Source organism: Opisthocomus hoazin, chromosome 21 (genome assembly GCF_030867145.1).
Source record: "Opisthocomus hoazin isolate bOpiHoa1 chromosome 21, bOpiHoa1.hap1, whole genome shotgun sequence".
NCBI classification, from domain to species: Eukaryota; Metazoa; Chordata; class Aves; order Opisthocomiformes; family Opisthocomidae; genus Opisthocomus; species Opisthocomus hoazin.
The window spans coordinates 3,083,348-3,352,269 of NC_134434.1; the positions used below are offsets into that span (position 1 = coordinate 3,083,348).

At 52.3% G+C, this 268,922-nt stretch overlaps 15 protein-coding genes and 1 long non-coding RNA gene across 36 annotated transcripts; 5 read left to right on the forward strand and 11 right to left on the reverse strand.

The window, feature by feature from the left end:
- The first annotated feature begins 872 nt into the window (after positions 1 to 872).
- Positions 873 to 2,077, forward strand: LOC142363869 (uncharacterized). Its single transcript, XR_012766013.1, has 3 exons — positions 873 to 935; positions 1,836 to 1,894; positions 2,001 to 2,077. It is a non-coding gene; the product is annotated as an uncharacterized LOC142363869 (long non-coding RNA).
- Positions 2,078 to 7,222: 5,145 nt separating this feature from the next.
- LOC104337265 (histone H3.3A) lies at positions 7,223 to 8,935 on the reverse strand. The gene is made up of 4 exons (XM_075440666.1): positions 8,822 to 8,935; positions 8,261 to 8,402; positions 8,025 to 8,178; positions 7,223 to 7,927 (listed from the first exon to the last, which is right to left on the reverse strand). Exons 2-4 carry the CDS (start codon positions 8,386 to 8,388, stop codon positions 7,799 to 7,801), a joined length of 411 nt encoding a protein of 136 aa, XP_075296781.1. The 5' UTR covers positions 8,389 to 8,402; positions 8,822 to 8,935; the 3' UTR covers positions 7,223 to 7,798.
- Positions 8,936 to 12,375: 3,440 nt separating this feature from the next.
- UNK (unk zinc finger) lies at positions 12,376 to 55,880 on the forward strand. 6 transcript variants are annotated; one of them, XM_075440659.1, is made up of 17 exons: positions 12,376 to 12,575; positions 31,129 to 31,338; positions 33,008 to 33,184; positions 33,620 to 33,750; positions 33,882 to 34,017; positions 35,592 to 35,709; positions 36,693 to 36,777; positions 38,641 to 38,783; positions 40,073 to 40,120; positions 41,033 to 41,233; positions 45,489 to 45,557; positions 46,233 to 46,407; positions 47,554 to 47,655; positions 49,154 to 49,342; positions 52,284 to 52,465; positions 53,020 to 53,277; positions 53,687 to 55,880. In XM_075440659.1, exons 1-17 carry the CDS (start codon positions 12,478 to 12,480, stop codon positions 53,840 to 53,842), a joined length of 2,478 nt encoding a protein of 825 aa, XP_075296774.1. In that variant the 5' UTR covers positions 12,376 to 12,477; the 3' UTR covers positions 53,843 to 55,880. The 6 variants fall into 6 exon arrangements, with proteins under 6 accessions (XP_075296774.1, XP_075296777.1, XP_075296775.1 ...); XM_075440662.1 differs by having other exon boundaries at positions 52,368 to 52,465; XM_075440660.1 differs by having other exon boundaries at positions 41,033 to 41,197.
- Positions 55,881 to 61,016: 5,136 nt separating this feature from the next.
- Positions 61,017 to 84,274, reverse strand: UNC13D (unc-13 homolog D). 2 transcript variants are annotated; one of them, XM_075441156.1, is made up of 33 exons: positions 83,777 to 84,274; positions 83,298 to 83,513; positions 73,994 to 74,026; positions 73,671 to 73,778; positions 73,244 to 73,303; positions 72,921 to 72,987; positions 72,660 to 72,837; positions 72,269 to 72,313; positions 71,765 to 71,833; positions 71,476 to 71,545; positions 71,037 to 71,141; positions 70,597 to 70,689; positions 70,253 to 70,356; positions 69,989 to 70,106; positions 69,278 to 69,402; positions 68,916 to 69,006; positions 68,558 to 68,614; positions 68,036 to 68,133; positions 67,758 to 67,809; positions 67,310 to 67,440; positions 66,848 to 66,968; positions 66,118 to 66,261; positions 65,826 to 65,924; positions 65,200 to 65,406; positions 64,975 to 65,043; positions 64,541 to 64,620; positions 64,221 to 64,326; positions 64,074 to 64,145; positions 63,367 to 63,450; positions 62,948 to 63,068; positions 62,257 to 62,380; positions 61,683 to 61,888; positions 61,017 to 61,581 (listed from the first exon to the last, which is right to left on the reverse strand). In XM_075441156.1, exons 3-33 carry the CDS (start codon positions 74,024 to 74,026, stop codon positions 61,475 to 61,477), a joined length of 3,144 nt encoding a protein of 1,047 aa, XP_075297271.1. In that variant the 5' UTR covers positions 83,298 to 83,513; positions 83,777 to 84,274; the 3' UTR covers positions 61,017 to 61,474. The 2 variants fall into 2 exon arrangements, with proteins under 2 accessions (XP_075297271.1, XP_075297270.1); XM_075441155.1 differs by lacking the exons at positions 83,298 to 83,513; positions 83,777 to 84,274 and adding an exon at positions 76,899 to 76,999.
- Positions 84,275 to 86,727: 2,453 nt separating this feature from the next.
- On the reverse strand, positions 86,728 to 95,292 carry WBP2 (WW domain binding protein 2). Of its 2 annotated transcripts, none has more exons than XM_075440928.1 (8): positions 95,181 to 95,292; positions 93,213 to 93,321; positions 92,524 to 92,659; positions 90,963 to 91,055; positions 89,950 to 90,066; positions 89,606 to 89,728; positions 88,698 to 88,774; positions 86,728 to 88,378 (listed from the first exon to the last, which is right to left on the reverse strand). In XM_075440928.1, exons 1-8 carry the CDS (start codon positions 95,237 to 95,239, stop codon positions 88,325 to 88,327), a joined length of 768 nt encoding a protein of 255 aa, XP_075297043.1. In that variant the 5' UTR covers positions 95,240 to 95,292; the 3' UTR covers positions 86,728 to 88,324. The 2 variants fall into 2 exon arrangements, with proteins under 2 accessions (XP_075297043.1, XP_075297044.1); XM_075440929.1 differs by having other exon boundaries at positions 95,176 to 95,260.
- A 362-nt stretch (positions 95,293 to 95,654) lies between these two features.
- TRIM47 (tripartite motif containing 47) lies at positions 95,655 to 109,122 on the reverse strand. 2 transcript variants are annotated; one of them, XM_075440741.1, is made up of 7 exons: positions 108,401 to 109,122; positions 105,027 to 105,122; positions 104,247 to 104,477; positions 103,476 to 103,671; positions 102,733 to 102,807; positions 101,068 to 101,689; positions 95,655 to 96,628 (listed from the first exon to the last, which is right to left on the reverse strand). In XM_075440741.1, exons 1-7 carry the CDS (start codon positions 109,115 to 109,117, stop codon positions 96,595 to 96,597), a joined length of 1,971 nt encoding a protein of 656 aa, XP_075296856.1. In that variant the 5' UTR covers positions 109,118 to 109,122; the 3' UTR covers positions 95,655 to 96,594. The 2 variants fall into 2 exon arrangements, with proteins under 2 accessions (XP_075296856.1, XP_075296857.1); XM_075440742.1 differs by lacking the exon at positions 95,655 to 96,628 and having other exon boundaries at positions 96,649 to 101,689.
- Positions 109,123 to 109,723: 601 nt separating this feature from the next.
- On the reverse strand, positions 109,724 to 115,141 carry TRIM65 (tripartite motif containing 65). Of its 3 annotated transcripts, none has more exons than XM_075440744.1 (6): positions 114,635 to 115,141; positions 113,551 to 113,646; positions 113,243 to 113,476; positions 112,580 to 112,751; positions 112,166 to 112,246; positions 109,724 to 110,716 (listed from the first exon to the last, which is right to left on the reverse strand). In XM_075440744.1, the coding sequence occupies exons 1-6, from the start codon at positions 115,079 to 115,081 to the stop codon at positions 110,184 to 110,186; spliced, it is 1,563 nt and encodes a 520-aa protein (XP_075296859.1). In that variant the 5' UTR covers positions 115,082 to 115,141; the 3' UTR covers positions 109,724 to 110,183. The 3 variants fall into 3 exon arrangements, with proteins under 3 accessions (XP_075296859.1, XP_075296858.1, XP_075296861.1); XM_075440743.1 differs by having other exon boundaries at positions 109,724 to 110,743; XM_075440746.1 differs by lacking the exon at positions 112,166 to 112,246.
- Positions 115,142 to 117,043: 1,902 nt separating this feature from the next.
- MRPL38 (mitochondrial ribosomal protein L38) lies at positions 117,044 to 121,654 on the reverse strand. The gene is made up of 9 exons (XM_075441204.1): positions 121,566 to 121,654; positions 121,176 to 121,355; positions 120,465 to 120,593; positions 120,171 to 120,379; positions 119,721 to 119,793; positions 119,111 to 119,156; positions 118,578 to 118,736; positions 118,048 to 118,184; positions 117,044 to 117,670 (listed from the first exon to the last, which is right to left on the reverse strand). The coding sequence occupies exons 1-9, from the start codon at positions 121,630 to 121,632 to the stop codon at positions 117,534 to 117,536; spliced, it is 1,137 nt and encodes a 378-aa protein (XP_075297319.1). The 5' UTR covers positions 121,633 to 121,654; the 3' UTR covers positions 117,044 to 117,533.
- A 434-nt stretch (positions 121,655 to 122,088) lies between these two features.
- Positions 122,089 to 138,823, reverse strand: FBF1 (Fas binding factor 1). Of its 3 annotated transcripts, none has more exons than XM_075440963.1 (32): positions 138,740 to 138,823; positions 137,853 to 137,961; positions 137,492 to 137,519; positions 136,749 to 136,790; positions 136,328 to 136,418; positions 135,873 to 135,933; positions 135,286 to 135,336; positions 135,002 to 135,146; positions 134,356 to 134,436; positions 133,466 to 133,585; positions 132,425 to 132,578; positions 132,066 to 132,199; positions 131,536 to 131,638; positions 130,991 to 131,386; positions 130,705 to 130,791; positions 130,243 to 130,320; positions 129,863 to 129,957; positions 129,170 to 129,228; positions 128,371 to 128,415; positions 128,145 to 128,279; positions 127,842 to 127,942; positions 127,185 to 127,391; positions 126,569 to 126,676; positions 126,120 to 126,259; positions 125,707 to 125,825; positions 125,453 to 125,575; positions 124,861 to 125,046; positions 123,948 to 124,121; positions 123,628 to 123,765; positions 123,389 to 123,521; positions 122,889 to 123,013; positions 122,089 to 122,293 (listed from the first exon to the last, which is right to left on the reverse strand). In XM_075440963.1, exons 2-32 carry the CDS (start codon positions 137,853 to 137,855, stop codon positions 122,210 to 122,212), a joined length of 3,546 nt encoding a protein of 1,181 aa, XP_075297078.1. In that variant the 5' UTR covers positions 137,856 to 137,961; positions 138,740 to 138,823; the 3' UTR covers positions 122,089 to 122,209. The 3 variants fall into 3 exon arrangements, with proteins under 3 accessions (XP_075297078.1, XP_075297079.1, XP_075297080.1); XM_075440964.1 differs by lacking the exon at positions 138,740 to 138,823 and adding an exon at positions 138,295 to 138,318; XM_075440965.1 differs by lacking the exon at positions 130,705 to 130,791.
- Positions 138,824 to 140,412: 1,589 nt separating this feature from the next.
- ACOX1 (acyl-CoA oxidase 1) lies at positions 140,413 to 160,213 on the reverse strand. 3 transcript variants are annotated; one of them, XM_075441263.1, is made up of 14 exons: positions 160,039 to 160,213; positions 158,759 to 158,918; positions 150,308 to 150,468; positions 148,445 to 148,552; positions 147,818 to 147,937; positions 147,127 to 147,242; positions 146,763 to 146,932; positions 146,299 to 146,461; positions 145,653 to 145,843; positions 145,230 to 145,409; positions 144,484 to 144,589; positions 144,253 to 144,396; positions 143,178 to 143,384; positions 140,413 to 142,168 (listed from the first exon to the last, which is right to left on the reverse strand). In XM_075441263.1, exons 1-14 carry the CDS (start codon positions 160,148 to 160,150, stop codon positions 142,118 to 142,120), a joined length of 1,989 nt encoding a protein of 662 aa, XP_075297378.1. In that variant the 5' UTR covers positions 160,151 to 160,213; the 3' UTR covers positions 140,413 to 142,117. The 3 variants fall into 3 exon arrangements, with proteins under 3 accessions (XP_075297378.1, XP_075297379.1, XP_075297381.1); XM_075441264.1 differs by lacking the exon at positions 150,308 to 150,468 and adding an exon at positions 153,353 to 153,513; XM_075441266.1 differs by lacking the exons at positions 158,759 to 158,918; positions 160,039 to 160,213 and adding an exon at positions 153,353 to 153,442.
- A 35-nt stretch (positions 160,214 to 160,248) lies between these two features.
- On the forward strand, positions 160,249 to 164,408 carry TEN1 (TEN1 subunit of CST complex). The gene is made up of 4 exons (XM_075441267.1): positions 160,249 to 160,280; positions 161,821 to 161,927; positions 162,048 to 162,205; positions 163,535 to 164,408. The coding sequence occupies exons 2-4, from the start codon at positions 161,842 to 161,844 to the stop codon at positions 163,669 to 163,671; spliced, it is 381 nt and encodes a 126-aa protein (XP_075297382.1). The 5' UTR covers positions 160,249 to 160,280; positions 161,821 to 161,841; the 3' UTR covers positions 163,672 to 164,408.
- Positions 164,409 to 165,973: 1,565 nt separating this feature from the next.
- CDK3 (cyclin dependent kinase 3) lies at positions 165,974 to 171,621 on the forward strand. Its single transcript, XM_075440959.1, has 7 exons — positions 165,974 to 166,496; positions 167,482 to 167,559; positions 167,993 to 168,113; positions 168,647 to 168,817; positions 169,250 to 169,351; positions 170,146 to 170,349; positions 170,747 to 171,621. Exons 1-7 carry the CDS (start codon positions 166,369 to 166,371, stop codon positions 170,867 to 170,869), a joined length of 927 nt encoding a protein of 308 aa, XP_075297074.1. The 5' UTR covers positions 165,974 to 166,368; the 3' UTR covers positions 170,870 to 171,621.
- Positions 171,622 to 175,488: 3,867 nt separating this feature from the next.
- EVPL (envoplakin) lies at positions 175,489 to 200,955 on the reverse strand. Its single transcript, XM_009943169.2, has 22 exons — positions 200,804 to 200,955; positions 194,516 to 194,615; positions 193,850 to 194,004; positions 193,047 to 193,170; positions 192,266 to 192,391; positions 191,918 to 191,956; positions 191,020 to 191,181; positions 190,320 to 190,427; positions 189,543 to 189,638; positions 188,941 to 189,066; positions 187,903 to 188,049; positions 187,603 to 187,757; positions 185,979 to 186,076; positions 184,987 to 185,168; positions 184,069 to 184,247; positions 183,530 to 183,668; positions 182,769 to 182,962; positions 182,070 to 182,220; positions 181,396 to 181,479; positions 181,200 to 181,310; positions 180,062 to 180,154; positions 175,489 to 179,214 (listed from the first exon to the last, which is right to left on the reverse strand). The coding sequence occupies exons 1-22, from the start codon at positions 200,875 to 200,877 to the stop codon at positions 175,765 to 175,767; spliced, it is 6,093 nt and encodes a 2,030-aa protein (XP_009941471.2). The 5' UTR covers positions 200,878 to 200,955; the 3' UTR covers positions 175,489 to 175,764.
- An 11,280-nt stretch (positions 200,956 to 212,235) lies between these two features.
- On the reverse strand, positions 212,236 to 228,242 carry SRP68 (signal recognition particle 68). The gene is made up of 16 exons (XM_075440913.1): positions 228,068 to 228,242; positions 225,879 to 225,945; positions 225,195 to 225,308; positions 224,013 to 224,208; positions 223,152 to 223,234; positions 222,810 to 222,919; positions 222,363 to 222,445; positions 221,974 to 222,114; positions 218,501 to 218,599; positions 218,114 to 218,178; positions 217,631 to 217,790; positions 216,851 to 216,945; positions 216,486 to 216,615; positions 215,969 to 216,044; positions 214,970 to 215,022; positions 212,236 to 214,499 (listed from the first exon to the last, which is right to left on the reverse strand). The coding sequence occupies exons 1-16, from the start codon at positions 228,225 to 228,227 to the stop codon at positions 214,272 to 214,274; spliced, it is 1,860 nt and encodes a 619-aa protein (XP_075297028.1). The 5' UTR covers positions 228,228 to 228,242; the 3' UTR covers positions 212,236 to 214,271.
- Positions 228,243 to 232,339: 4,097 nt separating this feature from the next.
- Positions 232,340 to 234,843, forward strand: GALR2 (galanin receptor 2). The gene is made up of 2 exons (XM_009943178.2): positions 232,340 to 232,708; positions 234,063 to 234,843. The coding sequence occupies exons 1-2, from the start codon at positions 232,368 to 232,370 to the stop codon at positions 234,841 to 234,843; spliced, it is 1,122 nt and encodes a 373-aa protein (XP_009941480.2). The 5' UTR covers positions 232,340 to 232,367.
- Positions 234,844 to 244,455: 9,612 nt separating this feature from the next.
- EXOC7 (exocyst complex component 7) lies at positions 244,456 to 267,672 on the reverse strand. 7 transcript variants are annotated; one of them, XM_075440633.1, is made up of 21 exons: positions 267,254 to 267,672; positions 266,421 to 266,486; positions 265,163 to 265,347; positions 264,384 to 264,489; positions 263,622 to 263,844; positions 262,185 to 262,352; positions 256,094 to 256,186; positions 255,030 to 255,098; positions 253,539 to 253,684; positions 253,060 to 253,212; positions 252,262 to 252,360; positions 251,573 to 251,635; positions 251,229 to 251,295; positions 248,818 to 248,856; positions 247,714 to 247,779; positions 246,881 to 247,001; positions 246,364 to 246,459; positions 246,006 to 246,069; positions 245,437 to 245,478; positions 245,122 to 245,255; positions 244,456 to 244,710 (listed from the first exon to the last, which is right to left on the reverse strand). In XM_075440633.1, exons 1-21 carry the CDS (start codon positions 267,449 to 267,451, stop codon positions 244,608 to 244,610), a joined length of 2,301 nt encoding a protein of 766 aa, XP_075296748.1. In that variant the 5' UTR covers positions 267,452 to 267,672; the 3' UTR covers positions 244,456 to 244,607. The 7 variants fall into 7 exon arrangements, with proteins under 7 accessions (XP_075296748.1, XP_075296743.1, XP_075296742.1 ...); XM_075440628.1 differs by lacking the exon at positions 256,094 to 256,186 and adding an exon at positions 261,134 to 261,145 and having other exon boundaries at positions 267,254 to 267,671; XM_075440627.1 differs by lacking the exon at positions 255,030 to 255,098 and having other exon boundaries at positions 267,254 to 267,671.
- Positions 267,673 to 268,922: the final 1,250 nt, after the last annotated feature.

Genomic DNA, 268,922 nt, shown 5'->3' on the forward strand with positions numbered 1-268,922 from the left:
CCCTCCTCCGGCAGCCTGGCCCCGCGCTGCGCCGGCTCGGCCGGGCCGGGGGCTCCCGGGGCGGGGCCGGGTGTTTGCTGCCGCCCCCGGGCTCGGCTTTGGGGAAGTTTACCCGAGTTTCTGCCCGCTGCGCTGAGGGGGGGTCGCGTCCCGCTGGGGTACCCCCCCCGGGCTGTGCACAGGGCTGTCCCCATGGGTGCCCCCCTCCCACACCCCTCCCCAGGGCTGGGGCACCCGTGGGTGCTGACCCTCCCCCCCCCCGCAGGCGGGGTGCTGCGGGACGGCGGGGGGCCCTGCACCGACACCTCGCCCCGCTCTGCCAGCTGCTGGGGACCATCCTGCGCAACGGGCTCCGACGCGAGTGGCCCTCGGCGCCCGCGCACGGCCGGCAGCGTCCCGGTGCCCGCGGCGAGGGGTCTCCCGCTCCCTCTCTCCCGCAGAGCCGGCCTGGGGCTGCGGGAGACGGGGTTACTGGCACTGGCTGGAGCAGCTGCCCACGGGGGACGGTGGCAGGTGAGCAGCGCCGAGCCCGGACGGAGGCGAAAAACCGAGCCGTGGCGGTGTCCGTCGCCAAACGCTCATCCCAAAGACCCCCGGGTGTGGGGAGGATGCTCCCACCGGCCGCCAAAGCGTCGACCCCCGTGCTGCTTCTCCTCTCCCCGAACAGAACGACCCCTCTCTCCGTCAGCGTCGGGAAAGCGGGCAGCTGCCGGGGCCGTGCGGACGGCGCAGGGCCGCGGACGGTGCTTTCTGCGCCGGGCTCTGCAGGGGAAGGCGCTGGCGTGGACCCCCCGGCTCCTGGAGGTGCAGCACGTGGGTGAGGAGCCGCTACCGGTGGGCGACGGGCGGAGAAATGGCGGCGTGATGGTGGCGTTTGGCTGCGTTGCAGTTTTACGAGCTGGTGAGCTCCATCCTCGGCAGCGAAGACCTCCGGGGTAAGAGGGTGGCTCCTCCGAGGCGGGATGGGACCCGTCCCGGGGCGGCCGTCGCAGGCGTGACAGCACCGTGCTGCTCCCGGGAGGGCGGTGGGGAAACAGTCCACTGTGATTTTTATTTCTAAGCCAAATTTAGCGGTAAAATCTAAATATGCTGCTGCAGCGGTGGATAAAGAGGTGTAAATATTTAAACACGGTTTGAGTCCGTCTCAGATTGGTTTTGGTGTCACGGGATAGGAAAATCACTTCTCGAGTGTCTTCCGTCTTATTTCTTCGTACCAAAGGCGCCGGCTGGAGCGGCCCCCGCAGCCCAGCTTGGCGGCTGAGCCCGGGCTGAGGTCCTGCGTGAGGGGTCCCGGGGGGGTTCGGCGCGGTGAACGGCGGCGTTGCCTTGACAGGCTGCACCGCTCCCGCCGCAGCCGTGCTCCCTGGGGGGGGCAGGCCAGGGTGAAAGCCTCGAATCTTTGGATTATGATAAATAACTCCGTGTTAAACCTGTACCTAGATGGCTGATAACCCCCCCGCGCTGCTGGTGCATGAGCAGATTGCAGATCTCCGTCAGCGTAATCGCGAGGCTCGTGTGGGAGAGCCTGGGCAGCTTTGCTTTTTTGCATTTAGGGGGGGGAAATGGGGAGAAAGTCGCCGTCAGCATCCTTCGCTGTGAGCCTTGGTCTGAATTTGGGGAAATCGGGCACGGGGCCGCAGCGCTGTGCAGCAGCGGGAGCCCAGGATGAGCCTCCAGCAGCAGCCTGGGTGCTGGGATGCTCCGAGGGCCTCGCTCCTCAGGGCTCATTAGTTCCGCCAAAAATGGCTTTATTCGGACCGCTGCCGTGTCCCCGCGAGGCTGTGGCTGCCGGGGACCCGGTGGTGACGCTGCCTCTCCGTCCCATCCTTCTGCAGAGCCTTTCCTCTCGCTGCTGCTGGTGGTGACAGAGATGGATTTCTCCCTGGACCTGCAGGTACGGTGACGAATCGGCGGGCTGGTGGCCGGCCCACGGCTGCCAGCACGGGGCCGCGGCTCCTTCCTCGCCGGGACCGATGGCACTGGCGCTCCTTTGTTTGCAGAATTGCAGCTTCTTGGACGAAAGCTGGCTGCTGCCGGTAAGAGCGCGTCTCTCCCCGGAGCCATCCCTCTGCCGCCTGGCCCTCGCTGAGCAGCCAGATGAGGAAGAGTAGGAATGGTTTGGTGGGGGGGGGGGGGTTGCCACGCAGCTCTTCGCCCGGCCGCAGCCGGCGCTGAACGGGCCCAGGTTCACCAGCGCGAGCGGAGCTGCCCCTGCCACCGAGGTGGGACCCTGCCAGGCCCCTGCGCCGTCACCAGGAGCCGTCCCGGGAGTAAAACCGAGCGAGAGTAGCACCCAAGCCTCAATTGCTGAGATGAATGAAGTTTTCCTATGCTCCCTTCCCTGATTTTTTTGCCGAAAAATCCCCATTTCCCTGGGCTGACACAAGTTACGCGTCAGTTGGTTTCGCTCTTGGTTTTGCTCAGTGAAATTTCGGTGCCTTTACTGAGAACAGCAGCGATGCCTTTTTAAAACGAAGAGCGTCCTTCCTCTGCCTTTTTAACCCAAAAGAACCCCCCAAAAAGCTCAAGATGGCTCTGGGGCTGGTCACGGCGTGCGCCGAGCCACGGTGCTGGCAGCGGAGGCCAGGATCTCACTGGCTTTTGGGCGTTTCTTACCGCAGGAGCTCCCGGCCAAACTGGCCGTGTCTCGAGCCCCTGGCTAACGCGAGGTGACAGTAAGTGCTGTCGCAAATGGCAGCGGGTTTGGGGAGGGGTGGCAGCGGTCCCCAGCTGCGTGGGGACGTGTGGGGTGAGGGAGGAGGGCTCATTGCTGAGTGAAGGGCTCACCTGCTGCTTTGCCGTCCTGTCCGTTTGTCCCTCCAGTGTCTGGGCATGGCTGAATCCCAGGAGATGGCTGGGACAAGCAGCCGCTGACGGTCCCAGCCCAGCCTGGGGCACTGGGGACCGGCCTTTCCCTGGGCTCCAGAAGCCCTGGTTTGGCACTGGTGCCAGAAATGATCCAGGGCAAAGGGTCCCCATCCTCCTCCTCGCCCTGGTCACGCTCCTTTGGTGTCCTGTGGCCACGGCCAGGGCCCTGTCACCGGCCACTATCTTCCAGGTGTGCATCACTTATGAGACGGTCCCGTGCCGAGCGCTGGGGATGGTGCTCAGGTAGGAGCCCTCCATCCTCCTCTCCAGCGGGATCTGGAGACCACGACACTCAACCCCCTCTCCAAAAATGGGAGATAAATACCCTGCTGAGAGCATCGGGGCTGTCTCGGCAGCTTTGCTCCCCATCGGCTCAGCCTTGCTGAGAGCTGCTGTCCACGGGGCAGCTTTTCCCTGCCTCCGTGTAGCGGTGAAGCATCCCTGATGGTACGGGAGAGCTGGGGCAGCCGGGCTGGGTCCCCAGGGCTGAGCCAGGGCTCGGCTGTGCCCCCGGGTACGTGGACGGCAAGGTCTTTGTCACCGAGGTGCTCCCTGAGAGCCAGGCAGAGGTGGACGAGGTGGTGCTGGCTGGCGATGTCCTCGATGAGATCAGTGGCTGCTCACTGAGCAACGCCTACAGCGGGCAGGTGGGTGGACGTGTGCCCCCCATCTCCCCCCCCTGCCTGCCCCCATCCTCCCCTCTGCTTGCCCCCTCCCTCCAGGCTGGGGACGTGCTGCGGTGGCACGACGGGGGGGTCTACGAGCCGCTGCTGCCCGTCCTGAAGGTCCTGAAGGAGAAGGAGCCCCACTTCCAGCTCCAGCACGGCCCCCGGCACAGGGCTGAGGGGGACCCACGGAGGCTTCGGGGGGGCAGGTAAGGCCCGCGACATGGGGAGCCCCCAGGCTGGGGGTGCCAGCATCAGCGGAGCCCCATGCCCACACTGTCTCCAGTCCCCACTCGGGTCCTGGTACCAAAGCTGCCCCCATGGCCTGGGGAGGGGGGGGGGGTGCTGCGAGCATCTTCCCCCGCAGAGAGCGGCAGGAGGATGCGCGGGGTCCTCGTGCTGATGCCCCCCAGCTCTTTTCTCTCCAGGCTGCTCTACAGCCTGCGGTACCTGGGCCGGACGGGCGTTGGGAAGGTGAGGCGATGGGGCAGAGCCGTGCTGGGGGGTGAATTGTCTCTTCTGGGTTGGTTTTTTTTTCACGTGCCAGTGGGTTATTCCCTCCCTCCCGCTCTGTTTCAGTGTGGTGGCAAAGAGGTGCTGGACCCAGCCATCCCCGCCGTGCTGGAGAGGCACTCGGCAGCGCAGGTGAGCGAGGGGCTGAGGGCACCCGGGAAGGGCTTGGTGGGAAAACTAAAGGGCAGTACCCTCTCTGCCCAGGGATATTTTTTCCTGCTGGCTCCAGGTTTGTTTGGCCTGGACGAGTATTTGACATCCCCCCACCCCGGTGGGGTTTTTTTCTGTTAAAAGCATCTCTGCAGCCAAGCTAGGAATGTGCATTAAGGAAAAAAAAAAAAATACAACTACCTGCAGGAAAGCACTTGGAAAACTGTGGGGAGGCTGAGCCTGGTTTCAGGGGTGCTTTAGGGCTCAGGTTGCTGTTGCTTGAGCCTTCAGGAGTGGTTTGTGACAAGATCCAAGTGGGAGAGCACTGGGCGCTTCGTCACCTCTGCGTTTGAATCATCTCCCGCCAGTGTCTTATTAAAAATAGAGCTCGGGCGCCGTGATGATGGGGGCTTCTTCCATCCCCCGTTCAGGAGGTTTTATTTGATGTGAAGGAAGCAGAAGTCCTCGTACAGGAGAAGGATTCTCCCAGGGTAAGCGAGCAACACCCAAGGTCCGGTGACTCCCGAGGCTGCCGATCTCGCGGCGTGGGGAGCCCGGCTTCGGGGGTCCTGGGGCCACGTTAAACCAGGAACGGGGTCGACAAGGATGGGCTGCAGCCCCCGACACCACGTCCCTCCTGTCCGCTGCGCAGCTCCTGTGCCGCTACCCCTACCCCTCCATCTCCTGCGGGGGACGCTGCGTGGGCAGCAGCAATGTATTCGCCTTCTGCGTGGTGTAAGTGTTGCCTGGGGGCCCTGGGAGGGGGATGGGGAGGGTCTTAGAAAATAAACAAGCGCCCTCCAGCCCAGCCACGGGGTCTCTGGTGTGGTTACAAGCCAGGGCTGGCGTTCAGAGCCGCTCGCTCTGCCGGCTAATGTACGCGTTTCCATTTTTAGCGCTTCCCCGGAGAGCCCTGACGGGAGCACGTTCGACTGCCTGGTGTTCGCGTCGAGTTCTGAGCACGAACGCGAGGAAACCGTCAGGCGGATCGGGAAGGGAACGGCTTGTGTCTTCGGCTGTCATCACGGCGAGACCGTGGAACGCCAAGAATTGCTGTTCTGGGCCACCACATGCAAGATCCAACTTTGTTTCTTTCGGTTGAGGTTACTAAAATGAATAGATAATCTGATAAGAGTTTTCTGGTGGGTTTGGTTTTTGTGTTGGTGGTGGGTTTTGGTGGGGGTTTTTTTAAGAACTGCTAGACAATGATTTTATTTTAAGGAACAGTTTCTAGGCATGCCCAGATGGTGCATTGTTTCCACCAAGAACTTGGAGGAAATACTGTTTTCGAGGGATGTTATTTTAAAACATACTTTTCCTGCAGGAGCCCAGCCTGCTACTGCAGTTTAGCACCAAATCGAGCATTCATAAATCCCATCACTCAAAATTCTTATTTTTAACCTGCCTGAACGGAAGCTGCAGGGTTTGTCCCAACTTACGCGGCTCCTGGGCCATGGAGGACCAAGGTCCCCGCTCCTTGTGGGAACATCCCTGCCTGCTGTCCCCTCACCAGGCTGTACCCCCCAGGACAGACCTCCCCGGCCCAGCTACCCGAGATCTCGTGGCGTCAACTGAAGCTTGAGACGCTGCTTAACTTTGATCCAAGCCTTTCATTTAGCAATGAAGTTTACAACGTCGATGTGAGGAAATCTTTTTCCCCACAGGCTTAGCAGTGAGGAAAATACGTGTTTAAAGCCTGACCTGGGATGGTTGCAGACCACGTTTGTAGCAGCTCCGCGGCAGATGAGCTAATGGCGTTACCCAGGGGCTGCGTGTCGGAGCGGCGTAGGACAGGGCGCCGAGGAAGCTGTGAGTAAGCGCGTGGTAAGGAGCACTGTTCCTCCAGCTGCAGGGTTTAAGCACACGGAGTGGTTTGTCTGATGAGGGAGAGCCCCGGCTCCAGCCCCGGGCGCGTGGCCCAGCCTGGCAGCCCCCCGGGTGACGCGGGCCCCGGGAGCGGGGGTCAGGAGGGTTTTCCGGCCGTTGCTGTGGAAGGAAGCGCTGTAACCGTGTCCGGTCTTCAAGCAAGCACACAGCCAGCCGTGGTGACGTGGTGACGTGCCGCCTGTGCCTGGTGCAAACCATCGCTGCTCTGCCTCCTGCAACGCCCCGTCTGCCACGGCTCTTTTAGCTTCACTGAAATAAATCGAGGTGAGCTCGCTAAACTGCTTCCCTGCGCTGTTTCTCTCTGCCAACTCCAGCCTTACTCGCGCAGCCTGTTCTGTAAGAGCTGAGAACTGGCCTCGCAGTTCAATTTAAATGTTAATTACCTGTGTTGCAGGTGTAGTCAGAGCAGCTTTCCTCTAGCCCAGCCTCACACGGCGTGGCTGTTCCCAGAGGCACTGCTGGGAACACCAGACCTGTCCTGGCCGAGGCCAGAGCGCTGTGCCCAAGTGAAGGCCTGGGCGTAATCCCATCTCACCGGAAAAAGCTTCCATGGGAGATGAGCGTCTTACTGAGCGCCCAGTCCCGCTCGCTTCGCAGCCCCGGGGCTCTGCTCTCCAGTTGGAGCAGTGGCTTTTCCACTTGTGCAGCACCCTGGCTGCTGTCGGTAACTGGGACTCAGCCACGCGCCCAGATCCCACAGAAACTCCCAGCCCGCAGCCGGACACCCCACACCTCAGCCTTGGGACGCTGCTCGGGGACCAAGCTGCTGGTGGCACCGTGGGCAGACCTGTCCCACCACCAGAACCAGCTTCCCCTGCACCTACTGGAAAGGAGGAGGAAAAAAACAAACAGCTTAGTTCCAGAGCTGTGCCTGAGCAGCTGACACTGGTAAGCAGCTGAGCTTTATAAAAAAAACACCAAAGCCTCCCCAAAAGGCAGCTCTTCCTCCCCTGCCCTGCAGCTCCAGCTACGGAAGAGCCTCCAAACCCCTCCGAGGGGGCCAGGGCAAGCTCCCCTCTCTGCTGACAGACAAAAATGCAGCTGCAGCAGCAGCACCCCAGCCTTACCGGCACCAGCTGCGGCCAGGAGGGGAAAGCTGCTTCAAGCCCATACAAACCAAATGACAAAGACTCCTCGCATGTGAATGTAAAACATTTAATTTAAAAATGTTGACACTACAATATATAAAATAGCTATTATAAATGCACATAGTGTATTCTATAGCTGCCAGGTTTACGTTTTTTTTTTAGGAAACTGTAAGTTACACTGTGGTTAAGACTTGTAGTTTCACCCTCTGAAAAAGTCCACATTTGATCACAGTGATGTATGGTCAGACTAACAGCCCCAATTGTTAAACACTTGGATCAAGTCATAACCAGTTTTATTGCAAAAGGACCCTGTACACATTTATATCAATTCTAGTACCTTACAAGTTTAGCTACCCAACAAGTCATTAACATACAGAAACATGCATGAGAAGCAAGAAAGATCACCCATCCCTTCTGCATATTAGCAACTTGTCACTCCTGAGCACCGCGGCTCACATCACTGAGGTTTATGTGAACAGTCACTTTTAGCATTCATCCTGAGTGAAAGATGGAATGACTTAAGTACAAATGCAACATATTATAAACAATTTCTTACAAAAAAAGTCACAAATTAAACCAAAGTATTTTACAGAAATTACTACAAAACACCATAAAAACAGCCTTCACTTAAGCCCTCTCCCCCCGTATCCTGCGAGCCAACTGGATGTCTTTGGGCATGATGGTGACTCTCTTGGCATGGATGGCGCACAGGTTTGTGTCTTCAAACAGACCCACCAGATACGCTTCGCTGGCCTCCTGTTTCAAGAGCAGAACAAGAAACGCTGTTAGCAAACCCCAGCAAAGCAGGCCGAGCGCCACGAGCACTGAGGCCCGACAGGCCACTAGCAAATACCTGCAGCGCACCGATGGCTGCACTCTGGAACCTCAAATCCGTTTTGAAGTCCTGGGCGATTTCCCTGACGAGCCGCTGGAAGGGCAGCTTGCGGATCAGCAGCTCCGTGGACTTCTGGTAGCGCCGGATCTCACGGAGGGCGACGGTGCCGGGCCTAGGAGGGGGGAGAGGGAGGGGAGGGGGCGGGTGAGCCGGGGCCTGGCAGAGGCAGCGCGGGGCCGGGCCGGGGGCCTTACCTGTAGCGGTGGGGCTTCTTAACGCCGCCGGTAGAGGGAGCGCTTTTCCGGGCCGCCTTAGTGGCGAGCTGCTTGCGCGGGGCCTTCCCCCCGGTGGACTTGCGGGCAGTCTGCTTCGTACGGGCCATCTCGCCTCACTTACCTGCGGGGACAGGCAGGCGTGACGCGGGGCCCGGCTCGCCCCGGCCTGGCCCATCCGCTTCCCCCCCCCCCACCCCTCCAGCAGCAGCAGATGTCGGCGCCCCCCCTCCCCCGCCGCCTCAGCGGGCAGGCGGCCAGCGGGGCCTCCCCCGGGAGGAGGAGGAGGAGTCACGGTTCTCCCCCCTCCGCCCCCGCTTCGCGTCGCGGCCCGGCCGCTCCCCTCCCCGGGGGAAGCGGACTGAGTCACGCCGCCTCCCTCTTCCTCCCGGGCCGTCCCGCGGGGGGGGGGGGAGGGGGATGGGAACCGGCCGTGACTCGGTGCACGTAGGCACGGCCCGGCCGGGCCGCCAGCCCCGACGAGGACCCCCAGCCGCCACCGCTCCGCTCCGCCGCGGGCCCCGCCCACCGCCCGCCACTCACCGCTCGGAGAAGGAGGAAGCACCGGTGACCGGTAGCGCTGCGCGCTGAAGCCTGCGCTGCTCCCGCCGCAACGCGCCAGGCACCCAGCCACCCCCTCACTGCGCCCTCCCCACCGCGGGGACGCGTCTTTTACAGCGGGGGCGGCACGCGGCGCGGTGACCTCACAATGCCTGGAAGCAGCGCGCCCTACCATTGGCCGGGACCTCCGCCGGCGCCGTGGCGTCACAACACACAAAGGCCGTGCTCCGGTTCCTCGGCGCTGATTGGGCGCGGGACCGGCCGCTGATTGGTTGTTAAAGTAGGCGCCCGATTGGGTACTGTGAGCCGAGAAGGGGCCAATCGGCGGCGGGCTGACGCTCTGCTCTCTGATTGGACGAAACGGGACAGGGTTTGGATCCTACTCTTTGTTGCAAAGCTCCACAATGGGAAGTCAATAGGAGCGGGGCGAGCGGCGGCGGGGCGCGGCGGGGCGGCGGGCTCCCCCCGGGCACCCCCCGCCCGGCCCCCGCGGCCCCCGCCGCCTCCCGGCCCGCCCCCGCCAGGAAGCGCCTTTCCCGGGGCGGGTGGTGCGGGGGGCTGCGAGCGGTGAGGGCCGGGCCAGGCCACGGGGCCGCCCGGGGAGGGGGGGGGGCCGGCGGGACACCCCCCCCACTCCCCCCCACCGGCCTCCGCCTCCCCCGGGAGCCGCGGGGAGCGGCGGCCCTCGGGCGAGGCGCGGGAGCCGTGCGGTGCGGTGGGGGGCGGATCGCTGGGGGGGGGATGGGGGCAGCGTCCCGTTGCCCTCCCCCCCCCCCCCCCACGGCCCGGGGACGAGCGAAGCCCCCAGGTCCCCTGCGGGAGCAGGCCCCGGGGTCACCGCTCGGCAGCGCCCGGCGCGGGACGTGGCTCCGGGTCTGTGACACCCCCACCCCCCCCAAAGCCGGGGGGACGCCGAGTGCCTGCCCCGGGAGCTGGCCTGGGGGGCTGGGGCCGCGCCCCGCTGCACCCCCAGACCCTTCCAGCTCCCACGCTGGGGCCGACCCCCAGGTTTCACCAGTAGAAAGCCAGAATCCATGTTCCCCGGTGGCGTCACCTGGGAAGAAAAACACCAAGTGACCCTTTCATGGGGGGAGATCGCTGCCTTAAGAGCCGCACCTGGCCGGAGGGGACTATTTTGTTGTATCTGTGGCGACTGCCGGGAGCGGAGACGGGTCCGCGTCCCCGTGGGAAGGGTACCTGGGTGGGGAGGAGCGGGTCCCAGCTGCCCCACCACACAAGACGCCTGCTCAACCCGCCGGTCTCTGTGAGCTGCGCAAACGGGAGCGCAGCCGCCATCGCGCAGGCTTTGCGCGAGGTTCCGCGTCCTCCCCGAGCGTGTCAGCGTCTCAGGCCGACGCCAGGCAGAGCCGGGATTGCCGGGACGGAGCGAGCGTGGGGCCGGGGAGGTCACGCAGAGCAATGTGGTGCGACAGGGCCGTCGCGTGTGCCGGGGCTGCTGGGGGGACGCCAGCTCCTGCGGACCTCCCTGCCTCTGGTCCTCATTTTCGGGTTAATTTTCTCTGTTGCAAAGGAAAATGTTAATTATTTATCAGAGGCAAGAAGCTGCGTGTAGTGGAACGACCTGGGAGGTGCAGGTAAACACCCGTTTGCGTCTTCTGGAAAATCGGAAGTAAAGAAATTCCCCTTTCATCTGAGCCGTTCACGCTTAGGAAGAAGAAATCTAGCGACGCGTTCTGGTGACAGTGCTTTGAGTCCGGGAGTTGTGAGGGTGCGCTCCACTGCCAGGAACGCCGGGAGCCCGGTGCCCCGCTGTGGTACCGGGAGCTGAGCGGCCCCGTGGACTCTTCCTTCCCCACCTCTTCGCAGCGATGGCTGCTCACTCTTCCAATTTTAAGAAATAGTTTGGATTTTTTGTTCTCTTTAAGACCGGAGCAGGGCTGCGCATCCCCAGGTGAAGCAGGCCGAGGGAAAGGCGTGGCTGCCGAAGCTGGAGAGAGCAAACGAGCGCGCGTTGACGAGGGCCCGCGCGAGATGGAAGTAAAAGGCGCCCTGGGCACGTGGCCCTGGTGCGTCCCGAACGTCGCTGTGCCGCGTGGCGGAGCCTGCGGTGAGTTGTCCCAACTGCGAAACAAAAGAGAACTGGAAGGGGAAACGCTGTTGGTACCAGACTGCCAATGAAACGTCTCCAAACAAGACTTCGAGTCCGTGGTTTCCGAATCCCTGTGCGCGTTGACGGCGTTTGCAGTGTGATCCGTCGCCAGGCGGAGGGTTTTGTCTGCAGGTTCCTCGGTGACGGTGATTTTATGCTGGGTACGTAGGTGTGTAGGTGTAGACGTTCACTGAAATACCTCCGCACCTACTGACTTCTGAGAAGTTGTCCGACGTGACCAGGAGCTGCATAATTACAGTTCTCCAGCCTCCCGCGGAGGGTCGTTAGGTCAATAAGGAGGTGTCGATATCCAATGAAGTCCTTCTCCAAACGCAGAGGAATAAGCGATTCCATTACCCCAGTGAAAGCCTGCCCGCAGCAGGCGCCGAATCAGCGTCAATGAGAATTTTAAAAGTTATTTCCCCCCCAAAAAAAACCCAGCCGCAGGGGCAGCCCGCGGACCGGGCCCGAGAGCTGATGATTAACGTTGCTCACCCCGCGCGTGCTGGCAGAGCTCCCACCGGCGTTTGCCCCGCCAGTCCTGGCTGCCCTCTGCCACACAGCTGGAGGATCCCGGCCGGGGAAGCGGCTCCGTGCGGAGCCCAAGAGAGCAAAGTCCCATTAAAAGAAGCTCGTTATCATTTCCTCCCCCGGGAGAGGAGTTAATTGGCGGAGGAAGCTCTTCACACGGGAACTCAGCCGCGTCCTTGGGCACGGCTGTGGTGGGGGGGGGAATCTCCAGGGGGAGGACATGCAGTCCCCTGCTGACCCAGCATCGAGGGGCCTAGGGTGGCACCTAGGTAGGGTCTCCATGCGGCTCGCTGGGCCTTCCTCCTCCTCCTCCTCGGGACGGCAGTGCTATTCCCAGGCGCTTCCTGGACGGCGTTGTCCCGTGGGTGGGGAAGGCCGTGGAGCGATGAGAGGTGCCAACACCAAAATAACCCTTTGGCCGGGACGCCGTGCTCCCACGTCCAGGACTGGAGGGAAGGGGGGGAAGGAAGGAAGGAAGTGAGGCCGCCCGCCACAAATAACTCCCCGTCCTCTCACAGGCCTCGCGGCCAAGGCCTCCCCCACACCCTTCCCTGCCTGGCGGAGGGGCTGGGCTGGACGGGCCGCGCCGTCCCCGGGGCTCGGTGCTGTCCCCGGCCTCGGGCCCTTCCTCGGGGCCGGCCCCGGCGATGGGGACTCGCAGCGGGCGCGATCCCGCCCCGCCGCCGGGGGGCGCCCTGGCGCGCCGCCCCGCCCCATGGCCTACAGGTCCCGTCGCCCCCGGAAGTGCGGTGCCGCGCCGCCGCGGGGCGCCTCTGGGAGTTGTAGTCCCGCCGGCCGGAAGCCGCCGCCCGCCGCGTCCCGGGTTGGCGGGGCGCGCGCGCGCGGCGGGACTACAAGTCCCACTCCGCCCCGCGCACCGGGGCGGCAATGGCGGCGGCGGCGCCTGCGCGCGGCGCCCTCCGTGCGGACCGCGCAGAGTGAATAATAAAGGTCTCCTCGGCGGCGGCCGCGGCGGCGGGAGCGGAAGGCGGGAGGCATGTCCAAGGGCCCGGTGGCGAGCGGCCCCGCCGCGGCCGGGCCGGCGAACGCCGCCAGCGCGCTGCAGGCGCAGCCCGAGAAGCCGCAGCACTACACGTACGTAGCGAGAGCTTCCCCGCCGCCCGCCCGCCCGCGCGCCAACACGCGCCTGACGTCAGCGGGCAGCGTGCGGCACGCGCGCACGGAGACCCGCCGCCCGCCCGCGCGGCACCGGCTGGAACCGGCCCCAGCCGGCGCGGACCGGCGGGTCCCGCCCGCGGGGGGGGAGGGGCGGGGCGGGGGCCGAGCGGCTCCTCCGCCCCCCGCGGCTGGCGCCGGCCGCGGCCCCCCGGAGAGGGGAGGGGAGGCGGGGGGGGGGGGTCCAGGCTTCCATCACCGCTGCCCCGTCCCCTGGCCCGGGGGTCCCCCCGCGGGCGTCGCCTCAGACGTGGAGGCGGCACGCGGCGGGCTCCACGCGGGCCCTGCAGCCCCCGAGGGGTCCCGGGGCGGCGTGAGGGGACGGGCGCCATGTTGCCTGGCTGGCCCCGAGCCCCCCGGTGTGATGCCGGCCGTGAGGGCCGTGGCGGCCAGGGGTCCGCGGGCACGCTGCGGGGATGTTCTGCGCAGGCGCGTGAGCAGCGTCCCCCGTGGGAAGCGTTCCACGAAAATCCCACGGAGCCCTCGTCCCCTTCCCGCCTTTCCTCGCCCTGCGTGGGCGAAGCACCCTCGGTGTGCGTCGGCCTTGGCGTGCGTTGCCTCCATCACCAGAGACAGGGCCTCGGTGGGGGCTCGCTGCCGGGCTGCGGCTTCCCCGGGCGGGAAACGCCGTTTCAGCGCGTCATCCCGAGAGCGTGCGACCGCCTGGAGCTCGCGCTGTGTGAGCGTGGCCTGCGATGAGTTGTCCGCGTTGGGAGCTGCGGGGATGATGCTCCAGTCCCCTTTTGCAAGAGGGATAACGGGGCGGGGTGAGAGCGAGCGGTGCCTTTGCGAGGACGGGCTGACGATGGATGTGTAACGGGTGGCGATAGGGCTGGTGTTCCCTGTCCTCCTTAAAAGAAAGCAAGTTTGGGACTGTTGCTTGTGAACAAAACACGTGTGCCAAGCTGTCTACCCTTATCATTTTAGGGTGTTGTCCACATACAGAAAAAAACATTGTACCAGTTACCCCTATCTCTCGCTTGTGCTGATGCCCCCACCCAAAATGCGAAGGGCCGGTTCAGAGTGTGGTCCGTATTCCTTTAGTTCGTGTTTTCATAAAGTTGGTGATGGACTTCCCTGCGTTCACGCTATGATACACAGAATAAAACGAGCCACAAGCAGTGCAGAGGCACGGATCCGTGCGACGCGTGTGCCTGCTGCAGGGATCCCTGGCTGTTGGACATCCCCTTCCTTCAGGCCGGGCAGAATGTGGAGTCTGTGGCAGAATGAGGGCTGCTAGGCTTTATGCCCGTTGTGAAGATCCTCTTGTGATCTTCAGGGAGCTGGCAAGTCACAGCCTCGTAGGTTACTTTATTTCTGGTGGTGTCTACAGTTGAGGTTTGACAGCTTTGTGGGAGCAACTGGCGTGAAGGGATCTGCTGCTGGAGTGGTGGGAGGGGGTGCAGGGCCTGCCCTTGGGGGTGGGGTGACGCCAGCGACAGAGGCAGTCGGTCAAAAGCGAGAGGGAAGAACCCAGGCGGCAAGGAGATGAGGCAGAGAGATTGTAAGTACGGTAGGTAGAGGAATGTGATAACGTGGCTAAGCATGACCATGGAAACAAGGCTATCAAAGATTAGGAAAGAAGCAGTGGAAGAAAGAGTTCAAGAAATGGGAAGAAAAGAAGGAAGATCAGAACCCGGTAGCTGAAAAGGTCAGAGGAGGAAAATGGGACAGTGTGGAACAAAGGTGGTGGTGCAGTTAGCTTCTTTCCAGAGGGCAAAACGTGTATTTTCAAATGGATGCTAAAAATACTTCAGGGAAAACGGAGGAGCTGAATAACCATAAGTGAGGGATGGGTTTGGGGGCTGCAGAGCGCTGGCGGCGGGCTGTGAGCCATACTTTGGAAGTCTTGGATTTGTATGCTAGGTCAGATCGCACTGTAAACCTCCTCCTGATAACATATGGGAACGCACTTGGTGGTCGTTCGTGTGAACAAGTTGTATGTTGTCAAAATGTAAATATTTTCTTCCTTTTTTTTTTTTTTCCCCTTAAATATAGTTTGTTTCCATAAAATGACATGAAGGTTACAAGTTGTAGACTCGAGTAAGCTTAATTATCTGCATACTTTGCTGTTCCCTGGGGACAGACAATCTGCTGCTGGGGATCTCTGGCTCGGAAAGTTTTGGTTGTATTTGTTAGGAAATGTTCCAGTTTCTGTATGAATGTCGATTTCTAAACTCTTGGTGGTATTTGCAGGAGTTTTTTAGCTACTTTGAGCTGCAGTTCTAGATCCTGTCAGGAAGCCTTTTGTTCTAGATGTACAGCAAAAGAAAACCTGGAAAAAAAGAAAAAAGTATTATTGATGCTGTCTCACCCCTGTGGCACTGTGTGCTAGCGGATGAGGAGCCCAATAAACCTCTCTGATTGTGTCCTTGGTAGCAGCTGTAGCAAGCAGGTAGATGCTCCTGGAGAACAGGTCACTCTGGTGTACAGCAAACTTGACTGTTTAATTACGAACGGCGTGTTTCTCGCCTGAGGACCTGGTATTCCGTTTGTGGAAGTCAAGTGAGTAACGAAATACTCAACAACTGCTGGTGTCTTCTCTCTGGGTTGCTGGATTAGAGGTTTCTGCGCGGGGCTATTCCTCGCCATCCCATGGCAGATGCGGTTGGGGATTCCTCGGGACGCAGGGCTGAGGTGGGCTCGCTTCAGAGCACCCACGGGCTGGTGCGGTGTGTCTGCCTCGGGCGATGTGCTCGGCGGGGCTTAGCTGGCTGCGCGTGGTGGGAAGTGGGTTTGGTTTGCGTACGCTCTGCCAAACCTCAGCGAAGTACTGACTTTGCACCGTTCCGTCGCTCTAGCTGGCGCGGTTATTTTTGTGTGTGTCTGTCTCTGTCTTTAATGTGTTATCTACAAGCGTGGATAGAGGCCGAGTTCAAAGAAACTGAAAGCAAGCGATCAGTCACTTGGAGATGCTGAGTATCACACTGTAATTTTGTTTTGGTGCAGTCTACCCATTTGGCTGCTGCAGTCTTCATTGGTTTTTTGGTCAGACTGGACTCTTTAATGGTGAATTGCAAAGATTGTATCCACTGCTTTATCTGGCACAGTTTAGGTAAGTGAAAGTGGAGCAGTGCTTTGTTCGCTGTGCACTCACCTGAAACTCGTCCAGAGTTTAACAACTCTGCAGGAAAGCAAACGTTCGGGTGAAGATAAATTAACCCATTAAATAAAAAAAATGAAGAGTGCCTTCATTCTATTCCATTCAAAATACACGTGCTCAAAAGCAGTGTTGAAAATATTCTGATTTAGGTGATAAACTCCGTGGGAGACAGATTTGTTGGGCATAACCCAGATTGTCACTACTCGAGAGAATTCTCTTTTGTGCCCATCGTAAAGCTGAGCAGCCATCCTGTGAATAAACTTCAGGTTTCCATGTCCCCGCAGGCTGTCCCCTCGCTTGAGTTCTGGACCGGCATGCCTGGACACGTGTCCTGTCCTCCTTGGTACTACAGCGAGATAAGCTTTGCAGCGTAAAAGACAAAAAAACCCGTGTCTTTCCTCTTGCACGAGGGGAGGAATTGTGGGAAATTCCTGACGGATTAGTACGCTGGAAGCAGTGCTAGAACCGCATCCATGCGGTTGGTCGTGCTGTCGTGTTAGCGACCGCTGGCTTGCGCTCGCCCTGGCTTTATCATGCGACCATTTCCACGCCAGCTGTTCAGAGGCAGAAGGACCGGCGCGCTTGAGTGAAGGACATTTTAAGTGAGGATGAAGATCAGGTTGTTGCAGTGCTTTAGTTACAGCTCAAATCAAAGACGTTTTTGAGTAGTGCCTTGTCTGGTGGTTTCTCAGCCTTAAATAGGAAGTCTGATTAGGACAGCGATGAAAATAGGAGTGAAGAAGAAATAAGAATAGCAAGATCATAGGATTTCAATGAAGAACTCGGACATACAGTCTTATTTATCTCAAAATCTTATGTTTAAATTCTTAGTCAAAACCAACAGCATGCAAAAAAGCACTTCAGAGCATTTGTAGTAGCAGAGAGTAATCCTTATCTGCTTATCAGTGGGCAGTGTCTTATCGCTGGCAGGGCGCGCACAGCGTGTCTGATCTCGGATGTGCAGGCTGGCTGGCTGTGGAGAGAAAACCAGCGACCAGGTGGGGAGCTAACACATTGCCAGAGCCGGTGCCTTTTTTGTAAGTGGCTTGCTCTTCTAGCACCCTCAGTGTTCGTCTGCCTAGTTTGTTAGATTATACTTTTGATGTGCTTGAATTGGGCAGTCTTCACAACCTAGCAAATGTGTTTAGGCCTTTGAAATTGTGTTTAGAAACGTTTTGTGTTCTTTTTAAACCATCAGAACTCTTAAAATAACAAACCATTGCCCTAATTCTGCTTTACTTTTACTGGTGACTATCCTTAAATCAATAAGCTGATGTGGGCTTACACAAAAATAGAAACTAGCTCTGTTGTTTAAACAAAAAAAACCAAAACAAAACAAAAAAAAACACCCAACCAAACAAAACCCCCCACAAACAACCCAGAAAACAACAACAACAAAACCGTATGCGTTTTTAGCTTTCAGATTTGGTGATACCCTTGGAGACAGTTAGGAAAGCACAGAAGTCAGTACTTCTAAACCAGGGACTTACCAGCGGTCTACTACATCGTTACCTGTAAATGTCAGCTTATCGGGGAAGTATAACCTGGTTATAATTGCTGTTTTTGAAGTCTGCGTGAACTTTGCCGAATACAAGCCCACCGAAAACTGCCATTAGGAAGTGTGAATAGTTAAAGGAAGCTGGAAATGTAAAGTACTGGAGTGTGAACAGGAAGGGCTGCATTCACGGTGTGTGCTTACTGCCGAATACGTACTCTGAAAAATAACACACCGGGTTTTGTGTCCCTTCCCAGGCTGAGTGGCAAAAGCCTGCGGCTTGGGAGATGGGCTGGTGGGCGGCGTGGTGGGTCAGGGGGCCCAGCTGTCCCGGCTCGGTGTGGGGCAGCTCTGGGCTGGAGCTGTGGTTTGCTTGCTACGTTTACACTTAATAAATGAGTACTTTTGCATATCAAAAGTGACAGGGAATTCCCACACGGATACCTGCTCCATAGGTGGCATACAAATGTTTTGCAGAGTGAAAAGCTTCAGGTACTGTTTTGACATTTTCGGGATTAGTTTTGGTCTAGCTAGGCTTGGTATTTCAAAAATCCAAAACTCTCTGAAAGAGGACACACATTCACTCATGCAAAATTGTTCCAACTTGGAAAATGGTTCTCTTTTTTTTTTTAATTTTAAAATAAAGGACTATGTTAATACGTTGTTTACGTTAGCATATAGAATAATTTTGTGTGGCAAGGGAGACAAAATTACTAATTCTTGTAGAAAACCTCAGAGTTAGAGTTTCTTTCCCATTGTATCGGTTTTTGTCATTTTGTAGTTTTTGTCTAATATTTTTTATATTGTGTGGCTTTATTTATTTATTCCATTGGAATTTGGTATTTTATTTTCCCTAGATCTGTTCTTTCCACCAGAATAAGATTTTTCTAACTTCTGTGAGCGGCTGAAACGTGCAGCCTTCTTGTTACAGAGGGTCTGACCAGCGTCCACGGGATCATCCGTGCAGTACCACGTTTCTGCCGAGCTGTTTGCTGGACGTTGCTGCCCATGCCCCAGCCAGGCAGGAGGGAATGTGTCTGTGCATCACGTCACCACGCTGATGGCGTAGCCTGTTAGCGTGAGCTGGCTGTCACTGGTAGGCTGCCTTAATATACCAGGCTGTGCGCTGGGGCAGCCCGAGAGCGGGCACACGTTCCCTTCTGTTAGCCCTGTTACAAGGAGCTGTAATTTCTGAGAGAGGAGCGAAATAACGAGCTGGAGGAATAATGTCTTAAATTGCTGGGTCGAGCCTGAGAACCTGCTGGGCAGGACCCTAAGAGCTGTGTTCATCTTCAGAGGACACCGAGGTGGTGTTTTGTTCCTTCTGTTAATTTTTGCTTTTTAAAAACTTCGTAAATCTTTTTAAAAGCAGAAGAGACAGGGCTGAAAGAGATGGTGAGAAGTTACCTGTTCCGTCCTGTTGCCTGATGGAATCACCTACATCATAAAATGTTTCTAGGGAGTTTTTTTTGTTTGTTTTTTTTTTTTGTCTGATTGGCATTGGTTTTTTAATATTGTGTCAGTTAGTTTCCTCCTTAAAAACACCTTAAACTAGATTTTGGTGAAAGCGTGGACTACAAGAGGGAGACAATCACAGAGGTTTCTATCTTATAAAGCCTTTCTATACTCTCTAAACTTCTTGTGACGTTCAGCCCAGGACTTGCCAGTCGGGTGCAAAGTTGTTGCTGAAAGCTCTGCGCTGAGCATGCACGGAGCCAGCCAGCGATTCCCCGTGTGCCCTAAATTAGTGAATGGTCACGTGCCAGCAGGCTGCAGAGCGAGTGCGATTTCTCAGCTACCTTTTCTCTCTACTTTATTGAGAGATAGTTTGCCTTTTGTATCAGGGCAATCAGAAATACAAAGCTGCACCAGAAGGGTACGTAGGGAGATGCTAAAGGCTTGTGCTTGCTCAAGCTCCACCTAGTGATGACAGCCAATTTAGATGCTTGCGATAATTTTCTCAGCAATCTCCGTCTTGTGTATTTTGACCAGTGCTTGATGCAGTTAATACCAGTTTGACATTTGAAATATCAGTTGGAGTGAATGTTCCCTTAAAATGAATACCAACAATTTCTTCTCTTTTTAGCTTTGTTGCAGGCTGTCTTCCGACTTGTACACCCTTGCCCTGCTGTAATGTTCATTCAGGTTTAGGAAGTTATTGTTACAAGAAAAGTTCTAGGTTTTCTTTGAAATATTTCAATTTTAAGTTCTAAGGTGCAATGATGGCAATAAAAGTGCTAGCTCACTGAAATGCTTGATACTGGCCTGATTCTTACTTCTTATTAAAAGTCAGAGACATTTAATTGAATAAGTTGTTGTAACAGTGTCAGAAGAGGAACTTATGCAGAGATTGTGGTCAGACAAGAAAAATCTTAGGCCATCCCTAGTTATCTTTTGGTCAAAAATTGCAAATATATTTTGGTAGAGCATACTGGCTTATTAAGAAAGATGGCACTGTTAATTACAATTAAGAAATTAAGGTTGGATTGCTGTTTATCATCGTATGCCTAGACTTTCTTTACGTTAATAAGCAGTCGTGCACATATGGAAAGGGAAATAGCTTCTTGAAACTATGCCTGATGAATATCTGCTAAAATCTGAATTACTTAAATTCAATATTGTTTTACTTGTTAGCCTTCATATTCAGCATGTCACCACAGTTCAAAAAGCTGTCAGTCCACACCCCATATGCTCACAGGTGACTTTTCTCTAATTTTCAATAGACTGTGAGCTTTGATTAATAGTGCTTGAATATTACCATCATAGCAGAAATAAAACCAGAAAATGCTTGAATCACAGAATCACAGAATGGTAGAGATTGGAAGGGACCTCTGTGGGTGACCCAGTCCAACCCCCTGCCGAAGCAGGGTCACCCAGAGCTGGCTGCACAGGACCTTGTCCAGGTGGGTCTTGAATATCTCCAGAGAAGGAGACTCCACAGCCTCCCTGGGCAGCCTGGGCCAGGGCTCCGTCACCCTCAGAGGGAAGAAGTTCCTCCTCATGTTCAGCTGGAACTTCCTCTGCTTCAGTTTGTGCCCGTTGCCCCTTGTCCTGTCGCTGGGCACCACTGGAAAGAGCTTGGCCCCATCCTCCTGACACCCACCCTTTACAGCAACAACAGAAAAAAGTTTGCACATTTAAAGTGTCTTGAGAGTGCCACCAGACTTACTCGTGTATTAACTAGTCAAAATGGAAGACGGGAAGCTGTGGTATAGCCCGGGGTTTGTCTGCTGGAGCAGAGCCGGTGTCCGCCTTGGTGTCAGCGTGCAGGCTGGCGCGGGGCCGCGCGATGGTGCTGCTTTGGACCAGTCTATCGGCACGTGTAGGACTCTCATTCTGAGGTGTGCCTCCCTTGTGGAGCATCAAAAGAGTCCACGGGGCTGTTGCAGACATGGATGGAGTCCTGTCTGAGCACTGAACGGAAAAGAAAATTGATTGAATGCCTAGCATTGATTCTTCAAAACCAGCCAGTAAGAGTTGGCTTTTATCTTTGTGCTGGCACGTGTGTTGTGGGATGCAGGTTCATGCTTGTTAGCTAATCACTGTGTTTTGTTTCAAACTCACAACAGAAAATGTCTTTTCACAAATGTAAGCCATGCCAAAGAGGCAGCTGCAAATCTGGTTGGCATTTAACCTGAGAAGAAGCAGATGCCGTTTCTTTTTCAAACGTTGGTCTGGATGAGAGCGCTGTACATCTGTCATTTCTTGCAGACTTTTGGATTCCTGGTTTTGGTCCAGTGTAAGTCTAGAACTTCAAACAGTTCGTGTAATGTCTTAAAACTGTTGTGAGTGTGGGGCTACAACTGATCTACGAGTGTTTGTTAAATCATGAGGGTTCTTGGTGTGGTCGGGAGAAGGAAGGCTGTTGCACTCTATTTCTGAAGCACCTCTTGTGAGACAAGATGCTAAAGGTTAGCTGCCTAAAAATGCTCATAGAAATCTGTAACTGAATCCCTGAGCTATGTAATGACTTGCATGGAAATCACATTTTTCTGCATTAGCCTTTGCGAATTCTTGCATGTGGGATGATGTTTAGTTTCAGGGAACTAGCAGAGTGAGTTACACAGGTTTTAAAACAGCCCAGCCCTGTTCCCAGCCTGTAGTGTTTCTGCAGGTGCTAGCTCTGGGTAGGCTTTGTAAGTGATTGAACTGGTGGCGGGAGAAGTACAGCACAGAAAAACTTTACTGGAAGCTGGAATTTTAAATTCTACAGCACAGGGGATCAGTGTGTTATTCAGACCTTAATTCATTGTAGTCTGGTGCAGCAAACCCGATGCGTGCTAGCTCCATTGGAGCTCCTCTGCCTTTCTGCCGGCGTTCTCCCAGTGTCTGAGGCTACAAACGCTAACGCTAGGGTAAACCAGCAGCATCTGTCCTACCCAGCTGATATTAGAGAGAAAATTTATCTAGCTATAAGCTGAATAAATGACCATAATGGACAAGTCTGTAGATGGATGTTTTTGCGAAGTAATTGGTAGTAAAAATATTTAACTGCTCATATTGAGGCACATGTTGATGTATTGTGCTGATAATTAAACCAGGTATAAACCTTCAACCGTGTACAGCTCTCTGGATGCAGTAAGCTCCAGTATTTTGACTGAAACAGTTAGGCTCAACCCACATGTTATTTGAAAAAAATATTTCATTTACACAGGATTAATGGCAGCTGAATAGTTTCTCAAGCAGGAACCAACCCACAGAGTGATGAGGGTTGTCTCGATTGGGGGTGATCCATGTATGGAAACAGGGAGGTGTGTTTTAGGCACAGCTGTGTTGTTTACATAAACTAGCAGTGTCAAATTGGAAATATGTCATTTAAACTTGGGGAAAATTGGCTGTGTTTTAAAAACATTGCATGAACTGTCTTAAATGCGTAGTTAATTTTGAGGTCATGTCAAGTAATACATATTCATGGCCAACTAATTTGGGAAAAAAGAGGTCAAACTCAAGGAAATGTAAATGTGAACTCAAGCCTTTATGCAGAGTTCTGGATCTTGCTGAACGGCTTTTAGGAAACATCTCTGAAATGTAGTGCAGTGAAATGTTTGCATATGCCCGTGCTTGGATTGTTTTAATTAAAAAGGTGAAAGCTCTGTGTAAAACAAACACTTGTGTTTAAAATCGATTTTATTGGTATGGCTTGGTCCTATACCTTTCATGGTCCACTGATGCAACGAGTTTATGCTTTTTAAAGAGAGCACACGGCCAGAAAAGTGACTGAAATTGTTTTATTTGCCGGGTTTGAGTGACGCACCGAGACGGAGGGCTGCACAGCTCGAGGGCAGTCTGACCAAGCGCCTCTCCCCTGCCCGCGCGGGCTGCAGCGCGGCTGTGCCTCAGTGGACCTTGCGTCTTGGCTGTCCACAGGTACGACAAGTGTGCGTTTTATTGACTTAACTCCGAGTTGAAAGCCTCGATTTTCTTTCCTCATCAAGACAGAGTGTTGGTGAGCGACTTAGCTACAACATGATATTTCCCTCAAAACAAAGCCATTTTTACTGTAAGTGTGGAAAGCAAGCACTGTTTTGCCCGAAACTGGTGCCAGCCTGTCTCCCCGTGATGGGCTGGCACCATGCTGTCCTGGCTCTCTTTGGATTTCCTTGGTTTTTCAGTACAGACAAGACACAACCGCTTGTGTCTGACATTTTTCAATGAAAAGAAAAATGTCCCAATCGTTTCTGGTGGTTGCCAACAGGTGTTATTTTTAGCATGGACTTTCGCAGTCAGTCAGTCAAAGTTCTTATCTATGAAGTAAGGGCAGTATATAGCTCTTTCCTCGCGGTTGCATGGAATTACTCGCATTGCTGTCTACCCCAGGAAATCCAGCAGTAGTTACAGTAGGGATCAGGTTACTGTTGAATATGACTATTGTACTTGTTGGTGTGTTATCCTTCGTTTTCTGTAATCTAGCAGTTTGTGCTTTAGCTTCTGCAGTACGTGCTGTCCTTTGGCAGTTACTCGGAAGCTTCCAGCTCAGCTTTACTTGCCAAATCGATCAGATGCCTAGAAAAAGCAAAACTAGTGAGTGCTGCCTACCTATTTCTGTAGTGAAAAGTGGGGGACCCAGGGGCTATGGATGTGAGCGGTTGTCGTTTTGATCACAAAGGTACACGATGAGTTACATGAACTCTTAAAACAATAAAAACCTCCACGACCAAACAAGCCCAACTCCATGCATCTGTAATAAGTCTCTCCAACTCTCACTTTCTTTATTTGCCCTTAGGCTGACATTATTGTCAGCCTCTAATGGAGAGGGGGAAATCTAACAGCTCTAAAATCACACAGTGCTGTCTGCTGTGTGACCTTTTTCCAGTTGATGGGTCAATTTATTTAGGTGATAAAGAAAACACTGAGGCATGTGAAGTCGATCTTCTTGACAGATGTGAGCTTACTGAAACTTTTTCCTCATCCTTTTTTTCCTTCCCTGCATTCACAGTCAGCCTTTTGTTTTTACAAAGTGATCCATATATTTTTCTTTGAAGTTTAAATGCTTTCTAATCTTTTCAAGGTTTACAAAACTGCGCCTGGCTGTTGAGGGTATGGAAAGGCAAACAGAGTGATAGCTGTCGAGAGGTATGAAAGAGGTATGTTTGGATTTTGTGTTAAGTGATGCGTGGCGTATGCAAAAGCTTTGGTGTGAAGTGTGAGGGTTTGGTCAGGGGTTATTTAGAAAAATACCATTAAATATGGAAAATGGGGAAATATCCGATAGTGGTGAGTCGCAGTAACTGGTGAAGATTACCAGTAGAACCTGGTCAGAACTTTTCCTGAAATCATGATGAAAACCTTCAAGATTGCTGCTAAAAGTGGTTGTTTTTGTTTGATATTCAGCAGTGATTTGTGTGAGGCTCGGTTTCAATATTAAATTACATCTGCCAGTAAGGATAAAATACTATTTATTGAAACAGACTTGTCTTAGCATCCCTCTATTGAGTTAAGCATCTCCTCACAGAGGCTTAGGCAGGCTGTGAACCAGGCAGCTGGTAGTCTGCAGCTGTGGGTGAGGGATTTGGTTGCCTTGTCCCCACCCTTGTCGAACAAGGTACGACAACTCCTGTGAAGTTAGATTGCTTATTTCACTTTTTTTCTTTCAAATCCCAAGAAATCTTTGGAGTCGAAGCTATATTCCCTGTCAGGAAGCTTGCTTTGCATTGAAATGCTGGCATTTTAGAAGATGCTGTGGGAATGCTGGTATCATACCCTTTCTCCAGAAGCATTTGGACTCTGTGGTGACTGGAAGCAATAAAAGCCCCAAGGTAGGCAGCCTGCCCACCTCCTTGTTACACTGAGGGATTCCTTAAAAAGCCAAGCCTTCTAGTAGCCCTCTTGATTTGCCAAGAGACGTGTAAGGGTGTTACAGGGAATTGCTAAAGCAGAGAAATTGAATAGTTGCTCCATAATATCCATTCTGGACTAATTATTTTGGAACGACACTGTTCTTTAAATCCCCCCCCCCTTTTTTTTTCTCATACTGTGGAATATCTGCTTTGCCCAAAGAGCAAAAACTCCTGAGCAATGTCAGAGCTGCATATCATGGGTTTTCTCTATCAGTAATGATAACGTTAAACGAAAGGTGCGTTAGTAGGATTTTTATTGAGTAGCCTGTTGGAATAAGTAGATTCTGTCATGCACTACTGATTCATTTCAATTGGAATACCACAGTTCAGTAAAAGAAAATAATTGAGTCATGGGTTTCTTACTTAAAGTGTGTCTGATATCATCTTTTGCAATAAAATTTTACGAGGGTGAAATGAATTCAGAGAGCTGATTAAATATGGACAGCTCTTTTCCTCTTGTGTTGGGGTGGCTCTTTGAGCTTAAGAAGAAAATAACAGTTTTGAAAATATTTTCAATAGATAAGCTTTATTGACTTAGAAACATCTGTATCTACAGCTAGATATTTTCTGTTGGGTTTTGCAGTGCTGCCTGCTTTGCAGGCAGTCTGTTGGGTTAGCACACCCTGGTTTACTTCAGATATTTTTATCTATGTTAGCTCAAACCACTAATTTAAACTTTAAAGCTAAGCTGGTGGTTTTAAAATGTATTTATTTATTTATTTATTTTCCATAAACTGAATTAGGAAAACTTTCTCCAGCCTGCTGTCTGGACAGATCGGTGCCAATAGGAGCTTCCAGCAAAAGAAAGCTGATGAGCAGCTGAGAGCAGTGACCTCTGTCATTCAGACCGCAATATTCAGGAGGGATGTCTGTCTACAAGTAAGGTGAACGGGGACCACCTGAAACTTCACAGAGAAGGCTGTGGCCTCATGCAGTCCTGTCTGAAACAGCAGGACATGACTGATGTAGAAGTGCCAGCAAAAGTCCCTAGTGTTCCCATGTACTTTTGTGCCGTTGAAAATATATCTTTGCCACTGTGACCCTCTGCTGAGAGAAGGCAAACAGGACTAAGATAAATGGTAATGGCAGAAGAGAATTTTCTTCCCCATATCTGAAATCTCATCAGGAACCTAAGCCTTAGTTTAAAAACAAAAAACAAAGAAACAAAAAACCATACAGAACCAAACACTTTATTTATAAATTTCTTGGTTATATTTGCCTCTGTGGGCTCTTCTGGACAGTGACTGGTACTAAGAATCTTTATACAGCCCTGAACTAGTAATTCCTGGTATTAGTGCTAATAATAAAGTGAAGTGTCTACACCAGGCTGGACTTCACAGAAGCAAGCAGAACATGGGCTGGGCTCCCTGTCCTGGGTGAGTTTCTTGTGACCGAGGGGCAGCGGCAGGGCTGGAGCCCCTCTGACAGTGGCTGGTGCTCTGAGTGTGGACCCACCCACTAGTGGAAAGGGTGTCTGTGCTTTACACTGGTCTAACACCAGATAAGCAGCTCTGGTGCCAACCACTTAGCCTTTAGTAAGGGTGCTGTAGCGTAGTTTCATGAGTGTAAACACCCCCACGTGTATGCGAAATCCAGATGACAGTGGTGTTAGATCTCACTATTGTCCTACATTTACAGACAGTCTCTTAGTCTGGTTTAGCCAAACGATATCAAATGGTTTTCTTCCTGGTGTCTTACTGTTGCAGATTTAGATCCTGTTTATGAGCCTCTGCACTCTGTTTTGGCCCCAGAGGAGTTTTTGCAGAAGGGGGATTGACTGGGAGGAGCAAGGATGGCTGCAAAGGAGAGGAGCTCGTCTTGGGGCCTACGCAAAGCTTTCAAATAGCGCAGAGGGTGTTGGAAGCAAAGGTGGGCCTGGCTTTGCGTTATGGGAGCAACAAGGGTTTGGAAGAGCTGGTTCTAATCCTTTTGTTTCTATGCTCCTCCGTGTTGTTTCTCTCCCCAGTCTGTTTGATCCCTCTGTTACAAAGCAGAGACTTCTCTTTTGGCATCAGTGTGCATCTTCCAGTGATTTCAGGGAGCTTTGGGTGAGGCTTTTAAGGAGGAATTTAGAGCTCGGCTGTCTTCGGGCATTACCAGCACATTTTGCCGAATTGAGCTCATGCCCACTGCATGTGTGACTCATGTCAAGTTTGGTGGGAAGTCCTCAGCCCTGGACCGTGGCACGGCTGCAGGTATCCGATTGTACTGAGCTGCCTGAACACACCGGGTGCGAACAGAGCTGAACCAGTAAAGCTGCAGCAAAGCAGGAGATCTCTGCAGCAGCAGGCAGCGAATGTGACCAGGACAAGGCTGCAATTGTTGAGCTGAAAAATGAAGCTTCTGGGTTAGAGTTACTTCTTGGTTTCTCTCTCTCTTTTTTTTTTTTTTTTTCTTTCCCCTCCCTTCTTTCTAGGCTTGGTTGTTTTTTTTTTTTGTTTTTTTTTGTTTTTTTGGTGGTGGTGTTTGGAAGCACAGGTTTGTGTTGGTTTTTTCCTTTCCCCGCACCCTGCTCATCCTTTTCTTGCAGCTCCTGGAGCAGGTTGCTGCTCGGTTCCCCCAGGGCAGAGGGGGAACCAGCTGCAATTACTGCTGCAGGTGTAAACGCTTGCTGCCCTGCCCTGGAGCTGCTGCTGGCAATTAAAGACAGCATTTCCCCTGCTAATGTAAATTCTTGCAGAAGGTAGTTACTGCCCCTTCCCACATCCCATCCCAGAGGAAGTGGAATTTCAGCAGAGTGGTATTGGGTGTGTTTTCTAATACTTTGCTGCTCCTGTTGGTCTCTGGGGCTTCCCGAAGTAGGCTAAGAACCTCTCCTTTTCCTAGTGAAAGAAGCTTTCATTTCCAGTAGCGTCCATCCTGTTTGGCAGCAAGTTCAATTCGTCCTGGGGATTTTGATCTGCGTTGTTCTGGCCAGTCTTGTCCTATTTGTTTAGAATTGCGTTTGTCTTTGTTTAGGACTCGTAAACGAGAAGGCTTCCTCCAGGAATTTGGGTGTTGATGTAGCATCAGAAGAAGACCGGGCTACGTGCTTTCCACTTTCTAAAAAATTATGTGGGTTTGAAAATCCAACATACATACAAACGCAAAAGAAAGTGCATGTAAAGCAGACCAACACAGAACTGTTTCCTTTTTTTTTTTATGTTAAATAAATATAGGAGTAACTTCTGTATAAAATGGGGGTAATAATTCTACTGGCCCTCATGTGGGGGCTTTGGAGTTTCCTGAGATCTTTAGAGAGGAGTTGAGAAATGCAAGTTATCATTGCTGGCTTTCCTGTTCCTGTAGAGACACAGCGTTTGGCTGACACGCTCTGAAACGTGTACCAGTTATCCACATGTTTTCAGTTTGAAGGGTCGTTCAAAAAGTCCTTTTCTCAGCTGTTTTGGGAAAAAATTTATAGAGACCGTTGACACCAGAAGGGTCTGTCATGACAGTATTTTCTGCGATTTTGTTTAAAGCCTTTGCAAAGAGGCTGCTGAAATATTAATAACTTTCTGCTTTGTGAGAAATCACGTTGCGGTAGTGCGGTCTGCGTATCCTTTCTATGTTCCCAAAACACATGTGGTTTAGATGCCTTTCATATATTTTAATACAAAGTGGCTGGCTGAGTGGTCCACGTTCTCCCAGAGGAGCCAAAACTCACTTCATGGATCAAGAAAACGCAGGGCTGTAAAGCAATTTACGATTCAGGCTATTGTGGAGGAGGGTAATTTAAAATGTTGTAGTGGCTTGAAAAAAAGAAAAAACCCAAAGCAGTGATTGAAAGGCTTGAAATGATGGAATTAATGTGACAACTCTGCTTTTCCTCTGTTGGGTCTATTGCAGAGGTGGTCATGCACAGTTAATGTGCGGAGCTCAGTGGTACCTGTTTGCAGGACTTGCTTTGAAATTAAGAGTGAGAGATCATTTATTTAATAGACAGCATTAAAGAATGAGTTTCTGATGAAGCAAGTTAGGTGTTAAACACTTTTCAGGTGAACCATTTACTTATGTAATTATCTCTCATTTACATTATAATAAATGTTTCTCCAGGGAGTTTAGCCAATCATGAAATGCAATTAATTTTCAAATGCTCTTCAGCAACAATTGACACTCCAGAGACTGAAGTCCCTTGTCAGCGCGTACATTGTTAAACTCCTGCTAAGAGGAAGCTGTTTCAGCTCGGTTGATCGTGCTGTTGCTAAATTCTAGGGTTTTTAACCATGTTTCATGCATGCCTGTCACTACAAGTGTGGAGCACTGGGCTTGATACCCAGGTTGTGTAGGCCTGATATCTCCCCTTAGTTTCCAGAGCGCTGGAGAGGTTCAGGATGCAGTTCTTCAAACTAAGCCCAGGACTCACCTCAGTGGAGATGGAGGAGTTTAAATGCTCTCGCTTTCTGTCACCAACTCTGATTCCTGTATGATATGGCCGGGGCACGAGCCAGCTGTTTTGCAGTGTTTCTCTATGTAAAGTGGGAGTAACACAAATCTGCATGTCTGTAAGGTGGACGTGGAGACCTGTGGGTGGAAGGGCCTGGTTGGTGACTGTGTAGTATCTGGACGGCAGTCAAGGTATCATGCTGCTTAAGTTTACTTAATTCACTTTCTAACCTAAATGTTGTTACAGTCACTTTTGCTCTAAGTCTTATTAGCGCGCTGATAAGATAAAATAGTCGGTGGAGTGCCACCTTTTACAACTGTGCTTGGTCCAACAGCTTAGAAAGCTTTTCAAGAATGGATTAATTTTATTGCGGCATTCAGTTTCCAGATTAATTAACTGCTGTGGTTGGAGTAGGGATTGCCATTTGAATGGAGCTGGCTTTTTAAAAGTGAAAAGGAACAAAGTGATTTTTGTTAGCCCTCACCTACTCCAGACAGACCTGTTTCTTCGCTCTGGCTCTGGTTTTTCTGATGTTAAGGCTTGGGCCCCAGTGCAGATAGTGTTCCAGCCACGCTGGGTAGCCAGGGGCAGATGGGCCTGGGTTGACAAGGGCTTGCAGCCAGCTGCGGAGGCTCTGCAGCCCCCAGCGTTCGCAGATCTGAAGCAGTGGAACCTGCAAGTCTCGCCTGTTTGGAGGCTGAAGAGGAAGAAGAGCTTTTATCCTTTCATGCTTGCAAAATCCAGTGTAGGAAAGCTCTTGCCAGTGATATCCTCTCTTCATAGCAAACAAATAAAACCACTTGGCTTGAATTTGTGCATTTTCCTGGAGGTTTCTCTTCAGCCAGGGGTAAAGAGGAAAGGAGGCTTTATTTACAGATGTCGCTTTCGTGATGAATCTAGCATGATGATATTATCTGTAAATAGGTCTTTGGCCATCAGACGCCTTTCCATTTATTTAGAAACACGACAGAAACATCGTATGATATGGGAATGAATACCTGACAATTTCCTATACTCCATTTTGTTGCCTTGGAGTACGTGTGCGGTTTAAAATGAGTCCATATCTGCTGTTATGTCATCGTGTTGCTCCAGCAGAATACTAGCACTTTTATTTTGACCAACAAATTTTGTTGCTCGCTGTTTAAGCTGACCTCTAAACATAAGAGACCAGAGTGCTCTGGGCTTTCCATGTTGTTCTTGGAGGCGTCTGTGAGACGGAACCTGTTGGGATTCGGGTCGGAGCTACGTCAACTGTTCATATGTTCCCTATAAAATACAGGGCAGATAGTGGGTTTCGGGCAGCGTGGGTTTTGTAAGCACCTACACACAGATCACAGTCAGATCATTATGTTGATCTAAACCATTTTGTAATCCTCTACAATCTGGGTTTAGAGGCTGTTATTAGTGTCACAAATAAAAGCTTGTGACTTCTTTAGTTCTCAGGATAAAAGAAGACACGTACTTTCGGAGAATTACATATTAAAATTAAAGCAACATAAACAGGCAGGAGTTTGAAGATAGTTATCCTGCTTTTCAAGACTGTGTCCTGAATTCACAAGATTGCAAGAGAGAAATTGATTAATTTTAATATCATAGCTGACCTTGTACTGAAGAAGCTGCATTAAACCAGGAGGACAAGGGATGAAAGAGTCTTTCAAAATTAAATCTTTCTTTCTCAGTAACTTGAAACTTTAAACACGGCTACAAGGAAGTATATTTTATTTATTTGTGGTTTGTGTGTGTTTGTTTGTTTGTTTTTTAAATTGAACGTATAGGAAGGAAGGCTCATTTTGCCCAGATACGTCTCAGATTTAAAGATAGAAATGGGATAGAAAAGTATTTAAGAGTTGTATTTTCTCAGAAACTGTTTTCTAAGATCATGACAAGCCTCTGCAAAATGATACGAAAGGCACAATAGCAAGGGATTTCAGCTACCATTAGCATTCATGTTTGTGTTAACTGGCCTGGTAACTGATATCTTCCCATTACAGCCAGCCAGCAGCTTCCAGCCTGTGTTACTGGGAGCGAAAGCAGGGGAGGGTGTGGGAAGGACTGCAAGCATCTCTGCGATGGATGTGGCTCGGTTTGGCCTGGACTCTGCAGGGTGGTTGCATACTGCTTCTGACCAGCGTCCTTGTCCTAATCTGCTGCTGTTGGGTTTCTGCCTGCAGTTACCTGAAGGAGTTCCGCACGGAGCAGTGCCCTCTTTTCGTGCAGCACAAGTGCACTCAGCACCGGCCCTACACTTGCTTCCACTGGCACTTTGTCAACCAGCGTCGTCGCAGATCTATCCGCCGCCGGGATGGCACATTTAACTACAGCCCTGACATCTACTGTACCAAGTATGACGAGACCACGGGAATCTGCCCAGAAGGAGATGAGTAAGTAAAGACACCACCCTGCTTTTTAGGTGCTAGGCTTTTGGGATCAGTCCAGGTGATGATTCCAGCCAGTTCTTGCAGAGATGAGGCAAGTCAGCAGTAAAGCAGCTTCGTAACATACGTAACATGAGAACAGATGTAAAAACTGTACTAGCAGCCCGTGTGCTCCAGGGCTGCTGCAGAGATGATGCTAAGAGTGGCTTAGATTATTTGACTCTTGCATTGTTCATTGTCCTCATGAGCCATGGCATCTTCAGCAAAGTTGAGGTGTGAAAAACAGCTCGCTGAGGAATGGACTGAGACAGACTCTGTTCCCGTAAGTCCCTGGCTGTCAAATAATAGCTCTTGCTCACTAGCAGGGTACCTTAGTTTTTAACAGATTGCTGAAAGAGGAGGAGCTCTGTCCTCTAGTCTGCCCCCTGAGTTATCTATCCCCAGCTTTATAAAATCATATCAGTTACTTGCCGGTTTATTTTGTCGTCTTAAACTTTTAAGAAGCCGATAGGGAAGTAACAGGTACCCAGAATAAGGCAACATGAGGAAGAGTTTGGTTTATGTGGTCTTCTCTCTCCGTGACTGTGGAAGTTGAACGGGAGCAGAGATGCAAATGTTTCTGCTGTGCATGTGGCAGACTCCAGCAATTAAAGGGTTAACCCAGTAACACAACTTTAGCCACATGACAGCTGTGGAAGAATAAATAGCATAGCCAAACTGTGGTCAAATATAGGGAGTGATTTATATAGAAATGCTATAGAAAGATGGAATTTCAGTTCCCTTTCATGGTGCCAGTATAAACACACACAGAAAAAAGCTATTTATCAGGAAAACAATATTTTCTTACCCAATTTAATAAAAATCTTGTGACTACAGTGGAATGGAATAATCCCCCAGCCTGAGGCCTTGGTTTCAATAGTTTCTTCCTTGTTAGAAGAGAACTGGAAGGGACTGGAAATAGGATATTTGGGGGCTTTGGCTTCTGAATCACTGGCTCATATCTGGCTCAAAATCAGTGAATGAAAACTGTTGCTGTCTCGGAACTCTTTGCTGATTTGTATTTATAGCTTGATGCTACAATATCCAAACTTTACCTATTCCATCTTGTTGGTTTTTTTTTTCCGTTTCTCAGTGTAGATTGTTCTTTTTCTGCCTAAGAGGAGAAACAAAACTTCAGTTAAAATGGTAGTGTTGTAATTCTCCTTTCTTGTCCTGTGCCCTGCATAAAGGATGCATCTGGCTATAGATAGACTGTCGCAGCCCTGTAGGAGTACATCAGCAGGAAACAGTAACAGCACGAAGTCTAGATGGGCTGCTGAGGAAATGGTATGTGCCAGTGATGTCACTTCAATCATGGCTAGTGTATCAGAACGCCTGGACAGTGTCCTTGCTCTTTTCCAGATCCCTGGCAGTCACTAGACTAGAATAATAAGCTGCTGCTGGCTTTATAATCCAGTTGTCTTTTGGGGGAGGGGGGGAACTATTGTATACTGTGTAGTGACAGGTTTAGGGGTTCTGTGTAGCTTTAGAAGGCGCAGCATAAGGGAAGGGGTAGAGTTTGCAAAGGTGGTGTCAGCTGCAGCATCCTGTATCAGCAATATGTCTTCTGGTAGTGTTGAGTCCATCACCTGTGTGACTAAACTTTGGCTGTGCTTCCCCTCCTTCTGTGCCTCAGGTGTCCCTTCTTGCATAGAACTACTGGAGACACAGAGAGGAGGTATCACCTGCGCTACTACAAAACTGGAATCTGCATTCATGAGACAGACTCCAAGGGAAACTGCACGAAGAACGGAGTCCACTGTGCATTTGCTCATGGGCCCCATGACCTACGCTCTCCGGTGTATGACATCAGGTTGGTAGAGGTTGGGGCTGTGGATGAAAAGGGTGATTTCTGGACCCACATGAAGAGTCGGGTTGAAGAACAGTACTACTTAGGTGTGAAATGCTTAGTGTTGGAGTGATAATGATGTATCCCTTTCTAATAAGGCAAATCTCCAAAGTGTTCAGGGAGCATGCTCAAAATGGGGGAAGGGAGCATACTTTAAACAGGTTGTGCTGTAGTTTGGAGTCTGGTGGAGAGGTCAAAATGACGAATCTGGAATTCGCAGGGAGTGAAGAACATGTATTGCAGTTGCAGTTCAACTGAAGACGTTCTGACAAAAAATGCATGAATGAAAAGTACCCACGTGGAAATTGTTACCACGTTCTAGTATGTCAGTTTTTGTACACATTTATCTGTCTCTGCTTCCGCTCACTCTCTTATGTTCTTTTAACTCTGTCCATGAAGGGAGCTTCAGGCGATGGAGGCTTTGCAGAATGGTCAGACTACATCAGAAGGTGGCATAGAGGGTCAGTCTGCAGTCGCTGCTAGCCATGCTATGATAGAGAAGATACTCAGTGAGGAGCCAAGGTGGCAAGGTGAGTGTCACTTCGGGTCTGTGGAGGCTGGGAAGGGCTGGTGTTTGTAAAGTATGCGCTGCTGTCAAAAACTTTGGTGTAGTAAATGTAGATCATGGTCATCTCCTGCTAACTGGTTGCTCCTTTTGCAGATACAACGTATGTGTTGGGAAATTACAAGACAGAGCAGTGTAAGAAACCCCCCCGTCTGTGTCGTCAGGGTTATGCCTGTCCCTACTACCACAATAGCAAAGACAGAAGAAGAAGCCCAAGAAAACACAAATACAGGTACCATGATCCTGGATATTCTATTTCCCAGCTGAGTGGGGAGGTGTGGTAGAAGTCTGTAACGAAGGATCTAGGCATTTGTCAACTAGATGGTTTTTTAGTGTGTCTCCCAGGCCTGTACTGACAGATGTGATGGACTGTTATTTCTGCCTAGGAGACAGGATAACAAACTAAAGGAGTGTTGCTGTATATAGGAACCAGTATCTCTAACAAGTGACTGTTCCTAAATCGTGTTACAACTTCAGTTTTATGGCAGACAGGACCTGTGTCTGGCTTGTCCTTACCATATAAAGTCCTGCTTTAGAAAGCCGTGCGGGGAAAAAGAAGACAAAAGAAAGTTTTAATCCCCATGTAGAAAGAAACTCACACGGCAGTGTTTTCGTGGCAGAGGGTTCATAATCATCGAGCTGCTTGTTGTGTGTGCCTGGGGATGGGGATTGTGGGGCACAGTGTGACCAGTACTGTAACTGGACATGCATTCCTAACCAGCTGCTAAAGTCTGTGCTTTTGAGGCACCAGGGTGTTCTCGTCACTCAGCTGTCGCTGGATTTTTCAGCATGCTGTGTCTCCCTGAATGCATTTCATCCAAGTTATAGGCCCTCATTTCCTCCAGCACAACAGAGCTTTTGTTGTGGTCTCAGTGGGGCTTTTCCTTAGTTCCTTTCTGAAAAATATAAGAGCAGACTAGAAAGCCAGGAGAGAAAATACCATGGATGTTCTCACTTCCCTTCCCCACCCCCAGCATTCACAGAAATTTTTCAATTGGCACTGAAATCCCATATTAAAAAAACAAACAAAACAAAACCATAAAAAACGAAGGAACAGTAATCCCAACACCTCCAGGAGAAACACAAACACTACGCCAGTCTTCAGGCAGCAGCCCTGTGCTTTCTGCCCCTGCCTGGGCCCTTTGGGAAGGGAAGAGGTGGAAGCTTCTCCACTCACTTCTGTGTTGCTTTCCCCACCCCCAGCTGATGTGGCTGCCTTTCATGCAGGCGTCTGCTGCTGCTATCTGCTTCCCTCTGCTGTTGTCTGAGGGAACGGTTAAGAGCATAAAGAGCAGGGGAAGTAGGTCAAGGCAAAAATTCACAACTGGGTAAAAGAACTGTTCCTGGGTGGGAGAAAGAAAATGGGCTTGCCTTTTCCCCAGTGACCTGACTCAGCCTCTTTTCCACATGGCCATACTATAAACCTGGAAACATACCACTGTAAGGGTATTATGTGTTTTAGGATTAGCTAATTAACTTATTAGCTTTCTATGAACGTCCAGTTCCAGAACAAACCAAACCCAGCATCTCTGACACTAATCACATCAACTGCTAATATTGTTAAGTTATGTTGGTTCGGGTTGCATTCAGTTTCAGATGAAAGCTAAGCCACGTTTCTTTCATTGGGAAATTGGAAGAGGAGGAAGAAGATGCAATGGCAGCAGGGTGGGGGCTGGGGGAGCAGCAGCCGGGCAAACAGATTGTACAGCTGAGGGTGGGCAGCTGAAGCTGCCTCCCCATTGAGGGAGCAAAGCTCAAAGCACGTTTGTGGGTCTGATGCATTCTCCTGCTACCTTATTTACACAGATCTTCGCCATGTCCCAGTGTGAAACATGGAGACGAATGGGGAGATCCCAGTAAGTGTGAAAATGGAGACTCATGCCAGTATTGCCACACTCGCACAGAACAGCAGTTCCATCCAGAGGTACAGTAACCTGCTCGCTCTGTTTGGTGGCTGACTAGAAAAGCAAAAGCATTCCAGGCTTATGAAGTAAATTAGTGTGCCAGCTGGGAGAGTATGAGGGCTGCTTGCGGTGTGGTCCTGGGATGCAGAGAACCTGCATGTTGGAAGCAAGCTGAAATTCAGCTGCTTGACAGGGGTGCCTTTTCATTAGGCAGACCGTGTGGGAGGAGGTAAGAGAAGTAGGGGAAAACTCAAGTGTAAGAGCAGTCTCATGTATGGGGGTCTTCTTGAAAGCGTGGAGTGGGTTTGCAGGTGAGCGTACAGCAGCTGTTTCCTTGGGGGAAGATTCTTGGTTGATGATAATCGCACTGAATCGTAGATACCCACAAACTCGTGCTAAAAACCACCAAGCTCTTAGTCGTGAGCATGCCCAGAGCATTCCATTATCCTTACAGAAAGTGTAATTAAGACCTTGTCCTAGTCTGCTTCATGTTACAGTGTCGAAAAGCTTTGTTGGGCCTGTATCAGCAAAGTAACCATTGTCACTGCCCATCAGACTGGGGGGAAGGGGAATAATCCATTTCCCACAATCATCGTCAACAGTTTGTTATTTTCCTTGCAAATGTGGCTGTAGCTTTCTGTGCTGTCATCTGTCAACTGTTTCCTACCTTTTACCATTTGTAATATCCATGGAGCTCCCAGTGAGACTGAGGGACTTTATGGCAAGTGGTGACCTTTGGGTGAGCTGACGTGATGGTTGATCTTTGGGTGAGCTTGGCTGGGATGGCACATTTTGGTGTTTTGGTGACTATAGTGGGTTTTCCTTTCTTTGAAGCAAAGCACTGAAATGGTCACCTTGACCTCTGCTGGCCTTTATGCCTTTTATCTGTGTTCCCATCTTGCTGTCAAGTCTCTTCACAGTACTTTTGTACCTGGGCTGCTGGTCACTGTTTTTTCCTGTTCATGTCTGGGTTTTTTTGTTGTTTTTTTTTTCCCATCCTTAGATCTACAAATCCACCAAGTGCAATGATATGCAGCAGTCTGGCAGCTGTCCCCGAGGACCCTTCTGTGCCTTTGCACATGTAGAACGTACGTGGGCTGATTCTCTCGTCTTTCATGGATATTTGAGCTATGGAGAGCTTCTGGCCAAAATAGATAGTTTAAAATATAGGACCACCTAAACTAGAGCTTCTGTGAAGGATTTTTAAAAACGAAGTATTAACTTTGATAATTCCTATAAAGTCGTGCTAGGGTGGGAGGTGTTGGCAGAGCTGAAGGCAGTAGGTAGTCTGTAGGACTCAGCCCTTAGCTCTCACTGCACTGTCTCTTGAAGTATCTCCCTCTGTTCCCTCTCATGTGCTCAGTTCTCTGTGTGTCAGTTTAGGAGGACTGGAACAGAGCGAGTTGCTTTGCTTCTGGACATGTATGAAGTGTGCCTAGCTAAGTTGCAAAGTGTTGCATTTTAAAAAGCTGAGGATAAAATTGCTAATTATAGATAACACATTGATCTGTTTCAAAAATTAAATACTATTTTACTATTTATGAAGTTCTGTTTAGAATTTAAATCTTTAAGTCAGGTTGGAGAAGAAGAATATACAGCTTTTTTGTCTGCTTTTCCTCAAATCCTTTTTTCTCGCTAGCTGCCTGATTTATAGGGCATTATTTCAATCCTCATTTTCATCATCTGTAAACTAGTGATGCTGTTCTGGCTGTGGGAGTTCTATGTTCAGGTGGGTACTAACATTCGTAGGTAAATGGTTAGTTCCTGGTCCTGTGGCTCCTACTCAGTTTCTGCACTCCAGTCTCCCTGTTGAATTTGCAGTAATGAGAGCAGGTTACTCAGAAGTCAGTAGATTGGCTCTGATACTGACTCACTACATAGCCTTGAGCAAATCTCTTTGTTATTTGATTATCCTTTGTAAATGGTGGAATTAGTAATTGCTGCCTTTGTCAAGGAATGGTGAGAGTAAATTCCCTACAGGTTATGCAGTTCATTTCATAGGAAGCCTTGTCAACAAGCCGTAATTATAGCTAGAGTTGTGGGCTGTAATGGCCCAAAACACAGTAGTGCAACTACACGGTATGATCTAGCAAGCTTAAGAGAGAATGAAATCTTGATAAAGAAATAGTGTTTAGCAAACTCCCTTGTGTATAACATAGTATTTTTGTTTCAGAGATGCCATATTCCTAAGAAGATTAATGCACTTGATGTTATACTAGTTTAAAGCCAGCCTGGTTATTTCTTGTGCTGTCTTACGAAATTGTACCTTTTAGTCTTTTCTTAGCAGGGTGAACACTGAGAGCCTAGTTCAGTTAAAATAACAGGAGTCCATTTATTATATCTGCTCTTAGCGTGAGTTTTGTTGATTAGGAAGAAACGTGTTGAAACCAGTACCTTAAAGATATTGTGACACAGGCATAGTGTCAGTTTTATAGTTTTTATAAAGATGCTGAGTTGTGTTAGAAGTAAATACTGCAAGTCTACAGCATCTCTACTTTACCTTCCAAGCCAATGACACTTTGTGTTTTGCCTTTCTATGTACATTACTTTTTTTTTTTCTGGTAATGTTTTGTACTGAGCACAGTTGGATCTCCCTCAGCTAATTATAATGCACCCATCAACTTTGTGCCTAGCAATGAAGGAAGCTCTGCTTAGTTCAGGACAGCTGAATGAATAACATACAATTCATGCAGGGAAGATAATTTTGGAGCAACTGTAGTGGACTAAAGAGCAGCATAGTGTACAAGTGATGACAGTAATAATGTAAGGAATATTAGCTAAGTAGTAGCCATTTGCCAGATAAGCTTTCTTCTTGCTTCTATATTTATAAGTAGATGCTTGTGGAATATTTCTTCTCTCAAGAATATCTAGGTATTTTTGTTCTTAAACATCTTGCTCCGTTGCAATTGTACAGTGTTGAGTAACGTTCCATGCGTTTTTATTTGTTCCAGAGCCTGCGCTCAGTGAAGATTTACAGCAATCCTCGGCTGTGTCTAGCCCGACACAGACAGGCCCTGTGATGTATATGCCGTCGGCAGCTGGTGATTCTGTTCCGGTCAGCCCTTCCAGTCCACATGCTCCAGACCTTAGCAATGTATGTAGCACTGTGGGGAAGCCTTGGCCATAGTTTATAAATCTGTTTTTTTCCCCGAGTCGCTTCTTTTTCCCAAGAAGAGAAGTCTGAAGTATCCAGAAGCCCAAAGGATATGGCGCTTTTCTTTTAGATCTCAGCTCCATGCTTTTTAGAGGGATCTGTTTGTTTGGAACATACAGTTCAGTGGCTTTAGTATTGTCCTCTCAGCTATAAAATTTCTGAGCTTCCTTTTTGTGCAGAGTTTGTTGATGTGCTTTCAGGAAAGTGGAATACATCCGCACATGAAGTCCAACTCCTTCCTGTCTGGAGGTACATATTGGGCTGAGTTTCTAAGTACTCTGATTAAAGGCTATGAGCCAATAATGTCTAAAGTACATAACTACAATCGAGTTTGTGTACATAGGTAATCTCAGAGGCTTAACATGTGCATATTGTGTGTTGCATTATAGGATATTCTGAATTCCCTCCCTCTTCTACTTCTGGAGATAGCTAAACTCTGTAATATGTTTAAGTAATGCCCCAGATTGTACATGGTACTTTAATCGTACATATAAAAAGGGAGATCTTTAAATGCTAAACAGATACATGTAGACAGATAAGAAGCCCATGGAATGCTAGACCACTTAATTTTTTTTCTTGTTGTTAAGTCTTTTCTGTTTGTACTGCTGTTGCTAAGGTGTGTAACCTTTCAAATGGCTGGTCAAGGTTTTGAGAAGGTGAAATGACAGGAATTTAACATTTGAAACTGATCGGAATGTGGTGAACTCTCAGGACCTCTGTTTTATCTTATTCCCCCTCTTTGAAAAGAGAAGCTGATAGTTTGATTTTTATTAGTGCCAAAGCCAACCTAACAGTTCATAGTTCTCCTGAATTTGATTGCAGCTAGGATTCCAAACAGATATTGAAAAGTCTGGACATAGTATTTTCTCTCACTAAATAACACTGTGGAAAGCAGTAAAAAACAAACCCCCTTCATCTTATGAATGTGTCATGTAAGTTCTCTGAAAACTGCAATGAAATTGAAGATATCTTCCACTTAGTAGACTGTTTAGGTCTTTTCTTATCTCAAGCTCTTAGTCTTTTAAACAGTCTTTCCTAATCCTTGGATATATGCCAAACGGCAACACATGTCTTTCTGTGACTTCATCACTCCACAAGACATCTACATGTAGCTTGCAAACAAATATGGCTTTGCTGGTGATCATTTTACATGATGAATTAATCAGAGAAAAAGGTCCCTCTAGCAGCCAGCCTCACGTGGCCTGTTCTGTTTTGTATTTGTACTGTAGGTGTGGAATAAATCAGGAACTCTGCCAACTAGCCCCACCTCCACCACAGTGAGTAGTATCTTTGCAACTGTAGGGAAGCGTGGACAGCAGAATGTCTGTATAAAAATAAAATCAAAACATTAAAACATTGTAGGATGCTACTTCTTTCTAATGCCAGCCCAGACTGTGCCACATTTGAATCTGTGGTAGCAGTAGCTGTCTAAATGTTGTCTGAAGCAGTCATGCTTGCCAGTGGAGGCAAATGATTTTTTGTCTCAGAGAAATGGGATATCTGGGTTGATCCAGGTAGGCGCTTTCTCTAAAATTCATCTTAATCTCCTTTGCTGCTGTCTGTGGCTTCATCTACAGTGCAAAACTAGCCTTGTTGCATGTGATTGTGATCCCTGGTATCAGTCTAAACAATGGAACGGTTGGAAATCCTTGGGTTTTTTAATGCAGCTGTTGATACTTGGCTTGTGCCTGCATTAAAACTTTCAGATTTCCAACTGGAAAGCAAAAGATACAGTATGACACGTAGCTCAGATATGCTTGGTTGTTCTGACTGCCATAGCACCTTTCCAGGTTTCACACCACCACTCTAGAGTGCAGACAAGGATCTACTGTAGCCTAAGGAAAGTGAAGAGACTTTTAGTCAGGTTTGGAAACTTGATCAGTCACATCTGAGGCCTCAAAAGAACAAATGTCGCTAGAGGTGTAGCTTGGGTTTTATAAGACTGCACTCCAGTACAAAGTAATGACAAAAAAAAAAGGTAGTTGTGGGGACTGTATAAATCCAGTATCTACTGGAGCGTTTTCATGGTTTTAAATTACTGTTTACTGGAAGCTTGTATGCTTGTGTTGACTGTCGTTATCATTGATGAACAAACATGAAGTGAATGAGCTCTTCTGTGGGATGCCTCTCCTCTTTGAGTCGTTCCTACTGGCTGGCTGTACTTTCCTGACACTTGTTCCTTCTGTTAGATTCTTTGTAGGAACAGCAGTCTCGGAAGCCCATCTAATATATGTGGGTCTCCTCCTGGTGCCATTGGAAAGCCTCACAGCTTGGAGACCATTGGTTTTCCTCCAGACTCAGTAACAGCAGCCGGCAGCTACAAGAAAGCACCGGGGTTTGAGCGAGAAGATCAGGTGGGGGCCGAGTATTTGAAGAGTTTCAAATGCCAGGTTAGTAGGGAATATTGGCTGGAAGAGTTGGGGGGTGAGGAAGAATGAGAAATTACACAGTCTAGCTTGAATATATTTTTATTTTTCAAGGAATAAAAATGAAAAGCACTATTCTCATTAGCAGTTCTCAGATCTCTGCTGTTGCTCTCAGTCTCCCAGTCTCTTCCATCTTACATCTGTTCTTGTCTGCCTAGCTGTCATCACACACTCCATTTGCAGAAGTCAAGCTGCTGCTTGTTTTCCGAATCCCTCACAACTTCTGTCATGTATTGACCCTGGGTAGCTTCCCACATATCACTTGTTGCTCGCTCTTTTGCCTTATTTTAGGTCCTTGCCAAGAGCTGCTGTTTCATTTGCTGTATTGTCTCATGGAAACTCGTCCTTCCTTCTCTGTTCTCACTCTGAACTCTTAGCTTGATCTCCGTGACTTGGTTTGTCTTCTGTTTTCTCCATTCATTTCTCTAGTGTATTCAAAATGTCATGTTAGTTGTCTCTTGCTTATCTGGCTGTATCATTCTGATCCTTGACTCTCTACTGTGGCTTCTGAATGAAATATTAATTCCTCATTCTCATTTGAAGAACCCTCTGCAACCTTACCCAACCCACATCTCTAGTGACATTCCCTCTTATCCGTTTTGGATATCCTAGTCTTGCCTTGCTGCGTCCTCAGTCTTCTCCTTCTGGTGTCATGCCTTATTCAGACTGCTCCCAAGCCTAGAACAGTCTCTTCCATCTCTTCTGCCACACATGAGCTCTTTCACAGTCAAGTTCTTACTGTGAATTTCCTTGCTTGATGTTACAATTAATAGTTTCTCTGCACCATCCCTTCCAAGTCAACTGAGTCCAACCCAGAGCTTGGGTCTCAGTTTTTATTCCTCACTGCGTTTGTAAATGTAATAGAAAAACACTCAGTTTAGGGGAAGGAATAGCTTCTTCCATGAAGAGGTGCCTGCAAAAATATTTCCTATGAGTTCTTTTAAAAAAAATATAAAAAGGCATAAAAATACCTGGTCTATGCTGCTTGAAAACAGAGATGATGAGAAGTGCTGCTTTCAGCCTGGCTAAGTTTAAACTCTTGTCTGTAGTATGAAGAAGCTAGCCTTAATAAGCTTATACTGCTGCGTTAGTATTGCACTGCTGTGAGAAAACAGTGGAAATATCGTGTCCAGACAAGATCTTGCATAAAGTAGTTGGATTTAGAACCAGACTCTCTGGGTTTTGCTTTATTTATTTTTACAACTTTGGGGAAAATATGACCAAACTTTGCAGTAGGACCAGTCTGGAACACTGTTTAGTCTAATTAAAATGATTTAGTGACAAATACAGATTAAGCTATATGCCTGTATGCTTTCTTATAAATGCTTCCATTGTCTTGCTTAACGTGGAGATGGTTTAGGAAATCGCAAATTGATGCAACACGTCTTTGGGGGTAAAGAGCAGACCATGCTGTGATCCTGGCACTTCTTGCAGGCAGAGCAGCTTGTAGCAGTTGTTTAGAAACAAAAGAAAAAACATGTGCTCGTTCTCTGTGCCTCTGCTGCAAAGGAGGAGTGAGCCCAAAGCTGAAGGACTGAGAGAACCCCGGTTTCCTGCCAGCAGAGGCAGGGTGCCAGGGAGGCCCTGCTTTGCAGAAAATGGGCAGCAAGCCTAAGCCAAGGAGAAAGGGGATGGAGCCTGACTAGGACTTTTAAAAGGAGGGCCAGCTGATCAGCGTTTATGTCTGAAGTCCAGGCTGTGCTACAAAGATACGGTATTCAGGTAGCTTCCTACATGGCTTTAATTAAGCAAAAAACTGTGTTAAATGACTGGAATAAATGGCTATTAAAATATAGATGGAAGTAATCACAGTTGCCTTACGCTAGGCTTCTACAGACAAAATTAGGTGTCTCATAAGTGTCCTGATTTAATTTTGTTTTAATCTATAATTACTTACTTTTTTAAATCCTCTGTGATTCCCTTTGGCTGCAGTGGGCACCAGAGATTCTCATCTACCCTATAAATTAGACCATTAATTAGGCATTTAACTTTGTTCACTCATATTTGAAAACTTGAGACACTCTGGCTCAGCTCTGCAATAGGCTTGTCATTTTTCCTCTGTAGAATTAGTACAAATAGTTTCTATCTTATTAGAATAAAAAATGCTCCTTCTGTGTTAATGAGTTCCACATAGTTTGTGGTAAGACTGAGCCAGCAGTTAAAGCTAAAAATACTTTTCCTGAGTCCCAAAAGATTCAGCAAGCTGGAAAAATGCTGGCTGCACTGGAAAGACTGGAGTGTCGTGTTAGGTAGGCGTTCCTACGTCCTGATACACAGTAGGTTTGTTCCATGCTCGTCAGAAAACACTCAGTTTTGCTTGTAATTCATGTCCCCAGTTTTCTTCCCTGACTGCAGCAGAGTGAGCTGGAGAATTTCAGCCTCCTCTTTGAATTTCTGTCTTGATGTATGTCCTTTTTAATGCTAAAGGATACACTGGCTTAGTGGTGACAGTTGGTTTGCTCGATTTTTTTTCTCTGGTGTTACATGAATTAAAGGCAGGAGAAATTGAGACTGGTTTAGAAATAGGTTCACTTTTTCTCCTCCTTAAAGAAAAAACCCCTTCCAGTAAGACTTAATTGCACCAGAGCCAGCTAGCTACGTTGGCAGGAAGCCTCTCGGTGGGGGGGGACATGGGGGCATGGCTGCATGTGTGCCTTCACTTTAGCTGCTGACGTCTGTTGATAGCACATCTTGTGTTCAGATGAGTGTCAGACAGGGTAGGGCTGTGTGGATAATCTAGCAGGCGTGTTATCAGACACACACAGATGCACTAATGTAACGCAGCTCTTGCACACAAAGGAAAACAAGCCTGCCATCGCTTCAGTGGGAGTTTTGGAGTTTTGCTGTATGTAAACGTGCTGTATGTTGTTCAGGGAAGCGTGAGAGAACGGTGCTCACCGCAGAAGGATCTTTGCGTCCGTATCTCAGCTGCCTGTTTGCCAGGCTTTGACCTCCCCGTCTGCCTGTAGGCATACAGCTGAGCAGAGAAAATGATTTAATTAAGTAAAACCAAAGGATGAATTCTTCCGCTGCTCTTTCGCCTGTCTGGTTATGTCATCCCTCTCCAGCAATCATTTATCTTTTTCATAAGACTGTTTAAGCCAAAAAGTCAAGGTGTAGCACTTCAGGTCAGCGTGGTGTCTCATGTGCTGCTGTTGTACATCGTGCCCGAATCCCCTGCAGAGATGGTGACTGTCTGTGTTTGTGATAAAAATGATCGAGCAGACTTTATGCCTGAAATATGTCTCTGATTCAGACTGGGGGGGGGTGGAGAGCGAGTAAACAAGGAACCCTGATTCTTCAGCACTTTTTTGCTTCCTCTCTATGCCCGAAAGGTGTGATTGATCTCCTGTGCTTTACGCACGTAGCAGCATGGGAATAGCAGAGCAAGGCCTGCAGCACAGACCGTTACACACTGACAGGCTCAGGAGGCAACTTCCTTCCCAGCTCTGGTTATTGTAGCTCAATTGACTGATGTGAGGCAAGGGGGTTGATATCTGTTAAGGATGTGGAGCTGGAAGGTCCTTAAGATGAATTTTTAGGCTGGATAGTGGATTTCTAAATGTATGTTGGCATTCGTGTAGCTTTGCAACTCCAGACAGCCTTGACCTCACTTAATGTTTTATGACTTTGCACTTGCTTTGTTAACGGATGAGGGAAGGATGTTTTTTTTTAAATCTGTTTTGATGATGTTGCTTTTAAAATTGATTAGCTATCACTTTATTTTACTTTGCTATTCTAGATGGGAGCTGTAAAAGTTTGAGGGAAAACAAAATCTACATTCTTCATTTCCCCGAAGCTGAAAAACATTTACATAATTTAAAGATATAGTGTGCCTCCCACCATTTGTGGCCCTTTTTTTAGATACTGGTAGGGCTGATGAGTGAGTTATAGCAAGGCAAAATAATTAATTTTGGGGCTTGCTTCTGAAGATATCCTTTGTGCTAGCAGAGAACTGATAGCAGCATTGGAGGCAAAGGTAATTGTGACAAGTCATTGCATAACTCTAGGGGTGATGCATTGGTATATAGAAAGCAAATTACTTGGGGTGTTTTCCATTTGTTGTGCTTTCCCGCTCTGTGAACTCTCTAGTGCCCAGAGCAGGCTGTAAGAGAGGAGAGGACTGTTTCACAAGGCCTCTCCAAAGTCAGCAGTCAGCCATTTTTAATTTTGCTGCTAATCCCGCTGCTTGTCTTTTTGTTCTGTTTCTTTACTGCAGCAAGCAAAAATGAAGTCCCACTCGCTGGAACACAGGAGCCAGGAACAACCTTTATTACAGCCCAAACAGGTACGGTACTGCTAGCAGGGCTCTGAACCCAGCTGGGTTCTCGCACCGCCGCAGGCAAGGAGACGAGAAATCTCTGTGGATCCAGACAGCTCTGCAGGGAGTAAATGACAGCTCAGACACTGTTAGGGATGCTCAGCTTGAGGGATTACTTTATGAGGATGGGCTGATTTGCTGGAGGCGTTATATGTGAATGACTGGACCTGTGTGAATTTAGGATAGATTCATAGGCCTGGACTGTGCTGGAGAGAGTCTCCAAATTACAGAAAATTGAGCTGGAATGGATCTCCGGAATCATCTAAGGTCAAGGATTCAGCAAAGAGAATTTAATATCAGGTTTTAAGTCGTGTGCTGAACTAAGTCTGAGTGAGCGATTGTGTCACCCCTGCCTATGATTGCATGCAACCTGTGGGTCATGGGAGTTAATTCTGGGGCAGGCTGAAGGATGTTTGTAATACTAGGGGTGGAGGGGGAGAATAGTCGGCAGAAATTAAAGAAAAGCTGTTAATCTCTCCCCCACCCCCAGCCCAGTCGTAGCACCAGCCATCTGTCAGGTTGGAAGCAGGCAGGAACAGGTTTGCTGCTGATCTTTGGCTCATTCCTGCATGTTTCTGAAGAGATTCTTCTATAAAGATGTTTTATATCCTACCTCTTTCCCTTTTAAAACTCTTGTTTCAGGACATACTGGGTATTCTCCCAGTGGGGAGCCCACTGACATCCAGCATCTCCTCTAGTATCACCTCCAGTCTGGCTGCAACGCCACCAAGCCCTGCCGGCACCAGCAGCATACCAGGCATGAATGCCAATGCCCTTCCTTTCTACCCAACCAGTGACACCGTTGAGTCTGTCATAGGTAACTTTGCCTTTTTTACTTACGCTAATAGGGCTTCGTCAGATGTGGATCACCAGGTGTGAGAATTGGAATAGCATGGGTGTTCCAGTGAACTCCAGTTTTTCGTCTCTGTCAGTGTTGGCAGACTCCTGAGGCTGTAAGCTTTTTCTGTGACTGTGACACATCTGATGTTTTCTGCAGGTCATGATGGATGAAATGCACCCACGGGACCAACAGAAGGCCTCTGAGCCACTTATTCAGAGTGTCAGATGGTGTAAAGGGCCTTAGTTTTACGTTTGTCAAGGTGACAAAGAGGTCTTGGAGTAGGCAGGAAATCACAGGGGCGTTTTCTGCAGCTACAAACCCTCACATTCTAAATGACAATTTTATAGCGAGGGCTACCACCAGGTAGAGTGCAAGGACTTGCCCTTCACAGAGTGTGGGACAGAGGCTGCAAGAAAAAGGAGAACGGGAGAGTCCAGAGAGTGCAATCCCTCCTTTTTAGATAGGTGCAGGTTTTTTTGGTCACCTGGTTGGTTGGTTGGGTTTTTTTATATCTAACATTTCTGAGGTGATCTCACTAATTTGTTAAAAATAATAATAGAAATGCGTGGGCATACGTGGGATGGAATTATATTGATCATGATTAGTGATGAGGTGTGTTCAAATAGATAGAACATTTGCAGGCATTCATAAGCTTTCTTTATTTTACCCCATACTTGAACCTCAGAGATGATTTTCAAGTGTTCCCTTTTGCTGGTATTCCTTTTCCGAGTGGCTCTTCAGCAAAGTAGGGACAAAGCACAAGCCAGACCCAGACATATCATAAGCCAGCGTTATTGCACATTATGAGCAGACTTGAAAGAGCGGTTTGGGGAAGACTTGTGGGAACTGCTGTTATTTAAGCAAATTTTTGTTTTCATATAACGTTTGGGAATACTTTGAAACAAAAAGAAATTGGATCAGGCAAAAGAACCTGAACTGAAAAGCTGCCCATGACACTTCTGCCAAACCATTTAAGAACAGCGTCGCACAGGGCGGAGAGTAGGGCTGTGCAGGCTGACAGGTAGAGAGCGAAGGCTCCTCTGCATGTAGGCTCTTTGGGCCATCCTATCTCTTGAAGTTGTTGGTCCTTTATAACATAATTGGTACCTCTGTGTCTGGCAGAGTCTGCCTTGGATGACCTGGACCTGAATGAATTCGGAGTGGCTGCCCTGGAGAAGACATTTGACAGCAGCACAGTGCCCCACACGAGTGGCATCATGATAGGTACATGAAAGCAACAGAGCTTTCTTTATCTTCTGCCAAGCAGTGTTGCCCAGTCACCTCAGTGGAGCCAGCCCAACAAAGCTCTAAAACCAGTCCCAAAATAACGTTGGTTAAAACAGCAATTATAACAGACTCTGGCAACCGCTGAGCATCTTTGAAGTGAAAGCTTGCCCTTACTGACTAGCAGAGCTGAGTTCTTGCTATTGGGCCCAGGTGTCTTTGGGATGTTTCTTGAGACTGAATGGGACTTGATTTTTTTTTTTTTTTTTTTTTTTTTTAAAAAATGTGTAAGTAGACTCCAGAAGGCATCTGATACCTTTAAAAACAGGCCAAAGTATAGCGATTTGCATCTTAAGCAGAAAACTCTCCCTAGCAGTAACAGGAACATGACCTGGTAATGCTATCCGTCTGTCGCAGAGTGTCATCATGGTCTGCTGATTCGATTCCTGTAATGTCTGTCTCATTTTAATATGTGGAGGTAGGCTAAGGCCTCTTCTACCTGTCTCTAATGAGTGTCCAGGGAAAAACAAAATGTCTCATAGCTTTTTGGAAGTGATTGTAGTTTCTGGCTACCCTTGCTGTGTAAGATGGGTTTTGAATGAGAGCTAACTTCGGTGGTCTGAAGGTTTCCAAGGGAACTGCACTGCCTGGAGCTGTATTGAGGTAGGAGAGGACCCATGGAAGGAACCCTGAAGAATATCACTTCCACTTCCCTGCCAAAGATAAGAGCCTGGTCGGCGAGTTTGCTGTGCATATCTGCTGATAGCCCTGCTTCTGCTGCTACCCATCTGCAGTGGCTTAGAGATCCTCTACACTGCTCTTCCCTCTGTACGCATCAGGCCTGGGTGTTACCTGGTGATCTTCTAAGAAGGGAGCTCAAGAAAGAGTGGGGAGCAGGGCTGAGATCTTCCTCCATCTGTGTGTGGCAGACAGAATGACCTCTTGTGTAAGGGAAGTGCGATGCCCTTGGAGGCTGGGCTTTTGTTTATTTGGGGTTTTTTTATTACTAATAGATCCAGGCACTCATATATGTCTAAAATGACTAAAGCTTGTCCGTGATTTTTAGTGGTTAAGATCATGACCTGACCCAGCATGATAGTCTTCTCACTACAGGTTGTTTGGAGGTATTAAAGGCAGAGGCACATGTTTTAGAATTGTATCTTTCAGTGCTAAGTGTTTCACCAGATACCAAATTCATCTTCTCTGGACTGGTAGGGACTGAACTCTGCTCAGAAGACCCTTTGTGGCTTTGGCCGATGAAAGAGTAGTCCACTGAACTCTGGAGGGTCTTATCCTACGTGGTTCGTGGGACCGCAGCTTCAGTGCTCCTCTGAAAGGCTGAAAGGGGAATGAAACAGGACGAGAAGTGGAGGGAATCCCGAGGGGCCTAGGAAGCAGAAAGGGAAGCTAACGCCTTCTGCGCTGAACTCCTGCGCTGTGCTTTGGCCCGTACTTCATGGTCATACGTAGCCATCCTCTCTGTGTGTTCTTTGTCCAGGTGGGAGTTTGCTGCAAAGTTCTGCTCCTGTAAATATCCCCGGGTCCCTCGGAAGCTCTGCCTCCTTTCACTCTGCCTCTCCTTCTCCACCGGTCAGCCTCTCATCGCATTTCCTCCATCAGCCCCAGGGACACTTAAGCCAGTCAGAAAACACGTTCCTGGGGACATCAGCTTCTCATGGATCATTAGGTAAATGCACAGTGTGTGTGTCCCATGTACATGCCTGTCTGTGCCATGTAAGTACTTTATTTTAAGTTAGCTTTAATTTTGATGTATTATTTCACTGCTGCCATTTGTACCTCTTCTTCCCACGAGAACAGCAACAGTACTGGAAGCTGCTTTACCAAAAATTGGCTAATACCTTGTGAACAAGGGAGCAATTCCCTCTTCTTCCCATATATCTAGACTTGAGAAGAAGGGACAGATAGGTTGAGTGACTTGCTCTGATGATGCCTTTCAGGGAAAAGAACTCTGCCTTTTCCTGCCGCCAATGCTGTACTGAGACTCAGCGTTGCATAAAGCTCAGAGATGGGTCCTCAGCTTTGCTTAGTTAAGGTGGGGGTTGCACTTTGCCCTTGGGACTGCTTGTGGGTCAGATTGGCTTCTGGGATCTGTAGAGTAGACGTGGGTCATTTTGCTTTTTTTCTTCTGTTTGGCACTTTACACACAGTTTTGCAGTATGGACTTCACAAAAAGTTACAGTGTTCCAGCTTTGTCCCCTTTGCTCCTGGTTTATTTTTTCTTTTGCTCTTGAGGATCTGTTTCCTGTATGAGAGACTGAAGGAACAGAAATTGCTTTGTTTGGAGCTTCAGCTGTATCGGGCAGAACTGGGAACTGAGGGGCCAAATTTATTTTATTATCAAGACGCAGGGTTACCTTGAGAAGTAAAACTATTTGATGGGCTCAAGGCTACAGTGACACTGACTGCTGATCTCTGTTAGTAACAGTAAATATTAGTTCTCTCTATTGATATTCGATGTAAATTCTTCTTCAAGTTTGAGAGACACTTTCTTATTCAGCTTAACCTAATAAAATGATGACATGCTTTTGTAATCTTTTTCTACATGCACTTATCTGTGTAACTGCATCCCTTGTTTGCATAGGCCAGAACCATGCTTCCGTGCCTTGTGATTGCTATTTGTTTGGCTTTAACAGCTTTTACAATTACTCTAACAAGAAAAGAGACATCAGAGGGCTTCTCTGCTATTAATTAGTGTTGAGGTTGGCTGTTCATCCCAGTTTCAGTAAGAAGAGGAAAACTAGCTGATAAGGCCTGCTTTTAATTTCAGAAGAAATAGGTTGAGCAGTTATATTTGTCTTGACTATGCAGTTACACGAATAAAAAACCAAAGAAAGGCAGGAAATTCACAAATGTATTTAAATACTTGATTTGCAAAAAAAAAAAAAAAGTTAGGTGTTTTCCTGTAATACAACAAAACCATTTTTGCTGAGGTTTTGATAAGATGTTTAAATACTAACCTAGCAGTTGGGCGTCTGGAATCTATCTGTTCTTGTGACTTGCTGAGTGCACCTATGTTAGTGTGTAGTGTATGTGTAGTTATTACTTATTTGTATTGCAATTGAGTTAAAAATACCTAGTCCTGGGCAAGTTCCCACTGTGCTAGATGCAAAATGTGCAGACAAGGCATTCCTGACCAAAGGGGCTTGATACTTCAAGTATGAAATGAGAACAGCAGGTGAAGAGAGTAAAAAGAAACGACGAGATAAGCTTGGTCAGCATTGTGGCAGAATTTGTGGGTTGCCAGCATCCTGCTTAGTGCTAGATTCCCTTTCAAGAAAAAGGGAGCTTTGAAAACAAAATGTGAGTTGAGATTCCATGAAAACTTCTTGCTCTCAACTGAGCATGCTTCAGAGCAGCTGAAATGGATATATGGTAAGTGCCTTGAGCCAGTGAAGAGCCCTCATTGCTCTGCTAAGTGACTTGTTAATGCACCTAAGCCCTTTGTGAGGACAAGTTACTATTTTTCAGCTGTATTTTTTGTAACTGTTTGTGTCTTGGCTGATACTAAATGGGAAGTGGTACAGGGTTAGCCCTCAGTGAGAGGCCGTTGGCTCCAGGGCTTGCTTGCAAACACAGTCAGGTTGGCTGCTCTAAGATCAGAATTATCAAAGGCGGCTGGATGTAGGAATATCCACACCCGGTGGTGGGTACCACAAAATGGAAATGACTCCTACATCAAACAGGGCTACGTCTGTGCATCCACATCACTCAGTAGCTCTGTGTCAATATGAGCTTTTCTTGCTAGTTCTCCTCTGAGTGCAAAGTGTGGATGCTTATTTTGAGTAGAAATATTTTTGTTATTAGAAGAGTACAAACCTTGGGAGTCTGTGAAAAATAGCCAGTTTTGTTTACGACTGATTTTCTACTGCTTTGTCTCCTAAGCCTTGAATTTCTTCCTGAAAAGTGAAATTATTCGAACAAGCTAAAATAGGAAAGTGGTTAGTTAGTCTTCCCCAGTGCCAGTCACTAGCTTTATGCTAGAACTCTGCAGGGGATGAAGCTGATGTATATACTATTGCCTCCATTTGTTTATAAACAGGGTTTCCCAGTTAGTGGTGTTTCTTGTGTATGCAAACGGTAATGACTGGTGCATTTTAGTCTCTCTGTTTGGGAAGTGAGACTGCTTTTCTAGGTACCAAGCCAAGGAGACAAGAGCAGAAGTTTTCTTGGGTATAGTGTGAGAGGAAGCACCACCTGGGCTGGCTGTGTGCACCAGTCTGTTCACCAGCGCTGGTGGCTGTGCTGCGCAGGAAAGTGGGAAGGCAGTGAGCGGTGCAGAGGTTCTCGTATGAGCAGGGGGATTCAAGCTGGTAGTCAGCTATGCTCTAATATCGATGCTTCTGAAACCAACCTGGTTCAAAAGTTGCCTCCCCTCAGTTTCTTGGGTCCTCCCTGTGTTGTTAAAGATGAGGCCTAATGGTGTGAAACTTCCCCTATAAAGTCCCTCTGTGATGGACTCCTGGGTCCTGGGGATGAAAGTAATGCGTAAGATGACCTTCTGTTTCCTGTGTACTCATTTTTGAATCCTGGATTTCACAGGGGTAGGGAGGAAATGGGGAAATTGCCAGCACCTGTGACATAACCCTCTCTATTTCCCTGTGAAACAGGTTTAAATGGGATGAACAGCAGCATATGGGAACACTTTGCTTCGGGGAGTTTTTCGCCCAGTACCTCACCTGCATTTCTGTCAGGTCCAGGTGCTGCGGAGCTGGCACGGCTACGACAAGAACTGGATGAAGCCAACAGCACAATAAAGCAGTGGGAAGAGTCTTGGAAACAAGCCAAACAGGTACTTGAGCAACTCCTAAGAAAGAGGAATTTGGGACTGTAAAGGAGTAGGAGGGTGTCAGACTCCTTTAACGAGAAGCTTTCCAGAGATTGAGGTGGTGGGGGGAGCTGTAGCTTTTACAGACAGATTCTCTTAAACATTTTTGTTCTTTCCTCTCCCGTGGAGAGAGGGACTGAATCACTGTGCCTGACGTGTTCAGGTGCTGGAGGTGCAAAGGCCAAGTGTCGTAACAGATGCACTGAAGTGCTGGGCAGTCTCTTAGACCTGGCAGTTGGCTTGAATCCGTGGCAATTTGTCACTATGCAAAGTTCATTCCGTTAAAGGTGTGAACCAAATATGTAGAACCACAGCCCAACCAGATGGGGTATCTGGAATGAGCAGCGCTTTGAAGCGAAATTCCAAGGATGTTTCAGAATTTGGGAACAGGGCAGACTGGACAGAACACGCTCCTAGTGAGGAGTGTATGGAAATGGCTATTTCTGCCTGGGACTCTCTCTTGGAGGCTGACTGAATTTTCAGACTGCTTCTTCTACCCTCTTTCTTGGAACCTGTAGGCTTGTGATGCTTGGAAAAAGGAGGCAGAGGAAGCAAATGATCGCGCCAGCACAGCTAACATGGAGTGTGAACTGGCCCGGGAGCAGAGGGAAGCCTTGGAGCTGCAAGTGAAGAAACTGCAGGAGGAGCTGGAGAGGATCCACACAGGCCAGGACCCTCAGTTCCTGCGCTCCTTCTCTGACCTGGAAACGCTCTCTCTCTCTTCGCTTTACACCCTGCAGAAACAGCTGCGGGCAAACCTGGAGAAAGTCGATAAGGTGAGTGCCAGGGATTTGCAGGGCAGGGCCTTGCTCTCTCTGCTCCTGCAGATCGCAGCTGCTTTTCACTTTTCTTTAATACAGCCAGAAATCAGCAGCCTATGAAAGCAATTCCATGTGGATGTAGCCAAAATGAGTTTTAGCCAGCTCCAGACAGGAAAATACCTAGCTCTTCTTTGTGCCTAAAGTACAGAGTTTAAGTCAATTAGAACTGCTCTTGATCCTAAAGGTCCTGAAAGACATGGAGCTGTGCTGCTTTGCTTTTGCTTTGGAAGATGAATGGGCAGACAGCTGCACGTCCTTCCCCTGCCGCCTCCCTGCTGTTCCCCAGCCTGCGTAGCGCAGGACGGGAGCCCTCTTGCTTTGTGCCTTTGATGCTGATGTGTTGCCCTGTCCCCCTCTCTTGCAGGCGGTATTTCAGATGCAGTCAGTGAAATGCCTTAAGTGTCAGGAGGAGAACCGGGTGGTGTTACCGTGCCAACACGCAGTGCTGTGTGAAACGTGCGCCGAGGAGGGCGAGTGCCCCATCTGCCATCCCAACAGGCCCCACTCTCTCCAGTCGTGACCTTCCAAGGACACTTGTGCTAATCGTATCGTATAGAACTTTTTAACTTTATACATACGTACGTATATATGTATGTGTACATATATATATGTATGTGTATATATATATGTATATATGTGTGTGTATGTGCATGTTTGTGTAGGTGTATATATGCACACACATGCACATACACACATAAAACAAAAATTAGTTGCAGAGCACTTTTTAATATTTTACATCCCGTATCTAAACTGCCCCTCACCTGTGCCCCACTAACTCTAACTCTTGAGGAACTTTGAGATCTGTTTTTAATACAGATCAAAGGGCCGTTTGCAAAGAGTCTGCGTTTCTCTTTTTCTATTTAGGTGATAACAAATTTTTGACTATTTCCAGAAGGATTTAGAGTGGGCAAGAGGGGCTTCCATGTGCTTTCCAGAGGAAGAGTTGAGATCACGGGGAGGATCGAGGTGGATTGAAATGACTCGTTCATGTCTTCAGTCTCCCTGCCCTTTCACTGACCCAGCTTGGTTAAAGCCGTCCTCCCTGATGGAAGCTCTGCTGGGTGCCTGCCTGGTGGGCCTCACGTTGCCGATCTCTGAATGTGCAGGAACTTAGTCTGTCATTTAAGCAGCAAAGTTCACTTTTTAAATTTTTTCTACACTCTTTGTATATTTGTATGAAAAGAAGAAAAGAGGGAAAAAAATGTATTGGACCTAGAGCAAGCCAAGCCCCAAAATTCAATGACTAGGGTTCATTGCTGATACAGCTAACATATTCCAGATCTGAGCAGCCTTAGAAGTATTGCCCTTGTGTCAGCTAAAGCCCTTTATGAAAGAAATACGGACGCAGAGGTTAGTTCTCACCAGGCACCTCTTTGTCTGGTGGCAGTCCAGAGACTTTTTACTGTTTCAGACCAGATTACTTTTGGTTTAGCCACAGGGACCCAATTCCTAGTCACTACTGAAATGCCTGAAACAATTCCAGGTAGTCTGAGGATGCTTTTGTTGAACAGAGTTGATGGTTTCCTTGTGTCAGCACCTCAAGGATGGGTTGTGGGCTTCTGGACCCTCATGCTAGAGATCACGTATGCCTGTGGTGACCGAGAAAGTCCAGCGTGACAAAGAAATGCCACCAGCTTAGACGTGTCCAGTAGCTGACCTTTCCTGTGACTTTCTTTACCTGTGTGTCCATTGGATTTTTACATCGGGTGGATTGCAGTAACCTGCTGGGATCTCAACCAAAAGGCCACTCAGTTTATTAAACATTCATATTTTGCACAGGGATGCTGCCTGTGCTACCCCTCCCTGACCTGGAAAAGCACTGGAACCTCCAGCAGCCCACTGTAGTAGGAAAACTGTATTTTTACCAGAGCCTCTCAGAAAGCTTCATATTTAATGCAAAGACATAATTAGGTTTGCTTCCATAATTCCACCTTTCCTTTACATGGAAGGGGTTAATATGCATTCCCAAATGATCTCTTAAGTGCAGCTCTGTGTAGTTCTTTATGTTTTTCCCATTAACTTGTTTTTTGGGGTTTTTTTTTTGTAAAAATGCTTTTTTTTTTCCATGTGTATTTTATTGTAACTAGCATCAGTTTTTTAAATTTTTTTTTATGGAGAGACACTGTTGAGTGACTATTGTGGCTATGTTGTTTGGTTATAGCCTTTGAATGTCTGTGCCATGGGGCAGCGCATCTGCCTTGGTCTGATCTTAAGGAAAGACCTTTTGTTAAAATACATGAACATTTCTTTTCTAGAAAAAAAAAAAAAGAAAGAAAAAAGTGGAGGAGGAGGAAAAAGCCCAATTTCAGATAAAAATTTACTAAAAAGTTTTTGTAACTAACTTAAATCATAGGAAATAAACTCTTGAATCAGGTCTTTAATATTTATAAGAACCAGAGCTGATCAGCCTGTTTTGGCTGTTGGTTTGTAACGCTTGCTTCTCGTTAGCGTGGTGGTGTGTCCGCTCCCCTGCCTCCCCGTGGGGCTGCGCAGGGTGACGCTGCCTCTCCCCAACCCTCTTTTTCCAGAGCTGTCCAGCTCTCGGCTGCGGGGCTGCGTCTCGGGGGGCGTCCGGTCGGGGGGTGATGCAGGGCTGGGGGGGGCACGCTGCTTGGGCAGGCGGGTACAAGGAAAATTCCAGGCCCGAGAAAGCATGTTTTTCCCTTTTGAGTAAAACAGTTTCTCTGTTTTAAGACTTATACTGAAGGACCAAAGAATTCAAAACTTCCCCGTCTGTGGCCCTTAAAATTTAACTTTCTGTTGCCACGCTGCACTCGTGGCAGAACAGCCTGAAGGAATTAGCACCAGCCCCGGGGTGTTGAGTCCCCTTCTCTTTCCCCCAGCCCTGTGTATCTCGGCACTCTCTTTGCACAAGCACATAGACTGTTTCTCTCTTTCCTCTGGTTCTTCAAGAAACACTTCCTAAATTTAGGTTTTTATGCATTTGTTTGCTGCTTTTAAAAAAAAAATCTGAAATGTGAATTATTTTCTTAAGCATCAGATGGAAAAGAGAATTTCATCTTTGAGTATTTTGTGAATATTTTGGGGGCCACTTATGTGACAATTTCATAACTGAGCAAGATGAGAGCAGGGGGGAAAGGGCAGCATTTCTGACCCCCCCAGCAGTTGTTACTGCCTGCCCCAGGCAGGAAGGATGAACCGTAAGCACAGCACTGTGTTTAAGGCTTGAGAGTCTGGTCAGCTTCTGTATGGTGTAAAAAGAGTCTTGTTGAAATAAACCTGGTGCTAAGATGTGCAGGCCCTGTAACGTACTGCCACGCTTCCTTCTGAAGCAGGAACTCCCTTGTACAGGACACGCAGTAACACATCAGAACTAAGGGGGCTTTTCTGGCCGAAATGAAGTTTTGGTCCCCAAGGCTTCTTGCTGAACAGCCACGAAGTGTCTGGGTCCTGCCTCTTCACACAGACTCCTTATGGGATAATGACATTTTCCTCCCCAAACGTTTGGGAGCTTTGGAAGTGTGACCTCGGTGACTGACTGTGCAGGTCGGACACTCCTGAGCTGAGAGCCAGGGCAAGGGAGGCTTAATTGTGTTGTGAAACCACAGTATCTTGAAGGCCAGCAAGCTTCTACATTGTTAAGGGAAAAACGATGTAGAAGCAGATGGCTGAAGACAATGCTATCCTGGGTAGTTTGATACCAAAAAGCAAGGCTAGACCTGTAGGTGAGAGCCAGGAGCTGAAGAATTTTAGCATTGCTTTAGGCTAACAGGACCAGTTTTAGATCATCTCTGGCCTTAGATCAGGTGGCCGTGTGCCAGCTGTGGTGCGGGAGGGACCGGGGGAAGGTCTCTGAGCTGGAGCGTATTTTCCTTCAGCAGCTGCCCCCCGAAGGGGAGTCCCTGCCGCCAATCCCCTGCCGAAGGGTTTTATACTTTCCGTACATCGCTGAAGCTGAACCTGAGCCACTTGCAAGGCTTGTGCAGCTGAGACAATGAAGAGAATTCCTTACCCTGTGAGGAAGCCCGTAACGCTGAACGGACTCAGTAATTCATTGCTGTTCCACCAGCCTCTGAGCCTCCTCTCTTTCTCCTTTTCCCCCATCTGAGAAGGAAGAATATTACCAGTGTTTTCCTCCAGAATTATAATAATCCTTGGAGTGATGGCCAACAGCAAAATAGATGTTACTGATGTAAAACCTAGTATTTTAAAGGTGAAGTATTCCTGCAAACTAGTGACTGCATCGGAGAGATTTCTGGGGCTTCCCCACTCCGTAGCTTCCAATGTTAAAACAAAGTAAATACAGTATACGTTTAAATAATAATAATAATAATACACACTGCAGTATTTCTGGTGGCATGTCTCGACCAGTCTCTTCCCCACTTTCCCCAGGAGGAAGGGCACTGGGCAGAGGTGCCCCTAGTCCGTGTAGAAGTTGGCAGAATGGTGATCGGTGGTGTGTAAAACGTGTTGTTGATTCCATGTATAGAACTGTGATTTCAGCTGTCGTTCTCTCGTACTCTGTAAATATGTGTTTTGGCTGTTGGAAACCTGGTTTAGACTCTTTTCTTGGCAGAGTGGATTTGCATGTGGGGCTGGAAAGAACTCAATCTGTGTCACAGTTTCCAAGGGCAGGATGGATTTTTTTTTTTTTTAGAGGACAATAAATTTTTATTTTTTTGCTAAGAAAAAAAAAAAAATCCAATAAAGCAGTGTGTGCGTGTGTGTGCGTGCCCGGGGTGTATGTGCAGCCCTGCGCCCTGCTCTGGGGCCTGGGGAGGTGGGAGAAGCCTGTGCCTGGAGCCCTTGAAACAGCAAATCAAATTCAGCTCCGTGGCCAGTTTTACCTTTTCCCTTTCACACGACCGATCGTTTCTTCCTGAGCTCCCTTCTGTCTCGGACGCCTTTTACAGGCCCCTTGCCCTTCACCTTCATGGCCGAGGTGCGAGGGAAGGGGGGGAGAGGCCATGCGGTGTGGTTAGCTGGGGCTGAGCCTCCTTTGGGAAGGGTAAAACCACAGAGCAAAGAGCCTTTTGTCACCCCGATTCGGGGTCTGGGCAGGAGTTTGTCTCCGAGCGTCTCCCGCGAGAGCCGGGCTGGCCGGGGGTGAGCTCTGCCTGCCCCTGCGTGCCGGCGCGGCTGCGGGCGATACGAGCTTTTACATCGTTGCGTATGGAGTTTCACACGTTGGCGCCCAAAAGAACATGCCTGACATATGGATCTGAGAACTACATTTTGGTTTTGGTGTAATTAATGCTCCAGAGATGCATCAACCACTTAGCGTTAGTCCAATCGCAACGATACTCCGCGTCGCCCAGTTTGCGTTGCAGGTGACCAGTAAAGGCAGTAAAATCGCTGGGCGTGAGTGCCTGCCCCCTTCCCTCTTGTGTCGCAGCGAGCTGCCTGTGTCGGGCTGCTTCACCAGGAGGAGGATGATGATGATCTTGCATTTGCTAGGAGCTGGTTTGCGTGCTTCAAGCCATATTTTTCAATGCCTAGACTATTCTCCTCCTGGTCTGTTATGCCCTGATCACTAAAGGTTGATTAGTCCTTCTCTGTCAGGAATATGATTTCTTCTGAGGTGGGAGAAGAACTACACAACTGCCTGGAGCTGAGCAAAAATTAAGCTAAAACACCTTGGATAATGTAGTGCAAACGACCACAAACCAGTGGTTAGCCCATGCTGCTTGCTCGCTGGGACGCGCCGTCCGTTGCGGCGGGGACAGCCCGGGCCATGGTCAGCCCAGAGCGAGTTAGAGCACGACGATTTTTAAACATACAGCTAAAAATAAGCTAAACCACGTTCAAACCTGCAGCCCCCCACGGCTGAGCCGTGCAGTGAGGTGTGAGGCAGGGTGCTAGCGGGTCCCGGCACCGACGGGAGCTGCAGAGCGCGGGCGTGGGGTGTCCGCTCGCTCCCCAGGAGCAGGCGCAGCAGCCCGGCTGACATCACGCCCTGGTCCGCATCTCCTCCGCGCGCACAGACCCTTCTCCCGCGCCGTATTTCACCGAGAGCTACGAGGGGGGTTGCCCAAGAGCATATGACTTTTTAAAAGCATATTCGTTGCTAATGACCCTCTAAATGAATAAAATGTACAGTTAGCCAATTAATGCTAATTGATTGGCTAACTAATGCTGGGTTTGGTACAGCTACAAAATATTATGCTCTGGAGGACATCAGGACAAGGGGCAATGGGCACAAACTGAGGCACAGGAAGTTCCATCTGAACCCGAGGAAGAACTTCTTCCCTCTGAGGGTGACGGAGCCCTGGAACAGGCTGCCCAGGGAGGTTGTGGAGTCTCCTTCTCTGGAGATATTCAAGACCCGCCTGGACAAGGTCCTGTGCAGCCTGCTCTGGGTGACCCTGCTTCGGCAGGGGGGTTGGACTAGATGACCCACAGAGGTCCCTTCCAACCCCTACTATTCTGTGATTCTGTGATTCTGTGATTCTGAAACGAGTGATTTAAGCCAGCAAGTGGCTTCCGTGTGAGCGAGCAGCGCCTTAATCCTTCCTGCTGTGGGTTCGGTTGAGCCTGGCCGCGTCACACAGATACCAAAGGAGGGGTTTTTTTTTTATTTTCCCCCCACGCTGCTATCGAGAGCTTGACCTGAATTGACCCAGCGGGTGCTCAGCCCACCGGGAAAGCAGCTGGTGCTCAGGCACCCGGGAGGGCCAGGCTTTTAATTCCCCGGGACGCAGCAGCGCCCAGGGACCCGCTGCAGCCCAAGCACAGCCATCCCCTGGCAGGGCAGGGCAAGAGGAAGCTCCAGATTTATAATTACTAATAATTGCAGCTTAAACAAGCTCCGAAATAACCAGCAGTAAGCAACCACCTGCCCTGCTGGGCCTTTTTCCTGGTATGCCCCCCGTGCAACGCACCCTGCAGAGCTGCTGCCCACTGCTGTCCCCTGCTACAGCACAGGGGGGGTCTCAGGTCCCCGCACAGGCTGGGGGCAACACCGGGGCCCTGCCCGCTGCAGCTGGGCTCTCGGCACCGCGTGGTTTGGCTCACGGGGCGGCCGCGCTCGTTGTTGCTGCCCAGGCTTCCAGCAAGCTCCCAGGCTCCAGCAAGCACCTCCATGTCGATACGATCGGTGGTAAAAATCAAAAATAAAAAAATAAACATAAAAAAATTGCATACAAAAGCTATGTACATTTTTAAAAAGGAAGAGGAAAAAAAAAAAAAGAGAATAAAACAAAAAAAAAACAAACCCAAACCAAAAAAGAAACACACACCCCCCCCCCAAAGCCGGACTGGCGGCACAGTGAGGTGCCAGGCAGGGCAGGATGGCTCCTGCTCCCATCCCCTCCTGCCTGGCACCGCGCTGGCCCGAGGACGTGCACATCTGCCCTTTCTCCATCACCAAACCATCGTTCCTGCCTCTGCTAAAACCCTTTTGCCGTGCCTGAGCCAGACCTGGGCTTTATGTGTCTCGTCAGGCTCTTTCACCGGCCAAAACCCAGCTCCACCGGCAGCTGCCGGGCACCGGTGCTGCGTGCTCAGCCCTGCTGCCTCCAGCCCCGCCGGGCAGCTTGCCCAGCCGTGTGATTTACACCTCGGTGTAGGTGATCTTCGCAATGCCCCCACCCAGCTTAAGCCCCACTGTACCCCCAAATGCCTTGTCCCACCCCGCTGCGCTGCTGCCGGCACAGGGCCATTGCCCCAAAGCACCCTCCGCACAGACTCAGCCCACACATCAGCTTTGTGGCTTTTAATTTAAAATAAGAGGCTTATCCACAAGAAGAAAAGGAGAAAAAAAAATAAAAAAAGGCAGGTTTGGCCATGGGGTGTCCCCACCCCAAGTGACTGCTGATGCTTTTGCATTGCCCTGACGCAGTGTTGCAGCCAGGAGGGTTGGGGACACGGCCAGGCGATGCGGCGCCAGCAGTGACAAGCTAACGGGGACGGGCAGGGACAGCCACGCACTTTCACAGCCCCCCTGTAGTGTTGCTGGTCCGGATGGGCAACGAAATCCCCTGAAATGCCATGCGCCCACCCTCCTCAGCCTCACGGGAGCATTGCTACCCGAAGGTGGGGGTGAGATGGGCGCTGGGAGGTGGCGGGGTGCACGGGGGCCCCCTCTATCCCCCCCGGCCCTTGCCAACGGCTCTGGCTCCAGCACTGGCAAAACTCCCGGGGTCCCACTGGCCAGACCCCCTCGTTTCAGCACCCTTTTCCTCCACCTCCCTCACTCCGTCTCCTTGGACTGCTTGGCTCGTTGCTTGCGGAGCTTAACGAAGGCCTGAGCTTCTTTGTCCCCCTTCCTGGACTCCAGCAGCCGGAGGATCTCGTCTCCTGCCAGAGAGGAGGGGAGCGATGGTGGGAGATGCTCACCGCAGCCCCACGCCCTGGGGCCTGGGGTGGGGGGGACTCATCCTGGCTGTGGCACCACGCACCGGTGGGTTTGGGGTGGGTGAGGGGGAGGCGGGTCTGGGGCACCCGTCCCGCGTCAGCCTGGTCCTCGTCGGCGTCGAGGCCGGGCAGGTGGCGGAGCGGGAAGAAGGCTTCGCCCTCCAGGTCGTTGGCCCCCAGCGTGTCGTAGTCGAACACGGTCAGCAGCAGGCAGGCCCCCTCCTGCCGGCACTTCTCGGGGGGGATCAGGCTGGGGGGGAGGATGGGATATGGGGGGACGGTCACATCCCATCCCCTCCGTCCCAAAATTCAACCTTCCCTCCAGGGACCAAACAGGCTTCCCCAGGGTGATGCTCTGTGGGAAGCTCTCCCCCCACCCCCCAACCGCACTGACCCCGACACAGCCCCGCACCAGCCTGCGGCACCCAGGTTATGGGGTGCCCCTACCCCAGCTCCAGCCATGGGACCCCCAGGCTGAGCCCCCAGTGGGGTGCAGGGGGTGAAATCCAAGGGCAGGACCCAGTTCCCAGAGCAGCAGCCCCACAGCAGGGGCTTGGCTGAAGCGTGGGGGTCTGCGGGGATTGAGGGAGGGCTCGGTGGGTGTCAGCCCCTACGTACAAATCGAAGGCTTCGTCGAAGAGGGGGTGCAGCTCGTTCCTCTTGCACTGGGTGGTCCGAGCCACCACCTCGGGGAACTCGTGCCGGGGCTCCAGGGTGAGCTGGACGAAGGGGTCGCTGGAGCCTGGTGGGGTGCAGGCGTCAGCCCCCTCCCTGCTCTGCCCCAGCATGGGGTGACTGGGCACACTGGGGTGGCTGGGGGGATCAGGGCACCCTCACTGCCACCCCCCAGCCCAGCCCGCACTCCTGGGAGGGTGCAGGAGCATCCCCAAGCCTGCCCACGTGTGGATCTGCCACAGGTGGCTGCAATAGAGGTGACCTCTCCTGGACACCTCCCCAAATGACAGCCAACCCCAGAGACTGTCCCTTGTCACCCCGGCATATTATTTTTGTCTCAGACATGGTTTGCACGATGGTAAAGAGCTGCCTGCCTTGGCTGCTGGCTGGTGCTGCAAAATGAGGGCAGCAGGATGTGACCACGGTGTCCTGCCTGCCGCATCCCACCGGAGCACCCGGCACCAGAGCAACACCCCCCCTTCTTCCCCACATCCACCTCCTTGGATGCAGAAGCAAATGAAGACACGCTCCCGTGACTCCAAGCACTGCCAGCATCTTTCCTACCCAGGAGCATATCGGGGACCGAGGACAGGGGGCCCGGGGCGACGGGGGTCCCCAGCCCACCCACACCCACCGTTGGAGTCCAGCGGGATGAGGTTGGCGGCGTTGAGCACTTCCACGCGGAGTTTCTGCTCCGAAGGGCGGTACAGAGCTTTGATTGTCACGGCCCCGTACTTCTCCGAGCCGGTGTCCAGCTGAGCGGTGGAGCACAAGAATAAGGGCGCTGCCTTTCGGCACGCTCGCAGAGGGGCTGCCTGGGGTCCGGTGGAGGCTGAGCGGGAATTTTGGGGTACCAGGGGGGTGATGGATATCCCCTGGGATGCACTTGAACCCCCTCCTGCCCACTGCTGGGGCAAAACCAGCCCAAACAGCCCCAGGACTGGGAGGGTGGTGGGGAAATCCCGTGTTTCCATGGGTGGGCTGTGCTGGGCTGCCTTGCGTGGGCAAGGGTGGGGTGTGGGAAGGGGCTGGGGGCACCACCCTGACTCCTACCTGCTGCTGAATCCTGTTGCTGAAGTATTTCTGGATGAGTTTGCGGCTGGTGGCAGAGCAGAGGGCCAGGTGGGTCTCCAGCGACTGCAGGGAGGACGAGAGGTGACGGTCAAACGTACGGATGGGTCCACAGCCCAGGGATGCCCTCCCTGGAGAGCACCCAAAAGAAACCCCTGTGTCCAGTTCTGGGCTCCGCAGTTCAAGAAAGATGAAGAGCTACTGGAGAGAGTCCAGCGGAGGGCTACGAGGATGATGAGGGGACTGGAGCATCTCCCCTACGAGGAGAGGCTGAGGGAGCTGGGCTTGTTCAGCCTGAAGAAGAGAAGGCTGCGAGGGGACCCAATAAATGCTTATAACTATCTCAAGGGTGGGTGTCAGGAGAACGGGGCCAAGCTCTTTTCAGTGGTGCCCAGCGACAGGACAAGGGGCAACGGGCACAAACTGGAGCAGACGAAGCTCCAGCTGAACATGAGGAAGAACTTCTTCCCTCTGAGGGTGACAGAGCCCTGGCCCAGGCTGCCCAGGGAGGTTGTGGAGTCTCCTTCTCTGGAGATATTCAAGACCCGCCTGGACAAGGTCCTGTGCAGCCTGCTGTAGGTGACCCTGCTTCAGCAGGAGGGTTGGACTGGGTGACCCACAGAGGTCCCTTCCAACCCCTACTATTCTGTGATTCTGTGACCCTCGTCCCTGTCCCCAGCACCCCGTACCAGGAAGGCTGCGGTGCGCAGGGTCTCCAGCGGCAGCCCGCAGCCCTCGGCGTGGAAGCACAGCTCCAGGCTCTGGGGAGAAGGAGGCTGTTAGCCAGCACCCAAACACCCGTCCCCACCAGGGACCCCCACCCGTCCCCCCGGTACCTTCAGGGCACAGTGCAGCTTCTTGTAGCGCTGGGCTGAGGGGACCTGCTGCCCCGCGGCTGCCGACAGCACGGCCAGGGTGTGATGCCAGAGGAGAGCGAGGAGGCTGAGGGGGGAGGGAGGAAGGCTGTGAGCGGGGCTCCGGGAAGGCGGGTTGGGGGGTTTGGTCCTCGGCTGAGGGGCTTTGCAGACCCTCTGGGCTGAGCAGCCAGCCCCAAAGCAAGACGTCCCCGAGCCCCAGGGGCTGGGGGGGACACTCCTGCCGAGGGACGGTGACACTGCTGGCCTCGGCCATGGCACATCCCCAGGGCCCCGGTCACCTGTTGAAGTTCTCCTGGACCAGATGCTCGTTGAGATACTGCAGCTCCGACTCCAGGAACTTCATGAGAGGGATGATGGACTGCAGTGAGAGGAGAGGGGCGTTGGGAAGGGCACGGGGGGCCGTATCCAGCAGGGCACAGCAGCGAGAGGGGCAGAGCACTGTTGGCTGGAGCCAGCAGTGGGTGGGGGAGTCCCGAGGGGCTGTGTCCCACAGCGAGGACGTGAGAAGGTTGTGCCCGGTCTGGTCCTGCTGCCAACATGGGCATCAAACGAAGCATATGGAGGTGTGGGCCCCAGCGCTGGTGCATCCTGTGCCCCAGGCATGGGGCAGGGAGAGGTGGGGAAGGGTGATGGGGGCCTCCAGGAAGCAGGCAAGGGTTATACATGGCTGCCTGAAAAAGACGGTCCAGGAGGGACCGGGCCAGGTACGTACATCTTCGGGCTCCCTGGTGTCGTTGGAAGATGAGAGCTCCTGGATGTGTCTGGCGATGCCCTTTTCCAGCTGCCAGGGAGAAATGCATGGAGGCACTCGGGATTTGCCCTCCGCACCGTCTTCCTCACGCCCAAGCCCACCTTGTCTCCATCCCAGGAGCACTGTGGGCTCCAGGGCCCCTTCGGTGAAACCTCCCCACTTTGGGCCTCAGTAGCAGATGGTCACCTTGGTGGCCAGGGCTTGCACCACGTCCCGGACCTCGTGGTCCAGGCAGGAGACAGTGCTGTCGAGCTGGTTGTGCAGCGTGTGCTGGATCTGCTGCCGGTCGATGACGGCCCCCGTGCGCTGCTCCAGCTGGGCCCAGTCCAGCTGCGACGGCAGCTTCAGGATCAGCAGCCGCAGCTGCTTGATGTTGTTCACCACGATGCAGAGCTGGGAGAGGTGGGTCTGCTTCAGGGTGTCCCACAAACCCCCGGTGCATCCCCCACCGGCTCCATCCCCATTCCAATCCCCATCACTATCTCCATCCTCACCTCCACCCCATTCCATTCCCATCCCCACTTGAATCCCCATTCCATCCCATCCCCATTCCATCCCCACTCTCATCTTCATTCCATCCCCATCTCCATGCCATCCCATCCCAATCCCATTCCATCTCCATCCTGTTCCCTGTGCTCAAACCATTTCCCTCCTGATTTTCCAGGATTACAACTATTGGGGCTCAACTGATCCCCACAAAAGCCAGACCCGGGATGTCAGCTGGGTGGTCAGCAGCTCATGTCCCTCCTTGCCCAGAAACTACGATCAAGTCCTGCCTCTTCCTAAGCAGTGGACGCTGCCTCAATACCAACCCTGTTGGCTGCTTCGCCCTCATTCTGCTTGCTCAGCGACAGAGCCTCAGCCCTCTCCTTGACGAGCCGGCAGTACATCAGGGCGATTTTGCACATGTCCTGCAGCATAGAGAAGAAGCCGAGGAGACTAAGCTGGGCAGCATGGGGACCACCACAGGGCCGGGAGACCCCACCACATTGGCATGAGACGCTGGCCCCATTCATGGAGACATGTCTTCAAGAGCAGGAGAGAAAACTCCAGCTGCTGATGCCCGTGAGCATGGCATCTGATGGCAGGGCCCAGTGTACAAACCTCCACGAGCTTCACCATGATCATGAAGGCTTCCTCGGGGTCCGGCCAGTTGAGCTGCTGCCAGGTCTTCACGATCTGGGCGTAGCAGGTGGACAGGTCAACGGTGGACGTGCTGTGCTTGTTGTGCTCCCCAAAGGGCATCAGCTGGGAGGGCAGAGAAAGCAAATGCAACGTAGCTTGTACGGCGAGGAGCCATCCCAGACAGGAGATCTGCTCCTTTACTTTCAGGATCTCTGGCCCATCATCAGCTCCATTTATCCCGATGTCATCACCCAGTCACTTTGGAGAGTGGAGGAGATGAGGATGGATGGAGCATCCTGAGCTCCACGCATCGGGCTGTGCCCCATCACACTCTAACCCAGTGCTGTTGGACCACACCGAAGAGTGGGGCGAGGACCCCATGGCTGCCTTCCCTCCCCTCTTCCTAAAGGTCAGAAGCAAAGGGAATGCTCACAGCCTGGCCCAGGTGCAGGCTCAGCAGCTCGCTCGGGCTGCCAGAGAGCAGAGAGAGAAGGGGCACAGGGATGACATGTGGGGCCAGGGTGGAGTCAACCAGTCCAGGACACCACATCCTTTGTTATGCATTTGGCAGAGGAACCAGCTCACTCCTGGGCTGCAAGAGGCACCTATGTGGTGGTCCCAGCACTGTGAGCCAGGCACAGCAGCAAGGCATGGAGGGAGCTGGAGTGTCCCCAAAGGATGGAGGGAGATGTTCTCCTCCCCAGGTTACCTGGTCCATCTGGACGGCTCTCTGTGCCCTCTCCAGCGCAATGGTGTAGGCCTTCTGCAACCACTGGGGCACAGCTTCCTTGAACCACTGGTGGAAATTGCTCAGAGCCAGAGGTCCATCCCTGTGGATGAAGGCACCAGCTTCTCCAGCTGCACAGCAACGGCACAGGCCCATCACCCCTCCTTGCTCTCATATACAAGAAACTGCCCCAAAGTGGAGGCAACAGGTAGCACCACCCTAAGGAGAAACTTCCCCTTGTCTGGAAGTTGAGGTCTCCATCAGCTCCACTCAGACACAACCCTGAAACCCTTCTGGTGATGCTCACATCGACATCAGACACCAACAGCCTGGTCTGCCTTGTGTGTGATTAGTGGTGTAGGTGAACGGGAAGGATTTGGAGTTCCTGTCAATGAACTGCTCATTCCCTTGCTTCGGCATCTCCCCTCTCTCTGGGCTGGATACCTCTTTGGAAGGAAGTCCTTCATCCGATAGAGCTCCTGCAGGTTCATGTAGAGCTGGAAAAGGCTCTCAGCCGTGGGCTTGGACATGCTGCTGTCAACCTCACGCAGCTCCTCCTGGACATGGTCTGCGACCTGGCAGTGAGAAAGGGAAGGGGGAGGAGCTGTTAGTGAGGGTCCAGCTGGGAAGGCTTGGCCTGTCAGGGGCTCTCTGGAGCCACGGGGTGGGGGGTCAGCTGAGGGGACTCCTCTTCCTTTTGGGTGGCATTTCAGGAGAGTCCTTGGGTCAAGTAAGCAGATGATAGTTACTTTGTGGGCATGCAGGGAAAGATCGAGAGTTTGCTCCCTTTCCAGGCTTGCAACAACCAGTTGTCACCTGAAGGGCGGCCAGAAACCTCAGGCTGGCTTTCGATCTTAGTCCCACTAGTGCAGAGCAGCCCAGGCTTACTCACCAGGCTCTCCAGCTCCAGGTAGGCGATGGAGAAGAGATTCAACTTCAAGGTGCTGCAAGAGAGAAATGTGGAGTCAGGAGCCTGCCAGTCCCAGCCCAGCAAATCCTCCCAGGCCATGCCCTTGCTGTAAGGGTGAGGAGAATACAGCTCTAAGAGGCAGAGGTGAGACCACAGATGCTACCTGTGGAGCCCAAGAGCCAAGGAATGAGGCATCGAAGTGCCCTGTTGCTCTTGACCCCAGGGAAGGTGGGTGAGGGCGATTAAGCTCCAAAACCTACTTGATGAAGAATTTATTCCAGATTTTCTGGCACTGTTGGAGATCTCCTATCACCTCCAGGAGGAGTCTGGACAAGGCTTTTCCATTCTCCTCCATGCTCTGCAAAGGAAGGAACAGCTTGTTTTGGATGCTCAGTGATTTTGAGATGAACTGGGCTCCGTCCTGATCTGGTTTATTTCTACAATTTGTTCTTGTGGGGTAGCAATCTATCATTAGATCTGCGTTAAGAGCACCAAGGAGTTGTTGGTAATGTTCACTGTCACCCTGTGCTTGTGTGGCTGGGCTAGGGACCACCTCCTGTTCTCCTGAGCATCTCACCAAGGCCTTCAGCTTCAATGCACCTCGGGAGCTGCAGGAAACGTGGCTTATGGTATTTTTAAGCTGGAAACCCAAATGCCTTGATTATGTCAGAAAACTGGAGAAGCCTCGTCTCAGTCTTGTCTTCCCTCCCCCTCGGGCCTCCCACCCCAAAACCAGAAAATTGCTTCCTATAGTGTTCAGGGCGATGGAGATGGGAACCGACCTTCACCATGGGCTTGAGGTGCTGCTTCTTCATGTGAAACCACTCCGTCGTGCCTGACTGCAAGAGAGGTGTCCTGGTGTGATGGCAGGGAAGCAGGAGGAGCAAAGCCACCTCTGTCACCCCCTTCACTCTCCTTGTCCCCTGGGCGTCGTCAGGACCCAGCTCCATGTGGTTGGAACCACAGGCTGGGACCAGCAGGTTGAAGAGGGGCAGGTATCTGCCCCCCGACCCACCCTGCCATGGTGGTCTATGTGGCTTTGCTGAGGTGTGAGCGCTGGGCAGGGGATGGTTGGGAAGGGCGAGCTGCAGGGTCCCACCTCCCCCGGGCTGGGGAGGCTGAGAGCCCTGGTCCCACTACCTTCAGTGCCGTGGAGACCATCTGGGGGAGGTCAGGGCTGAGTGTGCACAGCTCGTGGAACGCTTTCATTTTGCACATCTGGACCAGGACCCTGAAAAGCGAGAACCTCGAGTGAAACCCAGCACCAGCCCGTCAGAAACAATCCCCTCTCCCCCCAGAGACCCTACCCAAACAGATCTTCCCCTCCCAACAACACCCCCCACGAGGTGCCCAGGATGAGGGACAGGACAGGACAAGGTCACAGCAGCGTAGGAGGGGACAGGAAGGGCTCACGAAGGTTTTTCCTCAAGGTTACAGGCTTGCCCATCATGGTGGCCAAGCCATACGATCCCATGTGCAGCTGGCATCAGCGCTCAACTCACCGGAGCAGGGACTGGAGCCTCTCCGTGGACCTCGGGACAGAGAGGGGGAAGATGATGCGGTACCTCCGGATGAGGGAGACCCCGTAAGTCAGCAAGGACTGGAAGGACTCGGCCAGCTCTGCTTTCTGGGGAGAAGGAGGGAAACACACGCTGTCCTCCTCAGCAGCAGGACCACGGCATCGTGGTGGAGGGATCCCGTAGCTCCCGATCCTTTCCAGGGGTGGGAAAACCCCCAAAGCCTTGGGTAGCTTCTCCCCTGAGAGCCTGAACTGAGATTTGTGCTTAAATCTCATTGCTATGCATGAAAAATTCAGAGTCTCAGCAGGGTGCTGGGATGCCCTGGGAAAACGGGTGGGGAAGAGTAGGAATTGGGTCAGATTTAAGTTTTGCAGGGGGTTGTGATCGACTTCATGGCAGCGATGGAGGAGGGGGATATCGGTGCAAAGGGTGAGGATTTCTCCTCAGAGAAGGGGAACAAACCCCCAGGGCAAAGGGGCTCCCTGACCCCCAGGCTGTCCTGGTCCCCATGGCTCGTTCTCCCCAGAAATGCCCTCCAGCCGCCCCGGCACCCCTGTACCCCACGAGCTCCTGCCCTTCCTGGAACACAGGGAGGGAAATGGCCCCGGGAGCCGGGAGGAGAGACTCAGGGTGGGATGCACGGGGCACGTTTCCCTGATCCCTGCCCGTCACGTGCTGCCGGAGCCCCCTCACCTGCTCTGGCCTCAGGCGCTCCTGCACCCACTGGTACTCGATGCTGGTGATCTGGTGGAGCAGGCAGCTGCTGTTGAACTCCAGGCTCTGGTAGAGCTTGCTGTACGCCAGCCACTGCCTGGGGAGGAGGGAGAGGCTGGGCTGAGCCCCCGGGAGCTGGGGGGGCACCCAGGGCCAGCATGGGGATCCCCCACAGACGGCTGTCGGGGCCCTTGACCCCCCCCCCAATGCTGCATCATGGCTCCCCAGGCATGGGATACTCACGCCATGACCTGATGGAAGTCAGAGAGGTCCTTCTGCGTGGCGTGCAGGTACAGCACGGTGCTGGCATGCCTGCTCAGCTCCCCGTCCCAGGCGATGCTGCCGGCCTGCGAAGGTGTGAAAAGAGGGAGATGTGTCCTGGAGCAAGCAACGGGGCAGGCACTGGGGTGGGGTGTGTTTGCAGGGCCACAGGAGGAGCGGGTGCCCCATAAGGGTGCCAGGCACAGGCAGGTATCACCACGACCCTCCTCCCCATACCCTTGCAGCAACGTGTCAGGCGTGGTGGGCTCCAGAGGAAGCCCTTCTTCCCACCCAGCTGCTGGAGAGCTGCTTCTCCTCCCCGGTACCTGGTGCTGAAGGATCTCGTAGGACACCAGCTGCTGCAGGAGGTGGCGATGGACGGTGTAGCTTGGCTGTGTCCGGCTGCTCGTGGTGGCCCTCTGTAAAGAGAAAAGGCATAGAAACTATACGTGCAGTAATCATGGCTTGCCTGAACACACAGGGGTGCAGTCAGAGAGTGGGGTCCCAGGAACCCCAAAAGCATGGTCCCAGAGAGCTCTATTTGAGGCCAAGCCAAGGGGTGCAGGTGCATCAGGAGTGAGGACCCCACGCTGGCGTGGGGCTCAGGGGAGGGTCAAGCAGGTTTCCAGCACGTGCAAACCCTGGTGCTGGCACCTCTGGTCCTGGGGCAGGGATCTGTGACCCCCAAGATGGGTCCCAAGGGACGGGCAGCTGCCCCATCCTGCCAAGGCAACAGAAAGGGATCCCTGTCCCCATCCTCTTCTACCTTCTTGTGAGTCAGCAGGAACTGCAGGTGACACTGTCCCCGGTTGGGGTACGTCTCCGTCCGCGGCTCCAGCTGGTACCACCGGTCATCCCAGCAGTGCAGGTCCTGCACGCACAGAGACAGGGGTGAAGCCTGGGGCAGCCTCCCCAGGGGAAGGATCCTGCTCAGGGACCACTGCATTAAGGAGGCAGGAAGATGCTGCGTGGGGTAACTATAATATTTGGTTAAAAAAAAAAAGATGTATAATGACCAAGCGAGCATGTTGGACTGGCTGGGGCACCTGCCACTGAGCTGGAGGACCTGGCACTAATTTGTGGCTCTAAGCCAGGATCCCATGTGAGCTCGGTGCGGCTGCAGGGTTGGATCCTGCCCAGACCCCACCAGGTTTCACCGGCCCCTCGGGAGCTGCTCAGAGGAGAGGCTGCACCCCGACACTCACCTTCAGGCGAAGGACCACATTCCCCAGGAAATCGTCCTGCCCTTTGTCTTTGCGAGCATCTTTAAAGATTCTGAAAGGCACGAACGAAGGAGGGGGTGAAAGGGGAACAAAGGAGGGGGTGAAAAGGGAACGAAGGAGGGGGTGAAAAGGCTTCCTGTGGCCATGACCCAGCCAAAGCAGGGCGATGCAGACCTCCCTCCAAAAGTGATTTTTTTAAAATCCAGCAGGCAAATCACCATTTTCCAAACCCTCCTTCCTCGGCGGCCGTTAGGGCCACGCCAGCACCAACCGTTTGAGGCCGTGGAGGTCCGTCAGCTCCCCCAGCTTCTGCCGCACCGACTCCACCACGTCCGAGTCCCTGCGAGGGTGGGCAGCGAAACCCACCCCGAGGGGAAGGAGCAAATTCAGGCGATTGCAAAACAGTTCAGGGAGTCGCAGTGACAGCGGAGAAGGGAAGGTGCTGGAGGGGGAATAGCTCGGGACTGAGGCCACCCCAAAAACTGGCTTTCCAGCCAAAATCTGCAAGCACTCGGCTTCTTGCCATAAATAAAACCAGGGCCCAGGATCAGCCCTGCCTGGGCAGTGCCAGCCCGGGCTCTTTCTGCTCACACGGGTCGCATCCTGCACTCTGCAGTGCTCCAGCAGAAAGTGATGGAGAAACAGGTCCCCGGCTGGCTTCTGGGGCTTTTTAAAGGGTGCGGGCTAAAGGACCACCCCAGGGACCCTCACAGGAGGCAGGACCCTGCTCAGGGCGGGGGGCTGGTGTTGCTGGCCGGGGGGTGCTGCCGCTCACCACATGTCCAGGTAGAAGCTGGCCGTCTCTATGTCTTCAAACTCCCTGCAAGGCAGCAGCGGGATGCGGTTACTCGAGCAGCGTCCGAGGGACCGGCAGCGAGCAGGCAGGACAGCTGGGGCTTGCAGGCAGGTGGCTCCTCCCTGGGGGGGGGACCCCAAACCACCCCGCACAGCCTGGGGACGTGGTACGAGAGCCCCGAGGGAAGGATTTTTGCCACGCTTTTAGTTTTCACCTCCCTGGACCTGCTGCATGGGTCAGACCAGAAGCTTGGCAAGCCCCAGCGGGCATCACCCCGGCAGAGCCCCAGCTCCTGGTTGGTGTGAACCCCCCCCATGCACCCCCGAGAGCCCTGGGCACAAATGAGCAAAGCCAAGGAGCGGCGGATTACAGGATAAACGTCTCGTCCCACACCGGGCTGAGGGTCTGGCTTATGACTTGAGTGCGATGGATTTGGTCTTCGGGGATGAGGTCTTTGACCACAGCCTTCATCCGCTTCTTGTGGTCGGGGTGAGCAGGTTCCTGGCTCTTGGCATCGATGCCCAGCAGGCAGTACGGGTCGCTGAACCCTGCGAGGGACGAGGCGTGCAAGTCCCCGCGGGAGCAGCGGCCGTCCCTTCTCCGACTGGGACACCCGCCCGTCCCCACTTACCACTGACATCTTTACCCAGAATCCCCTGGGCTTCCTTCACGGTTGCTTTTAGGCAAAAAATCGGGCTCTGGAAGAAAAAAAAATAATGCTCAATGTGGGGTCACCAACCCCACGAGGAAGGATGGGGTTTGAGAAGGTTTTCACCATCAGCTGTTGCTCAGGCCAGCAAACAGCTCCTGAGCAGCTCCCGCAGCACAGCCCGGGGCTCCCCGTACCCCAAGCCCCAGCATGGGGGCTGGGAGGCACCAGAGCCCCCCAGCACCACCCCGATGTGGGGACCCTCTGGGTGCAGCATCCCGGGGAGACTCTGCCTCGCCGCGTACCTCCAGTTCCTTGACCTGCTGCATGATGACACTGTGCTCCTCCGCATCCATGCCGAAAGCCTGTGGGAGACACCGGGGCCGTAACGGATGCTTCCCTATCAGCGGTGGCCAGAGAGCAGCCAGGGGCTTCCATCCACTCGAGGGGAAAGCAGAGGAGCAAAGAGCCCCGCAGAAGGGCTGGGGACAGCTGAAAGCTCTTGAGGGAAAGCCTTCTTCCCACCAACCCAAGCTGAAGATAAATATTTCTCCTTGGAGCTTAGATTTCCCAGCCGCAAGCTGTCCCAGTCCTGCAGCTGAACGCTGCTGCTGCATCTTTTAAGGTTCCCATTAAAAGCTCCCTCAAAGCGCTCCCCGGCCCCTTTAGGCAGGAGGGTGGGCATGACAGGGGACAGGCTTTGGGGACCCCCCCATGGAGATGGGGACCCACCTTTTGCACATAGGCGTAGAGCTCCTGGGCATCTGCAATGTGGTGATGCTCAGGCTTGCCCAGGCGGTGCCGGATGGTGTAGAGGACCTCCTCGTAGAGCAGGGCCAGCTGAGGGGGGCATCCCCAGGATTAGTGGGGTGTTCCCCCCCTCCTCCGCTCCCTGAGGTCCCTGCCAGTCGCCACCACCCCCGTCCCAGCATCCAGCCCTGCCCAGCCACCACCGGCTGTCCCTGGGGAGCATCTTCAGGAGCTGAGCCATGTCCCCAAGCCCCAGCAGTGCTGCCACCCCCTCCAGTGCCACCACGGCAGAGCCACGCTCATACCTCTCTCTTGGAGAACCGGTGGGACAGATCCATCTAGAGAAAGAAGAGAAGCAGAGAGGTTTCCCGTCAGGTCTTGTGGTAGAGGGTGGTTTCAGGAGGAAACCGTGGCTGGGACGGGCAGCTGGGATGAGGGGTGGGGGAATCACCCACAGCCTGTCGGGATGGGATGCCCCAGACTGTGTCATGACACCTGCAGACACCCCACGGCCAAGGGACCACTTCATCCATCACCCACCGGCGGGGCAGCACAGGGGATTCACCCCCAAGCCCCGCTAATTGAGGAGGGGGCAGTGAGGATGGCAACAGCAATTTGGGGTGACCCATAGGAGGCTTTAAAAGCCAGCCACCCACCCTTCATCCCCCAGAGCTGCTCACTGGCCCAGCCAGGCCCAGCAGGACCAGGCTGGAGAGAAAATCAGCCAAGAGAGAGGGCAGGTGGTCAAAGCGTAACGAGAAGCTGAAGGCTGGGCAAGGCAGCTGTGGGCAAGGAGATACCAAAAAGCCACCGGGATTCATGACTTTAGTCCCCTTGCCAGAAAGAAAAATGAGCACTGCTGCAATGGAGCACTGCTCATTGCTGAGCTGAAGGTCCATTCCCCAGCTGAAGGATGACCAGCAATAGCATTGACTTTCCAAATGGCAATTAAATTAAAACAGTGCCAGACGCAGAGGCATAGCCCGGCTCCAGTGGTGCTCAGCCCCGGGGCTGGCCAGGGGGTCCTGCTGTCCCCTGCCTCGAACACATCACCTCCCACTCATCCCAGCCCCGCATGACTCCAGCCAGGAAATCCAACCACCTCTGCCAAAAATACGCTTTTCCCCGGCAAACCCCAGCCCTCTGCCCATCCTCACCCTCTGTTCCCTCCCCACCACGAAGGCAGACCCCGTCCTGCGTCTGCTTCTCTAACCACGGTCTGGATTCGGCCACCACTGCGGCTGAGCAACTCGTTCCTGCTGCAGAGCCGGGGCAGGTGACAGTGACTTTGCCACCACCACAAGCTGGGTGACGCAGCCGGAGGGAGGGGGACCAGCACCCCTGTGCCATCCATTACGGCTCCTGGTGCCGAAGCCTCTGGGATTGCAATGGGGCAGCGCCAAAAAATTAATAGACATTTTTGAAGCAAGTTTGGCCCTTTCTGCGCCGAGGGGCTTACGCCGAGCACGGCCGCAGCGCCCTGCTCAGCCAGGGCTGGACAGACAGACGGAGCAGCCTGACCTACGGGTCAGCCCAGGCCCTGAAATGACCTTAGGATCCTCCTAACAGAACAAAAACCCTCCCAGCCCTGAGCTGGAACATTAACATTTGCTCACGGCAAATCTCGGGCTGGCGTAATCCCCCCCCCCCCCGGCCATCTGGACTGAATTCAATGCTTCCACCCCCAGCGAGTTGAACCCTCCAGCTGCTTCTCGCCCTCCTGCCTCCGTGTCCCTGCTTTTAACCGCCGGCCGGTGCCGGGGGCTGCGGTGGCTCAGCAGCCCCTGTGAAAGGGGGACCCGTTGCTCCCAGGAGAGCCCCTGCCTGCCCCTGCCCAGGGGACCCTTCTCCTGCTGCTCCCAGCACCGTCCTGCCTGCACCAGGACCCAGCCCCGTCCCAAACCCTTCAGCATCCCCATGGGCAGCGCTGCTGGGGCATCCCCAGGGTTGCGAGCATGGACAGGAGATGAAAAGCGCTTTATTTCTCCACTGCCATTATTTATCAGCAAGCCACGAGCCACCTACAAATATCTGAAGGGTGGGTGTCAGGAGGATGGGGCCAAGCTCTTTTCAGTGGTGCCCAGTGACAGGACAAGGGGCAATGGGCACAAACTGAGGCACAGGAAGTTCCGTCTGAGCATGAGGAGGAACTTCTTCCCTCTGAGGGTGACGGAGCCCTGGCCCAGGCTGCCCAGGGAGGCTGTGGAGTCTCCTTCTCTGGAGATATTCCAGACCCGCCTGGACAAGGTCCTGTGCAGCCTGCTGTAGGTGACCCTGCTTGGGCAGGGGGGTTGGACTAGATGACCCACAGAGGTCCCTGCCAACCCCTACTATTCTGTGATTCTGTGATTCTGTCTGCTCCCAGCCCAGCAGCGTAGCAGCACGAGAGGGCAGGAGGAGGAATCATGGCTGATTTGGGGGGGGCAGCTCCCTGTGCCTCCCTCCCACCGTTGGGGACAGCGCTGCGGGATCTGCTTGGTGCTCGCCCATCTGCACACAGGACTGGTTAAGCCAAAGCTGAGCGGAGCCACCAGGACGTGTTTACTGCTGCTAATCCCCACGCCAAGAGCCCAGCTCAAACCCAGGGGCGTTGCTTCAATCCAGCTCCAGACACAGCCGCCAGCACCCCCCACCCCGCTACCTGTGGCTGTGTCACCGGTGCCGGAGGCCAGCTCGGCTGCGGAGATGGTGACACTTAGGATGGCGGACAAGTCCCTGGGGAGGACACCACCAGGACAGGTCATCCCGGGAGTCCAGCACAGGGGGTCACGCCCAGGCAGAGCTGCAGGTCCCATCTCCACAGGGGCAGACGCAGGGACGCCGTCTGTCCGGCCACTGAAGAGGCAGTCAGTTGGGTTGTGCTGGCTGAGAGCAGGGCTGTGGGGATCTGCTGGCAGCGGGGAGCCCAGGGGGGCTGGGACGCACTGGGAAGCTGCAGCCGAGCTAAGAAGGGACCCTCGGTGCTGGCACAGAGCTGCAGCCGACCCCGCGCACAGCCCTCGGGCGCACGTTTGCACGGGTATGGTACCCCCCATCCCACCCCCACTCTTGCTCGCCCTTACAGACTCCGTCCCTTTTCTCTCCTTCCCCTTGCACAGCCTCAGCACCCAGCTCTGCACCCCGGGTGGGGGGCACAGCCTGCGTGCCCCCTCCCTAAGGCCATCGCACCCCAGACACGCTGCCCAGCCCCTCAGCGTCATGGCCACCTACCTCGGGGCTCTGGTCCCTGGGGAGGGTCCCCGCGGGGGTCTCGCCAGCAGCATCCATCCCGGGAGGAGGCTCAGCACGGGGCAGGGGGGCGGCTGCAGCTCTGCTTGCCACCGCCGCCGCCTCTCCCCCTCGCTCGCATGCTCGGAGGAAACCGCAGACCTTATCACGCCGTGGCCATTTTAACAAGCGGAAACGCGCGCAGGCCTCCTTCGAGAGCAGCCCGGGGACGCAGGCGCCGCGGCCCCGCTTCCCACTGCCCCATCCTGCACTGACAGCCCCTCCGCAACGGGGACCTCATGGTCCCCGTGGATGGGAGTGAAAGAAGGGTGTCATGTCCAGTCCCACCTATTATTTAGGTGGAACTGGGAGCGAGTGGACAGAAATAGTCCTGAGAAGGCAAAGCCCAGCAGGGAAAAGGGGAGGATGTTTTTCAGCGTGACCTGGATAGGCTGGAAAGCTGGGCAGAGAGGAACCTGATGAGGTTCAACAAGGGCAAGGGCAGGGTCCTGCACCTGGGGAGGAACAACCCCATGCACCAGTACAGGCTTGGGGCGGACCTGCTGGAGAGCAGCTCTGCGGAGAGGGACCTGGGTGTCCTGGTGGACGACAGGGTGACCATGAGCCAGCAGTGTGCCCTGGCTGCCAAGAAAGCCAATGGGATCCTGGGGTGCATCAAGAAGAGTGTGGCCAGCAGGACAAGGGAGGTTCTCCTTCCCCTCTACACTGCCCTGGTGAGGCCTCATCTGGAGTACTGTGTCCAGTTCTGGGCTCCCCAGTTCAAGAAAGATGAAGAGCTACTGGAGAGAGTCCAGCGGAGGGCTACGAGGATGAGGAGGGGACTGGAGCATCTCCCCTACGAGGAGAGGTTGAGGGAACTGGGCTTGTTCAGCCTGAAGAAGAGAAGGCTGCGAGGGGACCTTAGAAATGCCGACAAATATCTGAAGGGTGGGTGTCAGGAGGATGGGGCCAGACTCTTTGCAGTGGTGCCCAGTGACAGGACAAGGGGCAATGGGCACAAACTGAGGCACAGGAAGTTCCGTCTGAACATGAGGAAGAACTTCTTCCCTCTGAGGGTGACGGAGCCCTGGAACAGGCTGCCCAGGGAGGCTGTGGAGTCTCCTTCTCTGGAGATATTCCAGACCCGCCTGGACAAGGTCCTGTGCAGCCAGCTCTGGGTGACCCTGCTTCGGCAGGGGGGTTGGGCTGGGTGACCCACAGAGGTCCCTTCCAACCCCTACTATTCTGTGATTCTGTGATTCTACGTGCAGGGGCAACGTGGAGGGTCTGGGCTCTGATGTGTATTTGGGATCCATCTTGTGCCGTGCGTGCAGGCGGGGACCCCGCAGAAAGCAGAATTCATCTTCAGCCCTGAGGGGAGTTGAAACCTGGAGAAAAGCTGCAGGGTGGGAAATCCCCGAGGCACCCGAGCGCCTTGAACAAGGTTGGGCTGAGAACTGATGCAGTCGGTGCACGTGCCAGGGACGGCGCTGGGAAAGGGCGCGCAGCGTTTTTTCCCAAACGAGCTGTCTGGGCAGAGGTGGTTACTGAGAAAAAAGGCAGCAGGAAGCTGAGTTAAGAACTTGTGCTTTACTGTCAGCTTTCGTTCTTGTAAACACTTTATCTGATCGCAAGGCGCAAGGCAGTTGCCTATCACGGGCCGGCAGCAGCGCCTGCCCCTCCAAGATCCCTATCGGAAGGCCGGCGCTGACGGGGCGAGCTGCAGCCCAGGTGACGAAGGGAAAAGCTGGTTTACTCCGGGGTGTTCGATGTTCTCGCACGCAGCTAAGAGCGGCCTCGGAGGGGCTGTCGAGCTGCGCACCAGCTCTGCAAAGCAGGGCCGTCACCACGGCTGACGCTACACGCGCCATCGAGGGGAGTTTTTGTCTTTCCAGCCTTCCTATCCCTGGGCCCCAGGCACTCACAGAATCACAGAATCACAGAATGTTCGGGGTTGGAAGGGCCCTCTGTGGGTCACCCAGTCCAACCCCCTGCCCAAGCAGGGTCACCCACAGCAGGCTGCACAGCACCACATCCAGGCAGGGCTTGAATATCTCCAGAGAAGGAGACTCCACAGCCTCCCTGGGCAGCCTGTGCCAGTGCTTCATCACCCTCAGAGGGAAGAAGTTCTTCCTCGTGTTCAGCTGGAACTTCCTCTGCTCCAGTTTGTGCCCGTTGCCCCTTGTCCTGGCAGCCATAAGCAAGGCGCTTCAGACGCAAGGCGGGGGGCAGAGGCTCCGCGTCGGGTTCGGTGGTGCTGCGCAGCCTGGCAGGGGTTTCTGCTTCACCCAAAGAGGAGACCACGGCCGTGGAAGCTGCACCGGAAAGTTTTTCCCCTTAACTTCCACAGGAGATATCGCGAAGGGATGAATGGCATGGGGGTGCCCTGCAGCACGCTGGCTCCAGCCAGGGCTGCAAAGAGCTGCGGGAGGCTGCTGGCAGCAGCATCCCCGCAAGAGGATGGGGGGGGGGCAGGCAGCAGTCCCCTTCAGCTTTGCAATCACCTGTAATTAAGGCAGGTTGCACTGGTTTAGCTGCTTTAGGAGAGACGCAACTTCCCCTTGCCCTGAAACCCTGTAAGAGCGGGTTTTGTTGGCGAAAGGGGCTCCCTGAAGTTGGGGGACCAGGAGATGGAGAAGGCGCTGCCGGTGTTGGCAGCGGGTCAGTGTGGGGGGCCCAGGTCAGCCAGCGCGGGACCGGGGCCATGAGGGGCCGCACCGCACGCGCGCCGCGAGTTGCCAGGACAGGGACACGCCGAGCTGATCGACGGAATACGAATCCAGAGACGCGGCGAGACACCGAAAAGCTGAACTCCAGCGATCGCTCAGCCTCATCCCCCGAGGTCTGCAAAAAGCTGCTCGTCGCACTCCTGCTCTCGCCCATGCCAGGAGGGCTCTTTTGTAACTGTCCCCAGGCACTGGCGTGGTTTCTCTGAGGAACTGGGCTTCAGCATCGCTTCCTCCACGCTCCCCAGTTCGGCGGTGGAGCCCCCTCCTCGCCCCGTGCCGGTGAGGGTGCCCGTCCCCTTCGCTGGCAGAGGTGCTCGGAGGGGCTTGCCCAGCCCTGGCAGCTTCAGCCCTGCCTTTGTCCAGCCTAGCATTTGCTTCACCTTGGGCAAACAGCTTAAAGGCATCTCCTCCCTCGCTGATGGAGGGGGCCGTGGCGGAGGGGTCGGTTTCTATTCTGCATCCCTCTCCCTTGACACACACAAATGCTCTTTATTGATCCGGGACACCAGCGCCGCGCTCCACCGCAGAACGTTGTCAGCGGGAAGCAGAGATGTAAAGTGCACGCTGGCATTTGAAAATGATTGCTGTCGTCTTTGCTTTTAGCTTGGATTGCAAAAGCAAAATCTGGCCTAGTAAAGGGCAGCCACAGAGATACAGGCAGGACACAGACACAGCATCCCCGAGCTGCTCACACCCTTCGCTGCTTCTCGTCAAGAAAAAATAACAGGGGTCAAAGAAACGTCTCTTGCCTTAACCACCACAGAGAGAACAACTGCTAAGAGTTAGTTAAGCCTCAGATCCACCCTCCTTCTCCTTGTAACGCCGAGGCAATAAAATCCACTGCAATCATAACTGCTGCTAAGCATCAGGCAATCATTCTCCAGCCAGGAGCCCGTGGCTGCGCTGGGGTTTTGGAAAGAAAAAAGTTCAGTTTCAATATGGAAGTGTCTGTTAAACAGCACTTTCCCCGCACCTTCCCCAGCTGGTCACTGCATTGCTCGGGGCCGGTTTGCAGCGCTCAGGCACAGCCAGGCAGGGTGGGCAGCTCACAGCCCCTGTTGGAGGCCAGCATGGTCCTTGCAGAAGGTCTCCATGCAGGACTCCTGGGAGGCTTTGAGCCTCTGCGTGTGTGGAAAGGGAGAGTTACGTGGTGATCCTGTTTCAAGAGCAGCAAATACCCTTTTTTCCCCACTGGGTTTTACCGGCAGCCACCTGCTTCACAAAATACCGGCGACAAAAATCACTGAGCTCACATATCTCATCGTATTTGCACCTCGAATTACTCCTTGTCCAGAAAACCATAAGAAAAGCCCTAAAAGCAGCTCCAGCAGTAGCAGAGATCCCAGGTTAGCAGAGACAGTCCCAAGGAACTCCAGCCCCCAAACCCGCAGCCAGGCAGCCAGGACCTCACAAAACATCCCAACATCCCAGGTCGGGAGCTGTGAAAGGGCTTTGCTCTCCAAAGGGAGCGGGTCAGCATTCCCCAGAACAGACCTCCCTCGCCACAGCACCAATCTGCCCCCCAGAATAACTACCCAGGGACACGTAGCGTATCCACGCACAGTACAGAGCGAGCCCCTCCATGCCTTTTCAGAAGAGCTCATCCGAAAGGGAAGCCCTTTTCCTGGCGGGCCACGGGGCTGCACTGCTGGGGGGGTTTCTGGCTGCCGCCGGTGGAAATGAAGCCTACAGGTCACTCGTGCACGGGGTTATAGGCGCTGCTGAGAGAACAGAGCTCCGAAGAACAAGCAGTATCGCCCCTTTTAAAGGACATCTTCCCTCTAAAGGAAAGCTTTCTATGAAAGGACCCCCCACAAGCATTAACAGCAGTGTTATCTCCCTACCTCTTGGCTTGATAATCCTGGAGCCGCAGCCTGCCCTCACCCTTATCTCAGGCTCTCGGCTGGAAACAGGCAAATAGTCAAAAAATTGATTTCGACATGTCCCTCCCTCACTTCTGTTTTTAAACACAGGGTCCAATGACTCTGCAAGACCAGGCTGTGCCTGCCGGCGTTGGGCAAGGCGCACAGTAACAGCACAGCGTGGAGGAGAGGAAGGCGGTTTCAAAAATGAAAACAGGGACCCTCCTGCTCCCCCTCCTCGGGCCTGCCCAGCCGGGGCATCCACCCGGGGACCTCCGGGTGCTGCGTGCTCTGGGACCAGTGATTTCTTACCCACGAGGGACGTCAGTCAGTTCCCTTCCTTGTCTGCTACGGCGCCTTTTCATTATTTCTGCCCTAACCCCTCATCTTTCCTTCCACGGGCTCTCCTGAGCCCTTTGAGTGCACCTAGCAGAAAGCAACGGTAGCTGGGCAGGATGGGGGGGACATGCAGCACCCTCCACCCCATTTGGGACATCTCAGCAGGATGTCAAGGCAAACCCTGTCCTTCTGGGAAGAGCAAAGGGGACTTTCTGCCACCCATGTGGGCAGGGTGGTTGTGAAAGCTGCGTTTTCCCCGTGAGCCCCGGGCAGGAGCAGAGCTTTGGCATGAGACCGGCCAGCTCCACAGCGGGGGCATGCGAGGATGACTCCGGCCATGCTGCCCGTGAGGCAGTCAGCACCCCGGTCACCCGGGGGGGGCTTCCTCAGCCAGCCCCTCCAGAGGAAACACCGCTGCGGTGCCAAGCTCTGCTCGGAGCTCCTCCAGCCCCCCAGAGCGCTGCGTGGGTCTCACAGGGGACAGCACGACGCGTCCTGCTCACCTGAGCCCGCTTCCCTGCCGTCCCCCCAGGACTCAGAGCCCAGGGCTGACCTGCCGGACACCATCCCGGCTCGAACGCTGCGTCTGGCTCCCTGCACGGCAGCACAAGGCCGGGGGAGAGCACAGCCCCCCCGGGCAGCAGCCTGCCGTGTCCTTTAGGAGGTCACAGACTTCACGTATTGACCTGGGTGCCATTCGTTTGGCTTCGGGCGCCCCTTGACAGCTTTAAAACGTTTTCTCCATCACTGCCATGCGCGACGCGTATGCAGCAAATATTTCATCCACTTCCCTCTCCCGATGAGACGCATTCAGTGTCGGCCACTGGATTTATCATCCCCTCACCGCAGGGCCGGGGCAATGGCTGCCTTCACTGCAGGGACGGCAAAGGGGGGACACAGATGTCAAGGTCATTTCATCTGCTGGTTTGGGGCACTGAGTTCAGAGCCGCAGGACCTACAGCACGTGTTTGAGCCAAGGAGGGACCGAGGGGGATGTCTGTGAAGGTGGAGGAACTTGAGGCTGACACCCGGGTACCAGGCGTGCCCCACAGCGCGTATTAAGCACCTTTTTGCGCCTATCCTGGAGCGCACACACCAAATTATTGACCAGCTTCAGCACCAAAATGATCCCTCCCTGGCTTTTCCACCACCCCCTCTCCCCATACCCATGTCTCAAAGCCCCCTGAGGAGCCCACCAAGCCCTGCAGAGCCGCACGCTTAAATGATGGGAAGAGGCTGCAGGGCTGAGTCCCCACACCATTCCCAGAGCCCAGACGGACACGGCAAAACACTGAATATTGCTGCAGCTGATCGTGCCACAGGGAGAGCGACCGTGTCCCAGCCAGAGCCCAGCCCTCGCGGAGCAAAGTACACGGAGGAGGAGGAGAGACTGGACTTGAGCAAGGGAAAGGAAAGATATAGCAAGATGGGATTCGCCGAACCAAGCTCGCAAATGGAGCCCAAGCCAATACCTTTTGCTCCAGTACCTGGAGACCGTACCCAGCTGCGCTGGAAATGGCGGCTGGGAGGATCCCGCAGAGATGGGTCCCGGTCCGTTTGCGCCCTGAGGTGCGAGCTCCAGCAGCCCCGTCAGCAGGTACGAGTCCCCGCTCCCTGGTACGTGGGTCTCTTCACGTCCCGTTGCAGCCTCTCTCGGCAGCACTCTCAGCCCTTGAGCAAGGAGGGTGCTGAAATACCGGTTTCCAGTTCAGTCTCATGATGGCAACTCTTTGAGCTGACTCACGCAGCAGAGCAGACGGGTGAGTAACACCCGGCACGGCTGCAGAGAAAACCCTTGCCTAAAATGCAGATCTCTGCCCTGCGTGTCCTGGCTTTTCATACCAACCCAAAAAACCCACATTTCTCACTTGGGCTTACTTGTACAGCTTTAAACCTGAAACCACCTCTTGATCACAGCCCGTCTTCGCAAAACCCACCTTCTGATACCAACCTGGCAGTGGCTCACAGCTGGAGGTGCCTGCAGTGCGACCGCATCGGCCAACGCGAGCCGCTCACCGGTGCCGGCTGGCCCCGCTCCCGGCTGCTCCGGGAACAGCGGGGTCCAAACTTCACCCCCCGCCTCCTGCCACCTCCAGCGGTGCTGGCAAAGGGAGCCGGCGCTGCAAGCCGTAGCTCATAAATCACGGCGTCCATCACGCGGCAGAGATGCAATTTGACCGTCTGCTGCTCGGAGAGCGGCGGGGAGTCCTTGCGGTCCCTGAAGGAAGACACAGGCACAGGGCAGGTGGGCGCTGGCCAGGCTGGCTCAGCCGCAGTCCGTACAGCTGCTCAGCGCATCCCCTCAGCTATTATTACAATAATTTGGTTTAATTTCTGTTTTTTTTTATAATAGGTTGCAAGAAGGGGGAGTGCTCAAGGTAAAATCTGGGCAGAATGGTGCGGAGGAGGAGGAGGGTTTGGTCTCTGCCTTCGGCATGCACGTGCCCCATCCTTCCAGGGTAAAGACCTTCCCCAGCCCCCAGGGATATCAGCACGGTTTCAGGGCCGATGGTAGGAAATCTGTAAGCAGTACCCACAGTAACACTTTTTTGCATAAGATCTCAAAGCACTTTAGAAATACCCAGTTACACCACACTGACGTGAAGGAGGGAAACAGCCGCGTATTCAGAGCGGGGAAGCGGGCTCGAGGTGCAGCGAGCGGCTTCTCAGACGAAGCGCCCTAAGTTGCATCAAGGAGACAGAGCTGTACATGGTGGTGGAAAATGTGTCTGTGCCAAAAGATTAACTGGATCCAACACTAACTTTGCCCTCTGCCCCCTCTTTTCCTTCAACAGTATAATGCCATTCAAATATTGGAATTTAATGGTACCAAGGTAGCTTTCACACGACAGCCTTTCTGCTGCATAGCTGATTAATCATTCAAGCAGGGAGCAGATCTGGAGATGGACTAATGCACATTTCCTCCTGCCCTACTCCCGCTCCCCTTCCGGAGCCGAAGCAGACTTGCAATTGCACTTCCCTGCTTTTAAGTCTTCTACATGGGCAGCAGGACCAGCCAGCCCTTCCACCCTCTGTAAGCCGCGGAGCTCAGCTCCTGGCTCCCCTCTGGGAGCTGGCAGCGAGTGCCGAGTATCCAAGGTGCCAAACCTGGGGTTTTGGGTTTTAGCGAGCGAGGCCAGGATTCTCACCAGGATCTGGCCAAAATCTGCACCCTCCGGAATCGCGCTGCTCCACTCGACCCAACACCTGCACGAGCCTGGCTGCGTGCCTTGCCCAGCCTTTTGGCCCCACAGCTTCTGCATTCCCAAAACGCCCCTCGCTTCTCTTCAACGTGCTCCAAGCGCACCGAGACCACCACGACCGATCTCTTTATTTCGGCTTGCTCCTTCCCACCTCCCCACAGACCACGCCGAGCTCTAGCCTGGAGAAATAGGGATATTCACCAACAAACAACTGTGAAAAGCTCACCGCTCCAAAGCCACTGATTTATCCCACTAACACCCGTGGTGAGGAGAGGAATATTTCAATTGTTCCAGCCTGACTCATCCTCTCAACATATTTTCCTTTTTCCAGGCAAACCTCCTCGTTTCTCTGCAGACCTTGCCACTTGTCCACACTAACGGAAGAGACACTCAGCTTGAACCGTGGAGCCAAGTTCTCAGAGCAGATTATCTAAACATTTCTCCTCTCAAACACAATTAGAGGAGGAAAGATTAAAAAAAACACACCCCTCTCACTGGTTTGTGCTGATTGTTGGCATGAGAGCTGCACAGCGAGTGGTGATGGGCAAGAGACCTGGAAACTTCACACAATCTGTGTTTTCTAGGATTATCTGTCTGGGAATAGAGGATAACTGGGAGGGAGCAGTTTTAAAACAGAAGAGAGGTTTCTGCAGCATCTTCCAGCAACGCAGTTCAGGAAACCTTGAAGTAATTTAATTCACAAAACAGGATTTATCAGGTTCCTACTGGGCTGTAACATTTTCTCTCTTAATGCTTTCCTTCTCTGCCCACCTCCTGCTACAGAAGACAAACTCAGGTGGACGAGCCAGCCTTGAAACGCAGTAAAACAGCCACGTAGGAGGGCATGAGAGTCAAGCAGTATGCAGAAGGAAAGCAGAACCTGGAAGATGTCCACGCCAGCTGATCAGCAAGCTTCAAGAGTTTTAAGGCAGCCAGTGGCAGCCGAGAAGAGGAATGAAGCCAAGCAAAGTTTGGACATCGCCTGCAGAGCAGCTTCTGAGCACCTTCTGCCCGACACCGGGCGGTGCGAACGGGAGGGACTCGACCCATCGCAGTAACCACAGGACAAGATCCCACCCAGACACCTGCTCCCCTGCTGCCAGACTACACCGACACAGCCAGCTCCGCTCGCACGGACGGAGAAACAGCTCTCGCACTGCCAGCGGAGCACACCCAGGAGTTGTTCTTCAGGCTGCCAGAGTAACAACTCCCTTTCTTCAGGGAGAAGAGCTACCAGGCGACCACACCACCTTGCAGAGTTCAGACCTAACTGAGCAGAGCTACCCAGGCATCTCAGCACACTGAAAAAAAAAAAGTAGGATAAAATTATGGATTGCTTCTAATTAGAGATACACTTTAGAGGCAACAACTATGCCGTGCCCCTCAACTACTTCTTTTAGCAACAGGTTACGGTTTTTACAGAGACAACTGGTCTGGAAAAACCATCTGGGTAAAGTGTTATGCAGCCACCTCACTGGTTTACAACAGGACTTGTGAAATGAGCGCTTCTTAAAAGATTTTAACATCTTATTTTCATTTTACAAAGTCAGTCAACAGAAATCAAGTGATTAGTGTCACCAGTGAATAGCCAAGAACAGGTCCAGGTGATTTCGCTGGTTAACTCTCCCTCTGCCCATCCATAGCGACTCGGTCACCACCAAGTTTGCCCACTCCCACACAAATGTGCTAACACTGCAAGTTTTGAGCTGATTTTTCTTTACTTCACAGTCTTGGCAAAACAAATCTGCATTCAAAAGTCATTTCACATTTATATATTAATCAAACATTTTCAAAATAAATATTCTCTTTAAAATAACCATTTCTTTACATCACTGCAGTAGCAATTCTAGAAAAATCAGTGCACAGACAGCAGCAATTTGATTAATCAGCTAGACTCAAACAAAAAGGAAACAAGGGGGGGACCTTATTTCTCTCTCCAAGCAGGCTGCATGCAGCAAGTCTCCGCAGCTTCCTGGCACACGATGTTTCTTCACACTTGCTGGGAAGGATTTTCTCGCTCACAGAGGCTGGCAGAGGTCAGCGAAGTCTGATTTGTGCAAAGCTTTGTACAACGCAGAGTTTTACAGCCGGGTTACGGAGCAGTCCTGCAGAGGTTCTGCACACTGGAGTTGTTGCTAAGGAGATCAGCGAATCAATGCTACGGCAGGAAAACGCCTGAACCCTCGGCTCAAGGAGCCCACGTTCAAGCTACTGGGAAGTAAATTCACAGCCGACCCAGGAACACCGACAGCATTAAACATTCAAATGAGCAGCTCAGTCGTACCTAGCAGCTTATTCCAACTTCTTGCATATTCTCTCAAGTGCTTCCAGGGCAGAAGTAAAGCAACTATTTTCTCCCCATCAGCTATTAATTCACCAGTTAAATCACAGCAGTAAGATGCTTCACTGGCCAAGCAGTTTTAATTTATGTTACAGCAAAGGAAAAAAAAACATGCATTATAAAGAGAATATTCAGGACTTAGCAACCTCAAGCCCACCTATCTAACTGGAAAAAAAAGAGACAACAGAAAATTAGTGTTCCCATATGATCTGTAACTAGTTAGATGCTTAATCAACCCTGCACAGAGCAGTGTGTTTTCTGAAGAAGGGAAGATCAGCAGCAGCATCACACAGAGTGCACAGCAGGAAAATCTGGAGGGCTACCAGATTACTTGCTACAATTGTCAGGAATGACTTAGGTAAAAAAGCCAAGAAAGTGTAACAGATATCTGAAAAACTTACTAGATACCTATTTCCTTCGAGATGCCAACAGCTCCCTTTGAAGCCCTTTCTCAGTAGCAGAGGGAAAAGTTGCACGTGGCACTCTGGGTTGAGAGGAACGCCCAGAGACATCCCTGTGTCCAGAGATGCTCTTCGCTGCACACTAAAATAAATTCAAGACACACACACCCCCCTCCCCAAGAGCCTTGTTTCTGTGTTACAAGCACATTAATCACCAGTTTGGAGCAGCTGCTTACTCTAAAGAGGTATAATTTAAGTATCAAAAGAAACAGATGTAAGGGAAAATCACAGATTAAGAGAACCTCCAGTTCTAGCGATGCCGTGCACAGGGAGAAGGGATACTGCGCTCGGACAGCAAACCCTCAGAGCTCTACAAGGTAACCCAGGCTGCTGAAATCTCTCCCCTTTCTCTGCATATCATCTACCACTAGAGTCCAGGAAAGCTGTGTGCCCTGGGGGAAGGCTCTAATCCTCAGTGCTATGGACCATGCCCCGAGATTCTGCCAAAATGGGAAGTAAGAAAGCAAGGAGTTGTGGAGAAGTTCTGTGTTAGCTTATTGGTTTTTCTTGTCCTCTGGTGGGAAGTATGGAGGAGGGGGTGGCTGGTCCTGAAATAAAGACAATAAAAGAACATCAATCCATGGCTAAGGAAAAAAAAAAAACAACAAAACCACCCCAATGACAGCAAAAAACCAAAATCAATTCAGACAGACTTTGCTGTGCCACTGAGAAAAAGAACTGCTAACACAATACAGCACTTCTAAACCTTTTGTACTTGTACAGGATTCTGACTCTGGTGAACAGGAAATCCTTGTGGAAACTCATTTTAGCAGGGACCAGTTTCCTTGATGGAAATGTAGACCTCTCTTGTGGAGACAACACACACCTGGGCTCACACTGCAAGCCCAGAATGACAGAGGAACCTACCGTGGGCATGTAGACATTGTGTGGGTTGACTGGGCTGTAGTAAGCACTGGCAGCAGCTTCAGCAGCCTTTGCTTCAGCTGTCACAGGAAGAGAAGTTACAGATTTGGTGACATGCAGAGAACTTTTACAATCAAAAATATATTCCTGGCCATCAAGAATTACTAATAGAGCACTATTTGACCAGTGCTCAAGTTGCAAAATAGCTACAACTAACAGCAATTGAGCATTATCTCCTCCAGCTGCCACAAGATTGTCTAGGCTGAAGAGAAACAGACCAAGATTTAGTTTGGAAATGTCACCTGGGACTTGCCTGTTAGCCAACCAATAAATGCTACCAGCTGTTTTGCCTGCTCTTTCTTTCCCCTCCCACACGCAGACCTTTTAAGACCAGGTTCCAAATCATTTTGATAAATCCCAAGTGAGTGGAAATAAGACTGATATCTCTCCAGCTCCTTTCCATTATCTATTCCTCTATTTCATACTGTTTAAGCAAAAGTGATCAGGTTTGAATGAAATGGGGGAAGGGGGAGCAAATATCACCAAAGCTGCATTTGCTAACTAAAATGGATTACAAACAGACTTCACCATCAATTTCTTTTTGTTCATCTATCAGAGCAAGATTACCACAACAGGAGAATCACAAACACTACTTTTTCTGTCACAAGAAGAATAAATCCATCTACAAAATATCTGCTAATGGCATCTACCCTGGAGAGAATCAGGCTGGCCTCCAGACTGAGCTGGATATACCAGGGTGCAGATCAGGGGAGCTCCCTACTCCCTCTCCTAAACAAACTTCTAACTGGAGCTTCTAAGTCAACTCGAAGTTCCCCAAGAGATAACAGACAAGAAACAATGCCCGTTTCATGGGTAACAAAACTGCAAAGTCACCTGAACACGTTTCTCACCTGCAGGAGTGGCAGGCAGGTCTGGACCGCTGACGGGGGGCTCCATGGGTCCCGGGTATGGCGGGGGTGGAAGCTGCATGTAACCCATGTCTCCACCCACCGCAGGGGGACCAGGATAAAACTCTGTCAGGAAAGGAAATAACACAGCAAAAGTCTTAACTCCTTTGGGTGGGGCACAGAGCCAAAACAAGCCAAAGGCAAATATAACTAAGCTCAGAAACAAAAGCTGCACAAGGCATCAGATCCAGGCTAAAAGATGATGTAAAATTTGTGTTTCTATCCCTTTTTGCCTATTTTAACTCTTGTTAACCAGAGCGATCCCCATCCTCACTTGCCAGACTTACCAGGAGGAGGTGGTGGGTAGGGATACCCCCCATTAGCTGCAGCTGGTGCGAAAGCATAGGATCCATTTGGCATATAGGAATAGCCGTAAGCTCCATTGGGTATTTCGCCTCTGGAAACTGGAAAAGTAAAGTTGACCTCATGAAAATGTCAAGCCTGCATCAGATGCAGGCCAAGAACTCCAACAAACTTAGAAGAGTCCTTTTATGAAAATCATAGAACCATAGAATGGTTTGGGTTGGAAGGGACCTTAAAGCTCATCTGGTTCCAACCCCCCTGCCAGGAGCAGGGACATCTTCCACCAGACCAGGGTGCTCAGAGCTCCATCCAACCTGGCCTTGAGCACTGCCAGGGAGGGGACAGCCACAGCTTCTCTGGGCAGCCTGGGCCAGTGTTTCACCACCCTCATGGTGATGAATTTCTTCCCAATATCTAAGTTAAATCTGCCCTCTTTTAGCTTACAGCCATTCCCCCTTGTCCTATCACTCCACACCCTCGTGAAAAGTCCCTTTCCATCCTTCCTGTAGGCCCCTTCAGGTACTGGAAGGCTGCTAGAAGGTCACCCCGAAACCTTCTCTTCTCCAGGCTGAACAGCCCCAACTCCCTCAGCCTGTCCTCGTAGGAGTACTCCAGCCCTCTGATCATCTCCGTGTCCCTCCTCTGGACCTGCTCCAACACATCCCTGTCCTTCTGATGTTGGGGGCTCCAGAGCTGGACGCAGGACTCCAGGTGGGGTCTCATGAGAGCAGAGTAAAGGGGCAGAATCACCTCCCTCGACCTGCTGGCCATGCTTCTCTTGATGCAGCCCAAAAACCAAAAATCTCCATGCCAATCAATCTGCTGTTCATTGGCTGTGAAAAAAAAAATTTTAAAAGCAAGCAAGTTCCAGACACAGCCTGAAACTCGCATGGATTTGAATCCAACCTGTTGCAACCTACGGCTGCCCTTGCTGCAAGATGAAGGCAAGTCCTCCTGAAGCCAGAGCTGTCTGGCAGACACCGCCAGACTCCCGTACCTTGCGATGCCACCTGCAGCATGCGCTGCCCAAATTCAATGGCACCCCCAGCTGAGAAGGTCATCTTGAACGTGGCAGACCCTTCCCAGCCGCCTGCAGGGAGGAAAGACAGAATTCAGAAGCAAGGAGAAGCCGTTTCCATGCTTTATCTACAGATGCCCTGTAGATAATTCTTTAAAGACCTTATCCCAAAAATCCAAAAAAAAAAAATGCAGATAAAGTGGCAGAATCACACTGGGGTATTTCAGGTCAAGAGACATCTGAAGAAGAAACGTCAATGAGGAAGACCTTCAAAAGCTTTCTGAAGTTGTGCCTGTTACTACATCAGCTGCCGACAGACCAAGCTATCAGAAGCACTGGATTTTCTCTAGCTTTGTATAAGATTAGCACAGAAGGCAGGGATTTTGTTAATCCCATTTGCTAAAAAGCCTTTGCGGCTACACCTAACTGTCAGCTATAAATTACTCTGGGAGTTTGAGTGCCCAGTGATGCAAACAGCTTAATGAAAAACACGGTCCACATAAATTCATTAGAGTCCATGGAAGATATTTCAAGCCAGGATAATAATAATCAAAAATAAATTAGTGACATCTTGTATTACAGACTAAAAAATGTGCACAGCCCAGAGTCCCAACAACACATCAAAGCAGCTGTGTCAGTGCTGAAACAGGGACATGTAGATTAAAGAGCCCTTTGAATGAAACCAGACTCTCACGGCTGGTAAAGCAACATCCTCATTAAAAGAGATGGCCTCTGGGGAAAATTCACAAAGATTCAGCTAAAGCCCTTTGCCTTTCACACAGTTTATAGAATTTTTCATTACTGCTCGGGGTTCCTTTCATGCTGGACGGTCCCACTTTGCTCCCATACAGATGTTACCAGGCCGATTTCAGGATTACAGACTGAAGTCTCCAAAGCACTGCACTGTGATTTCAGTGCCACAACTAGTAAGACTCGAACAAGCTGGGGACGAAACAGTTTACTGAACTACGTGCCTCTGGAAAAAGGGGAAGCATAAAACAGCGATTAAAAAAAATTATTCTTGAAAATGTCTACCACAATACGAAACCGCCCCTTGAAGATTCCCTAATTTCAAGACAGTCCATTCTCTTCCGAGTGTCATTTTTACTGCTAAGATGCACCACAGCAGTAGCACGCCTTTCCTCGAATTGCACAAGACATCGGTGATGGGCAACAACTCTCTGGAGATCTGCACTGGCATAGGAGGACCTGGCCGCAGAATGAACAGGTAACCCCCAACTGGCAACGCGACACCCTCACCCCTGCCGACTCTGCGCTGGTGTTTACTCGGTGAGATCACCTGGCTGAAGGAACTCAGTGTTTAGCACAGAGCGCAGGAATGAGATCGGTTGCAGAACAGATCTGTTTGTTGTAACTGTACAGGGAGCAGATAAGGGGAATATTTTTAGCTGCTCGTTTCAAATAAACACATTTTAGCAGTACTGTAAAAACCCACTTGGTCAGTATCCAGTTTAGGACACTCTGCTAAGAATTGTATGTTCTGTATCTTTGTTCAGCTGCACATCTGTACCATACATACCTCCTGCCTCCGCTTTCACTGTCCCCTTGATGTAATTTGCTCCAAAAACAGGCTGCTTAATCTCGCAATCTTTCAACAAATAAAAGGGCATCACAAAAGACTGCATAGCATCCTTTCCCTTCGATACAAAGATAACCTGAAAAGAAAATAACATTACAAAGGGTGTCTAAAACAAACAGGAAACACAGCCTCAATTTATTATCTGAAGAGGCTTTTCAATGGACTGAAACTCCCTCCCACATTTGAAGCTCTGCATCAGTTCTGCAAGCCAAAAGCTACACAGAACAGCCACAAGGGTAAACTGAAGCCTCAAGCCAATAAAGCCTTCCAGGAAGACTACCCTTGCTCAGATAACACTCCTCCCAGCTTCCAGAGAACTCGCTGCCCCATACAGCTATGATTTAGTGGCTGTGCTGTTGCATTCAGCATTTCCAGACCATTGCTAATTTCCAATCTTGAAGATGCCTGATGGACTAGACAGCTGCCTGTATAAGAACTAATCAGATTTGTTATCTTTTGACAAATAGACAGGCTATGCAATAAATTCATAATGCTCCCTGGAGGGAGAGGATGAGCTGTACTTCAGGGGGTAGTAAATTGTCCTGACTTTCATGCATTGAGGACATTTAAATACAGAATCGCAAAGAGCCCTTAACTCATTACACAAAATAAAGCCTTTTACTACTCACTCGGTAGGGAGTCAAGAAAACACTCCCTTTCTTGGTCCCTTTGAAGGCATCTGGCATAGGTTCAATATCACTGAAGGTAATTTCTATGTGATCATAGGTCATCAAAACGCTGCAAACAAGATGAGAAGAGACACAGTGTTACAGCTCAAGGCAGAAGGGTACAACACATGCCAGCTGAGTGACCTAGCAAAACTGCCTTGAACCTCAAGCCGGTGCTCAGCAGACAAAATCAGCCTGGGTTGCCTTTTTTTTGTTGTTGTTGCTGCTGTTGTTGGCAGTAGAAATTCAAGTAGTACTGGCTGCTGCTTCTCAGCCTTGTGTTCCTTCCCTTACTGTGCTGACACAGCTGCTGCTGTCTGCATAGCCAGGCAGTGCATCTAGTCAACTGAACTGACCAAGATCTCAAGACACTTTTTTAATTATTTTTTTTGTGTTGCATTTCTGCTGGATCAGTTCCCTAATTTGATTCACCACAAGTAACACAGCAGAGGAAGGACTGCTGAAGCCGGAACTGCTCAGGCTGGCTTATGCAACATGGCTGTTGAAGGCCTAACCGCAGCCTAAGCATCTCCGTCACAAAAAGATGACCAAGAGGAACTCCCCTTTCTTGCTACTTGACTTCACTTGTGTTGTCTGCACTGACTTCTTAATTTTCAATTAGAAACTGACCTGATTAAAACCAGTGCAATATACTTGCATGGATATAGCAGGTAACTTGTATTAACATAACAGCATCCACATTAGGGACTCTAATCCCTAAAGCTGAAGAAACCTCCACCACCTTTATCTTTGGCAGCTTATATGTTACCATCCTCAGTCATTCACCTTTCCCTTCTGTCACCACGCACCTGTCCCTCCAGCAAAAGCCCCGGACTGGCACAGGGGCCAGTAGCACTGCCCAGGCTACAGCGCATCAGGTGAATCAACCGCCATGACCACAGGAGAGGCAGCCCCTGATCCAGGCAGGCTGACAACCGGGAACAGCAGCATGTTAAGCTGCCGCCAGCTGTCTGTCTCAGTGAACGCAAATTTAAGCCCCAGAGTTGACTTCACTAAATTCTTCTAAGAAGGGCCACATCCCAAATGGAAGTCAGGCGCAGAATTGCTGTATCAATGTTTAACCGGCCCCATGGAAAGAAGTCCTGAAGAATGAACTGCTCCTTTGTCCCAGAAGCAGGTGACTGCCACGTCAGAACTGAAGCACGCTGGCAGACACAGAGGGTGAGGACAGCCCATTGCCATGCAGAGGCAGCTCTGTGGAGGCTTTCTGTTTCCATGGTTATATCCCAGCACCTTTTTCCAATACTGCTGCTGCTTCCCGAACACACGGAGGGGGTGTGTGCGCAAGGCACCCAGCAAACCAAACCGGACAGGCAGCCTAAGCGCTTCCCAAGCGGGCAGCTTCCGAACAGAGGCACACTGCAGCACCTCAGCTCTCCCGCAGCACCGGGTGGTGAAGAAGGATGAGGCTTGGGTCCAGGCCAGAATCAGCTGGCTGGGGGCTGAGCTCTGCCAGCGCTCGGGGGGGAGGCTGGGGACATCAGGAACGGCCAGCAGCAGGCTGGGGCGGGGGAAGGCAGGCCGCAGAGGGGAGCGGGGGGGGGGAGCAGGCCGCAGAGGGGAGCGGGGGGGGGGGGGAGCAGGCCGCAGAGGGGAGCGGGGGGGGGGAGCAGGCCGCAGAGGGGAGCGGGGGGGGGGGGGAGCAGGCCGCAGAGGGGAGCGGGGGGGGGGGGCAGGCCCGCGGCTAAGGCCCAGCACAGCTCCCCCAGGGGCAGGGGTGTCCGTACAGCCCCTATCCCCGTAGGGAGAAGCGAGGAGAACGAGCCCAGCACCGAGAGGCCCCCCCCCAGGCCCCGCACCCTCCTCGCCACACAACCGCGGGAAGGAAAGCGGTGAAGGGGAACCGCAGCTCCCCGCTACCCCCCGGCGCCTGCGGCCGGAGGAAGGGAGAAGGGGATAGCACCTCACTTCTCGCTGTTGTTAACGATGACGCCGCCGCCTTCCGAGTGGTTCCTGTTCAGCGCCATAGCCACCGCCTCCGCCGCCTCCTCCCGGCGCCCAGCCCGCTCTGCGCCTGCGCGGGAGGGCGGCTCTTGGCAGCGCGGCGGGAGCGAGGCATGACGGGACGGGCCGCGCGGTGCTTGCTGGGGGTTGTAGTCGCCGGGCCGGCCGCCGGCCGCCATGACACCCCCCCCCCAGGCTGCTGAGGGGGGGGGGGTGTCATGGCGGCCGGCGGGCGGCCCGGCGCCTGCCCGGTTTGAGGGGTGCTTCCAGCCCCGCTCAGCCCCAACCCGGGTCCCCAACCCTCACTCTCCACCTCCATCGCCCCCTCCAAAGCTCAGGGGCAGCAGGCCTGTTGGGACCTGCTATCCCCGGCCTGACCATCCTCGAGAAGACCCGCAGCCCCCGGCCTCCCGCTCCTGCCACCATTTATAACCAATATTAATTTACTCAGCTGGAGCCAGCTTAGGTTTTATTAAGCGTCTGCGTAAGAATAAGGGTAATCCAGAGGCAGTCTCCGTTTTGGGTGAGCTCTCTAGTGTGTTTATAAAACCATTAATCATCCCATTACACGTCCCGCTGACCATATATAATAAAATGCTTTAAATCATTTGGAGCTCGCCCAGACTTGGCAGCAGTTTTTCTGGTTTTTCGGCTCGCAAGGGCGCTCCAGCGTAGAAGCACTTGTCGGCTGGGAGTTCGCAGATCACCCCGATGGCGTTCACGCCGACGTTTTGTTTTAAAAGACTGTATTTTGCTGCGGTTTGCACCTCGTTTTTTATCCCGGAGACATTTCCTGGCCGGCTCACTGGCGGATAAAACATTTTTTCCCTCGGAGGCTGCCCAGCTTTGCATGTAAGAAGGGGCTGTTTGCACATCCCATGCGACCGCAAGTGATTTTAACGCTGTTTGGCAGGATCTCCCAGGGAAAAGCCCGGAATTAAGTGAAATGGAGACTTTCAGGAGGCGGGCAGGGCAGAATTCAGACATTCGGTAGAGCACAATAAAAATCACCCCCCGTACCTGCTGGCACTGCACATAACAGGAGGCTTAGCCCCTCGAACAGCGAAGGTGCTTGCTCTGTTTCCAGCAACTTTTTCTTTCACATTTGGTGCATATTTTGCATTTCACACACTTGCAAAAGGATCTTTGAGCCCAATAGCAGCTGCTCTCCACGCTGGCATCAATCACATCCTAAAATTACCCCTTTATATTGGAGAGTTTTAAACTGGAAGGAGCAACCCGTTGCCCTACAAACAGGTCAGGACCGTGTCTGTCTGTCTGTCTGTTGGGAATCTGGGAGCAGGTGAACATCCGTGGCGTTGGCAGTAAGGGTCTCATCTCCTGTCCCCAGGTGTGCAAGCAGGAGGAACTACAAAAATTAACAACTGCATCTTTCATTAAAAACAGGAGCCCTGCAAAACAAATCAACTGTTTTCAAGGGCCCCTCATATCAATAACTGACAACTGTATATCAACAATATACAAATATATAGTAAAAGCATATATGACCCTAAATTATAGCTTTTTAAACCTTAAATTATATCTTTTTATATGGATTTAAGGGTGGATGTCAGGAGGACGGGGCCAGACTCTTTTCAGTGGTGCCCAGTGACAGGACAAGGGGCAATGGGCACAAACTGAGGCACAGGAAGTTCCGTCTGAACACGAGGAAGAACTTCTTCCCTCTGAGGGTGACGGAGCCCTGGCCCAGGCTGCCCAGGGAGGCTGTGGAGTCTCCTTCTCTGGAGATATTCCAGCCCCGCCTGGACGCGGTGCTGTGCCCCCTGCTCTGGGTGACCCTGCTTCGGCAGGGGGTTGGGCTGGGTGACCCACAGAGGGCCCTTCCAACCCCCACCACTCTGTGATTCAGTGATTTGAGTTTTTCCCTGTAGGGTCTGCAGCCCGGCCCTGTCTGAGAACCAGATGGGGTGTGGGGGAAAAGCAGAAAAACTGTATAATGGAAACCAGATTTAAATAAATGCAGTGACATAATCTGTACAGTTCTTGGCAAGCAAAGAGCAAGTTTGTGCTGTTCATATCCGCTTTTTCAATAAGCAGTAAGTTTCCCTTTTAAGAAATGGTCATAACAAACAGCCCTGATTCCTCTCCTATTAAAGTCAGCAGCAGACACCCGCTCAGCTTCCACTGAGCACCCAGCTGAAGCATTGCCACTTCGCACAGGCTAAGACTCGCCCAGTAATGTTTTTCTCCTAGCTCCAGCCGATATTTGGTATTGCAAAACTCGGCCTTCATTTAAAAAAATGTGCCAGTGTGAGTGCCAGCATGCATGGGAAGCTCTAGACCTCCCTGTCACATAGAAAACCTTGGCCATTTATACTCTGAAAGCTGAAAAAAATAAGGAAAAAGTGCCTAATCTGTTCATCTTTGTTATTGCTGAGCCGAGGAGCAAGGTAGAAGAGAGAACCGAGACAATTAATTGTTTTGAATTGCCCAGGACTGACAATATTGTTATTGGATTTTAGGATTCTTCCACCCCTTTTGCAGTCAAGCAATAAAAATGTGTATTTGGCACAATTCCCTTAGACACACTTGGAAAATAAAATCTGTGTTATTTTACGCCAGATGTACAGGACACAGAGAAATAAACATGGGATAATGGGACAGCTCTAACGGTTTGGTATTTAGAGGAAAGACAACCCAGAGCGATGTCTGTATGATATTTAATGGCAAATCCTCATCTCTAACATCATTATATTATTTTGTTACAGTTTTTTCACACGCTGTAAAATACTCTACAGTAACTGCATTTTAAAAATCCTAATGAAAAAGAGGAACACTCTGTGACAGCAGAAATAACTCGAGGGAACACGGAAAGGCTGTTTAAATTGCCAGGTGCCATCAATCCATCCGAACTCACCACGCACCGCGTTTAACCCTTCGTTTGCAGCAAAATCAGCGATCCAGAGCTGGCACAGTGCACATCTCCTAAGCGTTCCAGTTTACACCCCAAATTATTGGCAACACAGAACAAACCCTGGTCCAACGCCCTGAGGGCATTGCTCCCGTCTCGTACGGGTCAGAATTTGCTTTATGCCCTAAACCGTGAGGATTTATAGCGCTTCCAACCAGGATAAAAGCAAGCAGCGGGGAGACGAGGGCTGGGTAGCGCTTCCCAGCTGCATCACATCTACAGCAGCCCCCAGACCCCCGCAGAGCTGCCTATCGCCATCCCAGCCCTGGGGCAGAGGGGAATTCAGCAAAAGCAGCGGCAGAACCAGAAGCAAAGCCCCAACTCCAGACGTGTCCCCCTGAGCTGCTCCCCTGTGGTTCCAGGATGGAAAGGGCAAGAGGTACAATCCCTCCGGACCATCCCAAACCCTGATGGAGTTGAGGGACTTACGTCTGTGCGTTGGGCAACACGGAGAAGGGAGGGATGCGTGGCTCAAGCACGGGGTTCCCCACGGGGCAATCAATCCGCCTACGGCAAAACGAACTGGGGCAAAGGCCCAGATTCGCTGTATTTATTCTGGCAAAACTTGCTGCAAACAGTGGGAGTTTTGCCTGAATAAATGAGATTTCAGGCCCAGACAGAGCCTGGATGGGAGCCTGCGTGTGAGATCTCTTCCCGCAGACGTGCAGCAGAGATCAAGGCTACCTTCCTCTTCCTCTCGGGACACGACCATGCCCTGGCAGTTGCATGTCTCTGCCTTTCTCTTCTGGTAAGGCGCTTCTGACAGCAAGTCCTCTCGGGTGCTAGCGCAGCAGCAGCGACGCCTGCGCTGTCACCGCTGACATCTCGCACAAAGGCTGAGTTTTGCAAGAGAGCGACTGGCACAAAGCGGTTTTGAGGTAGGAGCTCAGGACACGGGGCGTGAATTCCCATCCGGACAGAAGTCCGGGCAGCATTCCCGCTGGCCGGGAAAGGCTGAGATTTCATCGGAAGATTTCACTCTGGAAGCCCTACCTCCGCTTTCCCCACCGCCTGCGGGATTTCAGCAGTCACAGCGTGCGGAGGAGGAGGAAGAAGAAGGATTTGCGGATGGAGGGGGCGGCTGCATTCGCCCCCTTCAGCCCCTCCAGCGAGAGCCCGCAGCGACGGCCATGCCGGGCACCGGCACCTCTTCCCGCGCCAGCAGGGACTGGCAGCGCTGGCAAACGAGTTACAGTAAAGGAGCTCTTTCAGCCTGGGTGTTTATGTAAATGTGGCTTTAACTTTAAACCTCTCAGCTTTGTGGCTGCCTTTTTATTCACCTTCACTTTTTTCCCTTGGCTCCCCCTGAATACACCACTATGATTTCCAGCTTATCCTTTGGGAAATATATATACATTTCATATATTTAGCTAAACGGGCCATTTTCCATCCCTGTTGACCACTGATGCGTCATCACTGACTCACTCACACCAGCAAAGAACCTGACCCAATATATTTTCTCTCTAGGTATATATTACACAGCATTATGATTCTGTAAAGCAAGCTTTGGGAGGTAGGTAGCAAACTAATCCCAGAAAAAATAAACCTGCGGAAAGACAGGCTGCACGGAGACAGAGGCTGCACTGTGCCGCCCTTATTTCTGTATTTTTCTTCTGGAAAAGCTCCCTTAGGACATGTGAACTGGCATTTTGGGCTCTCAGCCTCAAGTTTCCACCTTTCCTGGAGGGGACACTTGCTTGAGAGAAGGTTTTGTTAATTCTTACTTCTTGCCAGAGTCTAAAGGGGCATTAAAAACTGACTGATGCCACACCTTGTATCGATGCACTCACAGCTGTCCCTGAAACAGACCACGTGCCCCTGGGCCATATTCATAGCACCTCCTTGTCACTTAAAAAACTCCCTAAGCTAAGGGGTACATTTACAGCACAAGTGTGCTCAGGGTACTTTAAGAGTTGGGAGTATTAAAATCCCCTAAAATAAAAAATGCATGGGGGAAATTTGGCTGTAAAGCTTCTGTAAGCAGTCCCCGAGGAACGCGTTTATTAAAAGCACATCCTCAGAACTGTTCTGTGCTGCTCGCTTCGCCATCTCAAGGCAGGAAGGGCACCGCTGCCTCTCGGCAGGAGGTTTCTCCCCTTTCCCAGCTGGGATTTTTGGCTGTGGAGGCGAACAGCCTCATGGCCACGGGGCTCCAACACACGTGGGTCCATGGCTGTTCCCAAATAAGCCTGGACCAGTGTTCAAAGCACCCACCGGCCACAGCACGAGCATCGCCGCTGCACCCAGCCAGGCTCCTCGGCATCCCACCCGCCCCGGAGCACCCTGTTCACCCACGCCGAGGCACGACAGCGATGCGGCACCGGGGGAACGACCGCATCTGCTTTGGGAGTTCGCCTGGTCCATGCTGGGCTGGCTACCTCAACGGCACTTCATAAGGAGCACGTGGAAGGCGTCGGTGAGCCAGCACTTCAAAAAGCAGCAGTGACAGAGAGACCGAGACAAGGCACAAAGCAGAGCATCTCTGCAAGTCGCCAGGGCAGAGCGAGCACAGATATTAAGGAGCAGCACCAGGCAGCCCGGCAGCTGGCCAAGATACAGCTTCAAACCTACGTGACACTTCTCCTGAGCAATACACTTTACCAAGAAAGGCTGCGTCGCGGTCCCTGATGTCCAGAAAGGGAAGCTGAGGGGCAGGGAGCAGCACAGAGCCTCGCCCAGGCTGGCTCAGCAGCCCAGCGGCAGAGCAGGCGCTCGGATCCAGCTCCCTGCTGGCTCCCAGCCCGTGGCTCTGCCCACCGGACGGCTTCATCCACCCCTGGGTCACCGACAGTGCAGAGCGAGGAGGGAGGGCTGCCACAGAGAAATGCAACGCTACCAGAGAGAAGCCGTGATGGCAGCAACACTCTCCAGGAGAGACTCTTCTGGGTCTCCCCGTGCTCCCACCTCCTGGGCAGTTACCTACGCTTCAGCACCGAGACGCAATCTTTCTTCAGCGGCCCGATCTGCAGGTGGGCATCGACGCTCTCCAGGAAGAAGGCTGGTTTCAGCTTGCACAGGAAAAGAGAGGCGAATTGGTGGTTGATCTTGTTCTGGAACGGGTCAAACTGACCCTTGGCAAAAGGGGAGACCTTGAGCTGCTGCAGGCAGGTCATCTTGGAGTCCTTGACTCCGTAGAAGGTCAGGGCCTTCTCCGAATACTCCAGGAAGACCCCAATCGTGTGGAAAAACGGCTGCTGGATGACGGACTCAAAGCCACCAAACCAGGCCACGTAGTTCTGTCCATTCCACTGCAGGCAGCAGGACTTCTCGTTCCGCCCTAGGCGCCCGCGGTTGTAGGACTCCCGGGGGTCGAAGTCCTCAGCGATGACGCCGATGCTGACCCAGCCGTCGATGAGCTCCACCTCCCAGTAGTAGTTGCCCCGGTTCATGAGGTTCACTCCCAGCACCTGCTCGCAGTTGATGAACCGGGTCGGGCTCTCGGGGTAGGGGATGGGGCACAGCACCCGCTTGGCCCCTTTGGTGCCAAACAGCTGGATGAACTTGTCGGCCGTGTCACTGTCCAGGTCAATGATGAAGGCAACTGTGTGGGACAAGAAGGAGACATAAGGGTGAGGAGGGAAACAGGAGGAAATCCCCCCAGCCCTCCCCGCTCCGATCCCCTGCTCCAGCCTTCGGCGATTAACACGATCCTTTCTGCCTCTCACCATCACTCTGTGCCTGTGGTTTTAAATCCCACAGCCAATTTCAGCCGATGAGGGCAAGGGGCTGAAAGAGGTGACATTCCCATAAGCAGGATGAACACAGGCAACCGGGCAGAGGAGAGAGCAGAGGGGCTGCTCGATGGGCTCATCCGTGACGCCAGACGTCGGAGAATCCACCCGACAGACTGCTAGCAGGAACATCCCGTCTAAAAGCAGCTTTCAGGCAACCCCAGACCAACACAGCAGGGAGGGACCCCAAGCAGACAGGAGAAGATCCAGGCACGTCACGCCCACAAACCAACGGCTCCGTGCGGTCGGCTCTCGCTGCCCCACGGCCTCTGCGGGAGCCACGTGAGAAACGCCGCTGGGTCCCCAACAGCGGGCACGTCCAGCGGGAACAGCCCCGGACACGTATCGCTGCCGACTGCCTTGCGGGTCTGCACCCACGGCGTGTCCCAGCCCCGCAGCAGCGGCTCCGCACGCCCTGCTCGAGGCCAGGCTGAATTATCCCCCCGCTTGCTGCCGCTGAAGCTGACCCTGGCCACACCGCTGCTCTGCGGCAAACAGGGCAGATGCGCAGACTCTGATCTGATTTAACGGAGGATCCAATTCGTCAAGGGCTGGAAGGCAGCAGAAATCACACGGTACGTCTACAGCCCCCCCGGCAGCTGGTCTGGCAGAACCACAGACAAGGGGGGAGGGGGGAAAGAAAAAAATCACCTAAACAGATTCTGACCGTTGTCAGGAAAGCACGGAGGCTTCCTCGTTAGCTGAGCAATATTTCCTCCGTTGGCAGCTCCTGCCAGCCGCCTGCTCGGCACCAGCACCGGCCGAGCACGTGGGAAGGAGCCGGCCGGCCGGGAGAGAGGAAAGGGAAGATGGACCACAGCAACAGCTGTCCCAGCAAGAGCCCCTCGCTTACATTTCAGGAAGTAATCGCGGCTCTCCAGGCAGGCGGGATGGTTTGACTTGTCTGGAAATCGGGACTCGGCCAACGCTGCAGAGACAGGGACAGAGGGGTTTGCCAAGAAACCGAGGCCACGAACAAGGGTGTTGCTGCACCCCGCCCGACACCCTGGGGGTACCCAGCCACTGCGGCCCCCCACCCGGCATCCCCAGCTCCCCCTGCACCTCCGAGACGGGGAAGGACGGACGCTGCCTGTGTGACCCCCAGGGAGACGGGCGGGGGGGCAAGGAACCGGCTGCAACTCCCACAAGCAACGAAAGAGAGGAGAGAGCTCAGGCTAAAGGAGAGAGCGCGGGAGAAAGCTGCCACGGTGGCTTTCTCAGCCTGGCAGGTCTGGGAGACCCCAGCCTGCCCCATGAAAAGGATCATCTGTCCCGGGAAGAAAGAGTCCCCTTTCATGGGAGGCCACTTTGGCCCCTTGCCCCCTCCCGCAGGGCCCTGCCTAACTCCCAGGCTGTTTGTTGCCTCTCCAGACTCCGGTCTCCGTGGAAAAATTCATAAAACCTCAAGGAGGAGGCGTAAGCCCAGACAGGGATTGTGCAACGTGCAGCACAACCGTGCCGGGCAGCTTCCAGCGCTGGAGGGAGAGGGGCCAGCGCTCGCAGGGGCCACCGAGCCCGAGGGCATCTCCCAGCTACGCGGGGAGGACGGAGGGTGAAGGGGCGACCTCCGGGCAGAGGGACCGGGTGAGCACAAACCTTCCTCCTTCTCCTGGACACTCAGCCCATCAATTCCCTTCCCCTGCAAGTGGTCCCACTGGTTTTTGCAGGCAGCAGACAGCACATCCTTCACGGCGCCCACGGTTTGGGCGCATCTGGTGAAGTTCAGCTCGTTCTGGAAGCTTGGAGCTGGGGAGAGGCGTTCTTCCATGGCTACTTTTAAGGCCTGAAATTCCTGAGCCAAAAAGACAGAGTTTCAGGAGGTTTCAAACAAGCTGGAGTTGTCTCTTGTTCCGCAACCCCACCCTTCCCCGGAGGATCTGGGAATTGGCAGCTCACAGGACTTGGCCCAGGGACAGCCCTGCACAGGGGAGGAGAACGCTTTCCCGGCCGCGCGTTCCTGGCGCCTTCTCTTCGCTCCCTTTCAAACCTGGGCCCAGACCATGCCCACCTCACATGGAGCAGCATCTCCTCCCTAAAAGGTCTCCTCTCACTGGGCTGCCAGGGAGGGGGGCAGTGGGGCAGCCCAGCCTCTTGCTCTCTGCTCCCCACACCCGGGTACCCAGCCTGGGCAGCACGTCAGCTTCTCCCGAGTCACAGCCAGCATGGAGGTGGAGGTGATGGAGGAGAAAGTCTTGGCCGCCCGGTCCCCACCGGGAGCGGGGAGGGGAGAAGACTGTGCCAACAGGAGTGAGACTCTGCAGCCCTCACACCCCTGGGCTCCTGACACCCAACTCCACGTGAAACAGCACAAAACCCCACAAGACAAGGTGTTCAGCTCCTCCTCCTCGCCCCATCCCACCCAGGCACCTGAAGGAAGTAGATGGTGTCGGTGCTGGGGACGTTCTCCAGGTTTTGCTTGCACTGGGCCAGCTTGGCTCGCCTCCTCTCCTTCCAGCGGAGATCGGCCTCGGCCTCCCCCAGCATGGAGCGCTCCTCGTCCTCGATGAAACCGGCCACCTCCTTCTGGAAGGTCTCCAGGACCTGGGAGGCTTCTGCAAACAGCTTCTCGACTGCTTCCCTCTCCTTCGTGGCAGCACCCTGAGCACAGGGAGAGAGGGGTCAGGGTCACCTCCCGCAGGCGAGGGTGCGGGAGAGCACCCTTGTCCCCTGCCCAGCACCCAGTTCGCAGCACTGCGGGGTCCCCCTGACACCCTGTAACCCCCTTCCTTCACCCAAGAGCTCGAAGCGCTTTATGACCCAGCTGTCGAGGGACCTGGCTTGGGCACGGCCACCGCACCACATCTCGTGTCCCCAGGCGGTGAAGTGACAAGTCCAGGGCCAAAGGGGACCAAACCCCCGTGAGCCTGGGGAGAGAAGGTGCCAGAGCCAGCGGACGCCCTGGCACGGTCCTTGCCCCGTTCCTCCTCCCAGGTTGCAAACGAAAGCAACCAGAGATGCCGCGAGGGTTCGCCGAGATGAGAAACAAGGACAGACCCTCAGGGATCCTTGCCAGGGTCACCATCATTTTACGGAGCGCTTGCTCCCCTGTGAGCACCACCTCTGCACCCCAAAAGCTGACGGCCCCTTCGCCTCCGCTCCCCGGCCCAGCAGAGCTGCGCTGACGGAGCGCAGCCATCACAGCGTCACCTTAATGAGCTCCACCATCTTCTTGGCCTGAGCGATGGTGACTGCCAGCTCCTCCAGCTCGTTCTCCACATCGCTGAGGAATTTGGCTTGTTGGGCCTGCGGACACGAGGGACCAACGCTGAGCTCTGCCCCCCGCTCCCGGCAGCGGGGACGTGGGGGAACCCAGCCTCTCCCTCCCCCAGCCCCGGCTCCGGCCATGCCCTGCTGTCGGGCTTCGGGTGCAGGGTGCGAGGGGAATCGCGAGTCGTTCTCCCGTTTTCCCCCCCTGCAGCACCCAACCTGCGGACACCCCTTCTGACGTCCCTTCTTGGCTGCAAAGGGCCATACCCAGCCGCACGCTCCCCACCCCGCTCCCCGCGGAAACCGAACAAAGTGGGAATTTGAAAGCAAAACCATCGGGCAGCGACCGCAGCGAGCGCGGCTCAGCCACACGCTCCAAGTGCGTATCCCTTTAGATGAAGAGCTACTGGAGAGAGTCCAGCGGAGGGCTACGAGGATGGTGAGGGGACTGGAGCATCTCCCCTACGAGGAGAGGTTGAGGGAACTGGGCTTGTTCAGCCTGAAGAAGAGAAGGCTGCAAGGGGACCTTATAAATGCCTACAAATATCTGAAGGGTGGATGTCAGGAGGATGGGGCCAAGCTCTTTTCAGTGGTGCCCAGTGACAGGACAAGGGGCAACGGGCACAAACTGAGGCACAGGAAGTTCCGTCTGAACATGAGGAAGAACTTCTTCCCTCTGAGGGTGACGGAGCACTGGAACAGGCTGCCCAGGGAGGCTGTGGAGTCTCCTTCTCTGGAGATATTCAAGCCCCGCCTGGACAAGGTCCTGTGCAGCCTGCTGTAGGTGACCCTGCTTCGGCAGGGGGGTTGGACTGGGTGACCCACAGAGGTCCCTGCCAACCCCTACTATTCTGTGATTCTGTGATTCTGTGATCCCAAGGCTGGGAAAAATCCGCCTGGGATTGGCGTGGGAGCAGCCCCGGAGCACTGGGAAACGCGGCGCCGGGTCCCCAGGACGTTTCTCGTTAGGAGCAGAGCAAAGCAGCTCGGGAGCACAGGGTGCTGCGTGGCTGCGGAGGAAGCACCGTCCCGACGCGGCGTTTCCTGACGCGCTGTTAGCGCCAGCCATTGCCCGTCGCGAGGACGGGTCCCTCGGGAGCCCGGAGGGTCCTGGCACCCCGCTCAGCCCCCAGACCCTGCCGTGCTCGTGCCCCAGTGAGGGACGACAGGCGCTTTCCCCATCCATCTCTCCCACCCCGCAGCGCGAGGGCGGTGGCAGCGACGTGAAGCAGCGACGTGAGGCTCCTCGGGGCTGGGATCACACGCACGTTCTATTTTAAGGCACCTGATGACTGATAACGCCAGTGAAAGGGTTTTCCGGCAGTCCCAAGAGCCCATCAGGGAGCGGGAGCGTGTCCACAGCCCCCGGGCTCTCCCCTGGAAAAAGCAACCCCCCCCCAGATGCCCCGTGCCGACACGGGGATCACAGAATCACAGAATAGTAGGGGTTGGAAGGGACCTCTGTGGGTCACCCAGTCCAACCCTCCTGCTGAAGCAGGGTCACCCAGAGCAGGCTGCACAGGACCTTGTCCAGGTGGGTCTTGAATATCTCCAGAGAAGGAGACTCCACAGCCTCCCTGGGCAGCCTGGGCCAGTGCTCCGTCACCCTCAGAGGGAAGAAGTTCTTCCTCATCTTCAGACGGAACTTCCTCTGCTCCAGTTTGTGCCCATTGCCCCTTGTCCTGTCACTGGGCACCACTGAAAAGAGCTTGGCCCCATCCTCCTGACCCCCACCCTGCAGATATTTGTAGGCATTTCTAAGGTCCCCTCGCAGCCTTCTCTTCTTCAGGCTGAACAAGCCCAGTTCCCTCATCCTCTCCTCATAGGGGAGATGTTCCAGTCCCCTCACCATCCTCGTAGCCCTCCACTGGACTCTCTCCAGTAGCTCTTCATCTTACCACCCCGCCATGAGCCCCCCAGCTGCCGGCACCGCGCAGAGGCCCGACGCGCTCCCGACGCGCTCGAGGCAGCAGTGCCCAGCCAGCACAGCGGCCCCGGCTCCCGAGGAGGCTCCTGGGTGCGAATCTGGGAGGTGACTCAGCCGCCATCTGGGAATGGGAGGGATGGAAAAAACCCCCCCGCTGCCAAAACGCCGGGACACAAAGGGCTGGTGGAGCGGGAGCGGCGGCCGGGCAGGCTGCCAGCGCGCGGAGAAAAACCGCCTTGACGAAGCTGTGGGAACGAGACGGGGCAGACGGGTGCCCCGCGACCGCGGCCACTGCGGGGTGACCCAGGCACCCTCGTCCACAGCCCTGCACCCACGGGGGCTGCAGGCTTGGCCCCCGCACCGGGACCAAGCCCCACGGGCTGCCTGGCGGTGGGTCTGCCCCTGACGCCTGTCCCCCTCTGCCCGTCCTGTCCCCACCCCACAGGGTGCCCTGATGGCACAGCACCCCGTCCCCCCATGCCTGGTGGGGGCCGGGCTGCAGCACCCACCCTGCACAGGGCGTCCCCCCAGTGCTCCACCCGCAAGTGCCCCGCGTGGGGATTAGGACCCCCATGGGGATGGGGGTGCAGCATGGACCCCTCCCAGGGGTGCCGCACCTCACCCCACCCGGGACGCCCCACCAGCGCTGCACCCCACAAGGACACCCCCCATGCCAGGGTGAGTTCCTGAGTGGGGATAGGGGTGCAGGACCCTCCCCACCCAATCTGTCCCATCCCTGCCCACCCGGGACACCCCACCAGCGCTGCACCCTGTAAGGACACCCCCCACGCCAGAGAGATTCCCGCGTGGAGATACGGGTGCAGGACCCTCCCCACGCAGCCTGCCCCATCCCTGCCCACTCGGGACGCCCCACCAGGGCTGCACCCCACAAGACCACCCCCTACACCAGGGTGAGTTCCTGCATGGGGATACAAGTGCAGGACCCTCCCCACGCAGCCTGCCCCACCCCACCCAACCCGGGACACCCCACCGGCGCTGAACCCCGTAAGGACACCCCCCACGCCAGAGAGATTCCCGCGTGGAGATACGGGTGCAGGACCCTCCCCACCCAACCTGCCCCATCCCTGCCCACTCGGGACGCCCCACCAGGGCTGCACCCCACAAGACCACCCCCCCACGCCGGGGTGAGTCCCGCGTGGGGATACGGGTGCAGGACCCTCCCCACGCAGCCTGCCCCATCCCTGCCCACTCGGGACGCCCCACCAGGGCTGCATCCCACACGACCACCCCCCCACGCCGCGGTGAGTCCCGCGGGGGATACGGGTGCAGCACCCCCCCACTCGGGACGCCCCATCCCTGCCCACCCGGGCCGCCCCACCAGCGCTGCACCCCCCACAAGACCACCCCCCCCCCACTCCCCACGCACCTCCTTGAGCTCCCGCTCCCTCTCGAGGGGCACCACGTCGTGGGCGCGGTGCTCGTGGGCGCGGCAGCGGGCGCAGACGCAGGCCTGCTCGGCGCGGCAGAAGCCGTCGAGGGGCTGGAGGTGGCGGGGGCAGAGCCCCTCCTCCAGCCGCCGCAGCGGGGCCACCAGGCGGTGGGCGCGGAAGGCGGGGGCCCGGCGGTGGGGCTCCAGGTGGGCCCCGCAGAAGGAAGCCAGGCACACCAGGCACGACCGGGCCGCCTCAGCCCGCGACCCCGCCGGGCACACGTCGCACAGCACGGCCGCTCCTTCCTCCCCCCCCGCCGCCGCCGCCTCCTCCTCCTCCTCCTCGGCTCCCGGGGCCATCGGGGACGCGGCGGCTGGCGACGGGGGGGACGAAGCGGCGGCGGCGGCTGCCAGGACCTCGCAGAGGGCGCGGTTCTTGCGGAGCCGCAGGGCCGCGGGGACGGGCTCCTGGCAGAGCGGGCAGCGGGCGGCCCCGCCCGCCCCGCCGCTGCCGTCGGGGGGGCCCGGCCGCTGGCGCAGCGCCCGCAGGCAGCCCTGGCAGAAGTTGTGCCCGCACGGCACCGTCACCGGGTCCTTCAGCAGGTCGAGGCAGATGGGGCAGACGAAGGGACCGTCGGGGAGCCCCGGAGCCGCCAGCGCCAGCCGTAACCCCGCGGAGGAGGCCGGCGGGGCCCTCCCGGGCGCGGGCTCCATCCCTCGGCGGCCCGACCGGCCCCGGCCCCGGCCCCAACCCCGGCGGGAGGCGGGCGGACCCCGCGCCCCGCCCGCTCCGCTCCGCCTCCCCGCGCGGCTGGGGGCTGGGGCCTCTCCTCCCCCCCCCCCGGCCCCCGCCCGCCCGCCCGCGGTGCTCCCCCACCCCCCCTCACGACCCCCGATCGCCCGCCCGAGGTGTTCCCCCGCCCCCCCCCACGACCCCCGATCGCCCGCCCGAGGTGCTCCCCCGCCCCCCCCACGACCCCCGATCGCCCGCCCGTCCCCCCGGGGGAGGGGGTGTCTCATCGGCGGGGGCTGCTCCCCACGCCGGGCATCTGGTGCCTCTCCCCGGGATCTGCTGCCTCCTGGGAGGACCCCCCCTCCCCCGGGGGGATGCTGGGGATGTAGTGCCCCCCCCCACCCCCCCAGGGTCTGCCGCCTCCGGAAGGATCGGCCCCGCTGGGATCTGGACCCTCCCCGGGGGTCTGCTGCCCACCGGGGGTCTGCTGTCCCCAGGGGAAGCTGCTGCACCCCCCCCCCCCCCCAGTGCTGCTCGGGCCCACGGCTCCCACCAGCACCGAGGTCAAACCAGTAGGAAAATGGAGCTTTACTGGGGAAAGGAGCTTCGTACAAAGAGCAGTGGTGCCGTGACACCCTAAAAAGTTGCTCTGCCACGTCCGAAAGTGGCAAGAGGGGACGGGGAGGGGCTGGGGGAGCACAGGGCTCCCTCCCCCTTGCCCCACAAGCACTCCGGTGGGGCTGCAGCTCCCCGTCTCTGGGTTCCCCTCACCCCGAATCTTCTCCAGGCTCGGGAGGTTGGGTTGGGACAGGAGGAAGAGGAAAACCTCCCGCTCGCACCCTCCTCACGCCCCAGCCTTGCCCCATCAGCGACCGGGGGCTTCACCCCACCGCGAGGGCACGGCCCTTAGCCCTGCATCCTCTCTCCTGCCTAATTTGTCTCAGCAGCATGACATTTGCATATGCAAATGAGAGCGGGTTAACGCACACACCTGTCTTTTGCCAGCTCTTGTTAAAACACCGCACCCCGGGGTCCCACTTGCGCCGCTCAGCCCCTCCGGGACAGCGTCACCGCTCGCCCCTCGCACAGCCAAAAGACGGGATAGAGGGGCTCCGTGAAGACATGGTGGAAGGAGTGGATGAGCTGTGTCCTCTCCCCGAGGCCGTAGAAGGAGAGGAGCCCCTTGCTGTAGTCCAGGCTGACCCCCAGGTTCTTGTACAGCCGCTCCCGGATCTTCTCCGCCCGGCCCTTGTGCCAGGCCAGGTAACCATCCTCCCGCACCTGCAGCCCCCAGGAGCCCCCGTCCAGCCCGATGTTGAACTTGGGGCCCTGCTGCCGCTGCCGGGGGAGGCTGCAGTAGGTCACCCCCAGGATGACGGAGTGGCTGGAGATCTCCACCTCCCAGTAGTGGTGGCCCTGGCCGCAGCCTTGCGTGCACAGCACCTGCCAGGGCTCGAAGCGGGCGCCCTGCTCCTGCCGCCCACAGACGGCACCGGGGCCGTGCTTGGCTTTCCGGTTACCCTTTGACAGCTCCAGGTACTTGTTGGCCGTGTCGGGATCAAAGGTCAGGTTGCGGTGGTCTGGGAAGAGCAACGGCATGGACGGGGCTGAAATGCTTCGTCAGACCTTTACGCCCTTGGCTTGAGCTCTCCCTCCCCCCCCAGAGTGATCTGATTTAAACTGCGCAGTGCTGGCTCTCAGAACAGCAGGGAAGAAGCCGTAGCATGTTTGGAGGGGAAGGGGAGCGGGGTGAGGTGCGCTAGCTGCCCGCCCGCCTGCCAGAAGGAAGGGAAACAGCCCAGAAATAGCTGGGGAGGCACCGAGACGACGCTTCGCCCAGCCCGGGCACAGCCCAGCTCACAGCCTGCAAGCAGCGGTGGCTCTGTGGTCACTTTGGAAGAGACGTGCTTGGGTTGAAGAGTAAAAAATAAGAGCATGGGTGGGGACAGGGGGAGAAAACCAGGCATTAAGTGAGCAAATATGGTATTGCAGGGAGTCACTCTCCTCTGCACGGGCTGCAATAACCCCTCCTGCCGCGGGCACTCGCTGGCCACCAGCGCCTTACAGAATCACAGAATGGTAGGGGTTGGAAGGGACCTCTGTGGGTCATCTAGTCCAACCCCCCTGCCGAAGCAGGGTCACCTACAGCAGGCAACCTTGCTCCCACAGCAGCCCAGCCCGGCCAGCTACACGGGGCTCATGCCTGCTGCCTGCACATAACGGGTTTTTTCCTGTTAATAACCCTGAGAACGTTTTGTGGAGCCTGATGGAAGGAATCGTTACAGATCCCATGGGCATCGACTGCCTCCCTGGCCCCAGTGACCTGACCTGAACATCATCCAGCCCTCCTCCCAAGAGGCAGGAGGTGGGAAAAGGAGCGCTGAGGAAATCCCTAAGGAACGGGAGCGGGATGGGCCCAGGGAGGGAAGGGGACACGAAGGACTGTGGCTGAAAGGGCTGGGGCCACCTCCCTGGACGGGGAGAGGGTGCAGGCAGGGCTCTGCAGGGAGGGCTCTGGACCGGGGCCGTGCGGTGCGGGGCGGCTGGGGCAGCCCACGACACATCCCCGTGGGTGCTCGCTTGCCAGCTGCTGACGTTGCCAGCCTGTGGGAAAGCGCTGTGTCTAAATATGGGTTATCGGGATCAGGCACGCTGCTCCTGCCCGGGCAAGACACCCGAGGCGGGCGGAAAGGAGAGGATGGAGACGGGGCAAGATCTGGGGCAGCAACCAACCCAATGCCAGGCACTGGCAGCCCCAGTTTCCACATGAAAGCGTTCCCTGGTGCCGCCAATCCCTTTAATGAGACTTTTCCTGGCTGCGCAGCGTCCCCCGGCCCATCCACCCCGGCCTCGCAACACCATTCTCCACATTTAGGGAGAGGGATTGGGAGGGCCAGGGAAGGAGACCCCGTCACCCAGCTACACCACCCTCCTCCCAGGGAAGAGCTTGCCTTGATGAAACCTCTGCCTGCTGGGGACCCCAGCGGGGTGCTGTCCCTCCCCGACCCCCCCCCCTCCATGCTCCTCACCCTTCAGAAGCTCAGCTCGGAGCTGGCACTCGGGGAGAGGGGCCACCACCTTCACCGCCAGCCCCTCGGGCTGCACCGGGCCTGTGGAGGATGGGGACAGGTACTCTGAGTGATGCCACCCAAAAACTTGTCCCTTCCCAGCTTCGATGGGAGGAGGAGGAGGAACTCCATTCTGTGCAAGGCTGGGAGTGGGCATGTGCCACTGTGGCTCAGCATTGCCAGCAAGGAGGGACCACAGGGAAGCCACCCAGCTCATCCCACCCCACTGATACCCATCTGCTGAACAGAAGATGCGTGTCCCCATCCCAAACCCCTGTGCCCGGCAGCTGCGTCCCCGGCACGGTGACACGGGCCAGGCTGTGGTTCAAGGTGACTTGGAGCCCTTCAGGGTGGCCCTGCGAGCAGAGGACTTACCTTGGCCAACAGGGTCAGGGGCTTTGGGGGCCACCGAGCCAGGCAGGTCCTCCAGCAAGAGCCTGGAGATGTCAGTGAGGATCTCAGTGATGGGCTTGACCACGCCGGCCACGTCAAACTCCACGGGGAGCCGCGCCTCGGGGCTCTCCAGCGATGGGAGCAGGGGGAACTCCTGCAGATGGACAGACAGACACCCATGCACCGGCCTGGGGAGGACCGGCAGCTCCAAATCCCTTCCACACATGCCATGTCTCCCCAGTGGGTGACAGGGGCATCCCCAACACCTCTGCCGTTGGCTGCGGCTGGCGTGCGGGCTCAGGGGACAGTCGCAGGGGGAGCGAGAGGCTGCGAGGAGCAGAGGGGCTGTGGCACAGGGCTTTGTGTTTTGCTGGCGGTGGAAGAGCCTTGCTGAGCGGTTTGGGGGTGGGAGATGCTGCCCGTGGCCCCATGGGCATCACCGTCCACTCTGATCCAGCAACGCCCCTTGAGCTTTTCAGTAATTCCACCGAAAGCAGCTCTTCCTTGCAGCCCCATGCCATCCCTGAGCCGGGCTGAGGAGGCTTCTCCCCTGGGGAAGGGGTTGACCACGTCTCTGCCCTCACCAAAATGACGTGGGGCCAGCAGCAGCCGGGCACGGGGAGGGACAAGGCACTGGGACGGTACCTGGAGGAAGGTCCTGTGGTCGGGGCAGGCCAGGAGACTCTGAGCCCTCTCCCTGTGCTGGCCAAGGACGTCCAGGTGGTCCTTCAGGAGGCTCCAGTCCTCCCCCACGCGCCCCAGCGCCGCTGCCTGCTCCTGCTCGATCCTGGCCACCGTCTGCCACTGGCAATCCTCCAGGGCTTTCCTCAGGAGGGTGAATTTGCTCAGAATTGCTGATTTGAGCCCCTCAGAAGACTCCTGGGTGGGGAAGAGCTGTGAGAGCCAGCACGCTCCCACCCGCTTCCCCAGCACGGAGGCGGCCGCGGTGTTACCTTGATGCTGCGCGTTTGCTCCTCCAGCTCCTGCATCTCCTGCTTGATTCTCTCCGATTCCTGCTCGGCTTTTTCCAGGGACTCTTCCAGCAGGGCCTGCGAAGGGAAGCACCAACACTCTGTGGCGCAGCACGCTGCCGCCCGCCCAGGCCCCGGGAGCCCTCTCAGGGCTGCAGGACAAGGCTACCAGGGAAGGAGAATCATAGAATCATCTGGAAAGGTTGGAAAAGACCTCTAAGATCATTGAGTCCAACCATCCACCCAACAACACCATGCTTTCTAAACCATAGCCTGAAGGGCCACATCTACACATTTTTTGAACACCTCCAGGGATGGTGACTCAACCACATCCCTGGGCAGCCTGGTGCAATGTCTGACCAGCCTTTCAGTAAAGAAACTTCTCCTGATATCTAATCCAAACTTCCCCTGATGCAACCTGAGGCCATTGCCTCTGGTCCTATTGCTGGTTACCTGGGAGAAGAGACCAAACCCCACCTCACTACACCCTCCTGTCAGGCAGAGAGCAATAAGGTCCCCCCTCAGCCTCCTCTTCTCCAAAGTAAACAGCCCCAGTTCCCTCAGCTGCTCCTCCTAAGACTTGTTCTCCAGACCCCTCCCCAGCCTCGCTGCCCTTCTCTGGACAAGCTCCAGGAACTCAACATCTTGTAGTGAGGGGCCCAAAACTGAACACCAGGCTCGGGAAGGGGAGAGGCTGCGTCCAGGGGCACTGAGAAATGAAACCCTCTGCTGTTTTCACCCCTTTTTCAGCTGTTTCCTTTAGATGGGGTCACAAACACACACGGCACCGTTCACCCCATGCTGCTGGACTCACCCAGCTCTCTGCTGCTCCCGACAGCCCCTGGTTTCTCAGGGAGCAGCTGGGCGCTGGTGGCATCTCCCTGGCCAGAGCCCGTGCCAGCGCCCTGCTCAGCCGAGGCCGGGCACCGCTCGGCACGCGGAGGGACGTCACGTCCCCACAGCAGGGAACGGGACAGCGGGGCTGGATGCTGCGCCGCACCCCAGCCGCCGCGACTCCCCCTGCTCACCCCTCCGTCACCCCAGTCCTGCCACCCACCGTCCCCACCTGCTTTCTAGAGCGCTCCTCCTCGAAGAGCACGCGCCGGTGCCGCTGGCACTGCCGGACGGTGCAGACGCAGCAGATGCCCCGCCGCTCGTCCTGGCAGTACAGCTCCAGCGGGCGCCCGTGCTGCGGGCACAGCTCGCCGTGGGTCACCTCGCACCTCTCCGTGCCCAAGACCCGCGCCTCGGCGTCCCGCGCCAGCTCCACCACGCTGCACAGGGTGACGTTCTTCTCCAGCTCCGGGCGCCGGTCGAAGCCCCTGCGGCACTCGGGGCACGTGTAGCCCCTCTCAGCCCCGGCCGGCGCCTGCTCTTGCTTGTGCCAGTGGTTGCTGATGCAGTGCTTGCAGAAGTTGTGCCCACAGGGCAAGGTCACGGGGACCCTGAACAGCTCCAGGCAGATGGAGCACACCAGCTTCTCCTCCAGCTTCTGCGAGATGGGCGATGCCATCCTGCCCTGCGCCGGGGATCGGGGAAAGAAGCTGGCGAAAGAAGTCGGGGAAATAGAAACTCAGCGGTGCAGAGGAGGAAGAGATGGTGACGCTGAGCCCAGAGGCGGGTCAGGGCTCCGAGCCAGCCTTGCTCTTAAAGTGACACCCAGTGGGTGCCCTCTCGGCCACGCTGGCTGTGCCACGCGCCGGGGAGACGATGGGGAGGGTCAGAGCTGCTGCCCCCGGGGAGAGGGAGGGCTGCGCAGCACGGCTGGAGGCCCCGGGGAGGACGAAACGCTGCAGTGACAGCACAGGGAGACGCACGCGAGAGGCTGACGAGGTTCGGAGCAACGTGCGTTTCCCCAAAGGCGTGTGCACGGGCACACACACGACGTGCAATTCCATTTCACTCCTTTTTTGCCCTTTGAGGGAACTTCCCGGCATCCTCGCCTCTGCCAGAGCTGGGTCCCCGAGCAGAGCGTGGCCGTTCTCCCCGGCAGAGACCTCAGCACAGCGCTGCTGGCATCTGCCACCCTGGGAATCTGCGGAGAGGGGCACCCACCGCTGCTGCAGCCACTTGTCACCCCCTCTGCAGCGACAAGGGCTGTGACACACGCCAGCAGCCGGCCAGGGCCACATCCCACCCTTGCATCTTGCCATTTTAAACCACAGCTCCCGCTGCCTGCACATGGCCTCGTGCACACCCACCACTGCTTTTCCTACGAAGTTCCTCGCAGCGCCCGCGCACATCAGCGCTCCAAAACGCAAGACGTCATCCGGGCAGGTGGAGTCTTCTGCCCGGAGGAGACAGCGGTGCCTGTGCACGGCTTACCTTCGCCTTGCCTTCAAACAGCTCTGTTTCAGGAGAAAAAGCTGCCAGCCTTCCAGTCCAAACCTTATCTCCTCACCCTCACAGACGCGCTGTCGCTGGCACACAGTCCCAGGCAGCTGCCCAGGATGGCCGCGGTTTGCAGCGGTTCTGCAGCCTCCCCACGCCGTACGGCTTCGCTTTCACCCACACAGGCAAGGCCGAGCAGCCAGGAGGTCCGCGCGGCAGCCGGGGAGCTCGCCGGTGGGCTGCAGGATCAGAGCGGTTTCTCTATCACAGGCAGGCTCAGAGCCACCCCCCAGCCCACCCCTGGACTCAGGAGGTGACCCGGGATCTGTCACAACTCCCTGCACACCCCAGCAAAGCTCCAGCCCCCAAAACATTTCTTTGGGCTGAATCTGCAAACACTGACCAAACATTCAAAGCTCAGAGAGGGGCATAACGAGACCTGGAACCGCAGGGCACCTGCACTCCCACTGCAGTCACCGCAGCAGCTGATTCACCCTGGCTGAACCCAGACCACAGAACACCTCGGGGTGGGAGTACAGGGAGCTCAGGCGTCGCTGGTAACGGCCCCAGGCAACGGCAGTGGGGAGGCATCTCAGCACAGTCTCAGTTGTTTCCTGGAGGGTCTTATTTCCTGAGGAAGGGGGAAACCTCACAAAAAAAAACTTACTGGGAACGGGCACCTGCAATGGCAGGAACATGTTGGTATTTGGGGGTTTAAACATGTGAAGGGGGGATGCACAGAGCACCCTGCAGAGCAGAGCAGCAAGCAGAGCCTCTCCGCAGCTTGACCGGCAGCAGCAGAGTGCCAGGCCACCGGCGCACATCTGCCCAACCCCGGCGGCTCTGCAGCTCTGGTTTTCCTCCACACCAGGTACGTGCTAACGGGGAGCGAGGGGCAGGAGCCTGAGCTCCTGAGCTCCACGTCCTTGGGCAGCCTTTGGGAGAAGGCAGCTCCACAGACGTTGGCCCTGTGCAGGTTTACCACCCGCGTAGCTGCGCTCTTCCCATCCGAAGACATCCAAGAGGGGAGAGACCTCAGGCAGGGGAAGGGCTGCCCTTCCGCCCCGCACCCTGCTGAGCTCCCCAGCTCCGCGCCAGCTGGCTGGGACACCAAGCTCTTCCCCAGAAAGACAGCTCTGCCAGCACTGCTCAGAGTGTGTTTAATCAGACTCATCACTTTAAGAGGACTGCACAAATGAAAGCCGACACAGTCCTGAACCGCAGCGCTGTACGAGGAAATCCAGGCTGGCCTGGCTCCGTTTGTTCCATAAACCAGCAAAAAGAGAACGTGATCCTTTGAGAGAAACAAGGCAGGGCATCTCCGGGGACTCTACCCTGCCACCGTCACTCCTCAGCTCTGCTACAGAATCAGTAGCAAGATTTCAGCCTGGCCACGGATTTGCTTTCATCTATGAACGTCCTCTTTCAGCAGCCTTCTGACCGCACAGCTGCCGGCACTGCGAATGCCTGCTGCCCCCAGCCAAGGGGAACTGGGACCGAGACTCCGTCGTCTCCCTCCCGAGGCGCAGGCAGCTCTCAGCTGCACAGCTGGGTGAGCACAGGGAAGCCGGCAGCCCCCCCGGCACAGCTGGCACCCCGGCGTACACCGGAGCGCCTCGAAGGAGGCCGGGCCCCTAGTAAATGCCGTAGGTGGGCTCCTCGCTGTCTCGGTATCTGTCCAGGTACCTCAGAGGCTGGTGGCGTGGGAACTTCAACTGCGGAGGGTGGTAAACGGGCGGCCGCACGAATTCAAACACGGGCTCCCTCATGTCTGTGAAGGGGCGATACAGAACGTTAGCAAGGGGGCTCAGGTGCAAGCCCCAGGCCCTCCCTCCACCTGCAAGGGCCTCCCAGCGCACAGGGGACCAGGGCTGGTCAAGCACGCCCTGGTGAAGGCTCTCAGCGTTGTTTTAAAATGCTCGTTCAAAACAGCCTTTCAGAGGTTGTGTGCTCCGACTGCCGTCAGTTCGGTGAAGGACGGCTCAGGAAGCACCAGCCTGTGCTGTACCAGATCCAAGACAAGTGCTGGGACCAAGCAAGCACCTCCAGCCACAGCTCGCTCACTGGCCCCGTGTGTTACCCGCAGGGCCACGTCCCAGCCCACACACGCACGGCCCCCCCAGCAGCCCTGCACGGTGCAGTTCTTACTGAGAAGCTGATGGAAGACCCAAGTAACGGAGCTGTCCCACTGACACTGGAAGAACGCCAGCCCTGCCGGGGTCATTGCATCCTCGTGCTTTCTGTAGAAGTCAAACGTGCTGAAGGTTCGCATCTTGAGGCTGTGGCTGGAAAGAAGACACAAGCACCAGAGGCGAGGTGAATCTCTTTTACTGCAGCACCCTGGTAGGCAACTACTTCCCCACATCACCCCAGAGTCTGTAAAACAGAGGTGGAAAAGGAAGTCACAAAATCTCCCATCTTCTCCAGCTCTGCGCACACTTCTGCCCCGGGCAGGGCAAACCACTCTCTTAACAGCCTGGTTTCAAGCAAGAGGACTTTGCAGTGGCTGCAGGGCCGGGATTGTGGATTCAGGCAACACACAAACTCAAAGCAGCCCTGAACAACGCTGCAGGTTAAAAGGAACTGCTCTCTTACAGCAGTAAGAAGCTTGTGATCACAACAAGCACTAACAGCCAAGCCAAGTGAACGTGAAGATGCCCAGTGAGAGCCTGAATTACCACGGCATCGGCCGAACATCCTCGCTGAAATCTATGGGGCAGTCTTGCTTGAAGAGGAGGAAGACGAAGCGATGGTAGCCAGTCCCCATGGCAGGGAAGGGGGGCAAGTAATGGCAGATCTCCTCACCCGACTTGATGTCGCTGCCTGGGATGTTCGTCCTGAGCACAAAAGAAGTTTACTTCACTATATATCCACTCATTTCCCTGCACTAGGACCAGCGGATTCACCCAGGATTGCAAATCACTCTGTGCTATGTTTTGACGTGAGTTATGCCCTTTTGACAAGTGAACAGATAGCAGAGGCTGCTTTCACTGGAAGAAAAATCACAGCCAGTGATCTGAGTGCCAAACAGGAGCAACACCTGAAGCACTGTGTCTTTAGCAGGACCCAGGGCACAGGGTAAGGCAGCTAACGGCAGCGGCACCGGAGAAAGCCACGGAGCTGCCTTAGCGAGCGCTTGCTCCTGAGCTCTGCCTGCTCGGCCCGGGCTTCCCCTGAGCTAAGAGCGTGCGGCTCTGGCCGCAGTACTCACACCAGCCAGTGCAGGTACTCCGAGTCCGTGTCTCTTAAGTGTCCATCTGAAACGCACACAACAGAGAAAGGCGACTTAGGGACACCCCGGCGCTTGCACCAACCCCAAAACAAAATCGCCCGGACCCGCTCTGAACGGAGAGAGCAGCTTAAGACCCCCCAGCATTCCTCTCCTAGCAGAAAACTCATTCGTATAGGATTGAGCTTAAAATGAGGAGCAAAGAACTGTACAGATATAATTCCAAGATTAAGCAGACTTCTAGGTCAGCTGCTTCACTTCACTGTGCCTTGGTTTCTCAGGGCGAACAGCGTCAGCTAACCTGCCTCCCAGGCAGACTGCCAAGGGGGAGAGGAGTCTGGGGGCAAACAGAAGACAGGAGTCAGGGAACTGTTTCCTCTACACTGACACACGTCCTCTTGTGTCACTGTCCCATCTCTCAACTGCTAGAGATGTGGGGAGGCTACAATCTTTCCTGCACATGTAATATGTCCCTGCTTAGCTTATATCACATCATCTCTGGCTGTGCAGCCAAAAGAAACAGGAGCTAACCAAAAGCAGAGTGAAACAACCCAGTTTAAACATGCGTTTTTTTAAAGAACTTGCTACTTACCTGGATTTGTGAGCAACAAAGTCCACAGGGAGCCTTCATCTGCCTCGTATGACACTGCAGGGGCACGGGAAGCCTAAAGCAGCAACACAAAGAGAAAGTAAATCACTTGAACAGCAGGTTCCATCAAGACCAGATCATGATTCCAAGGCACAGAATGTGAACTTGTCACAGGCATGGCCACGGCACACTGCAGACCGGGCATAGCCATGCCATCAAGTAATGCAGCTCTACCCGGAGAGCTCCCCCAGAGTGCTCGTAAACACGAGCCTGCCGACAGACAACGATCCTGTGGCAAAGCTCCGTCCTTATCACATCCAAGAAACACATTTCCTTCACCCCAGACCCTTGGAAAAGAAATCTCCCAGAATGAATAATGCTCGTGAGCAGCATCCGACAGAAACCCCCAGGCTTCCCACGGGGTCGAGGCTGTTCCCAGCTCCCCTCACGCACCTCTGACGGAGTCACCATGTTCCCATAGTAGACCGGCACGAGGTACTCATCTTCTTGGCTGTACTCCACCCTCAGGGCAACCCAGGGGGTGAACGTGGCCCCCTTGAACAAGTCACGAAATATCCCACAGTGCTCTGCCACGCGCTGCTTGTGGAACGGGCCGCTGGTCTTCTCCCACTCAGCTCGGACTTCATCGAGGGGGATCAGCACTGCAAGGAGAGAGAAACGCTGCAGGAGGCAGCTGGGCACCCAGAGCGGCCGGGCAGGGCGGGAGGGAGGTGGCGAGGCACAGACCAGTCCGGAGCCGCGCTGCTCTTTCCATCTCGGCATTCTGGCGGTTCTCCCTCAGGACCTTTCTCCTTTCCTTGATTTGCTTTGCCTGCAGCAGCTTTGCACGTGGCAGGCTGATGTTGGTCTTCGGCTCTTCAGAGAAGAGTGAAAAAAAATCACGTACGTGAAAAACGTGAATACCCAAAACACCCAAACACAGAACCCCTACAAAATGTTAGAGCGCTTGTGAAAGAGATGCAAACTTCAAGACATCAGAGACTCGATCCTACCGCCTCCCCTCTGCACCTCCACGCTTCTGCTCCCTCCTCCTCCCCAAGGCACTGCTCTCCCCGGCCCGCAGGTTTGCCCGCTGCTGAGCAGGGCTGGTCCCTGTCACGGCTCAGCGCGGCAGCGGCCAAACCGCACCATCTGTTGTGGGCCTAAAGCTCCGGTTCCTGCTCTGCTTTCTCCAACACTACCGGGGTCCCAAGGAATCACTTCTTCACCCTGCTCCGCGTCTCTCGGCAGGTCCTGACCGGCCAGAAAGCCGCCATCCGTTTCCCCTGGAGGCGTTTGCGCTCTGCAAACTCCTGCCCTGGAGAAGGGCCAACCCCGTGCCAAAGCACCGCGCCAGCTCTCTACGGGGCGGGTCTGGGGGCAAACCCGAGGCCCCACGACGGCTTCCCCTGACCTTCAGCAGCCAGAGCGCGCGGGCGCGGCTCCTCCGGCGGGTACCTGCCCGGGGCCTGGTGTGCTGCCGGTACGTCTTCCACCACCGCGGCTTCCTGCTCTCCTCCTCCGCCAGCCTGAAGTACCGGGTGAAGCTGCGGTATTTTTCCAGCGCTTCCAAGTTGCTGACATCAATATCCTCGTTGGGCATCGGGCCCAGCGGGGCTGCCCGCTTGCAGAGCGCAGCTGGAAGCCGAAAGAGCTCCCGGTTTATACGGAGAGCGGCAATGGAGGCTGAGAGGGCCCGGGGCGGGCGGTGCGCGGTCCCGGGCCGGGGCCACCCCCTCCAGGCACGCCTGGGGAACCCTCCCTGCCCCCCGAAAGGCTCCCGCCGCCCACCCGTGGGGAACCGGGGCGCCCACCCGTGGGGAACCGGGGCGCCCACCCGTGTCTCACCGGCCGTGCCGAAGGCCCGCCCGCCCCGGAGGCCGCACCCCGCCGCTCTCAGCAAGGGCGCCGCCATGATGCGCGCCGCCCGCAGAGAAAGGCCCCCGTTACCATAGCGACGGAGGCTGCGCCGCGCAGGGTCTGGCCTGAAAGGCCCCCCGGTGCCATGGCAACGGGGCTGCCTCGCGCAGTGCCTGACTGGAAACGTCCCCACGGCCCCGCCGGGACGGGCTGCCCCAGCCCATCTCCGCCGTCGCCCCTCTGTCCCCAGCGCAGAGCCCGCTGCGGGGAGCGGAGCGGCCCCGCCGTCACCCCGGGACAGCAGGGACGGGAGGGGAGGCGAAGCCCAGCACAACAGCCAGGTTCCTTCAGAAAAAGGGCCGGAAAGGAAAAGCTGGCGCTGGGGAACGTCGGCGCCTTGCCCAGCCTCGGGACGGACAGACTGACAGACAGACAGACTGCGGCTGCACGGCCCCCGGGGAGAGGTTTCATGCTCCTCAGGGACCGTTTTCAAAGAGAACGCAGTTTCACCTGAGAACGAGGAGTGTTTATTGTTTGTTTCCCTGCCCGCCGTCCCCATGCGGAGTTGCCCAGCAGCCTCCTGCGAGGACGGACACAGCCGTCCCCGGGGAGCACGCGCAGAGGCCACCTCCTCAGTCTGACAGAGATGAGGTGGTGTAGGACGCTTTCTTCAGGGTCTCCAGGAAGAACTGCTCCTCCTCTAAGAAATCGTGGTCCTGAGAAGAGAGGAAGGATGGATGGGATGGACACCAGAGTGCCACAGAAACGGGGTGGCTGTCCCGGGTGTCGCTCACGAGCGAGGGAGGCACCCCAGGCCCTCCTTCAGGCAGTGAGCAGCGGGCAGGTACCCATCCGTGGTACCCCTGAGGCGTATGGGCTCCCCCCAAGACCATAACCTCACACTCCGCACGAGACCCACAGAGGAGGCCTCAAAGAGCGTCCCCACCTGGGAAAAAACGCAGCAGGGAAGCGGGGGGCTGATAGGAAAGGCAGGGGACATCACAAAGCCAGGGTCAACACCCACCCAGGGATGGGGTGAGGAGCGGGACAACCCCACCGAGCCAAGGACGACGTCCATCTCAAATTGGACATCGCGCCAACCTGAGACAAGCTGGCAGGATCCACCCTTCCTTGCTTCTGGTGCCACTCCCCTTGGTGCCCGTGGTTTCTGCGAGCCCTCCCAGCCCAGCCCAGCAGCTCAGCAGTGATCTCAGGAGACATCCCACCCTGGGGCTATCAGGCTTTGCCCAGCCCTGCTCCCACCCAGCTAGGCTGAAGCCCCTTCCAGCCCCGCTCTCCCCACCGCCTCACCTGCTGAGCCCTGTGCTTCAGCAGCAGCAGCTTGGCGTAGAGCTCGGAGGGACCGGCCATGGCCAGGGTTTCCCTGCTACCCCCCAGGCTGTGCTGAGGGAGCACCCTGATGGGAGGTGGAAAGCCTGGAATGAGAGCCCGAGTGTGGGGTGCTGCCACCACCAGAGAAGTCCAGACGGAGACAACAGAGCATCCCGTTTTCTGCTGCCTCCCTGTCCCTGCAGCAGGGCCCTCCCCAGCCTCCTGGTGCAAATGGGCTTTAACCCACCCACCTCTCCCTTCCTGCGCCCTCTGCCCTCTCCTGGCACTGCCCTGGCTCAGAGCGCTTCGCTGAGCTCCTTCAGAGGATGAGGAGGCCAACACCAACTCACATCTGAGGTTTATGTACAGGGGAACTATAACAGCTGCCAGGAACATCCCAAACCTCCTGAGAAGTGGAATACAAGCACAGCTGCCCCTCAGCATGTCCCTTCCCACCCGCAGCACGCAGGAAGCCTTACACAGCGCACTGGAGAGGCCTTTCGTAGGGGCACCGAGGTCCTGGTCTGCGGTCAGCAGCATCATGGGGTTGCTGGGCAGCTCCTCACGTAGCTGTTGGAGCTGTCTCCTCTGGTGAGCCATGCTCAGCCACTCCTGCCCCGTCCCCAGGAAAAAGAGAGAGAGAGAAGCTGTTGGCAAATGTTCAAAGTCCTTGGCACAGCAGCTGCAGACCGAGAAGGGAAGACGAGGGGGTATTTGCCTGGTGCAGACGCTGTTCCTGCTGCTTCAGCTGCTCCAGGTGCTGCTGCAGGACCTGCAGCCTGGTCTGGTGCTCAGACTCCACCCGGCACGCCTCCTGCAGGGCTCGCTCCCCTTCCTCGTACTTCTGGGACGAGAGCTGCAAGGCAGAGCGGCCGGGGAGGCTGGGGACAGGGACCCTTGCTGCCCTGCGGCAGGGCTCCTTCGTGCATCCCCTTATTCCCCTCCCGGGACAGGGTGAGGATGCAAGACTTCGGGAGGGGCGTGAAACCCCAGCTTTGCTGCCTGCCCGTGTGATTGCAGCGCAGATGCTCTGCCTACCTTGGTCAAGCTTTTAATCTCCTCCTCCCGCTGCTGGACGCGCAGTGCAGCCCTGTTCACCGCCTTCTCCATCCTCAGCTCCTGCCAGGCCTTGTCCAGCAGCTCCCTGTCCCTTGCCAGCTGCTCCTCCTTGGCTTTCAGCTCACGGTCCCAGATCTTCAGCTCTGCCTGCTCCTAGGATGGGCACAGGGAAAACCAATGTGTTACCTGCCCTGTCCTGGACACCACCTCATGTCTTCCCAAGAGATGGGAGAGATCTGCCCCCGCTGAGCTCCTCCTGTGTTCCCATTTGGGGTGCAGAGCAACACCACCAGGTACTCAAGCAGTGCCCTCATCCACCCACCCTTGGAGAGCAGAGCTGGGATTGTGCAGACACACACACACACTCTTTCCCCAGAAAGGATGGAGCCCCTCACCATCTTACACAGCCTAAAATATGCTCAAGGCACAGCACGTTCTCACCAGTGGAAATACCCAGCCTGAATGGTTATCTTCCACCCTGGTAGCCCTTAAAAATGCAGCTCTGCTGCCCTGTCTGTGCCAGATACCCCCTCTGGACAGCCCTGGGGGGAGCAGAACTGGCTCCAGACACATCCCCAGGAACGGGGAGGTTTGCCTAACCCACCACAGGGGTTTCCTCTCACCGGACTTGTAACAGAGGTGGCTGCGCCTGGTCTGGCTGCCCAAACTCCTCACAGGCCAAGGGGAGAGGCAGAGTGGACTGATGCTTCAGTCAACATCTGCAACAGGCTGGTGGAGGCTGTTGCTGGAACAGCCTGATTCTCGCCACACCAAGTGACATCTCTCTCTCAAACACTTCAGGCAGCTCTGAACATCTCCCCTGCAGGCAGGACCCATCTGTGAGCCTGCCAGGCAGCGCTGGAGGCCACGGGAAGGGGCTCCGCTCCCCTACCTTGGCCAGGCTCATGATGGTGCCCTCCCTCTTGGAGTCCATCTGCAGGGCTCGGTCCATGTCACGCTCCATCCGCTCTTTGCTCAGCTGCTGCTGGGTGTGAAATTCAGCCCACTCGGCCGCCAGCTTCTGCCGCTCCTCTGAGCACTTCCGCATCACCGACTTCTGCTCCTCCAGCAAAGCGCTCTGGAGAGCATTGCAAGAGAGGGAGAGAGAAACCACTAAGTCTCATTCGCCGTAGGATTTGTCTCCTTTAACCCATCTCTGCCACTAAACCCAACGCAAAATCTAGTGGCTGGTTCAAGCCCGTGGCAGGTGGTGGGAATCCTGCATGGAAAGCTCTGACCCCACGCTCCTCGGGGAACCAGCGTGCATCATGCACGCACACGGCAGCTTCTCGCATCCATGTGCCAGAGGGTTGGTCTGACTGCGATTCACCATGCAAGCGTGCAGGGGATTGAGGTGGCAGAGGAAGGATGCTGCAGCCCAGCACCCAGCACCCAGCTCCTTCCTCTACCACACACCGCAGTGCAACCCCAGTCAGACTCACAGGACACGCGAAAAGCACCTGGAGATGTCTGCCCCACCTCACCTTCGCCCTCTCCAGCTCTGCTCGCTCCATGGAGAGCTGCTGGGTCATGACTCGCCGCTGCTCCTCCAGTGAGTGCTGCAGTGATTCCACTTTAGACTGCTCTGCTGTCGCCCTCCATCGCTCCTGGGTCCAGACACAGAGGAGAGACAGATGGTAGTCACAGGCTCCAGGCCATGGACCTCCAGTGGGCAAGTCACACGCCCCATACCCAGGCAGGAGGGCTGACCCGGGCAGAGGACACACAGCGGTCTCACCTGCTCCAGCAGCCGAGTCTGCTCGCACAGCCTGGCCTCCATTTTGGCAATCACCTCCTGGAGTCGACTCCGCTCCTCCTCCATGTCCCTCTGCTGCTGCGACAGCCTGTCCTGGAGCACTGGGGAGAGGCAGCAGCAGGCCCATCAGCACCATGAGGGGGGAAATCCCCTCTGTCCACACCATATTCAGGAATAGCTGCATGTGTTTGTGCTCATCACCTTCTGCACATCCCCAGGGCGTCAATTTGTAAGAGAGAGACCCCGAGATGTCCAGTGACCAAGGCAGGCAGGGCTTTGCCAGCCTGGGCCCCCAGCCTCTGGCTGACTTGGAGCCCAGCTTTCTGTTTCCTGGGTGTCCCCAGCCCCGGCGGGGACCCCGCAGCCGTCTCGGTGCAGAGGAATGGCAGACATACCCTTGAGCTGCTTGTCCTGCTGCCGTGCGCCCATGGCCAGCTCCTGGGAGGTAGTGTGGTGCCTGGCTTCTACCTTGTGCGAGAGGTCGTGCAGGTCGCTGGAGAACTTCTCCATCTGCTCGATGATGCCATTCAGAGACCTGTGAAGAGGAGCGAGGGGAGGACCACCCCTGTGGTTCATGTCACGGCGATGGAGAGGAGGATGTGTGGTGGGCTGAAGGCCAGGCAGCCCTGCCCCGAACCTCTCTGGGTCACGGCAGAGCAGTAGGAAGGTGTAGTTGCTGCTTAGGGGAGTGCTGACAGATATTAAACAGCTCAGCCTCCCTGGAGGCAGCGGGTGGGAGAGGCGATGGCCCCTGTTCCTCCTGTGGTCCGAGGCTGGTTCCCCATCAGACAGGGAACACCATGGCCAGGGACCAATGTGGAGATACGATACTGGCTGTTAGTACCTGGTGTGTGACGTGGCGCTGGTCACTGCATCAATCTCCTGGTCTTTCAGCCGCTTCAGCCGCTGGAGCTGCTCTTCGTGGTCTTTGCGCATCTCCTGGACAGACGCCCTGTGGGACACGGGGGAAGGAGGCCCCCAACCACTGTTACAAACTGGTGCTCCCCTCAACGGGCACTGTAGAAGAGGCTTGGTCGTGGGGCTGAGAACCATGTCCCAGGAGCTGAGCTAGCACGGTGGTCCGTCACAGGGCATCCCACTGACAGGCATCCACGTTTGGGATGGACCCCATTTGGGGGTTACAGGCTTCTCTAGCCACAACTGATTTCTTATTGACCCAAACTAGGTGGACATCAGTGACTCACTGACCTGAATAAAAGTGATCTGGGGGAGATAAAACACTGGGTTCAGCATCTTTCAAAACACAAAGCGTTCACTCTGAAATGATGTCTCCAGCCAGATGTCCCTGTGTCCACCTACAAACCGAATCCCTATTCCAAAAGCCACTGAGCTGCCCACAACCCAGTGCTTCTGGAGTCCGACTCCTCCTTTCGCTGTGTCCTCATTCCCTGGTTCCTTTGCCAAAATAGGGGAACTCGCCCCACGTGTGCCGCTCTCACCTCTGCAGCTCTCGCAGCCGCTCCAGCTCCAGCGCGTTCTGCTGCTCCAGCACGGCCAGGTGCTGCTGGTGCTGTGCCCGCAGCTCTGCCCGCGCCTGCTCCGCGTCCTGGCTCTGCGACAGCAGCTGAGCTGCCAGCTGCTCCGTCTCCCGCCGCAGCCGCTCCTCCCGCTGCCCGTAGGTCTCCTCCACCACCCTCACCCGGCTCCTGCCCGGAGAGGTCACAGTAAGGAAGAAACATTGCTTTCATGGCAATACCCAACACTCTCCACCCACAGTGCACACAGGGATTTAGGAGCAGATCGGTGTCGCTGTGTGCGTGGGGAAACAGAGGCACGGGGTGCTTTGCTCTGTGGAGTCTGAGCCATGAACCCTCCTGCCACTGCCCGGCATGGTGCCCTGGCTGGGGTCACGCTGGCAAGGGGACTGACCCCTCCTCCTTGTCACCTGTGGGATGGCGTTGGGGAGAGTGGACCCTCACCTTGGCTCACCCGTAGGCTCCTCTCTGTCCCCACCAGGTCCACATCAACAAGGCTCTGTGCCTGCCCGGCCCAGGGATGGATTTAGGAAGCACCCCAGAATCCCACCCCAGGGGCGATGGACAGGGCTGTAGGCAAGGACGTGACACTGGAGGGGAGAACATGCGAGAGCCTGGTACCTGTGGGCGGTCTCAAGGAGAGCCAGGTCCTCCTGGTGCTGCTGCTGGAGACTCTCCAGCAGCCGTTTGTGCTGCGTCCGCTCCAGCTCCAGCGTCTGGACCTGCCAGGCACCCGGAGAGAAGGTCCTTGTGCTGCCCCGAGGCCAGAGCTCCCACAGCAGCACTTGGTAGCAGCAGACATCTCTGGACAAGGAGGTTTCTCCTCTCTCCCCTGTCACCCTTATGCTATTTGGAGCAGACATGGCCCCTCCTCCTCCCCCTGCGTTACCCGTGGTCCTCCACCCAGCAGGTAATGGGGCTCACCTGGCTCTCCAGCTCTGCCACACGGGCCTGGGCACTGAGCAGTGCTGCCCGACAGCCTGTCGCATCCTCATAGAGTGGGGCTGCGGGAGCCCCCAGCCTCCTGTCATGCAGCAAAGCTAGGGCTGGGGACTCTGCCTACGGAGATGAACAGAGAAGATTGAGGCCCCTCAGGATCAGTGGCTTTGTGGTGCGGCCATCAGCCCCCAAAGGCAGGCACACGGCTCACCTGCAGCTGTGAGGCAGCCTGGAGATGTACTCCGGGTGTGGCAACCTGTGGAGACACAGGGACATTCTCAGGGAGGGAAAGCCCTGGTGAGAACATCTTCTAGCCTGGGAACAGCAGTCCATGCCCACCCTCTCGCGGTCCCTCCTCTGCCCTTCTCCAGCCCAACCCTGTAGCTGGCCTAGCTTCTTTCTCACCAGGTGATACTCAGCAGCCCCCACCCCAGACACAAGCACACTGAGCTCTTCCTACTCTGAGGACACACTCAAGGATAAGATGGTGAGTCCTCTGGGGGACAGCGTGTGTCCTGCCACAACGGCAGGGCGAGGAGGCCCAGCTACATGAGAAATGGAGGCTTCAAAGACTAAGCAAGAGCTGCCCCTCTGTCAGAGGCTCGGATTCCCCTTCAGTTGTCTAGAAACAATTTCAGAGCATCTTCACCACCGTACTGGGGAAAACCAGCTGAAGAAAAAGTCCTTTATCAACTGGAGCCTCTGTTGTCTAATTAATATAATATATATATGCCTGGGGTACTGTGTAAACGCTGCTCAGGCAATGCAGGGTTGTAAACACGCACAATTTACAAAGCATCCGTACCACACCTGCTTTGGCCTGATAAACACAACTTGTGGCATCTCGGGACTCTCCATGAACATGGGCTCCCAGAGACGCAAAGCGGGGCCCATCCTCCCTCCTGCCGAGGCAGCACGGACAGAGCTTATGCCAGCAAGTCGACACGGGAGGGCTGGTAATCACCACCCCGACCTCGCATCTCCTGGGGACGTGGGAGCAGCAGACCTACCTGAGCGAGCGGGGCAGGGCCCTGCGTCTCCTGCTCTCCTGGGAATGAGGCCGTGGGGACTGAAAATTGAACAAATCCATGATTCAGACACGGCACTGGGAACCATTCCCTCCCAGAAGGACAAGGGCCTGGGTCTCCTGGCCAGAGTGAGAAGGGTCCTGTTCTGTGCCCGTACCTGCACCCTGACCCCACCCCATGCACAATGGTGGGAGTCTGCTCTGCAAAGCAATCCTGGGGACAAAGCACGGCTCCTCCTCCATCCCCATCACCTAGGGAGGCAGCTGGGTCCCCCAAAATGCTTTCAATGGCCTCTGAGCCGGTGCACAGCCTCAGCCCAGGGCAGGATGGGGTCTTCTAGCACACAGCACGAGTGGGACGAGTGTGGGTGCAACAGGAAGGGAGAGAGCAGGGACAGCAAGACACCCACCCATTGCTCAGAGAGACCAAGTCCCTTGCAGCCCTCTGAAACCCCAAAGGCAGCACTGCGGAGCTCAGTGCGCCCCAGCACGCTGTCCCCACCGCGCCATGAGATGGGGATGGTGGGATCCTGCAGCTTGCTCCAACAATGGCCAGTCAAAGCCTGGGCAGCATTCACACAGCCAAGGGTGATGCTGTGGCTCCTGCCTTTTTCTAAGGACAGAGGGACCCTCCCTGCATACCACCACCCAAATCATACAACCACAAAAAACACACCCAGGGCGCTGGCATCTCTGGAGGAATCGCCCTTGGCAGCCTCCGATGGGTGAGCTGAGCCTTGTTTCGCGGTGCTGAGCCAGGGGACCGGCTGCCTGCGTGGGCACAGAGAGACGAGTGATACAACAGCAGCATCACAGCTCCAGGAAAGGCACACAGACTTACCCTGCTTGGCAATTCTTTAAAGTTTGGCTGTTCCACTGTGAGCAAACAGGCCAGAGCCTGATGACCCTTCAGGGCTGCCTTCCCTCCCAGTTACAGAGGTCCCAGAGCAAAGCGATCACTGCTGGCTACCAGCTCTCCCCACTCTCACCCACGCAGCTGCCTTCTGCAGGAAATCTCACCCACGGAGGATGACTGAAAGGCAAACGAGGCCTTACCTGGAGCCATCCGCGCTCGCTGCCTTGTCCTGCAGGGCAGCTGCCTGCTGCGGTGTCCCTGTGGAGGCGGCTGGCTGGCTGCAAGCAAAAAGCATCCTATGTGCAAGAGCCAAGAGGTGACAACAGACAAGATCCTTTCCCCCAACGCCAGTTACTGCCTCGCAGGTGAAAGCCTCTGTCCTGCTCAGCTGTGGCAGGATTCAGCCTTTTGGCTACAGAGGGAGCAAAGACACCCCAAAACCTCTGTCACTGGTGTTCCTCCTTGCTGCATCCACCCCCTCCCCCTGGTCAGCAGCAGCCCCAGCTATCACACCCCTGCCCACGACACATGGTTGTTTGTCTGCAGCTCGCTCCTGAGGCCCATTCGAATGGCACAAGTTTGAACCTGTGCCTGTGTAAACCTAAACTGGAGGAGATAGTTTGCCTGGGACTAAGAGGAGTGAAGGAGAACGAAGGCAGGACCTAGGAGCATGTGGGGAGCCCCCGGGGACGTGCTGATCCACAACAGCCATGTGGGACCCTGGGCAGTGTGTGCCATCTTGGCCGCAACTGGAAGGAGAACGCAGAGGTGTGATGGGACTGTGGGCTGGATCAGTGAGAGAAAAAAACATGTTATTACCCTAACCTGAGACAAGAGAGTGCTTAAAATTAATTCCTTAAACCTGAGCTGAGGGTTTCTGAGAGGTCCTGCTGGAGCAGCTACACGTGGAGCAGACAGGAGTGCTGTGGCCATCAGCCATGCCTTTACCTGACGGGAGAGCAGGGATCCAGCCCTTCACGTGGGGCCTCTGAGGGCTTGGCACTTCTCTCGTGGGCCTTTGCCTGTGCTTGGGCTTTCTTGCGAGACAAGGCAGCGCTCAGCCAGTTCTCCTCCTCCTCCACCGGGCCGGGTTGAGCTGCTGCCTCTTCTGCAGCCGGGAGCTGGCTGGCGGGGCCAGGCTGCCCCGCTGCAGCAGGGCTGGGGTAGATCACCGCAGGACCGGCCTTCACTGGAGACAGCGGCTCCAAATCCATAAAATCCTCATCTTTCAAACCCAGCCAGTCACCTCCAGCCCTGCTGCCCCGCACGAGGCTCTGGTTGGCTGGAGGAAGAGGTTTGGAGCGTGGGTCTGGTTTTGGTTCATTGCTGTTCTCGGCTGAAAACCTGCGGTAAGGAGAAGCAGTCACATACCTGCCTGCAAGAGGTCTCTGGGGACCCTGCCTGCGAGGAGACCCTGCCTGCGAGGGGTCTGCAGGGACCCTGCCTAAAAGGGGACCCTGCCTGGAGCAACAGACGCACACAGAGCACCATACCTCACCGACTGCCTTCTCGACGGCCGGCCCTCGGGCGTGGAGGCCACTGTGGGCTGGTATGCTCCAAACACAAAATCCTCCTCATCCCGACTCTCTTCCTTCTCTGTTGAGACCAGCAGCCTTGAGTTAGAGGCCAGAGAAGCAGCCAGCTGCAGACACCAGCCCTCCTCCTCCCCTGCACTTCCCACTGGGATCATTGCCTCTGGGAAAACACAGCTGGAAACATCTTCCCTGGAAACCCACGACCAACGTGCCTCCTCAGTGTGGCTGGGAAAAGCATTTTTGTTGGGAATCAGCTCACATCCAAAGGCAACTGAGTTACAGCTACTGTGCAAATGCTCCCTGGCTGGGCAGAGGGCAGAGTACACCACTTTTGCATTAGCCACCTTACCCCCTGTGCTGACCGAGAGCCCACAAGCAACCCTACAGAAAGAGTATTTTCCCTGTCAGGGCATTAGACACCAACCTCACTCTCCCAAGCCAATGCTGTCACCTCTGCAGACCATCCCAGCGTCCCCCACTGTACTCACCTGGTTGTTTCTGGTGCTTCTTATCCAGTTTGAACTCTGTGCGCTCTCCCACTCCTGGCTGTTCCAGGGATTTCATTACAGAGCCTCGTCCCAGCAACTCGTCAAGCTTGGAGCGGGCTGGCCGGAGCTCCTCTCTGTTGGGGACATATTGGCAGATGGGTTTCTCCAAGAGGCAGGGCTGTTCCTCGTCACACAGCCTTGTCAGGGTGCTCTGGCTCTTCTCTGTGAAATGAGGCTGCTCTTGCCCCTTTCTGGGACCCACTGCAAAAGCTCCACCATCCTCCTCCCACCATGGTGGCACCATCTCAATGCAAAAACCATCCCCTGCTTTACTCCCACTGCCTCTTCATTGCCCTTACTCTTCTGCCTTCTTTCCTGGCTTCTCATCTCCTTTCGGGTCATCACCAAATCCCAGTGCATCCATCAGGTCATCACCATCGTCTTCAAACCTGAGCTCCTCCCTCCTTCGGAGCGGGGCCACGGTGTGCAGGGGCGTCTGGGGTGGGGGTGGCTCTGTGGATGGGATCACACACAGTAGGAGGTTTGATCAGGGCTTTTTTTTTTTCTTTTTAAACAACAAGAGATTACAGCAGCCCTGCCTGCACTTCTTTCCTCAGGACCATTTACAATGCCACTTTTAAACAGCTCTTTTCAGTGACCAAATCCCACAGCAAGTGACAAAGTGGCAATGCACTACTGCCTGGTCTGTGGCCATGCATCCACTGACGGGACATTGCTGGGTGTCACCAACACCGGGGTTTCCAGCTCTGCCTAACACCAGGAGCTTTTTTAGCTTTGCAAGCTTCCAACCCAATAATTCCTGCCCTCCTTCCCCGAAAAGTCCCTGCTCCACCACTGCACCTTAGTCCTTGCCCTAGCCCACCAGCTGCCACTTGTGTCCAGAGTGGATTTATGGGGATGAAAGATGATTTCAGGGGACTATCAGCCCCATTAGCATCCCTGCTGCAGGAACAAGAGGGATGGGTGCCTGTAACACGGCCACAGTGCAGATGGATGCAACCCAGAGGTGCCCCAACTGGGCTTACGGCGTGGACCAGTGACGCTCTCGAGCCACCCCAACCCTGACCCAGAAAGCTTCTTCTCATGTGGCAACGTGCAGAACAGGCTGGATGAGATCAAAAGTGAGATCTGAGCCTCCATTCCCAGAAAGGAAAGGTCAGTTCTGCAACCTGTGGCACACTGGAAATATCAAGCACTCAATGATCTGTGTCACAATTAACCAATTGTCGCATTACCAAGTTGCTTTATAAATGACCATACTGGTTAATAAGAGATGGTATGAGGTAGCTTTCATTTTAATCAGCTTGGACCTCACACAAACGAATCCAGGCTGCCGATTCATTTAATACAAAGAGGATGCATCGAGCAGCCCTGCTTACCTTTCTCTTTGCTCCATTCTGCTTTTTTCTCAGAGCTGCTTTTAGTGCCTGCTGGAGCTGGCTTCTTGGGAGCATCCTGCTCCTCATCAGATAAAAGCCCTGCTAAAGGATCATCTAAATCTGGGAATTACCCCGTAGGGGCAGGAAAGGAGAATAATAATTAAAAACAAAACAAAACAAAACAACAAATCCAACAGTATTTAGAGAACAGTTCCGTGCTAAGCCAAGCACTACTTCCCACTGTGTGCAGGTGGAGACAGGAGGCCACATCCACCCTAAGCCAGGAACACAGGTGCTGCAGGGACCTGGGACACCCCAGGACCTCCGTGAACTTCAAACACTCAATAGTTACATTTCTGTTTGTTTTTTTTCCAGATTTTCTTTCTCCTAGAAGAAAACTCAAAATCTGTGTGCTTTACTGCTTGAACACTGTTTAGGCACTGAAAAAGGGGAGAAGAAAGCCCACCTAAAGCCCATTAGTGATCTTAATGGTTAAAGGACAGGCTTTGACAATGAGGCCTCAGCTGTGCCAGGAAAGAAGCCTCCATTTTGGAAGGTGGACAGAATCCTCCCCCCCCCCTCCCCCCAAGGGCTCTCAAGTGTTACAGTCAGTCATTAAAAAACAAAGCACACGTGAAAATGCAAATGCCCTCAGGAATCGTCTCCCAGCCCCGTCTAGGGGAGGGCCTCAAACACTGAGCTGTTTTTTTTTTCCTTTGGTCACCTCTAAGGGATTAGATTTGCACTGGCACCGTAGGGGTGAAGGACTCTGTATCTCATTAACCAGCCAAGCCTTTGGTTAACAGCAGAGGCAAGCACGGGCAAAGAGCAAGGACAGAGTCCTCAGCTGCCACCACGGATCTACGTGCTGAAGTGAAGCAAGATCCTACCTTCAAAGTTAAATTTCTTGTACTGTCGGGGAGCACGGGGGGAAGAAAGTGCCTTCTTTTCCATCGCAGGTACAGACTCTCCTGGAAGGAGAGGCCACAGCTTTCAGAGACAAGGTGCTGCAGAGGTGCCCCTCTCTCACCCTGGAGGAAGATCACTCTTCTAATGTCAGCACCCTACAAGCACATGTTGTGACACAAAGCCACCCTGCAGCCGCACTAGGTGGGAACCTCTCTGGAGAAGCCTCCTTGCAAGCAGAGGAGACAAGGGCCTGGGGAAAAGCAGGGCACTTTGGGGACTGGCATATCCTAAATGCAAGCCCTCTGGCTCTCCTTCCCCGCAGATCAGGCAGATCCCACTAGAAACATGTTGCCCTGCATCAGAGAACGGCCAAGCAGTGTTTGGTGGGAGGCGGCAGCGTGGCTGTTGTGGCTGCTGATGTTAGTGATATTATCACAGCACGACAAGAGGTCGGGCCAGGGATGTCCCAAGGGACAACACAAGGTTAGAATAACACCCTGTGTCTGTGACAGCACCAAAAGGAACAGGATTTTAGGGAACAAATCCAATTCTCTTCCCTATCCTGGATGAAAATACCCCCTACTCGTTTGCAATAATATGAAAAGAAGAGCAGAATCTCCTTTTTACCCTTCTCAGGAGCTAGCAGCTTCCCTGCAGTTTTTACTGCTCCTCCCAAGGAGTCACATTTCCCAGGACCTTTCACAGTTGTCTTCCCTGGCCCAGAACTGGGTTTCGGTATTCCCAGGAGATCAGCCTCCATGTCATCCATGTCCTGGAAAGCAAGAGGATGAGGATGGGTGCAGGGTGAGCACTGCTAACGCCCCAGCACCGCTTCTCCCTTTGGAGGCTGGTGCTGGAGGCCATGGCTGCAGCGCGTGTGGGGCTCAGACGGAGGGTGTTTACACACTTGCCTTCAGGGTCTGCAGCAGAGCTTGCGGGTCTCCATCAGAGGCACTGGATCCCTGCATGCCAAGCAGAGCAGAGATCAGACAGATGAACAGACTTCGGAAACTCCTCACCCCTTCCTCCCACGCTCCAGGCCCTGGTTTTCCTGATTTTATGGGATAGAAGAATACATGCCCAACTCCTCCTGCTGTCCTCCTCCCTGGAAACCCCCTGGGCGTCAAACCCTTTACTGAGATCCTGCTGCCCCTGGGAAGAAGTGTCAAGAACACCCAAAGCCATTGCTTTGTGTTAAGGTCCTTCCTATGACACTATACTTGAAGCGCACCCAGGAAGGCTGGGCTGCAGTAGTACATCTCCCCTGGCCCTGCTCCATCTCATCCAGGGCACGTGGAAGCCCTTCTCCCAGCATCCACCCACTCCCCTGTCCCGTCTTCCCCACCCCACAGCGATGCTGGAGAGGGTCTACCTCTTCAGCCAGACTTCACGGTTCACCCCTGACAGCCCCGAGCTGACTCGCATGGGATGACACCGGGGGCTCAGCTCAGCCCCAGCCCTCAGAACACCCAAGCTCCCCCCTGAAATGTGGGCTCACCTCTGCAGCTTCAGCGTCCTCCGCAGGGAGTTTGCTGAAGAAGTCATCCTCCAGAAAGGACCTGTGACACAGGCCCGGGGGTTAGCAGCACCACACATGAGCTTGGCAAGGGTGGAGTGAGACGCAGCAGTGGGAGGAGGAGGAGAGCACACAGGCACACCGTGGCAGCCATATCGTGCAACAGAAAATAAGGCTAAAATAGCACTGGGATAAAAGACAGTAGTGCTAGGACTGCTGTATTTAAGCAGGCAACTGTTGTAAGGGAGATTTACAGGGCTAGGGGCACCCAGCTCTTGCTGGAAAGCTTCAGTCCCCAGTTCCCAAAGGCACTTCCCAGGCAATCACTACTGGGGCAGGGACTGAGGCGGAGAAGCCAAGGACGGGGCAGATCAGAAGGACCTGGGGAGCACAGAGAGATCTCCGAGTGCGAGAGGCTGTATCTGCAAGGCACTCACTTCTTGCTGGCCTGCGAGCTGGTGCCCTGGGCTCTCCTACTGCTGCCCGTGGCCGGCAGGGAAGCTCTGGCAGATTTAACAGCGGTTTCATCTGGACACAAGACAGGGAGAGATTAGGATGATGGACACGGCATATTCCTGGCCTAGGCACTCCAAAGGAGGATTTGCTGTCTCCTCATTGGTCAAAGAGGCTTTTAATCAGAGGTGAACTATACTTTGCTTCCCCAAGCCCATGTCCATCCTATTCAGTGGCCTCTGACTGAGGAAAGCCTGCTCTGCCCTCTGCTCCCTGCTTCATCCCCCCTCACAACTGGAGCCCCCTCAGAGATCCATGGCTGTTGCACCAGCACCTCCTGCTCCCAGGAGCAGAGTAAGAGTATAAGGATGCTGCCCTTCCAGCTGCAAAGAAGGTTCATTTTACCATCATATCCCAGGAGGTCACCAAGCACATCATCGACAGAGTCTGAAAAGAGATAAAGTAAAGGTATTGAGGCAGGTGAGCTCCCCAGGCAGGTGCAGAAAAGCTCCCAATTTCAATATGGCTTGCTCTTTTGAAATGCCACAAGAATAATAGTTTGGTCTCAAGCACCAGCAGCGTAAGACCCTCCTTGCCGGTCTAGAGAGAGCTGCCAGGGACAGAACTTGATCCAGTATTTTGTGGGTAAAAGATTTGGCTTTGCTTAGCCAGAAACAGGATTTCCCTATCAAGTGAGCCAGGCACTTTCCATTCAGTTAGTCCCTGGCCGCAAGCAGCACTTCATCTGTGAGCTCTCACCCCACAACGTCTCAGAGCCCCTGGGCAACCCCAAAAGCACTGCTTCAGTATCAGGGGCTGCAGGAGGCCTCCAAACAAGCAGTTAAGGAGTAGCTGAGGGGAAGAACTGAAATAAATGCATACATTCTTGCTTAGATTTGGGAAAGCCCACAAGAAAGCAATATAAAACCCCAGTAAGCAAATCCATTTGATGTGAGGGGCAGGAGAATATCTCTGGTTCGGGAATGACACCATGCACTCAAATGCACCTTTCAGGTAAGGATCATGAACACTTCAGTAGCCAGGACTGCCCCCTGATCCCAACAGCCCCTCTCCTCCGTCCCACGCATTCCAGCAAATCAAAGCACCTATGGAAAGTGAAAGGAAAGCAGACGAGTGTGTGTACGTACCTCTTAAACTTCTCCTGGGTTTTGTAGCCTACAAAGAAAGACAGATTCCCTCATTAGAAAACAAAGCAAGTCTGACCTGGACTTTCTCAAAATGGTAAAGCCAGAGGACAGTTTCTCCAGACAATCCCATAAGCAACCGCAAAGCCCTCCTCCTGCCCACGCTGTTTGGGAAACGGCACGTGAAACACAGGGGTACTGCAGACACATGTACAGCTTCTGAGACACCAGCGAGCGCAGCCCCTCCTGACCACCAGCTAGGCCGAACCCTCCAGCCCTCGGGATCACTGCTGCCTTCAAATGGAGGTGCCAGAGCTTCAAACTGGGATTTCACAGGCCTGACGTAGTACCGTGTCACACTCACCATCGCGGGATCCCAGCCTTCCCTTGCTCCAGCAAGTCCATTTACAGATTCTTCTGCTCTTCAGCTCCACGTTGCAGGGGGATCTAACACCGTTGGTCCAACCTCCTGCCTGCAGGGAGAGGGGGATTTCCTGACGTGCTGTTAAACAAACTCCCCTCGCCTGCTTGGGGCCCCCACACAGCCCACTGGGCTGGCTGCGTGCCGCCCAGACCTCTCCAAGCTGCTCTAAACAGGGCTCAGTCTGAGTCTTAAAAACAACCCCCCGTTCCCCAGAACAGTCTTGGGCTTCTGCAGCAGCTTCTGTGGGGAACATCACACCGACACCAAGGAATCAGAGAATCACACAGAATGACAGAATGGTGGGGGTTGGCAGGGCCCTCTGTGGGTCACCCAGTCCAACCCCCTGCCCAAGCAGGGTCACCCAGAGCAGGCTGCACAGGACCTTGTCCAGGCGGGGCTGGAATATCTCCAGAGAAGGAGACTCCACAACCTCCCCTGCAAAATCACCCGAAAGGGAGCAAATACCGCTCGCCCCGCCCCACGCATGCTGGCCCAAGCCGAGAGCCCAAAGCCTGGCGGGCACCCGTGGGGGCTGAGGAGGGGGCAGCGGGGAAGGAAACCTCCTCTCATCGGCCCGGAGCACCCAGGGGAGCTCAAACGGTTACTGCCGCGGGGCTCAGGCAGAAAACGAAGCGGTGCCGGAGGCGAGGGGTGCGCGCACCTCTCGGGGCGGGAGCAGCACGGAAGGAGCCCGCCGCTTAACCCCCGCATCCCACTGCCATGGCACCCGGAGCCCTCCTGACCCACAGCATCCCGGGCCAGCGCGACCGGTGTCCCGGGCCCCGCGCCCGCACCATCCCACTCCCGGGGCCCGCAGCCTCCCGTACCTGCAGCGCCGCAAGCCCCTGCCCGCAGCAGGCCGCGGGTAGGCCGCAAGGCCCGGCTCCCCCCGGCCCAGGCAGGCCCTGTCCCGCGCGGGGCGATGGGAAATGTAGTCCCCAGCTGCAGCCGGGCCCGGAGGCTCCGCTCCCCCCGGAGCTTCCAGGAGATGCTGGGGCGGTGCGAGGGGCCCGAGGGCTGCAACGACCCCCGCCCCGGGGAGGAGGGGCCATGGGCAGCAGCGGGGTTGACCCCTGCCCCGCGGGGCCTCGGGAGGCTCCCAAGGACACCCCGGGGACGTCGTCCCTTCCGAGACAGCAGCTGGCTTTGGCACGAATTTATCAGCTCCGCTGCACTTTAGAGGCCTGTCTTGGTGGTTAATTGATAAAGAGTAATGACGGCCGTCCTTTAGACAGAGGCCGGGCCACGGAGCGCCTGGGAGCAGCGGTGAAGGCACAGCCCGCCCGGCAGCGCATGTGCCTCTGCCCCCGCTGCAGCCCACCTGGGTCGGTTCAGCAGATGAACTTTAACGACTGACCGTTGCTCCGAAGATGGAAGATCTAGCAAACCTCAGCCCAGTGGTCGCTGCAGCAAGGTGCCCTGGCACTGCTGAAACAGCTAACCGGAAACATGACAAGCTGAGGTTAAAAATAAAGCTCACACTTACCCAAAGCGGGGTGTGGGAGAAAGCCAGCCCTGCTCCTGCTCTGTTTGTACTCGAGTTGTTACTGCCGGAAAATCCCTGGGGAAATGTCTGCTTTTGAGATTTTAACCTGCGGCCCCATCTACCAGCAGCTTTCACCACGCATGCTGCCAGTCCGCATGGGAACATGGGCTGCTTCTGAAGTCTGCACCAAAAGGCGGCATTTCTGAGGGTCCATTGTTCAAATCTGACTGGAAACCATGGCCGCAGACCACTCGCTTCAGTACTCTTCCAAGAGAAGAGTGTAGCTTACAAGTGTCACCGCTTGTACTCAAGCAGAAGAGGCTCAACAATAGTGGAAATGCTACCATCAGGTTTTGTCAAAAGATCAACAAGTCCCAGGAAGGATGCAGCACCATTTGACAGAGCTGAAACACCGTTTGCTGATCAGGAGACACGGCAAGTCATACCAGGTTGTGGCATGCAGGTATCACAGCCAACAGCAGCAAGATGAAAAAAAGCATGCAATGTCCTGACCGATAGCAAGGAAGTTCAGCACTTGCCATGACATCACCACCTACTCCAAAAAATCAGGGGGAAACAATTTTAAAGAAATAGGTTCTATGAATTAAAGCTGCTTCTGCCAAAACAGTATTGTTAAGTCTTTGCTGTTGGCAGTGATCAGCTTTTGCTGGCAGCTGATCCGTAACAATACCGAGCAACCTGGCACAGGCAGCTTCCCTCTCTGCCAGCTGCTTCTCCCATCCCCGCCATGGTTATGAGCGGCACCAGAGACTGCTCTAAAAATCTGCAGAGCCAGAAAGGTCAGATTAGAAATAAGACAAATAAAATCCAACTAATTGAAGGTGGATTCTTGTAGGAATTCTTATAAGGATGGCAGGAAAAATGAAACCTTACATCTCCTGGTTGAGAGCAGCAAGCTCAAGCAGCGGTGTCTCTGAAAAAGCCATCTTTTGAATACTTCATTCTACTTCATCCGTAAGCGAGATCCACCGAATGAAATACATGAAAGACATGTTGTCTGAAAACACATTTTTTTAATTTATTAAATCTGTACATACAATTAGCTAGCATTGTTCTCATTAACATATTTTTAACCTGCTCCTCCACCATCCCTCCCTAGGTCAGCACTCTGCTCTATCGAATAACTGGAAGGCAAAGGCCTTTGCCACCTTTGGTAGCCTGAACAGCAGTGGTTCCATTCGACCTGAAAGACTCAGCAGCCAAAAGGTAAGTCTGATTACTTTATTTAAAAATCAAACAGGTCTTTCTGTTCAGCATGTGGAGCCAAACATTGTGTCTGATCGTTGTTAGTGCCAGGAAAAACTCATCCATGAACACTGATGCAAAGTTAGAGACTAACAGGTACCAAAGCTGTCAGAAAACCAGCTTCTCAGATGTTGCCTCGGAACAGCAGGATTTGGGTTTTTGCTGAAGCTTCTTACCATTTTAAGCTCAAAGTTGCTCTTATCTGTTGTGAAGACAGGTTTTATTGTTACTGGACAGGGTTACTGGTGTTGAAAAACAGCAATGGTTTTGCTTAGTTGTAGTTGCACCGACTTTACTGGGCAGCAGGAGGTTGTGTTAAAGCTAAATCTTTCACCTGTTAAATCCAGACAGCACAGTGCAAGTTCCAAGTCAATATGAAAACAAAATTAGGCAAATCAGAAAGCTCCTTGGAAATGAATGGGTAAGAAAAATCTGGACACTTCACTTGGGATTGACATTTTCTTGCAGAATGCTTTTGAAAACCAGAAGAACAGCCCAGAACACTCTGAAGACCCGAGGACTTCGGTCAATTGATTTCTGCCCTCAAATACTGGCTTCATCATTTCAGGTCAAATTTGCACTTTCTACCACTGCATGTGTTTTTTTGCATCAAATCACCACAATTAACATTTGTAAAGTGCTTTGAGATACTGCTACAAAAATACTAAGCGTTAAAGGAAGGGCAAAACATCTATAATCAGTACCTAGCTGATGATTACTACTTGTTTTTTTCCTCCCCCTCAGAGCAGCATCACTATATTCTCCTTTGACTTCCTGTGAACAAAGAGTAAGGTGCCAGTGTTGGAGATGGCACACAGGGAAAAGGAGTTTCTGCAGGGCAGTCAAGGAAGGATGTACTGGAAAACATGAAGATGTCTTCTGGAAAGAGGAATGAAGCAGAGCTCCAGAAAAGGATGGGCATTTACTTCTCAGCTACACCACAAAAATAGTGCCACATGCACAAAACTACGCTTTGGATAGCATAAATATTTGCCAAAAAAGGAGAGGTGGTGCTAATTTAAAATAAAAATAAAAATCAAGACATTGATGCTTTTCAGGGGGAGGAAGTAACTGCTCATTAGAAGCTATTGCCTGAAGGCTGTTAACTACTTAGTAGTAAAATCCTGTTACCTTTCCAGTTGACAGTAACCTCTCTAGTTAGCAGCTTCACAAAAGCAATCCTTGTATGAATCCATAATGGGTTCCCAGATTTTTAGAAGGTTAATTTTACCATTATAATTGCACTTTAAAACCAGGCATCAATCCCTATGCACTTTCCCCAAACACCACCTCGATTTATAAAAGTGGAAAGAAAGGCTACAATTATTCACTGTCCTACAGCTACCAGGATTTGAAAGGTTTGATTTAGGTGCCTGAAGAAAGGATGCAAACACCCAGTTTTCAGGTCAGGAAAAGTGTGTGTTTAAAAAAAAAACCAACAAAACAGCAGGCTTCACAGCTTGGCTTGCATCGGCTTCAAGTGTTTGTGGAAAGACTCGTGAACCTGTAAAAGGACAAGACAGTGATTACAACAGGGTCAGGCCTGAGCTTTAAAACAGTTCCAGCTCTTTACACCTTGCAGTGTTTTTATACTAAGAAAATCTGAATCAGAGGCACTCCAGGGATTTAAGAAGAGCCTGCTAAGTCCTGTATTTGAGTCTCAAAGGATGAGAATATAAGCCAAAACAAATAGCTTCCCCATTACTTTTCTTGTAAGAAAAAAAGAATGCAAGACATCTTAGGCAACACACAGACAATTCTTTGGCATTTTAATTTGAAGAAAACTGGCAGAGGTCTCCTAAGGGGACTGTAAGGAAGCTCCTGAGCCCCACTGACTTCAGAAGCACAAAAACTGAGCAAGTTCTGGTGGGGTTTAACTACAGTTGCGGTTTCTGGCAGCCCATCATAGCACATAGTCTGTCCAAATCAAATAAAGGCAGTAAAGGCCACCAAGACAGGGTTTAGAGCTCTGTTTTGGCTGATGGAGGAGGGACACTGACTCTTCTCAACACAATTTCTTTCATTAGCTCAGCTGTAACTACAGCCTTAGGGCAGACAATGCAACACCTGACACTTAAGTACTACAGGAGAGCAATTTATTTTCTTCTCCAGTCACTACTACTGTCTGCAGGCACTAAAAGATTTGCCAGAAAACAGGCAAGGCTTTCACAGCTACTGTCACTATGCAGAATTAAGAGCAAGTGATAATTTCTTTTAATTTCAATGAGTTTATTCAATTGTTTCTCTAGGTAGAGTATGATTTCCTCCCTCAATTGAGAAGCTCAAAAGTATCCCACAGGGATGCACATGAGGTACACATGGGAGAGTAACTGAAGAAAATACACTGAAAACAGAGGAGCAGTAGGTTGCTAGTTTTGGTCCATCACCACTACTGACTTTTCTCCCCCCTTCATCAATTACATGCTGAGATCACTGGATGAAAATTAAAAAAACCCTGAATTGGGTTATTTCTCTGGACACATATAACCTAAAGACAAAGAAAGTTTCTTTACCTCTGTTTTGTTCAGTGGGGATTTCTTTGCCCACTCAAACATGTTCTCGTAGACATTGCCATCATACCGGCCAAGCACAGATCCAAGATGAACGTCATGGAAGTCAAAGGAGTCTACCAGTGCTACTGCATTGGGACGAATTATAGCCAAGAGCTCTTTCACATGTTGGTTCACTTGAATAACTTGGGCATCAGTCAGAATACCCGCCTTGGGAAGAAAAAGAAAAGATTATCAGAAGAGCACACAAGTTGCAAGAACCTTCCCTTCCCCTATGGTCTAACACAGGTCAGCCTTCCCCCTCACAAAAATGCTGCAGTTCATAAAACACTAGCTTTTTTTTTCCTAAGTGCTAAGTAATCATATTGGCAGTTTGCCACAGTGTACAAGCAAAAGGAGATGCCTAACACAGCCCAGCATACTGCCTAGCTGTTCAGTCTTTGATGGGAGACGCATTCTTCAGAGTGCCTGGATGTTAACTTCAGTAGCAAGTTTTCCTGAAGAACATGCATGTGTGTCTATTAAATTCTTCCTGGTTTCGGGGAACTTTTTTGGTAAGCAGCAAAGAGGAGAATGGGAAGACAAAACATACCACATTTGTCTGAAGACAAAACAAAACACTACTGCACAAATGTATTCTCAAACTGAAAGAATGAAGAGAAAAAAGTAATACCTGACAATTTAAATCTATTCACTGAAGGACGGGTTAAGATTTGGAGTACAATATCCACTTTTTGTGCACTAATTCACAAATGCATACAGCTCTCAGAGCATGTCTAACTTACATCTCCTTTATTAACTCCTTGTTTTTTTAACATACAACACCTGGTCACCAACTGGAAAACCTTTAGGCTAACCTAGACAGATGCTGTGTCACCATTTATCATCCAGCTCTGCTTCTGGCAGATCACAAGGGAAATGTGACAAGAGCCTTCCACCAGACCTGCACTGCTAATGGCCTTCTGGAAGTCAACAGCCAAGCCCTTATGCCTAAGCATTCACACAACTTTCATTTAAGGCATCTTTGCAAACAATGCTCTAGCTCTAGAGATTTAAAGTGTTGGAGAAAGGCACCAACCTGCAAGAAATCCCCTGTGTTCTTACTGATCCCATACAGTGCGTACAGGAGACACAGCTCAGTCATGACAGCACGGACAGCTGCATTAGTGATCTCAGACAGCTTCGCTGTGAAAAGCTTCACTATCACATAGTGACAGTGTGCCTGTAAGAAATGAAAGGAAGGTGAATCAGGTTCACGAAGAGATGAGAAGCTCTTATACCATATTTCTTTATCAGGTGCATAGCTGACCTCAGATGCTCGCACAAGATCAACAGAAGTTCTGTTCCAGGCTTCCTCCTTGCTCTTTCTGTGGTTCAGCTCAGCTTGCAAATTCTTTGCTGCAGATTCTACAAGCCTATTGCATAAGAGGAAGAGAAATAGGTTATGCAGTAACACCACATTAACAAGATTATGTACACTGAATTCATATGAGTTTCAGTCTAACACATCAGAACTCCTCAGAGGCCATGTGCCACAACTGAATACATTGCCTGGAGTGAGCAGTTGTGGCTCTAAAACCCCTATCATCACTGCTGCAGCTAGAACACAGCTACAGAGGGGTCAGACATTTGACAGCACATAGGCAGTGCTCGAATACTTACGTGTAGGTATCTGTCCTACTCTCACACTTCCTTCGCAACAGGCTTTAATATCAGGATTGTTTCTCTCCAGATAGATCTCTGAGCAGTTTCAACAGTGTTGGTATGTGTATACTTGAACATACTTTACATTTAAATGAGGAAGAGGTATTTCAAAATGGAACGGAGCAGAGCAACTAGGCTACGCGTAGGCTGTATGTAGCCTCTTGTAACCTCAAAGCACTTAACACTGACCCAACCTATTAAAGCATGTCACTTCCTGAAAGAAACACACAGAGCAAAGCTTTGCAAACCACATCTTCAGAATCTAATGTTAACAGGGCAGCACATCGCTACCATCTCCCAAGACACACAATTTTATCGATGCTTGGCTCACTCTATGGAGCGTGAACTCACCGGGCAGCACGTGCTTTGTAGGCCTCTACCAAGCTGACTGGATCATTGATCCGCACAGTCACACTTCTAGCAGCCACATGCTGTGGCTGAATGCGTTGCCTGGAGAGATCGTTAAGGTAGGACACCATGCCAGTAACCGGCTGCCCAGAACTAACTTGGGTGTAGCTTTTAACAAGGAACCTGAAAACAGACAACAAATAGCAACTCTTACTCACAAGTTGTTTGAATGGAGAGAAGTCATCTTTCCTAGGGTCAGACTAGCAAAGAACAGTTGTAGGCATATACTTTTCTGTCAAAAATAGGGCAAGGGACAGAAACATGAGACCAGTTTCATGGCAATATGGGACACTCTGCTGCTCATCACTTCAGCTACAAAGATCGCAATACCAAGGCAAGAATGTCTCTGGACAGAAGCTACCATACCTAGCTGTCTGCAGCATCATGACTGTGTTTTCTCCCTCATAGGTGCAGGACGGGGTGAATGTGACATAGATGTCAGGAATGCCACTGCAGCGAGAGTAGCCATGCCCACCACATGCCATCCGACACTCCTCAATACCAGCATTGGCAGTCCAGGAAGTGAAGGCCTTCAGCCCTGCTGTCAGTGCATGGAGCTGATGGACAAAATCAAAGCCAGTTTAGATTTTTTAGTTTCCCTTGTTAGCTTGCACACATATGTGTTAAGTACTGCAGCTCCCAGAAAAAAGTAGAGTCAATCCTTCCAGTGTCCCACAGGGTCTTGTTTTTCCTGTAAGGACTCTTTCCTGAGCCAAGCTATCCACATGAAAGCCTCTGTACACACAGATTTCTTCTGCGTACCCCATCCTTTCTGTCTCTACACATTATGTCCAAGACTGTTTTCAATTGGCTATTGTCACATTAGGCTCTCAGACAGAATCCCTAACCGAAAAGCGACATTTTACAACCCTAGCATCATCAGCACATGTGGAGCTTGAGATCTCCGAACCTGAAGAATTACACAACATCGCATGAGTGAAAGCCAAAACGGCTTGATGCTTTCTGTCCCATGCTGTAAATAAACCTTACATAAAATCAGACAACACAGTACCTCTGGCAGCTCACTCAGATCCCCTTCATTGATGTCTCCACTAATACGATGATAGGTATCTTTTATGTAGGCTCCCACAAAGTGAAAAGCATATGCTGTTGCCAGGAGAGGAAAGAGCTTGTATTGTTGGGTCTGATAATCCAAGATCTGGGGTTCTGGTTCCCTAGAGCAAAACACAGATGAGTCAGTCAGTGGCTAGCAAACTGCTGTGAAGTCCTATTCAACTCTAAGTTGCTTCTCCAGTTGGACGATACAAGCTGCACCCGTATCACGCCAGACTATCTAAGGCCATACAGCAAAAGCCTCTGGCAGGCGGAAGGCATTTTGGCAGTCAAGAATGAAAGATTACTCACGTTCCAGGGTGAAACAGTGTTTTGACACTATCAAGTGCCAAAGCAAACAACATCAACCACTGACCCTCTTCCCTCAGCACTTAGGCTGCTCTTTCACTCCGCTGCACTTACCCTGGCTTTAGCTCAGACTGGTGTCTCACTGCGCTATAGCGGATGGCAATGGTACAAGCCCGGGACAGGGAGCGAGCTGAATCGCCTACAATGAAGGAGCGGATGAACACCATGGTCCCGTAGGTCAGCTTGTCACTAACTGGTTTCACATAGGTGCCATCTGGTTCAACCTACCAAAAAAAAAAAAAAGGCACCCAGCTTGTTGATTTTTAATGTTTCTTCCCTTTTACATGTTCACATCTCAAGCTCCCAACTCAAAGAGCACTCACAAGCAATCTACAATCTTGTTGGTACACTATTTAACCACACAGAAGCATTTGAAATGTCCATTTCTAACAGCATATGCTGAAATTCAGTGCTTTACCTGGGCATATTTCATCAGCATGTTCTCCCGAGGAATTCTGAAGTTGTCCATTTTCAGGTAGCCATTATCCATTTCATCATAACCAAATTTCGGTCCAATGTCACCCACTGTAATACCTGCCACAGACAAAGCCGCCTGCATTAAGAAATGGAAACTACACACTAGATGAGAGGTTCAAGCCTTCTACAATAAAGTGACTATTTAGTTTTCTAGCAAGTCTTGGCATTGTTAGGAGTAACAGCCAACTAGGACCTTAACGTCTTTGATGGAGAAGTGGACATCTAAACACAGGGATCTTCATAATTTACATGCAGTCCTACTATCCAGTCACTGGGGAGCTGCCTCTAAAGATCATCCAGCTCGCTTCTAGCTAGAGAAGGATGAAAGGTATTCCTTCCCTTTCTGAAAGCTGAAGGACACGCCGTCTCACAGAATGCAGAGCTGGGAAACACTGGGACAGAATCAAATACCAAACTAACCTTCACACTGGAAGTGTGACAAGAAAGATGATTTAGTGGTAGTTCAGTCATAAGAAAAACTCCTTCAAGCCCTGTGACCTACCATCTACTCACTGAAATCAGCTAAAGAAATAAGCCATGTACCTTAACAAGACACATGCAGCTGTACATAGCTGAAGAGAAACAGATCTAACGTATTCCATGAGTGCTAAACCCTTAACACCGATTTTTACCTGGCAAAGGTTCATGGGTGCCCAGCTGCCGTATAGGAACAATGAAGGCATGCAGCCCTTTGCACTGGCCCTGTGTGTAGAGCTGAGCCAGAACAATGGCGTGGTTCGACGTCTTTCCAACTGCAAAAGGAGCGCGAGTCAGAAGGAAAAAAGCCACTCAACATACTTAAATACACAGAATCTCTTTCCTTAAAGCAGGATCTGAGATTACTTTAGCCATATCATGTGTTAGAAAACCTGATATACAACACTGGTTATCATCCAAATTCTACAGCTAGACAGTGTTGCTCAAGTCCATGAAAGTTGCACAATATGATTATCCTGACTATACAATACCAAGTCGGTGGCAAACGTGTCAGTGGAGCTGAAGGAAGCACAAAGATTTTGATACAACCAATCAAAATAATTACACCAAATACATACAGTGTGAATGATTCTGAGAAACTATTCAAAGCACACAGACAATCACAAGTTTTGGTAGGCTCTGATAAGTCTGTTACTTGTTGTGCAAGAGTAACCATCTTTCAGCCAACTTTCAATCCTCGTTCTGTAGATAAAATACACAGGACATCACCTCCCTACGTTTTTCCATACATCTTCCAGATTTAGACACAGTGATGCACTTACGTCCACCTGGCCACCACTTAATGGAGGTCACAGTGGGGCTGTTGAGGATGAATTCCTGGGTAGCAGGGTCATAAGTAGCTGTAGTTTCTAGACCCCGAAGATGAGTTCCTGAAAATAAGCAAACATTGTTTTGGCAGAAAGTCAGTCACAAAACAGAGACAAGGACAGAACTAGACAATGCAAAGTTGAACTCCAGTAGTGATGTACACGTTCTAACTTTGCTTTTGGTCTATATAAAGGACTAAATATCAACCAATTAAGGAAGAACATGTGACAGTCAGACCACATTCTGGGACCTGAGGCCAATTTTCAGAAAACATGTTGTTGGTTTTTGTCCCAGTGGTCTAAGACTAGTTTTCCAAGCACCTCCAATCTGACACCTTTTTGGTATTACACACCAGAAGCCCTTTCTCAGTTGAAAAGGTCCAAAAAAACACGCTCACCTGGATTTCACTAAAGCTGCAGTCTGATTAAATTTCAAAATAAAAATCATACACTTTTCAGCCACAAGAGAAATAAGTAGTGCCTGCCATCGCTTCATTCCCTCATCAAGCCTACATTCTCCTCACTTGATGGAGCAGTTTATCCCAAACGAGAGCATCCACAGCTCCAAGACAGCAGGCAATGTCACGCGTATGCTAGGGTACTGATGCAGGTAGATGAAGAGACTGCAAAAAGATGAAGGTAACAATTGCAGGAACAGTCTTTGTCTTCTGCCCCCAGCTCTTTACTTCACACACACCTGTCTCAGCAATGGCATTGTCCCTGCATGCATTAAAATAAAAAAATCACCAGGCCTACTTGTTTAAACTAGACAAGCTGTGAACACTCCTCGGTCTGGACTGACAGAGCAAGACAGAGCCAGTGACTCTACGCAAGAGCTTCAACATGAAAAAGGATATCGCCTTGATGCAACCACATTTCCAAAGCACGGAGTTAATGGTAGACTTCCACAGGCAGCTTAAAACAGACTGACTTTGCTGGTAAAGGATCCTCAAACCCCACCAGTTGCCAGAGATTCTCCACAGACTTGCAGTTACTTTATGCTTCATACAGTCTCTACATTTCATTTCAGCACAAAGGTGAATCCTGCTCATTTTTAGAAAATAATTCTCATCTGCAACTCCTGGATGTCAAAATTAAAGTTTCCCAAGACATATCTTCCCTTTGAAACTCGGATCAAAAGTATTGCAATCACAATACTGCTGGAATTATCAAAAATGCATTTCAAACCTCGAAAGCAAAGGAATAGCAACAAAGAACAAAGTTTACTTGAGACAGAGAATTAAAAAAAACCAAAAACATTTCATGGTCAATTAAAAAGAACACATGGGAGTGAACTGGGGGAACAAAGCTCCCACTAAACATAAGTATTGGAACCAAGTCATCCAGGCGTTCTCTGATCCAAGGTCAGTCCCAAGGTGACAAGCAACTCTTACTGGTTTTGGCATCTCTTTCTGTACCTTAAAGCTCTGTCCTTTTGTCTTCACACTGAACATTAAGTAGAGCAAAGCAGAAATCACACTGGAAAGAATGGTAAGTGCAGAAATGAACAGATGTCAAAGTGACATCACCATAGCCATACGGAATAATCTATACTGGTTCGAATGGCACAAGAGGAGCACTCAGTATGCTCCTATACAGAACTACAGACACCAAACTCTCCCATAGGAGAGAAAAAAAGGGGCAAGCAGTGTGTGGCCTAATGACCTATTAAAAATTTCAGAGGCAATCCACACTTCCCTATAGTCACAACTGCATGTGTAAAGACCATGGGGTAAACACACACCATTTTTCCCAGGCAGGGGAATCCTTTGTACACAAAGCTGTTCTTAGAAATAGCATTTAGTGAATGTACTGTACCATGGCCCATTTCAGTCTGGGCATAAGTGCCAATGATCTCCAGGTTCCAGGCAGGCATGAAGAAGCGATCCTGCTGCTCTGGGGTTGCCTGGGTGAGAAGGGTGGGGAGGAACATGCCCAGATGAAGATCCAGAGGCTCAGGCCGTCCACGATGAACGAAGCTGTGAAAAAGTGTCATGGGATGGGAGTGTGAAGGCAATGTTATGGGAGGGAAGCAAGCATGAGGATTGATGGTGAAGATTCAGGAAGAGACAAAAAGACAAAAAAATGATTCATGCGTAAATCAGAATTTAGCAAGTGTATTTTAGAAAGCCAGAGCACTGTCCTTTTCTCAGGCCTGAATAATAAAAAAATTACACTTACTCCAAAATAAATATGTTGTAATGCATTTCTTTCTAATTATACATGAAACGCATTTGCAACATTTTTGATGCACCACTACTGATAAAAATGATTTATCCAAGCCAAAAGAAAGACCAGACCTTCACTATGGTTTGGAAACCAGCTCATACCTATATGAAAGGGGCCGAGTCAGAATATCAGTTTGCTGAAGATGTGATCTGGCTAGGTAAAGTGAGCCTTCACCCCAAGCTACGAAGTCTGCTTTTCTCCCCACCTCCCACAGTTTGAGGGTAGAACCTGGTAGAAGTCCCAGTTTATCCAGCTGAACGAGCCAGGTTTTCACTGAACTTTCTTTTTTAATAAAAGGGAATTCCTAACTGTCTGTACTATCTACTTCACTTTTTTAATTAAAAAGATTAGACACAGCTGGTGTATATTACATTCCAGCTCAACTCCCTTCAACTTTTGCTATTTTTAAAAGCTCTTTAAGAAAAGGACAGTGCTCTGCATGTGTCAAAGTTGTGAACATAAACAACTTGGCAAGAAAGCCAACACTTTTCAATCTGTAAATCATCAACAGAAAGTCTCTCCAATTTAACATGTTTCATTAGAACTATTCTTTCTCCAAGTTCTGTCAAACACCATTGTTACGCAGTTAATTGGTCTATTAAGTTTTTTGATATAAAGAATTAAATGCTTAGTTAAATCTTTAAATATTGAGAGCTTTGAGTATTACAATAGTTGGGATGTAGATTGAGGATCAGTACCTTCTGCACAAAGGCTGTCCATCTGGCACATTTATTTTTGAAATAATGTAATTGGTCTTTAATAGGAATATATATTTACATGAGAGGGAAAAGAGCACTGATCTGAGCTTAGCTCAAACTCAGTCAGCATTCTTATCAAAGTGGGCAGAATGCATTCTTGTGTCACCTCTAAACACACATTAATATGAACTAGCTCTATCTCTGGAGCTCCCCAAGAACTGTATTTCTTTCCTCTGATATTCTCAGGCACCTACAAATAAATGCAACCATCTATAAACCCAACAGCAATGTTTTCTAAGCTTTCTGAGTGAATAGTGACCAAGCTCAGCAGGGGGGCCAAGTTCAGTACCAGTGAGAGGTACACAGCTGACAGTCAAAGACTGAAAGGCAATCCTAGTTACTAGCAACAGCTATAAACCAGGTAGAAACAGTACAGTATTTTCATTACTCCTTTCTGTCTCCTTTTCAGCCCTGTGCTATTTGTGCTTCTACTTTCTTTTACTTTTTTTCTGAAAGACTTATTCACTATGGAATAGGTTAAAATCCAGACAGGCTACCAAGTAGGTACTCACTAAGATAAAACTGAGTAACTAGCCATCCAGGCTAGGATTCAGTTCAATAATCCAGAGGTCTGGCTCCCCATCACCAGTTTCTAAACACCAGGATTAAATTAAGCAGACCTTAGTGACAATTACTGCAGAAGCTTTACCAATGAAGAAGTTAGATACTCAACATTCACAGCACGAATGCCAAACGGTTGCATTTTAATTATTCAATGTAGAAAGCATATTTACTTCACCATACTATCACTATATTGTTTCTATTAAGTGTCAGAATACTCATTCTACCATCAAAAAACATAAGAACTACAAGCAAACCAGACCATCAGCAGGCAAGAAGGTGCAATGATCTAATGTGAAATAGCAAGTAAAACAAATCACTCTGGTGTGGATATGTGTCTGATTTAAAGAAGTTTGTGTGAAAAGCAAAGAAGGTTAGCAGGCATTTATTGTTGCCATCCAGTTGTCTCTTAGCTTCTGCCATTGAGCTAGGTTTGCTCATTCCATCTCTCCCAGTCAGAACAGATGACAGGACTTCCTCCGTTGCATCTTCTACAAACATTTCAGCTACCGTAAGTAGCTGTAACTGAACAGCCAGACAATCAGCATCACCATCTGGCTTATGAAAATTGTCCAGACTTGTACGTATCACGCTTTCCAAGTTTAGATGCAAGAACAAGCACTGGAGTCCTTGGTTAGTTAAACTATTCTTGCTGGTATTTAACAGCCATAATTCCAGTTCTGGGCTAAAAGGTTGTGTTCTGATCCATTAAACCTCCTTCCACCTGAAGAAGTGCAAGACGTTTTCAACAACAGTAGAAATAAGACGTTTTTCTTCTTTGAAACCAAGATCTTTCCATGAAGTTGTACAGCTGCAATGGAGTAGCATCTGGAAGAAAAGTGCTTGGGGCAAAGCATACCTTACTTTCAAAAACAAAACTGTGCAATCTCACCCTGCTACATTGCATCTAAAGGTATACTTCTGACCTGGTTCATCATCAGCCTGCATAAACAAGAACGGAGCTAGACAGACCCCAAATTCAGGCAAAAATAGAAATAAAAACCACAGTACTGTTGACAGACGTGTTCCAACCAGTTCAAATTCAGACTCTCAGGGCTTAGAACAATCCCCTCATCTTAAAACAAAGGTAAACAGCTATGAAGTCAGTGATCAGCTCAGAGGTGCATTCTGGAAAAGACCAAAGCTAACCCTGTGCATGTGACATGAAGCAGCTGTCTGGCTATAGGGTAGGAAACATCAACAGTTAACCATACTATTTGACCTTTCCCCTTTTAGATTCACCTAGGAACACCATCAATTTACAAACTGGAGTTACAGAAAAGAGGTTACCCATCAATCCCTGAAGGAAACTAACCATGTCCCATTTCGGTTTGTGCGTAGGTGCCAATTATCTTGACTTCACGGACCAGAGGCAGCCACTTCTCCTTCTGAGCATCAGTCGTTTGGATCTCTAAGGTTTTTTGAAACATGCTGAAGTGGAGACCAAAAGGTTCAGGAAAATTGCCCAAGCATGTTCTACAGGAGAGAAATAGAGGGATCTGCATCTCAGTCTTACTGTGATCCTGAAAGGCTTTTCTCCAGCTGTAGTGTAAGATAGATAACCTCGTTGCCTATTTCTATCTTTTTCTGTCCCACAAGCAACCTTCAAATACAGAGGCATCAGAAGCAATGCTAATGGAGAAATAAATGTTTCTTTCAGGCATTTTACTCACCCTATCAATCCTGCTGTTGCTATGTAAGTGGAAAAATGTATTCTACGAAGATTCATGGGTAACTTCAAAACTGAAGACATGAAAACCAAATTATTTTCTCCCCCATCTCAGGCTTGGTGGGAATAAATCCCATTACTGCTGGTATCGTAGAACTAGGCCATTATTAGCTAGAAGTCCTATGTATTGAAAAGCAAAAGGCTTCTTAGTTGACCAAGTGTTTTTCAGAAGAGCTCTGTATTACCTGTAGCTGCTTCTATCAGCTTTCAGACTAGGAACTCAACTTTGGTTAACATTACTGTTGCACACTAGTGCTGGCAGGAATGGAAGGAAAATCAGACATTTTAGGTGTGCTTCACCAAAACAGAATTTATTTCATGAGAGAAAACTCTATTAATTTAGTAGCCACAAGGGCAGGCAGGTACATTCCCGATGAAAACAAGCTCCATGACACAAGTGGGCTGGAAAGTTTCACTGTGTAAAAGCTATGCAGTAAATGACAGCATCTTCCCTTCAGCGTCCTGCTGTCTGAACAGGTTTTTTTCATCTTCCATCTCCTGTACATTAATCCTTACTCCATTCAAATTGAAACAAACGGAACAAATGAGTGCTCTGTATGAATACCTACATACGAGACCCCTCCCATCTGCTCAAGACACCTACAAGGAAAATATATCCTTCCATCTAAAGGTATTAATACCTGCCCAGGGAGAACACTTAAGAGTTTGTTGCCAAAACAGACCTGCACTCCATAGGGGATGCTATGCATATAGCTTTTCAAATTACAGCAGCATTTGTGATTGGCATCTTACACCATGCCTGGAATGAGTGCCTGGGAGCAGAGAGCAAATAATTGATAATTCAAAACCAGATCCCTATACAAACTGTGAAAATCAGCCTTAAGGTGACTGAAAGCAGGACAAGGCTTCTTCAGCACCACCGAACTGCATGTTGAATACGCTTCTTTTAAATGGAACGGTTTTTAAATGGACAAGATTGGATGAGCCATGGATTTTTCTAGGAGCAAAACTATCGTCATCAAGTAATCTAATACTGGTGATTAATGTATTAACTGTGCTTTAAGCTGGTGTGAGTGCAGGCAGAGCGTCTAGAGTTCTTGGGATCGAGGCAGCCAGTTCTGTTATCAGAAAATATTCTGTTGCCTACAGCAGCACATGTTTACAAAACCAAAGTCATCAGGGTGACCAAGTGCTTAAAAACGCACAGACAGCGAGGCAGAATATTTTTCAGCATTCTTGTTTCCTACTTGAGTTCTCCTTTTACTCCAAGGCTCATACAGCAATAGCAGCACCCTTTACCTCCTCGCTGCCTACAACACACTTACTGAGTATCTATTCGTTGGGCCCAAAATGGACAAACCTACAGGGAGACAATGAGTGCTGATTTTGAAACACCGTTTCAGAGCAGCTCCCTCTGCATATTTTCAGGAGCCAGTGAAAGAACTCGTGCAGCACGTGCTTTGCCATCAGAAAAAACAGGTCAGACACTGCTGCTTTGAAGGTAACGCTCCAGAAAAAAAGATCTTAAAGGTCACACCAGCAGTTTTCGCTGCCTATCAGTAAGTTTAATCGTAAGTGCCAGATATTTCACGCTTAACTAGCACCTTCTTGTACAGGAGTAAGAAGAATCACACTTTTCAAGCAGATACTTCATAACATCCCTGTGTCAGAAGGTCATACTATTTCACTGACTAAACATGCAGCATTTTAACAGCTCCTTGAATCAACAAAACTGAAAGTAGAACCGAAAGCTGGCTAATTTACAGAAGAATCTTTGTCTCTGCATACTACACATCGAATGATTAGGATTTTCGTAACATGCTTTTTAACAACTTGAGAGAGAATCTCATTTGCCTCATGACACAGGGCAAATGGAAGCAGTACTACCTGTGAAGGCAGAACAGGTTTTCTTTCCTTTTTCTTTCTCTGAACTCTTACTCCTTGCTCTCTACATTCTCACTTGGCATTTCCCACTACCAATACAACTTGTTCTCCGAAGACTGCAGTGTGTAACTGTTCAAGAACTTTGCTACGTCAAGACGGAACACGGCCAGCTGCATCTAGCACTAGCTACTTGATCAATGACCACCGATCGCCTTGCTGGTCTGAAGTCAGACTTGCTACAACAACCAGCGAGTCCCGAGCAGAGCTGCAGCTCCAAAACCACTTAGAGGAGAAGGATGTGTAGTCATAGGCGACTTTGGCAATATCAATCTTTCCAGACTTCACAGCAACGAATGCCACCCACACAGTAAAAGGCCCTTGTATTTGACAGATCAGTTTGACCGCATATCTGTCAGCTAACAGAGTACAACAGAAACAAAGTTTGCGTTTCTGCAATTGTTCATTCTGAAAACATTCTCAGGCTGCAGAACTGGGTCACAGAATAGGGTCATTTACCTTAAAGCAAAATCTGCAAGCAAACTTTTCTAGCTTTTTGAGGTTCTTTAGGTAACTCTCTCCATGAAGAGCATGAAGGGTCGCCTCAGTGGAGAAGGAGCAGGAAGTATGTCTGATCTGTGCCCACTGGGCTTCAGAGTTAACAGATGCTGTGGTAATAAATTCCTTTTCTAGCTGTATAAAAAAACCACTAAGTCATACTCATCCACTTCAAAATTAATTTGGCAGTGGCTAGTAGGGCCCCTACTACTGTTTTTCTGGTTTGATTTGCTGAAAGCTACTCCAGATCCTAACTTTAGTGTCAAAATGAGAAGCAAGGACAAACTCTCACAGAGAAAGTACACATTCATGTAATGCTTATTAACGTGGGCCTATTCATAAATCAAGCTACAAAGTTGGTCAGTCATGATACAAAGCTACCTAGTGAACTTCTAGTAGTACACAAAAGCTACAGGAAATCAAACTAGCTCAAAATTCTCAAAAATTACGTATGTAAATAAATCTGTCCCTGCCGTTTGTGGATCATCACAAGGCATGAGGGATCATTGGCAAAATATCTTAAGCTTCCATATGTAAAAATCTGATGGCCAATCACAATAAATACCACTTGACATCTGAATCAAGTACTTCAATATATTTCAGAAACTTCATTCAAGGCATGTCACAACACCATATACATTCAATTTTACAGTTTGGAAAAGCAAGTACGCCCAAACACAGTTTCTCCAGGTCAGTTTTTACACAAATGAAGTCCCTCCTAGTTAACACCAATTAGCATGCTTGGATATGCAATAGAAAAAAAACTTAGTTTTGCAAGTTGGGTGGAGCTCACTCGGTAGAAAAAAAAGTGTTTTGACACTCAGCAAGTGAGAAAGTGGGGATAAGTGTTAAAATGTAAATGAAATCAAAGGATAAAAAAAATACTAATCCTTTCATTTCTTCCATTTATTAAGCAGCTCCCTTGCAAACACCAGACATTACTGTAAAGAATTTGAATCAAGAATATTAACAGTATATAGTTCTTAGAGTAAACAAACCTCACTTATAAGAAGTACTGCTCTTCATTCTGCTACATGTTATTACAGAAGACACTGGAAACTATAGTCAGTCTACAGTAATTGCAATTATCTTTTAAAATCCTGAATGTCTGCAGTTAGAATTGACTCTGAAAATAGTAAGCCTTCCTCATTGTCTCAGTCCATTTTGGATCATGAATTCTGACTAGTCACACCTGATTATTCTAATCACACAGGATACCGAAGTATTATTTGGTATGAAATACTAAACTTTCATCCATTTAAAGTCAAGAATTGCTGACTCCCAAATAAGTTTAAGGAAAGACAAAACCAGAACCTATCATTTGACTACTTCAGAAAAGCCCTATTTTCATAAATATTGTCAGTAATGCTACTAAAAGACAGCATTTCCATTGAAAACTCTGTTGAAATTTGCCATCTGGTATATTGGATAGATTTCACTGCATTTTCTCCATAAAAATAATTGAGGAATCTTCCCTATCACCTCCAATAATCCTTGTGTAGGAAAAATTAATAATTAACTTTGCCATGCAGTACCTGAATAATCGAATACAGTCACTGAACTTCTTTCTTGTTATCATTGTCCACCAATGCCAATTTTCAAAAGAACATTTACATTACTTCCACAAGAACTTTCATGACACAGGTCAGCATAGACCAATTTCTGTGAAATTAAAACTACAGCAGACGAGATGATTTTAACTAACTAGTCCCCATATTCATGCCCTGAGGCCAATGACAGCTTTTCTACAATCCCCGTCAGAGGGGGCTTGTGATTCTCCTGGTGCATTATTTAATGTACAATGTTCATTTAATGTGCCAGAGGATATACTCATAGTATTAATGTCCAGATTTCTAGAGCTGTGCAATCTCTCCATTAAGCAGTTTCTCTTTGATTTTATCAGAATGAGTTTAATAGAACTACGGGGAGAAATACGTCAAAGTCAGGAACCAAGCTCCCTGCAAGCTGGCAGGAATGAAACTCAGATGTAAAGACAGTTTTATTTTTATTAACTTAATCCAAGGGTAGTACTATCAGACAAACAAAAGGTCAGATACAACAAAAATCTTCCAGGTCAAAGGGAACCACTACAGCACCAGGAGCCTGAAGGAGGGAGGCAGGACAGACAGTTACACACGAGAAACATACAAGCTATCTTGGAAAATCTTCAAGTACGTCTGTAACGCAACTTTATTAGGTCTAAGTGCAAAGTGAAGTAATCAGCTTTAAGAGATTTCATTAGAAACTGCAACCTCATCAGATCTATTCCGATTCAAAATATTTCAGTATATTTTTTATTCATTTTGGAAAAAAAAATTGAATCAGATTACAAGTCCCGTGTTTTACTTTCTGCACCGTACATAATAAAAAGGGTGTAATTATTAATGGCGCATTTCTAGTAAAAAATGGAAGAAAACAGAATATTCAGGAAATCAGGGTTTCACCCGAAATTCACTGAAGCCAAGAATTCAGTGGGTTTGCATACAGGTCTTCAGCTTCCCTTGGACAGCAAGTATATGAAAAAAAGCACAACTCTAACACCCTTGGTGATGATCAAACTACATAACAGAAGTAAACTCTACAGTTAGGTACCTTTTAAACCAGAAGATCTCCTCTGGATCTGCAATTCCGTATTCTCTTAACTTCATCACCATCAGAGCGCTCTTCCTGATGGCTTGCTCATAGCGTTGGCTACGGGACAGGAAGTTCAAATCCTCGTGCTGGAAGTCAGGGTCATTAATAACTAAGGCCTCTGGGGACAGAAAGAAGAGAAAAACTCAGTTTCCACAAATCTTAACAGACAGCGGGTGAGAAACGATTCAGCATTTCACTTGCTGTACCTCAAGGCAAAAATATCAGAAAATTAAAAATAAAATTAAAAGTTAATGAAACCAGAAAGAAGTCAAAGCTCTTGGTGAAAGGGTCTCTAGCAACAGGGCACCCTCTCATTCCACACGTAAACCACATTTTAAGTTAGGAGCACTCTGGACCGGGCAGGAGGTTAATTCAATGATGTAAGACCTGCAGGCCCCTCAATAACAACTTGAAATCACCATCGCTACTGCCAGATCGGACCGCATCATGAACTTTGATCTCATACAACCCCTTGCATAAGGGCACAGCCATTATTCCCCCGTGCCAACTGGAAACCGAGGTGCCCAGAGGCCACGGACTCCGTGTCCCCTTTGGCACACAAGTTACACAACAGCAGCCTCTGACAGTCCCACCCCAGCGCCGGCTGGGAAAGGAAGGAGGATGGAGGTATTTCATTACTCTCACATCTCAAGGATTTCGGTGGGAGAGAAGCAGGTGATGTTTGTGCTGTTGGGCACGAGCGTAGCAGGAAGGAAAAAGGAGGGGAGAGAGCCCAGGAGAAATGCCGGTGGGAAGCTGCCTCCCACCCTCCGGAGGAAGGGGAAAGACAGGGGCAAATGACACTGCTCTGCCAGGGCCACCCCAAACCCTTCCCGAGAAGGGGAGAGGAGGGGGATCAGGGCCTTAACGCTGCTCCTGCTCCCCTCCAACCCGTCAGACAAACACCGCTCCCTCCAGGCAGCCCCCTCCGCCCGCGAGCCCTCTCCTCGCAGCCTCCCCCTCTCCCCACGACCTCCTCCTCCCCGGGTCTCCCTCTCCCCACAGCCTCCTCCCTCCCCACCCCCCCCGGGGCTTTTCTCCAGCGCTGCACACCCCCCCCCCCCGGTCACCCCGGTCCCAGAGCCGCCTCTTGGGCCTCTCCCCGCCCCACACCCCCAGTTTCCCTCTCCTAAACCCTTCTCCTCCCCCCGAGCCCGCTCCCCGCGGCCCGGACAGACCCCGCTCCCCTCAGCCGGGGGGGGGGGGGGGCCGGACGCCGGCGCCGAGCCCTCCCTCACCGATCTCCTTGCGGCGGCGGGTGCGCTCGGCGCCGCCGTCCAGGATGTGGGTGAGCAGCTCGCGCTGGAAGGTGGCGGCGGCGCGCTCCCGCCGCAGATCCGCGTTCATCATCGCGGCGGCGGCGGCACCGACTCCGCTCCGCTCGGCGCCGGCCTCCGCTCCGCCGCTGGCCACGCCCCCCCGCGTGACGTCGCTCCCGGCCACGTGACCGCGGCCTCCCGCGGGAAGCGGCGGCGGAGCGGTGAGCGGCGCGCGGGGCTTCAAAGGGGCGCGCGGCGGGCTGGGCCCGTCGGGCCTCCTCGGGAGCGGTTAATTAAAATAAACAGCTTATTAAATGCCCGTGTTTAGGCCCGGGGTTGGTGACCGCGTTAGGCAGCGCGCTCCGGCTGCGTGCGCTGCGCTTGGGGCCGAGCGGGCGTCGCGCGAGGGTGCGCATGGGGCAGCGGGGTTGGGCGTCAAGCGCACGGCGAGCTTCCCGCCCTGCGCCATCCCGCAGCCAGGCGGGACTGAGCCGGCCTGTGAGGCCTGGGTTAAAGGCCAGGTGTGGGGAGCTGGGCATGGCGGTGGTTTGCCGCCTCTTTCGCTGCTGGGTGGGAGCCTGCCCCGGGGGGTCCCGCAGCCCGCCATGGGCGTGCGCGGCCTTGCAGGGGGCTGTGGGCAGCCAGACCCGGAGTTCTGGTACGTGAGGGGTGAGCCAGGAGCGCCCCGGGTTGGGTGGGCTCCCGTGGCAGCCCGCCGTGGGGCATTTAGCGAGGCTGCAACTCCCTGAGCAGTGCGTGAGGTCGGCAAGGGGCACCAAGCGTTAAAGGCAGGCACGGGGTTGCAGCTGGGCGTGTCCCCGCTCCTGTCTGCTCAGTGTTGGGGGACCTCGAACGTGTTGGGGTGGCCCCACTTGTCTGATTTGCAGGAGTTTTTGCCTGGGCTATTGTGCAGCTTTTGGGGGCCCTCCCTAAGCAGGGCAAGAAACCAAAGAGAAAAACGGTAAATGGAACACGGACATGCACCAAATGCAGGCACCGTGCAAGGGAGATCGGAGGAAAAATGATGCCAAAAGAAACCACTTTAGGCAGAGCCAACAGCCTGGCTATGGCACTGGCTGGGTAGGATTAAAACCTTGCTGAAGGCTGCGCTGCATTCCTGGTTTTCTGTGTGCTTTGTGCCGTGGCTGGCCTGCCTGTGCCAGCCCTGCTCCACCGCTCCCAGGAGTTCCCCGAGTCTCGTCTGGGGGCGAATCCTTCTCACTCATCTCTGTCTTCTAAACCCTGCTAGACTACTGACAAAACCAGGCTGGCTGGTATCCAAGAAATTGTTCTCCAGCTGCAGGATCAGACACTGCCAGAATTTCTTATCCTGCAGCATGAGAGCATGCACAGGGTCCTACCTTAAATCTTGCTGCATGGTACCCCATCACCCCAGCAGCTGGGTCTGTTCCTGCATCTCAGGCCCTCACAATCTCTGAGCTTCTCAGTCACCATTTTTTCCACTACTTTAACCTTTCTCAACCCGTCCGTAGCCTGGGGGAGACCTGGAGGAGCTGGTGGGCTGCCTGTTGCTGTTCATGTTGGATTGCAGAGGGGGAAGGTAGCCCCTCTTTGTGCCAGGATACCCAGGGCTTGGCACATGCATTGAGGTGCAAACAGGACTCAGCAGGGAAGCTGTGAAGCTCCTGCAGCTCCCTGGATGGGGGGCCCTGGGCAAGGAAGGAGTTTTGGGGCAGTGTCCCCTAGTATCTGGATCGGGTACTGGGGTGGCATGAACTCAGATCTTTTGTTTTACTGCAGGCCCAACGGCGGTTGTGTGAGATGCTGCCAAGTGCTGGTGTCTATTACTTCCCATGGGAGATCAACAGCTCAGTCCCAGAGGGGGAGGCGCTGAGGACGTTTGGCCGGTGAGAAGCGTACCCTGCTCTCCTTGCAGGCCAGGCCTTGCCTTCACTGGCTGACCCCTCCCTTTGTTTTTAATTGTTGTGTCTCTGCACCGCTGAGCTTCCCAAATCAATCATTCCCAGGTTATGCTGCTACGACCTGGCCCGCTCCGAAGCTGTTCTCACAGCTCAGCACAGCTCGGCCCAGTACCGGGTCTGTGTCGACACCAAGTTTGTGGAGCCATTCCAAGCCCAGCTGGGATCTCGCTACATGGTCCTAGGAGAGGTGGAACACAGAGAAGGTAAATGCTCCAGGAACCAGTGCCCTTTGCCGCTGTTCGTGGTTGATGAGCTCCTTCATGACTCTCTGGGCAAGACACACTGTCACGGAGGTTAGCGTTGGCCAGGGAGGCTCATCTCATGCCGCTGCCTCCAGTCACACGAGCGTGTGATTCACAGCAGGGGCAGCCCGTCTCTCCCCGTTGACCATGAGAAGAGCCATCCTTATCTTGATGAAAATCTGGTGCTCTGGCACAGATTTCATTAGAAACAAGAAGCACCTCAGCAGCCATCAGTGAGCTTGTGAAACCGGTGCTAAAGCCTGCTGCCATCATTGCCAGCCACCACATTGTCTTTGCTCCACACGTGGCTGATTGCAGCAATACCTCGTTGTCAGCTGGCTGGGTTGGTCTTTGCCATGCCTGAAAGGTTCTAATTATACCCCTACCCTCAGACATGGGGCGTGAGGAATGCAGGCGGGCTCTGTCATGCAGGTTGCCCTGTTGTCCTTTCTGGGGTGCCCTGAGAGTTACTCCAGCTGCATGGTGCTTTGCGTGAGGAGTTGATCTGGGCTGGGCTGTGGGGTTGTGAAGCGAATCCCAAGTGTTGTCTTGGCCACACCTGATGACAAGCATTCACATTCATGCCATTGAAATCCTGGGTGGCATGTGGAAAGCCACACTGCACGTGGCATCTAGTGAGTGACCTGCTAAGCCACTGCTGCAAAATTCCTGTAGGAAGACATGTTATTTTGATCATCAGAGCTTAGGAGTGAGCTGGCCCCGTTTTGCAGGTGTGGAAGGGGAGCAGGCTGAGATGGCACTTGTGTCACCAAGGTTTGACCCCTTTTTGTGCAGCAACATGTTACAATTTGAATGCCACCCATGAACTGTTGATTGTAGTCAACACTGAGCCTCTTCTAAGCCCAGCTTTGTTCTGTTCTCTGCTTGTCTGCACAGGGGCATTCAGAGATGAGATGAGACCCATCCCTGATGCTTTTTAGGCAGGAAAAACCAAACTTCATTCAGCCACGAAGTAGACAGATGTTGCACGGTGGGCACTGGCACCATGTTCTAGGCTCAGCATTCCCCAGTGAAAGGAAAGCGCAGTGTCTGTCACCAGCATTTTGTAGCCAACAGGGCAGAGGGAAAGCACGTTGCTGAATTAACCTGCTCCTGGGCCTGCTGCTCACGTCAGTGGAGGCACGTGGCCGGTCCAGTCTCCTGCAGGTTCTCAGGCTATGGGTATTCGGCCAGCTGAAGCCATACGCTGCCTGAGGGAACCTCTCTGTTTTCCTCCGAGGTGCTCTATCTGTTTGTCTTTCTACAGAAGCTTCCTGTTTGTATTCCCAGGTCAGGGTCCCGTGGTAAAGGCACGAATATTGACGTGCGTGGAAGGGATGAATGTGCCCTTGCTGGAACAAGCCATACAGGAGCAGAGGAAATACTTCAATGAGAGGCAGCAGCGGATGGAAAACAGCACGTCCTGACGGCAGCTCTGAGACCAGCTGTACACTGGTCCTTGCACTTCCATTTGTAACAAATAGGTTAAAAGTAAATTTAGAAGGTGGGTTTGCAACATACCACTTTTTGCTGTGGCAAATAGCAAAGAGAAGTCACTGAGCAGGGAAACACTTGAAGACTGTGAGTCGGTGTGTGACTGTGGGTTGTCCGTTCGTGCCAGGTGTCATCACTGAAAATAGCTCTGGGAAGCAGGTTTGTTGTTTGTGTAAAAGGGCTGTTAAGGAAAGGGAGCGCTTGAGTTATGCTGGTCCTTTTGTAATGCAGGGCTTGGAGATGTCAGAAAAAGGAGAAGTCTCTGAATCTCGAGTTAAACAGCTCACACCCTCGCGCACTGCCAAAGTGCAGCGGGTTACCAGGCTGTTGGCAGATGGGAGGTAAAGGGCATTAGCGCAAAGTTCGTTAGCCCTGTGCGCCTGCGGATCCGTGAGCGCGTGCATTTGGTGACTGTGACTCAGCTTCCACACAGGCGCGTTCATGGTAAAACACTTGAATATCTGGACCGACCAACAAAGAAACAAGAAGAACAAAGAGTCGCTATTTTCAGTAGCACCTGCCCCTTCCGGTTTTCAGGAGCTGGTAGCCAAGGTGGGGGATTGACTTAGGCTCTAAAATAAATATTTGTAGTGCCCTGGGAACCACCACTTGACTTTCTTCCTTGACACAACTATGTAGGAAACATTAAATCACTATTTTTTTTGAAGCATCTAGAGGTTTTGGTTGGTATTTTCCTAAATAAAGATGAAAATAGAAGGCAGCCTGTCTTTTATTGATTAAAACCTCTTTCTTGCGATGGCAAATGTGTTAGGCCCTGCAGAAACCCCATGGATTATGTAAGAAAATTTAGCAATACGCAGTTTTCCTCCTTCTCCTAAGTACAGCGTGTGTAACGAACGAAGTGCTTGACTTTGACAAGGTTGCAAGAAGAGGAGATGAAGTTACATCAGAGCCACGCCGGTTTAAGAACATGGTGCCAAGCCCACCTGGCAGAATTAAACCATCACCAAAAAGAAAATCACTAATGTGAAATCAGAATAAAATGTTAGTGCAAAAGAGAGGAGACTCCTGTGGCGTAGAAATCCCTGGACCTGGAGTGAGCTGAGATTGTGGTTTGCAGGGGAATTCAGCCACCTGAAGCCTTTTCTGCTTTTTGCTCATGTTCTCTGGTGAAATGTTCAGAAAATAAGGACTGAAGCCATACAATGCACAGCAGCAGATCAAAATGCAGAAGGTATTGGCAAAGTAAGTCCCCTGTTACCAGCAGGCTTGATTCAAGGGCCTGAGATGGCTCAGTAATTACAGCACTTGATATAATCTTTAACCATAGTTTAGCCTTATGGTTTTTCTTCACGTGGTTACAGAGAATCCAAAAGCCCTGCCTCAGCACAATCTCTGTTCAGCCCAAGTCCAAAAAACACGATCTCAAGAGGCAAGATTTTAACCTGGTTTTGTAAAAGACAGTGGTGAGTCTGTCATAATGTGTTTATGTTTACACCGCATCTCCTGTCTGTTCTCCTACCTTCATCCCTGCGCTGAAGTTTTATCCAAGTGGCCAGGTTTGCCAGAGAGGTGGGAATATCCAAAATACCAGGTTCCTACAAGTGTTACGTAAAAAAGTCCCCACAAACCCAGCCAGCCAGGAAGAGGAGAGCAAATTTGGCAATGACTCCGGACGGAGACGTGAGTGCAAACACAACCTTCACAAGCCACCGGAGAACCCACACAGGGCTTTGCCGTGGCCATGCGGATCCCTCTTCAGCCACAGAGCAACCACGCTTTGGTTCTTTCACATTGGCAAAATCAGGATCAGTTTTAAAAAGATTTGGAGCTGGTGGCTCAGCAATGGGTGAAATCAATCCTTTTTTGGTCACCGAAATGTTGCGGTCTGCACTGTGGGCCCAGGCGGGCAGTGGGCTGCCGGGTCCTGCTGTGCCCACCCAGAGACGTGGAGCCCACACGTCCTCCAGGAGACAGGCCCTGTGGCTCTGCCTTTCCTGGTGCCGCGATGCGTAATATTTTTTTAATCTCGTTTTCTGGCAGCTGTCAAGTCAATGATTAATCCCCCACCAAGGGCATCTTGCAAAAGGCTGACCAAGCGCCGCAGCCCACGCTGGGGAGGTTCAAGGAACAATTGCGCAACACAGAAAAAATAAAAAATAAAAGCCATTTCTGCTATGTGTTTGACCTGAGTGTGTCCTGGGGAACCCTGGTTACGCACCACATCCCCTCGGCACCGCGCAAACGGAGCTGCAGAGCTTCGCTAGGCCCTGCTGCCTCTCCCTCCGGCCCAGAGCCATTTTGCTCCGTATTTGCTTTAGCCAACACACTCCACAACCCTGGCCGCAAGCAGCCGGTGCCGGGCAGTTGGTGTAGGGTGTGTTTGGCTCTTTGGGTCTGCGCAGAGACCCGCAGACCCCCGCAGACCCCCGCCAGCACGCCCAGACCACCCCGCCGGCTGCAGCCGCCCCAGTTCACGGCAGGGCCCTGTGCTGGGGGAGCAGCACGGGGGGACCCCGGCAGCAGCTCAGGGGACACACGGGCAGAGCGGACACGCAGGGAGAGCAAGCACCTCCCGCACGTTTGGGGTTTGGTTTTTTCCCCGCTCTTTTTTTCTTTTTCCCCTCAGAAAGCAGTGCCAGCTGCCCCCGGGAGGCTGAGGCAGCACCATGGCCGCCTCTCGGGAGATGTTTCAGAAGCTGGAGAAGATCGGGGAGGGCACCTATGGCGTGGTGTACAAGGCTCGGTACAAGCGCACGGGGCAGCTGGTGGCCATTAAGAAGATCCGCTTGGACAGGTGAGTGGGGGCAAAGCCCGGCGGCTGCCATGGCTTGGCCCAGCCCAGTGCCCGCCCAGCCCACCATGGCGCTAGGCCGGCCACCTCCTCAGCGCAGCAGCAATAGGGTGCTGAGGCAAGCGGGGGGTTGAGGGACGCAAATGGCTCCTCTGGGGCCGGCAGTGCCGTCTGTGGGGAGACGGCCACCAGCTGAGCCCAGCAGAGCCCCAGCCCCACCATGGGACTGAGCAGAGGGCGCCTGAGTCCAGCCCAACCCGATGTCCAAAATGGTGTGAGAGGCTTGAAAAAGCCTGACATGACGGAAAAGAACATCTGTATCGGCTCATGCAATCACCTAGGGCCTGACGCGGCACTGCTTGGCCCTGGAGCCATGGCCCAGGGTAGCGGGAAGTAGCCACCGTTTTGGGAGGTGGTCTCTCCCTCAGGAGTGCAGTGCTGGGGCCTGGTGAGGCTCAGCCTTCTGGCAGGGCCAGCTTCAGCCACTCCAGGGTGAGGACTGAGCAGATAAAAGCTTATTACCATTCCCCTGAGTCATCCCTGGGCTGTCTCCACGATGAGGGGTGTAAGTGTGGACCAGGGACCATGGTGGTGGGACTGCACCCCATGGTGGCCCCTCAGGCTGGCGGAGGCGGCTGCCTGAGGGGCAAAGAGCTTTCATGTCCCCTCGCCTCCAAAAAGCAAGGCTTGGGCATTTAAACCACTGCTTCTCCAAATGTGCCCCAAGGTGCTCCCAAACAAGCTCTGCCCCACAGCTTGCACTGTCTAGGTCACCCTGTCCCTCTCCTTCCCCGTGGCTCCATTTCTCCCTGCCTCGTCCCAGCTGACCCCACACATGGCTCCATCCCAAACTCAGGGTGCCTGGTGTGAGAAACCCTCCCCTGGGCAGGCAATGGGGTACAACGGAAGCGAGACGGGACACAGGACCCCGATGGGCTGTGGGATCCCACTGGGGGACGGGGTGCCAGGCAGCCTGTCTCTGCTGCAGGGAGATGGAGGGCGTCCCCAGCACCGCGATCCGAGAAATCTCACTGCTGAAGGAGCTGAAGCACCCCAACATAGTCAGGTAAGACCTGGATGAACCCTCTCCACCAGCATATTGGCAAGCTCCTGCTCATCCCCACAGGGAGCTCTGGGGACAGACAGCAAGAGGGGCCTTCCAGTCCTTCCCTGGCTGCGTAGAAAGAAGCAAAATAAACAGGAAAATGCAAGAATCACTTGCGCTTCCCTGGTTTACAGCAATAGCCCACAGCACTGCCACTTTACTCCAGCAACACAGGCTGGTCCAAGCTGCTGCTGCCCCATACTAGATGCTGCTCTTACATCTGCCTCTCACTGCTCCAGAGGACTCTCAGAGCAGAGGCATCTGTGGGAGGAGGGATGCTTGGGCAAAGGTCTTCAGAAGGTCTTCCCACACACTCTACAAGTGACTAACACTCCTGCATAGCGTGGGTTCCCACACAAAGGTACTGAAGAGAGTGCTTATGCTTCTTTTGCAGGCTCCTGGATGTCATAGACAGCGAGAGGAAGCTCTGTCTCGTGTTTGAGTATCTGAATCAGGACCTGAAGCAATACATGGACTCGTGCCAAAATGGACAGCTTCCTTTGGGCTTGGTCAAGGTACAGTGTGGAAGGACCACTAATAGGCAGGGCAGAGCGTGTGTGTCCTTGCTGCCTTCTGCTGCACAGAGCCAGCACTGAGCTGGTCTTTCTCAGATTGCATCTGGAAGAGATTCATTCTTGGCTGGAGACATTCAACTTTTCATATCCCAAACATTTCAGCTGGGAAAACCTCCTGGCACTATTGCTCAGCACATTTGTTTCCCAGCTGTTTCCAGGCTCTTCAGCCCATCTTGCTGCAGAGCAAACTGCTGTTAAGAGGACAACTGAGGGATCTATTGCTAATTGCCTTTGTACAGAGTAATGCATGGAAGGAACTGCCACTCCTAAGACTGGAGCCTGTCTGTCCCTGGGTAGGGTGGGAGCAGTTTGTGTGCGTCTTTGGGTAGTGGCCCGCAAGCCTGGTGTTTGCCTTATTTCAAGGACTTTTTTCCCATTCAGGTCTGTAGATGATCCAAAGCATGTTGGTTCATATGATCCAGCCTTTGAAGTGGTTTCATTGTGGCCTTGTCTGAAATCTCTTCTCTCCTCAGAACTACCTTTTCCAGCTGCTGCAGGGGGTGAACTTCTGCCACGTGCACAGAGTCATCCACAGGGACTTGAAGCCGCAGAACTTGCTCATTAATGAAGCAGGAACAATCAAACTGGCTGATTTTGGACTGGCAAGAGCTTTCGGAGTCCCCCTGCGCATGTACACTCACGAGGTATTGTTGAGACTCCCTGCCACCCGAGAGGGGGATACACAATCCGCAGTGGATGAACAACAGCCCTATCACAAGTTACTCATCAGTTGCTGAGGCACAGCTGTGCCCAGGCACGTGCTCTTAACCTAACCCGCAGCTTAAGGGCTACCTCATGTCCCCACAAAGTGTGCTGACTGCTTCTACCCTAGCCTGCCTGCAAGCTGGGTTCCTACCTTGTCTGGAGAGGGTATATTCATTTCTTCCACAGTGTCCTATTGATGAATGATCTGTTAGTCCCAATCTTGCTGTCACGAAGGTGTCTGTTAATTCAGCACGGCCTTGGCACGCTCCGATTATGTACAGTCGCTGCATTACAGCTGGGAAGAGAGGATCCCATGCCTCTAGTTTCACCCAGGGAAACTAGACAAAGCTTGTTTGTTGGTTCCTTACCAGGTGGTGACTCTGTGGTACCGAGCCCCTGAAATACTCCTGAGATGCAAGTACTACTTAACCGCTGTGGATATATGGAGCATCGGCTGCATCTTTGCAGAAATGGTAGAAGGGGTTTAAATAGTCTCTTTAATGAGCAGGGAGGATGCAGCTGCAATGGGAAGTGGGGAAGGAGGGATAAGATGCAGAACATCTGTGATACTGGGATCCCACCCTGTGCTGGGGTGTGTGTTACAGGAAGTCCACCCTGAGGGCTAGCTCATCCTTAGCTGTGGGCTTAGAAGGAAATCTGCCACTCTCCGGGGCCTGGCAGAAGGCGAAGAAGCCTCTGTAGTCTGGCTGCAGTTCCAGGTGTATGGGAATGCAATGCCTGTCCTTGCCAAAGGGGTAACTTCAGTCTTGTTGCCGCAGCATTTTCATCCTGGGAGGAGATGACTCTCTTGCAGATGTCCCTGCAGTGGGCTGCAGAGAACTAGCACTTCATAGCATGGCAGAGTGGATCTCCTAGGAGTCCATACTCCATGCTCTTGTTATCCCTGCAGTATAAGAGCGCTATCCCTAGCGCCCAAAGCCCCCAAGCTGCAGATCAGCAGAGCCTGGGCAAGCAGGTGAGGAGGGAGCTAGCCTTCAAGAGCTGGCTGTTAAGAAACTGGAGACAAAGAGGGCTAAGAGACTGGCTGAAAGAGGATGGCCTCAGGGGAGCATGGATCCATGGAGAGGAGCTGGAGACAAGCAGACAGACACCCGTGACTTTCCCAGCCTGGCAGAATCGCTGCATTGTAACTGCCCTGGTCTGTGTGGTTGGTTGCATCTGCTGGGACCAAGGGTTGCCTGCAGTGGGAAATCGGGCACACAGCAGATGGAAAGGTGGGACTGGCTTTGTTTTTTTTTTTTCTCAGGTGATCGGGAAGGCCATGTTTCCAGGGGACTCCGAGATCGATCAGCTCTTCCAGATCTTTCGCACCCTGGGCACTCCCACCGAGGCAACCTGGCCTGGAGTGACCCAGCTGCCTGACTACAACAGGGAGTTTCCCCGGTGGGCGAGGAAGGAGATGAAGGAAATTGTTCCCAAATTAGACAGAGATGGCAGAGACTTACTGGTGGTGAGTACGGGCTCAGAACAAGACCTGGGGACAGGCAGGACCTTTTCAAACTGGGCAGAGAATAGGGATATTTGGGACTGATCTACCCAGAAGTGCATTAGCTGATCTGGCGCTCATGCTCATCTCTGCCATTGCAGAAACACTGGTTCATCAAATAGCGCTCAGTCTTGGCTCTGAAGTGGGGCTGCCATGCAGGCTCCTCTAGGAAACCACTGCATCAAGGGTTAAGAAACCCCTCTAGCGTATTCCCCACAGCAACTTCAGCTGTGGGTTACTCCTGAAGCCCAGAGAGGGGAAAAGGCAGGACCAACATCTACATCTGGGCCCAGCCACATGCAGGTGCAATCGATCATTTGTTTTTTAAAAGCCTACATCTGCTGTGTTTTCCTCTTGGCAGCAGTTGCTCCTGTACGACCCCAAAAGGCGCATCACAGCCCAGGCAGCCCTCCAGCACCAGTACTTCTGGAAAAGTCCTCAGAGCCCTGAACGGCGACGTGCCCTGCAGAAACACTGCAAATGAGAAGACACAGCTCTCCCTCTGCACTTGCACCTCTGGGTAGTGGTGCAGCTCTGGTTTGGGGCACTTAACAGGGGGATGGCTGGGACACAAGGTCTCACTTCTCCCAAGGAGCCTGGATGGGGACCTTTTTGCATTTAGAGACTCTCAGCCTGTTGCTGGGGAAAGTTTGTCTGGGTTACAGCCAGCAGAGCTGCTTTGAAGAGGTCATGGGCAAAAGGTGGGGGCTATTTATCAGCATAAGACACTGAAATGTAGATGAGAGAGCATCTTTCAGAGGTTTGTCGTTGCATTGGTCAGCGAGCTAAGGGGACTCACCGTAGTTTCCAGCGCTGGAGCATCCCCAGTCTGTCGGTGGTGGTTCCTGACACCAGGGCGTGCTGGAGCTCTGCTTTGGGCAGGGCAACGCTTCTCTGCTCAGCCCTTTGCTGCTGTTACCAAAGAGTGGGCTTGTCAGCACTAGATGTTTGATCTGAGCTGTTTAACACAGCTGACATTCTGCTGTTTCACAAGCTGATGAGCACTATCAGGTGTCTTAATTTGTGTCTTAGCTGGGACCAAAGCCAAAAGATCCAGTTAGCATAAAATGCGTGTTGCATATGGCTGGGACCAGTAACAGCTACCACTGGCTTTCTGTCATCAGTCTGGATGTACTGCTGTTTCCTTCACTTTATTGTCTTGGAAATGTTTTTGCTGTTCAAGTGTTTGGACAATTGTCACAGACTTTTGGTGTGGTTTTGATGTCTTCATTTTTTTTTTTTTTCTTTCTGTACCGAAAAATAATAAGACTTATCATTTGTTCAGAAGGCTCTGTGGTTATTGCTTGGCGTGGTCCATCGGTCTGGTGACGCGGAACCATCTGGCTGGTCCTTTTTTCCATGGAGCTCTTCTCCCTTGCTCATCTCCTGCACGCTTTCTTTTATCTTTTCCAGCCCAAATCTCAGCAGGTGCAGAGCTGTGCTCTCGATTCTGTTGTGGAATGAGAGGCTGATGGTTCTGCAGCCCAGTGCTGTCCTGGTATGGTAAGATGGGCTTGCTTTCCACCAGAGGTTGCCACAAACCAGTTCACAGTTATGTTCTACTTATTTAAATACTCAAAAGATAGATTTTTAACTTAGGAAAGCCAGACTTATGCACTCCTGGTTTTTGTGCACGTGCATGCACATGCCCTCCTAATGACTGCGATCCTAAGAACTGATTTCAGCACAACCTGACAGCTCCCAAAAGCTATTACATTCTTGGAGTCTCATGACAGATAAACAATGCAGTGAAGGAGAGAGGTGGCTGCACACACAGCTGTAGCACAAACCTCCCTCCCCACCTGCTAGATACCAGAGAATTTGCACAGGGGAGAGAAACCTTTAGAGTCCTTCCTAAAAAAGCCCCTCTCAGCCCAAGACCTGCCTATCTGAAGCCAAGCTCTGTTCCCCTTTGGCTCGTTCCATGATTCATTCCTTCTCCCCACCCAGCAAAATGCAGTGGGTGGCTCTGCTTAATTCCCTACATCAAGAGGACCTTTGTCAGCCCTGCTGGAGCAGCCGTACCTCCTGACAGATCCCCGACAGCAAAACCCCGGGACCCGTTGCACCCCTCCCTCCGGGCCCTGCCATGCTGCTGGGCTGTATGTCCCCCGCAGGGTCAGAAGCCACCAGGGCCTGGGGAGCTCGCTCGCCTCTGCAATTTGCACAGATTAGGTTTTTTTGGGGCATGTGGGGGTTGCTTTGCTTTTGAAGCTGTTGTTGGGAGTCATGCTGGGGTGGCTGCCTGGAAAAAGCTGACGGGCTCATGTTGGGGAGGGATGGTTTTCTGATCGAGCAGGGGAGAGCAGGCAGCTGGGCTCACACAGCAGCCTCGAGAGCCTTGTGGCAGGAAAACTGAAACCCTGCTGTGCTCCTGCAGCGTCTCGTCTCCTCTGTACAATAACACGCAGGTCGCAGGGGCATGTTTGTGAGACACGGATGAATTCTGCGATGGGAATGGTTTCCCTGCCTTTGCATACGCGTTTTAAAGTCAATCCATTCTGTAAAGACAGTGCTCTGTTGCTGGCTCTCTGCAAACAAATGCTCATGTTGTACCTGACAAGCTGCAGAAGAGGTTGGTTGTTTTTTTTAAAAAAAGACCTGCATTAACAAATAGATACCAAGGACATTCATCCAGTCCAGAAGCATAAATAAAAATACTACAGCTCATCTAGCCCAACAAAATGAAGCAACGGGCTGAGTTTCAAACATTAATGACCCAGCCTCACTGCCAGCAAAGGAAACCAACAACTGTGTCAAAACAACTGCTCCGGGCAAGCTACGGTGCAGCACCCTCACCCTGTAGCCGAGGAGGGAGGAAAAGCCCTACCCAGCTCCTCCTGGGCAGCTCTCGACCCTGCCAGGCAGCTGGGCTGGGGGAAGCCCCAGGGCTGTGTGGTGCTGCTTAAGGACTCATCAGGGGGACGAGATGCGAGCTGCTTTCTGCAGATGAGGACCGCTTGATAGCAAAGAAAAGGATTTTTGGTGGGGTTTTTTTCAGAAACAAAAGGCAGGCCAGCCTTCAAGGGAGGCTGCTCAGCCAGCTAGACTGCTCAGCTGCGTAGTTGCCTCTCTCGATGCCTTCACCCAGCCCTAGGTGAACACCTCCCACCGCCCAGCTAGGGACCACTTCATCCACAATGATTAACTGACTGCTTAATTCCCAGAACGCCAAGTCCCTTAGTTACCGAGCGCTCCCCAAAACTATTTAATGAGCTCTTCAGGAAAGAGTCACCACGTGAACGTGGTACTGCTTTTAAAAACAAGCGCGGTTTTATCTCGTTTGCAAGGGGAGCAGCCGGGAGGAGGGCAGCCCTAGAGCCCAGCACCCTGCCCCGCGGAGCCGGGCGAGGGGCAGGCTCAGAGCAGACTCACCGGCCAGGAAAAGCTGAGCTGCAGAAAAGGCAATAGCCCTGTTCATGATGGACCCTCAAAGGGGAGCAAAGCCAAAGCACAGCAGGGCTGCTCCCAGCAGCTTTGAAGAGCTGGGACCTGAGGACTGCTGGGAACTGCACTGGGCCAGGGCTCCTCAGTTGCACTGGGTTGTGATCCTCACCTGGCTGTGCTCTGGTGCTCCGAGGGCTGTTGAGCTTGCCCCAGCAGGAGGCCAGGCCAGGGTTTCTCTCCTGATGTGTCCCCTGGTCCATCACAGCCCAGCTCCAGCCCTTGCTGTTGGTCCAGAGCAGCCAGGAGCAGGATGCAGAGCCCCGTGTGCCAGCAGTGCTCTGCCAAGAGGGAATGGGCTGGGAAGGGATGTTCTGGGGAGGGTGCAACAGTTTTCCCCATTGTAAAACAAAAAATTGCCCCGTATTGATCATGGCAGCTGAGGCGGCCATGGACACCAGCCATAGGCCCAGCAGTAAACACAGACTGTGGAGAGCATGGGACAGAGCCTGGGCAGATCTTGGACTAGAAACGTGGTGTCTCCATAGCTGGGCTTGGATCGTTAACGCTGAGCACTACCGACCAGCAGGAAGGTAACGGGACCTGTCATTGTGCTGAGCTTTCCAGCATGGGAACAATTTCTTCTTGGAGTCCAGAATTCAAACCCTAGATAGGCTGTATGGAAATAGAGGCTATGCTGCTGCTCCGATGGGGGAAGGAGGGGGAGAAAACCTCTACCCTTATGGATTATTTTGGGTGTGTTGGAGTTCCCAACAGTGGCAGCTAGAAGAGCCCTTGGGAGAGGAGGAAGAGTGACTTGTGTCATTTTTCTCATCCCACAAAGCCAGAGGAGGCTCCACAGTGGGGCAGATACTAGGGGAGAACATCTGGGAGATGAGACGCTCATTTCAGCAAGGGCTGAGCAGTGGAAATTGCACAGAGGAGCGAAAGCTCACCTGAAGAAACAGCAAGTGCAGATTTTCCGGTACTGCTGGGTGGATCCTGCAGCCAAGGCCAAGGGCTGAAGAAAGCAGTTTCACATCGCCGTTGACTGCGAGCACCATCAGTCTGCTACTGAAGGTCATCCCTTCCCTTGCAACATATCTGCCTCTGGACAGGTACAGGACAACCCCCCAAAATCATCTACTCCAACAGGGCTTGGTTTTGCTTGGGACCTGTCTTCCTCTGCCAGCAACTCAGTGAAGTGACCCGAGTTACTGTGCAGCCACCATGGCCACGGGTCCGCAGCCAGAGAGGCACCAAGGACAGGCAGCTGGAGGGGACAGGGGCTGCTCCTCTCGGTAGCTGCCTGCACTTAGGCTGGATCAAACGTAAAATGGAACAGCACCCTTTGGTGACCAAGTCCCTCTTTCAGAGGTGTTCAGAGAACCAGGGAGAAAAGTCCCGTTGGTTTTCAGTTTTAAACACAAATATAACAAAAATCTTTAAAAGTACGGTCTCACGTGTAGAAGGAAATTTAGGAGGTTCAGTGCTGTGATATCAGGGGAGCAAGAGTCTGCAAACCCTTTGTAGATTGGGCTGCAGGGCACAGGTTGGGGGGGGGGAGGAAGGACTAGCTGTGCCTTCAGCCACTTCGCAGCCTCAGCCTGCAGAGACAACACAGCCACAGAGACACACTTCCTATGTTTATTGCATGCAGAAGAATGACCCAACTGGAAAACATTCTGGCTCTCCCCCCTTTCTGGGCAAAACCACGTTTAACCTGCTGCCGGTGGAGTTCTCGCAATCAACCCCCCTTTGCTGTCACAGCAGCACCTGGGGGGCTGCGGGAGCCCTGTGTTAGACCCTCACAGGCTCACGATCACGCTTTCTTCCTTGCATGGCCAAGCTGCGTTGGGAAGCAGAGATAGCTAAGATAGAAGAGTATGCGGCCCTAAACGCTAGACGCTCCGTTCCTGTGATCGCTGCTGCCTCCATGGGTAAGAGGTGTTTGAACTCCTGAAGGAACCAGATCCAGCACATGCCTGGACCCATTCAATGCCTGAACCGGGAGAGCCTGGGGGAACGGCTTGCCTGGTGGTACCGCTGATACCCCTCTGACGTCGCTGGGAGCAGCAGGAGGCTGCTCAATGAATCCTTCTGGCAGAGGGCCATGGCCTCCTTGTAATTTATCTTCTCTTTAGTGACGGGATCAATGAGATCTTTCTCATAGTTGGAGTCATCCTGGAGCCTGGTGGCCAGGTCACTTGTTATCATCCCTGTCTGGGCAGCTTCCAGCACAGGGATCCGACCAGTTTTCTTGGGATCAATGAGCCCTCCGGTTAGGTGCTGGACCTCCAGGTAGGGGAAAGCACTGTCCTTGGTCATCCATCCCTTCTGAACTGCTTCCCCCACAGACAGCCTTCGCTTGGTCACCGGGTCCTCAATCCCTGTGAAAGCTTTCTGGGCATTGAGCAGTCTCTGCATATAGGTTCTGTCAATCAGCCCCCTCTCAATCGCCTTGTGGACTGAGAACCGGTCCCGAGAAATGAGGTCTATGATGCCACCCGTGGCAGCCTGGGCTTCCAGGAGCTTCTGAGCCGTCATGGGATCAAGCAGCTTCTTCGCAACAGCAGTCTTGATGTTATACTTGGTGTCGGTGGTGGTGTCATACACCCCAGCGATGGGGGATGTGTCATCACAGAAGACCTTCTGTGAGGCTGGAGGGAAGAAGCTTTGGGTTTGGTGAGTGGTGGGTGATGAGAGCGGGGATTTGGAGATGATGGAGCCAATAGAGAGGGATGGGGGAGGCTTGGATTCCCCAGCCACCAGCAAGGCGAATTCAGAGATGGGAATCTTGCCATCCCGGTACAGCTGGTACTCCTCCTTTGTGATCCTCCTCAGCCTTAGAGCATCATCGATGGAGTACTGCTTCCCACTTTTCTTGTCAAGGAGAACTGAGACTTCCCCGCTTGGGCCCAGGGTGGTGACTTCCTCCCAGTCACACTCCAGCTCTTGCAGCTGGATGTACTGGCCTCTGTCTATGATACCTCTCTTATAGGCCTCGTAAGGGGACATATCCTTCCCTGTCTCAGGATCCAATATAGAGATCTTGGTGGAGAGGTTCGTCTCTCTCATCTGGGTCTCATGATTGATTTCTTCCCGGTTGACCCTTGACTGGAGATCTCGAATGAACCTCTCCTTGTTGTAGATCTGGTCCTTCTCCCTAAGGATGTCTGCCTCCAGCAGGGAAAATTCTTGTTCCAGCTGCTTCTTCTTCTGCCTGTCATTCTCAGTCCGTTGGTTGAGCAGTTTGGACTCCTCTCGAAGGAAGAGGACTTTCTGCTGCTTCTGCCTCTCCAGCTCTCGCAGTTCAATCTCCAAGTTGGCTCTCTCCTGAATGGCCAGGTTCCTGGCTTTCTGCAGCTCTGTCTCTTCGCGAGCCCATGTCCTCTTCATGCCTTCGGCTCTCTCAATCTTCTCCCTGAGCCGCCGTACCTCCTCTTCTGCCTTTTGCTTGGCTCCTCTCTCCCGGTTCAGCAGCTCCCAGATGCGTGCACGTTCACTCTCCAGTGCTCTGTCCTTTTCCACTCGAATCACCTCCTTGTAGATGGTCTTCTCCTGGGATTTTGTTTTCTGCAGGACATCAACTTGCATCTGCAGGTTCTTGCATTCTCTCTGCAAGTTCAGCACCTCCATCTTCTCACGGTCCAGCTCCAAGCGCAGGTTGCTGGCAGACTGTTCAAGGACTGGATCCTTCTCCAACTTGACCACTTCTTCCATAATGATCTTTTCTTGCACTGGGGGTGGGCTCTCCTCCAGCTCCTTTATTCTCAGCGTAATTTGTCTCACCTCCTTCTCCAGTGCAAGCCTCTTACTTCGATCCTCCTGAAAGTTGAGCAACTTCTCTTGCTCTTCCACCAGTGCACGAACCTGTTGCACGTCACGTTCCAGACGACGCCTGTTGCTCACCTCCTCGTCCAGACTCCGGCTCAGCCTGTTGTGCTCATCTCGGAGCTTTGGATCCTTTTGAGTCAGTATCACTTCTTGGACAACTACCTTTTCCTCTGGCTTTCGCCTCTCCAGTAGCATGTATTTATTCTGCAAGTCATAGATTTCATCCTCTGCAGCTCTCCTCTTTTGAGACATGTTACGCACCTCTTGACGGAGGCGATCAGCTTCTTTTTCCAAGAGTGGATCATTCTCATATCGGATGACTTCCTTGTTGACCAGCTTGGTTTCCACTTTGGATCTCTCCCTCTTCCATTCATCCCTCTCACCCTGCAGCCTAATGAGCTGCTCTTGGGTCCTGCCATTGGTGTTCACTAGTTCATTGAGCTGTTGTTTCAGCCTGTCAATTTCCCGAAGAATCTCTGGACTCTTCTCATGTTTCACCACCTCCTCTATAACCTCCTTAAGCTCCACCACTGGTTTCTGTGACCTGAGGACATTGAGCTCTGCTAAGGCCTCTTCCACTTCACTGTCAATCTTTGCTCTTTTCAGAGTAACTTCCTGCAGCTCCTTTTTCAGGTGTGCAATTTGCTGCTCTGTTTCAGGATCCACCAGGAAAATCTCATTGACCCTCTCTTTAACCTCTACCCTTGGTTTTTGCTTCTCTGCAATACTATACTGACTCTGCAGCTCTCCCAGCTCACCTGTAAGCGTCAAGTTCTTGCTCCTCTGTTCTTCAATCAGAGTTTTAAGCTTGGAAGACTCTTTCAATAACTCCAGGTCCTGCTCTACCTGCTTAACCTCCTTAACAATAATTTTGGGTTCTATTGTTTCAATTAGTCTTTCCACCTCCTCGATCTTGTTCTTCACCTTCACTATTGCTTCTTCGGCAGACTTCCTCTTGAAGGATTCCTCATCAATTTGTAGCTGCAGCGTCCTAATGGACTTCAGCATTTCTGGGTTTTTCTCCAGTTTGATCAGCTCCTTCACCACCACTTTCTCTCGGATATTGGGCTGCTTTTGCTCCAGCATGTGCAGCTCTCTCTTACACTGCTCAAGTTCGGAAGCAGTGGCCAAGCTTACCTCCTGGAGACGTTTGATCTCCTGACGAAGACTGGCTGCTTGGCTATCCAGGCTTGGATCTTTCTCAATTTTTGTGATCTCTTTGGTGAGGAGTTGTGCAGGAATTACCTTCTTCTCGCTCTCCATCTGGGCAAGCTTCTGGCTCATCACTTCAATGTCTTCTTGCAGGCTCTGCCTCTTTTTGCCTTCCTCTTCAATCTGCTGTGTCATCTTAGACAGGTTGCTCTCCAGCTGTGGGTCTCTGTAATATTCTATCACCTCCTTTTCTTCCACTCTTTCAATGGGCTTCTGAGTCTTCAACATTAGCAGCTTGTTTCTGTGTTCCTCCAGGTCCTCTTCAATCTTGGCCACTTTCCTCCTTTCCTCCTCCAGCTGCGATTTCAACTCCTCAGATTCCCTGCTTGTTGTGGCTTTGTTTTCAGATTGCTGGATTTGCTCATGTACAGCTTCAATGTCCTCATGCACTTCCTTCTGCAAGGGAAAAACAAAGCAAAATTAAAAAAAAAAAAAAAGGCAGGGAAACCAAGTCACTCTTTGAATCTTGCACAGAGGCCTTTTCCATGACAAGGTGTGGTAGGAGACAGAACTGGCACAGAAACCACAGGGACCCTCCAAATAAGGCTGCTTGTAAATGGCAAATGAGGACACATTCCCTCCATCTCAAGCAACTGCCTTGGTGTGTCTTCCCCTTGTCAGGGAGGTGCTGCAGCAGCCCACAAAGGTGCTTTGTGCTGCTTTATTGTACCCGCAGCTGAGGGAGGGTAACACGGCCAGTTCCTGCTGTGCAGCTCCTTCACGGGGGCATCACAGAGTGCCCCTGTTTAATCTCTTGTCCTTCCTGAGCACACTGAAAGTCATCCAAACTAGAGACCTTTCCTGCAGGTAAATCAAGCCCTAGAAAGGCATAAAAGCCCTATTGCTTTGAAATGTTTCCAGCAGGTTGGGAGCACTAAATTCCAGCCACAGACAAATCTAGAACTCTCAGTATGTGAATGTTGCTTTGATATAGCTGAGAATAGGATTTAAGAGCCCTAATTCAAATCTTTTTTCCTGGCATAAACTACAGCTTCAGTAAACAGTTGAGGGCCCACAGAGGTGATGGAAGTCACAACGTAAGATCAGTATCAGTGAAACTGTGGTTGCTCGTGGTCTTCTTCTCACAGGGGTTTCCATTCCTGTCCTTCCTCACACCTGGATGTGGAGATCCAGGGAGGGGTGGGGGGATCGCAGGCTGAGCAGATTGCTGACAGATTTGGAAACATCATTTCAACCTCCAGTCTAGAGTACCCCAGTCTTGCCATGAGCTGTTAGGTGCTACCTTCTCAATGATCTTCTTGGCAAACTCCAGCCGGCTGAGCTGCTGTTTATTTTCTGCTGCCAGTTCCATGTAGAGCTTAGTTACATCATTTTCCTGAAAAAGAAACAGCGGTGAGAGCGTTGTCCCCCTCGCCGTGACACAGCTCTGTCAGATGGCACACTCTCCCACCCCTCATTTCACCTGGGTGCACTTTGTGTACTGCACAGGGATTAGGGGTCTTCACATCTGACTTTCTAGGAAACTGAGACACAGAGTCTAAGGACTCAGGTAGGAGATCCTGCCCTCTTTATCTGAATGCCTGTTAGATGCCTGCTAGCCTACATAGGGTCCAGACTCCCAAACTCGCCTTGGGCCACACATGGACGGCAGTTGGTAAATAGCTCAAGGTGATGCTGGGGAACTGGAGTGTAACTGGGAAGAGCACACAGGAGCTCTGGTTCAGTCCTGTCCCCGGTACCTGCTCACCTGTTCTGCCCAGGTAGGTGGAATTCAGTCTTTAATGCGCTACTAAATCAGGTCTCCAAATTTGGAGAAAATGTGACACAACAAACACCATTCAGGAGTAACAGTCAGAAAGGTGGAAGATGACCCACTCTTTGCCATGTTTCTGCAGGGCTGGGACAAAGGTTTGAAGGACTCCTTTAAACCCACTCCTAGAAAAAGCATTGGATTCTTCTGGAATTAGAGCTGTTTCTACACAAAGACCTGTTTTGTATTTAAATACCAAGTCATATTCAAATCTCAAGAGAGATTTGGCAAAAGACCAACAATCTATATTATTCTGAATACAGAAAATGTGTAAATAAAATGTTTGAGAGGAGAACATCAAATCCACTTACATCAAGGAATGCCTGTGCAAGCCCACACACCTACCTTGTAAGTTTTATCTTCACACACAATATGGTTAGGAGGCATCATCAGGCAATCTCAACGTACCAGACACAGGCCTAACTCTGGATCTCACGTGCTGCTTTGTCCCACAGACAAAGAGATCACTGATGACATTTGTCCTTGGGATTAGTACCACAATCAGCTGTGGCTGTAAGAGTGGATTAAGGCTTTGCAGAGCACATAGCGCTTGGGTAAGGAGCTTGGGTAAGGAGACAATGGTTTCCAGGCCTTCATCTTAACATTTTACCTGGGCCTGGATGCTTTCTTGTAGCGGGGTCACACGCAACCTCTTTGCAACAAAGTCGGTCAGCGTAGGGTCCAGAGAAGAGCTGTATTTGCCTGCTTGGAGTTCATAGTCCTGTTCAGAGCAGAAGCAGGAGAATCAGTTGAGATCTCTCAGGTGAGATGCTAAGGGAGTGCTACATGGGAAAACCCAACCATACATTGAGAGTGGACTGCACGTTCCGCGATAGTCTGACCACTGCGTTCTTCTCAGGCTCTTTGCTTTCGATCTCCTCCACCAGTCTCTGCAGGAGACAAACATGACTTTCAGGACAGGCTAAAACACAGCAACCCAGTAACACTCTTGCAGCCAAAAGCAGTAGCTCAGCCTGGTACTGGAGGGAATGATGGGAACAGGAGGACATTTAGGAAGTCTCTGGGGCTTCAGAGGATCCCAGTAGCACTCTCACTTGCCCAGGACCTGCCCCACTGATTTCTCATGTATGAGACAAATACCAGCCAACACAGAGACCTCCACATCTCCTCACCTGAGCTAGTCAGCTTAGGATCTGCTCAAGGAGAGAAAGATGCAGGACCCAAATGCAACACCTCAGCCCAAGGCACAATCTTTCAGGATCTGGGGCTGTCCTCTCCATGGAGAGGGTATCAACCTAGGGGTGACTAGCACAGATGAGGACACCAGCACTGTAGATCAATGCAGCAGGGCAAGATACATCACCTGTGGGCTGCAGTCAGTTGTCTCATTTTCTAGTTCATACACTGTGATGGGTGAAGCACAAGTAGGAGCTGGTGGGTACTATTTTGCACAGCGTTCACAAGCAAATTCCCCTATCCCTGTAACTTTGCAGGTTATGATGCTTGCCACAGAACTCACCGTCTGTGCCTGCAGCTTGTAATTGATCTGGCTCGGCCCATCAGTGGTCTTCACTTGGTGCTTGGGTAGGTTGTTGATCCAGAACATCAGGTTCTCATTGGAGTTTTGGAACTGCTGATAGGCGAGACTGATATTTCTGAGGGTCTTCTCTCTGCACAGCACAAAGGTGAACAGGACCATTAAAAGGAAGGGCAAACATTCATGTGCAAGTTCCTAAAAAGACACTATGGTGAGAACGTCACCACAACAAACACCAAGATAACAAAAGCAAGGGGGTGACAACCGGTCCCCGAGTGGGGACCACAACTTTGTGCACATCAGGTTTGCTACTGTGGCATGAACACATCTTGGGAGATGAGAGGTTGAAAATCAAGAAGACCAGCAACCAGCAGCAATGCCTGGAGAAGTGGTCAGCACAAGAGTCTCTCTGGGTAGGTGTCACTGGGTCAGGCAGAGGCCAGCAGCCAGCTACTGAAGACTGCCTTCTTGTGGCTATCTGGAAGCTCAAAGCCTGTGCTGTGCATAGGAAGGTGGCAGCTACACAGCAGGACAGACCTGGTCCTCAGCATTACAGAAGAGTGGTCAGGCTCAGGGTCCTACAATGAAGACCGTACTCTTCGGGCTCTGACTAACGCTGGTCCATGTTAGCTAAGAGGAAGCTATGACTCTGGGAACAGAGATGATGCCATAGTTCCTCACCGCTGATCCAGCTGGTCCGCAACAGCATGGTAGCGATCACTGAGGAGCTGCACCTCCCGCTTCTGCCGGGGCAGGTCAGGGCAGTACTCCTGGAAGTTGTTCTGCACGGCGCTGCAGCTGTGCTCAGCATCCTTGAGCCCCCGGTTCAGCTTCAGCACGCAGTCCTCTTGGGCCACCAGGTCCCGCTTCATCTTCTGCAGGGCAGCAAGACACCTCCAGGTTTGCACCAGTCAATGCATCAAACAGATACACCCTCCTTAACACCGTCCTTAACCGTACAGCACATGGGTGCTAGTCAGGTTCTCCAAGACAGACATGCAACATGAAGAGAGAGAAGAGTGAGACTTATTCAGTAAAGAAGGTGGGCTGAATGGTGCATGGAGCAGACAGGAGAAGTTCTGGGAAAGGCAAAAAAGGGTCTCTGTGAGACAAGAGGGAGAGCTAGTGATGGGGCAGGGAGATTGGCAGCAGGAAAGAAGAGGGATGGGTGTGTAGCAGAGCAGCAGAGGTTAAATGCTAAGGGGTTCATCATGTATTTTAGAGACCCCAAAGGTAGCCTGGGAGGGACAGAGCTTTTTGGGAGCCAGTCAGTGCAGGTCAGCCTGCAACACCAACGTAAAGCCTTCAAGGAATAAGTCCTTAGAAAGGCTTCATCACTGATGCCTTGGAGTGCTCAAGCAAGCAAAGTCCAGGTCTCCCCACCATTGCTACTTGAGCTCAGAGATCTCTCTTCGCTAACAAACGCCACGATGTTCTCCTACCTGCAGATCATTGGCCCGGTCCTGCAGAGCATTGGGGGATGCAGGAATGATGCTATCCTGAGCCAGCCTGGCCTCAAACGTACTGATGATCTTGTCTGTGTTCTCAATCTGAGTCTCCAGGTTCAGGGCAGCCTTAGCCCTGGGGAAGGGAAAAAGATAGGACAAGGTTAGCTACAAAAGACCCCATTCTTCTCCTTTTCTATCTGATTTTGCATGTTTAAGCTCATTTAACACTAGAGTTTCTGCAGCACGGCAAAGAACAACCCTGTCATGCTGCCCAGAAGTCAGATATATTTCTTTTCACCTCATGGAATGGTGGACATTCCACAGTGGGGGGATCTGACCACAGATTACATACAGGAACTCCTTCAGAGGTGCGTTTGATGACGAATGGGAAGTTTCCAACCTGCACTGGGCTGCATGGACCTCAATCAATGCCCATATAGACCAAAAGCATTTTCTCTCATGCTTCTGTGTTGATGGCTCTGTGCAAGGACTTCCTTCCCCCATGCCCATCAGGCCTTGCCATCCTCACTCACTTCTCATTGTACAGGCTGGAGAGCATATTGACATCGTTGTATTTGCTCCTGAGGGCATTCAATGTGACAGGGAGCTGGGAAGCCGAGGTGCTGGTGGGTTTCTTGGAAAGGTAGGTCTCACACTCCTTCTGCAAGGCATCCTTGGCTGCCCCCAGGTTCTCCAGTTTCTTTGTTGTTTCCTGGCACATCAGATGGGAGCAGAGTCACCCGACAGAGTCATAACAGTGCTGTTGCGAAAACATGTCTCCCTCAGGGACAGATTTTGCTGTGGGGCTAAGGGTGTGTTAGCCCTCTCATAACGAGTTGGCCCTTGGGGCACAGCCCCATCCAGACTATGGCTGTCTGGCAATGGCAAGGTGTGGGAAAGAGATCCAAACAAAGATGGAAGAAACCTACCAGTCTGAATCCATCCTTCTGCCAGGGCCACGTCAATACCCACAGATGAAGATGTAACAAGCGGAACTACTACAGACGCAGACCTTATCCCAGAGAAAAGGAGGGATGCTCCAGGGCACTGCCTCTTTTCCTGTCTCCTTCACATCTACCAGTCTGTACGCCCCATCAGGTGAGCCAAAGTTGGTCCTTGAATTAATTCCTTCTATCTTCTTGTCTTTTATGCTACAGACTTGAGAGTGAAGAGTGAGAGCAGCCCCATGACAAGGCTGAGGACTCCCCAAGACTGGCGCCTGGTGCACAGCTCAAACATGGACCATCTTGCCAAGGGAAGAGCCTGCATTTCTCTAAGATTTGGCTTAAGTTGTCCCATTTCAGCCTGAAACCCTTTCAACTGCAGCACGGTTTTCGCCTTTGAAGCACCAGCTGTCATCTCCTGTGTAATTCCTATGCTGATCTGTTTTGGGCCAAGGACACAGCACTACCAAACTCATCCTGCTCCAGCCCGCCCGCAGCAGCACCCACCTGCTGGTGTTTGATCCTTCTGGCGAGGTCATCTGCAGGATCACTGTAGTTCACTGGAGACCTCACTCGGTTCAAGACATCCTTCTCTACCTGAACCAGGTCCTTGCCAACGCAATCCAGGCTACCGAGAAGCTGGTCAGCTTGGGGATCATCCTGGACTACAGGGGTGTCCCTGGGCAGAGCTGCAGCAAGACAAATCTTAGGTTAAGCCTCATTTTTCATCAGTCTTGGTGCACAGCGCTTGCCTCATGCTCTCCTATACGTGGTTCCTAAAGCTCCAGTTCCCTCTCCTGACAGCCCTGCTGCAAAGTTCTGCCCTTTGTGTTTCGCCAGCTCGGAAGCACAGAAGCTTCTGAGCATGGGGTTTTGATACAATAACAATGCATAAACAATTCAGTTAATATTTCTAATCCACAGAGCATCATGAACACGTGTGCACCTGTCCATTGCAAAGGCTTAAGAAAGTGGGTTTAGCTCTGCCCCAGCCAGCCAGAGCTCAAGCCCGAAGGAGCGACAGAGACAGCCATGAGCTGCCATGCAGACACATCCCTGCTCAGCTTCGCTGGGAGCTTTCGAACTACAGCTGTGGGAGTAACACAGCTAGGCAGGGGTCAGGATTCAGCCATGGCTGCTTGCTTATTCCACAGCCCCCAGCTAGGGAAGAGAACTGCGAGGGACCCAGGGACATCCCCCTGCAACCTTAAATATTCTGGAACTGCTGATGGAGCTGGAGGTCAATCGCAGAGGTTTGAGAATGGCAACAGAGAGTTTAAGTGAATCGCCCGAGACCACGCGGTGACTCCTTGGTAGCACCAGGAGTCAGGTTATCCCATCGGCTGCTCTTTTCCATAAAGCAGAAGGCATCCTCACGCCCACCCGCAGGTACCTCTGCCTGCCCGGGTGGGTGCTCTGCTTCCAGCCAGGTTTGGGAGCTCCACAAGGAATGTGCATGGGCTTGCTCTGCAGAGGGCTTGGCTACCCAGCTGACATACCCTCCTGGCTGGGTTGAACCTGCTCCTTGTGGCTGCGTCTCAGGGTGCTCTGAACCGCTGCTCGCTTCTGCTTCACCGTGTTCAGTTCCCCTTCCAGCCTGTGAGCAGAGAGGAGCGGCGTCAGCCATCACGATGGGAAACTGCGGCGCAGAGCAAGCCCTGACAGAGCCTGGCCCAGCAGCAGCTCTGTGCCTCTGCCGGGGAAGGCGCTCCCAAAGGCAGGGGCAGGCTGGGAGCCCGTAGCCAGCTGAGTTCAGAGATGTCCCTTAGGAAAGGGGACAGCAGCAAGAGCAGCCGGTTGCTTCAAGCAGCTGATTTCTCCCAATAGAGCCAGTGTTTCCCAGCTCTCTGCTCTCAATTCTCATCAACTAGATGCTAACAAAGCTGGAAATTTATTTCATACCACTGCAGCGCTTCACAGGAAGCGAGTACAAGTAGCTGCTTCTGTGGCTGCAGCCCTGGAAACACCAAGTCCGATTTGTAAGGACGGTTCCCTTCTAATGAAACTCATGGTGGCATCAGCAGGAGCTGGAAGGACCAAAAAAGTCTCTGGGTGAGAAAAGACTAACGGAACCAAGAGGAGGGGCCTTTGAATGACCAGGCTAGTTCACATCCCAGCTATGAACTGCTGCTCCAACTAAACACCGTGACCTAAAACCAGCAAGTCCCAGCTTGCCTGGCTGTTGTCAGACAAGGGCTGTCCCTCTGCAGCACCAGGACATAGCTCCGTGCAGAGGGACTGAATGGTGGAACGGGCTGGGAAAAACAAAGACAGCATTTCTGCCTGTAGGAAGCGAGGAAAACTCTGGGAAAGGAAACAAGCTGCCCGATGTGGCCTGAAAAGGGGAAGAGTTTTCCAGATATCACCTGCAGAGCTCTTGCCCAGGAGAACATTGCAAATTTTTTCTTTTGTGTTTTAAAACATGCATAAAACCCATAAATCCAAAGGATTCAGTAACGTGGGATGTGTGAAGAGGGGTACAGACTCAGAAAGAGCAACACAATGAAGAATCCTGCCTGTGTTAGTGGGCGTCCCATCACAGACGTGCCCACATAACTCTGAATCTGGGCTGTAGGCCTCTCCACAGCACTTGAGCAGCACTGATTTATTCAAGTACCCAGGGACACGATTAAAAAGGTAGTGCTGAAGGTCCCTGCACCACCGCCCCATCCTGTGGGAACCACAGGATCTGGCTGAGCAAACAGCAGCAGACAACACAGCGGTTCAAGGAACATTTCTCAATCTCCAGCAGGGTCTGGCTGAGGGGAGATACCATGGATAACTCTGTCCTGCTTGGCAAGTCCCAAGCTCCGGACTGATTCTGCAATGAATTTAGTCAAACCTATGCAAGTCACATGTTTGGATGAAGAAATCAAGCCTGACTGCCAGAAAACTCCTTGGCAGCAAGGTCCGTGCAGCATGCAATGCTGTCGAGGAATGGCAGGAACCTGGATGAGATACTTGGGTGCAGGGCACAATCCCTCTCCAGGAGGGATTTTGTATTAGACTGTCAAGGGGTCTGTTCCCAGCTGCTATTCCTCTGCAGCTGAGGCAGTCAGGCTGGCTATGACCTAAAAGCAAGTCTGAACATCTCTCTGGTCAAGCTCTCCACTGCAGACTCACCTATTGACCTTGTCTATGGACTCGGGGTCTGGTGGAGGGATGGAGAAGCAAGCAGAAGGTGCCTCCTGGATCACACCAGTGCTGCTCTGCACCACCCACATCTCTGGGTTGCTGTTGTCCTTCAAAGTGTACTTGTCACCTCTTGTCAGCTGGACCTGGGACAAAGACACAAAATCCAGCGAAAGGCTTGATTTTCTGACAGTAGGCCAGTTCCTCCCACCATGGAACCAAGATCCAGAACAAGCAAAGAAGAATCCAGTTGCCTGCCTCTTCTGAAAGTGTCGCTAGTCAAGTCCTCACCTCCCCAGCATCCCAGTCAGAGAGAGTGTCCAAGGTGAGGGTCTGGGAGGGACACAACCTGCGCAGTTTCAGTGGGCTGATCTCTTTGCTCCTTCTCTTCAGGTCAGTGATGCTCTTCTCTGCCTGCTTCACTGCCTTCTCCTCGTTCTAGACAAAACAGGGAAGACACTGATTGTGACCAAACTTGGGTGAGAAGGAAACAGAGGGGCTCACACTACAGAGGGGTACGCTGGGGCCAGTTGTCCATCCTTGTATGGTCACTGCTGGGATGGAGTCAGAAGTGTCTCCATTCTTGGCCCCTCTGTGTCCCTTCTCCCCCTTTTCATTGTCAACGCTCTCCCGTTGACATCTACCCGTGACGGCACAGCCTGAGTTAACCTTAGGTGATCCCATACTGCCATACTAAACCTCATGGAGAAGCTGTTCTCCTCAGAAATGGCATAGAGACCTGTCAAGAGGTGGCTGCATTCCAGTGTCAGAAGGTACCAAGATCCCAGCACCTCTTGGGAGTGAAATGTATTGCATGCATGGGAAGATACCGCATTGAACTTGTCCCCTCCCTCTCTCCCGGGCAAACGTTCATTTCCTATCTGCATCTTGCCCCTGAGGTCAGATTTCTTTATTCCCTCCCTCAGCTGGTGAGAACGCTGAGGAGATGGGAGGACCTTTCCCTGGTGTTTGGATGTCAGCAGCCCACGCTCTCTGCAGGGCCTCTAATCCAAGTGTCTCACCACACAGCTACTCCCTGCGCTTCTCCTTTACTCTGATGGTGACCTGAGGCCTGACTGTGTGTGATTGACGGGGACACCAGTGCCTTCCCAGGGGTCACTGCCCCAAAGTGTGAGCAGCATGGACCTTCTGGGGCTACAGGGACTGAGCAGCCATGGGCTTCCCCCTCCTAGCACAGAGCTGGGATGAGCTGTCCCGGTGGGGTTATTTACCCACTTCTTCCCTTTCCCCACTGTTATTTATGGGGGAGGTTGTAACGTTTGGTCTGCCGCGTAAGTTTGGCAGTGCCACCAGCCCTGAAGACCTCACCTCCAGCTGAAGCAGCAGGTCTGACACCACCCCGGGGCTGTCTTTGTTGAACTTGCTGTACTTGGTGTCCAGGTCAGAGTTCATCTTCTTCAGTGAGCAGCTCACAGCCTCAGCATCGTCCTGGAACTGGAGGCGTGGGTAGGAAAACAGTCAGGGATGGGAGAACATTACTGTTTCCAAGTCCAGTGAGGTTGCTCAGTTCCCGGTGTCTCTCCCACAGTCTGTCTGGGGCTCACAAGACCCTACAGACCACCCTCAGAGTGTGTGCTTAGATAAGGACCCTCCATTGCCTGAGCCACAGGCAAATAATCCCAATCAACAGACAAGTCCCAGGTAACGACAGAGAGCAAACCCTCCCCTGGCCCTCCTCTCCAAGCTGGCACGCTGACCGGTCCCCACAACGGGCTGATCAGACGAGCTGGGAGCCAGTCCTTCACTGCAGCACTGAAGGACCGTGTTTTGAGGGGCATTTCCCCAAAACACCCTGACTAGCTGCAAGCAAAGGATCTCCTATCCTCATTCCTTTGCTGGCTCTGTTTCCAGAGCCCAGGCTTCCCACTCCAGTCTGACCCATGGCCTGTGTGCTGCTCATTGCTTTTTACCTTCTTGTAGCTCTCCACGCTTTTCAGTTGACTCTCCTGGCAAATGCAGAGATTCAGGAAATTCTGCCACTCGTTCTTCAAGGCTTCCTGGTGAGCCTGTGGTGGGAGAGAGCACGACTCAGTAGACTCCAGCTAGTCCTACCTCCCCCACCAGCAGTCTCCTTTCCCCAGAAGTCCCAGAGATCAGACAAAGAGCAAAGACCGCTGTTGAGTGGAGGCAAAGCTATTTGCAGGCATTGCCTGATGCTGAGCCTGAGCAAGGGCACGGCTCCACGAGGACCCGGCTCATACACAGCAGCCACCATTTCTCGAGTGGTCTCAGCTCCAGGGGTGTGGGGGGGCTGTGAGCCCACCTCAGCTTGCCACTGCATCTGCAGCCTTGGAAATACAGCATTGGAGATTGGGAGCTCGTTTCACCTGGAAGAGGTCATGATGCATCACAGCTGGAATTTCACAGCAGCTTGAATGTGGCTGCATTGACCACACGTCTGAGCACCAGAGCAGAGCTGGTCCCAGCACACAGATGTTAGCCACTATCACCTGGATATTTCGGAAGGGATGAAGACCCTGCGCTGTCCCCAGCCTCCCCATGAGGCTGGAGCAGGCAGAAAGATGCTGCAGTACAGTTGGTGCAGTGTAGGAGGAAAGAGTAATATAGCAGCTCTGCAGTAGAGGGGAAGAGGTCTCTACCAAACTGTCTCCTGGATCTTGATGCACAAATTATGAAAAGCATTCTCATTCTTTTACAGGGTTTGCGAGAAGACCCTCTTTCTCTACCTGGATAGGCTTGACAGCAGGGTGCTTTAGCTCAATCATCCTATCCCCGTCATCCTGAAGATGGTTCACAAGCTCCTCCTGGTTGAGCAGCTCTTTGGACTTGAAGTCCTGAAAGGAAAGAGAAACTTCATGGCAGTGGGAGCATGCAGGGAGCGCAGAGCGGTCTCCTGGGGCACCAAACCCCACGTAGCAGAGAAAAGGCTCCCAAAGCACAGACATTCTTGTTTGTTTGTTTTTCAAAAAAGAAGGGGCTAGGCAAAGCTAAAACAAATTAGACACGCTTGGGCCTCAGAAAGCATAAGGGCATTCATTCAAAGAGCATTTTCCTAAGCAATTATCCCTCTCTCCTTCCTGGTCCCAGCATGTAGCTGTCACTGGGTGTTGTACTTTGCACATTGAAGCTGACATGACGCTGAGCCCACCCCTCCCCTCTGACCACTGAGCCTCACTGACAGCTCTGTAATGTATGATCCCACATGCCAGCTCAGGGGACAGGAGGGGACAACACAGAGTGGCTCATCCTTAACTCCAGTGTGGATCCAGAGCGTCTCTTCCACCTCTGTTTCTGTGCCCAGTGCTATCAGGCTGCCCTGGGAAAGCACCAGGCTCAGGGCTGGTGGTGGATGTCTAGGAGGCTGGGATCCACCCTGCACATCTCCTGCCCCAACAGCAGGACAAGCTACCACCCCCAAGAGCTCACCTCGTACTCCCGACGCACGCTCTGGACGTCCATCATTTGGTCACTCCAGTCCTGCTTCAGGATCCTGGTCTGCTGGTCCGTCAGGTAGCCCAGCTCCTTGGTGCAGCCCTGGAGGTGGTGGTACAGGCTGCCCAGGCTCTGCCCTCGCCAGATGGAAGCTTTCTGCACATGCACACAGGAGAGAGACAGCGTTGGGGCTCAGGCTGAGGACCCCCTTTCCCCTGCTCCTCCCCAGGACCCAGCTCGCGTTGCACATCCACCAGCAGATTCCCAGAGACCTTGGCGCCGCTTGCGCTTATCTGATGGGGCTGCTGTTCCCTGCTTCACAGACAGGATATGTTTGTCTAACCAGAATCTCAGGTGTGGGCTGATGCCTCGGGCAGTCTGAGAGCTGGCCCAGCTCTGCTGTATTTCTCACAGATGCCATTCTTCAGCATTAACCTTTAAGGGCTCAGCTGGCTAAACCCAGGACCTTCTTCCTGGCCACCTCCTTTGCTCCAGCTGCTTATTTCCTCTCTGGAGATCTTGCTAGGGATCAGTGCAAGCCTCAACATTTGCAATCCTGATTTGGAACAACCCATGGGCTGGGACAGGTTTTCCTGCTGCCACATCCGTAACCCTGCGCTCACGGACACACAGGCAACTTCCAGATTGATGGTCCACGAAGACGAGAGAGACAGATCTCACCCACAGCATTACCCTGAGGGCAGTGAGCATGCTCCCAATTTACACCCATTCCAAGGTGGGGAGGGATTGAGGAAAGAGAATGAGGGACACAACTTCACTGTGCAAGGCCTGAGGTAGCTCCTGCCCTGAGCTGGGCATTGCCTGTCCAGCGGGGAAGGCGTTAACTCTGCTGTATGACCCCATCTGTCCACAAAACCACTGAGATGCTTACCAGCAAGTCCTTGTACTGGCTCTTTAAATCTGCCACATCCTGGGTTACAACACCGCCAAGACCAAGGGGAAAAAAAAAAAAAAAAGAGAAAAAAAGCTGTTACCAAAACACCATCAGTAGTAGATACTGATCAGCTGATTTATGGAAGGTGCTTTAGAAACCATTCAGGAACCACCTCCTTGGCCCCTGCGTGGTTTGACCTGTCAGAGCTCAGGTCTCCCCTGCAGAACAAGGGTGGATATTCACCGTGAGGACGAGCAGACAGGACACGCGGCCAGACAGTGAGCAGAGCCCTCAGGGTCCTGAGCAAAGCCAACAGGAACGTGGAGGGGATGGAGGGTGCCTTACCCCGCAATGGAGGTTCTTGATCTGGAGGCCATAGGCTTCAATCTCCTTCTGGAGGATGTTGTGCTCAGCTATTTGCTTTTCCAGCTCTGACATGCCAGGGCCATACTGTCCCGCATTGACTTGTTTCTGTGCAAAAGGAGTTAGGCAGAGACTAAAGCAAAAGGCTTTATTTTAGGGAAAAACCCCAGTGAGTGCTGGCAGGGTATCAAGAGATCTGGTATCTGATAGCGGTCCAGGAGGAAGGGAAGGGATTTTGCTGTTTGCTGTGATTGCTGTTGGTTGCCATTTCCCCAGCCATACACAGGGGCAAAAATAATCAGGCCATACAGCCCTGGTGTACAAACCTAAGCTGAACCAGCCACCCTTCCATGGTGACATGTGTTGGATGCACATAGCTACCATCCAACTTCCAGGGGAATCCAAGTTGACTCCAAACTGTGCACTCCACATACCCAAGACCTTGCAGCGTGAAACCCTAGGATGTAGGGCTCTAAAGTCCTTGAAGACACCACCTTCTCTGTCCTTTCATTCCACAGCAGGGCATCTCTACCTGATCCCCCTACAGTAGCTCTTAATGTGAAGGGGTCAATCAAGAGGGTGCTCCAGAGAGTTTTAAGAGGTGTGAGGACAGTCCTTCTCCTACCCAGAGTTACTTCCACCACCCACAACATCCCTACATGATGCTGAGCACACGATGGCTGTGAAGAGCCCTACAGGCAATAGTGGACAGTATCTGCCCTTGTAAGAGTTGGGAGATATATCTAAACCCAGCTGCTGTTACCATCTTCTGGTCCAGGATCCCGGCCCAGTCTACCCTGGGCCCCACGTCAGGAATGTTCAGTTGTTCATAGAGGGCCCGGTACTCTGCACACAGCTGGGTCACACGGTCGTGGAGCTGCTGGATGCTGCCAAGGAGAAAAGGCACACGTCGCTGTGTCAGTTTGGAAGGGGGAGAACCAAGAGAGTGTCTGTGGAACCCAGATTTCACTCATAAGACCCAGGCTACTTTATTGTCCCTTTGTGACACTGGCCTCCTTCGGCAGTGGAGGCACTTGTCCTGGTGCTCTCCATCTCCAGGGATGTCTCAGGAATTACAACCCAAGAGGAAGCTGCAGAGGGATCAGGGCTGTCCTTTCCCAACTAGGAAATAACTGTTCCCTCCTGATTTCCACCTAGAAGGGCTAGAGAGTGAAGGGGAGCAAAGCCCCAGAAGCCAGCTGAAGCTCTTCTCACATTCGAATACCCACCCGACTGCACGTGCTGAACAAAAGGCATTCATTCTCGGAAAGGCAGAAGAAAAGGGGGTTTGCCCTCAGAGTGGGGCCACCTTTTAGTTCTGCATTTTTCTGGTACCTTTTCAAAGAGCTCCCAAATAAGCCTGGGGACTGTTGTGTAATCACTCTGGCGGCCGCTCTGCACACCACTATCTTTACAATATATTGGCAGAATTGATTTTAAGGCTAAAGTCTGTGGGAAGAAGGGTGAAACTCTACCTCTCATGGCAACGACTGGAGCTCAGCCTAGACCCTAAGGGGGTTCTCAGCCGCTCAATCCAAACACCAGTCCCCTCTCTGGTCTACTCACTCTTTCTCTATCTCAGTAGCCTGAGGGTGTTTCAGTCGCTTGGCACGGTCCACATCCAGAAAGAGGTCCTTCAGCAGGGTCTCTGCTTCCTTCAGGTTCTTAGCATTCTCTGGCTGGAACTCAAAGGCCTTATTCTTCTGATGATTGCTGGCATCCTGGAGACCAGGGAAGACAGAGAAAAAAAGCCTGGTGGGACCACACAGACCTTCCAACACTCTCCTTGGCCAATGCAGAGGACCTGGATGCTCAACACGTTGACCACAGAGGAACACTCGTGCAACGTTGCAGCTGGGGAGCGCATGCCAAGCCAAGCTGCCCACTTCAGCATCTCTCCCACCCAGGGGACCAGTGTGGGTCAGGCTGGCTGCCTGCCTCTGGGCTTGTTGGGAGGCACAGGGCTGTGCTGCTGTAGGTGAGACAGCCTTGGCTGTGGGAAGCATGAGGCACTGAGCAGAAAGCACCGAGGGCAGAATTTGGGAGGCCCCAGCATGCAGCCCCAGGGGCTGGGAGGCTCTGCAGGGTGCTCTGTTCCTCCCCAGCCTCAAGTCAGGCCCCAAACCTGTACCAGCAAGCTGATGCACAGAGCAGACACCTGACCTGTTATCCTAGATGATGCAGTTCTAGGCAAAGCCTTTCACCTTCCCACCACCCTCTGCCACTACTCACTTGCTTGAGCCTGGACTGTGTCTCCAGGATGTCCTTCTCCACCTGGTCAGCATTTGTCTGCATGCGGGAGATGAGCACGGCCAGCTCATTTATTGAGGACCTGAGAGAGGGAGCAGCAAACCAGATGAGTGGATGAAGGCAATTCTCATCCTCTTCATCACTGCCCAGGACCTGACACAGGCATGGTTCTTCAGGCCTTTCCCCCATGTCCTCCTAGTCTCCAAAGCAAGATCTAAGCAGTGGCCAAGGGCGTGGATGCATACAAGCAGTCAATGCCTGACTGTTGCCTTCAGCCAAGTGAAGGTAAGAGGTGGTGTGTTCAGAGGGAGCAAGCGGTGGCTTTTTGCACACCACGCAGCTCATCTGCACAACTCCTTGCTGCAGGACACTGCAGATGCTCAAAAGTTTGTATGGATTCAAAAAGCAGTGGAAAAAAAAAAAAAAGAAAATAAAAAAAATCGCTGCAGGGCTCCCAAATGCACTGATACCACATCTGGGTTGGAAGACCTGAAGCCACAGACGGCTGGAAGCCAGGAGAGCACCCCACAGAGGTAACGCAACATGCTTGCCCTGTTTGGAGACACTTCCCTGGGTGCCTGCCCTTGGCTGCTGCTAGGGGTGGGTGAGATGGCCCTTCAGCCTGATCCAGAACAACCATCCTGCAGTCTTCTTTCGCGCAAAGTGCTCTCCAGTTCAGCCCATTGAGATGCTGGAGAGCACAGTGCCACCCCAAGGACTGGACTGCAGTGGACAAGGACCTGCTACACAGACTGCAAGCCCTTCTGGGCACTGTGTAGGCTGGTGCAGTCATGCTGCTTTCAGGGCTCGCAGACAAATTTCCCAAGGCCACAGTGCAACTACTGGCCCTCCTCGCCCCAGTGAAGGTTCAGTGATGGTCCCCATGAGAACTTTCCCTATTGTCTCTCACCGCGGCACCATCACATCACCGATGGGTACCATCACGGCCCTTATTCCATCACTGCTATTGTGCATGAGCACCGAGAGCCCTGCTGAAACAGCTGGATCCAGAGCCCGCAGCAAGGCATGGGATGGTTCCCAAAGCTCCCTGCGGACAAGGAAGCACAAGCCTTGGTGCCACCTCTGTCCTCGTGTCCTGTTGTTTCTAATAGCATCTGCCCCGGGGACGGTGCTGGCCCTACCCTCCAGGCAGGGCGAGTACAGCACTGCCAGGATGTGGGCAAGCAGAGGAAGGAGGGTGCGGACCGATAGCATCACCCAAGGACTGGAGCCCTTGGATGACTGCTGATGGGACAAAGTTCAGCAGAGGCTCAGCTCAGTTACGTGCTGACTCTGGGGTCTGAGACCAGAAGAGTAGAGTTTGAGCAGGAACAATGGGAGATGGCATGGGGGTCAGTTGGTACAACCTGCCCTGTGCCTTTGGTGGAGGAAGAAGGTGGGAGCATGGTGATGCCCTGCAGCAGAGCCAGCCACATCTGCCCTCCAGCTGTGTGGTTTCCTTCCTAGCCCTGAATCTAGCAAAAGACCAGGGAAGTGGTTCCCTTAATGGCTCTGTCATTGCTCCAGCTCCTCATCATGACTCCAGCTACTCCACGGTTCATACCAAAGGCTAGAGCAGATGTCGGGACGTTCAGTTATTACAGCCCCAAGTGACTGTAAAGTGCCAGGGAGTGTTACGGTCACCTCAAGCCAAGCACTTGGATGCCACAGATGGAGCTCATGTTTCAAGTCACCTCATCCCACACTGACAGTTGCTGAGCCCGTGTAAGTCCAGAGGCGCAGCCCCACCACTCCTGCTCACAGCATCCTCCTGTCCCCCTTCTCCATCTCCTCCCTTGTTTTTGATTTCCCAAGAGGACAGCGTGGGCCTGCGACGCAGCAGCTCCCAGCTCCCTCGGGGGCTTCAGGTTGGTGGCGTCTCCTGGCCATGCCTCAGCTTCCCGGCCTGCAAAATGCAGTCAGCGAAGCGAACGGGAGACTGCTGTGCCCTGGCAGTGCCCTCTTCAACAGGGTCTAATTTTGGGGATGACAGAGCCAGAGAGCCCAAGCAGGGCATTCATCTTCATCGTAATCATCATCCTCATCAAAGCATTACTGTCTGCTACAACCTGTCTTTTATATCCCGTTAAACCTCCCTCCTACCCCATCTGCACCCCATGGATGCCTTTCCCGGGGTAAACTGTAGAGCTCAGGGAGATGAAGGGTGGTCCCAAGTCCCAGCACAACAGGGTGGATGGGAGCAGCGCAGAGCCAGGACTTGATCCCTGTGAGCCTGAGCCTGCAGCAGGCTGGAAGCTCTAGGAGGTCCCCCCTCCCCAGGAGGTTACACAATCTCCCACTCATCCCCGACACGCCTGGAATGAGGTGGTGTCCCATGAGCAAATACTTGAGCACCACCCAAATTTCCTGCCTGGGCTCTCTGAGCAGGGAGGAGAGAGTGAGTCACGGGCTGGCCAGCATCCCAGGGGATGGATGCCTCTCCCCATGTGCCGGGGAGAGAACTGTCCACCTGAGAGGTCTGGCTGAATTCAAGTCCCACCTGGGAAGATCATGAATGGGGTGTCCAGCTGGAGTCCCAAGCTCTATCTGTGATGTGACCACAGACACCTCTGTGCAGCTCCAAGAGGTGAGAAGTGAGGTCCATCTTTCCCAGGGAAGGTAAATCGCCAATAAAATCCTGCTTGTTCCTGGTGGCACCCCCTTCCTGGCTGAAGGAAACACTGGGATACCCCATATCTTGGTTCACAAGGCTGGACACATGAATCAGCTTCGTTTAGCCCAAACCACAACAAAACTATAGACCGAAAAGACCTCAGCGACCACCTGGTCACAGGGGCTCAGCCGTGCCTGTCCCCAGCCTGCACTGCCATTGCACTGCACAGGGTACCTGAGGTTAGAAATGAGGATGCTGTTGCAAACAACCTGATCTTCAGGGAAGAAGTGATGCTTCCTGGAGACCACCATCTCAGGAGCAGAGGGGGTCTCCTCTGTGTGTTCTGGAGTGGAGACCCAGCAGGTCTCCACGTTGGCCAAGAGAAAAAGCCTGGTAAAGGAGGAGACTGAGACCCTGTAGCCAGCAGCCAGGCTGGAAGGGGCTTCCCCAGCCCTGCAAGCAGCTGAACCACTTCAATCTGCAAAAGAGCAGTCTGGATTCTTGAGGAGCACTGAAGCTGGGTAGGGCATGTGCTGGGAGGAGAGGGTTGTCTACGTGCTGTCCTGGGAGCCTGAGGAAGGCCTAATGCATGGGTGGAGAAGCTGGCTGTCCTCAGCTGAGCCTCCCCCAACTCACCATGTTCCTTGGTCAAGGCAGGAGCGATGCTGAGGAACCTGCTTGGTCCATGTGCACTTGGAGAGTGGCCCAAACCACCACAGACCCTCCTATCCCAACCATGGACCACGGCAATAAGAGCAAAAGCTTCTCCTGTCCATGCAGCCCACACGCCATGTCATCATCCTTCCCTGTGAAGTCCCTCCTGCCCCTGGGAGAAGCCCTCACTCAACAAGAGCTGACCAGAGCCGGGCTCCATGTTTTAGAGTAAAGATGCTGACAGCATGGCAGCCTGGCTCGGTAGGATATGAGGAGCCACAAGCTCACCCATGCTCACGTTGGGCATCCCTCGGCCTCCCAGGGCTTGGGTCTAACTCCACTCACGTTGCATGTGTACGGCGTACAGCCACAGCCCGGGGCTGGCCGAGATGGCTGAGGGCAAGGCTTGGCAGAGATCCTCCTGCTCCTCCTCCTTGGGAGCCAGGGCAGGCCTCCTCCCTAGGGCAATCTCATGCCTAGAAGAGGCAGAGCACTATCATTATCATTATTAATTGGTTCACTTCTCATACCACTTTCTGCCTCCTAGACAGTCCAACTGCATGCAAGGGATGGTGTCTCTTAGCAGGAGCAGGACTGTCCACTGCTCCCGGCCACTCCTGCCAGAGCACGTTTGGGCAGGACCACAGCACCCACCAGCTTCAGTCCCCGACCCCTTCCATCCCTTCCTTCCAGGGGACTTTGTCTGTGGCCACAAGGCAGACCCCCAAAGCTGGGTCTGTTCCCTCCAACACGCAGAAAGCCTCACACTGATCTGCCAGCCTAAGACACTCACAGCAGACCACCACCAACACCCCACCAGCACTGGGTTAGTCCCTCAGCCTGTGCCCCGCGGGACCACACTGCTGTAGACTGATTGAGGAGAAGCAGAGGGAGGCAGTGGCAGAAGCAGCAATCCCAGGAGACAAGCAGACCAGGAGATGACTTGCCATCCACCTCCAAAACCACCCACAGCCTTTGTCAAGATCACACCTGGGCAGCCAGTCCAGCCAGATCTGATACAATCCCACCTTCTCAGGAGATCTCCCTTTCAGCCCTGCAGTGTGCCTCCTCCTAGGGCAGGGCACAGCGAGGATGTTCCTCGGGGACAAACCTGCGCTTCCTTCTGCCTCGCTGGGATGCATCTGCCACTTGGAGACAGCAAAGGGCCCTGAGAGCCGGGATGCTCAACACCACGGTCCCAAAGACCAAGACGAGGTACCTCTTTAGGGGTCCATGCCAGCTGCGTCACCCACTAGTCGGGAACCCCCGGAGACAGGCAACCTTGACTGCTGCTGAGGTTCTGGCCTCAGGGCCACCAGGAGCAGCTATGGGCCACTAACATTTTCTTGGGGCCATCTGCAGAGCATGTGCTAGCGGCTGGTCCCGAGACAACTCATTCACCTTCATTTTCTCAGCTAATATGGGTGCTGACCAAGCCCTGGGCCATGGCCAGACCAATTAGCCTTTGTCTGATGGTTGGTACCTCCTAAAACAAGCACGACTAGCTCGGTAATTGCCATGTTTCTGGCTCCAGCCCGCATCCTGCACATGGAAGAGGTGTGAGGTCTCACCAGGATGCGACTCCAGTTATCCCAAGAGGCTCGCACTGGGGGAGAACCTGGCCCACATCCTCCTGCGGCTCCGCGAGCTGTCCCAGGAAGCCTCACGCCAAATCCCCAGCCCGGGCTTGGCAGCCAGCACGCAGCACAGGCTGGGGAGGTGGACAGATTGCATTAGCAAGACTGAGAAGAGAGGCTGACACAGCTCCAGGGCTTCTGGGAGGTGTCTCGCTGCAGTCAGGCCCTGACAAAGGCTTCGTGTTCAGAGAAGCCCCAAATCCGTCTTCGTGATGAGTTTGTGAGCGCTCAGCTCCACTAAGGCAGAAGCTCCCTGTGGCGGGGCAGGGCGTCAGGTCCCGACATCCACCTGGGGAAGCCTCAGACTTTGTGGGGCCCTTCTCCCCGCCCAGCAGCGCTGGGCCAGCACCCTCCTCCGTGGCTGTTTGCTAACGTTGGGTTTGGCCCCCATAAACGGCGCTTCTGGGTGCCAGCACCGTGCCGTGCCCACCCCGGCACCTGTACACACACCCTCCCGGGCTGCTGCTGGTGGTGGCCCCAAGTGATGGGGCCAGCACCCCCTTCTCCCTGAGAGAGGTCCCTTCCTCTTCAAAACAAACTCCTTTGTGATCTCCTCAGGCTCTAACCCCGGCTGGGGACAGGGATTCCTGCAGAATCAGTCCACTAACACTACGAAATGCAAAATTGCTGAGGGAAGGTGGAAAATAACCCTGAGTTAGCAACTGCAATTGAAGGGAGGGGCGAGCACTCTTGCTGCAGGAGCAACCTCTCCCAGAGAGGCATCCTGGTGCCATCACACGTCTTGCTCCCCAGAGCCTAGGGAATCTCTAAAGAGGAGGACATGGCTGTCAGATCCTTTTGGGGCTGCCTCCGACAGGTCTAAAAGAGGCAACCTCAATTGTTTGACCTGCAGAGACCCAACCTCACACGAGGATGGATTAGAGCAGTCACCAGCAAACCCACTCCTCACCTGTCTTCACCACCTGAGGAGCACGAAACTGAGCATCCTTCTCCAGGGAACCCAGGGCAGCATCACACCAACCTCACACAACCACCGAGCTCTGGGATCTCAAATCCAGGCTGGTATCTGCTTCACCATCAGGCAGATCTTGCTCTCCCCAAGCAAAGAAGCTGTGTTTATTCTCCCTACTCATACCTGCCCAGAAAGGGCTTTGCACCTCCCTGCTTGATTAACGCAGCTCTAAGCACATCTTTGGGCACTGCACATCCAGGGGCTGCACAGATTCTTCCAGGCTGGAGCACAAAGCCCACCAAAGACAAGGACAACAGCACATTTTGGCATCAGCTCCCAGCGAGCCCCAGCTGCCTGGCTGCTCCACAAAGAGGGACGGTTCTTAGGGTGGCATCGAGTGCTCTTCCCCCAGGGTCCACAGGACAGCTTAGAGAGAGAAGAGTTGCACTTACTTGCTAGGCTTGACAGGGGAACCTCTGTTGGGGGAACTTCTGCTCGGGGAGCCTTTGCTCACCCCCTTGAACATGTTGGCGAGCTCCCAGCTGATCTCCCGGAGTCTGCAAAGTCGTCGTGGGTGCTGGCTCTCTGCTCCGGTCTGTCGGGATGGAATGACAAGACTCAGCGAGGGAAGGTCGGCAGCACGCTAAAGAGCAGTTTCTGGCAGGCTCCTCCCCAAATGCAGGTGAGCAGCAGCAGAGATGGAGGCACATATGAAAAAAATTACTCGAAAAACCAGTTTGGGGTGGAAAGAGCAGAGCCCCAGAGGGAGAACAGGAGACCTCGCCCTGGCTTGGAGAGTGTTTTGGCACACACAGCCACAACTGTGCAGCAGTTTCCCAGTGGAGGGGCAGAGAGCACGGCCTTTGCATGGAGTAAAAGTCTGCAAACACAACTTCGAGGAAGTGCACTGCGATTACTAAAACACATTTTAAAGCATCTTCTTGCATTAGCTGTTCAAAGTGCTAGGGAAGCAGAGGAAGCCCTACGGACGAAGCCAGCCAAGAGTTGTCCAGGGCAGCAGCAGCAGTTTGATTCACAGAACATGGTGTTATTTTGCAGCTCAGTAAACTTTCAGCCCAGGTTCAGCACAAGCTGGTCCCAGCTCCCAGCAAAACACTGAGGGCTCATGACAGAATGCAGGTCAGCAGCTCCAGCGCAGCTTCACAGGAGCCTCAGCCAGCAAGATTCAGGCTCTGGGACAAACTTGGGTACCAAAGCCCCAAAGACCTGCATCTGAGGCTCTACCTAGCCTAGACAAGACCTTAGAGCAAGTTTTGCTTCTGGGCAAGTCTCTGTGGACTTGCTCCTTGTGGAGCAAAGCCTCAGAGTCCCAACTGGTTTCCAGTACAGCCCAACACCATCCTGGCATCTTCATGGCTCCTGGGGATGCCCGTCCAGGCTGTGCTGCACGGTGGGGCTGCCCAGCCCCATGGCTCTCCTAAACCACAGCAAGGCCTGGCTGCTGTCTACATCCTCTTGGTTTCAGATAAAGCAAAGTTCAAAGTTCCCCACAGACCAGGAACCCTGTGTTTCAGGCTGATCCAGCACAGATCCCGCAGCGACATGGGATCCTTATCCAGTGCAGGACCAGGGAAGGAGGGCAGAGGGTGGAGGAGGAAGGAAGGGGGCAGGAGCGGATGGGGACCACAGTGCCCACATAAGCACCAGCCTCCCGTGATGCTGACACAGGTTTGTGGCTGTTCTTCCCCATTTCATGTGGCCCAAGGAAAACCCATGACCAGAGGCAAAGGCCTGGGGTCCATCGCCACTTCCTGGGTGACCTCTTGTCCTCTTTAAATTGGCACGAAAAAAATCATGCTTGTCCCAGGAGAGAGGGAAAGACACATGTTGGACAAGGCTCCTTTGCAGGGGGCTTGCTTTCTACTATGGTTCTACTCTTCTACAAGCTACAAAGCCCTGCCTTTTCATGGTGGTATCATAGCTTGTCACACCAGGATCTCAGAAGCATGAAGACAGGAGGTCCCCCAGCTCAAAGCACTGGTGTGGGCCTTAGGAGGGGGGGTGACCTCTCCTCCAGGGCGGCTGGAGTTAATGGACACCTGCTTCAGGGCCTGTCTTTGCTGTGTGGAGGTCTACAGACAGCGTGGAAAGCGGTTGCTGAGAGATCACCCCTTTGCCATTACCATCAAGCTGACCAACAACAGCAACAACGCTCTTTGACAGGAGCTGCTGGAGGGCCCCAGGGAGGAACCAGCACATCACCTGCAGCCCACAGGACCAGACCCTGCCGCATTTGCATTCAAAAGCTTAAAGCAAGCTTTGCCAGGGACAAGAGTCGAGAGCATTTGAGGCCAAGTAGACCTCAGTCTGTACCCACGCAAAACAGGAGCAACGCAGGAACCCATGACAAGCCCTTCTCTGCAGGGCTGTTTGCACAAGCCAGGAGGGGATCAATCCCCTGCGAATTCAGAGAAAACTAAATTGAACAAGATGGACTGGCAGCAATCCCCTGGAAGCCAGCACGCTCGCACGTGGAGGAAGTTCTACGAATGAACACAAAAAGCAAACCAGGCACATACCAACCCACACCCCCCAGCCAACCTGCTTCCCGAGCCATCCATCACCCGCAGCCTGGAGCCGAGGGCTGGAGCTCCTCACCCGCAAAGCTTTACACCGGCACCTTCCTCGCCTCCGTTTAACAAGACAGAGGTGTGATCCTTCCCCCAGCCAAGTCCCCACCTGGCAAGGATCCCTCGGGAAGATGGAGCATTTTAAAAGCTAATACTCTTTGATCTCACCCCGTGCACGCAGAGACGCGCGCTCTGGCAGGCAGCGGCAGCCTCCGTGCCGTACGCAGACGGGACTGACAAACCGAGAAGAGGCAGAGCCAACTCGCTCGCCCCGCACAGAGTCCATGCGAGGGGGCAGCTCTTTGCTGCTTGCTCTCCTGCCAGAGGAACGGGGCTCACCCAGCCCTCAGCAAAGCCCCAAGGGGTCTGTCACCATCCCAGCCTCAGGAGACAAGCGTGGCGGGGCGAAGCTGGAGGTAGAGCCCAGGGCGGCTCCAGGATGACAGGTCTTGCCAGCCCAGAGCCCCTGCTGCCACATCCTGCCCAGAACCAGTTTCTGCCACAGCCCAGCAGCTGCTGTGAGTGAGGGATGCTCTGCCTGCTGCCAGCCCGGTCTCCCCCACGCTGCGGTGACCACTGCGACCTGCGCCGGCGAAGGAGATGCTGCTGCAGGAATCCTCGGGGGAACACTTGCAATGGGCACTGCTTGCTTCAGCCCAGGTCACTGCCAGATCCACAGCTGGTTTCATTCAGACCAGCCCCAGCCGTGCCAGGGCAGGGTACGATGGTTAACCTAAGCCCTGCAAGAAGCAACAGGCAAGGAGACCAGTTCAACCAGTTCACCACCACAGCCACCCACACAGCTGTGCCTGGCACTTGGTCCTGCGCCCAAAAACCCTGGGCAAGGCTGCTCCACCACATCCTTGCACCTCTGCAGCTGAAAACTGAAGCACAGGTCTCCAAGATGACCATCCAAACCAGCATTACCCAGGACCTCCGGCCTCCCAGCCACCCCCGCGTCCCAGGCAGGCAGCCCCCCACCCCACCCAGCTATATTTCCAACACAACTGCTCTGCACTGCAAGAGCTGCCTTGCCCAGGTGAGATCATCCACGGGAAGCTGGATCATGGGTGGGAAACCTTCCTTTCATTCCAGGTGGACCAGCCTTAAAATGCTGCTGTTGACCTACAGACAAAGCCAATCCAAGAGCAGGTTATGTCTCGCCCAGGCAGGTCCCCAGCTAGGCTACAGCTCCCTTTGGGGGCTCAGACGTATCTCCTGGGGGTAGAGACCTGGGGCTGGCTGCTCTGGCAGGGCTCCAGACACATCAGGAGATGGTGTGGGAAGTCACATCATAATCATTTTATTCACTTTGCAGAACAGGATCTGGGGATTCAACCCAGTAGCCTGGAGCTGTGCCAGGACGCAGATGCCTAGTTTTACAGAGCAATCACATCACCAGATGCTTCTTGGTGCTCACACGGATGAGCAGGTGGCCTGCAGGGACAGATAGCAGGCACAGCTGCGTAGAGGACCTGGGTGAGCTGGAAACTGTCAGACAGAGAAGGAAGATACCAGGCACAATCCCGGACTGATCTTTCACACAGATCTTCCCAAGAATTAGCCAGAGGAGGAGCTTAGATCAGGCAGGCCTCTCTGTTAAGTTTTTACAGAGGAGACGACAGCTTAATATGACCCATAAATGATTTACTAGTGCCTGCCAAGACCGTTTGCCCTTTGGATGACAACATACTTGCCTCCTCTGTGCCTCTCCCCTCCTGACTACCCTCTGCACACCAGTCACAGAATCAGAGAATGGTTTGGGTTGGAAGGGACCTCAGAGATCATTGAGCTCCAACCCCCTGCCACGGCCAGGGACCCCTTCCACCAGCCCAGGCTGCTCAAAGCCCCGGCCAGCCTGGCCTTGGCCACTGCCAGGGAGGGGGAAGCCACAGCTTCCCTGGGCTGGGGCCTCACCAGCCTCACTGGAAAGAACGTCCTTCTCCTGTCTCATCTCGCTCTGCCCTCTGTCACCTTGAAGCCACCACCCCTTGTCCTATCACTCCACGCCCCTGGAAAAAGTCCCTCTCCAGCTCTCTGGCAGCCCCTTCAGGCACTGGCAGGCTGCTCGAAGGTGTCCCCACAGCCTTCTCTTCTCCGGGCTGGACAGCCCCAGCTCTCCCAGCCTTTCCTCACAGCAGAGGTGCTCCAGCCCTCGGATCATTGCTGGGGCCTCCTCCGGCCCCGCTCCAACAGGTCCATGTCTGTCCTGTGCTGAGGGCTCCAGAGCTGGATGCAGGACCCCCCCCGGGCTCTCACCAGAGCGGGGCAGAGAGGCAGAATCCCCTCCCTCGCCCTGTGCCCACGCTGCTGGGGGTGCAGCCCAGGAGATGGTCCTCTATGAGTTTTCTTCCCACTTCACCTCCTTGCTTTTGAACTTCCTCATTCTCCTGGGAAGCCGCGTGCTGAAATCAAAGCAACAAGCAGAGCCCTCACACTGCACAAGCCTCCCTCATCGCACCACCAAGAGCTGCTGCTGGCCAGACAGCGCAGGGAAGCCTCCACCATTAAGGTCTTAAATGACTCTGGAGAAGTGGTGGGTGCCTACAGCATGAGCAATGGAAGGACCTTTACAACACACTGAGGTGGGAAGAGAAAAGCAGGAAGCACCAGTGAGCACGGATGGAGGGTGATTGGAGTTCAGTCTTCAATACACCTGGAAACAGCCTTGATTTGTTCATAAAACATCCCCTACAGAAGAGCAGTTCATGCATCTCCTCAACCCTGTAAAGCACCTGCTAATGACCACCCATAGTTCCACCAAGTAAAACCAAGGGCGCATCTCACCAACCACCCTGCCCAGCAGCACCCACCACCACGTCCCCAAGGACAGAGTCAGGAAGAGTTTCCCCACCACACAGCCAGACAGGCAGCGTCCAGCGGCTGGAGAAAGTTTCCCTCTGCTCTCATCTCACCTCTGACCTTCACTCCCATGAAGAAGCAGAGGTAAGTCACAGCTGCTCCTCCCCGCGCTCAGCATTCGATTTTTATTTCTAATAGTTTTGGAGAGATGCATGAGGCTGCACAAGGCCAGGAGCCCTCTGTGACAGCGAAGGATGCTTTGCTACGTGGAGATGCTGCTTGTCTGGCAGCAGGACCAGCAGCTACAGCCAGCCCAGGACTTGTTGCAAAGGATACATGGTCTTTGCAGCCAGAAACAGAGTCTGTAAGACTTGGGCTGTCCTCAGCAAGAGGGAAACCCTCCGAAGAGCCTCCAAAGCCATGGAGAATAGCAGAGCATGAAGAGGAAAGCATGAAGAGCAGCCACGGGAGTCAGGAGCCACATGGCACTGGATGCTCACCACCTCGGGAGGTACTGGATCACGTTCCCACCGCGCACAAGTCAGCCTCCTTCCTCACAGACGCAAGGGACGACACCTTTTCATCTCATTTTTAAATCACAGCCCTTCTTCCTCTTCGTGGAGCAGCTTTCATACAAGCCAAAGCGAAACTCCAGAGGCTCAGAGCAGCCCACCTATTTTAAAAAACCTGCTGCCCCACTGAGAAAACAGGACACTCGATTTTCTCAAGTCTGAAATTACTCAGTAATCAAACCTCCTTTTGCTTTGCTTTATCTTTACCAATTGATAAGCGGAGGGGATGTGCAACGGCCCCTGCACTTCTCCCTGCGGGCCTGATTAAGACCCATTAAAAAATCTTCCGGGGACGGGGCTGGGCTCAGCACCGTGCCAGAGTCAGCAGAGGAGAGCGGGTTTTGGCTTCAGAGCGGCTCAGCTCCCAGGACCTTCTCCCAGAAGACCAGAGGACGCCAAATGCAGCACGGCTTCCCGAGTGGGACGTACTGGTCCTGCTCCTTTGTATCTCTCTAAATACAGAGGACGTTTGCACCACACCATCGCGTTACCAGCTCAGTCCCAAGGCTTTTATGGACTACTCATCCCTCGACCCTTCCGACATCAAAAGGACCTGCCTGCTTCCCACCCCATCGCCTCTCCAAGCTCATTACAGCATCCCACAGCTTCTTCTGAGTTTAAGCCCTAGAGCTGGGGAGCAGGACATCAGGACAATTCCCTACAGCAGCTATTGCGTTAGCCTAATTTTCCTCTCCCCAGAGGATTAGCAAGGCTGTAATAGCACTAAATATATCCACCAATGGCCGATTCTCAAGACACTTTGTCTGGAAAACTTGTTTATAACTTACAGGATGCAGCCTGCAAATTTGGCTTTACTACCCAGTGACACTGCTGAAGGGAGCTGCTCCCCAAACACAGTGACTGGACCTGAACAAGATGCGTCCTAGATCATTAACCAGGCACTGAGAGGTAATTAAATACCTGCCTGGAAAGGCAACCTTCACACACAGCTGGAGAAGCACCCTGTGAAACCAGGGTGGGAGATCAGAGCTTTTGGGGGAGGTTTCTTCCGCGTCTCCCAGGAAAGCCGCTTTGCTGGGACACCAGCGCCCTGGAGAAGGGACCGTCCTGCACAAGCACCGGGCTGAAGCGCCGAGCAATCGGCCCGTGTCGGGGTGATGGGAAGCTAAACGCGAGGACAGGTTTGCTCTCCTCTGTGCCTCCACACTCAAGTGCAACGCCAAGGCCCCGTAATGTGCAAAAATACCTGCAGGACGTTGCATTGCCGGTGGTGGCCAGCTGCAACACGGACACCTGGAACAGCTCAAAGGTGTACCTGCTCGGGAGAAAAACTCCTGGCTCTGACACAAAGAAGCTGACTGAAGGAGACGGTGTTCGGAAGGGGGGGTCCAGGCTGGAGCACCCCATTTGGCAAGGCCTGAGGGACACCTGCCCTCACACACCAGCTAGGAAGGATCACGCTTTCAGCCTCCCTCCAAACCAAGCCAAGCTCCTGGAAGGGCTCTGCTGCAGCACTGGGCTGGTGGGGAGAGGAGATGAATCCCTCCTGGGTGACGAAGGCAGGGAGGCAGGGGCCGAGAGCAGTGACACCCCCTGCAAACCCCCTCCCAGGTGGGAGGGCAGCGCTGGAGCACCCCACATCTTCGGGGGCAGCGGGTGCAGCCTCCTGAGCATCACTGAGCTGGGCGGGCTCACACCCCAGCCTCCCAGCCCAGAAGCCCCCAGTGCTTCTCGCATGGGATGCGACTCTCCCACAAAGGGGACCTAATACATACAAATATCTGCAGGGTGGGGGTCAGGAGGATGGGGCCAAGCTCTTTCCAGTGGTGCCCAGCGACAGGACAAGGGGCAACGGGCACAAACTGAAGCAGAGGAAGTTCCAGCTGAACATGAGGAAGAACTTCTTCCCTCTGAGGGTGACGGAGCCCTGGAACAGGCTGCCCAGGGAGGTTGTGGAGTCTCCTTCTCTGGAGATATTCAAGACCCACCTGGACAAGGTCCTCTACAACCTACTGTAGGTGACCCTGCTTCGGCAGGGGGTTGGACTAGATGACCCACAGAGGTCCCTTCCAACCCCTACTATGCTGTGATTCTGTGTAAAGCTCCATTTTTGAGCTGCTGTTGCCCGATTCAGTGGCGAGCGCTTCGGCGTCACAGGCAAGGACCAGAGTGGGATGAATCCGTCCGCCACAACTAATTCTGCGTGGCCAGACTTCGCCTTTCCCAACTTAATTTGACGCTCTGAGAAAATTAGATGTCCTCCCGCTTCTGTGGAAAAAGGCGAGCACTGAAGGCAATTCCGAGGCTTTGATGCTGCTCTTTAGTCATTCGGGCACCACAGCCACGGCATCGCTCCCCGGACTGACCACGGGCTGGGGATGAGAGTCACTAATCCTCACGCAGAGCGTGTGAGCCTCGGGCAAACTGCCGTGTCTGTTCCATGCGCGGACACCACTGGCCCTCAGCTCAGCACGGGAGGGGCAAGAAGACTATTTACAGAGCAAGAATTTTAATTTTAATAACCCTAACACTATGGGTGCCCAGCAGTGGAGAAGTTTGCCAAAGATCACAGTACGGCAGTGCCTGGAAATGCTAAGTACACGCTAGGACTTGGGTCCAAATTTGAATTCGATGGCGCTGGAGCACATGAAAGCTGCGCCCAAGGCCACGTGCGCACAACAGACATGCAAACTACACCCTTTGAAAGTGGTTTTAAACCTCCCCCTCTGAGACATTACTGCTTTTTAGGCCAGAAGTGGGAGGGTTTTCATCCCAGGTTACTCGCAGCAGCCTGGAGAAGGGCTGGGGACGCGGTGGGGGGACGGACACAGCCACCTCCCTGCCACGCCAACCCTCACACGTGGGAAATTGGCACTTGGGCTTAGCTCTAACCCAAACATTGTAATCCGGCGCTCAGCACAGAGCAAGGCGCTAATCGTTCACTCGCTGGTGCCAAAAATAAATCCCCAACGCAACAAAAACTAAGAGTGAGGGCACTACAGGTATTTGGGCTGGATGCTCCAGACCAAGGACCTCCAGGCTCTGTCCCCACCCAAATCCCACCGTGATCCACTTCCACAGGAGCTGGGATTTTTGCAGCAACAGCAGCAGTGACCTGACCGGTAGTTCGGGTGACTTTGCAGCAGGACAGCAAAGGACCAAGCCTCTCCTCAGACACAAAGCAGCACGCTCAGGCCAAGGAGACCTCACCCAAAGGGAGAGGGTTGGGGAGCAGCTGCAGTTCACAAACCTGTTCACCCTCGGCGCGGTTTGGGTGAGGCCGAGAAGCGAGAGCCCAGCAGGACCCTTTGCGGTAGGTGCGTCCCCCCGAACCGCTGCGTGATCAGCTCCTGCAGCACCGAGTCGCTCCACACCAAACCCTCCGAGCGCCGGGGCCAAAGGCATGGCCAGGGCAGCTCCTGGGAAGAAAAGGGACTTGAGCAGCGACCCAGGTTTCTGAGCCAGGCTGGACAGGCAGCTGCAGCCCACAGCGCTGCCCAGCACTGGGGAGCAGTGGAGGGAGGAACAGGCAAAGCAGCCACCGAGAGCTGCTCCTGCTCCGGCCTCAGCCCCGGGAAAGCTCAGAGCACACAGGCTGCTGCTAGCAGGATCCTTGTCTGCTTCCTACTCTATTCTGTCCTTCATCTTGGAGTTCCCTATCACGCACTGACGGCGCCCACCGTGCATTCCTCCCACCCGGTTCAGAAAGGGCTGTCTGGCAGACAAACCTAACTCCAGCTGCTCTTACTCTTGAAAACAGCAATCCTGTTCTGAAGAAAAAGAGGAGCAGCCATACACCATCAAGATCACATCAAATCACACCTTTAAGCGAGCAAACTCCCAGTTTACACCCCCAGCTGCACACCACAGGGTATCTGCTCGTAGCTCTATCGGGGCGGCTGACAAGAGCTATGCAGGAGCACAGACCCCTCTCAGCGGATGCTGAGAACCAGAACCCAAGAACCAGCTCTGCTCGCTGCCACTGTAGCTGGACAAGGACTTCCCACACCTAAATCCCAGGGATCGCAGCCCTTCTCTGCCAGGCACATGCGACACAGGCTGCCAGGCGAACCCACAGCCAGCTCCAGACAAGGCAGCCACAAAGCCCCAGAGAACTCGCTGCCGGTGCTCGCCTGGGACGCTGTCTGGCTGAAGCAGCTCGGAGCAGACAGCAACGATGTTCTCCAGTAACACAACAGCTTCAGTTTAAAATACCCCCGATTCCTTATTTTAAAGGACACGGCGACTGATTTAGGAGCTCCCAGGATAGACTATTACTATTCCACATGCCACTTCTCATTTCTCTCTTAAAACCACCTGGTTTGTCTCATGCTAACCATTTCTTGTATGTCCCCTTAGTCCCTCAAGACCTTCCCGTTGTCACTTGACCCCTCGGCACGCGTTGCCCAAGACACAGGTGTACCACTGACAGCGGGGCTGAGGGTCACCAGGTACATCTCATCCCTATTTTAATTGATGCAATGGCCAGGGCATGGCTAGCTCAGCCTGTAATTAAAATTCCAGTGCCAAGCCCAAAGACACAGCATTCCATAGGAAAAGTCGATTGAAGGCAATAACCTTGGCCATTCTGCTGGAGCTTCCTGTCCGAGGGCAATCATACAGCCTACTTGCCAATTAATTCATGGAAAGAGAGCAGACACTTTAAAGCAAACAGTGCAGCTTAATGACAGAACAGAGCAGTAAGGAAGCAGTTTCTAAGCACCACAAAGCAGTGCTCTGCATCATGCGCTGGCTGTTTCAGGAACAACGAACACCTGCCGGTTCCAGGGGAATCGGTTTGTTCTGTTTGTCCCATCAGACACTTCACTGGAGAGCAGCTCTGTGGAGAAGGACTGGGAGTGCTGGGCGATGACAGGTTGACCATGAGCCAGCAGTGTGCCCTGGCTGCCAAGAAGGCCAATGGGCTCCTGGGGTGCATTAGGAGGAGTGCGGCCAGAAGGTCAAGGGAGATTCTCCTTCTCCTCTACTCTGCCCCAGTGAGGCCTCATCTGGAGTACTGTGTCCAGTGCTGGGCTCCCCAGTTCAAGAAAGATGAGGAGCTACTGGAGAGAGTCAGCGGAGGGCTGCGAGGATGATGAGGGTCTGAAGCATCTCTCCTATGAGGAGAGGCTGAGGGAGCTGGGCTTGTTCAGCCTGGAGAAGAGAAGGCTGAAAGGAGACCTAATAAATGCTTATAAATATCTGCAGGGTGGGTGTCAGGAGGATGGGGCCAGACTCTGTTCAGTGGTGCCCAGCAACAGGACAAGGGGCAACAGGCACAAACTGAAGCAGAGGAAGCTCCAACTGAACACAAGGAAGGACTTCCTTACTGTGAGGGTGACGGAGCCCTGGAACAGGATGCCCAGAAGGGTTGTAGTCTCCTTCTCTGGAGATATTCAAGACCCACCTGGACAAAGTCCTGTGCAGCCTGCTCTAGATGACCCTGCTTCGGCAGGGGGTTGGACTGGGTGATCCCCAGAGGTCCCTTCCAACCCCACCATGCTGCGATTCACTTGCCTGCACTGTTCCCATGTAACTGCTGCTGCCTAAGCCTCACCTTCACCATCCCAAGCTCCACTACAAGGCTGAGCCTCCATAAACTGTGTCTCCGACTTCCATCATACAGGTGACTTGAATAACAGTATTACTTCCTGCCCCCTTTTTTCCATTTCTCCATTTTTTCCTAGTGCCTCATCAGTGCTTCCCACATTATTTAAGTCACAACACAGCTTACAAACCCACTCTACTCACTTTTCATTAACATTGCATCTAAACAAGCAAGCCAAGTTACCTCTGCATGCTGTTATCTGAGCCTTCGGGCAGATCCTCCTCCAGAACTAAGTGGCCATTCTCCAGGGGTGAAGTAGCCCCAGGTGATGGTGTGACCTTGATCCCTGAATGCTTCGGAGGCAAAGAGCGCTTGGTGTTCTCAATGCTCAACATGAACTACACGCCTCAGAAGTCAGGAATAAAACTTTTATTGTTTTCAGATTTCTTATCTGTGTTCAACTAAGCAGTTACCTGTCAAAAGATGTTTGACATAAAGAGGTCACTTGCTCTCAGCTTTTCTAACAATAACCAATTAGCAAGTGGCCACAGTACAAGTTTCCCTGGAGTTAATCCAGGAACCACATAAGATTTGTGGTAGGAAAGCAGAAAGGAGTTTGGTTTGCAAACCAAACAGGAGAACAGTTCTCAGACTGATTCGATATAAAAGCTGAAAAGGAGAGAGAAGCTCAGATGAACGTGCACAGAAAGAGCGACCATGAAGCACATCAACTGATGCCTGCGCCGGTTACGCCTGACCTTTCCCTGTCTAAAAGGAAACAGGCTTTACGGGGAAGAGAAATCTGCTGTTTAGGACTGTGTTTTCTAGAAATCGTCACCTGATCAATAAATAATGTTCAATGTTTCCTTCAGCTCTATACTTCCCCTTTCTCTTTGAAAATCCCCCTGGCATCCAGAGGCAAATGGAATTACCAGAAATTCCCATTTTGTTTCCATGTTGCAAAAGCTAAACACAAACAAGGAGTTCTTCCTCCTTCTCTTACCTCTTTCTGAGCACAGAGTCCTCTTGAAAGCTGCCCTGCACTTTGAGAACTCACAAATCACATCAACTTGGAACAAAGAAGCAAACACTCATATTAAAATAATGGGAATTGTTAATTCCCCCCATTCATCTGCACCTTGCATGGAAAATTCCCACAGCAACAACAATCCAATAATTTAGAACAGCTCTTCTGTTTCCACCCCATTAACTCCAACGCCGAAAAATGGGAGAAACAGCACAAAGTCAAGACAACCAGTGCAGAAGAGTTAAGGCAGCCAGACCAACCTGCTGTTCCAGCTTCCAGCTACAGACTGAGTGAAAACCCAAACATGGCTGGTGGAAACTTCCGAACGCTTTATTCAGGAACAGTTCTGCCCATGTGCTGTGGTTTTTCCCCGTTCAGATGATCATGATTATGAAATTACCCACATGTTGGAAGTGCCTACGACCATCTGGGCGCTTCATAGAAAGAGCTGTCCAGCATGACAGAGGAGAATCTGTCAGTCGGGAACCTACTGTCTCCCGTCACTTATTCCTCATTTCAGGTGCATCTGCTGATGGCGGATGAGGAAAAAGCAACAGATGAACTCCAGAAAATCCCCTTGTTTTCAGGCAAGGTTTAGATCAGAGACAAAATGAACATGGAGAGACCCAACTTCCCATGAAGAGCAAGCAGCTACTTCTAAAGCCACCTGTGAAGCTAGTTTCCCAGGAAAAGCCTTGCAGGAATAGGTTCTATACTGTATTCAGGGATTGAACAAAACATGTATCAATAAAGAAGGATCCTGTCGGCCCAGAGTACAAAATCAGGTTATACTCCACCACAACTGGGGTAACCAGTAACATTTGGAAAGGTATTTGCGATCCTTATCAACAGAGGCTCTGTTCTGTTATTTCTGGATGTTACATTTTAAAAATACAGAGACTTCTGGGAGTCAAAAGGGAAGGAGTAGTTAGCCCTCTTGGCTACTGTTTCATAGCTTTCTTGTAGGCAGCCTCATCTTCCCGGTTCAGTTCTGCATCGACTTTTGCCTCTGTTTCCCCATCACACCCAGACTTCTAGACCAAAATGCCAAATTATAGTGTCAAACAGCGGGGTGGGGGGAGGAATCACGTTATGCCTATGCCCTGGTCCATGGTAAGTAGATGTGTACCAGCCCTGAACAGGCCACTGGTCACAAAGCAAGCTCCAACTTCTCCAAGCGGAATGAAATTTCTCTGTGCTCCAGACTATTTTCAGCTACTTACAGTGTACATATGTTTCTGAACAGACTGTTTGTCTTTAATACACTGGGAAAGAATGTAAGTGCACAGACACATACACAGAACACAGGGAAGAAGATGGTAAAACCTCCCTCTGTTGGTTTCGATATTTGTGTCCTAGAAACTCTTGGAGCTTTTCCTTCAATACAGAATAAAATCTCTGTTCCTTAGGCGGTCCTGGTTAACTTTTGAATCCAAAGATGCCCTTTATGTATCCCGTGAGGCCACTCTTGGCCTTCTGCTCCACCTTATCCTCCAGAGGTGGGAAAGCAACATGATTCAGGGCCAGGTCAAAGAACAAGGGCTTGCATGGAATGGGCTGGAAGCCTGGAGGGAAGTGCACGAGGCTGACTTGCTTGCTGACAAGAGAAGGATCCAGACAGAAAGTTTCAAACCGTTCTGAGAGTGGCTGAAAGAGACCAATATAGAAACGCTAATTAAATACACGTCAAACCAAAGCTGACAATGGTCAAACAAGCACAGAGGATTGAGCAGCAACTGAGACAACAGAAACTGAAGTTCCCTCGTGTGACATCTTGGGCCCTTGAAAATGACTCGAAGCCCTGTCAAAGCATCACTGCAGGATCTCTGGGAAACCTTCCCTAGTGCAGGGAGAAAGCTAAATTTAATAAAATGAAGATGACGCCCTAGAAGCGGCAAGCAGCAGCCTACTGTCTACCCAAGGAACCCCACCCTGTCAGCCACCTTCAGGTCTTGCAGAAGGAAAACAAACCTAATAAAATCTCTTAAATACACTAGTTGTGACCAAACTCCAACCAGCATGACATTTCTTGAGTTGTAAGAGACACTTGGCTAAGAAGTTAAAAGTAATATTCACTAAGAACACTACTGGAATTTGCCTGAGTTCCCAGCTCTTACCTTGCCATCCTTGACCTGAGATGGAGACTCAGTCTCATGAGTATCATTTGCATCTGCAAATTTGAAGAAAAAGTGGTAAGAATAAGAGGCTAGATCTTTGTGTAAATTCAGACTGTCTCAGGAGTCAGCTGCCCTCTAAGCTTAGCTATGAACTTTGCTTTCTGGGATATGCAAGACAATATTTTCAGCAGAAGCAGCTAGCTTTCTGGACTAAAAGGATCATCTATATTTCTACAGCCATCACAACTTTCTGGTGATGGAAAGCTTCTCCTTCACACTGCTCTGAGAAGCTCCTGAAAGAAGCAGAGATTTTGAGTTAAGCACAAAGCAGCAGATGAGGAGAAGACTCCAGTGGGGTCTGTTCAAGCAATGTTAAGGCAATAAAAGACAAGGCAATCCATTACTTATCTCGGGTTTCCAGCAGCAGGCACAGCAAAAACAGCAGCCCAAGAAATCACAAAGTTCATCCATTCCCCATTCAAGACCTGCCTGGACAAGGTCCTCTACAACCTACTGTAGGTGACCCTGCTTCGGCAGGAGGGTTGGACTGGATGACCCACAGAGGTCCCTTCCAACCCCTACCTTTCTGTGATTCTGTGACACTGCCAAAGAGCAGAACATCACTGCTCCCCTCTTTTTCAGTAGTTCTCCCAACTAGGCAAAATGGGGATGAATAAGGCAAATTTGTTTGCAGCAAAAAACATTAAACACTAAACAGAGTGTTCTATGCAGGTTACCAAAATAGGTGCACATCCTCATGAAGCATTTTTGCAGGGCAGGGAGCAAGATGCCAAATGTCTAGACATTGGTTGCCTAGACACACTACACACAGCTACAAAAAGCTAGAGTGGGGTAGGGGGGGAAGTTTTCCAGAGTCTACAGAGATCAGAGTGAAGCAGAAAAACATTTGGAACTTCAGAAATGAAATAAAAGGACTTAAACAGGTGCAGGGGCATTATTCAAGAGAGATTAGAGCTCTAGCGTAATTGTGCAACTCACCTAATATAGCTGCTGCTTGCAAGGAGTATTTCTCTGCATTGACTTGAGTGATCAGATCCTGAACATCAGGCAGCTCCTAGGTAATTAAAGAAAATTATTTGAGAGCCTGAAAAGTGCCAGAGTTTAAGAGTTATGGCAGAGGTAAAACCTGACACAGTAAGAACTAAGAAATTAAGTCCTAGTGCTGATAAGCCTTCTCAGAAGAGAAAAAGCTACAGTACAGTCCTTCAGGCACTACAGAAGTAGTATGACAGAAAGTGCAGATGTGAGAAAGTGTGGGAAATTGTTATGGAGTTGTTACAGTAAGTTACAACTGGCAAGTAAGCGGCCAGTTGATATCACATCACCAGAAAGTCTCTACTATAACATGTCAAGCAGTCACACTTGTATTACTATTCTCCCTACTTAAAGATCAGACTTGCTCTGTAATAGTCTGGCATCTAATTGACAATAAATACTGGGACAGAGCCTTTTCATAAATTTCAACTTCCTTCTACACACAGGATCGGGTTCCTACCTTCAAGCTGTTTGTATAGGCTCCAGCTCCCGACTGAACTTCACGGGCATATTTCAGCACTCTTTCATATAAAACAAGAGCTTCACTCCATTTCTTTACCAGGACATAGGACTGTGCAATGAAAAAACACCTGCAACAGTAAAGAGCAGCTCATTGCCATATGTGTCCTCCACACCTTTTGCCAACTCAAATGACTGATAAGAGGAGATATTATGAAGAAGCACTGGCCAGTTTTCCCCTAGCATCCAGGCCTCATTTCACAAGAGGGCAGAGATAACTGCATCAAAGTCCTGTACAGCACTCTGAAATAATAACCTTTGAGAATGTAACGCCTGCTAAAGAAAACCTGGCTGTTTCTCAGTCACCTGTAAGCTTTGTACACGAGTGTCTTCAATCCAATCTCTTTTTGGAAGTTCTTGTCCTCTTCTAGGCCAGGAAGCTGTGTCAGTTCCACGAGGTTCTGCGTAAAAGAGAGTCGGAGGAACAAATTCAGGCGTTGTTTTCCTCTGGAATTTGCTGGAGTAAGAGAAAGTTGCCCCTTTTAACAAGTCAACAGCACACTCCCATGGAAATAGTTTCCAGTTTTCTAATTACGCTAACCTTGTGAAGGCCACGCATTGAAAGTTGTGCAAGTTTGCCCTCAGGACAGATTTCCTGACACGAACAGGAATTAGGACAAAGACTCCTCAGATTTCATATGTTTCATAAGGCATTTCCCTTTATTTCCCATTCACAGCTGCTTCAGCCACAGGCTCCCACAGTTAACTGAAAATTTATGTGAGAAACTCAGAAACTGCTGATGAAGAACAAGCAGATTTTAAGTATTTTTAGCTACTTTCTCTGGCCAGCAGAAACGAAGGCAGCTATCAGAGTGCTGCATAAAACAGTCATAAAAACTATTTTACAACTGTATTAGAGTGTACAGCCGAGGCCACCCATTCTAGCAGCATTTTCTGTTCACAACTAGAAAGGTTTTTTGTGTTTCATGCAGATGTTCAACATCTTCAACAAAGCAGCTGTAGGTACTCAGTTGCTCTTCAGACTTCACAGGCACTTCACTTGCCCTGCTTTATTTTTTACAATATCTTTCTGTACCAAAGTTCTCCAGTTAGTATGAAGAGTTAGATTTGTTTTCCCAGTATCACCTGCAAAATTATATCATAAAGACGGATCAGGTCCTGAGGCCGCGGTGTGCGCTTGCCATCCTCTTCTGACCGCTGCTGCTGCAGCAGTGCCTTCTGCAGAGACTTTGCCATGCTCTCATTGCGCTTGATGGCTGTCGACAGCTTGATGTAAGTCAAATAACTAAAAAGATAAAAGATAAAAGATAAAATACCATTAGCAGACTGCCAGAACTACTCAGGCATTACTCTTTGTTCTGAAAAAACTCCTCCCCCCAGTCTAAGCTGATACTAGTAGGGGAAAAAACATCTGAAAGGTCAACACGAGAGTCTTAAGTAAAATGTTCTCAAAGCTGCATGAATCACATCCTTATCCGTACAATCATCATTTGAGATCTGAGAGGCCCAGAACAAAAACTCCATAAACCAAAACCAAACAAAAATAAAATCTTGACATAAGAGCATGACTTCTTCACGCTAGTACAGGCAGCAATGTTTGCCTATTACCTGTGTAAGTACTGGATGTTGGACACCTTCCCAGAATCATTCTCCAGAGAGTGTTCCCGCTGCTTCTGCAGAAATTGGGGGCAAAACACCATATGATTTACTTAGAACTGGCAGCCGAGGGAAGAAAACATCAGAAACAACTCTAGGTTTGGGTAAACCAGGGACGTTATAACAGACTTCCAGGCAAAAGAATGAGGGCTTCTACATTGCTATTCATCCTCTCCAGTTCTGAAGAGAATAAAGCCAATGGTGGTAAGACTCTTTTGCAGCTTTTTATTAAAAAGAAATCCAAGCCATTTTTACTGTTGAGGAAGTTTAACAATAACAAATCAGTCTCAAAGAAACGCTATGTTGTTGAAAGTAGAAACACTCATGTTTGCAGCTTACCTGGTCTGGTTTCAGATCTTCGCGAACAGCCTGAATGGCATCTCTACACTCACTGAGCAAAGATTCAAACAAACGCTCCTTTGTCTCCTCATTTTCTGCCTAAAAGCAAAGTTAAGACAGACATCTATTAGAAATTTTTGTATCTTGCATCCCATGATGCAAGAATTAACCGAGGAGATTAAACAAAATTTCTCCCAAATTATGACTTTAAGATCCACGGGTAACTAGAACTCCAAGCCGTATCTGTCTGCACTCTGTTCTAGGGAGCAAACTGCCAGGAATTGCAGGGAATGTGGTCAGGGCTGAGAATTTCGCAGCCCTGGAGGCCTAGCACACACAGCTCTGATCGCCTCATCCCTGCAACAGCGACCTTCCCAGCAACTCCCTTCCCTTCCAGGATGGCATCCACACCGCTCCGAGAACAGCTGAGGTTGGACTGCACTGTGGGAAAGGCCCAGCAACAGAAGTGCTGATCTGAAATGGCAAACTACCAACGCAGACTGCTCTTGTTATGCTGATTTAACTTTTCTCATGTGGTAAGAGCACGTAGATGATTATCTTTTCTACACTCCCACTCTAGTAATGCTCACAGTGGCAATAATTGGCTTGTTTGCAGCATATTTTAAACTAACCCTGTATTTTAGTAGCAGGAGTGACCAAGTGCTTTTCTGCTGTCACCACAAGTTTTGTCAAAAAATGAAGCAGCTTTTGGCCTCCCACCCCAAAACCAAAATTTGAGAACAACTTTTAAAAAACAAGTTGAAGCCTGATCTCCACCTAATGGACTGGCATACCATGCACCCAGTTAAACAATGCACCCAAAACCAAACTCAACTTCCATTCAGGTGACTGAGAAGGTAACCAGATGGGGATCACAAGACTCTTGCTGATTCAGTAAGAGAAAACTGCCCAGAAACAAACCTCAACCTTAGCAACCAACAGAGGGATTGAAGTGTATCAGCAGTGCTATACCACTTCCATGTCATATAATAGCATAAGATGAATTTGCTGCAAGAAATCTGCGATTGTCCAAACGAATAAAAAACTGTCTAAAAACATGCTCACTCGTTTATCTTCCATAGAGCTCTACAGTCTCTGCCTCTCCTGTTCTCAGGTTTGCAAACCCATTAAGGAATGTTATTTTTACTCCCTCACAAAGCTTCAGGCATCTTGACCTGAGATGAAGGCAGTTTTTTTATTTTGTTTTCTTTTTTTTTTTCCCTTTAAAGATTTGCTGCAAGAATTTTTAAGGCGGGACTAACTACTGAGAATAACCTGAGACAAGTCTGACAGCATTCTCAACCTCACCCAAAGGAGCACAGCAATTTCACTGTATGCAAGAAAATGAAAACAGACATAGCTAGATCATCAGTCAAGCACAAACAGGGAAAGGGCTGGGCCGTGCAGTGAAACAAAGGCTTTCCTTTCTAAGCAAAAACTCCTCAGGTTAAGCTGATTCTATGCACAAACACACATGTGTTCTGATTTGGGAGATACCTGATCACAAAACTGCAATACAAGTTCTACAGCTGGTGATTCGAGTGTCCTGACAGAAGAGTGTAAGTTCATCTCACAGGGGTCAAGAGAACCGATCCAACCGAAACCACTTCTGAAAGTCTAGGTGTGCTCACTGCTAAATTTTTCGTTGTTCCAAAACATTGTGTATCATCTCTGAAAGTTATTACCACCCATTTTTGCTACAGTCCTAGCTACCAGAGATGACCACGGAATCCTTGAGGCAATACCAAATAGGAGCACACCTCCGTCACTCTGCCCTTTAGCCTTCTCACTTCTGCCTAGTTAGAGTCAACGGGCCCTTGAAGTCATGCATTCAAGTCTACAAAAGGGTTGACACAAGTAATTTTAAACTTGGATTTGTGTTTCAGTTTGGCTTATTTGTTCTGTTTCTCCCGTTACCAGTAAGACACTGAAGGCAATGCTACAATTGCACTGAGCATCTCCATTTTTACACTAGACACACATCTGTGTTTGCTTCTAATCAAACCCTGAAGAGCACAGCTGTTGTTTTAGGGTTCAACTTAGTGAAGACCAGGAGGCAGGTGCCAAAGATCCCAGGAACCACAACACATTTAGCTGAAGCTTGGACTGCCCATCGCAGCTGACACAGCAACTGCAGAACTGCTTTCAAAAGGCCAAGTTTTAGCTCTCTGGGAACGTAAATACTGCTGCCGCGCGCTGAGCTCTCACCAGTGCTAGTTGTGATCCAGTATCACAAAACTCCTGTTTAGTCAGAGCTTCCAAGGAAGATAAAGCAAGATGAAAATGAATTCGGATAACTGCTCTGCCACAGCTTTATGGAACAAAGGAGGCAACTAAACCGAAAAGCTCCAACTGTTAGCCTGGCAGAATGGCAATTAAATGAGGGAACATGGAACTCTAAGCTGCACTTCCACCTGCCGGCCACACTAATGCACAACCTAGAAAAAAAATAAACTCCACAACATGTAATTCATAACATTATGACAAGAGTGGTTAACGCCAACGTTTCCTACCCAGCCATATCCTGTTTATCCTGCTCACACTATCTTCTTAACACCATCTCCTGCTCTTGCCCGCTTGCCTTATACCTTTGCGGGGTTTTCACTCACATCACTTAAATTGCTATTTCACATCATTTAATTGCTATTTATCCTTACCATTCTCCTGGTAATAAATGCTTTTTGATGCTGCGAAAAGGCCATTGGTAGTGGCACCATTTGTTACTAAAGATCCTTTCACTGACTTTTCAAACAGCAAGGGTGTTGTACGCTGGGAAGCAGAATACACCATCTGGGCACCATTTCCAAGGAAAAAGCTCCATGTGGAAAACTTGCCTGCAATACTGAAGACGTGCATAGTGCGTGCCACCGCAAACATTTCAGAAGTGCTACATTTGAAATTAATTTACATCCTGGCATTTAGTAATCCTCTTCTGCTTTTGAGGATTTGCATAAGTCAAGAAGTGAATGCTATAAATCTCCTAGCACCTGTTTCGCCTGGCAAATTGCTTTTTGCTGCTGAAAAAGGTGATCGATACGTATCTTTTTTCTTTTGGTTGCTCTCAATTTGGGAGCATTTGACCAAGATACTTAAAGAAACAAGAACAGCAATTCAAAACTAATTACTGTTAAAATTGTAACCTTCACTTCCAAGTGAATTCCACAAATCATAATGGTTATCACCCTGCTACTGAAAAGCAGCACTTCTGGGCAGAACAGAGTGTTCAGAAGAGCAGTAACAATCAGAACAGACCTCCCAAACTACCACTTAGATTGTGGGAGCTAACTGCCCCAACTGACACTTCAACTCTGGGTTACAGCCAATATTCCCACTCCTACTTTTAGCCTTCCAACCCCAAATTTGAGAAGAAAAAATTATTTAAAAGCTTTTAGTCCAGGTATCATGTATTATGTTGCACACTGAAGGAAAAAGGACAGTCAGAACACCAGCACCAGAGATGGCTTCCAGGTTACCTGAACAATCGCTGCTTCATTGTCGGCCAGCCCTAGCAAGAAGATCCTCACTTTGTCGATCTTCACCGGAACAGTTCTTCCTCTCCACTCCACCTCACTCATCGTGGCTGCCTGCTTTGCTCGAGTTTGGGTAATCAGCGCCTGCAGAGAACAGTCCAAACTTCGGAGCTCAAACTTCAAGGTATCCAAAACTGAACCTTTCAAATTCACATTAGACTTGACTATTTTAAAATCAAAGGGTTTTTTAGGAAAGTGAGGTTTTCCATAAAGCCCAGGATTGCTTGCTCTCTTCTGGCATGTTTTGGCTCTTGGATGGTGTGCTGCAGCAATATTTATGTGCAACAGAGCGATAACGAAATGTTTCAACTTGAAGTACTCAAACAAGTTACCTCCAGTTTTTCTGCAAGAAGACCTTCAGTGCCACCAGACCTCAGTCTCATCTGCATCAACTCATTCATAGCAGACTGGTCACCTGAGAGAATTAACAAACGAAGATCACATTTCCATCTGAGTTATTTTAATATAGAAAAGCTAATCAACAGATTTTATACTAGCAATTTGGGGACAAAGGGGATAAATCTGTAATTTCATTCTGCCTTCATAAACAAACTACTGCAAACCGGTATTTTGTCTTTTTACACAAAATCACATGCACTGTTGCAAAATGAGCGTATTTCTCTGCTGCTAAACTGACCCAGAATGTGTGCAGAATTTGCCCAACATAGTATGGACTCACTCCAGTGTCACTCGGACCACAACTTAACTACCAAGTCAATACCCCTTTCCTGTGAACAAGCCTTGCTCTTTGTTAGAGATTAGGTACCTCGCTTTCTTACCAATGTTATAGGCACAGTAGCGAATGTTGGGCGAGATCTCTTCCACACGCTGGTTATAAAGTACAGCTTGTTCTTCTGTGAAAGCATTGGCCAGTTTTTCATATATGGTCCTACAGTAAAAAATACGTATTAACACTACAGGATGTGTCATTTTGAGAGTTGCTATCTTCAGGGAAGAGTTTGTGTCTCTATTCTGGAGGATGCTATTTCTTTGGTAGTACCTCCCAGTTCAGCGCACCATGAACTAAACAACTCACAGAGTTACTGTACACAGGGTATATAAACTTACCAGTCTGACCCAATACTATTTACTAAATGAGGTTGGTGAAGTGGGGAACTCACTTGCATTTGTTGAAAGCCTCCATTGCTGCCTTCCACTCCTGGTGTTCAAAATGAAGCATTCCTGTGAGGTAAGCCATGTATGCCTGCAGACAGCACAAGAGCACATTAATTTCCCCACGACCAGTAGCCTAGTTTGTACAACCTTTAGTATGAAGGCTGTCGCGACACCTACAGTACGTGATCAAGCCTTGTCTTCCCCCAAAGCACAACCGGTTTGGATTACGGGTTACTAGCTACCTACTTTTTATTCTTTTAACTGACATTGCTACATTTCTAAGGAGACAACAGCAAAGATGTTTCTTGCCTGTTGTACAATCAACATGGCCCACGGATGTCACAAACCTTTTTCTTCCAGCACCAACCTACAAAATGCCTGTGTTAATTAACCAAGTACCATTGCAGCCACTTACTCAGAGGTGCCACAACACCGTTGTTTTCTGTGTTCCAGGAACCAAAGCAACAAGTCTTGCGTTCTAGATAGCTACTTTAGGACATCAAAGAAAGAGACTACTCAACAGATAAGCATAGTTTCCTAGGCTGCGTTGCATCATCCTAGTCTCTCTCAATTATTTTTACTTTTATTAAATGTACTACTCTTCAAAGCAAGGACAAATCATTTGATACACTTAATGAACTTCTAAACACCAGGTCCTCGTCTTGGCTGGTGCCACTGGCTACTTCTGCAATTCCAGTAGCTGCATTAACAGTAAGTCCAAGCTATTCGAAGGGAGATATTATCCACTTTGAGAATCGGTCAGGTCTGGTTATCTATTGCTAGATGAGAATAAGCTCTTCACCAAAAATCCAAAGGTTTCTTGTTCAGCTTTTGCTGTAAAATGAGATCAAAGTATCAGTGGTTACCTGAGCTTCCAGCTTTGTTTTGGCATCCACTCGGTTACTTTCACACAGCCGCTCCAGCTCTTCAGCATGTTTCACAGCTTTGCGCAGGCGAGACAGCAAGTGAAATCGTTTGCGAGGCTCTGTGTTTGCTTCCTGTTTAAGCTGCATGGCGTAACTCCAGGCTCTCTCTGCATCCATCAGAATCAACAGCAAATACCTGTGGGGCAGAGGAAGATTAATGAAAAAATTATGACATTCAAACAAGTATCACCACGTCACCACTAGTTCTTTGCCACGCGATCTGTATAGTTTGGTAACAAAAGTTCAGCTTGGTGAGTAAGAGGTAGATGCTTTTATTTCTTAGTATTCTAAGCACACAAAGTCATATTACCCCTAACTGTTTTCTACTGTATTTCTCACTACAGAATTGTAATCACCCAACTGAGGAAGAGAATTTGGTATCGTTCTGTAGTACCACAGACGCTGCAAAGACGCTTTTAGGTCGCTCTTCAAACTGGTTCAATACGGGTAAACCTGTCTATTTTCCCAACAATTAATGCTATCATGCATCTGGCTTTTTAACAATACAGATGAAGACAGCATCATGTTTTCTTTCCCCACAAGAAAAGATGAGACAGCAGACACTTCAAGTGTTTCTAAACCTGGGAAATGAGCCCAAGACCCAGGCTATTCTCCACACAGTCTATCAAACCAGCATTCTGCCAAATTTTGAAAACCTAAATAAAACTTGCAATCTAATATTTCTGTTCAAATGGAAGGGATCATGCCTCCAACCACAACCTTCCTGGCTACACCACCCATTTTATTACGATTCACATGGCAACCTTGTGACAGGTCTAAATAAGTGTTTCCTCTTTAATATCAAAGTAATTTACTGATTATGAAAAGAACCCATTTTAGCAACTATTGGGGAAGAGAAGGAACTAGCTGTTGCTGCTCCCTCTTCTCCCGCTTCTTCACATGATGAAGCAGCATCTGAGCAGCGCCTCTTCCACCTGCACTGCAGCCTGAACTTTCATTTTTTGCTAATACCAACAACACACAACACATCACTGAAAAGAAACATTTCTGAGTATATAGTAGAGAACGGTTTTCCACCACGGCCACATCAAAATAGATTACTGAAATGAAAGAAACTATTCACAAATATACTGCATGCTCGATTCCATCCGTTGACTGTACCTGTTGTCTGAGAGAATCTCTTCAGTCACTTTCTTCCCAGTGAACTTGTGCCTGTTTCCCATCTTGAAGTTGAGAGTTTTTCGGAGCCGCCTTAGCCTGCGGGAGCAATAACCCCTAAAGAAAAGATGACCACAGTCAGTTCAGCCAAAGAACAACTTTGCTTCTGTTTACTGCTCTCTCCAAGCAGAAAAAAAGGACTGAAGGCTGTGACAGGCAATGTTTTAACAACTCAGAACTCTGTATGTGACATACAGTATGAGGCAGTTCAGAAACTACCTTTAAACCAGTGGTCAACAGAATACAAGAAAGGTGAGAAGACACATAATAATTCTTGATCTTGAAAAAACAGAATGAAGTTCTCCTTATTGTTTAATTGCTTTATGTACGTTTACTGAGCACTCAGTTCTGGAAGAGTACAGGGATTATCAGTGAGGTGTTAACAAACAAGCTCTTAAAGGGCAAGAGAGACACAAGAGCCGGTCTGTATCCTCCTAAATGGAACAGTCACAACACATTACATCTAATCAGGAAAAAAAAAATTGTGCATTGCTTCACATGAAGCAGCCTGTCAAGGGGTATTTACCTGGCAGATCATTTTTGTTGCCTGCTACAGTGGGTTTACATTTTAAATGTAAAAAGCCAAGTCACACTAGTATCTCCAAGACATCCACACTGTTTACTAACCTGTACCTCTGGAAGTCTCCATGTCGCAAACCGTGCTGCTGCTGAGACTCCTTCACAATCTGAAGGACTGCGACTTGCGTTAAGGCAGATTGACAGTACCATCTGTTACCACTTCTTCTTTCTACCCCAAAATAACGGAAAGGAACTCTGTAGGTTGCATTAAGCAAATTCACTTGGAACAGAGGGGCACCCAAAAGCCTCCTCAAAGCCCACAGGTGTGAGAACTGATGGTCCTAGAAGACCTCCTGACTCTACTGCTCACTGCAGAGCTTTATGCCTGTCATCAAGGCCAGGACTAAGATGTACCACAGGCTTCTGCTCTGACAGACAACCACAAGAGTCTCGCTGTTACAGAGCGTGTTTCAGGATAACAAGCTACGCCAACAGACACATCCAGGCCAAGGTAACTGACTGCCCCAGCTACGCTACACCACCTCCCCAGTCACACTTGTGACACAGTTTTGTTGGCAAAACCAAAATAGAGAGAAGCTTTCCTGCGCTTAAACGTCCCATCTCTCAGGAAAAGGACAGAAGTACACTGAGCAGAATCACTGCTGCCTCCCTGACACAGACTTCAACAAACAAACTGCTTTCTGAATAAAGAGAAACTCGTAAAAAGAGCTTTTGGGAAGTATTCAGGGAGCTTATTTTCTACTCAATTTTCAACACATTTCTAGTCTTACTACATATTACTGTAGCAAGTACTCCAGGACAGAATGCACTGGCCTGTGACTTGCGATAGCATCACTCTATGATTTCCATCCAGGCTCTGCATTCTTTAGCATAATTTCTGATTTCTGTGCATCCTGTACTTACATCACAGGAGAAAGCAGGTACAACGCTACCAAATAAAATCATGCTGTATTCTAGTAAATTTGTTGATGTTTTTCAGTTTACAGGGAAAATTACTTTGTGAAATAAAATCTCCATAATAAACAAGAAATCTCTGTGCTGTATGCAATTATATCCCAAAATTTCCCTTTTAAGCTTTACCGAGAAGCCTTAAAAAACTTACAGAAACAAAGCCAGACTACATAATGACCCCATCACAAGAAACACTGCTACTACAGCTAGAGAAAAAGAAACCACCACACTTCTCAAGTTTTAAATGGCAGATCTCTATCAAAGTGCTTTCTTATATTTACACCTAAAAGAAAGTCTCTTTAGTTTAAGCACTGAAAACCCGCATCAGCAGTTATTACACTGAATTAGTCTGCATCTGTGGAACAAGCAACTCAAACCACAGTGTCTCAACACAGCTCAGGGCACACACTCCTTGTCCTCGCTGTCCACCTAAGATTGTTTTCAGAGTGTCTTCCAGCCTGTGCAGTCACTGACTGAATTTCTTATCCTCCGTTTTATTTACCTTCTCACTGACTTCGGTATTCCTAACATCACCAGGGTGATTACTGTGCCTCCATCTTACACTACAGTTATTAACTTTACAACACTTGCCATATGCTAAAAGGAAAACTGCAACCTTATTTCAGCTGGGCTTTCCTCTCACCCAGGAGATAAAACTCAGCTCTGTCACAGCTGTGCGGCTGGACTAGTTTCACATGAAAGTTTCACACACAAAAACGCCACAAGCTTTACGTGCCACATCAGATTTTACAAGTGCTAAATCTGGAAAAGCCAGCCTGCCATCTCAGCACACCTGTCAGACTTATTCTATCCACGACTGCCCGCTTCAAGCACTAATATTACCACCAAATCACTGACGGCCTGCTCTTATCTCGAGCACGCAGCCTAGCGCGGAGTTCTGCTCTGCAGGCTGACGACAGCTGTGACGCGGTTCGGAAGGCAAAACTGCAAAGGCAAAGAACAAACCCCCGGTTCAGAGCTGCAAAGCTGACTCCCCGATTTCACCCAGACCAAACCCTCTCCGCCTGGGACGGCGCGGGTGCCCCCGGCTCAGCCCAGGCCGCCGCACGGACACCGGCTCACGTAGCACCGCGGGGCCCCGGCCCCAGGGCTCGCAGCCCGGGGCACGGCTCAGGCGGCCCCGCCGCCCTCAGCGCCGCCTCCGCGCAGGGGCACGGGAGCCTCCGCCGCCCCGGCCCGGCCCTCTCCCGCGGGGAAGCAGAAGCGGCCGTGCCCGCCCGCCCGCGGCCTGCCAGCCCCCGCGCTCCCCACAGCGGCCGCCCACGGGGCCGGGCCTGCCACGTCCCCCCGCCGCCGCAGGATGCTCTCCAGGCCCAGGCTGTCGCCGAGGCTGCCGGCCTGCGGCCCCGCCGGCCTCTCGTTCTCCTTGTTCTCCTCCGCGCTGCCGCCGCCTCCTCCTCCTCCTCCTCCACCGCCGCCGCCGCCTCCCGCCCCGCCGCGGCCGCCCTGCCGCTCCGCCGCCATCTTGCGCCCGGGCCGCCGCCGCCGCGCTGCATCATGGGCCGGGGGAGGAGAGGCGGGCGGCAAGGCCGTGGGAGCGCGGCCGCCGCGGGGGCAGACGGGATAGGGGAGGACCGCGGCGGGATGCGGCGTGGGGGCCATGGGCTCCCCCCCGGGGCTGGGGGCTCCCGCGGGATTTGGATCCACCCCCCCGGGCTGGTTCGGGCCCTCCTGCCCCTGCCCCCCTCACCCACTCGGGCTGACCCCCCCGGCCTGGCCCCGCTCGGCCCCTGGCTGAAGGGCTGGCGCTGGCCGGGCAGCCGAAACGGGGTGAAACCGCGTTTTTCCTAGGCAAATAAACGTGATTTTGGGGTGCAGGCGTGGAGAGCCTGGCGACGAGCCGCTCTGCGGGGCTGGCTCTGAGGTTGCCACCTCCGTGAGCTGGCTGGAGCCCAGGGCGGCACCTTCACGAAGCGAAGCACCGAGGACGTGGCCGCGGGTGCAGCCGCAGCCCTGGGAACCCGGGGGTCCCGGCAAACCCCGACGGTGCCCGAGTCTGCGGAGGGGCCGAGGCGGACGCACCCGCCCCGCTCCTCAAACAGCCCCGGCGCCCGCTCCTGGGAGTCGTGACGAGTCGTGACCTGTCGAGTGGTGACGCGTTGGGCGCTGCGGGCCCGGAGCCCGCGGGGCGATGCTGTTGCCCTGCTGCGGCAGCCCCGGGAGCCTCGCCTTCCTTCCACCCCTTCCCGGGGCACCACGGAGCGCGCTGGCCCGGGCAGCCCTTGCCGAGAGCGGGTTTGAACGCCCCCAGGCCAAGCACTGGCCGCCATCCCCCAGCTCCAGCCACAGCATCTGCACCCGCACCCCGTCGCACTGAACACCCGGCAGCAGAAGAGCCCCTCTGTTGTCATTTAAAAGCCCCAAACGCCCAAATCCAGCAGCGCTTCCCGCAGCTCTGTGAAGGCACAGACCCCAAGGGAAGGGGTTAAGTCCAGGTCCTCTTGCACAAGGGGTTTAAAAATTTGAACCAAACTTAGAGACCCCTCTTCAGGGACAAACAGCAAAGTGTTTTCTGAACCGATACTGTCCTAAATACTTGTGCAAACACAGCCATTAACACTGAGCGTCACAAACTGCCCCGAGAGCTGCTCCCACCGGGCTCAGCCCCCCGGCCCTGTCCCTGCCAGCCCGGGGGCTCGGGGCCGGCGAGCCTGGCTGCAGCTTGGTGCTGCTGCGCTACAGAAAGCAGCGATTTTTGCTCCTCTGCCCTTCAGAGGGCTCAGCGGTGACATCTGATTTCTGATGTCAAAGCTCTCCTTTCCTCTCGTGGACGTGAAATCTCAAAGGGGGAAAAGAAAACCCAAGTCCTCAAGCTGCAGCTTTCTGTTGCAAATCTTTTAAGCCATTTCTGTCTGCTCTGTGTTTCCACCACATCTCCCAGGGATCCATACCCTATCTAAACCAAACTGTGTTTCAGGATGGTGCCTGAACCAAGCAGAGACACATCAACTGAAGCATGTTTTACAAGCGACGGCTCCCCTCTCATGGCCGCAGCGGTTCAGGCAGAACTGGATCAGGTTGGCACCGCAGCACCCGTGCCCAGATGCCCCAGTGCAAACGTGCGCACGTCGCACACCGAGGGACCCGCTCCAGCGGCAGAACAGCGGTCGGGTTGATCACAGGCACATTTCTGCCACGCCGCCTTCCTCGAATGCTGGCACGAAGCTTTGCTGCTCCTCTGGAGTCTGTGAGCTGGAGGATAAAACTGCCAGCTGCTGGCTCGCTGCGCGGCTTCCTGCTGCAGAGCTGGCTCTGCTCTTCCTCCAGAGCAGAGGGAGAGGAGGACAACACAAACCCGCGACACTGCCTCGAGGAGAGCCTTGGGTGAGTGCCTCGCAGCGAGGCAGTAGGTCTGAGCTGCCTTTGGTGTTGCAGGGAGAGCTGTGGAGAATAAATCCACCGAGGGTTACCAGCTCCAGAGACTCACACCAAGCACGGACCATCGCCATGCCACCTGCCCCTGCAGCCTGAGAGGGCTGGTGCCCTTACACTGTGCCTTTTCCTTTTGTTTTCGGCCACCCTTGGAGGCCAGATCCCCAGCCTGCCCCACTCCTGCCCAAAGAACCAATCTCAGGCCAGGAATTTATTTTGCAGTTTCTGGATGTCGGATCCTGCTACTGATCTTTGCTTACAAGGCTGCAAGTTGCACTGGTGTTTGGGAAGAAACTGGGTGTTTTCCCTCGTGTTTTTTAAGTCTCACTCTGCACCGTGAGGGTAGACTTGTCCTCTCTGCAAGCTGACGGCAGCTCAAGGCCAACCAAAGACACCACCAGCGTCGATAAACCCAAATGCCAGTGCCCTGCTGTGGGTGTCTGAGGGCACAGGGAGCTGGGGCAGCTCCCGCAAGGTGAAGACTCCCTGGGGCTGGGCTTTCCCTGGGAGCTGGCCCTGCACCCTCCCAAGCCGTGGCTGAGGCTGCTGTGCCCTACGGGATGGCCGGCTCTCCGCTGCGCTGCGCCTAACTGCCTGCTTTTCCCTGCGAGATAACGCCAGGGACAGAGCATCCTCACGCCGAGGGCTGAGCAAGGCACTATATTCGCCTCCCCACGTACCCCGTCTGCATAGCTGACTGGGAGCTGGTTTGGTTGGGGCTGCTCATGGGGTCCCAAGGGTAAAAAGGGCTCTGTGTCCTGTGGCAGCAATGTCACGGGGCTGTGATGGTCCCCTGACCTCCCAGCACTGCCAGCAGGCTTAGATCCAAACACCCATTAAGACAACTGAGAAACTGTGGAGCAGGTTAGTTACAGGAATAATTGATAGATGAAATATTTCTCTCTCCACAGGAACAAAGCGAGGCAGCCTGGGGGCCAGGTGAAGTGTCCTTGGAGAGCTGATTGCACCGGCCAGTCCCGAGGCTTCCATCTGTGAAGGCTCTGAAGGAACAAAACAGGGAATTTTGCAGGCTGCAGAAGAAGAGAGATGTGAAAAAGATCTGTTCTCACTGCAGTGAATTACCCCGATCCCCCCCCCCCAGGGGAGAAGTAAAGATTCTCCTGCAAACCTGAGCTCACCTCTGGAGTGTATTGGGGCAAGGATTTAGCTGGGTGCTGGACAATTTGGACATGGTCGGGGTCCGAGAGGACCCCCCCCATTCCTAAAAAAGCACCCCCGAGCCCTCTCCCAGTGACTGCTGCTGGGGTGAGCGATAGGGAAGACCACCCGGACCCCCCCACTTTGGGAATCCAGCTCCCCTCGGGCTGCGCAGCCCGGCTACCCCAGCCCCTGCCCGGGGGGTGGCGGCACCGAAGGACATTTTGCCCCCCCGAATTTAGCCCCCCCGGAGCAAACCGGCCCCGGCCCGAGCCCCTGTGCCCGCCCCTGTCCGGGGGGGTTGGGGGGGTGGGGGTGGTGCGTGTTCCTGCGGCCACCATCGCTCGGGGGCCGGTGTTCATCCGGGCGGGAGCCGCCCCCCCGGAGCCCCCCCCCCCGCTCCGCCGGCGGGAGGGAGAGCGGCGAGCCGCGGGCTGCCAGCCCCCCCGAGCAGGTGAAGGGCGCTGGGCTCCCCTCCCCCCTGCACCCCCGGGGCTCCCCTGCAACCCCCCCGCGCTCCCCGGGACCCCGGCAGGTTCCTTCTGCACGTCCCGGGCAGCCCCGCTGTGCTCTCCGTGCACCCCCTTTTCCTTTGCATCCCCCCGATCTCTCCGTGCACCCCCTTTTCCTTTACATCCCTGCTGATCTCTCCGTGCACCCCCTTTTCCTTTACATCCCTGCTGATCTCTCCGTGCATCCCTTTTTCCTTTGCATCTCCCCGATCTCTCCGTGCACCCCCTTTTCCTTTACATCCCTGCTGATCTCTCCGTGCACCCCCTTTTCCTTTGCATCCCCCCGATCCCTCCGTGCACCCCCTTTTCCTTTTCATCCCCGCTGATCTCTCCATGCACCCCCTTCCCCGTGCACCCCCACTGATCTCTCCGTGCACCCCCTTTCCTGTGCACCCCACCGCACTCTCCATGCCCCCATTCCCGTGCACCCCCACTGATCTCTCCATGCACCCCCTTTCCCGTGCACCCCGCCGCGCTCTCCGTGCACCCTCTGCGCACCTCCCCGGTGCATTCTGCACGCCCCCCCGCTGCGTGCTCCGTGCCCACCCGTGCCCACCCGGCTATGAACGGCTCGGCGGCGGGCTCCGAGGCGGGCTGGCAGCCCGAGTCGGTGGTCATCCCACTGGTGTACCTCCTCATCTTCCTCGCGGGCACGGTGGGCAACTGCCTGGTCCTGGCTGTGCTGCTGCGCAACGGGCAGGTGAAGAACACCACCAACCTCTTCATCCTCAACCTGGGGGTGGCCGACCTCTGCTTCATCCTCTTCTGCGTCCCCTTCCAAGCCACCATCTACACCCTGGAGAGCTGGGTGTTTGGGTCCTTCATGTGCAAGGCTGTCCACTTCTTCATCTTCCTCACCATGTACGCCAGCAGCTTCACCCTGGCCACCGTCTCCCTCGACAGGTAGGAAAGGGGATGGGGGGGGGGGGCCTCCCTGCACCCTGCAGCTCCCTGAATCCCCCTCCCTGGGCAGGAGAGGGGACAGAGTCCCCTGGAGCAAAGCCCCAGTTGTTGCAACCTCCCAGGGCTCCCAGGGGAATCCTGGAGCATTTCCCAGTTTGTGTGTGCCAGGAAATGTGACCACCGAGGATGGGGTCCTGCAGAGAGGGTTGGATTGGGACCCCCGTCCGCAGTGCGCAGCCGGACGAGGCTTTCAGACCCCAAAGCTGTAGGACCAGGGTTTATCCTCAGGCTCTGGCAGCTGCAGAGGGGGGACAGAAAGCCAGAGAGAAGCAAAGCTCAGTCCCTGTGCAGCTTCGGCTCTTCCTGGGATGCAGGAACACAGCTCTGACTCTCCAAACTGCCCACAACAAAGCGGGCAAACCTCGAGAAGGAGAAAACACTGGGATGTTTGAGCTGGGACACTGCTTTTCCCACCCTCCCCTTTCATGAGCAAAAAGCACATTTTTGTCCCAGTGACGTCACTTGTCCCAGGGACTGTCCCAGCCTGGCCCAGGGTGGGTTTTAGCTAGGAAGCTCTGTAAAAGGCAGCCTGTTGCTCCTGCCTGCACTTTACCCTGTGCTGGCTCAGCCCCTGGCTCTGCAAGGGCTAGGGAGTCACTAACCCAGAGCAAGCAAGAGACAGGGAGCTCCTGCTCTGCTTGGTGCTCGAAACCTGTGAGATGGTGGGATATGGAAAGTCCTCTGGGAAGAGCCATGGCAGCCCCAGAGCAGGGCTGGATGTGTCCTGCCATCCCGGCCAGCCCCCCGGAGCTAAAACCCAGCCAGGGTCTGCCTCTGCTCCTGCGTCCCACAGAGCTGGCAGGAACAGAGGTGTCGAGCAAGTGTGAGCTTACATGAGCCCCTAGATCTGGGTGTAATTAAGGAACCAGCTAATTGTGGGACTGAACAAGGGTGACGTGCCTTCACATGTGCCAGAACGAGCAACACGGTGTCTGGGGATCCTGGAGACTTGCTCCTGCTCTCATAACCTCACTGCTGCTATCGCTTGTGCCAGACAGACTGATGATCAGATGAGGATCTGCTGGATTAGGGAGAGGGACAGAAGAGGACTAGGACTGTCCCTGTCTTCCTCATGAGCCCTGCTGGGAGCTGAGAGGGTGATGAGGCAGGGTCGGGGGAGAGGATGCACCTCACCCCACTGGGATACTTAGAAACACCGGGGAATCAGCTGTGGGACTAATTGCCCTGGAAAGCTCAGATCCATCACTTTCACCCTTTCTCCAGTCTGCTCCTGGAGCGGCTCTCCGTGCCCTCCCCAGGACTGCAGTCTTGTCCCTCTCCCTTTGCCGTGCAGGTATTTGGCCATACGATACCCCCTGCACTCGAGGGAGCTGAGGACACCTAGGAATGCCCTCATGGCCATCTGCTTCATCTGGGGGCTTTCCTTCATCTTCTCGGGCCCCTACCTCAGCTACTACCAGGAGTTCCAGTTGGCCAACCTGACCGTCTGCCACCCCGTCTGGGAGATCTCCCAGCGCAAGGTCATGGACATCTGCACCTTCATCTTCAGCTACATCATCCCAGTGCTGATCCTGAGCCTCACTTATGTGCGGACTATTCGCTACCTGTGGAGGTCTGTGGACCCTCTCCAAGACATGTCGGAGTCCAAGAAGGCCAAGAGGAAGGTCACCAGGATGATCATCATTGTAGCCGTCCTGTTCTGCCTCTGTTGGCTGCCCCATCACCTGGTCATCCTCTGCATCTGGTTCGGGTACTTCCCCCTCAATCACACTACTTACGTGCTCCGCATCCTCTCACATCTCATCTCCTACGCCAACTCCTGTGTGAACCCCATCGTCTACGCCTTGGTCTCCAAACACTTCCGCAAGGGCTTCAAGAAGATCTTCATCTGCCTCTTGCACAAGAAGGCAGCCAACAAGGTGCATGTGGCCCAAGCCATGAACACCGTCAGCACGCTGGAGGCAGAGCTCAGTGAGGTGACCCACATCAGCGAAGCCCTGCCCGGCCGCTCCTCCCTGCGCTGCAAGGTCCCAGCCCAGCCCTGGGAGGAGGCAGAGCTGGTGGGACCTCAGCAGAAAGCGGATGGCTCCTTCATCACCTTCAATGTCACCTAGCAGAGCTTCTTCTCACCCCACGGCTTTGCAGTCTCCTGCAGCATCGCAGGCCTGGGGATTTGCTACGTTTTGGGTTGAAATGCATGAAACCATACGCTTTTTCATCAAAATGCACCCAGATACCATGACTGTTAAAGTGATGCTGCAGGCTACGGACTCAGTCAAGCGACGGACTGAGGATCCAAGGGTGGGATTTGCTTCCACCGAGCACTTGCTGAGAGCAGAGAGATCAAACTCCCAAATCAGCTCTGCCTGTTCCTCTGTCATGGACAGACTTACACCCTGCCATACCTACGCCTGGAGCCTACTGAGAGCTCTGATCCCTCCAACCAGCACAGCATCTGGTGGAGTGAGCGGGGTGCACTTGTAGGGGTATTGGGGAAGTCATGGTTTGTCTGTGTCCCAGTTCAGGAGCCGTGTCACACGGCAGCACTGGCCACAGCCACATGGGCACAAACCTGGCTCAGGTAGGAAAATCCAAGAGAAAAGCGCAGAAATCAAAAGACAAATCTCCCTGGTGCAGCCGGTGCTGGCTGGGCTTTAATGTCCGTCTGAACATGAGGAAGAACTTCTTCCCTCTGAGGGTGACGGAGCCCTGGCCCAGGCTGCCCAGGGAGGCTGTGGAGTCTCCTTCTCTGGAGATATTCAAGACCCGCCTGGAGAAGGTCCTGTGCAGCCTGCTGTAGGTGACCCTGCTTCAGCAGGAGGGTTGGACTAGATGACCCACAGAGGTCCCTTCCAACCCCTACTATTCTGTGATTCTGTGATTCTGTCTCCGTGGGGCTCGAGGGAGGTTTCCTCGAGATGGGAGCATGGCTGGAAGCAGCATCCATAGCCAAGACGAGTGCCGTAGCCCAAGTACAGAGCTGTCGAGGGCACGGGGCACTGCTCACCATGGCTCACCCCGGCCGTTTCGGTGTACGCCAGGCTCTGCAGAGTGTCCGGAGGTCACCAAGGAACAGCAGGGAGGGAGGCTGTTTGCTGGGGGAGCACAGCCACGGCCCCATGGGAGAGCTCACGCTGCCGGGGAAGCGGAGCAGGACATCAGCGGGTGAGCGCTGGGGGAGGATTTTAATGCTTTCAGACAGCTTGGGCACGGCTCAGCACCTCAGCCCAGGCGAGGCGCTGGCGGAGAAGAGCAAAGCGGAGCACTGGCACTGCTTTGCTGTGGCGTGGGGCCAGAGGACGTGGGTTATGCCTGAGCACATCCATCAACGGGGAGCCACTGCAGAACGGCACTGCGCTCCCCTTAACCCAGCCGTACCTGCGCAGGAGAGGCTGACGTAACTCGCAGAGCCCCCGCAACGGCTCCACGAGCGGCTGAGCCCTGCGACCGCCAGCAGCCGAGGGCTTTATTTAAAGACCCATCATTTTCTGAACCAGAAGAGCATCACTGGAATAGGATCAATTAACTCTTTTGAAAACCCTGCGGGAGAGCGCAACTGGAGGTGGTGGTGAAAGCACACAGGAGCTGGGACAGGCTGTGCTGAGCATCTCTGCGATGCCGAGGGCTGCGCCCCAACGGCACCAAGCACCCGTGAAGATCAGGTCTCTATAAACTGCCATTATAGAGGGTGTGAATCTGTCTGCGCAGATTTCACAGAATCACAGAATGGTAGGGGTTGGAAGGGACCTCTGGGGATCATCCAGTCCAACCCCCGTGCCGAAGCAGGGTCACCTACAGTAGGCTGTAGAGGACCTTGTCCAGGTGGGTCTGGAATATCTCCAGAGAAGGAGACTCCACAGCCTCCCTGGGCAGCCTGTGCCAGGGCTCCGTCACCCTCAGAGGGAAGAAGTTCTTCCTCATGTTCAGACAGAACTTCCTCTGCTTCAGTTTGTGCCCGTTGCCCCTTGTCCTGTCGCTGGGCACCACTGAAAACAGCTTGGCCCCATCCTCCTGACCCCCATCCTGCAGATATTTAGAGGCATTTCTAAGGTCCCCTCTCAGCCTTCTCTTCTCCAGGCTGAACAAGCCCAGCTCCCTCAGCCTCTCCTCGTAGCAGAGATTTCCCTCCTTGCAGCATCTGCACAGCAGGAAGGGGATGTGATGCAGGAGGCTATGTCTATCCGGGACCCTGGCTCTCCCCAGGGGTCTGCTCCGGGGTCCAGGTCCCAACGCAACCCTCCTCTACACCATGCTGTCCTCCACCCGTCCCCAGTGCTTGGCCTTTCTTCCTGGGAAGCTTTTGGCTGTCAAACATTTGTTTTCCCCTGCTGAGCATTATTATAACCAGATCTTCCTGTCCCCATGCAGAGGGCCATAAATGGGCCACTGCCTCATATCAATAACCATTATGTTTAGTCTAGGCCTGCTCACGGCATAAGTCACAGAGAGCAAGCATAGAAACAGCTCCATTACTTATATCTGCATTTGTCTCCCTTGCTCAACCCTTCCCAGCCAGGGAAAACAGGGAATCGGCCACGCAAACATGGCTAAAAGCCTCATCTTCCTCCTGCCCTCATCCACCTCTGTTCAGAGAGCCGCGGGATCTGGCTCCGACAGATGCTCCCCCCACCCCGAGGGTTCAGCCCCCTCTCCCGAGCATGGTTATCTGCTCGCCTTGGGGATGGAGACGGCGTCTCACCACGTCTTCACTGCCCAAGGACAGGGGTCCCTGTGCTGGCATGCCTGGGGGTGCAGTGTCCCCTGTCCCTCCGTACCCTCGCAGAGGAGACCCCAAACCTGCTCCGCTCCATCTCGCCCCCCCAGACCTATTTTCCTTTCACACCCGGCTGCATCCACGTCTCTCAACCCGAGATGCTGCAGGGCATCACGGTGCCGCTCCCCTGGAAGCCCCACGGAGTCGGTGCTCGCTTTCAAGCCCAGGTTGTTCCCCTTCCTGCAGGGCTGAGTTCCCAGAAAGGACAGGAGTTACTTCAAAGTTCATCTTTTTATAGCATTCACAAGAAAATAAAAATAACCAGCTCACAGATGTACAAGCCAGCCAGCAAACCTCAATCCATGCATTGTGCCCAGAAAAAGCCCAGGGTGGGGTGGGAAGGAATTGGGCTGGTACCCAAGTATCTCATCTCACCGTGGGGTGAGAGCTGGGGTGTCGGGGGGAAGGACCCAAGAGGAGGAGCAGCCCCCCAGGGCTGTACTGAGGCTGCTGCTGCTCCTGCTACTGATGCTCACGGTGACCCAGCACGCAGCGCCTGGCCCTGGGGGACCTGTGGGGAGCGAAGCAAGGCAGAGGGGGCTGGCTGTGCCCCAAACTCCTTGCCCAGCCCCAGGAAGTCTCCTGGTGCCACCTCTGAGCCAGCCGTGGGAAAAGCCAGGGCCACAGCATGGCCACCGACCTCTCAGACCCCCAGTGCCAAGCTGTCCCCAGGCTGGGGGACAACTGAGCAGCAAAGCTGAGTCTCTGGGGATTCTTGCAGCCATGCCGGATCCTTTGGCAGCAGCATGGCCAGCACAAAACAGCCGAAGAAGAGGGAGGTGACTTTGATGGGCAGCTCTGACCTGGGTGACAGCACTGCGGCCGCGCAGGCTGTGAATCCGCAGTCCCACCCTGGCGAAAGCAGGCTCACAGCAACCAACAGGAGAAAAGCGCTGAATTACCAAGGATTTGGTAAACTCGTTTTGTTTCCTGACTGTTTTAGCATTCCATTGGAAAGGAGGCTCAAAATAGCGTTGGCAGTTTAGAGCTGCGACTATCAGCCAGAGGAGGAAAGGGGACGGGTCCCCTCCTCAAAACAGCTCAGCAAACCACGCACGTTGCAACAGCATCGCCGCTCGCTGCTCGCCCTCGGCTTGGCTTTGCCGCAGGCGGCTGCTCAGTTTGCAGCCTTGGGTCTTTTTGAGGAGCCCCAGCGTTGCCGTAACACCGGCACAGCAAGCAGAGCCCTGGGACGCAGGGACTCTCACCCCACCGCAATGCTCACGTTCAGCCCTGGGACAAACAAGTTTAGACATAAATAGTAATAATAAAAGAGAATTAATGGGAAAAGGGGTGGGTTCGGCAAATCCCAGGGGTGGCCGCGCAGGCTGTGGGGCACAGGGCCAGCTTCGTGAACAAGATGCCAACTGCTGCGGGTACCACGCGGCTGGGGCATCGCCCGGCCCATCTGTTGCCCACATCTGGGCAGCCTGGACGCTGGGAGGAGGTGCAAAGGACAAATAACTGCACAGGAACAAACTAGCACCTATACAACAGCCTGCCCATGGTGCTGCCTGCCCTAAATTACACGGGAGCCACCTCCTGCACCACCCCAGGGGACACCCAGCCTTGGACGTCCTCCTAAGCACACCAGCCACGCACCCACCGCTGGACCCAAAGTCTGCCAGCATCTTCCCAAGCAAGGGCAAGGTGACAGGGGAAAACGAGAGGGAATCAAAGCAACAATGAAGTAAAGTCTTTGTCAAAGCTTGGCAGAGCTGGTTCCCCAAAGGAGAGACTCGGCAACTGCCTTCAGCTGGAGAGACACGAAAGCAGCGCCGCGAGACTGCGGTCGAACACGCAGAATCAACCCAGTGTGTATATGGAGATGCAAAAAAGCCCAGCAAAGAAAGGACGAGCCCTTTTTTATTTAAGCATCACAAGGAGAGTGGTTTGCAGAGGCTTCCAGCACATCTGCTAATAACACAGCCCCCTCCAAAATAAAGAACTGGCTTCAGTGTCTCATTGCTGCCCAGCTCCATCGTGCTGGTGAGCACCGGGCGGGCACTAATGCAGGTGGGGAGGGAGCTGTGCCCTGGAGACGTAACAGGTCCCTGGGGAGTGAGGCCCCGAGAGGGTCTGTAAGGCAGAGCTGGGGAGGACATTGCTGCCCTCCACCCACAGACAGACGTTTGCCCCGGTGCCACTCGTGCCAGGACTCAGCGGGGTCCGGGCACCGAATGGGGATGGCAGAAAACCGACGTGCGGAGGAAGGAGTTTGGAAGCACAGCTCCGCTCTGCACAAAGCTGCCCCCAGCCTTTCCAACAGCCTCCCAAGCCCGCGGCTGAGCCCTGCTCTGCTGTAGAACGGCTCTAGAATGGCCCAGACCCCCCCCATGCCTACTTTGAAGACACATCTCGGGACACCCCTAACTCAGTTCCCAGCCCAAAGCACTGCTGTGTCCCCTTCTCCCCAGGCCGTGGGCATGGCCAGCTCTGGCTCGTTTCTGCTCTCTGTTCAGCAGCAAGACCCCGGAGGGTGACAGCAGGCTGGGGGCAGGCTCTGCACAGCATCTAGGCGGGGGGGCTGCACCTCACGCTCCTGCCTCCAGCACCCCCAGATCCCCTCCGACACGCACCACGGCTCACACCCTCACACAGGAGCAGCAAGGCTCTATTTGATACTAGACAGCAAGGTCCAGGCTTTCGTGGGTCTCTGTGGTGTGACACATCCAAGCTGCCCACCTCGTCCTAGGGATCCTCGCCCATCGATTGGTATTTGCTTGTTCGCAGGCAGCAAGAGTGAAGCCTGTGCCAGCTGCCGGATCATGACGCCATTTACAGAATGATACAGAAATAGAGAAAGGAAAAAAGCACCTCTCCAGCTTATCTGCAATGGCCCCTGCTCGTCTGAGGATGAAACCATCACCCTCCCACCCAGCCCGTGCCTTGATGAGTCCCCCAAGGGAAGAACAAGGTTTTGCTGCCAACACAAAGCCACAGTGGGAAGCGACTTTCCTGCAAACAACGGAGTGTATCAGGCCCAGCTGGGAAAGACTGGAGCATCCTGACCTGCCACCGCTCAGCACCCTCCCAGCTGACAGGGGACGGGCTCCCGGTCTGTCCCCTTGGGACGTTTTATCTTAAACAAACACCCCCTTCAAGTCCCCATGTTCCAGTTAAAGTTTAATAAAAGCAGATTCAACTGGGAGTGGAAAATAAATAGGCTAAACTCAGCTCCCATGAGCTCTAACAGTGGGCAGGGAGATAAGGGGCACTTGGCTGAAACTTCAGGTTAGTGCGAGCTTTCCAGCATGGGGATTTATCACTGGGGTTGAAGAAGTCATTTTGGTTTGTGGTTTTGTCTTCAAACACTTACTCTGCCAAATTTGTGTCTTCAAACACTTACTCTGCCAAATTTGCTCCCCAGTATGATGGGGTGGCCAAGCGGGGTGGGGGCTGAGGCTTCTGAGCCTCCCACCCTCGTCTCTGCTGTACCGCACCGGGAGCAGCCCTGGGTGGCTGCAGGGACCCTGGAGCCAGCACCCATCTCAGCAGGGTTTGACAAACCCCTGTTGCTGCCCCAAAGTAATGGTCAGTGCTAAGGAAGCCACGAGAGCTGGTAGCACACCCAGACCCTGGCACATCCCCCCAGCAAAAAACCAGAGAAATGGGGCTCCAGCCCCAAACCCCTGGGAATCAGAGACACGTCCCCCAGCCTGTCACCATCTGTGTCGGGGGATTCACCGGCAGCCAGAGCAGAAGGGGAGGCGAGGGAAGGGTGTTAAACCCCGCAGGAGCCTTGGAGGAAGCAAACGGGCAGGCAGAGAGGGCTCAGCCCCAGTTTGGGTCCGTGGCCCCTTCCCTGGTCTGAGCATTGCTCACAGCTCCGCGCTCAGCTCTTAGCAGGGGGTGCAAAGTGCTCAACTGTGAGACTGTCCAGAATGGCGCTGGCTGCCATGATCCCTCTTAATTAACGTGTTGTAAAGACATTCCTTACCAAAAATGGCCAAGGAGCATGCGGAACCACTCCCCAGCGCTGCGCAGCCTCGGACATGACTGGGACCCTCGAGGTCAGCCCAGAAGGGGCAAGCGGCTCCCCCGGCTCCCACCCCAAGGAAGGGGTGGCTCTGGCCAAAGCGTGCTGCTGCCGCTCCCAAAGTGGGTCTGGCTGCCACAGCAGCTTCTCAGCAGGGCCAGCAGCCCGTCCACCTCCCCACGTTCATTCCCTGTGCAGGGGAGAGGTAGGCAGTGAGGGAAGAGTTAAAGCCAGGGCGAGTGGAAGTCTGGATTTAGGAAACAGGGACCAGGTGGCTCTGCTTTCCCTTCAACTCAGAGAAAATGAGGGTCTTTGGCTCCCACCTAAGAGCCATACAGCCAGGAGCAGCAGAAGCTGTCTCTTCCCCCAGGTACTCACCACCTCCAGCTCCTCCTCGCTGCACAGTAGCCGCTGAACCAGGTCCTCAGCCCCCAGAAGCCTCTTGCCCCTCTTTCTTCCTCCAGATGTGGCCACAGCATCCTCGGGGTAGAAAACAACCCAGCCAACTTCTGTTGCTGGTAATGGAGAGAGATACCATCTCTGAGCTGAGCTGGACCAGCTCCTCACCAGCCCCAGACTGGTAGAGCTTTCCTGGGGGAACGGGCTGACAGCAAAGCCCAGAAATGTCTCTTTCAGTGCAGGCCATGCAGAGGAATTCCCAAACGCTCCAGAGAACAGGGTGCAGCCCCATCCCAGACCCTAAGGGATCTCATTCTTTGGGCTCTGGTTAGCTCAAGAGCATCAGCACAGGGAGGGTACCAGCTCCCACACTAAAGCTCAGATGCCGCAGAAAGGCTGCAGGCAAAGCTCCCCCTTCCCTCCCCTGGCTTTGCCTGGAGCCATTCCAGGTGAATCTCCTCACCTGAGGATCAGCTGCAATCAAACACATTCTACAGCCTCAGCCTCTCCTGGAGAAAGCAATTCCGTTCAGATTACTGCTGTGGCAGAAACAGATCCAGAAAGCTAGAATCCAGCTCCTTCTGGTGAAATGCCAGCATGTGCATCCAGCAGGCTTGACACCACATATAGTGCAAGCCAGCAGCGCTTTGTGTGCGCTCCGAAACACTCTTGACCAGTGCCTGCCAGCCTTCAGAGGCTCTTGGAGCTGGGAGAGGACAAAAAATGGCTGGCACTGAAGTCTCAGGTTTTCTCAAGCATTTGAGATCCCAGAGCAGGAGGGAAGGTCACTGCTGGGGAGGTTTCTTGGGTCAGTACTGTGAGCCTGCACGGCCAGACACATTAAACACAGCAAAGCCCAGCTTTGGGCGGGACAAGCCTGTCAAATCTGCTATCTTTCAGGCAATTTGCTACACCACTGAGAGCAGGTAGTGTTTCAGACCATGCTTGGATCCAGGCTGAGGAGGAAGAGGAGGTCAGGGGTTCAGAAGGGCCAGGAGGTACGTGGCAAACAGCTGGCTGTGGAGGCAGCAGCCCAGGCAAGCGGCTGGGTCTGCCACAGCAGGACCTGCATTCTCATCCAGGCTCTAACACCCAACTGCCCTGTGACTTGGGGCGAGATGGGTCATCACCCATCTGCCCTTTGCCACGTGGCCTCTCTCACCCACAGGCAGCGTAACTGCCTGGGGCAGACCCTTCCCAGGGTGTGCAACCCCGACTTCCCTGGGGAAACAGCCCACCTCCTGGCTGTGACACTCACGGGGCAGAGCAGGCTCCCCTGCTAGGAGAAGAAAAGGCAGGGCTGGTGGCTGCACAACAGCAGAAGGGTTAAAACGCAGCTCCCCAGCTTTCTGCCATCCGTTCTCACTCCCCGGTTCCATGCTGAGGGCTGCCTTGCCCTCTCCACCTCCCCGTGCTGTGTTTGCAGTGCCCTGCAGTGACACAACGGCTCTTCCACTGCTGGGCTAATTAGACACCAGCATACATTCACTCCTGTAAACATGGGCTCAGGTGAATAATAGATTTACTCCAAACTGCAAAGTAGCAGCTGCTGTGAGTGCTCCTAGCTCTATGGAAACCCTGTATTTCAAGTGTTACCACGGGCAAATAATGGAGAAGGTCCCACAACAGAGCAAGCAGCAGGAGGGAGTGAGGTGGGAGCAGGAGATGCCTGGCCAGGCACCTGACCACAGAACCAACGCACGTGCTCCAGAGCTCTGAACAGCCTTGGTGTGAAGACAGCAGAATCCTGCTCCTGTATCAAAGCCTGCCAGTATCGCTCCAAGGAACACAGGAGAGTAACACTTGTTTCTCATGTGATGCCCACGGGTTAAATGAAGGGAACAAACTTGGCTAATTGCGGGAGAGATGCATCAGATTTAACAAGACAGAAAATGAGGAAAAACAGGGACGGGAAGAAGGTGCTCTGCAGAAATCAGTATGGGAACACTTCTACACATGCTCTGCCTCAGGTCAGTGGGGAGCAGCAACCAGTCAGGATGGCATGGAGCTCCCTCTGGTTCTCACCGCTCTCCTGACTCCAGCCTGCCATCACCCTGTCTACCACTGCCTCGCACAGGACAGAGAACCACTGCGGGGACAGCTCACAAAACTCTGGGGTAAAGAGTCCCCTGGATGTGACTGCAGACCTGCCAGGCACCACCATGGCCAGGCACCACCACACCACAGAACTGGCATCTCAGCCCAGCACTGAACTAAACAACAGCTAAGAGTAACAATGTGAAAATCTTTTGGGATCCTCCAGAACCAAGATCCCCCAAACCCATGAAAAACCTATGAAAACCCATCAGGGAAGCAGGCAGCACCACTTAGAGCTTACAGCCTCCTGCCCTTAACAGAGGGACTGTACCCATAAGGTGGGGTTTTTTGTTGGTTTGTTTTTGTGGATTTTTTTTTTGTTTTGGGGTTTTTTGTTTTTGTGGGTGTCCCCCCACCACGTCTGCTGCATATCAACACATTAACATTTATACCCAGGCCTGAAGATGCGCAAACATAAGAGCCCACATAGCAGCCTTTGCTCCAGATCCAAGGAATAAGGCAAAGGCAGCCAGGAGGTAGTGTTTCCACAGGTTTATAAATCTGATAAATACAAGTATAACACCCTGCCCACCACAATGGGGCAGGGGAGAAGGGAAGGGAGTCCCAAAGGTTGCCCAGGGAGTGCTGACTTGTACTTGGCAGCTGCAGAGTACACAACAGCCGGAGATTTATGCCGATGTGTCAAAGAGCTTCTCGATCATCTCCCCCACCTGGTCGACCTGGTATTTGATATACTTCTCAGGGTTCTTGGTGAAGGGCACGTTGCCATATCTGCAGAGGAAGACAACCCCTGAGTGACAAACGACAAACAGAGCAGAGACACCCACGGGCCCCTCCTCTGTCACAAATCAGCTCCACTCCAGCACACTCCCCTTCAATCTGACGCGGCGTCTCGTAGGGAGCAAGTGACCTGGCTACAACTGGTGTGCCGAGTTTTATACGAATAGCCCAGGGTGGCTCAGAGCTTTGCGCTAGCTAGAACATCTGCACTCACCCTGCCCAAGGAATCAGGGTGACAGCAGATGTCTGCAACCAGCAGAGTTCAGCTTGGGGATGTTTTAGCGTGCAAGGTAGAGAAGCTAAGACAGGACAGTAGAAAAGTGCCTCAGCTCAGGCTACTCTAGGCCCCAAGGACCTCAGTAAATCCAAAGAAGAGAGGACAATGTTGCAAGAGGTCGTCACCTGCTCAAGAAGGCACCATAGGTGTCTTTCACAATGGTTTTCTGTGCCCGGCGGATTTTGTCACGTTGCTCCACATCTGGGATTGCCCAGGCCTTCTGGATCTTACATAGCTCCTCCAGCCCGTCATTAAAACCCTGTCCAAAGTAAAGCTCAGTGAGTGTACTGTCTGCCATCACGTCTCCACACGGAGTTTGATGTTCTTCCCCTCCACTGCTGATCATCAACAGACAGGTCTCCTTCCTAGGCAGATCTTTGGTCTGGCTGTCTGTCACAATCAACCAGGGGATGTCCTTACGCCATCTAACACCTCCTTACCTTAAAGCGCTCCTTTATCATCTGCCTCTCCTTATCCTTGAGCTGCAACAAGGAGGGAAAGGATTTTATTTATTTCATCTACAGAAATAAATTTCCAACATCAGTGTTTGCCCAGAACTCCCATCCAACCTAGGTAATATCCTGCCTACTTGGCTTGAATTCCCTCTCCTAAAGCAGGGAGGGGAGAAAGCTGCAGTAAGCAGCACATCCTACATTCAGCAATTGCCTTTCATCTAAAGTAGGTTTAACGAGGGTAATTTTCAGCCAGAACAGACATAAAAATAGACTTTTTTATGCTGCCAGTTCTTTCTAAGGGGAGGTCTCAGGGTTTTGCAAACCCAAAAAGAAGCTTCTGCTCAGGTAAAAATACGATAGCAGGCAGAGATTAGAAGACTCGTATGAATCTGGGGCAGGGGAGATCAGAAGGGAGTGCTGCTCTCCATCTTGTCCCAGCCACAGTATTCACTCTGCAGAGCAATACTGGCATGAGATGTAAAGAAGGTTTCTGGGAATTATTTAATACGACAAGGGAGAAGATGTTTCCTTTGCATCCTTGCCTGTCCTCTCACCTTCACTCCTGGCTGAAAGACTGGCAGGTTTCTATCCAAGATGTAATCCATCACCTTCAACCAGCTGCATTTGAAATGAGATAGGAAGGAGGCAAAGAAAAGGAGTTACTCATGTCTCACCAGAACATCTATGTCTTCGCCCATGACCCAAAGGCCACCCCAGACAATTCACACCCTAAAACTTTCCACAGTGACCCCTCGCCAGGTTAGATGAATCACTTGGAAACCAAAATACTTGGCTTTGGTTTTAGACAAACTTCTATTCTAGGTTAATCTCTCCCACTGCTCCAGCAGCACTGGCTCCCAAGGAGCTCTCAGACTGAAAAAACTAACAGAAGAGTGGAGGATGTCACCTGACCTGCGCTGGTAGGTCTGGATCTGCTGTTCAATGAGCTCCCGGTAAGACCTCTCAGCTGTCTTCTGCGTCACTGCTACCAACTGGATCAGCTCAGACCTGAAAGGAGAACAGAAAACCTGAGGAAGCACATGAGCCAGCTGCTCTCAGGGCTGCTAGCAGGGTGGCAACATTTCAAGCCCCTATCAACAAGATCTTTTTTGCTCTTTACAATAAACAGGACCTTGAAATGCACACACTGGGAGACAAATGGTACTCCAAGTTACTTTCCAAAGCCATGTCCTCAGTCCTCCCAAAGGATTCACTATAACCTAAGGCATCTCTGATGCTTTTATCTTCCACTCTCGTGTTGTGATGTTTATAACAGTGCAAAGGTTTCAAAAGGGCAGTTTCAAGAATGGAAAAAAAAGCAGAGATGAGACAGGTCAGGGAGCGAATGCACTCAGTACAAAGACCTGCTCCAAAACCATGCTTAGAATCAGCCTGGGCTTCAGAGAGATTTACCCAGATATGCACTTACTTTTCCAGAGATTTCAGAATGTAGTTGTAGTTGTTGTGCAGAAAAATGGCACTCAAAGCTGGGTCTTCATAAACCTTGGATTTACTAAGAAGGTTAAGCTGCAAGTTGCCCAGCACTTTGCCTTAAAGAGGGGAAAAATAGAGGACAAAAGTTTTGCACGGAAACTTCTCATTACTGACAATCCAAACCAAGCACTCTGTACTGTTGCTGTGAGCCCACAGCAGAGTGAACAGCACAGCCCCAACTGCATGTACAGACAAGGGTATGATCACATGTACTTAACAATCCTACAAGCCTTAGGCAGATCTTTCCTCAGAACGTCACCAAAACCTCCCTGTGAACTAATGCCTTTGCTGCAACTGGCAGTACAGTTGCATTCTGTGTTCAGAATATGTCCCAAGACGAGCACGGGCGGTCAGACTCAGCCTGACCATGGCACAGCCTCAGATGTCAAAGAAGTGGATGGACTTGATCCCCATTGTAACCCAAGGTAGTACCGTGAACTTGCCTCACTACCTTACTGTTACATGCAGGATCGAGCCCCTTTGGCAGCTGGGAGCCTCTGTGGTGTTGAAGGTGCAAAGCATGGGGTGAGAATGGTTTGAGGCAACCGATGACAAAAGCTCTGCAGCACAGCAAGCTGCTGCACTGTGCTTTGTCCTGCCTAACTGTAACAGTCTGAAACTCCCAGCTCGACCCTTTTATCCAGACTCGGACTCACACACAGAAAGGTCACAAGGAGTAAGAGACACAGCCTGTGCTCTTCACCCAAGAATGAGCTAAGTGAATGACAACCAATGGGGCAGAAACGGGAAGGTGCGCAGAGTACTCACAGATGTAGGTGCTCAGCAGCCGCCTGCTGAACTCTGAACTGTAGCTACTAGCTGAAGAGCTGGTCTCTGAAAAGAAAAGTCTTAGGCCAGTTAACACGCCATGGGGAAGGGGGGTATGTGTGGTCAGCCTGCCTCTATTCAAACAAGCCTCGTCCCTGTTGCTATGGAATTAGTGCAGAGCTCCCGTCGACAGTGAAATTAGCTCCCTGCTTCAGTGCTGACTGTCAGCAACTTATCCAGGGTGAGGGTGGAAGAGCTCTGTACCCCTCAATCCTTGTATCTGCATCAAGTGCTAGCACCCCAGCAGAAATCTCTTCTTTCCTTCCTAGTGCTCAGAGGACATCCTCCTCTTGATCAGAAATAGAGTTATTAAACACATCCTCCCCATCCTTCCCCCACCGCCTGAAAAGGGTTTGTAAACACCAGAAATTGGCAATCAGAGAACAACTGAGCTGAAGCTGTTAACAGCAGGCACACAACAGTAATTGAAACAAGCAGAAGAGCTCTGGAAAGTTTCACCCATCCCCATGGCTGCCGATAGGGCCTGCCTGGCTGCGCACAAGGGACTGTTCCAGCACGGGAGCCTGCCCTCACAAGCAATGACTGTGGGCTGGCACATATTCCTCTGTCTGTGCATAAGAGATGGCTTTCTGCCCTCAAGGGCTTGTGGGCACAGGTCCCATGGCACGCGTGGGGTAGCTATCTCCTCCTCCCCCCACCAGAGAGCTTGGCAGCCAGGCCTAGCTCGGGTGGTCCAAGTTCATAAGCACCCCATGGGAAAGGCCTCAAGGCTCCTGTTGCCATGAGTTGGACAATAAGGAACTGAGTGCACACGGGATAAAGCACGATACCAGCTGGGCCAAAGAGACTCAGTGCCATGAGAGTGTCATTAGCCTGTTTCAGCTCATGTGGCATCCCTCATTGTCTGCTGGTGACAAGCCCTCCCTATTCTCTCCAGCCCACTGGCAAGAGTTACTTACCCTCCCCTTTTTCCCTTTTCAATTATGTGTTAATTTATTTACCACTCCTGGAGGATAAAAAATTAAAATACATCACCAGAGTCCGAGGCATTATGAACAGGTACGTGTGGGTAAGTCTGCTTACCTCTGGGATCTAAAGGAATATTGTATGTGTCCCCAAGAACTACAACGATTAGGCAGAGCAGAGAGAAAAGGGGAGGGAGGAGAGAGAAAAAGAAATGCAAAGTGCAAAAAGACAGGTTAGAGACCACCATCCCTTTGAGAACAAAGCAGATATTAACACAGAGCAGCCACAGGCAGCTACACAGGAAAGCAGGCAGGAGTCCCTCCAAGGCCACAAACAGATCTGGAGATCACAGAGGAAAGGCAGAGTCTAACCCTCCCCTGCTAGAGACACTGTTTGTACTTAGCAAGATACCTCACTCCAAATCAGTTCAAACCCACTTTCAAACAAAAGGAAAGCTTCCCCTCATGCCAGCAGCAGTTTACTGGTCCTTGAAATGACCTCCACAGCCCATATAACCTTCCCACGAACCTGAGTGAAGCCATCCTGCCCTCACTCTGCACTTCAGCATCCCTGCACAGCTATACAGGGCCCTGCAGAGCCATTTAGTGGGCAAGAACAAGGGATTAGCATCACTGCATTTCACTGATCAACTTTGCTTTTGCTGCCACTTGAGGCAAATGTCACAGAAAAAACTGCATGTACTTCCCACCACTTGGGATCACTGTGGGAGCTATCTAACCCAGTTCCAGCCACCCACACCTGAGCTAGCAACTGGAAGCTGTCATTAGAGAGCCATCACTGGGGACAAGTCACCTTCCCAAAGCAGACATCTCTGTTTGCAAAAGCAGCTCCCGCCTGAAACTTGCTTGCTCTAGGGTGATGTCAGGTCCACAGCTGGACAGTGACCACAACTTCACCAATATTCAGTAACCAGCATCAGTCATCCCGTGTTAGGTCAGGCCTAGCTTTTGGAGCAAGTGACAGAGCTGTTTCTGCATGAGAACAACATTGGCAGAGAGAGGGGGACATCTGGCAGCAGACAGTCCCTACAGCCTGATTGCAGATAGAGAGAACAGGATTTATGATACTCGGATTGTAGGTCATGTCCTGCATGGCTCTGAGGTACTACACCTCAGCCCAAGTTACCAGATCCGTTACAAATACACTGACTTCAGGCTTTAATAATTGAACAGACTGCAAAGAGGCATTTTTCTCAAGCTGTCTTCACACAGAAGACCTCTATAGTCCCTCTGTATCTGACAGGACAACAAGCCACAATTAGAAAATGGCTTATGTGTCATAGATATGGTCACATTTTGTTTTATGACCAATATAAAAAATAAAAAAAGCCTATGCTACCTTCTGAATCAGCTCCTATGACAGATGTCTACCACAGGACAACATCTCAAGACTTTGAAACAACAGTGCTGACATCACCATTCAGGGAAGGATGTGGGAAACAGCTGGTTTCTCCAAGAATAAACTCAGACCACCTCTTTGGCCAAGGAGAGAGAGTCAAGTCCTGGGAGGCTCAGCACACCGAGGTTGCAAGTGGAGAGGGCACAAGGCATTGGCTAGAGGAGATGCGGCCAGAAGCAGAGACATCCTAGCTTGAGTTGATTTAGAACTGGCAGAATTTTCCAAGCAGGAATTGCAGACAAAAGTCTCGAGGCAGCTGTAAGCTTCTCCCCTCCTCTGCCCCTAATGGGCTCCCTAACCCTCTCCAAACAGCACGCAGTGGCCTGTGCCTCCTCAGGTATGCCCCCTGAATCTCCAGTTCTCCACCTCTCCAGCCTGCTCTATTCCAACTTAAAGCATGAGCTCTGCCAAGGCCGAGGGCTCACTAGAGAGCTGAGAGCTGCTGCTCTGCACAGAACCAAGAATCATGCTCTAGCTGATACGCAGGCAGCATCCTGTTACATGAGGCAGCAGCTCTCAGCTTCTGTTCCATATATTTCTTTCTGGAATCAGTCTCTTTAGCATCCTGGAGAGCAGAGCTAAAACTTGTCTCTCTGTTAGGGCACGTGGCACACGAACAGCTCAGGAGTCCCAGCCTGACCATGGCTGGTTGCTGTGGAGAATATTATTGCTGCCGCTGCTATGCTCTGACCAGAGGATGTGGCAGAGAAAGGCAGCGATTCATCGACACACAGCCTAATTAAAGCCAACTCAGCTGGACCAACCACCCTCACTCCAGTACGGTCACAGAGGACCAGCCCAGTGAAGCTAAACGACAAAGGCATCCTCTCTTGATACCACAGAGCACATCAGCAATAAAGACCACCTCAAGAGTACCTGATAGGAGCAAGTGTAGAAGGTCAGCAGGGAAACTCTCTGCATCCCTTGGAGTTCTCCAGATAACCAACTACGTGGCCATGGCAGATCAGAGGACAAGACAAACCACAGGGTGAAGGACAGGAGGAGAACAAGCTCACAGTGCATGTTGAGGTTTGATCTTTTTAGGGAAGATGTCCAGACAATTTGGGGAAGGAACTGCATGCCCAAACAAGCCCCACGCATGTATGTACCTTGCGATGCCAGCATGGCACCCGCTGTCTCCTGGAAATCCAACAATTGCTGTAGAAAAAGGATGGCCTGGAAGCAAGGGAGGGAAATTATGAGCAACCGACACTGCATCTCCTATGCTCTGCTATTAAGGATCATGAAGGACCACTTGTCCTCCCACGCTTAAATGCCTTTAAGAAACAAATTACAGCTTAGCAAGCGCAACTAGCTAATCCCTCCACGAAAGCCAGTTAATAGCCTTTCCAATACCAAGGCATCTTAACTTAAAAAATTTCCCTAATGCTCTTTTTAAAACCTCTTCAGAACCTGTTTTTCACAAAAGATGGTTCAAATCATCGTCACATACATTGCTGGTGAGTTCATGAACTGTTCCATCTTTTGGCATGTTATATTCCTTGTCTGGATCATTCTAAGGAGGGAAAAGAGAGAGAGAGAATGTAAGCATCTCAGGAAATTGAAGGCATCTACAATATAACTGCTGCTGAAAGTGAGCTGTAGGCTTGTTTATCCAGCTTCTCTCAACATCCTCAGACCCAGCTCTTACAGGGCAATCTCCTAGTACTCAGAAATCACAGCTCCCATGCAACCTGCAGCTCAGAACCACAAGACTTTATACAGCATGTGACCATCAAACATCAAGCTCACCCACTAGACAATGCATTCACCAAGCCCACCTTACACAGAGACAGTTTAACCTGAGTCCTCCAAAATTTTTCAGGTCAGCCATTTTTCTTTCTTTTTAAATACGATTAAATTCCAAGATTGACTTGGTATCTGCAGAGGCCTGGAAGCTTATGTCACATTATTTGTAGTATGCCTGTTAAGGGTCTTAGGCAGAGGACTCCTGTATTTGAAATCAGCACCAAAAGTTTGGTATTTGCAGCTGACCATCCAAGGCGATTCAGCAAGCTCCTCCTTTAGTCAGAAACTACATGGTCTCACGGAAAGCTGAAAGCTAAACTAGGGGTTCTGCTCAGAAAAACCCTCTTCCAAGCCTGCTGGTCTTGTCTGAGAGAACATTGAGGAGAATCCTACCTTAATGTTGTCTGCAAACTCTTCCAGTGCCTTCGCACCAGTGGTCTCCATGGAAGTGATCAGCCCTGGCAGTTTGTTCTTAGTGCCTGCTGCAGTTCCCTGGAATAGTTTCATAATGAATCAGAGAAGGAAAACAAACAGTATCTGAACTTTCATTCAGCACCTACCCTCCTTGATCCCCTAAACCACCATCTCATTCTCAGTTCCTCATGTTCCAGGAGAATATGTACAGCACCATCAAGAATGTGTGAAATCCTGCATTCTTCAGCCAGCCAGGAAGGAAAGATGTTGTGACCTTCACGGTGACCAGGACTTGCTACCTTTCATGTTTCCTCTTATGTAGTACCTGATACAGGAGGTTGGTGCATCACAGTCACCAGCTGGAAGCAGATGGAAAGGAGCCTTGCTAAACCTGGATGTTGTATTTGATACCTGGAGAACCCTGTGGCACGGTCCAAGCAGGCTCTCCTCAGAGCAGCCCATATTCCAGATATCAGTGAGCAGAGCCTAAACTAAGCTCAACAGTATCAGAGATGAAACACCTCAGAGGCCATACGTACAGTAGAATGATGTAGACAGTCCATTACTGGGTCGTGACTTCAACTGAAAAGAACTGCTTGAGAGATGCTGAGTTGCTGGTTCATCATCATAGAAAGGAGCAAGCTGCATTTGTCTCACTTCTAGTCCATGCTGGAGGACAGAACCTCCATGACTGTTCGAAGCCACTGTGATCATCCTTTCAAAAGGTCCTCCAGAGAGCCCAAGCCACAGGACCCTCTCCAAGCCCATCATGCTTACCTGCAAGACCTGGTCAAATTCTGGCTTCATCTGCTTGAGATGCTTAAGGATGGGGAAGATTGTGAGCACAGCTGAATAGTCATGTCGGATGATGGCTTTCCGTGCAGCTGAGACAATGTTATCCCCCTCCACGATCAAGTTATCTAAGGACTCCTGCAACAAAGCCAGAGAGTCAGAAGGAAGCAGCATGACTTTTGCCCAGGCAGCACAAGGAGCTCAATCCAGGATACCCATTAAGGATACCAATTTAGCTGATGGGTCATTTGCAGTACTCAGTGAGTGACTCTGAGCACACGTTTTCCAGGGCCTGTGCAGGCCTCGGTTCCCTGCACAGGACCTGGTGGACAATGCTAGCAGTGGTGGTGCTCTCGGGCAGCCACAGCAGGTGATGGAATCCACATCCTCACAATGAAGAGGAAAGGAAAAAGACTATGTGTGTATCCTTCACAAGAGAAGCTAAGCAGAGAGGCTCAACTGACCTGGATGAGAGAATCAAAGGTCTTCTTCTGGTGGTGCTCTGGGACGATTTCTGTCAGGAGCTGGTATTCGCTCTGGGCCAGTTTGACAAAGGCACTAACGCAGTGAATGTACGCATCAATCTCGATGTCGAAGACGTCATCCCTCCCTGTAAGGGCAAGACGGCTTTCAGAGAGAACAAAATTCGCACTGAGCTTCCAGCAGCTCTGCTCACTCCATGGCCTTGGTTTACACAAGGAGCACAAGGTTGTTCTGGAAAAGGCAGTTCTGGCTTTGCACCCATCCTCTCATGAGAACAAGAGTTGTCATCTCACCAAACCTGCCCCCTGGGTTTGTGCATGGGAAGCTACGCATACCCTGCAGGAGGCATGCAAAGTCATCTGCAGTTCAGGAAATAGGCACATCAGGACACCAGCTCTTTCCGGCCTCCTGACAGAAGGCAAGTTTGGAGCTCTTCTGGGATACACACTAAATTTAATCAAGGGCTTGAACACAGAGTACTAAACTCAGGAGGTGAATTATTCAACATCTCTGCTTGTATTTTTAGAATTCCTTATCTCCATCCATCATGCAGATGAAGAACTGCCATTTTGCATCAACATTTCTGGGAAATCAAGGCTGTCCTGGAAGGGAGCCTCTTCCCACAGGCAGAAACAGAAGATAAAAAGCCAGCTGGATGAACATTTAAATCCTACGAAACAGGAATATCAGCACAGCTAGGTGAGCTATCTGCCACACAATGCTGCACATAAATGCCAATATTCAAGTCCTAGCATACACATCTCGGACAAAGATCCAGCAAAGAACTTACACAGTAGGCATGAGAAATGCTGGTATGATACAAGGGCCCGGACCAACTCACACCAACCACTAACTGGATGTGTTAGCAGAACAGAGACAAATGGACTTACACCATCCTGCACTACTCAGACCCCTGCAGCAACCATTGCAAGACATCAAGATTACACAGAGAGGCCTTCTCCAAGCTATAGGCTGCTGCTGCTTCCCTCCTCCCAGCAACATCTGTAACTTTTGATGGAGAAAGAACCAATTCTTCCCTACACTGAGAGTCCCTCATGTTGATCTTTTAAAAGTTATGGTCAGCAGGGGACACACAAACGTGATGTGGTTTTACAGACTGCCTATGGTGGTGAGTGGCCCACTGTATTGCATGCCACATGTGATCCCTTTCCTGTTTGCTTCACTCCAGCACCAAACAAGCCAGTAGCTACCTACAGGAAAGTGCCCCTCAGCATGGTGACCACCAGTCTTTGGTTGGACAAAGTTGGGATTCCCTGCTTGAGGGCTTGGGATGTGTGTGATTAGTAGGAGTGCATTCTACCAAAAAGAGCCAGAGCTTCTTAGCCAGTGCAGGCCCATGCTCCAGGGCTGCCCACACAGATGAACAGCCACTGGCTACAAAACTACCGTGAAACATGCTGAAAAGAAGGGATGTTAGCCAGCTTGTTATGAAGTGACAACATGGTACTTACCAGCAGCCGGACCATGCTTGTCGCTCAGGGTATCGGAAAGGTGTTTAACTCGTAAATCATGCTCATGACCTAGTGAGATGTCAGCCGGCACAAACAGAAGGCGCAATTTATCCAGGGTGGTTACAGCACAGATGCTCACACTGGCTGGAAGCCGCTTCAAGCTTGGTTTATTTGATGTGATGGATACTTTTTCTCCCTACACAGTCCCAGGAACGCTACCTGACCAAATCCCTTTGTTGGACTATGTAGCGGTAGCAACCCTTTGAAACCTGATGAGAAGTGTGAACTAAGTCATTGCTGGGCCACAAGAGTCCCTTGAACCTCCTGCCATAATTTCTGAATTGGACAGCAGGCACTGGAAGTCCAATTTGTACCCACAGCCACTACAGATCCAAACTCAATGCCCATCTCCTGCTCAGCAGTGAGAATTTTTTTCCACCCAAATGAGTGATGTTAGTTACCATCTGGGATTTAGTAGACTACAGTGTAGGTGCTGAAGAGATCTACTTTAGAAGCATACACAGCAGGAGGCAGAAAGGTCTTACAGATGCTTTGAAGCAAGTGACCTCTTCTCCCTTATCTGGTACAACCTTTATGAGCAGAGGGGATCAGAATATGGAAGACGACCATTTAGGTAGGTCTCCACAGAGAAGATGTACAGGCATGATGCACTGAACTAGATGGGGTCTGACACTTCAGCATCAGGTTTGGAAAGGTCACTAGGAAACCGAATGTCTCAAAGTCCAGGCAAAAAGAAAAGAGAAGAGAAACACCACAAGCAGATGTCATCAGAGGAGAGCTTCCATTAGCCAGGTGGCTATGGTGGGTCAACTGCTTTAAGATAACATTCCTCTCCACCTGTACTCATGTTTATGGAGACTTTGAAATTCAGACACTAAATTCAGAAAAATAATTTGGCCCTTCAGCATCTTCTTGGTTCGCTAAGGACAGCTGTACCTATCCAATGCTGTCCACCAAGCACTAGGGTAATGGAAGTCCCACCTGGAAAAGCAAGGCTGATACACAGAGAAAGTCAAGGGTGAAGTAGCTAGAGCTGTGATTACCTTCCATAGGAATGAGGTTAGAGGCCCCCTTTTTCCCATCTAGACCATGCTGAGAGTACTGTTTCAGAAGGTTCTGAGCCTTACGGATCGTGCCTGTCACCAAAGCCAGAGAGAAGAGACAAGAAGACCTAGAAAATGAGTGAAAGAAAACAAACCCAGAACACCAGCCCTCCACCAGCAAGTCACCTGGGCCCAGCAAGAGGATCCTGAGCCACAATGAGCATGCTCAGTACAGAAACGTGAACCCCAAACTCATGTCCAAGTCTGCAGATACAATGGCATTTCCAGGCTGTTTCCTTGCGTTGAGCAGGGATGGGCATGAATTCCAGAGCCAAGGTTACAGAATCAGGGAGTGCTCAAAACAGTTTGATGAGGTTGTACAGCTGGGTAAGAAAACTCGATCAGAGAAGGGAAGCAACAAAGCTCCCTCCCCTGTAATGAGTTTATTTAAGATGATACTCTGCATCCAAGCATCCAAGGTTTGTTGCTTTCCCTCAGCTGTAGAATCAGGTCTTTGCAGTACGGACAATTCCTGTCTGGCAACACGTTGCCTGCTCCCCAGAGCCACAATCGCAGCTGCTCGGTTAGAGCTGCAGAAAGAGGTGCCTTTCCGAGGGGTATTTTCTGAGCATGCTCAATATAGACCCATCAGGAGCCCCACAGCCAAGACTAGGAATGATCTCTGGCATTACACGAAGCGATAAAAGGGTGACAACCTCTGGGCTCGAGAGAGAAATTGCAGCAGCAATTCCCATCACAGGAATCACAGAATAATAGATGCTGCCCACCCATGTCTAACTCGCATTAAGTCACTCTAATCCCCAAGACACCTCTTCTAAGGAACTGTAAATCAATTAAAACCATGGAAAAAAAATAACACTGGGTTAAAAGATTTATACTTAACACACACAAAAAACAGACAGAACTGAACAAAAGCCAGTGCTGGATATACAGCCAGAAAGCACAAAACAAAGCATTAATGTGACAACTGAAGACTAAGCACTGTTTCCACATTAAAAGGTTAGTCGTCATGCAACAAGCTACAATTATCACAAGCACACGGACACCCTCTCACAGCAGAGCTTTGCTGTTGCCTGCACAACAGGGAACAGAAAGTTTTGGGAAGGTAGGAGGAGTTTCTACAGGCGACCCAGATGAAGCAGAACCAGGCTAAGTAAATCAAGAAGGATCCAAGAAATAAAAATGCTGCTGCCAAAATTAAAATTGTTCTTCCGCTTTAAAGTAATAAATACTTCAAACATGCAGAAAATCCCTACTTCCACCAGTCACTGTAAGTCACAGTTCAGCCTGGAAATGAGTGCTGGCTGCCCAAATGCTGAGGACTGCTATCCTGAGGGGAAGCTCAAGTACACACTGCTGCAGAACATCATCCTGGGGTGCAGGACAGCTTCATCCCTTAAAGGGATACACGGCAGGGGAAGCAAACTTCAAGCCCCCCAGACAGCGCATCTCTAATGGGGCAAAACAGGAGAGAGAAGTTCCCACTGAATTACCAAATTGGCTTAACCTGGTGCGCTTACCAGATAACAGAACATGGTTCCTCAAGTGTAATGTTTCACTGGCAACATTTTTTTTCTACTAGTTCAGAGTGTTCTCAAGCACTTAGTAAAGAAAAATATCATATCCATAAATACATTCTTCTGGCAGGAAACTTCTCCCCTCTAGACCCACACCAGGGAGGTGGGAAGACTTACACCCTTTCTGTACTGATGCATTTGCTCCTAGCTTCTGCCGTATGATCAAATCAGAGGGCTATGCCTCTTCTTCCAAGCTTCCCAATGCTATTCACACCTAACACTTCCACTTTATTCTTAGCTGCTTTCAGAAACCTCAAGAGCTTGGGCACAACAGCAAGTTCCTCTGAGCAAGCAGGGCTGTAGCAAGCTCTGGAGATAAGCACTAAGCTGCTTCTTACTGCTGTTACCATGGCCCAGAGCAGCTCAACCCAGGCACTGTTCTTCTACCTGTTCTTTCATCTTTCCCACTTTCAAATATCCAGGAGGAAGGGGAAAAAAATAATAAGAAAAGAGGGTAAATTGGTGTGAAAACCAAGCAGACAGAGTTCAACTGCTGCTGCTGTCAACAGGATCTCACTTCAGAGGTATGCAGTGCATGTCTCCAGAGCCCACCCCTGACAGTTTCTTCTCAGATGAGAGCTGAAACGCCTCTGCTGCATTTTATTTGCATAAGCACAATTACCTGTGCTTACACTGACACACACCGAGTGTTCATGGGCATCACTTCAGTGCTGCTGTATCCCTCTCACTTAGCATCGTAATTAGGCTTTAACGGATTCTAGTGGAAGCCAAATGCTTTTGTTCCATGATTGTTTTCCCCTATTAGGCAGGTAGCAAACCAAATGGGACTGTGTTTCAGCTACTAATGAAAACATCACATTCAAGCCAGGCAGTGATCAATACGGGAAGGGGAAGCAGGAACAGGCTCTTTATGCTGCCACACACAGACTCCACAGCCTGCTTCCAGGCAGCACCTCACTGCTAGGTAAACTGGAGCATTAAGTAAACTGGAAAAGGGTTCCCTATAGCTTGAAAAGAACTCCAAAACACCCAAAAGCCAAAAAACACCTGAAACTTTTGCTCCTGTGGCCCAATTGTTAAATAAAGTGGCTTTTGGGCATACAGGAGGCACAGTTTTCCAAATGCACATTGTCCTCCTGTTTCTTTCATTAGGCAGTTTTCTACCCAAGCAGAAGGGCAACACACCCTCTTTCCTTAAGCACCAGCTGCAGGAGTCTGTATAAAACTGGCTAAAGCTCTCTGGGTTTTGCTTGTAGGCAGCCAGGCTGGCTTTCCCCACCTGCATCTTCTGGCTCTATTCTTCCCTGGCAATGCAGAGCTTCTGACCTACCTGCTGCTCTCAGGCCAACAACAGAGCATTGGGTCACAAGGAAGCAGTATTTTATGTGCCTATGTTTGCAGCAGGATGATGTGGGAATCTGAACACACTTGCCCGCTGAGACAGACTGCTGACATTTCAAACCACAAACTACTATAAAAAAAAGCACCCACAGATTGCTTCAGCAGTTCAACTTGACTTTGCAAGTTTCAGTTAAGAGGAGACAACTCTGCTTTAGAAGCATCCCCAGCAGCCAGATTTTCAACTGCATGCTGTAACAACAGGAGATCGCACAGGGTACACCAACAAACAAAACAGCAACAGAGATGAAGACCCTCTGAAACCACAAATGGATATGGAGCATGTTGTCCAGAATCCAACACAGTACCTGAGAGAGAGCAGGAATCTCTGCCTTGCTACCCTTTCCCTAATACCTCACCTTCCCTTTAGCTATAGCCTCTCTTGCACTTTGCTTTGTGGGTAAGCAAGTTATAGCACATCAGATTTAGCTTGTTATTTATCCCTTGCAACAGGTTAAAGTGTGCACTGGGGTGTGCACTGGGATATTCTTCCTTAAGGACTAAGGAAATCAACTCACTTCTTGCACCCATGAGAAAACCCCTTTGTCTGAAACCCAGATTGGCAGAACTTGACTTTAATTACTGAAGCAATAGCACAGAAAAAAAATATCATTGTCCATAATTGAACAAGGACTAAAAGCAATGGAATTAAACACCACCAGATGAATATTGCTATAAAGAGGGCCACTGTGCCAGTGCAAAGAGCATGTAAGACCTCCACCTCAAGAGCTGTCCTCAAAAGCTGAAGGAACTGCAAAAAAAGCAGTGAATCTCTGCTCAAAGACTATTTTTTTTCCTCCATTTTTTATTCCAGTTAAGTTGAATTTCGTAGCCATAAGAGATGGCTGGTGTACGAGGTTTAACCACCCCTGTCCTTCAAGAGCTAAAGTCTGGTTCTGTGTTTTTGTTCACGGATGACTGGAGACAAATTAGCCACTACTTTTTCTTAAGATTAACAATACTGCCATAGATCATTTGAAATGCTCTCTCCTTCATACACTGTCAGCTCTGTAAGCACATTCAGACCATGCTCTGTGCCTTCTACCTGGCCCATCTCACAAACTCCAATTAAAGTGGGAAAAAAGAAAATGTCCTGGCAAATCTACAGCGGAGACATTCATCATGACAAGTAATTTTGGATGCCCAAATGCATCCATTTTGGAGGAGGCTTTTTTGTAAGGAACAAATGTTTGTCCTCTCAAATGTGTGGGCTCCTTTGTGTACTCTCTCTGTGAGCATCCTAAACTCATTTAAAAAATCCTAGTGATTTTTTTTTAAATCTGCCCATGAAAAAGAATATCCTCCATCTGTAAGTATTTACCTAGAGCACAGGGAAGATGTTACCATTTGGCAGGGTGCTCAGAAATGTTTGCTGACCATGCTGACTTCACAGCAATCAAAATCCACGGATGTTTTCAGTATCAGGTGATAACTGAGAACTGCGGACCAAATCTGAAGCATCCGCAACATGAGTTCCCCACGGCTCAACTACAGATCCCCACCTGGCATCTTTCTAGTAGAGAGCTACTGAGCCAGGCAAAAATAACTTCTACCTATTGTAATCATGCTGGTGGGCAGGAGCCACTGTTCAGGAGCTGAACACAAATGACTGCCATCATGCTTAGGAGCAATTCTAAACACTGTTTTCCTGCCATCTGCAGCACAGCTAGTTCTCCTTAGCAGGAGGATATTGTCCTCTACATGTCTCCCAACACTGGGGGCAAATCCTTACCTGCCAAACTCCAGAGGAAAGCCAAGTGTGGGGCAAGACACCCTCTTGTCAGGTGGCTTTCTGCTGACAGGAAAATCCACTGAAATTCACTGACTGCATTCACCAACTGCAGCTTGCACATCAGCTTTCAGGAACAGCTCCAGGGCACAGCAGCAATGGCACAGATTGATTTTAAAAGACCAGAGGGGTGATCTCTGGATGTCACAGCCTTTCCCAGGCAGCCCTCCCTCTCCAAATATCCCAGGCACACCCTCTGCTTTAGCAAGAAGAGGCCCAGCAAAGCCTCTCCACACACAGAAGTGAAGAGAGTGAGCACCAGGGCCAGCACACGCACACAAAGACGCACATTACCTGGGATGAGGACTGCATTCACATCAGGATTATAAAAATAAACACAACACAATTAAAATGGATATTTCTTTTCCTCCCTTTCCCCATCCCATCCATTCCCAGTCCCTACCCACATTTCTTCTTAATTTCATGAACCCAGTAAGAATATTTGGACAACGCAGGAAAAAAATATTAGGATGGGAGAGTACTGGCCAAGTAAACCCACAGAAATATGAACTTTTCTGACATTCATCACTATTACAGAGGAGACAACAGGGTGCTGTGACACACAGAGGGACAATATCACTGTGCTGCCGTGGGAGGTACGTGCTAGCTTTCACTGGCCCTCCTCCTGGCCCTGCTCCCACTAGATGGCACAGATGGGAACTCCAGCTCTGGTACACCGGAGTGACCAGCCTCACCAGCTGCAGAAAATGCAGCAAAACTCCATTATGAGGAGAGGTGGAATAACCCACCAGCCACATTCATAGCTCTTCCAAAGACAGGCTGAGGCAAAAGCTTTAACAGCCTTTCCAAAATTCAGACAACTTTGGATCTTGTTTCTGTAGGCACCTACCTAGTCTCCATCTCAACTCCTGATGAGTTCTTGGTTTCCTAGCACAATAATAATGTAGTCATAACTAATGATTAAAGTGATATGTTTTATCAGATCCAAGTTTTCTATTTTGCTGTGGCACCATCTATATTCCATGTTCCAAGGTTGAGGACAGGTGTTCTCAGATCATATCCTTTTATAGCCCTCTCAGGTCTCTTCACTCTTTAGTTACAGCAATGGCCTTTTCTCTGCCTGTACACAGGACCCCCCTCCGCCCTTTACACTGCCCAGAGAACAGACCTGATGACTTGACAGAGACAGAAAATGTCTGTAATCTCAATGCTGAATCCAGAGCAGAGAAGAGGTGCTTATCTCTGAAATCTCAACGCTGCTCCTGTCCTAAAAGCATATTTTAGACACAGAGGCTACCCCAGCAGTGAGAAGGCCTGCAGATATGTGTTCCATACCTGGGCAAGACGATACACAGTACAGTGATCCCCCCCTCCAGGGACTCACCCGGTCTCTTGATTGGCTTCTTGGTGGGGGTGTCCTTCCTTTTGTTCTGAATGGCAGGGGAATACGGCACCCCCGAGGAGGAGCTGTTCTTACGGAAATGGTCTTTCAGCCCCTTGATGGAGCGGTCGAGCTGGACAGAGCGGATTTGGAAGTAAACAGTCATGAAATCTATGGGGACAAGGTAGAAACAAGATTGTAAGGAAACGGGGAACACTATACGGTAAACCAAACCTTTCCTGAAACACTCTGTGCCCCTGAGTGGACTTACAAGCCTTGATACGCTACCCCAAGTAAGTGTTTTTCCCTCCCAGAGATTCTCCTGTTTTCCTCAAAAACTTCCATCTTCCTTCCCCTGCAGTATTCATTCCAGCCCTCTCGCCACACACAATATTAAGTCTGTGCACCACTACCAATAGCACATTAATTGTGGAACTGATGGGAGACATTCACGCAAGACATTGTCAATTCAAGTGCTCAGCTTCTAGCATGAGATACTTTACACACTTCTCCAGATTCAGGGCACTTGGGAACTAAACGAGGTGTTAATCACTTGAAAGCAGAATACAAACTGACTAACAAAATATGCTATATATGCTTGAGTTGCCTTTGATCATGGAGAAATTCTTAAGAAGCTTTTAAGGATGTTCGTCATATTTGGTAAGCACAGTAATCTCCACAGAAGTAAATCATTGAGGTGGGGGTGATTCTAGTAGCTATATGTATGTGAAAGTACAGGTTTCCTGTGGCAAGTCCACAAAGTCATCCACTCCCAAAGGAAAAGTTAATAAAGGAGTATAAAGCTGCAGGCAGCTTTTGATGCTGCAGAACAGGAAAGAAGAGACATGTACTGACTGAAGAAAGTCTTCTGTGCTTCCTTCCCCTCGCCCCTGGTCACATTTAAAATAAAAAGTTCTGCTCATAAATAGTTCCCAAATGGGAATAAGTGACCAATGTCTTGCACGTTTATATTATCTGAGCACTAGATAGTTGCAGCTCCATCAGAAGGCATTACAGATGCAAGTTAAAGGGATTTCTGCTATAGGACAGACTATGCATTAAGAAAAGTTTTGCTTTATTTCCGCAGCTCTTTCTCTCATCACATCCACCAGGACATCATTCTGTTCAGCTGACAAACCATCACTTCAGTCTCACTACAAACACTGTAAAAAAAGCAGGATCTTAAGAAGGTGACTGAAAGGAGACGTGCCAGTAAGGCAGTCACTAGTTCTGCCAGTGCGGCTACCAACAGCAGCGTGACTTGTGGTTTATTGGCCACAGTAGCACCAGAGCAGAGGCTCCGTGGCTGAAGGCACGCGATCTACAAGCCAAGCTGTGCAGTGCTACACACAACCCTCAACTCTCAACCACACGTGGTAAGCTTCTGGAGAGCACTCACAGGATACAGAACTAAGAGGGAACAACAGCAGCACTACCAACCTTGATTCCTGCCGTTTTCCACCAGCCAGCCAGAAATGCGGATGATATCATGCAGGACACTCTCCGGGAGGTGCTCCAGAGACATCTCCTCCTGCGTCTCCATTTCATCGTCCCCACTGATCAGGTCCAGGATGAGGATGGGTGGGACCGGCTTGGTGTGTCGCGTCATCAAGCTGCGAAACTCTGATTCCAGGGACTCCTTGCCCCGCTCAAAGAGGGATTTCTGGCACAAAACAGCAGAAGAACAAAAGCAGCACAGGGCTTCTGTAATCAGTCACTCACGAGTATTTCTGCGTAAGAACACACTTTCTGCAGTGTTTCTAAACACTGTCAAATACCGCGTGCTTCAAACTCCAACAACGCCTGTAACTAAGAGACTTTTAAAGCGAATTAAATAAAAAAATGTTTGGGAGTTGCTCAGTCTTCAAGTGGGATTTACACAGATCTCCCATTCTGCTCAAGCAGTTGAAGGACTCACAAGAGGTACTCAGGAGGAGGTTCAATCAACTCCACCACACGTGCAAGATACGCTTTCAGAAGTCCTATTGGCACAATGCATGAAGAGAGAAAAATGCCACAAGCAGAAATGCTGCTGCTGAGAGCAGACTTCAAACAGAAGCCGAAGCAATCGTTTCTTCAGTTGTGCCCAAACACCTTCTTCACCAGGCAGCCAGCCTGTCAGCCTCTCACAGCAAGGGGACAAGCAGCGGGGCTACAGCTGTCCCTCTCTCACCCATGCCAGGTTCCAGCCCCCTGACCCACCACACGGTTCAGCTCTGGGCTGTCTGGATTGTTGTCCTGGAAGTATTCCACCGCCTTCTGGATTTTGTCCATGCAATTCAAGTATTCCTCCAGCCTCCCAGTGGGACTGCAAATAAAACCAAAAATAAAAAGCAGTGCCTCAAGAAGCAAAGAAAGAAGATATCAACAAAGCACCAGACCAAACTCAGGATAAAAATACAAGGAAAATATCAATTCCCTTTTCTTCAGCTAGGAGGAGATAATGGGATTCCTTTTTGCCTCCACTCAACACCACAGCAGAATACCAAATCCACGCAGCAAGTGCGGAAGTACTGATGACCAAGCAGCACACAACTCTCATCCTTGCCTTCCTCTCACAGTCAGGCCCTGATGGGAAGGCAGAGGAAGCTGCACATCCCAATCCAGAGAAGGGCCATCACAACACCCTCCCAGAGACTGAAATCAGGCTCCAGAACATCCTGGATGCAGTGACAACATCAACAGGGCAGGAAGAACCTCTGGGAAAAGAACAGAGGAAAGAAGAGAAGCCACCAATGCTCATGAGCTTCATATGTGCATGTATGCAATATGGAAGAGACACCAGTGCAGAGTCTGAGTAGACTTTGCCCTCTGGGGATTGCTGAAGGTCAAGTTAGGAAGCTTTCTGGTGGACTGATGGCAGGGAGTGTGGGAAGGGTACAAGGAACTTTATGGTGAGTGTGCAGAGTCAGCTCCCCTACCTCTATCCCAAAAGTTCAATAGGATGAAGCTCCCAAGAAAGACCTAGTTGGTCAACTCACCCTTCCTTTATGATCTTCTCCGTATCCTTCGCCACATGGTAGTAACTGATGACATGATCCAAGCAGGACAGGGTCTTCTCCACGTTTTCCTGCAAGCGCTGCAGGTTCTCTGTTTGTTTATGGACAGGGATGATCGAGTTCTCCAGCTTCATCAAACGACTTTCAAAGGAGGAGAGGATAGAAACCTACACACCAAAAGACAAACAGAATGCTGAGGACATCCTTCCACGTGGATGCATACAGTAGGGTAGTAGTTCGAGCAGGGCAATCAGGAACCTTCAGGTCCCAGCTTCTCTTTTTGGGCTCTGCTACTAATTTGCCATGGCTCCTTAGGCAGGCTCTTTAATCCCTCCATGTCCCAATTTCTATTAATAATTAGAACACAGATCACCTGTCATACAGAGATGGGCCAATCTCGAATTAGATATTTGTAAAGCATGAAAATAACATTCCAGGGCAGTACTAAGGAAGAGCAAAATTTTATCTGACAGTGGGAAACAAATCCACAGGAAATGCCTGGAACTGCCCTAGGTAAAAAAGAACAAAAAAAGCATAAACCGGCAGCCACTTTGCTCCATACCACTATGGCCCAAACACGAGACGCACAACATGAAGGCACAGGACCAGTATAGTTTGAACCTTCTTTCCCATCGTAGATATTTGGTTTTTAAAAAGGACTGTGATATCCCTTCTGAAAGGTGGAAAACCTCATAGACAGTGCCTTAACGTGATCTTTTCCAGGCCAAAACATAATTCTTTCAAGATTCACTCCTATATTATTTTTTCCACAATTCTCTGGTGGTGCCACTATGACTTTCTTAAAGCACTGAGCCCAAAACTGGACATAGTATACTAGCTGAGGGCTTATAAGCAATTAGAGCACAGTAATTACTTTCTACCGCTTAAACAAAATACTCCCAAAATAAACTCCAATCGAGACCTGACTTTCTGAAGCAACAACGTGATGCTGTTGCACAGACTAGTCTGGGGTCTATTAATACCTTTTTCCGAGAGAGAGGACAGACTGTAAAGAGACGAGGCCAACAGCTCATTTGGGCCCTCACCTCCCCAGGAGAGAAGCTTAGGATTAAAACATCCCCTTTGCCCAGCCACTGACGTGTAAAACACAGATGCTGAGAAAGTGGTTTATTACTCTGCATTCCTCAGATGGGGACGACAACAGCCTTGAAAACAGATTCTCCTAAGAAATAGCAAAGTCAGGCCCAACGTTAAGGCCAAACTTCAAGGACCTCCTTACCATGTTCTTTGTGAGCTGGTCACTCTTCTCAAGGCTCTCTTTGATAAAGGACAAAGTTTCTTCTTCCTGTCAGTAGGTTGAAAAAAGTCTTCAACTCTGAACACTGAGCATTTAATTTACTAAACACTACATGTAGGTTTTCACAAGTCTGGGTGAATACTGCAGCAAACCATGTTTGGTCTGATGCTGAGGTCACATCTTCATCTTCCACCTCTTAACAGAAATCAGGGCAAGTGACCCAAGGTGAGAGACACATAACAGAATGAGTGAGGTTTGTATGGATTACTCATTTCCCTCCGATATCCCGAGCCTCAGCATGCTAAAGTCACAGCACAGTATAATGTTAACACCTTCAGCACAGAAGCACACTGACTCAGACCACAGCACAATACAGGCGTTGCACGGGCACCACTGAAATCCCCCACACAGCCGTGAACTGAGGTGGCCAACGCAAAGCAATCAGCAAGGGCTATTTTCAAGTCACTGAAGCCCAGAGATGGTGGGGATTAGCAGCCTGCAAGGGCTGGCCTCACAGGCTGGACCTAAGGACCTAAAGGGATAGCCCCCAGAAGCTACCAGGCCCTAAGAGGGGGGCAGAGGTACTTCTTAAGCCTGAGAGCAAGGAGGCCTAGGCCCTGACATGGGCCTGGGGATGCTGCCAGGCCCGGAGCAGAGCGATCAGGCAGGGAAGGGGTCCCGGGACGCTCCCCGGACCGGTGGGGGCCTCCATGCCAGCTCCCGGCCCCGTCTGCCAGGCAACGCGCTGGAGCCGCAAGGCCGAGGCCGACCCAGGCCCCGGCGGGGCCCGCAGCAGGTCCCTAGCCCAGTCCCACCTGCTTGAGCTTGTCCTCGATCTCCCTCCTGCGGGCCGACACCTCCTCGGTGGGGATCATCCTGCCGCGGGGCGCCAGGGCCGCGCTCTGCCGCTCGCTCCCACTTGCAGACGCCTCTTCCGCCCCCCCGTCACTGCGCCGGCGCCATCTTGGGCGCGGCAAGGCACACTGCGCATGCGCAGCGAGGCCAGCCGCCATCTAGGGAGTGGCCTCCGCTTTAGGAGCGGCCAGCAGGCGTCGGCCGCGGCGCGCATGCGCCGTTGTCCCAGAGGCGAGCAGGCACATGCGCACTGCCCGTCGTGGCGGCCAGGTTGGGAGTGGCGGGCAGGCTGCGCCGCCATGTTGGAGGTGGTGTGGCGAGGCTCAGTGGGGCACCCGCTTTCTGCCAGGGCGGGGCTGGCTGCCCGAGCCCGCCATCCCCACTACGGCCAGGCGGAGACGAACCTTTCCGAGTCCAATATCAGCGACGTCCCCACAGCACACGGGGTCCTGAGGAAGCTCCAAAGCTACCCAGCTTGCCCCTTGCTGACCTGCTGAGACACCCAGGCCCAGGCCACTCTGCTGCAGACCTGAGGGGAGAAACAAGGTGTGGAGGAAGATTACAGGCATTTTGGCCCTGGGCAATGAAATTATAGAAAGCTGAATATGAATTATGGGAATGTAGGCATTTTCAGGAGTGCAGATCACCCTACCTCTGTCCTGCATCCATTTTCCAGAAAGAAAGGCTGCCACCACAGAGAAGCTGCTGTCTTCTCCCTCCTGCAGCGTAGGTGGGGGTGGCTGGGTTTATCACACACTGGGGCAGTTATGGGGCTCTGCGTCCTCCCGAACTGTGTCCAGCCTGGAGCAGGGAGTTGGTTTTATCAGCACAGACAGTCCCAGCCTCCCACCATCTCTTGCTGCTCTGAGGCAAGACTCCCGCCCGTGAAGGGACCGGCGTGTTCCCATCCATCTTCCACTTGTCAAGCCATGCCGGGCTCTGGAAAGGAGCTGAAATGGCCCGATGGGCCTCTTTTGTTCAACAACTTTGGCACGTTTCATAGCCCACCTTATCACGCCACAAACAGCTGTGCCCGGGCTCTGGCTGCCGCAAGAGCCCATGCCTGGGAGCTTCGTTTCTGTGCGCGACACTGCCCAGCCATGACTGACTGCCCGTGTTTTATGGGGACACTCGCTAGAGGGGACCAGACCTTGTCCTGCAGGTACAAAGGAGAAGATCCCTGTCTGGGGTCAGCACTCAGCACCTCTTACGCTTTTTCCAGCTGGGCTGTTGCGATCAGGAAGGGTTGTTTTCCCTGTGCAGCAGAGCCATCTCTTTTTTTATAGCAATTGATGTTCTTTCTGCTAACACTCACCCTCTCATTCAAAGCGCAGCCAGAGCCAAAAGGAAATCTCCCCTAACTGAGCCTGGGGAACAATTGTGTGTGCTCCCCTGAATAGTGCTGTGGATCTCCTGCAAAGCCAGGGAAAAGGCGCCCTCGCCCCTCCCCTCATGGAGTGACTGAGCCCTCAGAGCAAAGAGGGGGAGCTGGGATAGAGGCACCCAGCCCACATCCCAGCTGCCAGCTGGGGTGTAAAGGGTGGATAAACGTACACAGAGTCAGCCTGCCGACAAATCACGTAAAAACTGACGGAGTCTGCGCAAAGCTGAGGTGCAACGCCACATCAA

Coding starts and splice junctions, on each gene's coding strand:
- WBP2 (XM_075440928.1), bottom strand. CDS start 95,239: ATGGCGCTGAACAGGAACCACTCGGAAGGCGGCGGCGTCATCGTTAAC. Junction 89,729..89,949: donor CTACCCACCACCTCCTCCTG/GTAAGTCTGGCA, acceptor CTTTCCTGACAG/AGTTTTATCCTGGTCCCCCT. Junction 88,379..88,697: donor ACAATGTCTACATGCCCACG/GTAGGTTCCTCT, acceptor TCTTTATTTCAG/GACCAGCCACCCCCTCCTCC.
- TRIM65 (XM_075440743.1), bottom strand. CDS start 115,081: ATGGCATCGCCCATCTCGCAGAAGCTGGAGGAGAAGCTGGTGTGCTCC. Junction 113,647..114,634: donor AGGAGCGCTCTAGAAAGCAG/GTGGGGACGGTG, acceptor TTCCCTTCGCAG/GCCCTGCTGGAAGAGTCCCT. Junction 110,744..112,165: donor CCGAGCTGAGCTTCTGAAGG/GTGAGGAGCATG, acceptor GAAGCATTTCAG/CCCCGTCCATGCCGTTGCTC.
- SRP68 (XM_075440913.1), bottom strand. CDS start 228,227: ATGGCGGCGGAGCGGCAGGGCGGCCGCGGCGGGGCGGGAGGCGGCGGC. Junction 225,946..228,067: donor CGACAGCCTGGGCCTGGAGA/GCATCCTGCGGC, acceptor CGCAAGTCGCAG/TCCTTCAGATTGTGAAGGAG. Junction 216,045..216,485: donor CCTATACAAACAGCTTGAAG/GTAGGAACCCGA, acceptor TTAATTACCTAG/GAGCTGCCTGATGTTCAGGA.
- LOC104337265 (XM_075440666.1), bottom strand. CDS start 8,388: ATGGCCCGTACGAAGCAGACTGCCCGCAAGTCCACCGGGGGGAAGGCC. Junction 8,179..8,260: donor AAGAAGCCCCACCGCTACAG/GTAAGGCCCCCG, acceptor CCCCCCTCCTAG/GCCCGGCACCGTCGCCCTCC. Junction 7,928..8,024: donor CAGCCATCGGTGCGCTGCAG/GTATTTGCTAGT, acceptor CTCTTGAAACAG/GAGGCCAGCGAAGCGTATCT.
- ACOX1 (XM_075441263.1), bottom strand. CDS start 160,150: ATGATGAACGCGGATCTGCGGCGGGAGCGCGCCGCCGCCACCTTCCAG. Junction 146,933..147,126: donor TGCTGATGAAATATGCCCAG/GTAAAGCACTGA, acceptor TTTTTTTGGTAG/GTTGAACCAGATGGCACCTA. Junction 144,397..144,483: donor ATCTTGTGCGAGCATCTGAG/GTCAGCTATGCA, acceptor CATTTCTTACAG/GCACACTGTCACTATGTGAT.
- EVPL (XM_009943169.2), bottom strand. CDS start 200,877: ATGTTCAAGGGGGTGAGCAAAGGCTCCCCGAGCAGAAGTTCCCCCAAC. Junction 194,616..200,803: donor TCCCCTGTCAAGCCTAGCAA/GTAAGTGCAACT, acceptor TCCCTCTCTCAG/GTCCTCAATAAATGAGCTGG. Junction 191,182..191,917: donor GCCAGTACAAGGACTTGCTG/GTAAGCATCTCA, acceptor GTGCATGTGCAG/AAAGCTTCCATCTGGCGAGG.
- GALR2 (XM_009943178.2), top strand. CDS start 232,368: ATGAACGGCTCGGCGGCGGGCTCCGAGGCGGGCTGGCAGCCCGAGTCG. Junction 232,709..234,062: donor GCCACCGTCTCCCTCGACAG/GTAGGAAAGGGG, acceptor TTTGCCGTGCAG/GTATTTGGCCATACGATACC.
- MRPL38 (XM_075441204.1), bottom strand. CDS start 121,632: ATGGCGGCGCCCTTGCTGAGAGCGGCGGGGTGCGGCCTCCGGGGCGGG. Junction 119,157..119,720: donor TTTGTTGCTCACAAATCCAG/GTAAGTAGCAAG, acceptor TGTGCGTTTCAG/ATGGACACTTAAGAGACACG. Junction 117,671..118,047: donor GGTCTTCCATCAGCTTCTCA/GTAAGAACTGCA, acceptor GCCCCTTCACAG/ACATGAGGGAGCCCGTGTTT.
- EXOC7 (XM_075440633.1), bottom strand. CDS start 267,451: ATGGCGGCTGGCCTCGCTGCGCATGCGCAGTGTGCCTTGCCGCGCCCA. Junction 253,213..253,538: donor CCTTTGATTCTCTCATCCAG/GTCAGTTGAGCC, acceptor GCTTTGTTGCAG/GAGTCCTTAGATAACTTGAT. Junction 248,857..251,228: donor TGCCATGCTGGCATCGCAAG/GTACATACATGC, acceptor TAATCGTTGTAG/TTCTTGGGGACACATACAAT.
- CDK3 (XM_075440959.1), top strand. CDS start 166,369: ATGGCCGCCTCTCGGGAGATGTTTCAGAAGCTGGAGAAGATCGGGGAG. Junction 168,114..168,646: donor TTCCTTTGGGCTTGGTCAAG/GTACAGTGTGGA, acceptor TTCTCTCCTCAG/AACTACCTTTTCCAGCTGCT. Junction 168,818..169,249: donor TGCGCATGTACACTCACGAG/GTATTGTTGAGA, acceptor GTTCCTTACCAG/GTGGTGACTCTGTGGTACCG.
- FBF1 (XM_075440963.1), bottom strand. Junction 134,437..135,001: donor GCTGCTAGCTCCTGAGAAGG/GTAAAAAGGAGA, acceptor CTCTCCTTCCAG/GAGAGTCTGTACCTGCGATG. Junction 133,586..134,355: donor CAAGAAATTTAACTTTGAAG/GTAGGATCTTGC, acceptor GGTAATTCCCAG/ATTTAGATGATCCTTTAGCA.
- UNK (XM_075440659.1), top strand. CDS start 12,478: ATGTCCAAGGGCCCGGTGGCGAGCGGCCCCGCCGCGGCCGGGCCGGCG. Junction 31,339..33,007: donor ATCTGCCCAGAAGGAGATGA/GTAAGTAAAGAC, acceptor TCTGTGCCTCAG/GTGTCCCTTCTTGCATAGAA. Junction 36,778..38,640: donor TGCCTTTGCACATGTAGAAC/GTACGTGGGCTG, acceptor TATTTGTTCCAG/AGCCTGCGCTCAGTGAAGAT.
- TRIM47 (XM_075440741.1), bottom strand. CDS start 109,117: ATGGAGCCCGCGCCCGGGAGGGCCCCGCCGGCCTCCTCCGCGGGGTTA. Junction 102,808..103,475: donor TGTCCAGGAGAAGGAGGAAG/GTTTGTGCTCAC, acceptor CTGTCTCTGCAG/CGTTGGCCGAGTCCCGATTT. Junction 96,629..101,067: donor GTCTCGGTGCTGAAGCGTAG/GTAACTGCCCAG, acceptor TTTGTTTTGCAG/GGCTCCTGTTTTTAATGAAA.
- TEN1 (XM_075441267.1), top strand. CDS start 161,842: ATGCTGCCAAGTGCTGGTGTCTATTACTTCCCATGGGAGATCAACAGC. Junction 161,928..162,047: donor GCGCTGAGGACGTTTGGCCG/GTGAGAAGCGTA, acceptor AATCATTCCCAG/GTTATGCTGCTACGACCTGG. Junction 162,206..163,534: donor AGAGGTGGAACACAGAGAAG/GTAAATGCTCCA, acceptor TTGTATTCCCAG/GTCAGGGTCCCGTGGTAAAG.
- UNC13D (XM_075441155.1), bottom strand. CDS start 76,955: ATGGATGCTGCTGGCGAGACCCCCGCGGGGACCCTCCCCAGGGACCAG. Junction 67,810..68,035: donor TGGAATAAATTCTTCATCAA/GTAGGTTTTGGA, acceptor TCTCTCTTGCAG/CACCTTGAAGTTGAATCTCT. Junction 63,069..63,366: donor GCAACAGGATTCAGCAGCAG/GTAGGAGTCAGG, acceptor TCCACCGCTCAG/CTGGACACCGGCTCGGAGAA.